The sequence below is a fragment of the Phocoena sinus genome, chromosome 5, assembly GCF_008692025.1.
Source record: "Phocoena sinus isolate mPhoSin1 chromosome 5, mPhoSin1.pri, whole genome shotgun sequence".
Taxonomy (NCBI): domain Eukaryota; kingdom Metazoa; phylum Chordata; class Mammalia; order Artiodactyla; family Phocoenidae; genus Phocoena; species Phocoena sinus.
The window spans coordinates 26,119,630-26,407,987 of NC_045767.1; the positions used below are offsets into that span (position 1 = coordinate 26,119,630).

The following is a 288,358-nucleotide window of genomic DNA, read 5'->3' on the forward strand; positions in this document are numbered from 1 at the left end:
TTCAGAGGTGATTCATTAAGGACAGTACTCCCAAACCTAAGTTGATAAACACCACCAGAGACTTTGTCAGAAGATATCAATGTTGTATTTGGGAGTCTGAGAATGTCCCCAGATTGTAATACAAAGTGTCTACATCCTCAAGAGAGAATCTCTAGCTTTCTCCAACTTCAATCATAAACCACCACTTCAACCTAAACACCACTCCCCTTCAATACCGGACATTCAAATTCTGCCTCTACGTCTATGTGGAGGGATATTAAAAGTTATGGCTCTAGAGGAAAAACGATTGATGTCTTAATTCTCATTTGCATTTGATATGATGACCAGCGACAGAAATACTTGCAGAGGTTCTTTTTAAAAAATAAATGAATAAATACCTTCTTGAAAACTTTACTTTATTAGAGAATCTAGCTCAAGTGTGGAAAATTTAAAATCACTCTATTTACCAAAACTGGCTAACAATAAGCTTACTAAAAAAAACAAAAAACAAAAAAAAACAACAATGATCAGTAAATACCTACACTTAACATTCTTAATTATGGGACAATTTTAAGATCCATGTTGATGTACTTGTAAATACCTCTGTTTAATAATAATTTAAAAAAATTCTCACATGTAACACTGTTTTCACACTCATATACACATATAAAGGTTGGGAGACCTGTCTCAGAAACATGTTTATAATGGATTTACATAATATTGTGAAATAAAATCTGAATAAAAATTCTATTCCAACAACATTTCTCTATTTTTAAATAATGTTTATTGTTTAAGTTTTGATCACAGTGGAGATTAATTTATGCTTAATCATCCAGTGAATGCCTACTGTCACCTTTATCCAATTCCAAAAAAGCAGAATCAACTCATTCATACACTCTAAGTCCTGTTGCCATCCCACCATTCATTGCCTGTGTCTTTTTTCCCTTTTAACGGCAATATTATAAGATTGTGAAAAGGTATAACTAATAGGCTTATATGTGTAATACCATTTCTTCAAGTATTCAGACAGCAATATATTTGCCTGCATTGTACACTAGAAAACTACTTGTGACATTATTTCTAAGTACAGGAGAGTGGCTCCTGGTGGGAGTGTGATGAAGTTCTATGTCATAGTGTATGATAAGGATTTAAGCATTCTAGAATTTTCACAACTCTTCCCATGTTAGCGAACGTCATTAGGTAGATGCTGTATTTTTCTACTGTCAGCTGTCAGACATAAGATGTCAAACTACAAATAAATAAAGCATACACTCAACATGTGTAGTGCAAATGCTAAGTAAACAGAATGACAGGGAATAAACTCGTAGTTGCCAGCAAGTGAACGGTTCAGTTGGGAGGTCCTGATTTTGTGATGTCTGTGACTTGCACCCCTATCCTCAAATGAATATTATTCCTGTCCCATGTCAGCCACAATTGAAGTGAGGGTGAAGGCAGTGAGGAGGGGAGTGGGGACTCATTTTCACAAACAAGTAGTACAATTTCTCTGTCACTTCTGTATAACATGTAAAGTTTGACTTGGTAACCAGATCTCAAACCTCTCAGACAAAGCAGGTACCAATATGGAGAAAAGCAAATGTTCCAATGAAAAGAATTAAATGTTGGCACCTATGTAACAGACTGTGTGGCCCAGACAACAAAATAGGATGAAGGAGGTGTTTTTTTAAAGTTAAAACTTTGGAAATACCACACCTGAACATTCAAAAATTACATTACAGAAAAGCCATCAAACAGTTACAAAACATTCAAATAACAACCCTGTTTAAAGATGCCATAGAAGCAGTAATCTTCAGTACTCTGAACAAAAGTCAGATCTTTGTTGCTTTGTTTTAATTATACATTTAACATACTGTTATTCATTAAAATGAAATAGAAAAAAACTATAAAATTCTCCCAGAGGCAAATTATTGGTAGGGAGAAAATAGAAGTAAAACGTGACAACCAATTTATACATTTACTTAATTGTATGTTTTTTCCCCCAGAAGTATCCACAGTCTGTAAGAAAAGTAAAACTAAAACAAAACAAAAAACCTAAAATGAATAAACAAAAAACCCCTAAAAGTACAAAAACCAGTGTCATCTATCTTTTCCTTTTCTTCCTCTGCATTCAGTTTTGAGAGAAAAGTGTTCTTTCATGGTAGTGTTCTGAGCTCCCATATATGAAATTCTAGAAGAGAAACGTTTGGATCCTAACCGTCTTTCTATTTCATTCTTGAATGTGTTGTACCGTCAACAAATGTAACAAGCAGCTGGCTGAAATAATCTTAATTAGGAAACAGACACACACATACACACACACATACATACACAAACAAATCTTTTTAAGGGAAAAGAAACCATTCCTTATCTGGGACACACATATATCAAGACTTAAAACTAAAGTCTGACACGGTCACTTAATTGATTTAAATAATTAAGGCTTCTAAAAGGTTCAGTGCCAAAACTCTCTGCATCAGTATTCACATAAAATACATTTTTGCATTTTAGGTCTGTGCTTTTTACAGCCATCTTAATTCCACAGAATTTCATTAGTAAGATCAGATAAGGGAGTGTTAGAATTGTTTACTGATGTTTTCCTTTTAGTAGTTGTTAGACTAAATTATAGCAATAAAAATTCAATGACTGAACAGATTTGTTACTATCAGGTGGGCTGTTGGCTCATTTCACCTTCTTTTCATGTTTAATGTGGCCATTTCTTTTATACTTGCCATTGGGGATTCCATTATGGTAATGTCCATTAACTGTGCTATGCTTATTTCTAGACCACAAACTTTTGATTTTACTGTAGATAAATTTTGTGACCCAGGACAAGAGGAAGTAAAACAAGGCAGCACCAAGCAAAAGCACAAAGGCAACATCCAGTAAAAAATACTGACAGAAAGAGATTTGATGGACAGCGGCACGTAGGTGATGGGCTCCATTGTGACGCAGAATGTAATCGATCCAATAGACAGTCCGATTGACAGGGTGCCCAGGTTGATCCTTGTGGATTTCTGAAAGCTTCTGAGCCCTCTGACGGTAGCTATGAGGTGGAGGTAAGACACAGAATGATCATGTAGCTACAAGGCTCAGGATCGTAACTCCCTAAAGTTAAAAATGGGGAAAATAATAAAAATAGCTATCCTGTATTAAGTACCTAGTATGTGCCAGGCACTGTGATAAGTGCTTTCAACACATTACCTTATACTAACACAGTAAAATAAATTTTACACAGATAAGGAAAATGAAAATCAGAGAGACCAAGTGACCTGACCATGATTACAAATTTGAGATTCAAATTCAAGTTTTTCTGACTCCAAATCCTACGCTCCTTCTACACTAGACCATGCCTCTTATATACACATAATCCTTCTCTTCATATGCTTTTAAATACTATTAATCAATGAGTCTCAACCAGGAAGAGGAGTGAATTTATTAGATTCTAAAACAGAGGGACGGTGGAAAAAAATGCAGAATTTTGTCCCAACACCTTTTCCTTTTAGCAGTGACATTTAATTTTGTTCTGATTTAAAACAGCACTAGCTGACACAGTGAGATTATTATATTTAGTAAACAGATGAAAAGGAGTTGACAAACACTATGAAGCCATATGTGAGTGACATTATATGCAGTAGAGATACATATATGTATATGTATATACATACGTATAAAGACAACACTCTTAAATGATTGATAAAAATCAGCTAAAGAGGATCAAAAATATCTAACTGTACATTTCTATGCCAATCTTTGGCACAAAGCCCCTTTGAGCATGGATCTCTGATTAGAGTTTGCATTGTTCAAATGTAAGAAATAATTTCCACCTGGAAGGATTACAAAACACATCATGGAGGGTGTGGCCCTCGAGCTGTGCCTTATACAGGAACAAAAGTTTGGACATGTGAAAACTTGCCAGGCCAAGAGAAGAGTGTGAACTAAGTAATAAAGGTGGGAGGGCAAGAGTATGCCCAGAACAAACTTATTTGGAAAGAGTATGTAGCACAGGGGTGTTTGGCTGGAAATTAGACTGGAACGTGAGTCTCCTTCCCGTGTGTTCAGAATGACAAGATATGCAGCCCTGTTCTTAGAATCAAAGACCATTAAATCAGAGAGACTGGCTTTAAACCAGAGCTTTGGGGAGAGGATTAAAGAAAGGAAGAGACTGATGGTGGGAAGATCATCCAAAAGACTGCCCTCGGGCTTCCCTGGTGGCGCAGTGGTTGAGAGTCTGCCTGCCGATGCAGGGGACACGGGTTCGTGCCCCGGTCCGGGAAGATCCCACATGCTGCGGAGCGGCTGGGCCCATGAGCCATGGCCGCTGAGCCTGCGCGTCCGGAGCTTGTGCTCTGCAACAGGAGAGGCCACAGCAGTGAGAGGCCCGCGTACCGCTAAAAAAACAAAAAAACCCACAAAAGACTGCCCTCATGGCCATAATTTCCTGCCTCCCAGGGTCCATGATCTTTCTCCTAAGCCATACTGTCTACCATGTGTTGAAAAGTTTGTGAAAAAACTATAGAAAAAAACTGTAAACTGTTGTTACCTATTGTTATTTTTAATTGTTTTCCTGTATTTTGAATACTTATATAAGTAAATTTTTTAAAAGAAAAAGCCCATTTTCTGTGTCATCCTAGCCTTACAACAAAATTACTGTTATATAATAAACCCAGTTGGTTTAAAAGTGTAAAACCTCACCCAAATATTAAGAGGCCATCCCTGTAATATTCCTTGTACTATTAAGAGGCCTTGCTTTGTAATTTATCATTATTTCTAATCAATGGCAAAAGGTAAATTAGAAACATTTGATTACTCTGTTTTGTGAGAAAATTCTTACAGGATAAAAGGGCATCTTTAAAATACGGAAGTGAAACATGGTATCTTAGAAAATGAAATTCAACCTTCTATTTTAACATAGAAGAAGGAGGATTAAAAACATCTTGGTCCTCAGGTACCTTAATGTCATGAGACTATGGCCCATTCTCTAGAGATGATTAAACAGACTGCATGTGACAAAGATCCTTCTGCAGGGACTCTGGCTTCATTGCCACCTATGAAATTCCAATAGGCTCACTGGTCCAGAACCAGTCCTTACCTGCCCTAGCTTACGTGAGTATGGAGTAGAGCCTCATCGCTCAGACCTTTACTTCTCCCCAAGAGCAGACTCATAAAGTCACTGCCCGGCCCAATTTTCCAAGCTTCCCCCTTTCAGAGGTAGCAAGTGACACTGTCCTTTCAGCATAGTTTGCTTGACAACCCAAAATTTCTACCAGTAGGAATATAAAGTTTGTGGGGAAAAAAAAAAGAACAGTGTGATTAAAATGGTCACTTAAGGCCACTTCTAAACTCTCCTTATGAATGTCTTGGATAAAATTACTTTTAATAAAACAAATTACCTTGTAAGGGGCTCATGTGACTTGCACATTTTATTTTACAAAAGGGGGGAAGTGTCTCCTATCAAAAGTAATAACTGGGCTTCCCTGGTGGCGCAGTGGTTGAGAGTCCGCCTGCTGATGCAGGGGACGTGGGTTCGTGCCCCGGTCTGGGAAGATCCCACATGCCACGGAGCGGCTGGGCCCGTGAGCCATGGCCGCTGAGCCTGCGCGTCCGGAGCCTATGCTCTGCAACGGGAGAGGCCACAGCAGTGAGAGGCCCGTGTACCGCAAAAAAAAAAAAAAAAAAAAAAAGTAATAACCAAGGGCTGGATATGTGTTAAGTTCATAAGGATTAACTACCCATCTTTCTCTACAACTTGCTTTAATAAAATCTCCAGATTCAAAAGAATTCCTTCCAAAGAACAAAAGCAATAGCTTTCAGTAAATAAACCCAAACAACTAGTATGGGAAGAAGGAAGACATGGTTCAAGTTGAGTAAAAAAGAAATAAGTGATACTTCTTTAGCACTATTGGTTTAAACTAGAATATCTTGGACACAATATTAGTGAATCAAATCAGCCTTTTCAATAATTATGGCATGTTAAATATGGAACATTATCATGTATTTGAAACAAAAAAGATAAATGCCTTAAGTTTACATATAATTACTTTTAGCAAAGAACGTACTACCTGAATCATTGTCATTTTTACAATGAATAAAGACATCTTCCTACCCTGAAAGTGCAAAAGGCTTTAGTTAAATATTTAAACTTTTCAAGGGTTATATGCAAATAACTAATTATTTATCTTATATGGATACTTTGTGGAAGCATATAAATTTATTCACTAAACAAAATAAAACCTAGTTTGAAATCAAGCACATATGTATACTTGAAGATGGCATAGCTGGGATTTAATCGCAGTGTGACCTAAGACTATAGCCTGGTCTCTGATTTGGCCCCTTTTACACCTCACAGAACACAGCCAGGCTGATTTTGTGTGGATGATCCAGACTTCTGCTTTTTCTGCATAACCGACCCAATCTCGGCAGCTCTGCCACTATCTCTCTACAAACTCTACTTGAGGGCTGCATTGTACAAATCTTCCTTTAAAAGCCTGTATGATACATATCATCTTCCATAAGAACATCACATTTTGAAAAACACTAGACTTTTAAAAGAAAGGCTACAGAACACAGATGAAGGGATCTCACAGTCAGGTACCTCAGATCAGCAAACATACTGATCCAAGTGCCAAGAGCTGTGACCAAGACACTGGATCCTCTAAGGGGTCAGCACATGAAGGCCACCTCCAAGCCCACATAAGACAGCATAACGAACTGCAGTGCACTTGAACCCGGCCTTTTACCTAAAAGCTACATCGCTTTATATGAAAGAATTGTTCTTATTGTTGGTTGTTTCTTAGAATATGGCAGCGTTTCTCAGTCTACTGTTATGCCATCTACCCTGGGTATAAACAGAAGAAGCTCACACTCTTCAGACATTAATGCCATTTGAAAGGCAAGATCAATTAAATGTCACGTAAAAATGGGAAATATTGTTGCTTTGTTTTAAAACTACACAGGGCAACTCTCTACTCTTTCAGGCTCAGTTGTGAACTGGGTTAACTCAAGACACATCAAGAATTTAAGAAAAAAAATAAAATAAAGATTCTGACTAGTCATTCACCTGAGTAAAAAAATCTCGGCATTTCATTGACGCCCCGCACTAGGGAAACCCAGCACCAGGCAGTATCAAGAGCACCAGCTTTGGAATCAGACAGTCCTGGTTCAAATTCCTACTCTAATAGCTTTGTAACTATGGGCAAATTACATAAGCTCTCTGAGTTTCAAGTGCCTCATCTCTATAATATGAATAAGGAGAACGGTGATATATAGTTTTATGAGCATCAAAATGAGATAAAGGACACAAAAATGGACACACAGTAGGGACCCAATGGTTCCCATGGTAGTTTTTCCTTAGTTTGTCAAACCTTGGCAGAATATTATTCAAGGTCATACAAGGCTGGCCAAATGATTGCTATTTCTATTTTTCAAATGACAGAAACATGCACAAGGCATTATACACAGGAATCTAAAGGATATTTCTATAATTAGTTTATTGACAACCTACTGGCAATAATCAGCTATTGACAATGTGCTGTGGTATATATATTTCATCTGCTTTAATATTAATTGAAACCTTACCTGGGATTATTGATAACTTTCACTAGTGCTTCATACAGCTCTCCTTCAGTAACTGTCTTCCATTCTAGCAGTATCCCCATACCTTTTGCCTGTACCCGGGTCATAGTATCATAATGGTCTCCAAAGAGTGGGATTCCCACTACAGGAACACCATGATACATAGTTTCAAAAATACTATTCAAACCACCATGGCTCAGGAAGGCTTTAATATTTGAATGCCCTAAAGAAGGATTAAAAAAGAAAACAACTTAGAATATTGTGTATTGTTCTAGGAAGAGATTTTCCAGAAATTTCTTAAAAGCTGATATTAAAATAAACATGCATTTCAGATATAGGATTTTTAAAGGCACAGTTTCACAGATTACTGCTCTATACCAATTACAATGCTTATTATATACATAATTATCTGATTTACATATATCAGTTAAAAGCCATTTTTAAGCTAACATTTATAACTTTAAGAATTATATCATGATATCTTCTCCCAAAACACAAATTATCAACTGCATTCAAATGGCCAATAATTAACAGGATATCAATGAAAGCAAAAAATGACAGAAAGTACCAGGGGGCAATCACATTCTACTAAACACAGACACTCACTTTCTGGCTACTCAAGCATTTATCTATATTAAAGTCAAACACACTTTGCAAAAAAAACATATGTAAAAATGTGGGGCTGGATTCCAGATGTCCATGAAGAGTTTCTGTGCTTACCCAAAGAGGAACATTGTACGGTGCTTAGCATTTACAACATTCAAGTCATATCAGCACCTGTGCTACACAATCTTAGGGTCTGATTTTACATTTTAGGTATAAAAACATGTAGGGACAGACAGTTACAAAAGTTAGTTGTAAGAGATGGGACATCACGTAACATCTAGCTGTCATGGAGATAAAAGAGATAATTCATCAAAATTAATGAGGTATTTAAAAATCCAGATCTCCTTCTGAGCAGGAAGTTTTGCATAAAAAGTGTAAGACAAAGAAACACTGCACTCAGGATAGGTGCTCTATGGCCAGAAAGGAATCATAGCTTGCAAAAACACAAACATTTAAGATAAACATACATCAAGTAAAAAAACGAACTCTGTGTGTGAACCTGGGTCTCAATGGGGCTCCAGGACTCTCCCACCTCAACATCTAGCAGGCTGGTCACTCAGTGTCTCTTGCTCTGACCCACAAACGGCTTCTCAACTCAGCCCAACTAAGGGATCTACCCTCGCAGTGGATTTCAAACTTTCTTTTCAGTAGTAGAACCAACCCTTTTTCTTTGAACAAAACTTTATTATCACCAAGCCCAGCAGTGAAAAATAATGCAGAGCTGGTGTATCGAGAGCAGGGGGGAGTGTCATGAGAGGAGGGGAGGGGAGAGACACTGATTTGGTTCCTGCTTTTCATCCTGGAGGAATCTTCTGAGCATAGTTAGAAACCAACAGAGGACCCACAAAGGTCATGGCTAGAGTTAAAAAGGATGCTAATCTCAGAAAACGCAGACAGCTGAGATTCTGAGGAACCCAGAAGAGATGTGAACTTGAGGAGGGCCTCTGGGTGTAGCTACACCTTGCTGTAGAGCCTCGCAGAAAAAAACCCATAAGACCAGTTTAGATGCTCCCAGACAGCAGTGCCCCTGCTGAACTGAGATGGCTGATGGTCGAGATATCTTATTTAAATTTACTGCTTCCTTCCTACCTTCTATGGAATCTGAAGTCATAATAGTAAAGACATAAAAAAGAAAAAGAAAAAAAATACAAACATCAAAAAAGGTAAACTGTCTTGTTATTTTTTTCTCAGTTTTACCATTTATAGAATAACATTTACAATAAACTAAACAAAAGGAATTATTTATATATATACTTACTGTTTTTTAGTTACAAAATTCAATTTGCAGGTTTTTAGGGGGTCAATTTAGCTTCTAAAAGATATTCTTTAAAACTCTATTTTTAAGAATATAACTTAAAGCTACTTTTACATAATCTGTTAGATTAGTATTATTGAACAAATGATGGTCGATATTGCCAAAATCAGTAACATTTTTATAATTTCCTTAATAAGTAATATCTTAAAGAATAATATGGCCTTATATTTTCCTAGAGATTTAATGAATAAAACAATTTACATTTTACTATCTGTGCTTATTAAACAGAATTAGATTCAGATTCAGATATCTTAAAAGATATGCATATAATTGGTATTTTAATTTTGAGTTGAGGATCAGAACCCCAAGAAATAAATAAATCAAAAGAAATAAAGTGTTCAAAAGTGCCCAGTGATTTAGGGTAAAATCTAGGCAGATAATCCAAGTAAAGTTAAAATAAGTTGACTGTTATTTTGGCTTTCTGCTTCTCTGTGTTTTCAAACAAATGAATAATTTCAAATTTCTCTGGGTTCTTGGATACATCTGTAGTAAAACTATAACATAAATCTAAGTTTTCACTGTTTTAATTTTACTACTTTTAGCTGATCGACATAACTAGGTATAACTTTATTCACCACTAGCTTATATAGTATTAAGTATATTTTTCAGAAAATTAAAATTTGTGACTGGTCTAAAAATTTTAATTTATAGGCCTAAATGATTATACTTTAAAATTATTTGCCAATAACTAAAGGTTTGCCTTGTTGGTCTGAAATCTAGGACTTAACGCACTAGATAACATAATGATTCTATCATACACCATACATGTATTGTATAAGCCACTCGAGTGTAAATCTCATATTTACACAATTAAAATCTAAAAGCCAAGTAAGCACCCACATGTCACTGACTTACCAAGCAGGTCATTTTGTGGTAACCATTCTATGAGCTTGGTGTTGTTTCCCAGATTCTTTGGTTTGGTTCCAGAAAACCTGAAATTTACACCAGACTATGAATCTTCCAAAAAATCACACTTTACTCCTCGTATGAACTCTCTGGTTAAATTTTTGGATTTAAAATCAATGTTACATGATCTTTCGTTGACATTCTTAAGAGGGAAGAAATGTTTTAGTAACAACAAAAATTTCCGTTTCTTTTTCACATTTTCATTGAGGGATAAATAAGAAACACTCTGATTATACTGAGATCTATTTTCCTTCAGCTCTCCTCCCCTATCCACAGAGATGGGGGAAATAGCAACCAAATGACCCTATGCTAGAAAGTCATTTTCTACCAGCTAGAAGGTGAAACAGGAACGACCAGCAAGGGCCACCACTGGGCAGTCAATAGCTCCCATCTGGACACCCAGAAACTGAGGGAAGGCTCGAGAACTGGAAGAAAGCAGGAAGTACTCTTCCCTAGCTGGGCCCCAGAGACAGTTCTGTGGGGCAAAGGACATAATTAGGCTGTTTCCTGCCTTGACCTTTGAAAGATAAACCATACAGTGCTTATCAACTAAGAGAATGGCAAGAGTTTGAAATAAGCAGATACAAAACTGTTCCAAATAAAGTAGAAGGGGCACTTTCTGGGTTAAGCCTAATAGAAGAAATCCAATAGGACTGGAATCCAAAGGGAGAAGTCTTAAACCATTGGAATAAAATACGTATCCATTTCATAGCTTAGCCAGGATAAGGAGGAGCTAATCCTCCCACATTTGTTACAAAGGAAAAACCCCTATCACTCAGAGCCTACTTGTAATGGCTTGACACTGGGGCTGACCTTGATCACTGCTGTATCCCTAGAGCCCAATGGTGGGGACAGGTACTAAGTAAATACACACTAAATAAGTGTCCAGATCCAAGTTTAGACACTGCGTTAGAAACTCCAGAGACAGACACATGTTGGCAGTGCCTCCAAGAAGAAGTGGGGTCTGTTTTGACTAGCATTAATTGGCAAGTTACTGTATTATTTTTTTCTTTGCGGTACGCGGGCCTCTCACTTCTGTGGCCTCTCCCGTTGCGGAGCACAGGCTCCGGACATGCAGGCTCAGCGGCCATGGCTCACGGGCCCAGCTGCTCCGCGGCATGTGGGATCTTCCCGGACCGGGGCACGAACCCGTGTCCCCTGCATCGGCAGGCGGACTCTCAATCACTGCGCCACCAGGGAAGCCCAAGTTACTGTATTTTTAAAGGCCTGATCTCTTGGATAAAGGAAATCGGAAGTATTTATAGACAAAGTGGGAGCCCAAAAGGTTCCATGAAACATTTTACCTATTTAATCATTCATCCATCATTTTTTCCTCATTCCAACACTGACTTGAAGGAGTATACAGAAATGTATGCAATTACACATTTTTAAGTGATAATAAATAATAGAAGGGTAAATGAGGGTAACATAAAAATGCTCCCATCACAAGAATACATCATTGTGCATCAGATCTTCTTTTTATGCTATGGGCTAGATGTCTTTTTAACCATCACAGAGTATTATATAAGTTAATCCCTAGATTTCGATACACTAAGAAACAAAAGGCATCCTGCTAATATTGCCAGGGAATCAATGGGCTGTGCTTTACTCAGACCTGCGGGCTAAGTAAGAGGATATGGAAAATCAAGAGTGAACAAACAACCTATATTATTACCTTACCTCCAAATCACTTTTTGGGGCAATCTCCCCAGAGCTCCTGCCAGTTTGTTAGCAATGTCTTCTGACAGATACTTGACACCAGCTCCGAAAGATACCAGGACAAAGCCATGTTGATTAGCACCATTTACCCACCTTTGGAGATCCTGCAAATCAAAATGTGGCAGTTAATTTTATGAAGGAGTAACACAGCTCATAATCAGTGTCATCACAGCCCAGTTTTTAAAAAGCCTTCAGATAATTTTCTTAAACAATTAAACAGTGAAGATAATATAATATTTTCCTTTAGATAACTGCTTTTTTAAAAAAATAGTTCACTGAATAATGCTAACTAAAATAAGGAGGGCAGGTAGTTAATTTGGTTAAGATCAAAAAACAACAACAAAAAATCAGTAATTAATGACCTAAGAGCTCAGACAGAAGTAAAAAACAAAAAATTGAAACTCATGTTTAAAATACGGTCAGAGATAAATTTGTATGAGGACATAAGTGAAAGATTAGACATATGACAAAGACATTAACTACCACCTCCCCTCACCCACCCAGGGAGACTTTTATTTTAGGAGTGGGCTGATTTTATCTTGGTCTAAGTTTGATAATTTTCATTTCTGAAGAGCATACTGTATTAATGACTGAGAAAGAGAAGGAATTAGCTAATAATTCCAAACATCCATAGGCCTAACAAGTTTTACTATTTCTCTAATTATTTCTTCAACTCACACAGAATAGAAATCATGCATACTGTATAGTGAGGCATCCAGGGGTTCTGGAAATCTCTGAGCAGAAGCTTTCTCTCATTTTGTGGGAAAATGCTAAATTCTCAAACATGTCCATCTACAGCTAATAGATAAGGGGCCATGGCATATCTGATGTTAAATAGGGACAACTGTCAAATTTCAGGAATACTCATTTCAGAGGAAGACACATTAACACATTTCTACCGGTATTATTGACTTAACTGAAGTTGAAAGAAGTTCGTTTTAAGGGATACCACCCTTGCTTTATTTTATTCCGTAGGCACCAGCTTTTTTTTATGGTAAGTTATCCCTTTGAATAAGTCTTTGTCAAAGACGCTGAGCTTCAGTTTGCCATATAAAAATGAATAAAGCCACAGCACTTTGAAGAATACATAATTCTGCTGTAAGGAAAACAAACATGCTGTCTACTGGCAACACCTATGCCATAATATAGTCATGGAAATGGGACAAACGCACTGTGTATTCATAATGTGCAGAGTGAGTGAGCTGTCACTGTTATATCTCGCAGACCCGGTAGGTCTCTTGTTCAGGATGAAGAAGTTACCAAGATGACTGTGTCGCCCGTGCTCTTTGCATTTCACACCACTTTCTGGCATAACCTGATTTGCAGCTGGGAGGTAAGAAGTACGGTAAGGGGGCTTCCCTGGTGGCGCAGTGGTTGAGAGTCCGCCTGCCGATGCAGGGGACACGGGTTCGTGCCCCGGTCCGGGAAGATCCCACACGCCACAGAGCGGCTAGGCCCGTGAGCCATGGCCGCTGAGCCTGCACGTCCGGAGCCTGTGCTCCGCAATGGGAGAGGCCACAGCAGTGAGAGGCCCGCGTACCGCAAAAAAAAAAAAAAAAAAAAAAAAAAGTACAGTAAGTAGTATCATCGCAATAGCATCACCACATAGCTCAATACTAAGTATTTATATGGAATGTTAGCCCTCTTTATGTCTTTATTTTCTTTGCTTTCTTTCCCCTTTCTTTTCCTTTTCTCACTTAATGAGATCTGTGTTAACTGGCTCTATCACACTTATATTCTTAGCAGGGAAGAGGGGACCACATTTTATGCCTCAAATGAATTAGTGAATAGTGTCATTATATGACCAAGAGTGATGATGGAAAGGAGGTACATCCTTCCAGCTACTGAGTGAGTAAAATAGGCTATAATTATTTGGGAGGGAAGAAAACCTTATCAAAACACCTCATTTTCCAGGAAACTCTATTTGTTTATGAACATATAGAAGAAATCGAGAATATATCAACTGTGGATTAAAGCTTTTAACTTATATTCTACCACATTTACCAAGACTATCACGTGCTGAAAATATAACAGCGTAACTTGTAGATTCAAAGTAAGAAACAAAACAATTTAGAATTTTCAATTTATATATAGTCTTAAGCCAGATATACTTAGAACAAATACAAATGCTGCACACAGTAGAATAATCTGAATTCATATGGTGTTTTCTCCCTATGGTTTGTCTTCAAATAATTTATCACCTACTATCCAATTCTCTAAAGACAAAAATTTCAGGGTCAATGCCATTTACAAAATGTTTACGTTCAGAAATACTAAGCGTTATGGGAATAACATTTAAATTTTGTTTCCCGAGGACTTAAAAGGTCTTTGAGTTTCAACTGACTCTGTATACATGTTTGTTCTTTGTTTTGCATGATATAAAATGAAATCCATAAACCAATTTTTCCAGCTTTTTTCCTACCATAGTCATCAGCCGTAACAAGAATATATTCAAGTATATAATCTTTATTTGTATGGAAGGGAATAGAGAAAATTTTATTCATTATGGTTCCCTCCAGGGAAAGTACTCAGCATTTTTAGACGATAACACTGCACTTGGCTTAGAGGGGAGAGTGAGGCCCCGAGGTGATATCCCCACTGCTACGTCCTGAGCTGGAGATGGAACAGGGGAGTGAGAGGTCGGAGTAGAGAGAGTGAGGGGCAGGGGCCACTGGGCCGCTTGGGGATGTAACCCTTCCCCGTGATCTGTGATCGCCAATCTGCAGCCTCAACTCAGAAAATGTCTGGTGTGACTCATGTTTTATGAGAACATAGAAGGGGCTGGGTTTGGGGTTTGGCTGATACAGTGACCTTCTGGTAGCATAGAGCCAGAGGCCGAAGGGATCTAGAATTTGCTCAACTTATAGTGAAGACTTTGGAACCAGAACTTCACAAAAAGTGTGCTTAGGTCTCCAAAGGGCTGGAAGGCCAGGTGGCGTCTCAACTCTATATATACGTACCGTATTTTCTGGAATTTAAGACCCCATCCGTTATAAAATATAAACTGATTTAATTACAACTCTTCACTAAACCGCCCCCTTCATAATAAATGTAATTAATGTTTAAAAAAAAATCCCAATTCCAGAAACTTACCACTGTTAAAAATATAGGTACTTTAGGAACCCCCTGTCCTGGGGCAAATACCAACTTAAAAAATTGGACTGAAAAAAACAACCCTCACAGTATCAACAAAAATAATACGTATTTAAGACTAGAGTAAACCTAAGGATGCACATAAAGGAAACAAGAAAATTTTACCGAAGGACAAAAAAGAAAATCTATTCAAATGGAGAGATGTAACATGGGCTGGGAAGGAAACATCAAAGTTATGAAGATGCTGATTTTTTATAAAATTAAGTTCAATGCATCCTCAGCCTACATTCCAAAAGGATTGTTATGGAACTTGAAAAGCTGAGCCTAAGATTCATTTAGAAAAGAAAATGTACAAGAGAGGCCAAGAAATTTTTGAAAAAGAACAGAGTTTACCCTTCAAGATATTAAAATGTACTCTAGAATCTAGAATCATCACAATGCATGTCTTCATTATTAGGAGAAGGAAGATAGGAAGTCAGTATTTTCATCAGCGGAGAAAGGAGGCCTCCAGCTACTGATTCAGAAAAAATAGTGAGTTAGATCTCTCCACTAACACAAATTACAGAAGGATTAAAAAGTTAAATTGAATTAAAATATATGAAGTACTTGAAGAAAACCCCCAAAGATAATGTTCGTGTACTTGGGTGGGGAAGGTCTTCCTGGGCCAGTCACAGACTCCAGAAGTCATAAAGAAAAGACTGACAGATCTGACTGTAGAACCACAAAAATCTTCTAGAGTATGAAAGACATTTTACAAAGTAAAAGAATAATAAATAGATGCAGTAGTATTTGTAACACACAAAACAAAGAATTAATATCTAAAACAAAATAATGAGGGGAAAAAAACCCACAAACAACATGAGAAAACACCTCTTTCACAGAAGGAGAGCATACGGCATAAAACATGGAAAGATGCTTAGCCTCAGATGGATAATCAGAGAAACGTAAATTCAAATTGTTTTCATCTCTTGTTCTCTCGGTAGTCTGTATAGTACTCTATTAGATGCTGTCAATATACTATTACTTAATTGATTTTAACTTAAGAATTGACTGTAGTATTTCCCTTTAAGTATTACTGTTTTATAATTTTCTGTCAACTATTTTGTTTTGCTAGAAGGATAAAATGCCTTTTCCTAAGTGAACTCTGGGTTTATTTTCCAATTATTTAGCAAACTTTTCCCACTTTAAGATTATCTTTTAAATAGCTCTACCTCTTTTTTAGTAATTTTACATAGTTTCATTTCTTTAAGTTTTAACCTTTCCTCACCAGACTTTTTTTGGAGTAAAGAATGAAACTGGGATCCATCTTTATTTTTAACCAAACAGCCAGCCTTCTCAACACTACAGAGTATTATTTCATCTTGTGCTCATTTATTTGAAATGCCACCCTCTCAGTCAATTTCTAAATTCTATTCTCTTCCACTGATCTATCCATCCATTCCTGTGTCCGTGTCAAAGAGTTTTACTTACTGCTCTTTTATAATACATTTTAATATTTGCAGTGATAGATTTCTCAACACTTTTCATTTAAGGACTTTGTTTTTTAAAATACATCAACTGCCATTTGTTAGCAGTACCACTTTTTCTTATGTATGTTATGGATATGTGTGCATATATGTACAGAATACACACCTCACATCATGTACCACACGAGCTTAGTAATTGCATTCAGTCCTTTATACTTAATTGGCCAGCACTGCATGCTCGCTGCTCCACTAGATGGCAGGGCAGGAACAGAGCATGGATGTCCGGGCTCTGCTGAGTTTCCCAGGTTCTCAGCCATCATCACAGGCCCAAACCCAGAGCCTGTCTCTACGGTTTTTCCTGCTCATTCTCCAGGGGAAAAACTCTGTCATTTCCACAATGTAAGTAAAAGCAAAATCGTCACAGGAATAGAACAAATACTGAGCGGGAAAGCAGCAATAGTCATAGGTGCTTCTCTCACTTTATTACCATGACTATTTCCATTTCTATGCAATTAAAGTAACCAATTTAGATACTTACCTACACTTTGCTATAATTTTATATACACAGCTTTTGAAAAGACAACGTTGCAATAAGAATAATCATTTTATCTTCTTGTAGAGTTAAATAGGGAAGGCGTCTTATGCCCTTTGTGGAAAAAATTAGCATAATAAGGAAATATGGAAAACATATTTATCATAAGCAAATACCATATATTTAACATATTTGCTTTTTTTTTTTTTTTTTTAACAATTGTGACCTGGTCCACATGATGCGTTTCCTGGTATGGCCAGATTCCTTTCCCTACAGTAATTATACACCAAATGCCTTGACTTGGTTGTTGGAAGAATAAGGCAATGCAAGGTATATCATCTTCCCCCTCCCCACTTCCCTCCCTGGAGCGCGGTTCAGGATGAGTGGGTAATGTAACCTGGCCCTGTGAGACAGCAGATGGGGGTGGAACAGGACCCAAGAGATGTACCAGAGCTAGACTGGGGCAGCAAACGCCCCCAGAGTTTAAAACTTCCAATAACTTCAGGTAATATTTTGACATGGTGAATGTCGAGACATGGAGGATAGTGAAAATATATTCTAAGAAGGAGTAGAGAGCAGATTCTGAGACTTTTAGAGAAGACAATCATTGGGTGACTTCTTTGTCCTTTTTTATACACTTAAGCCTCCTATCCAAAAACAAAACTTCCTCTTAATTGTACAAATGTAAAACACATCCCAATTCCAGAAATGTAAACTTAGACTTTTAAAAGATCATCACTTCAGAATCAATGAAAGAATATCTAATGAAAAGGTGGTACAGGCCCACCTCTATCCTGTCTAGGCTTAATTCTGAGGACGTCAGGATGTGGACAGACCCCTAAGGAAATCTTTAACAGCTCAGAGCCTGGGGACAGACTGCGCTGCGGAGGTTAGCACCAGATCTGTCCTGACGACAGCCTACGACCCAAACCTACTCCTTTCTCCCCACAAAATAGAGCCTTGAGAGGGGGCCAGTGCAGTGGAGACACCAATAACACTGCATCCTTTGTCAGCCCCATCCATTCTGAGGCAAAGAATGCCTGGACTGTGAGAGAATCCTACACAGAGATGGTGATGGGAGAAAGGGGGGTGGGTGTTGGGACCTCTGTTCTTGTTCCCAACACCAATATCAATAGGCCTCTTTTCCCATTTTAAAGGGCCTGATACAAAGAATGCTCCAATTTGGTCAGGTGGGCTGCACAGAACTGAAATATTCATTCTGCAAAATCTAGTAGATAAGATAATAATGAACATTTTTGATATAAAATGTTTTAAAAACACCACGGGACATCAAACGTGATCTTTGACTACTGCTAAGATAGTTAACCAAGACTTAGTAAACAAACAATAATTAAAAATACCATTGAAAATATAAAAGTTACCATTCAAAACGAAAACTGACCAACCATTGTTTTTACTGAGTTAATTGGCAAAGAATTTGGTTTAAACCCCAATTCCACAGTTTGCTGTGCAATCTCCATCAAGTGCCTATTTTCTCTGAGGCCCAGCTTTCTCTTCTTAAAAAATGCTGATAATACTTCACAGGGGCATTGTGAAGATTAAATGGGATCAAACATATAAAAGTGCTTTGAAACATAAAAATTATGGTGTTATTTTCCCAGGGCAGGAAGGCTGAGAAGCAACACACAGATGATGGACTGAAATGATAGCCACACTGAGAAAAGGAAAGAAATAGTTATTCTGCACCAAGACATTTTCTCTGAATTATACATACTCTCTTCGCCATTTTTTGATCCTTCAGAATAAAGCCAGTTAAAACAAATACATAAATGAGAAAAAGTACAAAAAATGTTTTATATGCAGTATCAAATATAGTTGTCAGTTTTTCAGAACAGTCAAGTAATTTCTAAGATTATCCAAAGGAGTTAAGCCACAACTAACCTGAAGAAGCAATAGAGTGATCAATGTCAAGGTGATGGTTCTATTAAAAAAAAAAATCTCAGAAGATGCCTTCATTAACACAGTGAACATTTTCAGGAGGATGTAATAAGTACCTAGAAGGGTGTATTCATTTCCACTGAGATTCTGCAGTATCTTTTTTCTTTCTCATAAGGCTTTTAATTGTTGCCATTACAGTTACAATTAAAAGAAGTAAGCAAAATTTGAAACCCCGATTTGACTTTGAAGACAGTTAAATTTTCAAGGTTCTTAAGACCTTCAAGAAACTGCACACAGTCAGGATGTCCCAAGGATATGATCATGGCAAGGTACCCAGGCACTATGGAAAGTAACCACTGGGTGTAAAAAGATGAAAATCTCACCAGGAAAAAAAAAAAATCAACGCAAAAAGTGACAGCTAAATCTTTCTTATGTTACAAAAGGAAATTAAGAATCCAGAGGTTTGGGGAGGATGAGAGAGATCTGAGCATGATGATTTGTAACAGACAAGGAGGACAGGGGTATGAAAGGGAGGGATAAAGATGCAGAAACAGTAGGCGTATGTTGTCTTGGCACGTGTGAGTGTAGTATACAGATCTGTGATCCTGGAACATTCCAAAACAATCTGCTGTCAACTCTAAACGTTCACATTCCTGCAGGAAAAAAAAAGACAATGGGGCTTCCCTGGTGGCGCAGTGGTTGAGAGTCCGCCTGCCGATGCAGGGGACACGGGTTCGTGCCCCAGTCCGGGAAGATCCCACATGCCGCAGAGCGGCTGGGCCCGTGAGCCGTGGCTGCTGAGCCTGCACGTCCGGAGCCTGTGCCCCGCAACAGGAGAGGCCACAACAGTAAGAGGCCCGCGTACCGCCAAAAAAAAAAAAAAAAAAGACCACGGCTAACAAATACTTCTTTATCAAACAGTGCCTCGGCAAGTGAGGAGTCCATTCATTAATTCAGCAAATACTATTGACTACCTGCCGTGTACCATACCTGGCATTCTTCTAAGCACTTGAGACATACCAAAGAAATTTATCACCAAAAATTCCTGTCCCCAGAGAGTTTACATTCTTAACAATGTAGCCACAACCTAACTTTCTACCCCCACCTCCCATCAGGTTTCCACCCCTCATCTACTCTTCCTTCTTCAAATATAGCCTGCCCCTCGGTGCCTGGCATATCCTCTTCACCTCATAGTTATTGATCAAAGTTCTCACAAAGGATGCTAACTCTCTGTGAGATGTGCTCTCTCAGAGGACACACATCACATACCTTGTGGTGTGTGAGTTTAGGCACAGGATTTTCTCTCTTCCTGGGTTGTGAGACATGGTAGGTGCTCACTGCCTATTTCTTTTCATAAATCAAGAAAGGCAGTAGTAATCTACATCCTTAAACAATAAATGCATTGTTTTATTTTTTCATCCAGTTTCTTAGATAAGTAACACCGTCTCTTCCCTAGAATTTGAACTAACGAAGACAACGTTGGGCATTTTAAAATTCGAGTTTAACTACTTGGCCTGCCTGGAGAAAATAAAGGTAGGTTTGCCAGCCAGTCCACCCATCTGCCTTCTTTCCTTCCAGGAAAAGCAAAATGAAAGTTTCTTTGTGATAATCACAATATTATGCCAGAAAGACACGACGAAGGAGGCAAAATTCATGTCTAGTGTGAAGGCGGACAAGGGAAATGGCTGTAGTAGAGCGAGACGGGTGCAGGAGGAGACCGGGGGAGATAAGGTGAGGCTCTAAGGCTGAGAAGAGGAAGGAGTGGGTGCAGGTGGGTGTTTGTTAGAACCAAAGACAGTGAGGGGTTGGGAGAGGATGGGGCTACCATGATTTTCAGGTTTCTGGCTTGGAATAATTCTGTAATTAACCAAGAGAAGAACCCTATAAGGAGAAGAAGGTCTGAGGAGGGGGGAAGAAGAAGAGTTTATATTTGAACGTAACGAATTGAGATTTCTGTGTAATATCCAAGTGGAACTACTTAGAAAGCAGTGGGAACCAGAAAACTTGGGAGGGAAAATTGGGCTGCAGATACAGTTTTTTAGAGCTCTCAAATACACTAAGAGGAAACACATGAGTGTTATGGACAACCGGCGACACAGTGGACTCTTTAAGGAGAAGTGAGAAAAAGAGATTCTGCGTCTAGAATACCTAACAGAATAAATTAGTTACATTTCTGCTCAGAGCACTAGTTAGAACGTGGTCCCCTAGCTCAGTAAGTAGGAGTGCAGAGGACCCATGGCACCCACCTGCAGTTGTAGCCCAGGGAACCCCACAAAGGGTTGAGTGGGCCCTATACTCAATCCAGTTCCTTCAGGGAGGACCCCAAAGCAAATCAAAACCACGAAATGACCATCAGTTACTCTGATTCCAGGAAGAGTCCTACTTAATCTGATGGCTTTAATTCCGTGGAGTCCCCTGCTGGGCTCTCCAGATGCCCTTCAAGCTGAGAGAAGCTGAGCTTTTCTCTGGAGTCTAACTCACTGAATTCAGTGCTATTCAGGCAGAAAAGACAATGACTTCCTGACTAGCAAAACTAGCACTTGGCCTAAAAGAAGGTGATATAAAACACAATAAGCAAGTTTGAGAAAGGGAGTCCATACCAATTTTTATTTTTCTTAGAACTATTTTCCACTGAGAAATTCCTGTATAAGATATCTGTATAACTCCCTGTCCTATCACAAAATATAGCTTAGTAACATAAAAAATGGACATGGTAGTTCACTGACAAGTACGTCTTTGCTATATGTCTGAATTAAGATGCCTTTGATTAAAATTAAAGGCAAGAGAAGAGCGAAAGAGCACACAGCAAAAAGAAACTGGAAAAAATCACCTAGAAGGTGAGTATTCATTATTTACTTGTGCAAAAGAAGGATGAAGTCATTTTATTCCTTTTACAATCTAATTTGATTATAAATCCTAACTATTTGCTCTCCAAAGTATTAACAAACCTATAATTGCCTCACTGGGAAATACAAATCAAAAATTCTAGATAATCTATTAATTTTTATTTTTTAATTTAAACTTCCCTCCATCAATTTCAGCATGTGATCAACACATTTGACAGCAAGTTATTAAAAAAAACAAACAAACAACTAGATACAGGGAATCGGTAAGTAGGCTATTAGGTAAAAACAACCTCGAAAGATGCAAATTATTAATCATATGTGAAAATTACAGCAAAAGACGGGGGAAGTATATTGTGTGGCAGACTGTATTTTCCCAGCAATAATTCAAGCATTAGTTCCAGTCTTGCACATGCTTTCAGAACCTTGCTGCTCCCTCCCACAATGGGGCTGTGTCCACACCCCTTGAACCGGGGAAGGCCTGTGACTTTCCTGATCAATTGATATAGTAGAAGTAACGTTATGTGACATTCAAGGCGAGGTCATAGAAAAGGCTACAGATGCCAACTGCTTCTCTCTCTTGGAACATGCACTGTTGATGCCCAATCACCCTACTATGCGCAAATCCAAACCACACGTGGAGAGGCCACAAGTAGGTGTTCTAACTAACAGCCAAAACTAAAGTCTCAGCCACCAGCCAATATCAACAGCCAAATATGTGACTGAATGAACCTACAGATGATTCCAGCTTCTAGTTCTCAAGTTGTCCAGCTAAGGCTGCAGATAAATGGGAAACACGAGAAAGCCCTTCCCACTGAGTCCTGCCTGAATTCCTCAGCTACAGATTCTGCGGGGCAGAGAAATGGTTGTTTAAATGTCACTAAAGTTGTCCTTACAGCTCTAGTAACTGGAATATCTCAATAGATCTTCATTTGGTTAGTTTCTCAAGAGTCACAGATGGACTCTAAAAACAGGGCTAAGAGATCCACATGAAGTCCCTAGCATAGCATTTTTTTCTCAGAAAAGACTGGGAGAATAGGAAGTAACTGACAGTCACTGAATACCTATTCTGTGACTTTCAACCTATCTAAATTATTTCTTCTAAGAAAATAAGATGATGAATAAAGATGAGGCCCAATAATACCAAAGAACCTAATTCTGAGCCATGGACCTGTGGCCCTCATCAATACTTCAATAGAGAAAAATGTAATATTTACCGGGTATTTTTCCAAAATAACTCTTATAGCCACATTCCCTTTTGATGTGTACTGATATTAGCAACAGGGGCTGAGTACAGTGCCCTTAATTAATCTGCAGTCATATTCATGTCATCAATAATTCAGCAACAGTTAAACTGTACTGGTCACTTTCTTTGCTCCAGGTAACAGGGGCCAGGAATACAAAAGAGCAAGACATGGTTCCCTGCCCAGAATGTCACAGTCCAGGTCAGATGCACAAGTTTCACTATCAGCATCGCATAAATACTGCCTTTGCCCCATTTCTTCCCTCCATGCTGGGGAAATGGGAGACTCTAGGAATAAATAATTTCAAAATACGCATTTACATTAAATTTCTGTAAATTCATTCTTTTTTTGTTTGTTTTGCTTTTGTGGTACGCAGGCCTCTCACTGTTGTGGCCTCTCCCGTTGCGGAGCACAGGCTCCGGACGCGCAGGCTCAGCGGCCATGGCTCACGGGCCCAGCCGCTCCGCAGCATGTGGGATCTTCCCGGACCGGGGCACGAACCCGTGTCCCCTGCATCAGCAGGTGGACTCTCAACCACTGCGCCACCAGGGAAGCCCTGTAAATTCATTCTTGATTTCAGAGTTGAATTTCCAATGGAAGAGTGTGGCAACAAGCAATGAAAATTTGTATGCTAACAGTTCCAAAACCAATTGGAAACACATTGATAGCTCAATTAAATAAAATGTCAACAAAAATTTCCTTGGCAACTAAAGAATCCCTTCATAAATCAAAGAAAATCTCCCTTCTTCTGATATTATAATACAGATATTGCTCTTTCTAGATTCTAAACCTATAAAAAAAACAGTAAATGCAAAAACTGGCAAAAACTAGTCTAGTTCACATCACTTCCGGGGTAAATCATTCAATTAGATTCTTGCAGGTCAATGACAGCATCAGAGTGCACCTGAGTCAGCTTCTCCCAAATGCCTAAAGAAATACATAAGAAGCTAGACGAATACCAAAATATGCAATGAGACTGAATCCTAGGACCTAATGGATATTTCCATTAAGTCTTGTGTCTTTCCATGTTGAACATGAGTGGTGCACATGGCTGTGAAGAAGGCAGAAGTCTTTGGTTTTCTTTGGCTGTCAGCTTGGGGTAAGAGGCTATATAGACTAGAAAACTAGGAACTGACCCACCTCTTCCCCTCCATCTCACTCCGCCTTTAGATAATCTATTTCTACAACTCTTCAGGAAGTACGACTCCTCCTATGCAACAAAGCCAATGACCCAGGGCTTCCCTGGTGGCGCAGTGGTTGACAGTCCGCCTGCCGATGCAGGGGACACGGGTTCGTGCCCCGGTCTGGGAAGATCCCACATACCGCAGGGCGGCTGGCCCCGTGAGCCGTGGCCGCTGAGCCTGTGCGTGCGGAGCCTGTGCCCCGCAATGGGAGAGGCCACAACAGTGAGAGGCCCACGTATGGCAAAAAAAAAAAAGCCAATGACCCAGAAGGGTCTGGGCAATGGCTCATTGATCCTGGGATGAGTAGGTGAGTCATTTCAGGGAAAGCATTTCTCCCTGGGGCAGAAACATGCAGAGCCACAGTAACAGTGCCAGCTAGGCTGTGTAACCTTCCATGCACTACCCTACGTATTAGGAAACAAATCTCACTCTCTGCTTGGATAGAGAAAGGGAAGCTCAGAATAAGATGAAAATCCTAGCTGGGCCCAGCAAAGGCTATACCAATGGAGGATAATCATCAGAAGACTGTGTGAGTTGTTATGCCTCCCGGTCTCTCTCCAGGCATGCTCTGCCAGGAGCACTCCCTCAGCATCTTCATACTCTCAAGTCAATTCTGCGGAACTACAACTTGGATTGATCTGTTCTTCTATTTCACCATTATCATGACTTCCTTCCATCAACACAATTAACCACTGTGCTCCTAGAGAAGCTTGCAGTAGAAGTCTATCTTTGAACAAGAAACCCCAAATTTCCTTTCTCACCTATCTGCTTTTTGTCCTAATGCCTGGGCCCTCTCAAAAGTTTACTGCCCAACCTGAACCAGTGAATTTTAAAAGTCTTATTCAAGTACTCTCCACTCGGTGCTTGAGTACTCAATTTCTCTTAACTTTATCCATGAGAAAAATCTTGAAATTTTCATTGACAATGCAAGGTCAGTCTGTTTCTCACTTCTGACCCTGAACCACACCAGATCATTCCACATTCTCTTAGCCTATCCCATCCTGTTCTCACTGGTAACTGGGTTCTCTGTTTCCCCTGCATCATGGTACTCCTAGCTATCCAAATTCAACAGGCCCCTCAAGGTCAGAACAAACACCACCTCCTACATCAATCTTTGCTCTTGCCAAGTTTAAGAATTTATTCTTTATTTCTCTAGATAGCACTTTACATCTCCATTAGGTACTGTCCACATTTGAACTTGTTATAAAATTATTTGCATACATAATCATCTCCTTTAGCAGACTATAAATTCCTTGAATACCAAAGCACCTAAAGGAGTGTATGGCCCATGACTCATCTACACTCAATAAATATTCATTGGATATATATCTATCCGATGGATTACATTAAGTTTTCATTATTGTTTTACTAAACCAAACCCATGCAAACATCCATCAACCTATAAACAGGTTTATTCTTAAGGTTCATTTGTAAATCTTTTTCTGAAATCTATGTGCATTTTCACAAAATGTTATTGTTATACGTGGTAACTTAGGATAACTGAAGTTGACTTCAGTACTTCAAAGATATTATGGATAAATAATTAACTTAAAGGTCATGTAGGAGATGCCGTAAGAACCTAGCTGTGACGGATAACATTGTACCAATGGGAATTTTGGGACAACAAATTCACCTTCTCTACTCCTATTCCTGGGCATTAGTGACGGATGGACTTGCTGCATCTGTTAAAAATAAAGCATCTCTCTGCATATCTTTAAATGTAAGCAACTTAAAGAGTTTATGAATCTGAAATATGTTTGTAAAAGAGGAGACATGAAGGAAGCCCATGACGGAGCATTACAGCAAGAGAGCAGAAGTGATGTATGTATGGAAAACCAGCATTTGTTTTTAGTCTTGAAATTGTCTTAAATTTCACATAAAATTAAAAGATGTGAGAATTTTATCTTATAAAAGAGAAACATGGCTAAAGAAAAGGGCTTAAGTAATACTTCTCTTAGAAGAGGAGTCGTCAAGTATTCTCAATTGAGGAAAAATGGAAAGAATAAAGACTTGCCAAATCTTCAAGTCCAATTGTTCACATATTTTCCTGATATACGTGATTTATTTCACTATGTGGCTCCAAAGGAGACTCTCTGATGATGATCATCCACTAGAATGAAAATTGGAAAAATGGGTAAACCAATTTTCCCTCTAAATTAACAGCTACAAGGAAGTTTGCTGGCAAAAATCTCAACTATCTCACCTAGTTCTAAAAATATGTCTGAGACTAGGCAAACTGAGAACAAAAGTACAGAAGAAATACTGCGAAGAAGAGAGATCAGATGTTTCAAGGATGGATCAAGTAAAGAGTTTTTGAAGAGAGGTGAGTTTGCACATCTACAGGAGAAAAGGCCTTTCTATGGAAAAGCAAGAAATGAACATGGTCAGTTAAAGAGCATGTGCCAGAGGGCTCAAAGGTTAAAAAAACAAACAAACCACCCCCCCACCCCAATTTTGTGAGTTCACCTTGGATTCCTGTTACCTGACAGGTGATTCTGACAAACTGAATAATCCTCAAAATAGATGAAAAACCAACAACCAAAAGTCAAAAACAACACCAAGAAAGAAATTATTTTCATGGAATTAGAAATCATAGTCACAATATTAGACTAAGTATTGCAAAAACATGTAAGAATGTACATATATTAAAGTAAAAATGGACAAATTAGCTTTAATATATTTGTAAGCAGTAGCTGTACACAGATGGCTTCTAAGCATACAATCCTTAAAAAAATAGCTCATACATAAGAGAAATGTGAATGTGGGAAAATTACCCCACAAGTGCTATTTGTAATACTGTAATCTGCTCCAGGAGGAGAACATGCAGATAAAGTGATATGAAAAAGGGTTCCAAGGCTGGTCAATTGCCAGTCATTTTGAAATGATGCAACTCAAAAGGCAACGAATGTGACCACACAGCTGGAATCACAGTAAAGAATTTAGCACCTGGGAAAAGAGGAACCAGTGATCCCTACACACAACAGGTCCTCAGGGCAAATGCAGAATCTCCAGCTCAGCTTGGGAAAAATCTCTGCATACCAATCCAGTGTGGTAAAAAAAACAACAACAACACAAAATTCAAAAATCCACTGGTCCAAAACACTGCTGCTTTTAATTAACAGTTCACATACCATTTTAAGTCAGTGTTTACTGAATTTAAACAATCACATATAAATCTGTACTTCTCAAAGTGAGGAAACACCCAGGTGTAGGAGGGAATGCCCACACCACAAAGCCATAAAATAAATACATCCTGGAATGTTAATTTTAATCTACAAATAATGTTAAAGTCCTTTTTTTAAAATAATAAAACAAATGAAGGTATAAGATTGTAGGAGAGAGTGCTAGTTACCTAGCAATATCTTTTTTCTCTACTTCCTTAGTAACAACTCCCAGCTTTTAGCTAGGCTCATTGCAGCCCAGGTAAAGAGGACATTTTCCAGCCTTAGCTGAAGCTGAGCATGAAAAGGTGAGCAGCCAATGTTCTGGACAATGAGACGTAAGAGGAAGTAATTGGGCCTGCCAATGGCTGGAACACAGCAGCCATTTTGGCTATGAGGACCAGAGCTGCACTCCAGGATGGCAGAACAGAGAGCTGGATCCCTGCTGACGTCTCAAAGTTGCCATACCACCCTGGACTGCCAACCTTAGAAATTCTTTTTTTTTTTTTTTTTTTTGCAGTACGCGGGCCTCTCACTGTTGTGGCCTCTCCCGTTGCAGAGCACAGACTCCGGACGCGCAGGCTCAGCCGCCATGGCTCACAGGCCCAGCCGCTCCGCGGCATGTGAGATCTTCCCGGACCAGGGCACGAACCCGTGTCCCCTGCATTGGCAGGCGGACTCTCAACCACTGCGCCACCAGGGAAGCCCAGAAATTCCTTTTTGTGACACAAAATTACACTTCCATTGTGCACGACTATTTGTTTTCTGTTTTTTGTGTTAAAACATAATTCCTAAGTAATGCAATGAAGAAGAATGCAAAATAGGAGACTTCAAATAAATGTCCATGTTTATGGCTGACTGCATATAGTTTTCCCGGTATCACCCAGGTGAACAAATTCATTACTCTGTGGTGTAGGTTTAAGAAGTACCGCATTGCAAATTATTAATAAGAATGCTAATTTCTGGATCATTTGGGTTGCTTTAAAGCTAGAATACTCTACCCATACTGTATCATCAATCCTAGTACCCTGGTGACTAGGAGTTGCACCTGAAAATCCAACCTCATGCCAGCATCACAAAGTCTGAAGAGCTAAAACTCATGACAGTCCTACTAATTTATTTTACAATTGAAGAAACTGAAGAAAGACATAAACTGAAACCAGGAAATCAGAAGTGGAGCTAGAACTGAGTTCCAGTCCTAAGTTCTAGTGCCCTCTATTATAAAATGGTGGGACAGCCATATAGTCTATGAGACAATTCAGACTATTTTAAATTCCTCAGAATAATGTTATGTAAATTGAAGATATTAATCCAAGTAATCCACAAAGAATTTTTTTTACTTGATCAATGAAAAGATACTATGTTGCATATATCCTCCAAGACTACATGTTACCTTCCCCTTTGCAGTGCACTGGAAGGTAGTGAAAAACAGTGATATTCACGGGAAAAAAACTTAACTAATTTTGTTACTGGTAAACACTGTGTTTCTTATTTTCTCTCCTTTTTTCTTTTTTTTGCTTTAGTGCATATGTATTAATCCACCTGAAGCACAGCCAATGGAGTTTTAAAAAATGTGCCAACTGCTTCTTCTTCATAAATGTATTTTTATTTAATTATGATACATGACAAAATTGGACTAAAAGTACACCTATGTCAAATCTCATTCTTGTGTCATAATGGAAAGATTTTTTTAAAAGGCCTTTCTCCAAAACCGTTACATACAGCTTAAATAGTACCCTGGATCTGATTTGACTGCAAAAATATAAAGTATACAAAATAGGTTATCTGTGTGTCTGAAGACACATATAAGTGATGCTACTGAGCATACATGTTCATGACACAATCCTCCTTCCTCACCACAGGTAAGAAGTGCATACTCTTCATATGCTTCTGAATGTTAGTAAAGCACATAAGCGTTACCACGTACTGATCTGCTGACAGTGAGCTCAATACGCTGGAGTGACATTCCATCTTACATAATGAAGATAAATAAAGGGAATCAAACCAAGAAGTATTCTGTTCTATATGCCCAGGTACTGAATAGGCAAAGGACTTTGGAAGAAAAGCTAAATTCATTACAGTTTAGATTCTTCATGGTAGAAAACTTCCCCAGTTGGCAAACAAATGACACTGAATTGACATAACTATAATAATAAGCAAGAATACTATGCTATACATGAGCTGGGATATCTGCTTGTGTTCACAGGTCTTCCACAGTTTTGTCCTGTAATAAGCATGAGGATGAAATGAAACGGTGCCTGTAAATCACTCAACGTCATGCCTCTTCATGGTGAGCCCACACCAAAGGACATCCACCAGTATTATTTTCAATGACCCTTGGTAGTGAAATTCTTGATGCTTATTCCCATTCAAGGAATTCTACAATGGCTTTCCTAACAATTCTGACCAATTCTTAGACTTGTTAATTGCTCATTAAATTTTTTCTTCTATAAATACAGTCTGAATTCCTTCCACAAAGCATCCTTATTTACTTTCAGTTCTTGACGATGGTTAGGAAGTCTGTATCTCTGAGCCTTGTATGTAGTAGGTGTTTGATCAATATTTAATTATAGTAGAAGCTGACGTGACTTTAATGAGCTAAGAGCACGTTAGCAATATTAATATGTAAAGACCCAAATAAATAACTAGCGATGTGATGAGCCCCAGTAAAGGGGTACATCAAATTGTTAATGGAAGAGGCAAGCACACTGCTTTCAGCTATAGAGGGACCAGGCAGAGAAGCATGTTCACCACTGCATACTCAGTACCCAGTAGAGTATCTTGCAGATACTTAACACTCAGTAAGCTTTAACTGAACAAAGGAAAGAAGGAGATATGGGATTTTAATAGGCATAAAGCAAGGATAGGACATCTTAGGCAAGGAAAGATTTGAAAATGCATGGACCACAAATTATAAGTTGCATTAACTCGTTCTTTTGGTGCATATTTATGAAAGGCCTATAATATTCCAACTCCAAGGACACCAAAATGATGAAACAAGACGCCTACCTCAGGACACTCGTAGTCCAGTGAGGGAAAGATGAGTAAATAAATCCTTGCAAATTCAATATGATGTGCTAACATAGACTATGGAATTCTGATAGAAGTATCTAAGGGTTCAGGAAGTCTTTCAAATGAAGTGATGTTAAAAATGGGGACCAGATCAGTTGTGAGTGAATTGTGAGAAATAAAATTAGAAAGGTAAGCAGGTAGTCCCGACTGCAAGTATCAGGTTTTTGAACGTAATCATTTATGTATGGGAACCACACAGAATTTATCAAGAGAGAAATACCAGTGCTGTACTGTTTGAAGATTAATTAGTCATTGCTTTTAGGGTAGATTACGTTCAGGGAAGAAGGACACTGTGACTGAAGGGTGAAGTCTGGGAAAAAGGTGAGCAGCCTTCGTAATTGTCACACATGAGATCATTACAATTTGCAGAAAATGGGAATGGAAAAATAAAATGGAACAGAAAGGGACAGAAAACATATCCAAGGAAGAACCACCAGTATTTGCTGAAACCAGGAAGAAAGATGCATTGAAGCAGTTTAAGAAATATGTTATTTCATTTTTGATGTGTCATGGCTTTCAATAGCTTTCAATAGAATATTAAAAAGGAATGCATGTGGTTGGTTGGCTATTGTGCAAGATTTAGTTTGGTGTATATTTCTAATACAACATCTGGTTGAAAACCAAAAAAAAAAACAAAGAAAAAGCATGCCTAAGTTAGCCAAAGTGATTCCCTTTCTATAACTCCATACGTACTATACTTAAAGTCTTTGTTTCCACCTAAGCAACTAACATAAAAGTTACAAGTGCGTTCATGCATCCAACAGAGATCCACTGAGGACCTACTGTGTATATGCCAAATACCGAGCTCAGCACTGTCAGAAGGAAATAAATTTGAATGATTTATCTGTGAAATAGTACCTTACTCTACAATAATGGCAGGAAGAAGCTATCTAAGTCAAGTAATACAAACCTCACTCAGGAATACGTGATAACGTTTATTCTAAGCCCCACAAGGGCCTTTTTATCAGTACCAAATGGAATACCACAAAACACGTAACTACTTCTACCTGTTATTTTATGGTTCAGGACTTTTTTTTGCCCCCAAGGATTTTCCCAACTAATTGTCTCAACTGTAGTTAGGTGTCGTCCACCTTATTTAGGTGCTTTATCATTCACCAATAATGTGTAACTATTAAAATTTAAACTTAACAGTTATAGTATTTCTTTCCATCCTTCTGAACGTAAGTGCCTAATGGCCTAGAAGCTGCTTTCAATGCCACTGCCATCATCTTGCATCCAGAATTGGTTTTATAACTTAATGTTTAAACAAAAAAGTCAGAGAGAATGTGGCTGTGCATCTTAAGTACTGGGCCCTGCCATTTCACAGTTTTTACCTTGGACCTTAAGCCACAGTTTTACAAACTAAAACACCATTAAAATAACAAGAACAAAAAGCAAGCTTCTTTGTTTTTCTTTTAGGCCTCCCCAAAATGATTTCCCATTGTGGAGAAAAACAATCTTTTAAAGGGTCAGCTCTTTCTAATTTTGTTCTGATTAAAGTGTGATACATATCAGAGATCACATCTTATCTCAGAGGGCCACCGGTAATATACACAAAAGACAACACCATATTCTGCATTAAAAAGAATTTCTTGGACTTCCCTGGTGGCGCAGTGGTTAAGAATCCGCCTGCCAATGCAGGGGACATGGGTTTGATCCCTGGTCCGGGAAGATCCCACGTGCCATGGAGCAACTAAGCCCATGCACCACAACTACGGAGCCTGCGCTCTAGAGCCCGCCGTGCCACAACCACTGAAGCCCGTGTGCCACAACTACTGAAGCCCACGCGCTTAGAGCCTGTGCTCTGCAACAAGAGAAGCCACCACAATGAGAAACCCACGCACCACAACGAAGAATAGCCCCCACTTGCCGCAACTAGAGAAAGCCCGTGCGCAGCAACAACCCAACGCAGCCAAAAATAAATAAATTAATTAAAAAAAAATTTTAAAGAAAAGGAATTTCTCTAAATGCAAGAGGAAAACAGTGTCTTTAGACAATTCCACCCTATTAAGTTTTCTATAAGTTATCTTTTTATGGGACTTTAAAACAACATTTTTTAAATAAATACATTTTTCTCTTATACCAACAGAAAGTCAAACAGCAAACTTAAATCCTGTTGCTTACAAACTGAAGCAGATGAGAGAGAAAAGAGAAAAAAAATAAAATGATGTTTTATTTACTGAATTGTTGAGTGCTAGTTTATTCAGCTGTCCATACTGGGTGATTCATTACAGCTGCTCATTCAAGTGAAAATGGAGAAGTGAATTCAGGAAGCAAAATATTCATAGTCCAATAAGTCGGTAAAAAGAACAGGTTTAGCTAAAGAATCTCATATTGAAAAGTATACATCAATAAAATTTGAACTAAAATATTATAACAGTATGTTTTTCTTGCTTTAAGCTAATTGCTATTGATTATTGCATACCTAGTATATGCTGGGCATGGCATGAAACAATGTGCTTTACTTACTCTACTATCCTATTTAAACTGCAAAATACCACTATAAGGTAGCTAGTTTCCCCTTAATACAGATGAAAAACCTGCAGGCTCCAAGTGCCAGCATCTCAAAAATATAAATGGCTTAAAAAAGTTTCACCAAGGGCTTCCCTTGTGGCCCAGTGGTTGAGAGTCCGCCTGCCGATGCAGGGGACACGGGTTCGTGCCCCAGTCCGGGAAGATCCCACATGCCGCAGAGCGGCTGGGCCCGTGAGCCGTGGCTGCTGAGCCTGCACATCCGGAGCCTGTGCTCCGCAACGGGAGAGGCCACAACAGTGAGAGGCCCGCGTACCAAAAAAAAAAAAAAAAAAAAAAGGTTCCACCAAGGCTAATGTAAGTTGGAAAAGCTCATGATCCTCCTGCCAGCCATTAGTGCATCTGACCTCACAATTCTGTTAAATACCTGGGGGTCAAGTTACCAGTTTTAACAAGAGGAGGCTGTTACTCAGCTTGATGGTAGCACTAACTCCCATGTATACTCCCTTACAAAACAATGAGCCCATTTCCTCCTCTTATTGATATTTATTTCTTTCCCTTTAAAAGAAATTTCCACATGCTTAAAAACTATTAAATTTCATCTTGTAACATTTCAAATTAACTTTTTAAACTATCCATCATGTTGTAATATGCACAGATGGATGGAAAAATAATGACTATCAATTTTTCCTTTTTCTGTCAAATTGCAAATGAAGATGAGAAGACTAATTCAGGCAATGAAGAAATCTAGACCCTGTAATTTCTTCAAGTTTAATTGAATCTAGTTTAGGTTCTAAAAATCTAATAAAATCCCAGCCATGCCAGGCTGGTTTAACATTCAAAAATAAATTAATCTATCACATCAACAGGCTAAAACAGGAAAAAAATCACATGATCATATCAATATATACAGTAAAAGCATTTGACAAAATCTAACACCCATTCATGATAAGAACTGCTAGTAAATTAGAAATAGAGAAGTACCTTCTCAACTGGATAAAGAACATCTACAAAAAACTGTAGAGCTAACACCGTACTTAAATGAAATAAACTAGAAGCGTTCCAACTAAGATCAGGAACAAAGGAAGGATGTCCCCTCTCACCACTCCTTTTTGACGCTGTATGGGGATGCGATACATTAAGATAAGAAAAGGAAATAAAAATTATATCGATTGGGAAGGAAGAAATAAAACTGTCTTTGTTTACAGATGACATGATGATTAGAAAGGCCAAAAGAATCTCCTGGAACTAATAAGTGACTATATCAAAGTTTCAGGATACAAGGTTAATACACAAAAGTCAATCACTTTCCCATATACATACCAGCAATGAACAAATGGAATTTGAAATTAAACAATATTATTTAAATTAGCATCTCCAAAAATGAAATGTTTTGGTATAAATTTAACAAAATATGTATGAAGTCTATGTGAGAAAAAGTATACAACTCTGATGAATGAAATCAAAGAACTAAATAAATAGGAGATATTGCATGTTCACAGACAGGAAGAATCAATATTGCCAAGATGTTAGCTCTTCCCAACTTAATCTATAGATTCAATGCAATTCCATCAAAATTCCAGCAAGTTATCTTGTGGATATCAACTGATTCTAAAGTTTATATAAAGAGGTAAAAGGCCCAGAATAGCCAACATAATATTAAGAAGAGGAACAAAATTGGAAACCTGATGCTTCCCAACTTCAAGACTTACTTTACAGCTATAGTAATCAAGACACTATGGCATTATCAAAAGAATAGACCAATAGGTCAATGTGACAGAACAGACAACCCAGAAATACACACACAAACTGCTCTTTGACAAAGGCGCAAAGGCATACAATGGAGCAAAGACAGTCTCTTCAACAAATGGTGCTGGAGCAGCTGGATATCCACATACAAAAAAAATGAATCTAGACACAGACCTCACACCATTCACAAAAATTAATTCAAAATGGATCACAAATGTAAATGTAAAAGACAAAAATATAAAACCCCTAGAAGATTACACAGGAGAAAACCTAGATGACCTTGGGTATATCAATGACTGTTTAGATAAAATGACAAAGGTATGATCCATGAAAGAAAGAACTGATAAGCTGGACTTGATTAAAATTAATATCTTACTGCTCTATAAAAAATAATTTCAAGAGAATGAGAAGACAAGCTGCAAACTAAGAGAAAATGCAAAAGACACATCTGATAAAGGACTGTTATCCAAAATATACAAAACTCAATAGTAAAATGAACCTGATTTTAAAATGGGACAAAAACCTGAACAGATACCTCACTAAAGAAGATATATAGATGGCAAAGAAGCATATGAAAAGATGCTCCACATTCTGTATTGTCAAGGAAACACAAAACAATGAGATACCACCACACACCTATCAGAATGGCCAAAATCCAGACACTTGACAATACCAGGTACTGACGAGGATGTGGAACAACAGGAACTCTCATTCATCGCTGGTGAGAATGCAAATATAATACAGCCACTTTGGAAGACAGTTTGGCAGTTTCTTACAAAACTAAAAATATTCTTACTATCTGATCCAGCAATTACTCTTGGTATTTACCCAAAAGAGTCGAAAACTTATAACCATACAAAAACCTGCATATAAGTACTTATAGCTTAATCATAATTCCCAAACTTGGAAGCAGCCAAGTTGTCCTTCAGTAGGTAAGTGGATAAACAAACTGTGGTCCATCCAGACAATGGAACATTATTCAGTACTAAAAAGAAACGAGCTGTCAAGCCATGAAAAGACATAAAGGAACCTTAAATATATATTCTCAAGTGAAAGAAGCCAATCTGAAAAGGCTACATACTACATGATTCCAACTATATGCCATTCTGGAAAAGGCAAAATTATAGAGACAGTTAAAAAAAAAAATCAGCAGTGGCTAGGAGTTGGTGGGGAGGTGATGAATAGGTGGAGTGCATAGCACTTTAGGGCAATGAAACTATTCTGTATGACACTATAATGATGAATACATGTCGTTACACGTTTGTCAAAACCCACAGAATGTGCAACACCAAGAATAAACCCTAATGTAGACTATGAACTTTGTGGGGTTATGATGTAATGATGTGACACAAGGTTCATCAATTGTTATAAACGTACTACTCTGGTGGGGGGTGTTGATAATGGGAAAGCAAGGGTATATGGGGAATCTCAATTTTGCTGTGAACCTAAAACTGCTCTTTAAAATTAAGTCTGAAAAATTTAATAATTTTTTTCTCCATCCTCCTCTCTCATTTTCCTATCAATTTACTTCAATGGTTAATCTCTCATTTTATGAATCAGTAAATATTGTCAAAACACTCGGGGTCTTAATCGCGTAACACCAGTCATATAAATGTATATGAATAAAGCTGTAGCTAACATCCACTGAGGTTTATAGACATCAAATATTCTTTTTTTCTTTTCTTCTTTTTAACTAACATTATGAAAAATTTCTAGACCAAATATTTTACGTAAGACATAGCTTTCTCATCACTCATATGAATTGGAATCTATGACTGGCTCATAGAGAACTGTCACCAGACCAAAATTTAATATAATCCAAAGTCAAGTACTGCTTTGTTTATAGTAATGGAAACAAAATGAGGTTGAGCAAAGAGGGACAGATTTCTTACACGGCTGGAAGAAAAGGAAGGAATAAACTAAAAATGACGCTGTATTTTAAAGTAACATTATTACTTATGAAGATAACAATGCCACCAACAGTAGGGCTTTTGTGATCCCTTTTTTAGCAACTGACTATTAGTTGACAAAGATTCACTGCAAATTTTTAGTTCAAACTTCATCCTTAGCCCTCCTAAAGGCTATTAATTTAGCTTTTAAATTTAGATTTTGCCTGTCATGTTTGAACACAGTGACAGTCAAAAGTTCACCAGAATTTCTCGACAGAAATTACTCTAAGATTAACAATAATGATTAAAGTACCAGAAAAATTAGGGCTTCACTTTTAAGGTGAGACTATCCTGTCTTTTTGGTGGTATTTTCTGGGCTACATCTTCAAATTAAATATAATCCAGCAATATCAGCTACTGGAGTCAACAGCTATAAATGTTTTCATCCTAAAGAATATTACAGATGTAGGAACCTGAGGAATGTTTCTCTTCTAAGGAAAATTCTTAAAAACTTTTCTAATATCTCTATACATGAAAATGATCAATCTATGAGATCAAAACAGTGAAAACCAAAGTGGAGTAAGTGCCACACGAAGTAAAGTCAACAATGAATCCAATAAAGCATCTGTCATCTCCGTTCCAGTTCAGTGCTTACCTGTGATCCCCTTTTCCTCCTATCAGCTCTATTTCTGGGAGACAATGCTAGGCAGCCAAGGAAAAATAAGTCTACATGTGCCAGGCACTTACAACTTATCATGTTTATCTTTACAATGGAATTATTTTTCTTATTTCATGGATTTAAAAAGTTGAGGTTCAGAGAAATTAAATAACTTGCCCAATAACCTAAAACTGATAATAGGGAAACCATGATTAAAACATAGTGCCTGGCCTGAAAGCCTGAGCCCATTCTAGTAGCAGGAGGCCTCCTTACATCAGTTCCAACAAAGATGGTTTCCAAATGGAATGGTACTTGGATCTTATGGGAAAAGTCAAGGGACAATAAAAGAAAAAAAGGCAAAGCAAACAGATGGTAAAGATTACAGGGCAGAGATTCTTCATTCCATATTAACAGGAGGCTGCCTTTCCTGGCATCACTTTCTGAGTGCATAAACCCAATCCTACTCTTTGCCTTAACTGTGTGCCTAGGCATAACAGGGATATGAAAATCCTTGTTCAGCAAGAGAGCTGGGACATCAGAATGTCCATAAGGTCAGGTCTGGGGATGGCAGCCTCTTCCAGTTCCTTTAATGGAGGGCATGGTTCATATACTACTTGGCCATGGCATTCAGAATAACGTCTAACCCTCAATAAATATTTGCTAACAGAACTGATGAGCAAATGATATAAGTGAATGGAGTCTATAGAGAAGGTGACAGAGAGCTAGAGATTGCTGTCCTTCACTTCCACTTGGGGTTTTCTTTCACAAGTGGAACCAGCATGGAAATCCCAATGGGCTATAAAACTGACAGACTACATGTAAGAACCTCTGGAGGTGTAGAGACTACGATGTTTTACTCTGAATCCTCAGCATCTAATGGAGTATCCTGCACAAGGAAGGGGCTCAACAAATACTGCTCAATAAGTGAGTGAGTGAATAAACAAGGATATAGGTATGAAGGACTGGGCATTTTCTTTTATAAGGATGAATAATGTCCTCAGGTGAGATCCCCATCAGAGTAGGAAAGTCTATGAGCCTTAGAGATCCTCAGTGAGCTTGGGATGGAAGCTCAGGAAGACCTTCTGCAGTAAGAGATGTCTAAAAATGACGCTGGACCTAAGCATGGATGTGCTGGTGACAGCCAACCTGTTAAACTTAGTGAAATTGAAAAATGACAAACAAGCAGCTAGTGGGAAGGAGTAACTTTCCAATAAGTAGAGAACATTCGGCATGAATCAAAGGTCAGAACGACCTAAAATGTCAGCCACAGTGGTGGCAGAAGGAGGACCTTGCTCCTGTCAAAGGAGATGAGTTTTAAAATGTGCCTCACACATGGTGACCTTCAATAAATTATTATGGAAAGAATGGCAGAGAAGGAAAAGAGGGACAGAAGGAAGGAGGGAAGGAGGGAAGGAGAAATGAATGCCCTCAAATCTGCCCAGCCTGACATTTTCCTTATTACTCTCTTGAAGGAGCTTTAGTTCTGCGTTCCCCAGAGGGTCTTATTATAAGGCGGTGGTCTTATCCTGTAAGCATTTCATAGCACAGATCCAGAACCCAGGGATAGAAAAACTGCAGTGGACTTGGGACTCCCAGGTAAAAGCTCCTAATGGACACTATTTGTTATTCCTAGGTTCTAATGCCACATTCTTTAGGTACCTATGTTTTCCTTCATAGCATTTCCAAATATCACTTAATGTGATTAGAAGTTTAATATCTGTCTCTTCCACCACACTTAAGTTTTCTTTTATTCCCAGGAGCTAACACAGTCTATGGATTTAAGAAAGTGCTTCATGTATAGTTGTTAAATAAATGAATAAATAACTTAAAAATTTCTAAGTGTTATTTTATGGTCTGATCTTAAAGATGAAAGGCTTTTTTTGTGTTTTTAAGTGAAAAGCAAGTACTGCATGCTATTCTGTCTTTATCATATATATATATATATATATATATATAGTTTATGTAAGAATTGATTTCAAGAAATGTGGCTGAGTTTTAAAGTATACAGTATTATTCTGGTAGAAGAGATAGATGAGGTTACATATTTAGCTTGTAATTCTAAAGGTTAGTTTAGCCCAAGCTCTTCATTTTGCAAATGAATAAATTGGGCCTATCCTGATGAAGTAGTTCTGGATCCCTTAACCTAAGTACAAATACAAGCTATCTGAAGCCTGTTGTGAATTTGCATCTTTCTGGGTACTTTAGTTTACATGATAGCTAGAGCCTATTATTGATGGATGGACTAATAATGGTGCTATGCACACTTCATTCTTTGATTATGCAGGGAATATATAACATATGAACTTAATTTTGTTTTTGTGTCACTGTAACAGAGCAATGTCCTTAGCGCCTGTAACACTAAATGGCCCAAGAGGGCTATGTTCTTTCAGTTACTTCTATTCTTCTTCTAGTTGTTTCGGAAGGGGTCTCCTTTTTCTGCCAGATTATTCAATTGCTATTTTTCACTATTTTCAGCATGCCAACATGAAAAAGTTATTTGCTTTTTTAATCTTCCACAGTCTTAGAAATAAAACAACCCAGCTGTTTTACAGGTATATAATTAGAGTGAATTAACTCTGGGGGAAGAAGGTCTAAGGGTATCTACTGTGAGTCGAGTGTATGAATTTTAGTTCCCAGACATTTGGGCTTCCCAAATGTCTTTTCGATTTAGATTTTAGCTCTTCGTTTTCATCCAGATAAGCAAAACTGCCAGAAAAAGCCTGTTTGTTATTGAAGTTAGTGGGGGACAAGGCACTAAAACTCAGACCTTTGGTTCTCCACTAAATGTTCTCTTAAAAATGCAGCTCATCTTAATATATATCTTTTAAAATCCATAATGTATAGGTCCCATGAAATGGCTCAATAATCCTCTACTTTTATATAATGCTCTGCAATTTATAGATACAAATACCATTTCATTCTTCAATGAACATTTTTGACATAGACAAAAATGTTATTATCCCCCTCCTTTTACAAATAACTGGACGTGGAAAGCTCAGGTGACAAAGCTAGCAAGTGGCAGTCATGGGACACTTCAGTCTCTCGAATTCCAGAACTCTTCTGCTACTTACAAGGACACAGGTTTAATAATATGAATTAGTGGATCAGAGCTAGTCTACAAAGGCTAAAAACAAACAACAGAAAAAACTAAGAAGTATGTATTTGTTGAATTTCAGACAATCCTAACTTCAGTACTTCCCCGAATGCATCCTTCTAACAGGAAATGTTTTCAACAAAATCTGTGCCATTTAAACATTTTCAATGCATTTAAATATTTTCTGCACATCTTTGCTTCTCAACATAGTATTTGTCTGGCTTATTTAATCTGTGAAATCTACAAGAGTGTTAAGCACCCATTGTATTAGCGCCACATCAGGCCCCATAACCCTCCTATTACCACTTAACTCACGAGGACTGTGAGATCTGGTGCTGTAAAGAGCTAAAATGGCTGCATTCCCAGAATAAGTTAGAACTTTTAAGCGTATAACGTGAGTGGGTAAAAAGAACTGATATTAGGGACACCCGGCAAGTGCCCCTCATTCTCTGGAGCCATTATCTTTCCCTTTTCCTAACCAGACTAGTTATGCTGCTGGTGTTGATTCATCTGACTTGATGTCTCACTGACACGAGACCTCCGATTTCAGTATAAAATATTCACTACTCCTAGAAAGGTAATACGTTAACATTGCTATCAGCCATTAACACAGCACTGAATAAACTTCTTAGTTCTCATCTACACTACAGCTAACTAACTGCATCTCAGGTTTGGAAACAAGGTTTTTTTTTAACAAAAAGAAAAGGAGAAGGGGATTGATTTGGGAGCATTGGGCAGCCTGAGCCACAGTAAGGCTGACTGAAGGGGCTACAGCAGGGTTCAAATCAGAGGTAAAAACACAGCAGAGGAGAGGAGAGCAGTAGAAAGTCTGTGTGTGTTTAGTGGTGGGTGGCTGTCAGGTTGGGGGGTGTTACTGAAAGGGAACAGAATAAGGAAAGCGAAGAATAGAAAGAGAAGTCGAAAAGCCACATGTAAACTTGACAGTTCTGACTAAGGCTGGCCACATTTTAGAGGGATTATAGATCTCTGTGAAAGGATGATATTTGATAAAGTATTCCCAGCGGGTTAAAACATTTTGCTAAAGATTGCCTACTTTCCATACTCAGCACAAAAGCTCATTAATGAAACCACTACTGCGTAAAGATTATTTATTTATGTTTCTCAAACAAAAATGGCATTGTCTCGACTCCACTGGGTATGCTTTGTCCAGTTTGATGTTCTAATTAGCAATTCTTAGCATGATTAAATGCTAAATACACAGCTGTGTGAGGCTTCAGCTGGTAGTAACCAGTAGTGCCTAATACTGACTTTTTAAAGAGAAAAACAAAAGTACTCAAATACTGGATATAAAACTTTAGAGGCCCTATTCAGCTGAAAGAAGTAAAGTTATCAATATAAGCACAGATGATGTACAATGTGTGCATAAAGCTAACAGCTATGTCGTATTTTTCATCTCTGTTGAAAAATTATTTGGACTAGGAACAAAATTAGCCTAATCTAAGTAGCTGGTTTAGTTTAACTCACATAAATAACATATTACATATGATTGCCATTAAATCATCATAGTTTTAAAAAGACAATTACTAAGCAAGTCTAGAGGGATAACCTATATTCAAACATTATTATAGGAAACCTATATACTTTTTTGAATAAAATGAATTTTCTACATTCAACTGAAAATAAGTTGTACATAATAAACTAGTAGATAAATAACTCCACTTTTTATCTTTACCTAACTTTAGTCCTTATAACACCTAACACTTCTAAATAATTTAAAACAATGGCGACTTTTCTATCTTCATAATAGAAAAGTGATCCAAATTACGTGTCAGCATAAATTTCTACCCTTTAAATCTGTAAAGATCCAGTAAATAAACCTCGTTTGAAGTTTTATTTATGAAGCAAGTTACTTAAAACTCAATTGAAATAAGTTGTAAAGAAAAAAAACTACCTTATTTGGTAAGGCTTTGTTAACAGAAAACAGGTTTCTGTTTCGTGCCTCAGATGTATGATAGTTCTCAATCTTATACGTATTTCTATGTATATTTTCTATGTATAACTAACACAAGTTTTCACGCATCTAAGCTTTGGCAACGTAGTGGGCAAATTCCTTCCTTTTTTTACTGCTCTACATAATGTTCAACTAAGTATGAACTTTACCAAAATGAAATCAAATTTGCAAAGGCTTTATGCATTTTCCTATCATTTCAATTTTTGCCTCTGAGAAGAATATTTTACAAAATCCATTCACAAATTTTCATTAAAAACTAAAAGATATAATCTTTCAGGTGAGAAGAAACCACATTATGTGTATGACTTGATGTGTTTTAAAATTCTCTTTAAGATTACACTTCAGGAAAATATCCTTCAATAAAAGTGGTAATTCAATTATATTCCCTGAAAAAGATGTATTTTGTGTATTGTGCAAAATAAAACCAAACGATGAACTGAATGTTAATCAGCTTTTTAAAAAGCAAAAATTATTTCTCTTAATACTATTTCTAATTATTCTTTATGATTTACCAGACAACAAAAGCTTCACTATATGTAAATTGCAAAATCAATCCTCTTTCATACCTATCCCTTGTCCACTCTCTGCAAGCCTCCACTTCTATGAACTAGGACTTAAAACACACCTACAGAGAGGTCTGCTTGACTTTGATTCTGTCAACATTAATTGCACCAAAAGTAAAAATGTTTTAATTTAAGAATATAAGTCTGGATTTTAATGTATGTATGGTGCTCAATATGTTCGATTTCACACCATCACTGAAGTGGAAAAACCTTTAAAAACCAGTTTAATCCCCATCCACTCACCCACCCACGGCTTAGTGATAAAGAAACAGGAACCCACAAAGAGAAATCGATCTCTCCAGGACCTAGCCAGAGACTCTGAATACGCAGCTGACCCCTGAACAACTTGGGGGATAGGGGTGCCAACCCTCCCCGCAGTCAATAAGCCCAGTATAATTTACAGTCGGCCCTCTGTATCTATGGTTCCTCTGTATCGGCGCATAAGTGGACCCACGCAGTTCAAACCGCTGTTGTTCAAGGGTCAACTGTATATATTTGTCCGGTTCCCAGTGGGTGCTCTTTCAACTTTACCAACGGACTGAGGCAGCAGATGCGAGGCTGATTCTTAGGGTGAGCATGAATTTAAAGTCCTTTGCTGCTATTATCTACTTAGCAACAATTAAAGTTGTCTGGTGACATACAACCACACGTATATGTCCCCAACTAACACATGGAAACACCTGATTTGGTGGCAATGATAACTGATGGACTGTCCCTTCCTGAAACACCCACTCCTTGGATTCTAAAACACCACTTGACTTCTCAGAGTTCTTGGAGGCTCCTCTGAGTTTACCCAGCTGCTACATGATAGAGTATCAGGGGCTCAAACCTAAGTCCTCCTCTTTCTCTACACTTCTCTGTAAGTAATTTCATTTATTCCCACCACTTTAGTACTGTCTTCTGGAAGATCACCCCCACCTTTGAATACACAGTCCTGGCCTTTCCTATCAACTACATGCTCACATGTTCAAAGGTCAACTGAACAACTGCACTCAGACATCCACAGGTTTCTCAAATTCAGTATGTCCTGACCTGAACAATGCATTTTCCCTCAAAAATCTGTTCATCCCCCACTCTTTCCCATCCAGGAAATGACACCTACTGGTTATTTAAGCAGGAAACCTGCCTGTTTTTGAAGTATCCCCACTCCCCAAATTTGATCCCAGTTAATTTTACCTCCCAGTATACTTGGAATCATCCCTCTGCTCACCACCTCCGCATCCATCAACCCACCTCTTTCCTGAGCTAAAAAAAGCAACATGCACTCATTCGGTCCTCCTGTCTTCTCTCTTCCTCTCTTATAATACTTTCTCCACAAAGTAACCAGAGGGAGTCTTTCTAAACACAAATCCAATCACATTTAAACTCATCTAGTGAAATCCAAACCCCTTTTAGTGGCAGGATCTTTGCTCACCTCTCCAAACCCAGCTGAGCCACCTGCCCTAGCCTCACGCCTTCAGCCTCACTGATTTTTCTGGGGTCTTCAAAGTGCAAGTGCCTTCCACCCTGAGGATGGGTGTGTCCTTTGTCTGGAAAGCTTTCCTCCCCTTGGCTCCACCTTCTCCTAAGGCCCTACCCTGTCTCCTTGTTCTCTATCATTGCACCCTGTTGGTTTCCTTCCCAGCACTTCAGCATCGAAATTATACATCTTATTAATCTGTCTACATCTTTACTAGTCATTTCTCCCATTAGACTATAAGCAGCACAAAGAAACTAACTTGCACTTAACATTACTAGCCCGGTGCCAGGCACATACTAGGAACTCAATAAACATGCACTGAATATATAACTAAATAGCTATCTATCCTTTTTATGAGTGGCCATCCTTTTGTGTTTTGCAAAACCTTTTCCCGGCCACACACAGGGAAAAGTTCTCAAAGGACTTTGCAGTGAAAAAGAAAACATCAAGCTGGTTTAGCTGTTCCTCACACTGGGCTGACAAGGGTAGGCAGGGAACTTAGTTATTAGCCGCAAGGTTTTAATAATATTTATCAAGACATTTGAGCTGCTTTTCACCGATAAAAACTCTGGCAATTTACAGTGTAAAAACAATTTTATCCCACTTTTGCAAAATAAATTGGGCAAACGCATCAGCTTTTACAACTCGAAATTATATTAATTCAAAATGTATGTATGAGGGCCTATATTTCGCAAAGTGCTGCAATATTAGGTATGAAAGTAGGTGGGATATAAAAGATGACTGAGTCGATAGCACTGCTGTCAAAGAGTTTCTTCCATTACTCTTTCTGAAAGATCTTCAGTTTTTCAGAGCCTAGTGACTTTCTTAAAGATCTACGCAGATGAAATCTCTTTAGTTACTTTCAAAAGGACTTTTCTCTAGATCTAATTGAGCATAAAACAATTCAAAGCAACAGACAATTATTAAGTAGCTGCTATATTCAAAGATGTATAAAATGAGGTCAGCTTACTTTGACAGGTTTATTTTTACTATTATCATATATCTAGGGGAAAAGAAGAGAAGCAAATCGAGGGAAAATAAATAATATCCTGAACATGGCATTAAGTTTTCCCTTCTTGCATTTGAGCACCAATTTTCCCAAAGGCCACCCTGACAAAAAGCCACCCATGTGAAATAATCTAAGTATTAACTTTAACAGGCACTCTTCTCAGAAGTAGACAAACTTTTTTAGGAAAAAAGAAGACATGTCTCCCTCTCACAGTACTTTCTAGAATGAATGCTCTGTTAAGAGACTAATTAACTGATTACATTTATACTGATAGAATCAGAATTCTTAAATCTCCTACTAAAAATGATTCCTAAAACAGCAATAAATGTTGCTTTACAAAAATATACCTTGATATAAAGCCAAAAGAAAACGGTGGAGGTATGTGTATCCCACAGTTGCTTTGTGATCAGGGTTTAAGGAACAGGCCTTCCACCACAAATACTCAGGGTTCTGGTCTGCATACTTTTATCATTTGTATTTTGGTGCCAATTCCTATTACTGAGTACAGGCATTGTGAGTGTCCTGCCACCCTCTACACTGTGTGAGGAAGAATTTTCTATACTCCATGATTTCAGATGGAATTAGAATACATTCTGGATTAAGAAGTACCTGAAAAATTCGATCCCACTACTTCAATGCCTATTTCTCTCTGGCTATCTGTCCTGTTTTCTTGCTACAAAAATACCCCTTACAAAGCAACTCTCAGCTCCAGGACAATACTGGGTTTATCAGGCAGGGGCCAGTGTTTGCCTTACGTGCATGCTCAGGGTTTGTTAACTTGCAAGAGAGATGCCTTCAAAGTAAAAACATAAAAGTGGTTGTCGCAGTGTAAAAATACACGTGACCCTTGAACAACATGGGTCTGAACTACATGGATCCACAAACACATGGATTTTTTTCAATAGTACATACTACAGTACTACACGATCCGTGGTTGCTTGAATCCGTGAATGAGGAACTACAAATAAAGAGGAACTGTGTATACAGAACCAACTGTAAATTACATGCGGATTTATTCTTTGTTTTCTGTTTTTGCGGTACACGGGCCTCTCACTGTTGTGGCCTCTCCCGTTGCGGAGCACAGGCTCCGGACGCGCAGGCTCAGCGGCCATGGCTCACAGGCCTAGCCACTCCACGGCACGTGGGATCCTCCCGGACTGGGGCACGAACCCGTGTCCCCTGCATCAGCAGGCGGACTCTTAACCACTGCGCCATCAGGGAGGCCCTACATGTGGATTTTTGAGAGGAAGGAGGGTCAACGTCCCTAACCCCTGTGTTGTTCAAGGGTCAACTGTATTTTCTGAGTAAGCAAGCTAATGTAAAGATTGGACACTAAAAAACAAACCCTTTCTCATTTTGTTATATTTATAATATTGATATATTATAAATACAAAGAAATGTTAATGGGTAGTGAGCATTTACAAAATGCTACATAAAGTAAATGACATTCTGCTTGCTACTAGATTTTGGATATAAGATTGTACATAAGAACAAAAACAATTTCAGCGTATAACTTCTTAGGATTTTAGAAACAGGCATTTCTGTAATATGACTTTAAAATCATAGCCTGTTTTGATCCAGTGCTGTATATTAACCTGAGATAAAATATTTTTAGCACGTTGTAAAAAACAAGTGATAGTTTCATCTTCTCCAGAAGGATAGTCCCCCAAATTTGGCAATACCTAAATCTTGCCATTTCTTCAGCATACTTAAGGTCCTGTGTGGGTCTTCCCTTCATGAGCAAAAAGATTGGAAGATTAAAAAATAAAAACCATAATAACAAATGTTACAGTTCCTAGAGGATCGACTTTCAAGATGGTGGAGGAGTAAGATGTGGCGATCACCTTCCTCTCCACAAATACATCAGAAATACATCTACACGTGGAACAACTCCTACAGAACACCTACTGAACGCTGGCAGAGGACCTCAGACTTCCCAAAAGGAAAGAAACTCCCCACGTACCTGGTCACGTGGCTGACAGGGTCTTGGTGCTCCAGCCGGGTGTCAGGCATGAGCCTCTGAGGTGGGAGAGCCAAGGTGAGGACACTGGACCATGAGAGACCTCCCCACTCCATGTATTATCAATCAGCGAGAGCTCTCCCAGAGATCTCCATCTCAACACTAAGACCCAGCTCCCCTCAGCGACCAGCAAGCTCCAGTGCTGGACAACCTGTGCCAAACAACTAGGAAGTTAGAAACACAACCCCACCCATTAGCAGAGAGGCTGGCTAATAAGTTCAGAGACACCCAAAAACATACCACCGGACACAGTCCTGCCCACCAGAAAGACAAGATCCAGCCTCATCCACCAGAACACAGGCACTAGTCCCCTCCACCAGGAAGCCTACACACCTTCCTGAACCAACCTTACCCACTGGGGGCAGACACCAAAAACAATGGGAACTACGAACCTGCAGCCTGCAAAAGGAGTCACAGTCAGTTAAGGAAAATGAGAAGACAGAGAAATATGCAGCAGATGAAGGAGCAAGATAAAAACCCACCAGACCAAACAAATGAAGAGGAAATAGGCAGTCTACCTGATAAAGAATTCAGGGTAATGATAGTAAAGATGATCCAAAATCTTGGAAATAGTAGGAAGAAAATACAAGAAATGTTTAACAAGGCCCTAGAAGAACTAAAGAGCAAACAATGATGAACAACACAACAAATGAAATTAAAAATTCTACAGAAGGAATCAATAGCAGAATAACTGAGGCAAAAGAACAGATAAGTGACCTGGAAGATAAAATAGTGGAAATATTTACCACAGAGCAGAATAAAGAAAAAAGAATGAAAAGAATTGAGGACAGTCTCAGAGAACACTGGGACAAAATTAAATGCACCAATATTCGAATTATAGGGGTCCCAGAAGAAGAGAAAAAGACAGGGACTGAGAAAATATTTGAAGAGATTATAGTTGAAAACTTCCCTAATACGGGAAAGGAAATAGTCAATCAAGTCCAGGAACCGCAGTGAGTCCCATATAGGATAAATCCAAGGAGAAACATGCCAAGACATGGATTTAACCAATCAAAAATTAAATACAAAGAAACAAATATTAAAAGCAGCAAGGGGAAAGCAACAAATAACACACAAGGGAATCCCCATAAGGTTAACAGCTGATTTTTCAGCAGAAACTCTGCAAGCCAGAAGGGAGTGACAAGACATATTTTAAGTGATTAAAGGGAAAAACCTACAACCAAGGTTACTCTACTCAGCAAGGATCTCATTCAGATTCAACAGAGAAATTAAAACCTTTACAGACAAGCAAAAGCTAAGAAAATTCAGCACCAGCAAACCAGCTTCACAACAAATGCTAGGCAGGAAACATAAGAGAAGGAAAAGACCTACAAAACAAACCCAAAACAATTAAGGAAATGGTAAAGGAAACATACATATTGATAATTACCTTAAATGTAAATGGGTTAAATGCTCCAACCAAAAGACACAGACTGGCTGAATGGATACAAAAATAAGACCTGTATATATGCTGTCTACAAGAGACCAACTTCAGACCTAAGGACACATACAGACTGAAAGTGAGGGGATAGAAAAAGACAGTCCATGCAAATGGAAATCAAGAGAAAGCTGGAGTAGCAATTCTCATATCAGACAAAATAAACTTTAAAATACAGACTGTTACAAGACACAAAGAAGGACACTACATAACGATCAAGGGATCAATCCAAGAAGAAGATACAACAATTGTAAATATTTATGCACCCAACATAGGAGCACCTCAATACATAAGGCAAATGCTAATAGCCATAAAAGAGGAAATTGACAGTAACACAATCATAGTAGGGGACTTTAACACCCCACTTTCACCAGTGGACAGATCATCCAAAATGAAAATAAATAAGGAAACACAAGCTTTAAATGATACATTAAATAAGATGGACTTAATTGATATTTATAGGACATGCCATCCAAAAAGTACAGAATACACTTTCTTCTCAAGTGCTCATGGAACACTGTCCAGGATAGATCATATTTTGGGGCATGAATCAAGCCTTGGTAAATTTAACAAAACTGAAATTGCATTAAGCATCTTTTGCAACCACAAAGCTATGAGATTAGAAATAAACTACAGGGGAAAAAATGTAAAAAACACAAACACATGGAAGCTAAACCATACACTACTAAATAACCAAGAGATCACTGAAGAAATCAAAGAGGAAATCAAAAAATACCTAGAGACATATGACAACGAAAATACGATGATCCAAAACCTATGGGATGCAGCAAAAGCAGTTCTAAGGGGGAAGTTTATAGCAATACCATCCTACCTCAAGAAACAAGAAACATCTCAAATAAACAGCCTAACCTCACACCTAAAGCAATCAGAGAAAGAACAAAAACCCCCGAAAGTTAGCAGAAGGAAAGAAATCATAAAGATCAGATTAGAAATAAATGAAAAAGAAATGAAGGAAAGGATAGCAAAGATCTATAAAATTAAAAGATGGTTCTTTGAGAAGATAAACAAAATTGATAAACCATTAGCCCGACTCATCACGAAAAAAAGGGAGAAGACTCAAACCAATAGAATTAGAAATGAAAAAGGAAAAGTAACAACTGACACTGCAGAAATACAAAGGATCATGAGAGAATACTAAAAGCAACTGTATGCTAATTAAATGGACACCCACGAAGAAATGGACAAATTCTTAGAAAAAGCACAACCTTCCAAGACTGAACCAAGAAGAAACAGAAAGTATAAACAGACCAATCACAAGCACTGAAATTGAGACTGTGATTAACAATCTTCCAGCAAACAAAAGCCCTGGACCAGATGGCTTCACAGACGAATTCTATCAAACATTAAGAGAAGAGTTAACACCTATCCTTCTCAAACTCTTCCAAAATAGAGTAGAGGGTGGAACACTCCCAAACTCATTCTATGAGGCCACCATCATCCTGATTCCAAATACAGACAAAGATGCCAAAAGAAAGAAAACTACAGGCCATTATCACTGATGAACATACATGCGAAAATCCACAACAAAATATTAGCAAACAGAATCCAACAGCACATTAAAAGGATCATACACCATGATCAAGCGGTATTTATCCCAGGAATACAAAGATTCTTGAATATGCAAATCAATCAATGTGATAAACCATATTAACAAATTGAGGAGAAAAACCATATGATCATTTCAATACATGCAGAAAAAGCTTTCGACAAAATTCAACACCCATTTATGATAAATACTCTCCAGAAATCAGGCATAGAGGGAACTTACCTCAACATAATAAAGGCCATATATGACAAACCCACAGCCAACATTATTCTCAATGCTGAAAAACTAAAACCATTTCCTCTAAGATCAAGAACAAGACAAGGTTATCCACTCTCATGACTATTATTCAACATAGTTTTGGAAGTTTTAGCCACATCAGAGAAGAAAAAGAAATAAAAGGAATCCAAATCAGAAAAGAAGAAGTAAAGCTGTCACTGTTTGCAGATGACAAGATACTATACGTAGAGAATCCTGAAGATGCTACCAGAAAACTACTAGAGCTCATCAATGAATTTGGTAAAGTAGCAGGATACAAAATTAATGCACAGAAACCTCTGGCATTCCTATACACTAATGATGAAAAATCTGAAAGAGAAATTAAGGAAACACTCCCATTTACCATTGCAACAAAAAGAATAAAATACATAGGAATAAACCTACCTAAGGAGGCAAAAGACCTGTATGCAGAAAAGTATAAGACACTGATGAAGAAATTAAAGATGATACAAACAGATGGAGAGATATACCATGTCCTTGGAATGGAAGAATCATTATTGTGAAAATGACCCTACTACCCAAAACAATCGACACATTCAATGCAATCCCTATCAAACTACCACTGGCATTTTTCACAAAACTAGAACAAAAAATTTCACAATTTGTATGGAAACACAAAAGACCCCAAATAGCCAAAGCAACCTTGAGAAAGAAAAACTGGAGGTGGAGGAATCAGGCTCCCTGACTTCAGACTATACTACAAAGCTACAGTAATGAAGACAGTATGGTACTGGCACAAAATAAGAAATCATGATCAATGGAACAGGATAGAAAGCCCAGAGATAAACCCACGCACATATGTCAACTTCTCTTTAAGGAGGAAAGAATATACAATGGAGAAAAGACAGCCTCTTCAATAAGTGGTGCTGGGAAAACCGGACAGCTACATGGAAAAGAATGAAATTAGAACACTCCCTAACACCATACACAAAAATAAACTCAAAATGGATTAAAGACCTAAATGTAAGGCCAGAAACTATCAAACTCTTAGAGGAAAACATAGGCAGAACGTTCTATGACAAAAATCACAGCAAGATCCTTTTTGACGCACCCTCTAGAGAAATAGAAATAAAAAAAAAATAAACAAATGGGACCTAATGAAACTTCAAAGCTGTTGCACAGCAAAGGAAACCATAAACAAGATGAAAAGACAGCCCTCAGAATGGGAGAACATATTTGCAAATGAAGCAACTGACAGAGGATTAATCTCCAAAATTTACAAGCAGCTCAATAACAAAAAAACAAACAACCCAATCAAAAAATGGGCAGAAGACCTAAATAGACATTTCTCCAAAGAAGATATACAGATTGCCAACAAACACATGAAAGAATGGTCAACATCATTAATCATTAGAGAAATGCAAATCAAAACTACAATGAGGTATCACCTCTCACCAGTCAGAATGCCATCATCAAAAAATCTACAAACAATAAATGCTGGAGAGGGTGTGGAGAAAAGGGAACCCTCTTGCACTGTTGGTGGGAATGTAAATTGATACAGCCACTATGGAGAACAGTATGGATGTTCCTCAAAAAACTAAAAATAGGGCTTCCCTAGTGGCGCAGTGGTTGAGAGTCCGCCCACCGATGCAGGGGACACGGGTTCATGCCCTGGTCCAGGAAGATCCCACATGCCACAGAGCGGCTGAGCCCGTGAGCCATGGCCGCTGAGCCTGTGCGTCTAGAGCCTGTGCTCCACAACGGGAGAGGCCACAACAGTGAGAGGTCCGCGTACCGGAACAAAAAAAAAGACCAACAAATAGAACTACCATACGACCCAGCAATCACACTACTGGGAATATACCCTGAGAAAACCATAATTCAAAGAGTCATGTACAACAATGTTCACTGCAGCACTATTTACAATAGCCCGGACATGGAAGCAACCTAAGTGTCCATCGACAGATGAATGGATAAAGACGATGTGGCACATATATACAATGGAATATTACTCAGCCATAAAAAGGAATGAAATTGAGTTATTTCTAGGGAGGTGGATGGACCTAGAGTCTGTCATACAGAGTGAAGTAAGTCAGAATGAGGAAAACAAATACCGTATGCTAACACATATATATGTAATCTAAAAAAAAAAAAAGGTTCTGAAGAACCTAGCACAGGACAGGAATGAAGACGCAGACGTAGAGAATGTACTTGACACAGGGAGGGGGAAGGGTAAACTGGGATGAAGTGAGACAGTGCCATGGACACATATACACTACCAAATGTAAAATAGATAGCTAGTGGGAAGCAGCTGCACAGCACAGGGAGATCAGCTCGGTACTTTGTGACCACCTGGAGGGGTGGGATAGGGAGGGTGGGAGGGAGACACAAGAGGGAGGGGATATGGGGATATATGTATATGTATAGCTGATTCACTTTGTTATACAGCAGCAACTCAGACAACAATGTAAAGCAATTATACTGCAATAAAGATGTTAAAAAAAAAAAACAGTGATAGAGATAAAGGAAAATAGGGAGAAAAGTTAAAGGACTTTAGTACTGAAGACCTTACCTATTATTAACATGGCTGCACATGGATGTTCTATGTAGATCTGCTTCCTAAAGCAAGGGAAATCTAGATATGTATATACATTTCTGGTGGTACAATTATACTGAAAATAATTTTCTAGAAGAGAAAACATCTATAATGATCAGGAAAAAATGATTCTCATACAAATTATATTACATAATGTAATTAAAATGTACAGTTCACACTTATTGTCTGAATGTAAATGAGTGGTTCCCAAATTGTGGTTAGTCCTTAAACCAGCAGTATCAACATCACCTAGGAACTTGTTACAGATTGGTACACCCATCCCAGATCTCCTAACTGGCCCTACAGTCCATGTTTTAAGAAGAACGTGATGAGATTCTGATCTAAACAATACTGCGGAGAGTGAAGGAATTACAGTATACAAAATCTACAACTTGGGCAGGCTATAGAGATATAGGAAGAAGTAAGGATAAACACCGAGGTTGATTGCAGTCTGCACTCTAGATCTTAGAAGAAAATCTCAAACTTTTTTTTTTTTGAGGGTTATGGGTTACCTAATCTAATAATCTAACTCAGCAGGGCCTGAGTGTGGAGGAGAATCTGGGTAGAATCTCTGTCTAGAAGGCAGGTATTTATTTGTCTGGAGCTTCCCCAAAGGTCCCTCAGGAATGGGAAGCCCAGAAGGAGAAGGAACAAGCCTGGAGGTGGCAGAACAGGAGCAGAATCCCTGCTCCTCCATTTAAAGGACTGAAAAACCACAGATAGGATCACTGAACCTGAAGAAGCCAGCATTCGGAAGTACCAGAGGGCTACTTCCTTAATTCTCCTGCCCTTACAACACATACCTGTCAGCTTCTGCTCATTTCCTAAGACACTCAGACGGTCTAAGGGGCACCTATCTCACTTGTCATTTGCATTCTACTTCAGTGAGAAAGACAATGAAAGAAAGGGAAATAAACATCCCCAAGATGGAAGTAGAAGTACCAAGTGCCAACCCCTAAAATGAGTAGACGTGACGCCATAGACACTTCCTCCACATACTCCCTACGCCTCTGAAACCATTCTTCTATCTGCCAGGTGGACGACAGCAAGTGATAGTGATTCAGTTAACTACAGCTCATCTTAAATAACGAGTTATCACAACAATAATAAGAGCAACAACTACCACCACTAGTTATTGCCATTGCGCTCATTTATGGAAACCCTCCGAGGTAAGCACTGCTGTCCTCGTTTTAATGAGGCTGACTCCCTCCCTTGTCCGAAAGAGTCTTATGAAGGCCAGGACTAAAAGCCAGGACCATTTGGCTGAAAAGGCCCATGTTTTTCCACTTTGCTACTTTGCCGCAGCCCCTGGCAAGTTGGTATAAAAAATTCCGTAAACAAAACATGAAATAGGTAGCTTGTCTCCAGTGCCACTGCTTCTTCAGAAGCTCATGCTCACTCCATCCTCTCTGTCAAAATCTGCACTCAGGAATAGATCTGACAACCTCATTGACAGTAGCAATTTAACTGTTTGGCTTGGAATGAGACTACTTGTGAAGAATATCATTCTAAAAACTGGTGCCAACAGCAATTTAATGATGAGAACTATCATTTGTAGAAAATGATCAGTTAAAAAATATTTCCTTTGACATCGCCAGCATTTGAATTAATATCTAAACGAACAATTCTGCAGGGCACCTTAAAGCTTAAACACTTAACAGCAGAGGGAGGAAGGTGTTTAAAAATCATGTCAGACTCTGCAATTTCAATTATATTCGGGTCTCCTAATGTATCAGGAAACCCTTTTCAGCCTCTGATGCTTACAGAAGCAACTGATTAGCTATTTAAAACCACAGTGCTTCTTAGAAAATTAACACTATCAGTGAACTAAACAGTCACTTATTGATGTTTGCAACAGTGCCTGATTTACTTCTTGGATAGATTCACTTAGCCAGGTAATCTGGTTTCTTACTACAAAATAAAGACAGAAATATGTGATCAACCTACAAAACCTTTGCAAGAAATATCTGCAACAACATTTACATTACTGAGTTCCCACAGGGAATCTATTATTTATGCCCAACTATCATGTTGTGGTGAACATTTAAGCTAAGAATCAGTCATTGGAATTAAATCATTCATCTCTTCCAAATATTAGAGTTCTCAATTTTCCGATCCCTGCAAGCTACCAATATAGCACAGTAGTACTGCATGAATGAAGACATCCTAAAAAATTATTTGTGAGTGATGGTCTCCAACATAAGGAACTTACTATAAAAGATATATATTTTGATTAAATGATACTTATTTAAAAGGGGACATTTTAATCAATGTGATACAATGGTTATAATTTTATCTCTAGCCTAATATTTCAAGAGATAACTTATATGCAACATACTATTAAGATGGCCTTCATTTCCCACATCTGCTGTGCAACCCTGGATCAATCTGTTAGCCCCAAGGACTCTGGTCCCATAACTCAGCTAAGACATCCATTCACTCTTGGGGAGGTCAGCTTTCCATTTCCATATGTAATAATAAGTAATGGCTTCTAGGTGACTCAATGAAAACTAAATAAAAAAGCCACTGTCTTGCTTCTTGGTTTTATTCTTCTTCTCATAACCTGATCTGCTCACAAGTGGGTTAATCTAATGAATCCATTGCACAATGTCTCTTTTTTCCCCCCAAACCTTTCTCTGTGAGGGAGTTCAGGCAAACTACAAAATGACAGTCTGTCATGACACTGTCCTTGGCCTCTTGCTCTTTCTTATCTGTTTATCTCTTATCTGTATCCTTCCCCAGGACTGTGTTTCCCTAAATTAAGAATGTCTCTACAAATGGTGAAATGAAAATGCCTTTCATACTCCTAGCCTGGCCATAAAGCACCTCTGAGGTCCACCAAATGAGTGCCATACCACCCCAAATCATCTTTAACACAGCAACAGCTGGCCTGACTTGCATTACTAGCCCTGTTCACATGTATGTTTGGAACATAGTAGAGACCATTTAGCTCACCAGTTGGGTAATGTATGACGATCTCCTTTTCTCAATATCAGTATCATTAAGTGGCTATTCTAATTCATTAAAATAACTTGACCTGGAATGTTTGGTTACTTAATGGCTGCAATGGCATCTGGACATAACTTGGAATAAACAAATAATGGTTATAATATTAACAACACTGTTGTACTAGTTCAATCACCTATTTTTTGGCAACTATTTCTCTTTGATGCAATTCATTTAATTTTAAACATTCATTGAGTGGCTACCATTTTCCAGGCACTCAGGGTACAGAGGTTACCCACCTTGGTGTCCACCCTTTATGGCATCCACACTCTAGTTAGGGAGAAAGCCGTGTGAAAAACCAATAATTAAGGTACAATCCATTAGGTGCAATTACGGTTCAGGGCTATAGAAGCTGAAAAGTGGCTGAGGTCAACTGCTTGACAGGGCTAGACCATTTCCCACCAATGGGAAATCATCTAAAAATTATCACCTGAAACATGTGAATTTTAATCATCAAAAGACTCCCTAAGTAAATGTACTATTCTTTGGTAGTATTATTGTTATTACCCCCAATCAAACCACTAAAAGTCACCCTCTATAAGATGTTATTATTTCATTCACATTTAATACTTGAAGGACCTCATCAAATAGGGATCTATTTACAGACCTCCTTCCTGACCTAAGTAAAGCTTTTTATTTTTTTAATTTGTTTCCATGTTCTCTACCACCCTGTAAAGATAGAGATAAGCCACTATATGGATATAATCCAACCTAAACCTCTTCCCCTTAAGGACATTTTAAGGCCTCCTACTGTAGGCAGCCCGGTAGTAAATAGTATAAGTTAGGCGCGTGCATTTAGAAATGATTCTATTATCAAGGCAGACAATTTCTTCACTCTACACCAATGCAAAATTTTGTAATCAAAAGCATTTGGATTCTGCCTGATTTCTATCATTACATCTGTAAAGCACAAGGAAGAGTCCAAACGGTGTAATGTGACTCTCATATTAAGTCCTCACAATCTTTGAGGTAGCAAATAAAGATTAGCAAAATTGTCTCTGCATAGTTTTGTATACACTCTAAATGTGTAAATGAGTAAAATGAGTGACAAGAGATGCAGGCAGCTTGACAAAATATCTAACTAATAGCAAAACAATCCACTTGGCTTTGTTTAATAGCAAAACAATTCACTTGGCTGTGCCACAAACTCTGGCCTGGACCAGACACTCAAATTCTTTTCATCTCCTGTGTGACAAACGAATTTTTGTATTTTGAGGAGGAAAAATAGAGCTGAACTAGATGCTCTCTAGAGTTTCTTTGGGCTCAAACATTATGAAAGCTCCTGGAAAATGTCTTTTAGACATTTTCTCTATCTTTTCATCCCAGGTTGTGAAATGAAATCCCACTGTCAAATCATTTCCAGACATCTGGAAAATTTAATCCATTGCCAGTGTAAGATACCAAGGCAGTTAACAATTAAGCTGTTATTAGTGAATCATGTGTTCTAGGAGGCCACTTGCTGGGCTCTATTATTTTAGTGTCACAACCATGACCTGTAAGTAATACCGGCATTTGAGAAACTCATTAACTTTCAGAAACCTGAGGTACAGTTTACTGTATCAGACAAATCTACTAGAGAAATCGCAATAGGAACACACGTGTTCCTACACATATAAAGCCTCACTAGTGTGAGGACTATATGAAAGGATAAGACACATCATTCTTCAAAATACTCCCTATTGAAGAACTTTGTAAATGGCACACTGAAGTGAAAAAGGCCCTTCACACTTATAACCTAACAGATTTTCCATGATAATAATATACTTATCTGGTCCACATACATAACACATGCACATGCCCGATGTGTATGTATCTGAGTGTGACACCTAACTGTCACAGCTAAAGCAATAATTGTAAATAAAGAGCACATTTTCAAAAGAATCATTACAAAAAGCCCAAAGAGGAAAAAAGAACAGGAAAGCCCACAAAGTAGGTCAAGCCGGTGTCAAACTAGAAATCATGGCAAATCAGAAAACATTTTGGGTAATAACCTTATATGAGGCTCCAAAAACCACACAAAAGATGCTTTTAAAGTAAAACAAGGTAGAGTAGCCCCCCCTTTATCCACAGAGTATATGTTCCAAACCTCCAGTGAGTGCTTGAAATCTTGAATAGTACTGAACCCTATACATACCTTTTCTTTCCTATACATCCATACTTATGATGTTTAACTTATAAATTAGGCACAGTAGATTAACAATAACTAATATAAAATAGATCATAATATACTGTAATAGAAATTATGTGAATGTGGTTTCTCTCTCTCTCAATATCTTATTGTGCTCTACTCACCCTTCTTGTGATGACACGAGATGATAAAATGCCTACGTGATCAGATGAAGTGAGGTGAATGACGCAGGCACCGTGACACAGAGTTAGGCTACTGTTGACCTTCTGATGATACATCAGAAGGAGGATCATCTGCTCCAAGCGATGCTGGATCATGGAGCCATTACGATGGCAACGGCTGGATGTCAGGAGCAGACCATGTGGATGGCTGGGTATTCTGGGCAGGACAGAGCTAGGCTATGGGAGATTTCGTCAAGCTACTCAAAATGATGTGCAACTTAAAACTTATGAACTGCTTATTTATGGAATTTTAATATTTTCAGACCGTGGGTGACCGAGGATGAAGCTGCAGATAAGGGGGGACTACCACAGTGAAACTAACAGGCATAAGGACCCATGCTACTTGACTAAGCATACAATAGTATTCTGTACTTATATAGATCAAGCCACTACAACTCAAGAAAAATGTACAGGGATGGAAGAAAAAAAAAAGGCAATCAGAAGATTCCTTATCATTGGTTCCTTCTTCAACCTGAAGAAGGGAGATAGCATTCGAACAAAAACCCAAAGGAGCAAGCAGAAGGGCAGTACCCTGGTTTGGGAAAAGATGAAGATTTGAGGGAGTACGGCTGATCTGACTGACATTACGAACGACTCAGTTAAAGCAGAGACAGACTTGCTTCCAGGTCTCTTGGAAGCTGCTTCTGAAGTTTGATTTTAGTTACCTTTAAGAGAGGGATAATACATCACACAGTGACTCTGGCAGAGACTATCTGGGATTCGAAGTGGGCTTAAGTAAATTCACAAATGGCTGAGACATGCTGAGACTAACCCCTATCCTTCACAGCTGGTGTCAGAGAGAAGGCCTGAGCTCACTCTCACAGCCTCTACCAGCGGCATCCAGGGCTTACGGGCCAAAGATCTGGCAAGTTCTATTTCTTCATGTTACATGAAATATATCAAAGTATTATTTATTAAATATGCTTCTAATGGAGGTGTTAAAGAAGTCTATAGGCTGTATATTCCAATCACCTTATGTCCCCACGAGAAAATTCTGCCTAGTGATTGTGCTTACCTGATACCTATAGGAGAAAAACTAGATTTACTCTTCATCAAGGCCCTGGCAGATTTTTTCTTAAATGTAGTGACCAGAATTAGGGATGAACAATTTAACAGTTGTCGTGAGTGGCTACTTTAAGAATTTTAAGAGTAGAAATGGTTGCAATAGCAAAAATCATAGAACAGGCCCTACACTTCTGGTAAATGCCATTAGATGTTGAGATTAAATCCAGCATCAACCTGAGGTTAGAAAATCCCCTACAACAACCAATACGCAACATGGCTCCTGCCAGTTTGAGATACCTAATAAAAAAACAAACTAGGATGGAGGACAGAACACAAGGGTATGTGCTGACAGCTCAGCCAGCAAAAAGAATTCAGGTTTGACTCAGAGTAGAAGGGTTTTGTTAAGACATAATTAATTCCATCTTTGAAATGAAATCACAATGGGGCATGATTTCTTTAAACAGTTACATTTGCTTACTAACTTAAAATTAGTTAGCTTCCTAGGCGAAAGGAAGTTACTACCTCATTTTCAATGTTGGACATAAACTTTCTAGTGGTCAGGACTGCTGAAAGAAGAACCACTATTCACGTCATCCGACTTATTTGAGTTCTCAGGACCTAACCTAGATGCAGACAACTGTGTGCTTTCTGGGGGAGACAGAAGGATCTCTGTGTTTAATTAAAAGCAAAATCACTCACACTCATTAAAACGAACTATCTAACTACATTCTCTGTTATACTACAGTTATAACTTAATCAAAAATCTACTTTCCAGTCTACTGACCATATGGCAGAGTGGCCTCTCGGGATTACCGAAATGCTCCTCTGACGTAGGAATGCGTTCCAGGGGAGTGAGGCACCCACAGATAAAGGGACCTTGGTAGGCTCTGTGTCTTAACCACTTTTTAGAATAGCATTTGTTACCCGACAGTGCCCAGGTCTATCTCTTCAAAACTCAAAGCTGACAAACGGACATTTATATTTAGAAAAGATTCCCAAGGAGCTCAGCAAACCTTACTTCTGGTAGTGGGCTGGCCGGTTTGGTGAGGATCCCTCCTACATAAACAACATTAGGCAGAGTGGGTCTCGGAAACTCCAGTGCTACATCTGTACACAGCATCCACAGGCTGGACCCATGGACCAAGTCATACATGGACTTCTCCGGCAGCAGGTTGTACTTCTGCATTATCCTCTCATATTTGGGAAGAACCAGAAAGCTGACCCCTAATCTGGAAATGAGGTAAACGCCGGTGTTTTTCATCCTTTGCAGCAGGTTCATGTGGTCTGTGAGGAGTGAGTTAAACTCCGGGACGTAAGCTAATGGGGCAGGAGCACCCACTTCGGCAGGATACCAAAGGCCAGTTGAAAATACAGCATATTTAACCCCTAAAAGATGAGCTATCACAAATCCACACATGTCATTAGGGTCCACCAGCAGCAGGTCAAACTTTTCCTTTTTTAGACCCTGAATCAGGGCACGGTTGCCAACCATCATATCACAGTTCTTGGTATAGTGATCCAGTATGTCAAACAGTTCGATTGCTGTCAATCTCCCAGAGAAAATATTCCGCATTTTGGACTGCAGGAAAGCATCCGAGGTGGTACTGTTAAAGATCCCTGGGTAGCGCTGGAGGCTGTAATGATTAGATGGCGTGATGTCTCTGCCTTCAGAGAGGAGGAACACTGTGTGATGCCCACTCTCGTGCAAGGCAGAGGCTAGTGTCTTGAAAATGTACATATGGCTTTCGAACATAATTGGCGGCACGATGATGATTTTGGCGGCCTTCGCTATCCCAACAGCACTCCACAGGAGCATGAAATACGGAGTGTAAGACTTCATAGCTGAAATGACAACCAGAAAACTACTGAAAACAGAATGCAACCCTTACCATTCAAAACAACCACAAAGACACTTTTTCAAAGTATTTGATGATCCAGTACTTTGCCTAAGGATCACTTTTAAAAATTATCCCAATGTTTGTTCTAGTTGCCTCTTTATTTTTGAAAGGTATTTTTCAAAGTATAGAATTGACAGCAAAACTGGCATAGACTGAAATATATTTAAAATGTATCCGTTTTGGAACACACAATTGCATCAATAATGGAGAACTAATTTTTTTTTTAATTTGAAACAAAACCTATAAGATTGAATGACAAAAGATCTCTCTTCTTTGAATAATAGCTATGAGGTATCTATGAAACATCTGTTTATCTTTTAATTGAACATCAATGTTAATCCCAGGAATTAGAGCCAAGACTTCTTATTTCCAGGTATATCAGCATGTATGTCTCTTTTTAAAGCATTTTATGACAGCAGTAACCTTCCCAGTTATGACTAAAGCATACCAAAGAAAGATTATGTTTTAGAAAATAATTATTTCAAGTAGTAATTCTATAGAAAATACACTTTTTCACAGGAAAAAAATGACCTTGAATGTGACTTTCTCCTTTATCTAAATACCCTTAAGTATCCTGGCAGACTCTGTTTATGTAATTTATATCAATTTGCTGATTCATTTCAGGGCATTATCTAGAAGAGAAACTTTTAATAGAAATGTTCAAGAAAGTTAACTGCATCCAGTAAATGTTTGTGAAAGAAGTGACTGATGAGTGACTATGTCCTTGACTACACTTCCTGTGTTGTACCTGTAACTCAGGTGCAAAGGGCAAGTCAGATGATGGCTGTATCCTTGATGGCTAATGCTTCTTCTATGCTTTTGTGTTAATAGAGTATATACAATAGTTAGATTCATCCTCTATCATTTTTTAGAAATAATACCTATGGGGGCCATAGAGTATGCAAACTCCCCCTACCTATCCAAAATAATTTTTTCTTAGACTCTAAATTAGCCTCCAAATAGGGAAAGACATGAACAATAGTCACCCATGAGAACTGGACACTTTTACTTCAAGAAACAACTCAAAATAGATTTATATGCAATCACCAAATCAATATCTATTTTTACTCATTATCATATATTAATCATCCTAATTGTACAAATTCCCACCACGTAAATGCAGTTTAAACAACTATACCTTCTCAACATTCAAACACTGCAAGCAACCTAAAAAAAAAAAAAAAAAAAAGAAGAAATCAATAGCAGGCAATGATAGATTCTTCCAATACCAAGATTAAACTATAAATATTTCCAGGTGCTTTTTCCCTCTCTCATTACAAGGAAATTTTCAAACCATTTCTAAATGATACTACATCATTAAGAGTAAACAGAAGTAATATGCTTTATAAACATATAAAAGTCTATGCTAAATGTTGCTTGAATTAACGTGAGGGCTTTAAAAAATAAATTTGGAGAAAACACTGTTTATGTAGCAATAAAGTAAGTTTATTCTATAATTACAAGGTCACTGAAGGAAGAAAATTAAGCAACCAATCTTGGAGAAAACTTTCCAGGTCTTTATTCTCCTGTGTTGTCTCTCCAATGTGTCTCTCTGGTGTAGCCTCCTTCCCATGCCAAGGAGGAAAAATTAGGAATTTTAAGTAGACATGTTATTAATTTTAGGAGCGAGATTTATGTAGAAACAGCTATTACAGCAGAACTGTCCACTGCTGTGATTAATAGTGCCTGTTACTACATGCATGTCCAAGAAGACATGCAGGATGATGGACCAATGGTAGGCAACTGCTCTGCTGACTGTGTTTTTCATTTAGCTGAGCAGACTCAGTTCCTTCAGCTGCAGTTAAAACTATTACTTTATCATAAATCACTAAGAAACAAAACAAAAAAATAATAGTAGGGAAACAAATCCTTTTACCATGTTTCTTATTTTTTTCCCTTTTTAATTTTATTTTAGTACCTACTGCAAAGTAAAAAGAAATTGCACAAAATGATGATTTAATGCACAATTGCTTACATTCTAGAACAGCACTATCTAATAGAACGATCTGTGATGATGAAAATGTTCTATCTCTTTACTGTCCAATATGGTAGCCTCTAGGGAGCAGCTAAAATATGATTAGTGTGACTGAGGAACTGACTTTAAATTACTACTAGTGGCTACTGTACCAAAATAAGGTTAGAAAAAGTACATAGATTCTGTACATAAAAATTCTGAAAGTAACTATTCAGAAATACCAATATTCATGTGATAAAATATCTTCTAAAAATAATGTCTACTAGGCCTGCATGTCTTCATGAAAAAAGACATCACCAACAAAGAAGCATCATTTGCACAAGCGTGTTATTCGCTGTTCAAATACAAAGTTCATTATGAAGGGTTACAACAGCACTTTAACCTCAGATCTCTTTCATGGATAACAGAATGACTAACGCAACTACCAACAAACGGTGAGATACTTGCTAGTCCAGAAGTATCAGAATGTGTCTATTGATAAGCTGGACTTCATAAATACTAAAATTTCTCCTGAGAAAGATAAGGTCAAGAGAATGAGAAGATAAGCAATAGACTGGGAGAAATATTTGCAAAAGACATATTTGATAAAAGGACTGTTATCCAAGATACGTAAGGAAGGAACTCTTAAAACTCAACAATAAGAAAACAAGCAACCTGACTTAAAAAGGGGCCAAAGACCTCAACAGACACCTCACCAAAGAAAATACATATGGCAAATAAACATAAGAGAAGATGTTCCATATCATATGTCATTAGGAAAATGCAAATTAAAACATAATGGGAAACCACTACACATCTATTAAAATGGCCAAAATCCACTGACAACACCAAATACTGGAGAGGATGTGGAACAACAGGAACTTTCATACATTGCTGGTGGGGATGCAAAACAGTCTTTGGAAGACAAATTGGCGGTTTCTTACAAAACTAAACATACTCTTACCAGACGATCCAGCAATTGTGCTCCTTGGTATTTACACAAAGGAGATGAAAACAGATGTCTGCACAAAAACCTACACAGGAACGTTTATAACAGCTTTATTTACAATTGCCAAAACTTGGGAGTAACCAAGTACACCACCTTAGGTTAAGTGAATAAATAAACTGTGGTTCACCTATATAATGGAATATTATTCAACACTAAAAAGAAATAAGCTACCAAGCCATGGAAAGGCAGGGAGGAAATTAAAATGTATATTTATTAAATGAAAGAAGCCAATCTGAAAAGCCTACATACTGTATAATTCCAATTACATAAGCTTCTGGCAAAGGCAAATCTCTGTGGAGATTTAGGCAATCTCTAAAGAGATTGGTGGTTGCCAAGGGCTGCAAGGAAGGGAGGGATGCACACGTGGAGGCACAGAGGATTTTTAGGGTAGTGAAACTGTTCTGTAAGATGTTACAATGATGGATACATGTCGTTATACATTTACCCAAACCCACAGACTATACAACACCAAGAATGAACCCTGTAAAGTATGGACTTCGGGAGATAACGATGTGGCAACATTCACTGATCAAAACAAATGTACCTGTGGTGCAAGATGTTGATAGCAGAGGGAGGTGTGCCTGTGCAGGGGGAGGGAGGATATGGAAACTCTATGTATTTTCTGCTCAATTTTGCTGTGAACTTAGAACTGCTCTAAAAAGTAAAGTTTACTAGTTTAAGAAAAAATTTTAAAGCAACCTGAAATAAAATAATGAAAAGAAAATAAACTAGATGATAAAAAAAAGGATGTGGATGTATTAAATGCACTATAAACAAAATTAAATGAAACATGATATCCTAGAAAAACAGCCTACAATATACATAATAGACATTTAACTTCTATAAGCATTTTCATGAAGCCATTATTTAGGGCAGGAGAAGACTGTTACTAATTGCAAACATTTCGAGATATGTTAGATTCCCAACAACTGGAGACTGGTTAAATAAATTGTCGTTCATGCATACAATGCAGCCCCGAAACAACCCTGTAAAAGAACATTTAATGGCATGGAAAGATATTCAAGATTAGGTTACTAAACATGTTTATAGCATGTAGCACTCTGTAAAAGATATATACGTATATATACACAGGAATGCTAAACACCAAAGGGCAGTGGTTTTTTTCTGGATAGTATGAATTATAAGGGATTTTAATTTAACTTTTTCTACGTTGGACACATGTTACTCTTTTCTTAATAAAAATAATGATAAGTATTTTTTTAAATAATATGTGATGAAAAAAGATCTCATTCACAGTAACAAAAAGTATATAAAATACCTTTAAAATTAATTTAAAAGGATATATATATTTTGGCTATACTAAGTATGGCAAGCCTTTCCCTGAAGATATACATGGAAATAATACTAAGTGTATAGAAATACTATAATGGAATACGATATTCTAAAAAAGCTAATCCTTCCCATATTATAAATGGACTGAATAAATTCATCTCAAAATTCCACTGGATAGCTTTGTTTTGTTTGGAATTTGACCAAACTATAGCCATGTTTCTTGGTCAGAACAGGCAAGAAGAGAGAATACACTTTTGAAAAAGAAACAGTAATGACTTGGGACAGAAAGGTAAATATTAAAATACATTTTGTAATTAAAACATTCTATGTATATGTGTGGTGCATATATACAACGGAATACTAGTCAGCCATAAAAAAGAATGAAATAATGCCATTTGCAAAAACACGGATGCAACTAGAGATCATCACACTAAGTGAAGTAAATCAAAAAGAGAAAGACAAATACCATATGATATCACTTATATGTGGAATCTAAAATACGACACAAATGAACCTATTTACAAAACAGAAACAAATTCACAGACATAGAGAACAGACTTGCAGCTACCAAGGAGGAGGGGGCGTGGGGGAGGGATGGAGTGGGAGGGTGGAGTTAGCAGATGCAAGCTATTATATATGGAATGCATAAACAAGAAGGTCCTACTGTATAGCACAGAAAACTATATTCAATATTCTGAGATAAATCATAATGGAAAAGAATATGAAAAAGGATGTGCATATATATATATAGAAAGAGAGAGAGAGAGAACTAAATCACTTTGCTGTACAGCAGAAATTAACACATTGTAAATCAACTATACTTCAATTAAAAAAACAAAATAAAAACACTAGGGAAGTAGCCCAAGAATCCGGAGTCAAATCAATGGATCACAGTAGGCAGCCTGTAAGAATTTCTTGAATAGGAACATAATATGAGATGAAGGAAGTACAAGTAAATGAAGAAAGAACAACTCACTCAATATGAAGTGTGAAAAACTGGCTTTATATTTGCAAAACAAAATCACTACATTTTTTACCTTAGAGTTTCCCCAAAGTAAATCAGACAGAATAATGTCAAAATTTTTTTTTCTAATAAAGCCGTTAAAGAGTGTTGAGCTTTAAATGATCTCTGGAAAGTGAAAGATAATTCTGAGCATAAAACAAACGAAAAAAAACACTATTATTCGATTCTATTACATAATCATTCAGTATTTTTAGAATGTTTAAAACATCTGGTGCAAAGGTTTCCAGTCCAGGAGGGCTGACCGAACCCAAGTGTTTCTACTCCTTTCCTCCCAAAGCTCCTTTGGAATTATAGTAAAGAATATAAAAGGGAATAAATACCTAATACCTCTGAGAATTGACATGAGCAGGTGAGGTATGAGCAAAACTACAGTCATCAGTGGAATGGAGTTGTGACACCGTTTGTGTCAAAAATTTGACAAATAGCTTATTGAGAGAAAAGAATGCAGGAAGTCATGGCCCAGAACACACAGAGGGAAAGCCTGCAGCAAGGATGAAAACTGCTTCCAGAATGGCTGAGAGCTTGAGAGGACCCTGGAAGAGCAAGCACAGGGAGGACGAGCAAGAAATGAAGGGGAGGTGCTCTCTAAAGAGGAACTGAACGCGTTTCCCATCCATCACATCTCCCCTTCACTCCCGAAGAGGCAAAGCAGGGGCTGCTGCATTTACCCCCAAAAGTAAAAATGAAGACCAGTTCTCTAGAAAAAGTGGATAACCTGCCTAAAGAGCAGTGAGAGCTGATAACTCGGGCTAAAACCCTCCTAATGTTGGTGTATGGGAGGTGGCAGGTGGCTCCTCACCCGTGCACCCTACAGGTGGCACTGGGCACGTCACCCCTCCACACGCAGTCCAAACTCAACCTCCCAGTTAGTCCAAGGAGCTTAAAACTTGCTGAATGATTGAACAAATGAACAAACGAGATTTCTTCTTTCATGAAATCAGCAAGGATGTGATTTTTAATGATAAGGCTCAGTCCTTGCCAAGGCTATAGCACAGTCTTACGCAGTTGGTGAAAATGTAAATCGGCACAAGTGTTCTGAAAAACAACTGGCACATTATTTTACATTTATGAAGCTATCCTGAATCAGAATTACCAACATGTATGTACGAAGACATTCCCTGCACTCACTTCCGACAGCAAACAGGCAGAAACTACTAAGAATCCAGCAGTAAAGGATTGATCAAAGTATGGTATATCTTACAATGGAAAACCATAGAACCATCAAAAACCATGATTTGTAAAACAGTTTTAATTTGAGAAAATGCCTATAACATAATAAGAAAGCAAGAAAACAAAATTTTACATATACTTGATATATGCATACATAAAATGATTATAATGACAAAGTAAATATCAAACTGTTATCAATAGTAAATTTGGATTGTCAGATTGAGTGATATTGTTTTAGTTTCCTATTTATATATTTCCAGATCTCTGAAGTTCTCTACCAAAAATATATAATATTTATGACACATTCCTTCAACTTACACGCCCCTTGAGCGTGCCTTACACTCACTCTCCCTTTGGAGTCGAGTGTCGGAAAACATCAGTCTCTGTTTGCTGGGCCCTACTTACGCTCCAAATGATTACAGCCTGCCATTGGCTGCCCCACAACTCGGCCTGCACACTCATTGCCGAGGGCACTAAATATCTCCTAACTTTCACACAAATGCCCTTTTTTCCCGGCACTTATCTGATTGGACTACTCTCCCACCCTAAATACTACTGATCCCCTACCTGCTCCAAATTCTCTCTTGGCTTCTGAGATGCTACTGCTCCTTGACGGTACCTCACTGCCAGAATACTGAAGAAAATCCACAATGCAAAGACTCTAAAACAAATTTCATTTTGCACATCAGTCCACCCTTTCTTCTTTACATAAAAATTATTCCTAGGCCTGCATTCAAGACAAGAAACAATGCCAAGTTTAGTAAGTGTGCCCACCCCTCACCATATGGAAGCCATTCAACATTGAAGAGTGAATTAATTGGGGCAAAACAACACGGATAGCGGGGTGTACCTAAATGTTGCATGTGCAAAACACTCATTTGCAAAAGTGATCCCTCCAAGGCCCCCCAAAATTGTTGTAAACCCTTAAGAGCACCAGAAACAAATCAGATTAGCTATATATTGTCCCTGCTCCTAAGCAACAATGGTTCACATACGCTAACATTTAACACAGGAACACCCCAACGTACCACTGAGATTTTTAAAGATGAGAAATAGACTTCATGAATCCATATTGCTCCCATTTTCGCAAACACCAGAGCCTAACACCATACTAGACCTCTGGCAACCTTACTATTTCCATCTACTTATTTTTTTTTAAAAAGTGGGGGCATCACCTTTGGCCACCATTTGAAAGAATCATTTCTCTGTTTTTTTTCTATTTGAAGTTGGATTGCTAATAACTCTGAATTGAGCATACATGAGGATGAACTATATAGGAAGAAAAAATGACAAGCACATAAACCAAAGGAAAGAACTTAGGTTTTGACAGCCTACCATCCCAGCAGCTCAGCGATTCACAGTCTATCATTTTAAACAAGAAGTAATCAAAGTGTTTTCACATTAAAGGAAAAACAAGAGCTAATGGGAAATTTAAGATCATGTCTGTATGTGGTGAATTGGGCTATTTAGAAAAATGAAGTGAGTGACTTAGCCCTCAAAGCGGATTATGTAGTCTAGCAAGCTGAACAACGGAATTTCTTTGTGCTTTTAAGTTTCCTTGGCATTTAGTATTATGTGGACTGCAATAAGAGAAAATATATCAGTCACAACTGCCACCACAGGTTGACCTTGGTACTATATGAAATATTGTTGAGTAATTTCATCTCTCTTCAAAGCACCTTCTACAAGTAAAGCCTTGGAAAATGCCATCTAGTAAAATAAAAATAAATCCAGCAAAGTAAAAACTAATTGGGCACCATTACTAGTATTTTTAAATAAATGTAAATTTTATTTTAAAAATCTATTTTTCTCAGCACAATTTAAGCTCCGAAAGGGTAGAAACTGTAGTAAAAGTTGATGACTGTTTTATTCCCATTGCCTAACCACACAGTGCTCAATAAAGATTTATTGAATGAATGACTGCGATTGTGATTCTGAACCAGGATACGTAGCTGGACCACAGGCACCTCCACTAATGGCCTCGTTTTTGTCCTTTAATTTTAAACGAATGAATTTATAATTATATCTATTGCTTTACTTCTGAATAAAATTCTAAATCAAAAGCTTTGGTTGGCTTGAGGCATTGGAGTTAGTTACACATCTCAATCATGGAGAAAATTTCTGGGGTAATGGATACTGCAGCTGGAGAAAGTTATCAAGTTAAAGCACAGATTCATTACAGCTTTTCCTTAAGTCTAGGGGTCTTTTTTCATCTTATTTGTCAACTTCCTACACATTCACAGCAATGTTGTGAATGGCCAAGAAAATTACCACTTATTAAATAACAATAGAATATGAAAGGAAGCTGGAATTCGTTGGATGCCATGTATGGGCATGTAAGAGACAGCTGTGGCATATATTTTCCTTCTCTTTTCTAGTAATGGAATCCTCTACTTTAGCTTGGCTCATAGCCAAAAAGACTAAGGACATTTCCCAACCTCTCTAGGGGCTAGTTTTAGCCACAATGAGTAAGTTCTAGTAAATGGGCATGGGATGGAAGCATAGTGATATGTGCAATTCTAATTTATACACTTAGAGATTTCCCTTTTCACCTTCCTGCTGGCTGGAATGAGGACGTGGTAATGATTAACATCCTGGACCACAAGACAGAAGTACAAACCAGGAAAGGTGTAACAACAAAGACACCTGACACTGTGGAACCAGAGTATCAGCTCTGCCTGCTTCTGCCCATTGTAACCATCATCTGCGAGACAACTCAACTACCTTCTTAGAGTCATTGTTATTTTGACAGTTTCCAGCACTAGGGTGATCAACCATCCTAGAACTGATAGCATTTCCAGGATGCAGAGTTTCAGCACTAAAACTGGGAACGTACTGGGCAAACCAGAAGGAGCTGGTCACCCCATAGCTTGAAATCTATATCCTAACATAAAACTACCAATAAACAGCAGCTTGTAAAAAGAGCTGTACTATGTACCTTCCCTTCGTCACAGGTTTTATGAGTATTATCTCATTTTATACTGAGATAAAGACAAAAATAGTTGTTCCCATTTATAGATGAGGAGAATATGATTGAGAGTAAGACTGAAATAAGAAATTATCTAGTATATTGCAGAGCTTCATATCCATTTTTAATCCACTTTCATCCCACCATGCAAAGAGAGGAAGAAAACAAAGCTGAAAAAACATATTGTAACTGTGGTCAAACTGGGGGAAACTCAGCTTTATTGCTACAGAGTTGTTAAACGGCCCAGGTTTAAACATTCATCTTTCATAAGTAAACAATATCTTGTGTTCTGAAGTTAATTATGACCAACTATTTGCAATTAAACTATGAAAGCAAGGAGTCCCCTAAAATCACACTGTGAAGTGGGAACACGTTGACTTGGGGTGGGTGATGGGGAGAGATAATTCAGGAAATTAAGGCCACCTGCTGTCAGCTAATGATTCCCACCAAAAAAAAAAGCTGTGATCTGGCAGTAGTCTGGCACCTTTAATTAATCAAGAGGGCAATCTGGGTAAAAACCCTACATTCGGTTGGCTATTGGCAGTTAATAAAAAGAGAGAACAGATTTTCAAAATTTGCCAGTTTATCAAATTAATGGTTTTGATTCATTCAGAAAAATTAAAGACGTTTATTTGTTTGGAAGTGCACAGCTTAAGAGAAATGCAAACTACTGAAGGAAATAAACCATTAGCAATAAAGTTCAAAAAATTCATTTCTGCACTTGGTCCTCTGATGAGTGCCAAGGGGTACAGGAAAAGCCTCCTTTTGAAGGAGAAGTTGTAGGGAATGTTTTTGTTGTCATTTACTGTTGCTGTTGCTGTTGTAACACTCCAGGCTAGCTGTACTTACCACTTGTCTACACTGCCAGCATCTGCAATTACCTCTTCCCAGACATCTATAGTACAGGCAGTGAAGCTGTAATGAGAAACTCGATGCTATTCACTTAACAGTGATAGCTGGCCCAGGCCCACTTGGGATCCTTCTCTGAAATCATCAGGTAGGAAGGTAAGATAAAAAACAAGAAAATAAGAGAGAAAAGAAAAATAGGATCATATGGATACCAATAGACATTGCACTCAGTACTCAGTAAATTATATGTATCCAATTAATGCTCAATCATGGCAATTAAATTTAACTATATTAAACACAAATTTAATCGCCTAATGAAACGATTCTGACATGTTCACATCCAAAAGAAATACCCATGGTGCTAACTAAAAATGCAGATTCCAGGGTCTTTTCAACACACAGGCTATTATGAAGTCTGGGGAGAAATCCCCAAACCTGCAATTGTAAGAAGCAGCTGGAGATCTTGATGCAATTCAACCACCAGATTGAGAGACAGGGATCTCATACTTAATCCTTATGTGCAATAAGAGAAATACAAGTGATGCAGTGGACGTGTGGATCTGAAATTTAAAGACCTGATAAAGCTCAACTGTCCTGGGGCTTCAGAAAATGACAATGCCCAACCACAGATCCTGAGGAACCCAGAATAAACAAATAAACACTCCCCAAGTATTTTTAAATGTCCTGTGACAAAGTGCCTGCAATCTCTCAGGAGCATGTGAATACAGTTTTAGTAATTTATAAAGACATGCGGTACCTTTCAATTTTCATTCAGTTTAATATCACATATTCTACTTTCCCATTATCACTAAATTATACAAATTATAAGATAATTTGAAATATTAGTGTATTAGTAAAGTATTAGCAATGTCCCTTTGGATAGATAATTTAAATAAATGTCAACGTGTATTTAAAATTTTGGTGTTTTGAATATTTGTCATATTTAGGTAACCTAAGACTGTCTTTTCAGGCAGCTCACATCTCAAGTTGTTTACATTATGGTAATAAAATCATTTTAAGTGACCCTATCATGAAGTCCCTATAATTAAAGGAAAAAAATAAATATATATATGGCATGCATCTATGGATGCCCAAATCCACAGCCTCTGTAATTTAGGCCAAGTTATTTAATTTCTCTGCACCTAATTCGCTTCACCTGCCAGGTGAAGATATTAAATTAGACGGTCTGGAACATCGCTTACAATTCTAAAGCTTACTGAAAAATGGGATTAAGAATAAGTTTAATGAGACTGATATGATTTGGTTCACAAAAGTAGTTAAGACCAGATCAATGGATGCTGAGGAAAAAAATGAAGAAAAATGAAATTCACCCTGATTTTAAACTTTATGTTCTAGAGAATCTTTACTGTGAAGACACATTTCATAGGGATACTTTTAAAATGCAATTCTGATTCAGTATGTCTGGTACGGGGCCCCAAATGATTTCTTTCTGACGAGCTCTCTGGTGACACAAGATGCTGTAGGTGTGCACACCGCACTGTGAGTAAGCAAAGATTTAGAGTCAAGCCGAGAGGTAGAACGAAGAGTAATAAAACATGATCAATAATGAGGTCAACCAGCCAACAATACCAATAACCTACTGGAAAACAAATTGTTTTTCAATCACATATAAACAAGAGACAATTTGCTTAAAATAATGAAAGGACCTAATGGACTTAATATGCAATTTTTTTAAGGAACTGATATCCGGTAGGTGAGCCAATCTTCCAACAAACAGCTCCACTCCAGTGGCTCTCAGCTCTGACTGCTCATTATAATCATCTGGGGAGCCCGTGAAAACTAGAGACGCCTGAAAACCTGCCGCTCCCAACCTAGATCAATTAAAAATCAGAATTTCTGGAGGTGAGGCCCACCTAGGTCTTAGAGTTTTTTGTTTTCTTTTTGATGCTCCCCAAGGGATTATGATATTGAGAACCAGTGAGCTACACTTCCACAAAGTCATAGCAAAATACACAAAAGTAAACTAATCCAACCCACTTTTTTTGTTGTCTTTTAATAAATTGAGGAGCTTGTGTGTGTGTGTGTGTTGGCAAAACTAAGAATACTTGAATACCGCTAAACAACCAATTAGTAAATAAAATACAGTATCATGAATTTAGGTTATAAAAACTAACCAGGAAAAGTGTTAACCAGGAAAACATTTTGAAATTTACACTAGATTTTTCTTTTGTCCCTAAAATGATTAGAAATTTTTTCGTCACATGAGAAAATTGGAACTGGTTATATTTAGTATCATAAATCAATGGTTCTCAAACTTTAGTATGCATCAGAATCACCTGAAGAGTTTGTTATAACAGACTTTTAGGCCTGTCCTCAGTTTCTGATTCTGTAGATCTGGGAGGGGTCCAAGAATCTGCATATCTAACAAATTCCCAAGTGATGTTGATGCTGCTGGTCCAGGGACCATTCTGAGAATCACTGATAGAGAAAAAAGTTTGCAATTTTAAAAACCGCAATTTTTATAGATATCCATATCCATATCCACAGATACAGTGTGGATTTCTTTTTCTGCACCTCCTTAAGACCAGCTTGGTACCAGTTATCTCCATGCTTCTGCATCATGTGATCAACATTCAGCAAACAATAAGGAAATTCTTTGTTTTGATTCTGATCTCATCCTTAAACAAATGAGAAAATTTTCATAAATCGTACAACTGAGTTTGTATGAGGCTTTAGGTTCTCATAGGTATATGCTTTCTTAAAAAAAACTGATGGTTGATTAATGTTTTAAAATGTTTCATTAGGACTTTTTATAACTCTTTCATTGGGATTTAATTAGCAGAATACCACAATGAATGTGGAGGAAATGCAGATCAAATTATCTTCTCCCACAATGGGACAAAAATCACATGTGTGGGAAACAGCTTTTCAATACACCATTTCTTAGAGAATCTTAAGGCTTCAAAAATGTACTAGGATCACAAAAGATCATGGGATTGTTTCTCTTATTATTAATAATATCCTTTCTTTAATATCACTAGTTTAAGCGAATTTTTAACATTATCTACATTAACATTATAAGAGTCACAAAATAAATCCCCATGTGATAACTTAAACATGTTTTGGGACCCAAAATGTCTGGCCAAATATAACCAAAAAACAAACTTAAAATAATTCTGGAGATTTCCCTATTCAGTTCCTTGCAAGTCCTGTAGAGTGAACAAATAGCAAACTTCCCCACTGCTGTCTCATAAAACGCTAGTCAAATCACAAAGAGAAGGTTGTTATGGAGGATCAGATAAAACAGCAACCTTATATTGTTCTCCAGAAGAGGAAGATTTTGGTAGGCAGAAAATGCATTTCTCTGATACTCCCTTACAAACAAGTAAAAATGTAGTTTTGTGGCTTCTAAGCATCTAGGATTAGACTTGATAGTCAACACAATGAGGCAAGTCTAAAGAAGTCTTTTGTATATCATTGCCATTGTTAACAGTCTTGCAAACATAATATTAATATGCTTAAATATTGGTACTTAATATATTTGTTATGAAATGATGCCAACTATATGTTAAAATATGTATTTTCATATTTTATGAAATAAATCAGTCCCAATTTAAAAACCAAAGATAACTGAGTCCAAGCCCTCTCATTTGTAGAGAAAGGGACAAGGTCTCCAGCAGGTGGTTGCCAAGCATCATTTGGCTAGTTCATAGTTACTCATTGGCAGAGTCGGAACTAGCACTCAGGTTTCCTGGGTCCTAATCCAGTATCTCTTATCTATACCACATAAAGACTCTCCAAAGTTGCCACTGCCACATGCCAGATAACAGGCTTTTTCTTGAATTCTGGGATCCACAAAGCAAATCAGCAGTCTTTGAAAAGCCTTACTAATGACCTTCTTACACTTTTATACATAAAAACCTTTCAATTTTATACTAGATTTGAAAAGTCACCATGTATTTTGGCTCTATGGCAGCAGACTTCTATCATATAATAGGCTGCCTGTGAACGAATGTTTGGATTAATTCTTTCTTTTTTTTTTTTTTTTGTCTGTGTTGGGTCTTTGTTGCTGCACACAGGCTTTCTCTAGTTGTGGCAAGTGGGGGCTACTCTTTGTTGCGGTGTGCGGGCTTCTCATTGCAGTGGCTTCTCTCGTTGCAGAGCATGTGCTCTAGGCTCACGGGCTTCAGTAGTTGTGGCACGTGGGCTCAGTAGTTGTGGCCTGCAGGCTCTAGAGCACAGGCTCAGTAGTTGTGGCTCACGGGCTCTAGAGAGCAGGCTCAGTAGTTGTGGTGCACGGGCTTAGATACTCCGTGGCATGTGGGATCTTCCCGGATCAGGGATCCAACCCACGTCCCCTGCATTGGCAGGCAGATTCTTAAACGCTGTGCCACCAGGGAAGTCCCTGGATTAATTCTTATATGTTACAGATGCTCACTAGACAAACCTCCAGGAATTCAACATGTCTGGTTCAAAGTGTCTCCCCTTCCATGCCTTGTGAGCAGAGTAGGAATAAGAGTAGTACTGCATTTATGTAGTATCAAAATGATAAGCTAAACTACTTTTACTGGTAAAAATGATGAGAAAGCATAAAGCAGTTGGGCTCGTATAGAGGTTGGACAACTACTATACAAGATGATTTGAATAAAATGACCAGATCCTACTCTACTGATGGGCAGACTCTACCACCCTCCCCCAGCCCCCCAAACACACCTCTACCCACATCCCTACTGACAATTTGCAAGCCATTCACTGGGATTTCTCTTCTGAACTCCCCACCGAAGGCAAGGACATTATCTCCAGAAAGGCAGACAAATGAAACAGTGAGAGAGCAAAAAGAGGGAGCAGGACAGCCAGAGGACCTTGTTTCTGCATATTTAGCATTGTTTAGAAATGTGAACAAAAAGTACACTCTAAAGCATATACTAGTCAAAATAACAGTCACCTCTCAATGCTCTCAAGAATTATTTAAAACTGGCAAATAAGAGTCAGGCATCGCTTCTTATTAATAATAGTCTTTCCTAACCCATTAATTTCCTTTTTTTGAAGAGATTTCTTGGAATCTATTCTTATTCCTATTCCTACTCCCACTACCCTGCCCAGAAGAGATGGAAGAGGAGACATTCTGAACCAGAGAACTTTGGTAAGAGGGAAAAGAACTCGGCCTGTGCTTCTGGCTAATCGATATAAAACGTCTTAACTGGGGGGTGGGGGGAGAAGGGAGCATTTAAAAGCTTCAGAAGTCACAGCTTCCTAATATGTGTAATCATTCTCTTTTCCAACTACTATTCCTTGACATCAGCCATATTTATATTCAAATATAAACACAAATTAAAAACTAAATAGGGCTTCCCTGGTGGCGCAGTGGTTGAGAGTCCGCCTGCCGATGCAGGGGACACGGGTTCGTGCCCCGGTCCGGGAGGATCCCACATGCCCCGGAGCGGCTAGGCCCGTGAGTCATGGCCGCTAAGCCTGCGCGTCCGGAGCCTGTGCTCCGCAACAGGAGAGGCCACAACAGTGAGTGGCCCACGTACCACAAAAAAAAAAAAAAAACCCCAAAACTAAATAACACTTAATTATCTCTGTCATTATTTCCTCTTATTAGCCTTTCTTAGAATTAGCTGTGAATACACTTCCATCCATTAGAAGCCCCAGGCAAATTTTAAAACAAAAATCTACTAAACAATTAAGAATTTTAAAATGCCGAGTTCAAAGAACTATATATAATCTTTCTACAGACCAACTTTTTTCTTCTGTTGTAACTAAATGATACAGCAGTTTATACAGAACATTTCATTTAAAAACAAAGGAAGGGTGAGAGGGGTAAGATGGCGGAAGAGTCAGATGCGGAGATCACCTTCCTCCCCACAGATACACCAGAAATACATCTACACGTGGAACCACTCCTACAGAACACCTACTGAACGCTGGCAGAAGACTTCAGACCTCCCAAAAGGCAAGAAACTCCCCACGTACCTGGGTAGGGCAAAAGAAAAAAGAATAAACACAGACAAAAGGATAGGGACGAGGCCTGCACCAGTGGGAGGGAGCCGTGAAGGAGGAAACGTTTCCACACACTAGGAGCCCCTTCGCGGGCGGAGACTGCGGGTGGCGGAGGGGGGAAGCTTCGGAGCCACAGAGGAGAGCGCAGCCACAGGGGTGCGGAGGGCAAAGCGGAGAGATTCCCGCACAGAGGATCGGTGCCGACCAGCACTCACCAGTCCGAGAGGCTTGTCTGCTCACCGACCAGGGCGGGCGGGGCTGGGAGCTGAGGCTGCGGCTTCCGGTGGAGTGCAGGGAGAGGACTGGCGGGGTGAACACAGCCTGAAGGGGTTAGTGCACCACGGCTCGCTGGGAGGGAGTCCGGGAAAAAGTCTGGACCTGCCGAAGAGACAAGAGACTTTTTCTTCCCTCTTTGTTTCCGGGTGCGTGAGGACAGGGGATTCAGAGCACTGCTTAAAGGAGCTCCACAGACGGGTGCGAGCCGCGGCTAATAGCACGGACCCCAGAGACGGGAATGAGACGCTAAGGCTGCTGCTGCCACCACCAGGAAGCCTGTATGCGAGCACAGGTCACTATCCACACCTCCCTTCCGGAGAGCCTGTGCAGCCCGCCACTGCCAGGGTTCTGGGATCCAGGGACAACTTCCCCGGGAGAACGCACGGTGCGTCTCAGGCTGGTGCAACGTCACGCCGGCCTCTGCCGCCGAAGTGTCGCCCCGCATCCGTGCCCCTCCCTCCCCCCAGCCTGAGTGAGCCAGAGCCCCCACATCAGCGGCTCCTTTAACCCCGTCCTGTCTGAGCAAAGAACAAACGCCCCCCAGCGGTCTACACACAGAGGCGGGGCCAAATCCAAAGCCGAAACCCGGGAGCTGGGCAAACGAAGAAGAGAAAGGGAAATCTCTCCCAGCAGCCTCAGGAGCAGCAGATTAAATCTCCACAATCAACTTGTACCCTGCATCTGTGGCATACCTGAAAAGACAACAAATCATCCCAAATTGAGGAGGTGGACTTTGAAAGTAAGATTTATTATCTTTTCCTCTTCCTCTTTTTGTGAGTATGTATGTGTATGCTTCTGTGTGGAATTTTGTCTGTATAGCTTTGCTTTCACCATTTGTCCTAGGGTTCTATCCGTCCGATGTTTGTTTTTTTTTAACTTAAAAAAATTTTTTTTCTTAATAAATTTTTTTATTTTAATAACTTTATTTTATTTTACCTTTATTTTATTTTATCCTCTTTCTTCCTTTCTTTTCCTTCCTTCCTTCCTCCTTCTTTCCTCCCTCCCTCCCTCCATCCCTCCCTCTCTCTTTCTCTCTCTCTCTCTCTTTCTTTCTTTCTACTTTTTCCTCCCTTTTATTCTGAGCCGTGTGGATGAAAGGCTCTTGGTGCTGCAGCCAGGACTCACTGCTCTGCCTCTGAGGTGGGAGACACAACTTCAGGACACTGGTCCACAAGAGACCTCACAGCTCCACATAATATCAAATGGTGAAAATCTTGCAGAGATCTCCATCTCAACACCAACACCCAGCTTCACTCAACGACCAGCAAGCTACAGTGCTGGACATCCTATGCCAAACAACTAGCAAGACAGGAACATAACCCCACCCATTAACAGAGAGGCTCCTGAAAATCATAATAAGTCCACAGCCACCCCAAAACACACCACCAGACATGGACCTGCCCACCAGAAAGACAAGATCCAGCCTCATCCACCACAACACAGGCACTAGTCCCCTCCACCAGGAAGCCTACACAACCCACTGAACCAACCTTAGCCACTGGGGACAGACATCAAAAACAATGGGAACTACGAACCTACAGCCTGCAAAAAGGAGACCCCAAACACAGTAAGATAAGCAAAATGAGAAGACAGAAAAACACACAGCAGATGCAGGAGCAACATAAAAACCCACCATACCTAACAAATGAAGAGGAAATAGGCAGTCTACCTAAAAAAGAATTCAGAATAATGATAGTAAAGATGATCCAAAATAATGGAAATAGAATAGAGGAAATGCAGGCAACATTTAACAAGGACCTAGAAGAACTAAAGATGAAACAAGCAATGATGAACAACACAATAAATGAAATTAAAAACACTCTAAAAGAGATCAATAGCAGAATAACTGAGGCAGAAGAATGGATAAGTGACCTGGAAGATAAAATAATGGAAATAACAACTGCATTCTTTTTCTAAAGAAGAAAGAATGAAAAAAACTGAGGACAGTCTCAGAGACCTCTGGGACAACATTAAACGCACCAACATTCGAATTATAGGGGTTCCAGAAGAAGAAGAGAAAAAGAAAGGGACTGAGAAAATATTTGAAGAGAATATAGTTGAAAACTTCCCTAATATGGGAAAGGAAATAGTTAACCAAGTCAAGGAAGCACAGAGAGTCCAAACAGGATATATCCAAGGAAAAACACGCCAAGACAAATACTAATCAAACTGTCAAAAACTAAATACAAAGAAAACATATTAAAAGCAGCAAGGGAAAAAACAACAAACAACATATAAGGAAATCCACATAAGGTTAACAGATGATCTTTCAGCAGAAAGTCTGCAAGCCAGAAGGGACTGGCAGGACATATTTAAAGTGATGAAGGAAAAAAATCTACAACCAAGATTACTCTACCCAGCAAGGATCTCATTCAGATTTGATGGAGAAATTAAAACCTTTACAGACAAGCAAAAGCTGAGAGAGTTCAGCACCACCAAACCAGCTTTACAACAAATGCTAAAGGATCTTCTCTAGGCAAGAAACACAAGAGAAGGAAAAGACCTATAATAACAAACCCAAAACAATTAAGGAAATGGGAATAGGAACATACATATCGATAATCACCTTAAATGTAAATGGATTTAATGCTCCCACCAAAAGATACAGAATGGCTGAATGGATACAAAACAAGACCCATATATACGCTGTCTACAAGAGACCCACCTAGAGACACATACAGACTGAAAGTGAGGGGATGGAAAAAGATATTCCATGCAAATGGAAATCAAAAGAAAGCTGGAGTAGCAATTCTCATATCAGACAAAATAGACTTTAAAATAAAGACTATTACAAGAGACAAAGAAGGACACTACATATTGATCAAGGGATCGATCCAAGAAGAAGATATAACAATTGTAAATATTTATGCACCCAACATAGGAGCACCTCAATACATAAGGCAAATACTAACAGCCATAAAAGGGGAAATCAACAGTAACACATTCATAGTAGGGGACATTAACACCCCACTTTCACCAATGGACAGATCATCCAAAATGAAAATAAATAAGAAAACACAAGCTTTACATTATACATTAAACAAGATGGACTTAATTGATACTTATAGGACATTCCATCCAAAAACAACAGAATACACATTTTTCTCAAGTGCTCATGGAACATTCTCCAGGATAGATCATATCTTGGGTCACAAATCAAGCCCTGGTAAATTTAAGAAAACTGAAATTGTATCAAGTATCTTTTCTGACCACAACGCTATGAGACTAGATATCAATTACAGGAAAAGATCTGTAAAAAAAATACAAACACATGGAGGTGAAACAATACACTGCTTACTAATGAAGTGATCACTGAAGAAATCAAAGAGGAAATAAAAAAATACCTAGAAACAAATGACAATGGAGACATGACGACCCAAAACCTATGGGATGCAGCAAAAGCACTTCTAAGAGGGAAGTTTATAGCAATACAATCTTACCTTAAGAAACAGGAAACATCTCGCATAAACAACCTAACCTTGCACCTAAAGCAATTAGAGAAAGAAGAACAAAAAAACCCTAAAGTTAGCAGAAGGAAAGAAACCATAAAGATCAGATCAGAAATAAATGAAAAAGAAATGAAGAAAATGATAGCAAAGCTCAATAAAACTGAAAGTTGGTTCTTTGAGAAGATAAACAAAACTGATAAACCATTAGCCAGACTCATCAAGAAAAAAAGGGAGAAGACTCAAATCTATAGAATTAGAAATGAAAAAGGAGAAGTAACAACTGACACTGCAGAAATAGAAAAGATCATGATAGATTACTACAAGCAACTCTATGCCAATAATATGGACAACCTGGAAGAAATGGACAAATTCTTAGAAATACACAACCTGCCGAGACTGAATCAGGAAGAAATAGAAAATATGAACAGACCAATCACAAGCACTGAAATTGAAACTGTGATGAAAAATCTTCCAACAAACAAAAGCCCAGGACCAGATGGCTTCACAGGCAAATTCTATCAAACATTTAGAGAAGAGCTAACACCTAACCTTCTCAAACTCTTCCAAAGTATGGCAGAGGGAGGAACACTCCCAAACTCATTCCACGAGGCCACCATCACCCTAATAACAAAACCACACAAGGATGTCACAAAGAAAGAAAAAAACTAGAGGCCAATATCACTGATGAACATAGATGCAAAAATCCTCAACAAAATACTAGCAAACAGAATCCAACAGCACATTAAAAGGGTCATACACCATGATCAAGTGGGGTTTATTCCAGGAATGGAAGGATTCTTCAATATACACAAATCAATCAATGTGGTACACCATATTAACAAATTGAAGGAGAAAAACCATATGGTCATCTCAATAGATGCAGAGAAAGCTTTCGACAAAATTCAACACCCATTTATGGTAAAAACCCTGCAGAACGTAGGCATAGAGGGAACTTTCCTCAACATAATAAAGGCAATATATGACAAACCCACAGCCAACATTGTCCTCAATGGTGAAAAACTGAAACCATTTCCACTAAGATCAGGAACAAGACAAGGTTGCCCACTCTCACCACTCTTATTCAACATAATTTTGGAAGTTTTAGCCACAGCAATCAGAGAAGATAGGGAAATAAAAGGAATCCAAATCAGAAAAGAAGAAGTAAAGCTGTCACTGTTTGCAGATGACATGATACTATACATAGAGAGTCCTAAAGATGCTACCAGAAAACTACTAGAGCTAATCAATGAATTTGGTAAAGTAGCAGGATACAAAATTAATGCACAGAAATCTCTGGCATTCCTATACACTAATGATGAAAAATCTGAAAGTGAAATCAAGAAAACACTTCCATTTACCACTGTAACAAAAAGAATAAAATATCTAGGAGTAAACCTACCTAAGGAGACAAAAGACCTGTATGCAGAAAATTATAAGACACTGATGAAAGAAATTAAAGATGATACAAATAGATGGAGAGATATACCATGTTCTTCGATTGGAAGAATCAACATTGTGAAAATGACTCTACTACAGGGATTCAATGCAATCCCTGTCAAACTACCACTGGCATTTTTCACAGAACTAGAACAAAAACTTCGCAATTTGTATGGAAACACAAAAGACCCTGAATAGGTCCCTGAATAGCCATCTTGAGAACGAAAAACGGAGCTGGAGGAATCAGGCTCCCTGACTTCAGACTATACTACAAGGTTACAGTAATCAAGACAGTATGGTACTGGCACAAAAACAGAAAAATAGATCAATGGAACAGGATAGAAAGTCCAGAGATAAACCCACGCACATATGATCACATTATCTTTGATAAAGGACGCAGGAATGTGCAGTGAAGAAAGGACAGCCTCTTAAATAAGTGGTGCTGGGAAAACTGGACAGGTACATGTAAGAGTATGAGATTAGACCACTCCCTAACACCATACACAAAAATAAGCTCAAAATGGATTAAAGACCTAAATGTAAGGCCAGAAACTATCAAACTCTTAGAGGAAAACATAGGCAGAACACTCTATGACACAAATCACAGCAAGATACTTTTTGACCCACTTCCTAGAGAAATGGAAATAGAAACAAAAATACAACAAATGGGACCTAATGAAACTTCAAACCTTTTGCACAGCAAAGGAAACCATAATCACGACCAAAAGACAACCCTCAGAATGGGAGAAAATATTTGCAAATGAAGCAACTGACAAAGGATTAATCTCCAAAATTTACAAGCAGCTCATGCAGCTCAATAACAAAAAAATAAACAACCCAATCCAAAAATGGGCAAAAGACATAAATAGACATTTCTACAAAGAAGATATACAGACTGCCAACAAACACATGAAAGAATGCTCAACATCATTAATCATTAGAGAAATGCAAATCAAAACTACAATGAGATATCATCTCACACCAGTCAGAATGGCCATCATCAAAAAATCTAGAAACAATAAATGCTGGAGAGGGTGTGGAGAAAAGGGAACAGTCTTGCACTGGTGGTGGGAATGTGAATTGGTACAGCCACTATGGGGAACAGTATGGAGGTTCCTTAAATAACTACAAATAGAACTACCATATGACCCAGCAATCCCACTCCTGGGCATATACCCTGAGAAAATCATAATTGAAAAAGAGTCATGTACCAAAATGTTCATCGCAGCTCTATTTACAATAGCCAGGAGATGGAAACAACCTAAGTGTCCATCAGTGGATGAATGGGTAAAGAAGATGTGGCACATATATACAAGGGAATATTACTCAGCCATAAAACGAAACGAAATTGAGCTATTTGTAATGAGGTGGAGGGACCTAGAGTCTGTCATACAGAGTGAACTAAGTCAGAAAGAGAAAGACAAACACCGTATGCTAACACATATATATGGAATTTAAGAAAAAAAAATATCATTAAGAACCTAGGGGTAAGACAGGAATAAAGACCCAGACCTACTAGAGAATGGACTTGAGGATATGGGGAGGGGGAAGGGTATAAGCTGTGACAAAGTGAGAGAGTGGCATGGACATATATACACTACCAAACATAAAATAGATAGCTAGTGGGAAGCAGCTGCATAGCACAGGGAGATCAGTTTGGTGCTTTGTGACCACCTAGATGGGTGGGATAGGGAGGGTGGGAGGCGGGGAGACGCAAGAGGGAAGAGATATGGGAACATGTGTATATGTATAACTGATTCACTTTGTTGTAAAGCAGAAACTAACACACCATTGTAAACCAATTATACTCCAATAAAGATGCAAAATAAAAGTAAAGTAATTTTTTTTAAAAAGTTAATACTCCATACTTGAAAAAAAAAAAAAGGAAGGGAACATTTCAAGTTTGAATATGTGGTTTTGAAAAAAAACAAAAGGAAAAAAGCATCAATATACATACAGCATTTTAGAGAATTTACCTCCCTGCCTGCTTTATGAGTCACTGAAGGTATCATTCAATTACGTTTAAATATGTTACCTCTGATTAGTATGTTTGTCCAAGGTCTTATGGGGAAACTAAGAGTGAAAGTCCACACTCTAACTGCGCATACTCTCCTTAGAGGGAGAATGAACGTAACTAAGTGTTCAAATATCATGGACAAATGTAGACATGAAAGTCAAGGAAAAGCAAAAGAAACTGGGAAGCAACAGTCTGAGGTGGGACTGAGTGTAGAAACCACGAAGGATGAGAATTTGAAAGCACAGACGAAAGAAAAGAACAGTTCAGGTGTGGGGTATCCTAAAGCAAATGCCTAAAGAGAGAAATGAACCCAATAAATGGAACGTGCTGGGCACAGGAGAAAGTAAACAAGGGTGATCAGAAGGCAGCCGGACGAGAGAGAGCCCTGAAAGCCAGGATTCCCGTGGGAAAATGAGTAGCCAGGAGCCTGGGTTCCAACATCAAATCCCCTGCAGACTGTCCTGGTGATTTCACAGCTCTGCAGCCCCAGGTCATGGTTTGTAAGATGTGCCTACCTACCGGACAACGCTCAGGGGCAGAATGAGGATAAAATGACAGAATGTATGAGTCAGCAATTTGCAAAGTGCAAAAAAGCTGTATGAATGTAACATCTGACTGTTGTTCAAAGGAACTGAGAATTTCCCACATAAAGGTAGTGTCTGAGATGGTAACTACATTTTCCCACCAACGTTCCTAGTAAACCTCAGCCCTAAGCCAGTAGGCTGTTCCTTCTTTGGGATATTGAGGATCACAGCTACTGGTTTTAATTAAACTCATGCTCAGATCAATACTATGGTTTCCTGCTATGATGATCCAGGTTCACACAAAGCCCACATACACCACTGAGACACTTGTCCTTTTCCTCTTTTTTTTCCTTCCCCTCCACTACAGTCTTTCCTTGTCCACTCTCCATCTTGCTCTAATTCCCTGTTTCTTATTTATTTCTCCTTCCAGGTTCCCTTACTCTCGCTTTAGCTCCATTAAGATATATTCTCACAAATGCCCCTGAAGTATTTTCAAAACCAGGGAAAAACAGAGTCAGTGATTAGCATTAATATTCCTTAAAATAGTTTCACCCTTGACCTTATCCACAAATTTCACTGCTCCCCCACCCCCACCCCCCACCCCCGCCCTTCTAAGTCGACAGGCAAACCTGTTTGACTAGTTTTCCTCTAAGCCCCACTCTCCTGATTGGCTGACGAGTACAGATGAACCACAGGTACAGCAGCACACATGCAAAGTCTATGTAAAGCACATGGCCTTCCTCAGAAGGAGAAGCCACAGCCAAGGGACTGCAGGGCCTGTGTCATCTACGCAGTCTCAGGGCAGCTCTCTCAAAGTAGGAAGGCAACACCACTGGATGGCTTATTCCATTGCTAGTTTAAAAAAAAAAAAAAATTCTTCCTGTCAGTGCCTTCCTTTCTGAATAAGGGATATTAAGGTGAGGATGAGGTCTAGAATCAGATTAAGCCTGTATGTTACAAGCTTAAGATGGTGGATGTGACTATATTTACAATGTGGTACAGAGGTGTCCCCAAGTTTTGTCGTTGTTGTTGTGTAAGTCCATTAGGAAAGTTTGAATTTGCAAAACAGATTAACCAAAATGGGATTCCTTTTATAGAGAGGTGTACTTTGAGATTACTTTAAATAAGCAAAGTCTCTGGGTACCTTTAAAATAGGACATGCTTTAAAATCACTCTTCATATATTTTGGACTGTCGACTATTTCAAACCTATGGAAAAGTATAAAGATTAATATAGAAAACATCTGTATACCCGTCACCTATATTTTAAGAGTTAAAATTTTGCCTTACTTTCAAGTGTTTTGAAAATTTTAAATTCTATAAATATTCAATTTATAAAAACTGAATTTTATACTACTTTTCAGGAACATATTATAAAAATATACAGCATATTCGTACACTTGATTCTACTTTTTAAAAAGTTTTTAAATCCATGGGAACATTTTGTTTACACTAAAACATCCCACTTGAAGGAAAATCAGCCCCATGGTTATTATTAAAGCAAGTTATAGCCAATGTAATAGCTAAAATAGTATAACTCTTGAAAATGTGTCAAATTTCTTCGAAATAGAATTGAAAAGTGCAAAATAATTTTACACATGTTTGTATTCATAATATTCCCAAATCAAGCAAATGTTTACCAAATCAGATACAATGTAAATTTATTTAGTGGACTAGAATCCCAAAAGGTTCATTTCTGTTCTCTAAATCAAGTCAAGGGAAATTACACCTCCAATATAGTGACTGTTTCCATTATTAATAATTCAGACAAATAGCACAAAGCTATTAGCAAAATACACAGTATCTCTGAAATGTTCCTAACTACACATTCTACCTAATCCAAATTCTACACATTCTACCTAATCCACATTCTACCTAATCCAAATGTTTTAATACTTACATAAATTTCCAACCAGAGTAGGAACTGACCTAGGCTGTCCTACATACCATGCCATTCACAAACCCAAAGGTTCTGTCTTTGTTTGGGCTCTGCACTCCTAAATGCTGACCTCACGTCTAAGTTAATTTCAATGTGGCACTTGTCATCTCTGTAAGGGAGTCCTGAGCAGGACAGTATAGAGTCCAAAACTGAGTTGGTGAATATGTAACATGGAACTGTCAGAAGTCCTAAACTGAAAATCACCGGCACAGCCCACTACGTTTTGCAAGAGTGGGACCATACACTGTGAGGGAGTTAGCACAACAGACTGAAACTCAACTCCAAAACAGAGAGGTTCTGATAACAAAAAATGTAGCTAGAGAATTTCAGGGAAAGAACGTCATCAAAGGTTAAAAACCACATACATAATGGACTTCAGTTCACCTTAAAAATACTGAACATCTAATTTCATTTTACTCAGAAAACATTTATTGGGTGTCCTAAAAACTATGTACTATGCTACACGTTATATAAACAAATGAGGGACTTCCCTGGCGGTCCGGTGGTTAAGACTCCACACTTCCACTGCAGGGGGCACGGGTTTGATCCCTGGTCAAGGAACTAAGATCCCGCATGCCACACTGCACAGCCAAAAAAAAAAAAAAAAATTATATAAATATATGTATGTATATATATATACACACATATATATATACATATATATAAACAAATGATAAGTAGTGAATATTAACAAGCATGTATTGAAACAGACTTACTAATTTGAACTAAAATGGAATATTTATAACCAGTTAATCACCAAAAACCAACCAGTAAACATCATGCACCATGTTCAATTGTTGAGTGGTTCGCAAAAAATTCACATATGTAAATTTTTTTTCAAAATACCCATTAATTACAGGGTAAAAAATATATACATATTAAAATAGAAATCTAATTTTAGATGTTTATCTCTAATATAAAGCATTACTTCATCCAACTAGAGAAAATCCTAAGGAAAAAAGTAGATTTTATTTTATTTTACTTTATTTTTATTTTTGTGTGCGTTGGGTCTTCGTTGCTGCGCATGGGCTTTTCTCTAGTTGTGGGGGGCTACTCTTCATTGTGGTGCGCAGGCTTCTCATTGCGGTGGCTTCTCTTGTTGCGGAGCACAGGCCCTAGGCGCACGGGCTTCAGTAGTTGCAGCACGTGGGCTCAGTAGTTGTGGCTCGCAGGCTGTAGAGCGCAGGCTCAGTAGTTGTGGTGCACGGGCTTAGTTGCTCTGTGGCATGTGGGATCTTCCTGGACCAGGGCTCGAACCCGTGTCCTCTGCATTGGCAGGTGGATTCTTAACCACTGCACCACCAGGGAAGCCCCAAAAGTAGATATTTTTAAATATTACTATGGTCAGCTCAATTTTTTAAGAAATCTACAAATCAGTCCTTCCCCTATTACACAGGTTAATACCTGGTTTCCATGGTGTTGATTTTTAAGACCCTATGGAAATGCCTTCCATGCCTTAGACATGGAAATGCCTTCTGAATTAAACATTAAATTATACTGTGTTCAGTTTTAATATCACCTATCTTGTTTTTGTATTCAGAATCTTTTAAAATGAATAATCTTTGTCCTTATTATATTATGAGAAACTAGAACTCACTTAAACTCACTTAAATACCAAGAAACCTTAAATAAGACGTTAAAAATGTCTATGATTTGATTACCAGATGCTTTTAAAAAGCAACAAAGATGCTGCGGACCCTCCAGGCTGGTGGAAGCGTGGCTTGTCCTGAGGAAGGTAACATCTCCCAGAGCTCTTGAGCCAACCCTGCCCCCCAGCCAAGGAACACGTTCCAATGGTTCTCTCTTGTCCCTTCAAAATTTTCAAGTGCCCCTATTGTACTGGCTTCCTCCTCAAAGGCTATAAATATGATCAAGTTTCCATCTGAAACATATCTTCTAATCACCCTCCCTAAACCCTGAGAGCAAGTACTGCTGAAAGCAGTAGTCTCTACAGACCTCCCTATCACCAAATCCAAGTCCTGCTTTCCATAAAAACAGCTAGCACTTATTGAACACAAACCAGATAACTTCCAGTCACTGAGCTTGATAGACTTTATCTCATTTGATCCTCACAGTGGCCCTGGGAGGTCACACTTTGATCTTCATTATGTAAATGAGGAAAGGGAACTAAATTCTGAGTTCAAGGTCACATAGCTATCAGGGGCAGAACCAGGATTGTCTGATACCCCTCATTTTAGTACTTAGCCCCTCATTTCTTGAAATTCTTTCCTCCTTCAGCTACTAAAAGTTACTCTCCCCTAATTTTCCTCCCGACTTTCACTCTGTACCTTTTCCTTCTTTACTGCTCCCTATATCTCTAGCCAATAATTTGATTTTAGAATCTCCCCAGGCCTCTTTTTTCATCTTACTCTCTGAACCTGCCCTAGAAGATCTACTGACTGCCTTTTTTTTTTTTTGCAACCACCTATATGTTGAAAATGGTTAAAGCAGTCAGTCTATCCACCCATCCATTAATCTATCCATTTATCTACCTACCTATCTAGCCTAGACCTCTCTGCTCAGTTCTGTGCAATGATCCATCGGACACTCATCTCCAGCTGGATTTTCTATAAGCACTTCATATTCTACATGTCCAAAGCTGAACTCTATCATCCTTGGTCCTCAAATCGGCTTCTCCCTATCCCATCCTCCCATACCACCCACCATCTAACCAGTCACCTAATCTGAGAGCTTCTACCACCTTAACATCTGTGTGACCAAAGTCTCTTCTTCATCTCACTGCCACAACTTTGATGTAAGTTCCTCAACTTCTCTTAGCAAGATCACCCCAATACCTTCTAACCTGTTATTCCTGTCTCACACCTCAGATCCATCCTTCTAGACTGCTGTGAGAGCTGTGTTTTCACCACTCCTTTGTTTAAAACAACCTTGAAGAGAAAATGGTCCACACACTGTAGGATGGCAAACAGCCTCCATGATCTTGCCCTTGTCTACACTGACTCCTCTGTTGTCACCTTCTCTATGAAGCCTCTTTAGTCTCTGTCCCCACGTGGAACTGGCCACTTCCAAATGCCTATTCAGGGCACTCTGCATTTCTCTATCAAAGCACTCAAGAACATATAGCATTATTTTGTACTTATTGAAGCCAACTTGTTTTCTATCTATCTAATCCTCCCATGGTCTTATGTGTCTGCATATCCCCAGTGTATAGGACCATAGTGCCCAATGCATAGTATGCTTTTAGTAAGCATGTGTTGAAAAAAAGAAGGATGTTTGTGAAATGCTTTAGATTAGGAAGATATAATTATCACCGTTTTCAACACTAAATTAAACAACTTTATTCAAACTCATTTGATTATGTAACCCCATATATGGATGTGCAAAGTAATACTGAAATGATTCACCTAGCTTCAAGTATGGGCACCAGGCTTATCAAATCACACTTCTTATTCCTAGCTTCCAGAGTAGAGAAATAGTGCCAACATTACATACAGCTAGTCAATTTCAATGGCAGAAAGCAGGATGTAAAGTATCATCATACAGGTATTCCTAAACAAAGACAATCTGGGCCTACCATAAGAAAAGGAAACTTTTTTTAAAGCCTGCTTCAATTTCTTATAAAAGCAAAGATCTTCCAGAAGACTGAATGTCTGAAATCAAGACACCCTTCTAAAGATCTCATATACAAAATTTTCTATTAAAAAAACACATTAAAACCATTTATATAGAAGTTACCCTTCTAGGAACCTCAGCCATTGAGCTCACTATCTAGCCCAGAAACAAAGGATGAGAACAGCAAGTACCTGTCACAAATTACGCAGGCTTTATACTCGACAATAGCCCACATCATTTCAGGAAAAAAAAAAGAAAAAAAAAGACAACAGATAATAGAGCAGCAGGGCCCGCTCACAGCCTGACAGCAGCAGAAAGTGATAGCTGATAACAGAAAGAGGACCCAGAAAAACCATAAAGAAAAAAGAATAGTACTTCTGTCCCCAATCTAGTATTTCAACCAGGCAGGCTGAGGCCATTTACTATAAACAAAAACAGCTCTATACACCTCAAGGAATAGCACTATTCAATTCTTTATGAATTCATGTTCATAAAGACAGTCCAACAACAAAAAATAACTTACATCCTGGGGAGCAAGTAAGAGTGTAATATTTAGAAATTACTTGTTTTAATAGCTAACTTTTTAAAGTGTCAGTAATTAACGGTGTGAGGGGTCAGCTATTTTGAAAATGTGCTTATGTAAATAAGTACTAACCCAGATAGTGTCAAATAAATGAGATATTATGACATATTGCAAAAACAATCAAAAGTTCTTTCTCTCCTGGTGTACTTTGGAAATCTAATGTGAATTAAACAGCATCAAGTCAATATTATCTTATAAACAAGCACATAAATAACTTCGAAAAGGAGTCTGACAATTGAGAGTGTGGTTATTTTCTTCCTTTGCCGTCAATATTTACATGGTAATTAAGCTGATAGTTATTCATAAGGTACCATGAAATGTTTTAAGTAATTCAAATCAAATGTGAACTGTCAAACTCTTTACACACAAAAAGATTGTACAAAAAATAAATTTTTTTTACAAACATTTTTTACTCCATTGGTTTACTTATTCTAATATGCACACCAGGCATTAGTACAACAAGCATAAAGCTCTGGAACTTTTAGACTTAAAAAGAGTTTGACTCTCTACAGTAGTATTATCAAGAGAAAGTCACAAGTACAGTTTTTACTCAGTTATGCCCGAGCTACTAATATACTATCAAGCTATTACTAAATGTCACGGAAGTATGCCTCATTGTAGTTTTTAAACACTGCTATAGCTCTAAATCACACAAGATGTCAACCTTACCTTGTGGGTGACAGGCAAATCAAATAGCACTTGAGTGTTTCCCTCTAGAATTATCTAGAATAGTTGCCGAACAGAAACAGTCCAAAAGCAATTATCGCAAACTGCCTGGAGATAGTTTCCGTAAGAGAAAACTAGTCCACTGTTTCTCTCTGAGACAGAAAAAAATAGTCTGGTTTATGATCTAATTCAATTAATGCAAAGTTCGGATTCCCTCACTATACAATATTGATGTGCATGACTCTTCCATTAATTTAAAACTCTCCAGGGAATAAAATGTGATTACTCCTAACACTATTAACATACCAATTAAAAAGCACTTCCTAGCCTTCCTTCAAGTGGCATTTTTTTCTGGAAGTGGAAATAAAGCACACCAATTACACCAATTCCAAGTGCAGACTTATTTTTTCTTTGAACATGAAATTATCATAAATAGAAACAACAGCACACTTGGCATCTAGCCAAACAACCACACCTTCATGTCATTAATCTTAAAAAAACTCATTGTACGAGACGACAGCCCAAGGGAAATCGAAGGTTTTTAGAGTAGTGTTTTTCCTATCGTTTCTGGGTGGAACCCACTTGAAATAAAAGGCTGCTCTACTGCTAACACTGGTTCATAATGCAGGTGACTCGAATGCTACCCACTCCTCCCCCTTGCGATACGCCCTCTCCCCCGTGAGAATGACTAGTTAACACAATCTAGTCTTCCGAGTTCGAGTACTTTCAGAAGTTCTTTCACTTTCTCCCCTCCTCACCACCCCCCACCCCACCCCTTGGGGTTGCTTTTCGGCGATGGGAACCAGAGGTACAGGTACAGAGGTGGTACTTTCCCTAAGGAAGTGCTGCAGAGCGGCACGTTCCCCGTACTCAACTTCATAAACCCTCCATTAAACCAGCGAATTTACACATACAGATTGAGTAACCCCCTCGCCACGCGTGACTGTCCTTTTGCCCTGTCGCACTCCGATGCGGTTTGCCTCGTACAACTCCAAACCACGCATCCCAGGCCCCCTCGCCGCTCCTCTAGCCCGTGGAAGGCGCCCTACTTCCTGCAGCGCGTCCTTCTCTCGCCTCCTAACCCGCACACGCTTCTCTAAAGCAAGGGCACGCCATATGGCTCCCGCATCCGCGCGGAGACCCTGCCACCACTGTCCATTTCCCGGGGTCGCACAGGCTTGCGGGCACTGAAAGGTCCCTGTTTCTGTGCGTCTGTGTGTGTAGCCCCAAGACACGCGCTACCCCCAATGCACCCAGGTCTAGTTCCCCCTCAGGGAGAGGACGAAGTAGAGGAGAGTTGCAGTTTCCCAAGCACCTCCCGGGCCCCCATCCCTGGCTGGCGGCGGGGGCTCCGCGGTGCCCATAGCTCCGGGGTCAAGTGCAAGGTCCTTGGCCAGATCCACGCCGGGTGATCCCTCTCTCAGCCTGCACGCACGAAACGCCAGAGGACCCTCAAACGTGCGCCATACGGCAGGGAAAGGAGCACGGGCGCGAGCGAGGCAGCACGGAAAGATCTCCTTTACACACCTCCGCCCCACACCCTACCCACCCCCAACCCCTTACCCCCTCAGTCCAACCCCATCTGCACTTTCGGATCCCTACCCCCCACCCCTGGGTCGCAGCCATCCGCCCGGCACTCACCTCAGGGAGCAAACAACGCCCCTCTCCTCTTGCCGCCCCGCCCCCCTTCCGTCTGCTGGAGCGGCGTGGTCCGTCCGCTTACCTCCGCTCTTGGCTGCTGCGCGTGAGTTTGAGTGCGTCTCCGCCGCGAAATTGTATCCGGGGACAGAAGGGACCCGTTTGTGTGCTGGATCAGGTGTCGCCGCCTTCGGTGGCTTGGGGTCGTGAGGAAGGCTGCAGAGTTAGTGTGTTAGCTTAGGACTGGCTCTCGGGACTCACAGTTGACGGCAAAGCTTTAACCGCGTCCTCCCTCAGGGCCGCGGCGCTCCTGCTCTTCCGCGGCTCTCCGCGGGCGGCCGCGCCCCCCCAGGCCACGCCCCGCCACGCCCCGCCCCGCCTCGCCTCGCCTCGCGCGCGGCTAGCAGACCTGGAGCGCGCCCCTCTCCTGTCGCGCCTGGCTCAGCGGGGCACGACGCGGGCAGCCACGTGCTCAGTCTCGCATCAGACGCCTGGGGCTGCGAGCACCTCCTGCTCCTTCGGCTGGGGCATGGATGCGGACGCGCCTTCGTGCCACGCGCTCCCGGGCTGAGCGAGGGCTTAAGAGTCCTGGGACTGGGATGCTCGCGGGCGGAGCGGCGGTCGGCGGACAGGCTGGGACGCTCGCGAGCCCTCCGGTGCTCGAGCTCGGAACCCTGGAACTGGCACGTGGCCCCGCCCCCTGTTCCCCCAGCGAGGCGTCCCCTGTGCCCTCTCTTAAACCTCCCGTCTGGTCCCCGTGCCCGCCTTTTTTCATCGCACCAGCACCGCGCGAATCCGCGTGGTGTGGTGGTAGTGCGCCTTCTCTCCCTTCCCAGCCTCCAGGTCTGCCCCAGTCCTCCCGAATCCATTAAAAAGTCAAACTTGGGCTAGGAGGTGGAGGAAATACGCGAAGGAAAGGGGGTGAGGGGCACTTAGGTGATCAAGCCACCTGCCTCGTGAATCGGAAAGCGTTCGAAAACACGAGTTTGGGGATCCCGGAGAAAAGAAATTGGGTTGCTGCGCTCGGTAACATCCCTCCTCGCAGGCTTGTGCTGAAAGGGCCATTTATGCTTTGCTTGGTTGAGTCTGTGGCGACTTTATCCTGACTAATCTGTGTTTGCCAACAGCAGATCCTCGCCAAGTTGGCGTCCCAGCCAGGAAGCACCTTTGCGTACCCAGGCCTGCTGGAGCGGCCCTTCCCGTGGCGCCTCAGACCCGAGAGCCCAAGCGCCTTGAAGAGTCTGACCCTAGGGTGCGAGCTTCCTGGGAACCAGGAAAATCGAATAGTGTTGTTGGCTTTTCCTTTGAGCATGATTGGTAATGTATTCGATAAATATATATACGACATAACTTTCAGAAAAGCAAAAATCATGTCGGGTGTAAGCTCCAGAAGCTAAGATGCCCCCACTGCACGTGAACGTTATATGTTTAATCACTGGAATTGGGAAAAATGCCAAGTCAGGCTATCCTTTTCTTGCTCCAAACCGAATTTCAAAAGTAGATTGGGACTTTGTGCTCTTAGAAAAGGAAACGGAAATTATGTTTTATTGTGTATAGTATTACTTAATGTTAAATGGGGGGAAAATGTAACATACACTGTTATTCTCATTTTACTTATGACTCTGTGTTTAATAAGTGCAGGGTCCGAAGTCCATATACTGAAGAATGTTCACCGATAGACTTCCAGATGTGGATTTCAGAAAAGAATGTGCTTACTTTCTTTGCAGATCAGAAATTTGAAATATTGTGAAAAGCACAGGGGATATTTTTTCAGCCTTTGTACCTAATCCAAGGAGATTACTGTCTTCTATTTTTTATTTAATTTCATTAGAAAAACCTAAAATGTGAACATAGGTAACAATCTGACATAAGAGAATTTAAGCATTTACTTTGAAAGCTCTGTTCTCTCAAGTGTCAAGCTTCAAGCACTTGTTCAAGCAATTGCAAGCTGTTTGTTGCATAATGCATCTGTAAATTCATGGTCAAAAAAGATTACTAGAAATTAAGTGAAAACGTTAAATTTTGTTGTGTGAAAAATTTTTACAAATCTGTGTTACATTTCTTTGCTTATAAAGTCATGTAAACTGACCATTGGATTTTGGCAGACTTTTGGGAAGAAAATGCATTGCTCTATTATGTGTGGATATGTCCATGTCTGTTGTTTCTTTGGTTTCTCTGTTGCCTCCCACTTTCTTTATATAATGATTATCGAATTTCTCACAGCTCTGCACACAGAGGACATCCCATAATTTAAAACAAGTTAAGTCAGTCATTGTATAAATAGTTGAATTGCATTTTGGGAGCTTGAAAGTATAAAGAAAATTGGTGAGTGTCTCTCTCTTTTTTAAAAAATCTACCAGCACTTAGCACTTCATATTATTGACTGAATGGCTTGATAAAGTAAATAATGAAAGCATTTGCTCCTTCTCTTGAAGGTAGAGTGTGTATTTTTCATATTTAATCCATCTTCCAAGCTCCCATCCAGATTCACACAAAATTCTGCCTATCAGCTTTAGTTTATAGAATGTTGAATTGAACAGCATATCTGTAGTAAGGAAGTTCCTAGCCAATGTGAAATGTGATATTAAAATTCCCTCATTATTTCGGTAGACCAAGTGTATCAGTATACTGATAATTTTTAAATTTTTAATTTAAAAAATTTAATTTAATTTAAAAATTTTTAATTTAAAAAAAATGCTTTTGGTTCTTTAGTCAGTTTGGGCCCATATGATTTTATCGGGAGATAAACAATGACTTATGAGAAATACTAGCTCAGCCTGGTGATTATTAACCATGAACTCTGGGACTTTAATCAGTTATAAATGGTACAGTTTTATATCATTTGCTTTGTAATATAGACCATATAGTATAGAATATAGCAGAATGAATTTAAGTTTAATCATGGGGAGAAATATGGGTGGCTGTACATTCCAAAACCCCTTTGCTAATAGTCCCAAATATCTGAATATATTGCAGTGGGGTACCTTATGACTGGAAACATCACTGGCTTCACAAACTAGGCCTTTGAGCTCTGCTTAGTTCCCAAGAAATGTGATTGTCTACTTTGGACCTCTGAGGAGCATAGAGAGTCTAAATGCACACAAAAAGTCTTTAGGCCTAATTTGATGCTGCTCTCCATAATAATAATAATGATTATTATGGCTCCTACTTGAGTTTTCAAAGTGTAATTCCAGGCACAATGCTAAGTTAATGAGTGATCTCATTTAATCTTCCTAAAAATCCTGGAGGTAGGTACTATTATTTTTTCCTGTTGAAGACAGAGTAGCAGAAGTTTGGGGAGTCAAACTGGAAAGTGGCAAAACTGGGAACTGAATTGAATTCTGAGTCAAAGATCACACCCTGAGCCACTAGTCTATTCAGACTAGATCCGCTAGTCCACCCAGACTAGTGGAGTTCAAGTCTTGGTCAGAGAAAATGTTGAAGTACTAAATCCAACCTGACTATTTGGGGAACCCTTGGAATTGAAAAAGCACATAAACCCAGTCTGCCTTGCTGTGTCTCCTCTTTTACCCCCCAGAACAGCTGCTAAATAGGCAAGTCACAGTACAAAGGTACCTAGTGATGAGAGGGGCTTAATTTTCTGTGTATTCAGTTTTAAATTGTTGCAATTATTTTGTTTAATTCCTGTTTCCTATAGACTCTGACTTACTGTAAGAACACCAAACCTGAGGGCAAACAGAATGAAGATCATACACAAAGTCCATAAGATAAAAACTGGCAGATTATCTTTACCTTCACCTTCACTTCCTCTTCACCTTCTCCTTTTGGCTCTTTTCCCTTTTCCATCATCTCTTATTTTCTTGCAGACATCAGCTTCTTGCTTTCGGTTTCAACTATACACTCTACTTAGTGCCATATCCCGTTTTTTTAATACGTGCAAGTATTTTCATTTTTATAAGTTTTAATATATGCAGTTTTTTCATTTTTCATCTTAATTCTGTTTTATTATGCATTATAGGTTTCTTTAGAAAATGTTGATCTATGGATCAAATTGTAACAGAAGGATTGGAGAAACAGAGGGATTTCTAGAATTGTGGAAGTGATGGATAACTACTCGATTCTCATCAAAAGATACATTTTTTGAATTGTCTAAAGGAATACCTGATATAAAGGGCAAGCCAAAAAAAAAAAACAGTTGTACTTTTAATAATTTTGGTTACATGATTATAGACATCACTAGCTTAGACATCACTAGCTTATTCTATATGTCCTTCTAAAGCAATATTTCTTTTCATGATTAGAAAATGTCATCAATAAAACTTTAGTCTCTAATCTAGTACCTAGTAAGTTAAATATTTAAAAATAATTTCTAAAACTTCATGATGAACCCTGTTCAGAGTTAGTTGTGGGAAACTATGGAGATAGAATATCTGTCTTAAGGCCTTTGGCCTTTCAGAACTGGAAAGTTTGCTATCCTGGATTCTTATGTAGCCCTATGTTGAGTCTCTGTCAGTGATACCAGCCAAGATTTTAAAAGAGAACAAGTGGTACTACATGACATCATACATAGCTAAGCCTGGGTCCGCAACAGCTTCCTTTCCCACCCATTTCGTGGGTGTTACATAGTACAGCCTTTCTATGTTCAGCCTGTGGTGCTTCCTGGGAATAAAGAGCTTCATAATATATTACAATTATAGCATCATAATTTATTTGCCCTTAATACCCTGCAAACTCAAGGCAATACCAACTAATTCTAATATTCCAGCACTAGGTGAATGAGGTCATGTTTACCATATCTGCTTTATACTTTCATAGATACTAATCTTCATCCATTTTTTAAAATTAATCGCCCTTGTACAGTGGCTCTAAGATCCACTGAACATAATTCTAAAATATCAAAACTTTATGACCTAGATTACATCCCCCTGGTATCATGGTCTGTGTGCTTCCCTAAGCAAATGTTAATTTATCTGCCTAGTCAACTTGCATTTATTGGGCAAGTTAAAGAAGACCCCCAGAATCCACATTTTTTTTTAGAATTATACACTCTGCCTTTTAACATAAAGAACTAATTGTATTATATTCAGAAAAGAAATAAAGGACTTGCCCTGGCAGAATTGGTATTAGCAATATTTTGTGACTCACTTCATATGATTATCTTAAAATCATGGTGCTTAAACAGTCACTTTCTCAGGTCAGGCTTTAACTCCCAGATGAAACTATTAAGTATATTTTTGTTCATAAGTGTCAGGCCTAAGCCTGACCCTCCCAAGGTATGCAAAGAAAGTAGGTTTCTGTATCAATGAAAAACAATAAACACTAAGCACTTTGACCCTAGTGTTCACATCATTATGTTACCTGTGTGTATTTGATTTTATGGTTGGAATCCTGTTTTGAGTATCTCTTTTCTTGCCTTGTTTTTCATTCACTGGCTCCCTTACTTTTGTGTAATAAAGAACTGTCTGATGGAATATCCCATACAAAGGGCAAGCCAGGTAGGAAAAAACCTAGTCAGTGACAGCACTATTTCTGTAGTGTGAGGACATCAAGATTGAGTGGGTCTTTCCAGGGTATAATTAGAAGTTGAGGTTCTTGCTGTAAAGCAGATGTAGACTACTTTTACAATTGTTTTTTAAAATGTGATGGCTAATTTTTAAGTGCCTCAGTTATATTGACCAATTCCCTATCCTTTCACACCAAAAATAATCCTCTCTACAAATCCATCTTCCCCAAACCATTTGGATAAATATTTCTTTACCAGTAAAACATACCCTGGGTTTCAGAAACTTGTCCTAACCCTGATAAGGTAGAAATTTTTTGATGGAGTAAGATGGCTTCATATGTTCATGCTTTTACAAAACCTTTCTGTTTCAAACACAAATTTATGCCTGATAAAATATAAAAGGCTTAAAACACACCAATTAGATAGACATAGAGGAAGTGAGAAACAAGGTAAACATCTTCCTGAACTAGTAATAGAACAGAAATGCAAAGCAGGAGGCCAAGCTGGGGCCAAGAGTTGTGTCTTCTGGGACTAGATACTGATGCATCGATGGTGGTTTGGGGACTAAAGGTGCTTGTAGCAGACAGACCCCAGGGTAACCCCATGATTCTCACCTCCTGACATCATGCTCTCCGTAATTCCCTCCCTTTGTGTGTGTGTGGGACCTTGACTTGCTTCTGGCCACTAGAATATGGCCTTTATGTAGTTAAGGCCCCAAATCAGGTAATATAGAATTAATCAAAAGGTAGATTATTCTGTGTGGGTAGGACTTTAAGGGTATCAGGTGAAAGACCTTAAAAGAAGAGGGTCCTTCTTGAGAAGAGAGACTCTCCTTGCAGGCTTGAGGAAATAAGCGGCCATATGGGATAAGTCCTCATGGCAAAGAACTGAGAGCAGCTTCTAGGCCCTAAGAGTGGCTTCCAAGCAACAGCCAGCAAGAAGTTGGGGTCCTGAGTCATACAGCTGCAGGGGAATGAATTCTGCAAACAACTGAATGAGCTTTAAAGTATATTCTTCCCCAGTCAAAAGGCAACCTGGCCAACACCTGGCATGTAGCCTTGAGGATCCCTGGTTATAAGACCCAGGTAACCGATGCTCATATTCCTGACCCATGACTGTGAGATGATAAATGTGTCTTGTTTCAGTCCGCTGGGTTTGTGGTAATGTGTGATATAGCAATAGATAACTAATTCAGTACTCCATACAGGAAGAGGAACTAAGGAAGGGCTGGACCAGAACTCCCACAAATGTGAATGGAGTCTGAATAAAAAGGCTAGAAACCTAGCCACATAGAAAACAGTGGTTACAGGGGGTGTGAGGACCGAAAACTAGGAATCAAATCAAGTTGCTAGCCGACTCTAGTTGCATGGACCTTTGGTGTCTTCAATATCTCCCCAAAGCAGGAGACTTAAAATGCCATTATAAAACTTGGTTCTGAATTGGTGGCTCAGGAGTGCAAGGTGAAGGCAATCACAGGCACCTGAAAACTATTAGATGAGAAAGGCCAGACCAGGAGAAAAAAGTTGTCCCTCTCCAGTCAGGATAAAATATATACTAAAATCCAAAGACAAACGAAGAACTCTAAGGTTAAAAAAAGGCAAACAAAAACTGCTTTTCTCCAAGCATGAATTCTTTGTAAAGTACATTAACTTATGGAATCATTTGACAATGACTTTAAAATACACTTAGTAAAGAAATAGCATCTATTAAAAACCAAAATTAAAAATTCATTCTGAATTTATAAGGCAAAAACATCTCAAGAAAAGTTTGGACATGCAAAAGGAAATAGAAATCTTAAAAATTAATTGTAAGGAATAAATTCTATACATCTGTGAAGAGAAATTAGTAGATCTGAAGATTGTTCTGAGAAATTCATTCAGGATGGAGGAGAGAAAAACATACATATACGTGCGCACCAACATTAAGAGACCTAGAGAATGCATTAACTCAATTATATATGTAACTGGAGTTTCAGAAGAAAAGAAAGGATGAAATATCAAAAGAAATTTTGGTAGCTGAGAATGTTTCAGAACTGAAGAAAGATTAGATTCTCAGATCTTAATCCTTAACTGTCTGGTTGTTACTAGACAGAGCAAATAGCACCCACCAGAAGTAATGATTGAATCCTGAGGAGACTTTGAAAAATTTTTAATTCTCAGGCCCCATCCTAGATCCACAAAATTAGAAATACAGAAATGTATATTTTTAAAAATCTCCAGTATTCTTCTTCAAAGCTTATAACCCTAGTCTAATCATGAAAAAAGCATCAGGTAACCTCCAATAGAGGGACATTCTACAAAATACTTGGTATTTCTCAAAAGCGTAAAAGTCTTGGAAAAATAAAGTCTAAGAAACTACTACAGCAGACAGGAGCCTACAGAGACATAATGACTAAATGTAATGTATGCTGGATGGGGTCCCAAAACAGAAAAAGGACATTAGATAAAAAATAAGAAAATCTGAATAAAGCATGGACTTTAGTTAATAATCGTGTATTAGTATTGGTTCATTATTTATAACAAATGTACCATATTAATATGAGATGTTAATACTATGGAGAAATGGATGTGCAGCGTATGAAACTTTGATGTACTATTTTAGCAAGGTTTTGTAAGTCTAAAATTATTCAAAAATTTTAAAAATCATTAAAAATAAAAGCTCCCGATTTTATTTTGATCAGCCAGATTTCAGAATTAATCAGTTGTTTTACTCTTTTATATTATAGGTGAGAAAACTGAGGCAATTTGATTGTAAGCATTTGTGTAGTTCTAATAATTTTTAGAGATAATAGAAGTGTTAAAATTATGATCGGTGTAAATTATGATTACAGGTTTCTTTGAAATATCTTAGAATTAACCCTGATTTGGATTCTGTAGTTATAACTGAAAAATAGCCATATAATAATTGTAGCTAATTACAACAAATGCTGATTTTATTTTTAGGAATGTTGACACTCAAGAAAATTATTTTAAAGTCCATCAGAAAGAGTGGACATAGGAGAATATCCAATAACCTGTAAGTGTATTGCAGAGTTGTGCCAATGTTCAATCTAATCATATATATAAAGCTGTATTTATGTCCTAGAACATATAAAACATGGAAAAATTTTCAATTTCAAAAATGCACCATAAATAATTTTCAACTTTAAACAACTCATTCAATAAATATGTATTAAGCATCTACTACTGTAATATAATTAAAGTTATATTTAAAATTTTTAAAGCATAGCCTTGACCCAGTTTGGAGGTCCTGGCTAGAGTCTGGTCAGTTTTCGTTCCTGAGCAGCTGATTAAGGACAAATTATGCCCACTTCTGTTATCAGGCTCCCACATTCCCTGGTCACTATGCACCAGGCCTACTTTCCCCAGGGTAACAAGTAGGGACAGGTCCTTTGCCCCAGAGCCTTCAGAATTATTCAAATTAAACAAATGCTTATTTTTAAAACCATTAAAATGGTAATGAAAAATGGAGTGGATTGCAGAATCAGCTCCCATTAATAGTATTAAAGTTTGTTCCTGAAATATTTTTCCTGCACCATGCAAGCATTCATGAGTGTACATAAAGTTAATGAGAAGCATGCATTCTTAAAACAATAAGAAATTCTTTCTTGCGTCCTCTTTTCTCTTTTAGTCCCCTCCCCTTAAGTATTTCCTTAAAGTATTCCACCTTTCTTCACACCCACTTTCTGGTCATTTCATAGAAGAGAGGGATTCTGTTAATAAAGGCATAAGACCATTAACTAACTCTTGCAAAGGAAACCATTAGTGTCTGTAATATCACACAAGATCATTAAGACATAGACAGGAGACATTTGTTAGCCTTGGTTTTCATTAATTAATAAAAATACCTGAAAATCCTTTAATGCTTCATTATTGAGTTTCAAATGATCCCTTCAAAGCTTGGGTGAAGTGGCAATAAGAGCTGTGTTAATTTATAGGATCTGTGAATAACCGTAAATAGCAGAGAAAATCATTAACTCACAATGCCTAATCAAGTAACATAAATTAATGAAACAGATTGTTTAAACAAAAATACCAGAACTTAGACATCCAAATAAATCATTTCCTACCAAGCCCTTACCTTGGGAAACTGTCTACAGTAGCCATTAGTCAAGGAAAGCTAGAACTAATCTTGAAAAGTTGCCATCAAGGCCTGTGGCACAATTCTCAGGAGCATTTTCAATGATGAGAAATCTTTGTCTTTTGTGAATGAATTTGCTTGTTGGAAATAAATGCTATTCTGAGCCAAGCAAACTTGGTGAACTGATCAAGTCAAGATGGTAAAGTCATATTTTGGTAAAAAAAAAAAACATGACTACTAAGAAACATCTTATGTAAAGGGAAAATCAAAATGAAGTTGGTATTGCTAGGAGAGTTCTCTTAAAATGGAGTCGGGAGGCCACTGAGAAAGGGTGACTTACGCACATCTCAGAATCTTTTTGACCACTTATTTTCCTCATGAAGGCATCCAGAACATCTGCCAGAAACTCGAGATACTTTCAGATCCTTGTCCTAAAATTACTCATGATTCCTTAAGGAGAAATATTTCCTGACTCGTGGTCAGAGTCGATCACAATTCTTGCCAGACAACCTTAATCGTGTGGCTTTTGTCTGTATAAGACCCTGACTTTTTCTCTTCTCCTGAACACTCTCAATTTTAGCCAAATTTGTGTTTCTCACAGTGCAATACTTAAGACCCCACATAAAGCTCTTTTGTTCTTTGCAGCCTCGATACTGATTACTGTTTGACACTTACATGTTTACTGTGGCTTGTTAACCTGCTCTAAAAACAGTTCCAAATGGGAACTTTCAAATCTACTTTGAGAGATAGAAACAGAGTTGAAGGGCATCCCAAAGCATAGCTGAAGGACAGCTGTGTTTTTAGGTAGTTACATTTGAAAGTATTTTTAAAATCAGTTTGTATATGTATAGCCACTTTCAAATCAAATCAATTTTTAATAATATTAGCCTCAAACCTATGAGTCAATATAATTTTTTTGGAAAATATATCTTTGAAGCGAGATTCACAATTATTAAATACATTTGTCCTACTGCTTAGAACATAATAGGCAGTTGATAAATGCTATTGGATACTTGAGTTTCAGTCAATTTAAATAAATAATAGGTTGAAGAACACTTGTTGGAAATGGTAGGTTTTTTAATTATGATTTTATGATTATTATCTGGTAGTAAACGTAGTCTTACTATTGACACAGAGTATTTAGAAAGTGAGCTTATAGAAGAATAGCCTATTTAACTGTATCATAATAGAACATATATTTTTCATTCTGCCTACTACTTTCATATTTAAACATACATTCCTGTGAGAGAAGCTTCGTAATATAGAATAAGTGCCTAGGTTTTTAGAAGCAATACAGATTACATAGATCAGGATTGCAAATCTGACCGTGGATTTGGCCTGTAATAGAGATCGCAACCATTAAAACATTACAAAATAAGTGACTAAGGTAGTTGACACAGCCCTAATGGTTTAAAGGCTTTGCTCTCCCCTGTAGATGTCTTAAGCACTAAGATAAGCAATTAGACCACTAAGTCATTTAGAACTTTAGGTATCGAATTATGTCTTACCAGTACTTTATGGAAATTACCCGGAAGTAGCAGTAACTAGTTTATCTAACAAAATGACTAGGCTTAATTTTAACTATACCTGTGAAAAGGGAAATTTAGTCCACAAAGAAAGGGATATATTAGTATAGGTGAGTGTGCCCTCTAGATGCAGAGCTACTCCTATCTTTAACTTAGTACATTGTAAAAGCAGACAAATATAGAATAGTGAAAGATGGTCAGGTTTTTTGAAAGTGTAACTGTTATGGTATCTTGGTGTACTATGCTTGTATTAATTTGATGAATATTTATTCTTAGTGCAAAAATTCTTCACAACAGATTTTGTTCACCTTTAACCTGTTGCATTTCCCTACTTTGTTCTCCCAAAAGAGTTAACTTTCCAATTTATATAGGAATATTATATATTATATACATAATATATATAATATGTATATAAATATATAAAACACATCACTCTGGATGTCTCAAAATGACGTATTTTTATCACAAGGACCCCCAGTTCATTCATGCCTTTGTTCAAATTGCTTCTCTTAATACAATATAAATGTATGAAGAGCTGGAAACCATACTAACCTGTATATCCCTGAGGAACTGTACCTTACTCCTACATTCCCCAAAAAGGATGCTTGACACATGTTTGTTATTTACTGACTTAATGTGGAAGGGGAGCAAATTATCCTCTCTTGGCCATCTCTCTATTTGTGTGACTTTGGAAAAATAACTTTCCCTTTGAGTCTTTTTCCTCATTTGGTTACTGAACAATTTATGGTTATTCTGTGTATCCTCTGATCAGTCCCACTTTGCATGTGTGTACTGTCTCTACAGAAATTAAGGCGTCAAGAATCTCTGTGTTTTCCAATTATTCTCCCCCAAGCTAGTTTCTGCTCAAAACATATATACACACATATGTAGACACATTTCTATTTCATCATTTTTTCCCTCTTGATAGAGAACATTATAAAAATAGTCTGTTGACTTCTTAATAAGGTTTAAGAGTATATAAAAGGTAAAGGATTATCATTATTTCTCATTTGTATATCGATGCACTCTTCTATTTAATGCTAATTTCATGCAATGTATTTTCCCCAGAGAACACCAGACAGCTTTGAAATTATTGTCTCACTAATCATTTGTAGAATTCTTGGAGGTAGGCTGGTGATAAATATCACATGTATTTTATAAAGAAATAATGGTCTAACGCAAGGTATGACTTATTAGCTCAGAGAATAAGAGATCAGTAAAGGCAGATCTGCAATTGAACTAAGACATCTAGGTTTTCTGGCCAATGATATTGTACAACAAATAGCGTCATATATGAAAACTGAATACAAAAAATTGTCTTGTGTAGTCAAGTTGTTATTCAACGATAAAAAGAAGTCAGGAACGTCTAGAGACATTTCACACTGAAACAATAACTCCACCAAGATGTTCGCAGCAATAATTCTTTGATCTCTATAACACATGGATGTACAATCAAAACCAGGGACCAAGAGGGAAAAAAATGTGATGCAACAGCCTTGGAAACATCACCCCACTACTGTTGTGTGTTAGAGTTCAGAGCTATTCATTATATATATATATATATATAATTCTGAAATTATGTATATATGATATATAAACTGGATTATTATTAAATGGATTAATAGAACACAATTCACTTCCTTCCCCACTTTGTAATCTCTGTTCTAAAATGTCAGGGCGGTCAGCTGATAACCCCAGTGTATGATGGATACCAATCTCACCAGACAGACCCTGAGCCATAACAGTACAAAACTATAGACCTGTACTTTCCAACAAATATATATTGAGCGTTATCTACTCAGCACTCCACTGAATTCTCTAGAAGGATTGAAAAAATTATATGACATTGTCTTAAACCTTTCAAGAAATAGGATTAAACATTCTCACTGTACAATCTGAAGATCTTAATATGTTCCTTGAATGTTAGATTTTCCATTGTCACTAGTGGTGCAAAACCTTTTGCTTATAAATTCTTTATTTTTAATTTTATAAAGTATGTGGAGTGCCTGTGTTCTCTGCAAACTTTGCCTGGCTAGGCTACTCGGGTCTCAAGCTTCTCTTCCTTGGAAAATATCCTATGAGCCCTTGTTGAGGTTGGTTGCCCTTCTGTTATATCCCTATCCTTTCCCTATCCTGGCCTTTATACTACTTTATTGTAATTGTTCAGTTGTCTCTATCTTCTGCTAAACTGTAAATTCTACAATGACAGGGACACAGCACATAATGGGAAGATTACGAATTAATGAATGACTGTAGTTATACTTTCAGAATCTTATTGCTTGAAATATGCATATTAATTTCCAGGAATGTTACTATAAATCCAAGCCTTCCCAGGTACTGAAGACTCATAAGTTGAAAACCACTGATCTGTTATGTAAGTCAGCAGTTTTTACTCAAAATATATCGAGGTACTATCTTGCTATATAATGCAAATAAAATTTATAATAGCTCACATTTGTCACACACTCATCTGTGCCTGTATGATAAGCAGTTTACCTCATTATTGAATTCACTTCTCACAAAACTCCAAGATGTTAACACTCTTCCTATTTTATATCTAGGGCAAATTAATTTTATCAAGTATAAGTAACCAAAGATCACATAGCTATTAAGTGATGAGGTCCGGAACTAAATTAGGGCAACCTACCAGTCTCCTCTTATCTACCATGCAACACTTATCACTATGCTTCTTGCATCAGTTATTAACTTATCTCTTGGCCTTTCTCCCCTGTGATTTGTGATTCTCAGGCTGAGAAGCCATGTTTCTGCTTCTCCAGCTGTGTCTATGTTAGTCTCTGCCAAGAGGGGGCGTGTGAGGGCGACTGGAAGTGGGGAGGAGGGAGAGGAGGGGGAAGGTACATGCTCTTTCCTGTTTCATGTGGGATTCCTCTAGGCTTCTTGTCTGCATGTGTGTGCTATGGGTATTAGCCCTGAAAGTTTCTCACTCCAGCAGAAGTCCTTTCTCTACCTGCATGAAAATCCAGTCTGCAATTGTCCAACTCTTTTTTTTTTTTTTTTTTTTGCGGTACGCGGGCCTCTCACTGTTGTGGCCTCTCCCGTTGCGGAGCACAGGCTCCAGACATGCAGGCTTAGCGGCCATGGCTTACGGGCCCAGCCGCTCCGCGGCATGGGGGATCTTCCCGGGCCAGGGCACGAACCCGTGTACCCTGCATCGGCAGGCGGACCCTCAACCACTGCGCCACCAAGGAAGCCCCAATTGTCCAACCGTTGCAGAACCAGCTTCATTAAGCTCTTCTCCTCGGAGGTCTGGGTCCCATGCCCTATGGTTCCAAATATCAATAACTTCATCTCTTTTTCCCCTAGTATTAAGAGATGAGGGCCACTTCCAACACTTGCAACCTCTGAGAAATCTAGACTTCTACTTCGTTTAACTTAAATAACAATTTACACCGAAGTAACAGTCAAGCTACTGGTGTTCTCTGTCCTGACTGGACCTTGACCCATACAAAGTCATACGTACAGCTATTAAATGATAGTCAGGAACTAGAATTGGGCCAGTCTACCAGCCACTGCTATTATCTCATGTGAAATACTATTATTACTATGCTAACCTATATGAAATTTCATTAACTTGTCATCAATTTCTAAATAATACCAGCAAAGAAATAAATTAGCAAAAACAAATTAAGTATAAAACTTGGAAATTGTCAAATTTAAATCATGCAACCCCATGGACTTCTTTAAATAATCTTTTCACTTCCCATATAGGCCCTATATATAGATATGAAAACGTGCACCTCAGATTGGGACTTGCACCCATGCAGGCGGGACTCAAACCCGGCCAACACCCACAGTCTTCCAACTGAGATCACACACTTGGTTTTGGGACTGAATGAAGCTCAGGTTCTTGATGTCTCATTGCAGACAGAATTTAGTGAGAGACAAAAATGATAGGAAAGAAGTGGATTTATTTAGAAAGAAACACACTTCACAGACAGAGTGTGGGCCATCTCAGAAGGTGAGAAAAGGCCCCAGCGTATGGGGTTGTCACTTTTTAGAGGAGTGGGTAATTTCATAGGCTAATGAGTGGGAGGGGTATTCCAGCTATTTCAGGAAGGGGTGGGGATTTCCAGAAAATTGGGCCCCCACCCCCTTTTTGATCCTTGTGGTCGGTCTTGGAACTGTCATGGCGCCTGTGGGTGTGTCATTTAGCTTGCTGACCTGAGCATATACTGAGGCTCAAGGTCTAGTGGAAAAAGTCAACTTGTCTGCCATCTTGGATCCATTTGGTTCTCGTCAGTTTATGTCAGGTCCTCGGACTATGTCATTCTTTCAAAGGTTGTGCCCTGCGTCCTTCCCTCCTGTTCCAGATATATATTTTGCTAGCCTGAGAACCAACTATATCTGTAGATATATAAACATAGATCTCTACATAGATAGATAGCTATATTAAAAAACTAATATTGGGCTTCCCTGGTGGCGCAGTGGTTGAGAGTCCGCCTGCCGATGCACGGGACACGTGTTCGTGCCCCGGTCCGGGAAGATCCCACATGCTGCGGAACAGCTGGGCCCGTGAGCCATGGCCGCTGAGCCTGCGCGTCCGGAGTCTGTGCTCCGCAACAGGAGAGGCCACGACAGTGAGAGGCCCACGTACCGCAAAAAACAAAAACAAAAAAACTAATATTAATTACATAGCTAATATAAAGCTAAAAATAGCAACTAGTCCAACTCCTAATTTGGGCTTTGAGATGTTTGCTGAGGGAGTTAAGAATCATCACTTTTCACATCTAAAATAGATAATTAGAATGTCTGTACTTCCTATCCAGAATATATACCATAAGGAGATCTGTGAGTTTACTTTGTATTTCCAAGTTTAAAGTTACTAGATTGTCACTGCTGCTGCTGTTATTGTTTTCCACACCATTCTAGTTATAAGTTTAAGTGAAAATTTTTTATAAAGTTGTCTTATTTGGAGAATTTTCAACAAGTGATATATATAGCCTTCATTTGCTCTTCAAATAATCAAATATTTTAATCACGTATACACTAGGTAGAGCGCCAAGGGCTAGTTACACAATGGCAAACAAGACAGAATATACGGTTCCTGCACTGCCCCACATTCTAGGGGGGTAGACATGTTAAACAAGTGGGTATTTTATAAAAGTATTTAACTTAGGTCACTTATTTCTGAGGGTTTTTTTTTTGGGGGGGTGGGCATCTTTGGTGAACATAAGAAAATACCTCAATATACAACCGGATGATGATAATCAAAATTTTAAGATTTTTTTTCTAGAAAATGAATTTATTATCTCAAGTCTGCGCTACACAGAAACCTCGCAAGAACAAGGAGCTACAAAGTGCGTGTGTATTGATAACCCTACTTTCCCTAATTTTAGGCCATGTTCCCACTTAAATGTCTACACAGAGTTAAGTATGTTTGTGGAGTAACAAGGTGCGATTTCATTGACTTGTGAGTCATATTTACCTTTCATATGTACAATGCTCACGGTCCACAAGCCAAACACTTTCAAAAGCTTCCTTTAGTATTACCGCAGAGTGGCTTAGTTTGCCTCTATGAAAGGTGCCCTGACTGGAGGAAATGAGAGCAGGATATTAGTATCTGCCTCCTGTGCTCACACCATTCATTGTCTTCTCTGGCTCTCGTAGTCTGTAACTTTTGCCGTACCCGGGTACCACCCAGGAGGCTTAGAAATACAAATTTCTGAATGGTTAGAAATGCAAATTTTTGAACACCACCTTCAGAGATTCCCACTCAAAAGGTCTAGGGTGTGGCTCACTGCATTTTCAAGAACAACTGCCAGTTGGGAAGCTCTGATGTAACAGAATCATTGCTTAGAATATTAATTAGGTGCACCAGAGTGAGAGTGAACCAGAAGACAGGTGTGATATGGGGTCAGGATCCGGAACATAATGTCAATTAAACCCCACATGGGTTCTGAAAACATCTCTTATCCCAAATAAGAGAAACTTTATATTATATATATTACGAACTATATATTTTGAAGTTAGTCAAATGTGGATAGTTATTTCTTTAAATAACTTGAAATATATCCTTGTATATCAAATTTAATAACTTCCAAACTTTGTGTTCATAAGAACTACCTATAAGCTATTGCTAAAAATACTGATTCTTGGTCAGTATTTTGACCCTTGATTTCTGGGATCATTCTCTAATCACCCCAACCTTGGCTACACATTGAAATCACTGGGGAGCTTTAAAAAATACTCATGCCCTTGAAATAAGTCAGACAGAGAAAGGCAAATGCCGTATGATCTCACTTATATGTGGAATCTAAATGACAAACAAACACAAAAGAGCTCATAGATATAAAGAACAGATTGGTGGTTGCCTGAGGTCAGAGGTGAGGGTAGGGGGTGAGGCGAAATAGGTGAAGCAGGTCAAAAGGTACAAACTTCCAGTTATAAAATAAGTCATGGGAATGTAACATAGAGCATGGTGTCTATAGTTACTAGTACTCTACTGTATGTTTGAAAGCTGCTGAGAGAGTAGATCTTACAAGTTCTCCTCACAAGAAAAACATCATTTGTTAACCATGCATGGTGATGGTTGTTAACTAGACCTATTGTGGTTATCAAGTCACAGTATATACAAATACCGAATCATTAGATTGTACACCTGAAACTAATATAATGTTATATATCAATTATATTTCAGAAATAAGTACAAAAAAATACTCACACCCAGGCCAAGCCCTAGAGATTTTATCACGTGGCCTGGATATCTGTAGCTTTAAATGTTCCCCAGGTGATTCTACAGAGCATGAGAAGTTGGGGAAAACTGCCCTAGGAGACAAAGCCAGGAATGATCTGCTTCACAAAGTTCCCCAAAGTTCCCTAATCATCAGGCAGGTTTGTAGAACTTCAGATGAGCATCTTGAATGACAATAACTTGGGATTGATGATTCTGACATTTCCTGGGTCAAAATGCCTACTTTTAGTTGTCACTGACAACTGCATTAAATGCACACACACACGGACACACACACACACACACTGTAGCATTTTTACCCTTATATTGTGAAATAAGGACTAAACACACAGATGACAAGTTATTATCTTAATAAGATTTGCTTTTTGACTAACGTGATGAAACATTACCTCCCTGAAAGATGATTTTTTTTTAGGGTGTGGTGTTAAAATTGCTTTTCCTGATTTAAACTTAACATTCATTTCCATGAAGCCCTTTAGAAGTCAAAGTGGAACAGCTTGCTCCCAAGAAGAAAAGATTCCACCCACCTTCCAAAAACTTAAACTGGAACACAATGTATATCCCACTGAGTACAGCAGACCAGAGGGTATGTCTTAAACTGTACCCAAGAGGGCAGAAGGTTACTTATTAAAATACCTCAATGATATCCTACAACTCAGACATTAGGGTAGCATTGTGGCTTGAGTCGATGAAACCTTTTTTTTTAAAAATAAATTTATTTATTTTATTTATTTATTTTTGGCTGCGTTGGGTCTTCATTGCTGCCTGCGGACTTTCTCTAGTTGTGGCGAGTGGGGGCTACTCTTTGTTGCGGTGAGTGGGCTTCTCACTGTGGTGGCTTCTCTTGTTGTGGAGCTCTAGGCACGTGGGCTTCAGTAGTTGTGGCTCACGGGCTCAGTAGTTGTGGTATGCGGGCTCTAGAGCACAGGCTCAGTAGTTGTGGTGCACGGGCTTAGTTGCTCTGCAGCATGTGGGATCTTCCTGGACCAGGGCTCGAACCCGTGTCCCCTGCATTGGCAGGCGGATTCTTAACCACTGCACCACCAGGGACGTCCAGTGAAATCCTGACTGTGATTTCCTCCATCATGTTCTGCAGCCATCTCACAGAATCATAAGACCTCAAATCTGAACTAGACAACAGAGACCTCTGGTCTAGCCCAACTGCCAAGTTTGAAAGAAAAGGAAAATGATGAACAAAGAAATGAAATAATTTGCCTCCAGTCAACACCAGGAGTTAATGCCTGTTTCCATGCCTCCCAAATTGAAGCCCAGGACTCTTAACCGCCCCCCACATTGTCTGTTTCCTAACTCACTCACCTTTAGACCAGCACTCTAAACTCTAGTAACTTAGGGGGGATCTAACACTCCTTCTCCTTCACCTCTGAAGAGTAAAAACACAAACACTAGTCTGCTAGGAGGATGGAGCTTTGGCTGTGATTCAGAAGGCTTTAAAAGCCTTTGTGTTGTGCCCTTTCAATAGGTTTTCTATCTTTCCATTCCCTTGAGTCTTTTAGGGGTAAGAGCAAGGCCTGAGTCAGGAAGATAAACACATGAGCAAATTATTAAGCTGTGTTCTAGTCTTTAAGGAGATTTCACTTTCTTTGACCCTTGTTTCCTTATTTCTGCTCATCTTCTACTGTAGCCTCTGTGATGGTAAGATCTCATGAACAGGGTATGTGTTCCTGGAAATGGCCTGTTTTTCATTTAGGCCAGAATTTCTCCAACTGGTATGTATTCTTTGGCATCCTAGAATTCTCTATGAGAAATTAAAATTAATTTGAGTACATTCTGTAGCTTTTGGAAGACAACCTTTTATCCTAGTGCCCATATTTCTGTTGTGTTCAGAGGTGTGTTCTCATCAAATGAAGCCCAAATAACAGCACAGGATGCTATAGGAAGGAAAGTTTTGCAGTACAGTAAGTCCCCTACAAACAAATGAGTTCTGTTCCAACAGCACGTTCATAAGTCCAATTTGTTTGTAAGTCCAACAAAGTTAGCCTAGGTACCCAACTAACACAATCGGCTATATAGTACTGTACTGTAATAGGTTTATAATATTTTTCACACAAATAATACATAAAAAACAAACACGAAAAATAAAGAGAACATGTTTAACCTTACAGCACAGTACCTTGAAAAGTACAGTAGGACAGTACAACAGCTGGCATACAGGGGCTGGCATCGAGTGAACAGGCAAGAAGAGTTACTGACTGGAGGGGGGAGAGGAGGTGGGAGATGGTAGAGCTGAAGGATCGTCAGCAGTAGGAGACGGAGGGCAAGCTGCAATTTCACTCACACCTGACGTTGATGGCACAGGTTCTGGTCCCTTGCTGGATTCAATTCTATCTACCCTCTTGGAAAAACGATCCAGTGATGTCTGGGTAGTAGCTTTTTTTTCTCATCATAGATGACACGGTAGCACTGGATTGCGTTCTGAACGGCTGCTGCAACCTTCGTGTATGGTTCTACCTTCAGGTCCTGTGCCTCAAAAACTAACAGTGTCTCCTCAAATAAAGAAAATCCCCTTGTCATTTCCTGTGTCATGAATCTCTTCACTTCTTCAGTTACTTCTTCTTCCTCTTGTCTCTCTTCATCCTGTCTCTGGGCCTCCAATTCCATCAGGTCTTCATTAGTCAGCTCCTCGTGTTGCACAGCAAGAAGTTCAGTGAAGTCGTCTTCTTGCAGGTCTAGCTTCAGCTTCTCACTGAGGCTCATTAAGTTGCTGAAGACCTCTTTGGACTCCTCAACCACCTTCTCAAATCCATGAAAATCGTGAACAAACTGCGGGCAAAAGTTCTTCCAAACCCTATTCATGACGATGGCCGTAACTTCACGCCAAGCAAAGTCAATGTTTTTTATGGCCTTGTAGGTGTTATAGTGCTTCCAAAATTGTCACAAGGTTGTTCAAGATTCGTCACTCACCTTTACTGCCTGATGAAAAGTGTGACATAAATAATATTTCTTGAAAATCACTATAACTCCCTGGTCCATAGGTTGGATGAGTGACATTGGTATTTGGTGGCACATGCAGTACTTTGACGTTGGGATGAAAGTTGTCCATGAATGGAGGGTGGCCCGGAGCACTGTCGAGCAGCAAAGGAATGTTGAATGGGACATCCTTCTCTAAGCAGTATTTCTCTATCTCAGGGATAAAGTGGTGGAAAAACCAGTCCTGGAAAATGGCCTGTGTAACCCAGGCTTTGGGGTTACTCTTCCACACAACAGGAAGAGCTGTTGGTTACATTTATAAGGGCTCTTGGGTTCTCTGGATGATAAACTAAGAGAGGCTTCAGCTTCATATCGCTGGAAGCATTGCCACAAAACAACAGAGTTAGCCTATCATTTGTTGCTTTATAGCCTGGCATCAACTTTTCCTCTTTACTGATATAACTTCAGTCTGCCATCCTCTTCCAGTACAATCCTGTCTCTTCCACATTAAAACCCTGCTAGGGTAAATATGCACCTGCATCAATAATTTCTCAATGCATTTCAGGAAATTCCCAGGCAGCTACCTTATTTGTACTCACTGCCTCACCACTTACTTTTACATTGTGAAGGTTGGCTCTGGCCTTGATCTGATGAAACCAGCCATGGCTGGCATTAAAAGATGCGCCCTCTGATTCTTCAACGTGTTTCTACTTCAAGTCTTCGTAAAGGCTTTTACCTTTCTCTTGAATCAGCGTTAAGTTGAGCGGAACTTGACGCTGATGCTGATCTTGCATCCACACGCTGAGAAGTTTCTCCATCTCCTTCATCACTTTTCCATGCTTCTTCAGTTTTACGGTCGACATCATTGGCACAGCAGACTTCACATGTTCCATGATCTTGTCCTTGTTCTTTAGAACTATGCTGATGGTTGAATGATTCATGTTATATGAACGAGTGACATCTACCTCTTTTTCACCTCATTCTACCCTCTCAATTACCTTCACTTTTGTTTCTGTTGTTGTTGCTTGGCACTTCTTAGCAGTACCAAATACATCACCGCTGCTTTTATGCTTGCTTCCGGACATCCTGGGCTCAAAATAAAGATACTGTACTACTGTACTCTATGCAGTACTGTAAAGTACACAAAAGTACAACCACTTGTAGAGGATGCACGGTCGTGACAATGTATGCCAGACAGGTGAACTAACTTACGTGATTGGACATGTGAACTCACGTTCCCATCTTTGAAAGTTTGCACCTTGAAGGTTCGTATGTAGGGGACTTACTGTAGTTCAAGTAAAGAAAAGTGGGAGGATAATTGAGTCATTACAGAACACATGGTAGGACAGACTCCATGGCAATCAGACTCTATTAATTGGTAATTTGTTGGTTTGTAGCCACTTCTTTGTGCAAAACAACTCATTTCAGGAAAACATCTATATTTTTCCTCCATCATGCTCTGTAAACATCTTGCAGAATTACTTCACCTATAAGTAATGTGGCAAAAAATAATTTTTATGTTCTCTATCCCAGCAATCATCAGATAAGATACTATATTTCAATGGATTTCATATTCGCCATAATACTGATCTTTAAGTGAATAAGACAGTCCTGTCTTACAGTTATCAGATGACATCTCATTAAATTAACATTTTATATTGCTTGAGGGCAGTTTGATTATGTATGAAATTTGATTATACAGACTGAGCAAATGGTGATGGAATAAATCTTCCTGGTCAAAAACTCAGGTTCTAGAATTAGGATGTCTGGATCCAAATCTTAGTTTTCTAGAGCCTAGATCATTTTACTACACAAGTTATTGACCATCTATCTGTCTCTTAATTTCCTGATCTGTAAAATGATAATAATTTCTACTTCGTAGAGTTTTTTTGAAGATGAAATTAGTGACACATGAAAAACAGTTATAATAGTGTTTGGTGCTACACTAATTGTTCAAAAAAATTGTTGTTGTTCAACAGTAGTGTTGAAGTTGAAATGTAGAAACATTTTAATTCTGATTTTACATCTTTCTACCATCTCTACCTTTAAATCCAGCACTGGTGACTTAGGTTCAGTAAAACAGCATTATCTGTCACAGCAAAAATATTCATTTTAAGTTTCATTTAATGGGTAAAGAAGGTGCTGCCTTTGCAGTGAGGCAAGCAAGTCTCAGGGTGGGGGAGGGTGTCAGTATGTTCCGGGATGAATTTGGGAAAGTATTAAGAAACAAATGTTAATGCTAGTTTGATTTGAATGGAACACAGGATTATATGGTACAAGATAGAACTGAAAAGGTAGCTTGTTTTAATTTATTCATTCATTAGATATTTAGTAAATATTAAATAAGTACCTGGAACTAGGAATATAAAAACCAGGGGACTGCCTGTCTACTAAACCTATAAACATGTCATTACAATTATTTCCAGTGTTTTGGGAACCCAAGAGGAGATAAGCCATGGAAAGGCCAAGTAAGGCTTCTCCAAAAGGGTGATTTGTCAGCTTGGTCTTATAGGTTAGCAAGAGTTTCTTTTTCATGTGGAAACAGAGGTGGGAAAAGCATGTCAGGTCAAAGGAAAGCAGACAGTATGAAAGATGACAGTGAATTCCTTGGTTTGAGATAGAAATGGTGGAAGGTGCCAATTGGAGTCCGACTTGAGACTTTATCTGGTAGGGAGTGGAGAGTAGTGATCAGAACTGAGGGAAATGAGCCCAAGTGGGGAGAGGTCAACATTTCAATAGGTTATAAAACAAGACAAAAACAATAAGAGTATAAGATCTTTCTTTATGACACAGCCAGTGAGGAAGGTGAATGTATTTTGAAGACTATTCTTTCTCTGTGTGTGTGCAGCTCAGATAAATGTTTATTTTACTGAAAATATTTGCAAAATTACAATATAAATACATGATTATATTAAGATAGGATCACTAATTCTTTTAGTATCCTGAATATTGTAGAAAGAAGGGAATCGACAAGTAACTTGAGAGGTTAAAAAGAGGGAGAGATTCTTTTTCTTTTTTTTTGAGAATGAGTTCAAAGAGAGAGAGAGAGAGGGCCCAAGGATCAAGGAGAAGGGAGTACTACCAAAAAAGAGGGAGTTGTGCATGGAGGAGTGAGAGAGAGAGAGAGGAGAAGGAAGACAGATGGAGGGAGAGAGATTAAATATAGGAAAGAGAGAGAGAGAAAGAGAAGTACTAAAAGGAAGAGTTAACCTTGTAATATCTTATCCTCTCCACCCAGGCTCAGCTTCATGAGGACAAGAACCAAATTTATCTTGCTGTGCACTTAGTAGGAATTAAATAGATGCTTGTCTCAGAGGAGATAAGAGGGGCCTGGGTCATAAATAAGGAAAGGACGGTCTATGAGACTGCTCAGGTTGCCATAACAGAGTAGCAAAGACTGGAGGCCTTAGACAACAGAAATTTACTTTCTCACAGTTCTGGAGGCTGGAAGTCTGAGATCAGGGTGCCAGTATGGTCAGGTTCTGGTAAGAGCTCTTTTTCAGGCTTGTAGGCAGCTGCCATCTTGCTGTGTGCTCACTTGGCCTTTCTTTGGAAAGAGACAGAAGCCAGGGTCGGGGTGAGGGGAGTCTCTCAGAGGTTCAGAGACCCCTCTCTGATGTCTCTTCTTAGGAAAACATTAATTTTAACAGATCAGGGCCTCGGCCTTATGACCTCATTTAACCTTAATTACATTTATAAAGGTCATGTCTCCAAATACAGTCACATTGGTAGTTAGGGCATCAACATATGGATTGGGGGATGGGACATGGTGGTAGGAACACAAACGTTCAGTTTATAACAGATGGGTTAAGCTGTGAAATAAGAGGGACAGGAAGGGTAAAGAATCCTTGCAAGAGAATAAAGAATAATTAAGTTGTTTCATTCTTTCGGCATTAAATTTAGGCAAATTAGGGAGAAGAGCTGAGCTGCACCTTTAAGGCTCTGGAATAAACTCAGAGGAGTTGCTATTGGGGAATTATGGACTTATCTATGCATTGTTTTCTAAACTTACCAGATGAAAAGAATCAACTAGAATATTACTTTAAAAGCCAGTTTTCATTGGAGATTGTTTCTCTGGGCCTGGGTTGAGGTTCTAAAATTTTTAACAGGCCTCTAGACAGATTTTTCTAGCTTCCAGCTGTGGGAAACTAGAAACCACAGAGAGAGGAAGTTAACTAAGAGTGAGTAAGAGGATTGGAAGATAAAGTTTGGGCTCAGGTCGAGGGGCGAAAGGAATCAGAAGTGTTGGTGAGAGCGCAGACAAAAACGTTGATCCCCACATTGCAGGCTGAATAAGGATAGGAGTGAAGCCAAGAAGGGAGAATAGGCTTGGACAAGGAAGAAAGATTAAGGGGCTACTAGTCCTAAAAAATAACGAGGGTGTGTTTACTGGGAGACTTAAAGAGCAGGCAGTTATAGTAAATGATTTCAGAGATCAAGGTTTCACTAGTAGCGTAGATTCCGAATTTGTGTCGACATGAATGCCATGGAAAATGACCTAATAGTTCTGGCTTTACTTCCTTCAAATCCATGATCTATAATGCTGCCAAGGAGCTCTTTTTAAAAGGAATGATCATTTTCTTCTGTGGCATCAAATACTTTCCTCACTCCCTTCTGTCTAAGGAAATCCCAAAACCCTTACCATGGCATTCAGGGTGCTTCTTTATTGCCTGCAAACATTTTATACCATTAACACCTTACTACCTATACATCCTTGAAAATGCTTCATTCATTCATGTTATGCCTTTTATTGTGTACTTTCCTCTGCCAGGTCTACCTGGAAAAATGGCAAATTCATTTTTGTTCTGTAAAATATAGGGCGGTTTTGATAAACTATTCCTCCTTCCCATGCCCATCACACGTTAGCTCATCTTTTCCTTTGCTAGCCTACTTTTGTATTACGTATGTGCTTTCGTTGTTGATCTTAACACTTTAGGGTAAGGGTCACAAACCAAATATCTGCAGAAGGTGTGCATTTAAAATAAATGCCAGAGATAGGTAGGATGAAAGAACTTCATGCTACTTCATGGTACTTGTATTGTACCTAAGTACAACACCTACAAGTTAAACTGCTCTTTTAAACATTGTCGGTGTAACAAAACAAATCAAACAAAACACATCCAAGGCACATAGAGTCTTTCGCTACACAGGTCACAGCAGTTATGAAATGAGAGGTCCACGCTGAGAAGTAGCAAATAAGAAAAGCAATTTCAATTTCTGGTCAAAGGGAATTACATGTGTAAATAGAATGACATGATTAATTCAGCGTGGCATTGTAGGATAACAATGCCCCGACAGATTTCCTGATGTATGTGTCTCTTACTCAAAGAGGCTCAAAGAAAACTAGTGACACAGGATCACTACTTAGCAAGGAGATGAAAGGATGAACTTTGAACTGCGATGTAGAGACCTATAGAGCCCAGCTGCCACTTTGTTGGCTCTGCCGTCATAATGGCCTCTACAGTGCCTGAAAAAGACCATGTGATTTTTCCCAAAGTTATAAATCTTCTTCTGTGATTTATTTCTCTGTGTGTGGACTGGCTGGAGTCAGCCTAGAAGAGGACCCTTAAGAGAGTGTCTATGGAAGCAGGACTTGCAAGAATCCTTTCAGCTGCATCAGCAAAGGACAACTTTCATGTTTTTATCTTCTGATGGCTCACAAATCTCTAACCCCAGCCAAAATTTCTCTCATGAGCTTCAGAGACCGATATCCATCCAACTCCCTCCTGAACATCTCTTAGATGACGTTACAGGCATTTTAAACTTAATATGCTCACAACTGAATCTCATTTCTCCGTCACCGAAAACAAAAACAAAACACTGCTTTACTTCATGATTCACTTAGCTGTCCCATGCAGAAACCTATGAGTCATTTTGGAGAACTCCATTGTTCTCCCCTTCCTTATCTAACCATCACCAAACCTCTTCAATTTCTCATCCTAACTCTCTTTTAAGTCCACTCCCAGTGATATAATTTCAGCTGGCTCAGGTAACTGACAGACTGAGTCCTGGCTCTTTTCCAATCTGTTTTTTTACATTGCAGTCAAAGTGATCTTTCTGAAATGCAAAGAGTAGCTCAAAGCTCTTTATCTCTTACTTCTCTTAGAATGAAGGTTCAGGACTCCTTAATACGGTCAAGAAAGCCCTGCTTAATTTGTCTCCTGGCTGTCTCTCTAGCATCTTTTCTGCTATTCCCTCCCTCACCTCTCAGCTGCTTGTTGATTCAACAAATGAGTGCCTTACCATGTGCCCAAAAGTGGGGTAACAAAACAAGCAGAGGAATGATAGACATTTTTAAAAATTATATAAATATAGAGTTGCACGTCATGTTAAGTATTATGTAGGAAAAGTAGAGGGCACATTGAGAGAGTATTAGAGAGTAACGTAATTTATATTACGTGACGTTACGCAGGGACCCCAATCCTGACTTTCCAGCTGTAGCTTTCCTGAAAGAGCTATGTCTTCACACCTCTGCGACCCTCTTGTCCATCAACCCACTAACACCTGCTCATCTATGTCTCAGCCTATATGGTACTTCTTCCAAGGAGACAGCCCTGAGACTCAAAGCCTAGGTTTGCTACTTCTCTGTCCTCTGAAGTTTCCTCATCAGTTTTATTGTTCTTTTAGTTTCCTTTTCTGTAATTCTGCGATGCAGGGACTCTCTCTTTTGTCACATTGGATCTTTACCTTCTAGCACAGTGACTGTTACAGAGTAAGCCCTCAATAAACATTCCCTGAATCAATACATGGAAGTACTGCTGACACTGACAGAGCTGAAGAAATTCTAGGGAATTCATGTTCATGAAAACTCTGCCTTTTACCACTGACCCCTAGAATTAAATTTTAAAATCTTTCTCTTGTCCAATTTGCCCAAACATCAACCCTATTTGTATTAATTGTTTGATATATGTCAGGTGCCTGACAACTGCAAGAGGGGAGAAGACTGCAAGTTGTATAAATGGATAGATGTAAAGGAGTTACTACTTAGGACCTAAGACCTGTGTCTTTATTATAAATATAACCTTGTTCTATCGCCAACTATTTTATCTACTGGCAGCCATCTTCAGCCCTACCTGTCCATGAGGCATCAACAGTTTAAGCCCTTATTTATTTGTTCTTACATTAATCAACCTGAAATGTGGCAATAAAACCCCTGCAAACCTGACATTTGAGAAGCATCGGTACTTGTGAAATAACATTTGTGAACAGTTGAGGAGGCATTATGGAGATAGTGGTAAGCTTTAGGAAGACTACATAAAAGGGCTAATGGGTGAGGTCAATTTTTCTGAAAAGGAAACAATGAGTTCATAACCAAATGACTGCCTTTCTGAATCCATGTGTCATAAACACATCACCTGATGTAAATCATGTTATTGGTTGAGAACAGATTAAACAAATTCATACAAATCAGCCAGTTTCCACTTCCTTAACATCACTTCTTGGTTTACCAGGCCTGGTGGGCACTGGGCTGGCCAGTGACTCGTAGCCTTGGTGATCGTCAGACCTTGTGGAATTCTGTAGTTGATGACCCTCACACTTTGGGCCTTTCCTCCTGCACTTCACTGTTTAGCAGAAGACCCAGCATGACTATATTTTAAAGTTAGGAGGAAAGGCCTATCCATCTCATCTCACTCTACTGCTCAATGCATGTAGAACACCTGTGATGCAGCTCACAGAATTCTGATTGACACACACATGTAATTTCTTACAAAGGAAAGTGGGAGACAGAAATGTGAAAAGGTCAAGTTTAGGTTTCACAATGATCTGTTGAATTTTAAAACTCAAAGATGTTTTATAAGAGGAATTTCAAACAGCATGCTATTATTACCTAAACAACTTATCTCTATGCTTTTACTCATGTTGTTTCCTAGAATGCCTTCTTGTGTTCCTCAGCATCATCGTATTTTATGTTTAAATCCTACCCACCTACCCTAGCTCAAATGCCAACTCAACCACAAAATCTCAGATTTGCCCAGCAAGAAGTGATCTCTCCCTGTCTGTATGAGACCTTAACTTCTGACACAAAGTGTATACACCTGAGCTTTCCTATGGGTTAAATTTCTTGAAGGCTTTGTATTTGGTAGGTGTTTACAAATATTTCTTTTTTAAAAAAAATTAATTTATGGGCTTCCCTGGTGGCGCAGTGGTTGAGAGTCTGCCTGCCGATGCAGGGGATGCGGGTTCGTGCCCCGGTCCGGGAAGATCCCACATGCCGCGGAGCGGCTGAGCCCGTGAGCCATGGCCGCTGAGCCTGCGCGCCCGGAGCCTGTGCTCCGCAACGGGAGAGGCGACAACAGTGAGAGGCCCGCGTACCGCAAAAAAATAAATAAATAAATTTATTTATTTTTGGCTGCATTGGGTCTTCGTTGCTGTCTGCGGGCTTTCTCTGTTGCCGCGAGTGGGGGCTACTCTTCCTTGCGGTGCGCAGGCTTCTGATTGCGGTGGCTTCTCTTGTTGCAGAGCATGGGTTCTAGGCACAAGGGCTTCAGTAGTTGTGGCTCGCGGGCTCTATAACACAGGTTCAGTAGTTGTGGCACACGGGCTTAGTTGCTCCGCGGCAACTTCTTCCCCGACCAGGGCTCGAACCCGTGTCACCTGCATTGGCAAGCGGATTTCTTTCTTTCTTTCTTTCTTTTTTTTTAAACAAAAAGACTTTTTATCAGCATCCTTAGGGCAACGCGTCGCAGGAGGGGATGCTCCTCAGCACACAGGCCACCCAGCTGCAAGTGATGAATCAGAGTGAAACGATTATTGTACACAGTGCAGACAAAGGATCACCCCAAACCTCCAACAGAAGGAAAATTACTTTACAAAAAAGTAAATAAAAACAACGCCCATTTTTCTGTTTTAAAAGGTGCAAGCTCTCGAGTGGCAGAGAGTGGAAAGCCCGAGGACCCGGCGTCCTGGAGTACCGATGCTCGAGGGGCCAGCCTCTCAGATCTGCTTCTTCGTACTACTGCTTGCTCTACGATTCTCGTTCCTACTGATTTCTTCAGCGCGTCAGGCTCACAGCTACCGGCCTCCATCAAAGCATTAAGACCAGAGACTCTCCCTTTGCAAGGCTTACACCTGAGTAAAGAGTGAAGCGATCAAACACCAGAATCTTAAAAAGCCAAATGACAGTGGAGCCAGTGCCCATTTAGAAAAGCTCTCTTACCCTCCACCCCCTTTCCAGTCCTACTTTGGTAAATATTAATGTTTAACCAGTTGGCAAAATATTTAACCCAGTTAGCAAAATTAACACCGTCATTTCCATAGTTGCTCTTTTGTGAATAGTAACTGTGGCCGGATGAACTTCACATTGGATAAAGCAGATGTGAAAACCAGTTTGCAAGAAAGGGTGCCTCCCTCAAAAACAATCTAAGCCCAGGGAACCGGCCCGAGGCCCTGCAGCTGCTGCTGATCCGAGGCGGGTGCGGGCGGCCGGCAAGATGGTCTGGCAGCCCGCGTGGCTCCTTTTCCGGCCAATAAGGTAGGCGATGAGGACGCTGAGGACCAGCCCTGTTAGGGCGCCGCCCACGGCGATGGGGATCAGCATGCCGTTCTCACGCAGCTGACACTCCTTCACAGGCCCAAACTTGTCCCCGTCCATGCGGAACGCCGACCCACACCCTGAATAGGTCTAGGTGACCTGCACGAGCTCCTCAGCGTTGCCCTCGTAGGAGTTCCCGGCGGCTGCCTGCAGCGCGCTCAGCTGGCGGTGGCGGCCTTGAAGGCGGGGTCTCCGGCATCGGGCGGAGTCAGCGTCTGCTGAACTCCGTGCAGGAAAACCCGGCTGCAACTTGCGTTAATCGCAAACTGGAGCGCCAGGAGCTGGTTCCTGCTGCGGAGCTCCAGGGTCACCAGCTGGGCTGTGCAGCTCCCCCCAAAGGTGGTCTTGTTGGGGTTGATGCTGAACTCTCTGGTCACCGTTGTGTTGTCCCTCGTCCTGCAGGTGACGTTCAGCTGCAGCCCCATGCTGGCCAGCAGGCAGGTCCCGCTGGTGACGCTCACGTTGTACTTGGACCCCGAGGGTCTCTTGGGCAAGGACTGGGGCGGCGCCGCCGGGGTGGGCGGGGAGGGCCAGTCTTACAGCGCGTCTCCTCCCTGCAGAAGCTGTTGTTGGAGAGGTAGGCCTGGAGTGTGGCGTCACGGAGCCCGATGGTCACGTTGCGCATGCGGATCTGTTTGCTGCTCACACACCTGTACCTTTTATTTATGTCTGCCTTGGTGTCGGTTACGGATTCCACAGTCTTGATTGCCCTGGAGCTCGAATTGGAGAAAATCCCTGTATCTGACAAGTTATAAACAAAACGCATCAGCTGGACACTAACGTGTTGCATTTCTTGTGAAACTTGGGACGGTCAGCATATGGCCTCTTCCAAAAGCTATCAGGAGAGTGGAGACAGAAGCATTCCCTTTGGGCAGGCGGATTCTTAACCACTGCACCACCAGGGAAGTCCCCAAATACTTGTTGATCGAATAGATAAATGAATTACACGCTTAGGTAGAGTAGATGACCTCAAGTGTTCTAGAATATTGAATTAAATCCTTGATTTTGAAATGTCAGGATTCTTTGTGACTTTCTGCTACATAGGGGAGTTCATATTCAAGCTTATAGTTGAGAACACTTCTCTGACCTCACAGCTTCCTTCTCTTTCCCCTGTTTCTTCAACCATAGTTTTAAACAGTTCTGTTTATTGAACTGGTTAAGTTTGGTCCCGCCTTAGGTGATTTGTACTAGCTATTTCCTGAGTCTGGAATTCCCTCCTGTCAAATTTTCTCTCTCTACATGACAGGAGCTTCATCATTCAGGTTTCAGGTCAGATACTCCTTGCTCAGAAAAGCCTTACTTAACTAAGCTAAATTAGCCTAGTCCATCATACCACCGTGTTTGATTTTCTTTATAGTACTGACTGAATTTATCTTCTCTGTTTTTTTCCTAGTTTAATTTTCTGCCTTCATTAGATTGAAACTTCTGTGGGAGAAGAAATCTTGTTTGTCTTTGTTGGTATAGGGCCAGCTACAAGAAGAATGTTTGAAAATGGAAGATGCTCAATATATAACTGTTCAGTGAATGGATGAATAAAAGAACAGCTTCCGAATAGAAGTGCTTTTACATATATTTTTAGTGAAAAGCATCAGGGTACACCAAAGCACATAGTTTTAGATGCTGAACTTTCACTGGGGAAGTGGCCTGATTTAAATTCTCTGTCGTATAGGAACTTGAGTCATAGCATCTGTAACACCTTATTAAACGCATTGTTTATACCTTAAAGACAGGGCAGGCCCTTGATAATACATGTATTCACCTGCACTTAGCACAGTACTTCATGGCATTAAGTGGAACAAATTAAGTAAAGGATTAAGTAAATGTAGCTTGACTCTCAAACTCTGATTTATTTTATTTACTACTTATCCAATTATTAATAATAATAGCTATCATTTTTGGAACAGCTACTCACTAGACAGGTGTTTTATATCCTTTATATTAATTCTTTTAAATAACCCTTTAAGGATAGATTACCATAATCCATTTTAAAGATGACTCAAGCAACAAGTGATTCTTTGCCGTTGGACCGAGGTCTAGTTTCCAAAATTCATAATCTTAGTTTAATCAGTCAATTGCCTGTTCTTACTAGACTAAAAACATTGCAAATGTACTTGACAGTCAGTTTATTTGAACATTATTATCTCAAACTTTGCTAACTACTTCCTAATTCTCTTCATAGCAAATAAATAGTTTGTAGCATGAATCTGTTCTTAATATCTAAACAAATCTATGGAGATCTTTGCTATACATCCAACCTGTCACTTTTAATAGTTTAATATAAAAATAGCTCTTTTGTGATTGTAAAAGAAAATAATATAGTCATTGCAGAAAAAAAGCTCAAATAATACAGAAAATATGGAGAAGAGAATACAGCCTAAAATTCCATCTAAAGTATATATAAAATTTTACATAAACTGAATCGAATTGTATGTGATATTTTCTTGTCTTTCACTTAGAATTATGTCATGCTATTACTTTTACCAAAAAAATCTAGGCACTATCATGTATATTTGGATTTATTATCTCTGTTTAACACAAATGGCACAAGTAAAAGCTACCTGAGTGAAACCCATTCTGACTTCATTCTGAATAGTTCAACTAATCTAACTCTACTAAAATCTAATTGGTTTAGTTTATATTGTCAGGTTTATCATCATATATGCCTTCTCTGAGGCATAAAATCTACAGAAGTCTTAAACTGGGAACTGTATGCATATTTATTCAATAAACTACAAAGAACTGAAGCAGACTGGTTTTTATTTTTTAATGCTTTCTCTTTTCTGCTGCCTTTCAACTTTTGACAAAAACATTTTTTCACCAAAGGTCACAATAGTGAAGGTACCATTGGTTACTCCTTCCTTTCTCCCTGTGTCCTTTCTCTTTCACTTCATCTGCCACTATCCAATCTTAGAAGCCTGAACCCAGGCTATTACAATTCTCACATATATTTTACCCGCTCCAACTCATACTGTATATATCATATCATTATCAGACAGATCTTCCTGAAATATCTATTTTTTATAAGATTATACCCAAGCATCTTAATCAGACATTCCAAGTCTTCCATAACCCGGGCTCAGCCTACTTTCCACCTCCTCTCTACCTCCCGGGCTCTGCATTACATCTAGGCTACCCTACACACATGTTCTTTCATTCAGTACCCCTTTCTAGGAAAAATGTTCCCTAAGTCTTTTGTACCCTTTAACACTAAAATATCATCTTCTCCTGAAGTCTCCTGCGACTACTCCATCTAATATATTTCTACGTAATGCAGGTATCTTCCATATAATTCATTCATTCGAGAATTATATTTATTGAATATTTACTATGTACCAGATACTGTTCAGGGCACTGGGAATATATCAGATAATAAAGTGGACAAAATCCTCTGACTTCATGGAATTTGTGCTCTTATGGAGAGACAGTATACATAATATACGAGGACAGTGTATGGTACAATGTGATAAATGTTATTTTTAAAAATTGAGAGGGAAAGAGAGGGCATCAGGATTGCCGGTGAGTACTTCCAGTAATTAACAAAATGTTAAGTGTATCCTAGGGGTAGGCAAACTTATTCTGTAAATGACCAGATAGTAAATACTTTACACTTTGTGGACCATGTGGTCCCTGCCATAACCATTCAACTCGACCATTTTAGCACAAACGCAGCCTGTGTCTCAATAAAACTTTATTTATGAACACTGAAATTTGAATTTCATGTAATTTCCATGTGAATAGAATTCTTCTGACTTATGTACTTCTCAACTGAAAATGTAAATGCCATTCTTACTTTGTGGGCCATACAAACACAGACAGGGGGCCAGATTCAGCCCATGGCTTATAGTTTACCAACTCCTGTGAACACCGTTGAAAGGCTGAGATTAGTGAAGACTTGGGGAAGAAAACAGAGTGAGCACGTGGACACGTGGGAGTACAGTATTCTAGGCAGAGGGTATAGTCATTGCAAAGTTTGTGAGACAAAGACACACCTCCAGTGTGGCTGGCGCAGGCAGAGTGAGAGAGAGAGGCAGGAGGTGAGGGCGGAGCAGCAATAAAGGTGAGAATGGATAATGCAATTGATCTACATTCACAGGTGACAACGATAGGTTCTTAGACCTGGAAAAGGAAACTCTTAGAGACTGTCTAGCTCCTGGAGAGCCAGCTTTGATTGGCGTACTGTCAACAAAGATTCTGAGACCACACTGTCTTAGCCAGACCACTTCCATGATCAATTAGCAATGCACACTCAGGTGTGAGGGCTATTGGTTGCCATGCATTTGTGTTCTTCATCTAGCCTACCCACCGCATTTTCACCACTAGGACACACTGAGCTGTCAGCTGTTTACATGACATACTCAACATTATCATCTAATTAATAACAGGAATTCTGAGTGCCAGATTAGTGACCTTCACTGTATCTTGGTCCTTCCCTGTTTCAGTTTTTACACTTAGGGCAGTGATCAATACATATCTTTCCTGGAGAAGCTGAAAAGATACTAAACTTAAAAGCTGTATAGAGATAAGAATTACCAATGCAAATTTTATTCCCTTAGCTCTATAAAACCTTTATAGTTTCTAAAGTACTTATGTCTTCATCTTATTTGAGTTTTAGGGTGGTCCTATGAATCCTTATTATCCCATAAAACCATCCCAGGGCCCTAAAATGAAAAAAGCAGGCCTTCCAGGCAGCTCTTAAATTGCATTTTATTGTGATCGCTGAGATTTTTTTTTCACAATTCCACGTATAAAGTTTAGCTTAAAATTATTACCAATTTTTTTCATAATTGTTACTAAAATACTTCTTAGCGTATTTAGAGCAAAAGGAAGGAAGAACCAACACTTCCAAAATGTTCAATGATAAGCTTAAAACTGCCATTCTTACTGTGCATTGTGGGGAAAAAGAGGAGGAGTTCATGCTGAGCTACTGTGATGACTAATGACATTTTTATTCTTTTCAATAAGAAGAGCTTTAACAATTAGGCTGTGTTATAATGAAATGTTCATTTGTCCAAACTCTGATTCCTGGTCCATCAATACCTCTTTGTGAGAGGTACATCCCTAAAATATGCCTTTGTCTTGAATGGAATGCAACCAGAGGCGTTTGGTGCAAGGACTCTCAGTAAGGCAGCCTGAAATGAACAATGGGCTTCAGAAGACCTAAAATTAAAATGTATATATATTTTTCCTGTACCATGTGTTATTCATTAGTCAGATATTCACCTGACTAAATATCTAAAACAATGAGTAAAACTTCACATTTTAATATGATTATAAATAAATGTTTAAAAATCCAAATTGTAAGGGAAGTATATTTTACGTTCTCCGTATCGGTATAAGGGACATCTGGAAAATACTTTTTTGTTGTACAGTTTTAAGGGATTTCAGTTCAAAACTATCTAATGATTTGAAATAGCCCACACTTTCCTAGACATATTTTCGGTTTTATAATTTGATAATAAGTGTTCACTTTTTCCCCTTATGTTTCTAATGCAGCTGGAATCGATTGGGATCTATTTTAATCACTTTCTTGTTCTTGTACTACTTCATCTCCTCTCATTGCTATTTAACACTTAGGGAGTGCCAAGAAAATGTTGGGTCTGTATTAAATATGACCTTAGTCACAGTGGGCTCACATTTCCAACACGACAGGAAAGAACGCTGTATTTATAAAGAATGTACATAGCAGAGAATGGAAGCGACATGATAATAATTGGGGGGATTTACATTACCTGTAAGTTGATTCTGGTTCTTTTCATAGCTTGAGATAATTCCAAAATGCCACTGATCGTGCTAAATGGGGACACTTTAGCAGGGATGGCATTTGCGTAGAGTAGTGGAGACTGTCAGTCTCCTGGAGATGGAGAGAAGTGAGGCACAGGCAGAAGTGGGATCAGTGAGCAGCAATGACAGTAAGAAGGGTCCATGACACTACTCATTCATCTTACACTGTTTTATGGTCAACCCATGGCTTCATGGACACCTAAGGAGTCTTTGGTCTCTGTTCTGCTATCTTTATCTTCCAACCCATGTTAGGGCAACTAATGGGATACTGGAACAATTTGGCCTAATTATTTTCTCATGGACAATGCTTATGTTCTGTTTTCCTGGAATGAGATCCCACTTTTTGTATCTAGGTAATTTTACACACACACACACACACGCTCAGTGAAAGTCACCTGCTCTGAAAAACTTTTCTGGTATCTACAGTCTGAATTAAATGTCCCTCGTTTGAACTCATAGTATCTTGAACACACTTGCATTCTTACATGATTATATGTGTTTTTTTGATTACATGTACTTTTAACATATGGTTGTATCCTTTTATATTTTTCTAAGTTTCTCTTAAAAATTATAAAATACTTGACAACAAGGAAAATCTGATTGAAATGCATATATATCTCTAGTGCCAAACACACTTCCTGGAGAGAAAAGCTTATTATTCTTCTTTCTGAAGAACAGAAGAGTGATATTTCTCATTCCATATTTTTTTTGCCCCTTCCAGGTAATTTTTTGACTGTTAGAAAGATGTTCTAGGTGAAAGAGAAATAAAATTCCAGGTACTATGGCTTTATAGATTTTGTAAAAGTGGAAGTGATTTTAAAATGATAAAAAGTGATTCGTTGCGTTTATCAACACATAATGTATGTTCCCAATGTCACCCGTAAAAGTTACAGTGAAAAGCTATTGCAGGTAAAACTAGCTTGTCTTAACAGGGTCTTTTGTAAAGCTTGTGCAAAATATCATCTCAGGCAGAATTGACCTAAACAAGGAACGTGTTTTATCTTCAGAGATAATTTGCTTAGAGACATCATTGATAGAATAAGTAGTGCCTGCATATAATCACTGATATGGTCCTGAGAAGCTGCCAGCATCCACACTGGTCATTTCCTCTGCCCACCATCATGGTGAGATCATCATGAATTATTTTAGGCTAACGTTGTATCTACTAGGAGAGATAACACTAGAAAGCTGTCATTTCTCGCTTGTTAACACCAGTGAGAGGTTTCTACTCACTGCTTTCTAAGAACTGTTTGCAAGAATAGGAGCAGAAGACAGGTTGTGCGTTAGAAGAGAAATGTGCAAAACCACAGAATCTGAAGTTTATCTTATAACAGCACTAGCTAGAAGATATTTGTGGGACTTTGTAAGACAGTGTCAATTCTTGGGAGGCTTCATTGATCATCTATTTTATTGATCATCTCCTGGAGATGGAGAGAACTGAGGCACAGGCAGATGTGGGAGCAGAATAAAGGAGTGGAAAATTTGAACTTTATACTTCCATATTCCTTTTTTTTTCCAAGTGAAACAGTGTTTTTATTGGAGGCATAATAGCACATGCATGTCTGTCACATAGGATGAGGATGACTTTAAGGTTCTGGCTTCTAAGATCAGACTTTATCTTAGACACACTTTTCCATCACAGCTTCTTGGGAAATGAATCAGGAAGGGAGCAAGACACTGCCTGGAAAGAAATCGTTGTTGTCGCTGGAAAGTTGTAAAGCAAGAGAAGAACTGATTCAAATCAGTGTACACGTAAAAGAGCCCCAAGGAGGAAGAGAGTGGTGTGGGGAAAAGTGGTTTAAGTTCTGGTGTTGGCGGTGATGCTGGCCTTTTTCGATGGCAGAGACTTGCCTCTAAACAGAGGCAACAGGATCGACTTGTCAGTTTTGACTGCAGCAACATTTCGGGGCTCCCCAGTTCCCTCTCTGGATCCCCAGTTCAGTCCCCCCTTTCCCCTGAAGAACTCAGAGAGGAAGGGCAGGGTCTATGTCATGGACTCTGCTACTTGCTCGATGAAGCTGGCCAGATTTATGTCCAGTTCTGAAAGGCCCGCACACGCGTGAGTGCTCAGGGTGATGTGGGCCTTGTCGTAAATGTTAAACCATTCAGGATGGTGGTCCAGTTTCTCAGCCTGCAGGGCCACTCTCACCACGAAGCCAAAAGCCCTACGGAAGTCTTTGAAATGGAACTGCCAGAAGGTGACATCCTGGCCTTCCGGCTCGTTCCAACCCATGGCCCGCAGGTCTGACAGCAGCTGGTACTTCTCCTCAGCACTTAGCCTGTGGGCTTTGCCAGCCGTGCTGTGTGCAGTGTGGACGCCGGCCGCAGCAGGTGGCAGTGGAGGAGACGAGCGTGTCCTATAGTTCCATATTTCTAAGAGATACTTACCATCTAAATTTTTATAATAACTGAGAGAATAAAATGAAAGGTTCATACCATATCATTAGAAGGCTCTTGGGTGGGATGCTTTTTTTTTTTGTAACTCTCAACCTTTTGTTTTTTTTAAATTAATTTTTATTGGAGTATAGTTGATTTACAATGTTGTGTTAGTTTCAGGTGTACAGCAAAGTGAATCAGTTATACATATACATATATCCACTCTTTTTTAGATTCTTTTCCCATATAGGTCATTTACAGAGTATTGGGTAGAGTTCCCTGTGCTATATAGTAAGTTCTTATTATCTATTTTATATATAGCAGTCTGCATATGTCAATCCCAGTCTGCCAATTTATCCCTCCCTGGGTGGGATGCTTAATAAAGAACAAGATAGGCAAGGAAAAACGCTTAAAGCTAATAATTCAGAGCATGAGATAATGGGGTTAGGGTTAGCGTCTACTGGTTTCACACATTTTACAAGTTTGTTCAAAGCTAGTAAGAGAGAGAAAATGGGGAATTACCAAAAAAACTTGAATGACAGGCACAACGGTAGATGGCCCTGAGAACAATTAGAAGCTTGAAAGATTTCTGGAATAGTACATCTGACCTTGACTATAAAAGAAATAAAAGAAAATGAAATGCTAGTGGAGTTTGGACTTAATAGACACATTTATCAGCTGCCTGAGGTTTTAGTTACAGAAATCTGTTTTACATAAAAATAACAATAATAATAACTAATAAATATTGGTCATTCTACTGATAAGCACTTGCTAAGTACTCCTTTTATCCTCTCCGCCATCCTATAAGGTACATATCCTTTTTATCAGCATTTTACCAATAAGGAAACTGACACACAAGAAGGTTAAATCATTTGCTCAAAGTAAATGGTAAAGTGCGTTTTGAGGCCAAGGAGTCTGATTCCAAATCAGAGTTGAACTCTTATCCATTAAGCTATAATACATTGATTAAAAATTATCTTAAAGTAGATCCAAAAAGAGTTCTTTCAAAACTCAACAGTGTTAAAACTGGTATAGATGATCTTATTTACAAAGCAGAAACAGAGACACAGATGTAGAGAACAAATGCATGATACCAAGGGGGAAGGGGGGGCATGAATTGGGAGACTGGGCCTGACACATATACACTATTGATACCATGTATAAAATAGATAACTAATGAGAACCTACTGTACAGCACAGGGAACTCTACTCAATGCTCTGAGGTGACCTAAATGGGAAGGAAACCCAAAAAAGAGGGGATATAGGTATACGTAGAGCTGATTCACTTTGCTGTACGGTAGAAACTAACACAACATTGTAAAGCAACTATACTCTAATTAAAACTAAAAAGAAATTCTAAACCAAAAAAAAAAAAAAGCAAAACCTCAACTGTTTTTAAAAGCGATGTTCTTGGAATGATGTAAAGCATGTGGAAGTTATCATACTTCATCCCCAGGGGGTCTGCCAGTTCCTCCTGTTGCTGCTAATAAGCATCTGTTTTCCTAACCTGCTAAGGAGGAGGCAGGGTCTGCTCTGGAGACAGCCATCTTCCCCTCCACCCACTTCCATCCTGTGGGCTGCAGCTGTCCTCTTGAGACGCTTGAGCCCTCCAGCCTGAAAGCTCTCTCTACCCTAGTAAGGGCAAGCCAGATGAGGCCCAACTGGATGGGCATCTCTACACAGAAGAATGAAGTGGATGGTATCTCTGTGTTTGTTCACGTTCCCTAAGACTCTGACACAGGACTTATTATGCTCACACAGACGAAGATGTCACTCTCTCTGATGTCAGAGATTTAGGTCCCCGGCAGGCAACTCAAATCTCAGAATGGGCTTAAGACTCAGACTGCCCCAATTATCCATTCACCACTTCTTTTTTTTTTTTTTAGCTCTGTAGCAACACATATATGGTTTTCTTTTGACAAAGGATAGACAAAGTATCAGGAGAAATATCTAATCATTACTAGAAACTTGTTGAGAATAAACTCACAGATAAAGTACATTTTAAAATGTACCCACTCACCATAATGTGATAAAACGCTCCTTTAAAATTCTATGATTTTATGCCAGCATATTTTGGCCGTGCTTTCATGTACATCATATTCTCAAAATCACAGAATTATACAACTGAAAGGCTCTTACACACTCTAGTCCTGATTCAGAGAGACTAAACAGCTTATGATGTACAGGCCTCCCAGTTCCAATTTCCATGTCCTTTCCATTATACCTCATTGTCTTGGAATTCTCACAACTCACAACTCAAATTCTCACAACTCAAATTCTCACAACTCAAATTCTCACAACTCAAATACCTCATTGTCTTGGAATTCTCACAACTGTGACAAGAGTTAACACAGAGTCTCAGACCACTTGAATCGTCAGATGGCACTGTGGCATTTTTTAAAACATAGTACTCTCTCTCATATATCAATAACTTGTTATCCATCACATAACTTCTTACGGTGAGACTTCCCAACTCATGTGACTTCAGTGAATACCCTTTTAGAAGCCACCCGTGAGAACTTCACAGTTTAGATTCGATTATAGTCAGTTTTACATGTCTTTGTATCACATTATATGGCCTATATTATCAAACTTCTATCTTACAGATACTGACCGTATCTACTATTTTATGTAAACCTCCCCTTAGTGCTTTGGTGTCCAGTTTTATGAAATCACTTTTTTAATAAATCACTTTTCCTTGGACAAGCCATGTCTCCCTAAGCCTTTTTGTTGGTTGTTTCTGAATTTAATCTGTGAAACACCCTTCCATTTTCTTCCCAAGGAGGCATCTATCACATTCCCCTATGCCCAGCGTGGTACCTGAATGTGTACCTTAGAATCAGACACTTGCCTAAATATACATCTTAAAAAGAAAGCCATAAATAAGTAATTGTTTTGGCCACTTTGGCAACTGCCTATTTCAACATGATCCAAATTCAGTATTCTCACAGACTTACCGAAAGAACAGAACCCTTTCTCTTGAACAACAGGATCCTTTCTCTCGCTAGAGCTTTTGGAGGATGTTTCAGAGATTAATAGGGCTCCTGCATCCCTGCAATTTGCTTGCATTAGAGTAACATAGTGATAACATGAAATACCAGCCACACCTTAAATAAGTTACTTCGCTTTCCGAGCAGATCCAAACGCATGCTTAGATGAAGTCAGAGCCCATGTGGTTGGGCTTAAAAGATAAGGCAAAGGACTCTCTAGGATGTGTCTTCACCTGCTTGTACTTCTGTCTGAAATCTAACCTCTAATTTCGATTATTTTGAGTGAAGCAATAGATCTGTGCTCATCACGTTCGCCTTTAGAATATGTGATAGCAAATGATGCGGTCATTAAAATTAGCTATCTTTTGTCACCCCTTTTCCAATATAATAATTAAAACTAGCCTCTAACAGGTTGACATAGTACAAGTGGGGATAAATGAGAACTACGATGAGAGCCTGGGGTTTCTGGGTATAAAATATGTTGGAGGAGAGAAAAAAAATAAGTGGGAAATGGAAAATTGTCAGACAATTCTCAGTTTGAAACTTTGCTTAGGACTAGCTGCGTTTCCCAAGGTTTCTAGAACATCTTGGAGTACAACCAAGACATAGGTGTTCCCTGCAGAACCTGAAACTCGGCTATGGGCATGTCCTTGGGCAAACAATATGGGTCTCCAGTCAGGAAGATCCTGAATTTTCAGAATTCATGCCAGACCAGGAAAAACTTCCCTCTTGTCCTTTTGCCAGGGACTCAGTCCAAAGAAGCTGTAACATGTTTTTCTTCTAAAAAGATTATTAAAAGAAATATGTGCAGTTAAGATACTGTGGGTTCTTATAGACTTCACACTGCTTATATACGTAGTTCAAATGAGCGGGCCAAAAGAACATCTCTCAACAGAAGGAAAATGTTCAGCGTGAGCAAAGCTGAGCGGCTTAATAACAATGGCTTGGTACATAGATGGTTCATTACAAAGGTGAAAACTGCCAAAACTGATCACTCTCTGTGCTGTAGTTATAACAGAAAGAAGTAGATTCACAGTATAGGAAGTATGTGAAATGTAAAGGAGAACATTTCACTAGTGGTAGCACCTAACTGCAGATCCCTTTCCTTGTTGTGATTCGCCAATGTTATACCAAAGGATGATACTGAGTAACTTGGAAAGGTAGTTCACTAACTCTTCTTTTAATCATTATTAACCTTCTAAACTGCAAAGATAAGAACTGTTTCCTAGTATTCTGTAATAAGGTAAACTATTTTGTCAATGAAGTGATATTAGCAAAGTACAGTGAGGTAAAAGATTATTTTAAAAAATATAGTGTATGTGTGTTTAATTTTTGCACATCTTCAAGCTAAATATATAAAAGCAGAGTTGCTGACGGAGGTCCAGTATATTCCCTTAGATGATTTCTGGAGCTATAGAATTCTAGAAATTCTATGCTAGAATCCCTATCACTCTTCCTTCTAATTTCACATAGTTTTGTTCTAGGTTTAAAAGGGTTCCAGCTAACGAGAATGGTGTTTGAACCTCAATTCACTGTTGCTTAGAAGGATATCTATTCTTATTGGCCCAGGGATCTGGGGGTTATCCTCCCTGACTCTCCCAACCCCCTCCTCTACACACATATCTGTTCTCCCAATCAAATTTTAATTCAAATGAAATGTTTCTTCAGAATTGTCCATTCAATATATTTTGCTTATTATTTTATCCTTTTTCTCAATTTCACCTTTTTTATGGTAGAAAAGCATTTGCTCTAGTCTACTTTTGAACTAAAAATGCAATAAAATCCAGTTTTTCGCAGATGTAATAATTTAAATTTCTAAACCAAATTATATCTGAGGAGCAGGGAATTATAAAGCAGTGAGCTGGAAGAAACAGGGAAATTAAACATCACTCAACATCACTCAACATCATTAATTATTAGAGAAATGCAAATCAAAACTATAATGAGGTATCACCTCACACTAGTCAGAATGGTCATCATCAAAAAATCTACAAACATGGGCTTCCCTGGTGGCACAGTGGTTGAGAGTCCACCTGCCGGTGCAGGGGACACGGGTTCGTGCCCCGGTCCGGGAGGATCCCACATGCCGCGGAGCGGCTGGGCCCGTGAGGCATGGCCGCTGAGCCTGCGCGTCCGGAGCCTGTGCTCCGCAACGGGAGAGGCCACAACAATGAGAGGCCCGCGTACCGCAAAAAAAAAAAAAAAAAAGAAAAAAAAATCTACAAACAATAAGTGCTGGAGAGGGTGCGGAGAAAAAGAAACGCTCTTGCACTGTTGGTGAAAATGTAAATTGATAGACGCCACTATGGAGAACAGTATGGAGGTTCCTTAAATCTAAAAATAGAACTACCATATGACCCAGCAAACCCACTACTGGGCATATACCTGGTGAAAACCATAATTCGAAAAGATACATGCACCCCAATGTTCATCGCAGCACTATTTACAGTAGCCAGGACATGGAAGCAACCTAAATGCCCATCATCAGAGGAATGGATAAAGGAGATGTGGTACATATATACAATGGATATTATTCAGCCATAAAAGAGAATGAAATAATGCCATTTGCAGTGACATGGATGGACCTAGAGATTGTCATACTGAGTGAAGTAAGTCAGACAGAGAAAGACAAATGTCACATCATATTATATGTGGAATCTAAAAAAATGGTACAAATGAACCTATTTACAAAACAGAAATAGAGTCACAAATGTAGAAAACAAACTTATGGTTACCAGGGGGGAAAGGAGGGGAGGGATAAATTGGGAGATTGAGATTGACATATACACACTACTATATATAAAATAGATAACTAGTAAGACCCTACTGTAGAGCACAGGGAACTCTACTCAATACTCTGTAATGACGTATATGGGAATAGAATCTAAAAAAGAGTGGAGATATGTATGTGTATAACTGATTCACTTTGCTGTACAGCAGAAACTAACACAACATTGTAAATCAGCTATACGCCAATAAAAATTAATTTTAAAAATGCTAAAAGAATTAAATAAATACATTTCTAAACTAAATTATGTCTGAGGAACAGGGATTATAAAGCAGTGAGTTGGGAGAAACAGGGAAATTGAAATGGTTTGTGCCTCCAAAGCATTTGCCTTGAAGCTATCACCACACCTGACTAGATCCACACTCATGACAGGAGTAGCAGTGGGTGTATTTTGAGTAGTTAGACAACTTACTCATTCAGCTCTGCTTATAAATTAAGAGTGCTTCCATTTTTAAACTTAAAGGAAATTTTGAGTGAGTTCTCAATAAATACTAGTAGTTTTCTTCTTCAGAACTCACATTCATCAAAGAATACTATCACAGCTAAAAAGAAATGATCAATAAGTTAACAAAAATAATCCAATATTAAATTCATTTTTTTCTTTCAAACTTACAAAATCCAAGGTCTTATTTCTCACATTCAGATATGTGACAAAATAAATGCAAAATATCAATGTTTATAAAGAGTGTTACAGACCACTGATCCCCTAGAATCTGTTCTGTTCTCCTTCCATAGGAAAAAGAGAGTTAAAACCATAGTTGGTCACTCAGAGTTACTCTTTCTCACCAGCCAGAGGAAACATGTGACTGAGTTCTCACCAGTGGAATGCTAGCAGAAGGCACTGTGCCACCTCCAGGCTGGGTCTTACCACACCACGAGTGCTACTTTGTACCTCCTCTCTTCCCACTGGGGGAACTGGACATAATGGCAATCAGACTTCAATGTGCAGATGAGGACAATGCCCCGGGGGATGGTAGAGCAAGCCCTACTCATCAGCATCTCTGGGTGACGTCATAAAGTCCAACTACCCTTCCTGGACTTTTACATGTAAGAGAGAAATAAACTATCTCCATTGGAGCCATTGCGTTTTTGCACCTCTTTTCTATGTAGCCTTCACCGTAAACTAATACCAATGGAGATCTAATATAAACCCACTTGAGGCATTTATTTTTCCCTAAGTGGGACATTTTGTTACTAGAATTGGATATGATTCAAGTGATTAAGTGAAGGGAGCCCTATCCTTTGTATATTTATTTATTAGTTCATGCTAACGTTGTTAGTTATAAACAAGAAAGAGAAACAATTAGTAGAGATTAGGAAAAGGCATTGCATTGGTATTCAAAAAAAAAGTTGGGTAGACAATACAGTTGTTTAACTTGAGGGTTTTCTGCTTTGTTTAATGTGACAATATGTTATAAGAGTGATATGTATAAGAAGCAATGTAATTGAATTAGTCTTGATCAATGATGTTTGAACTTTACAATTATGTTCTAAGAGCAATAAAACTGCTTTAAAATAGAAATGTTCTATAGGGTAAATGAATTTATTGTATTTATTCTTAAATTCTTCAGAACTTAACACCTTCCTGCCCATTAGAACAATTTTTTAAAGTTAGTCTTTAATAATATGGAGGTTCTTAGTTCTTCAACTATTTCATTGTAGCAGAACAGACTAATGAAAAAGTTTATAAAAATTATTGAATGGTTTGGAAACCAATGTCCATTTAATTATGGCCAAAATTTATAGGAAGCTGGAGAAAGTTCTCGTCTAGTAAGCACTAGGTCAGTGTCAAAAAGTTGAAGAGCACAAAGTACTCCTGCTACATAAGGCTAAGGGAGTATTTTTTGGTGGGGCAAATTTTGAGCTCAGCTGACAGCAACGTCATGCTTTCTGGTTCAAATGACTTAGTCATTTAAAAGTTTGAAAGTCACAAAGCACCAAGCTGATCTCCCTGTGCTATGCAGCTGCTTCCCACTAGCTATCTATTTTACATCTGGTGGTGTATATATATCCATTCCACTCTCTTACTTCGTCCCAGCTTACCCTTCCCACTCCCCGCGTCCTCAAGTCCATTCTCTACGTCTGTGTCTTTATTCCTGTCCTGCCCCTGGATAGGGAGAGTGAGAGGGAGACGCAAGAGGGAGGAGATATGGGGATATATGTATATATATAGCTGATTCACTTTGTTATAAAGCAGAAACTAATACACCATTGTAAAGCAATTATACTCCAATAAATATGTTAAAAAGGAAAATAAAATACTAGAGCTGAATTGGTAAGTAAAAATAGCAAGAAAGATGGAATAAAAGAAATGAAAATAAAAGACTGAAACACCAAAGACAAATAAAATAAAATAAATCTGGTTTTAAATACTACAGTCAAACAGCAACAAAAAAGTTTGAAAGTGTCTGGGCCATGCCATTTAGAGAGCAATCTCTGCTCAGAGAAAACAGACAGGCTCCCCAAGAACAAGGCAGCAAAGGAGGCATAGCTTGAAGTACAGATAATGAAGTTCTGATTGTTCCACTGAGGTGTGCAGGGCAGGAAATCTCCATTTACAAGCACATCTTTGACCTTCCTAAATCCTATTGCTTGACAACAACTTCCGACAACAATTTATGTATTGGAAAGTATCCTTTGACTCATAATTTTTTCCTCATACTTGCACTGACATTAAAAATATGGGAACATTTTCTTTTGGGGGATGTTATAGTGGACACGCTTTTCAGTAGTTAGAATCCATTATCTCCTTCACCTTCCACAGCGAATCCTAATATTTAGTTACCTGCATCTCAGCCATGTAGCTTAAGTGCCCCTTAGAAAGTGGATCTGGTAGTTCTAAAGCTAATCCCACTCCCATTTTTAGTTTTTGGCTCAGAGACAGGCATGCACAACATTCAGAATTCTGAGATTCTTACAGTGATTTGCAGGGAGTTTGTAGAAAAGATCCTCTTCACTATTCTGGAAGAATTTCAGGAAGCCACTCTCTCTTACATTTGCTATGAACAAACAGCCATGCGTCTTCCATTGCAATTGTCAGCCATTCTAGGGATTAATATTAGAAGGAATATGACAATGGAGGTCATGGCAGAGAGACAGAAGGACACTGAGGCTTGAGAACCTTCTTAGAGTGCTAGATCTATCAAACTCAAAGCCTGCCTCTCTGGATTTTCAGTTGCATTAGTCAACACCTTCTCCTACTGTGTAACCCAGCCTCAACTGGTTTTCCATTTACTTTTTTTTTTTATTTAATTACTCCCAAATCATCTTAGACGACATACATGGTCATAAAATATACTGTGTAAGCCTGGCTGCGGTGTGCAACATGTGACCAGCAAACTCTTCCAAACTGGGATACATAAGAAATACTCTTGCTGTTGAGTCAATAATGTTTGCTGGTTGGACCCATCAACAATTTTGACCCCACTTTTTATTTTATTTAAGTATAGTTGATTTATGATATTAGTTTCAGATATACAAGATAGTGATTCAATAGTTTTATAGATTTATACTCCATTTAAAGTTATAAAATATGGGCTATATTTTCTGTGCTTTATAATGTATCCTTGTAGCTTATTTATGTATTTTATACATAGTAGTTTCTTAATCCCCTGCCTCTATCTTCTTCCTCCCCCCTTCCCTCTCTCCACTGGTAACCACTAGCTTGTTCTCTATATCTGTAAGTCTGCTTCTGTTTTATTATATTCACTCATTTCATATTTTAGATTCCATGTATAAGTGATAACATACAGTATTTGTCTTTCTTTGTTTGACTTATTTCACTAAGCATAATACCCTCCAGGTCCTTCCATGTTGTTGCAAATGGCAAAATTTCATTCTTCTTTATGGTTGAGTAATATTCCATTGTTTTTATATATACCACACCTTCTTTATCCATTCATCTGTTGATGAACACTTAAGCTGCTTCATATCTTAACTATTATAAATAATCCTGCATGTTATTATTATAAATAATAATGAACATTAGGGTGCATGATCTTTTTGAATTAATGTCTTCATTTTCTTCTGAAATTACCCAGGAATGTAATTTCTAGATCATATGGTAGCTCTGTTTTTTAGTTGTTTGAGGAAACTCCATACTGTTTTCCATAGTGGCTATACCAATTTACATTCCCACCAACAATGTACTAGGGTTCCATTTTCTCCATATCTTCACCAACATTTCTTATTTGTGGTCTTTTTGATGATAGCCATTCTGACAGGTGTGAGGTGGTCACTCATTGTGGTTTTGATTTGCATTTCTGATGATTAGCCATTCTAAGCATCTTTATCATGTGCCTCTTAGCCGTCTATATGCCTTCTTTGGAAACATTTCTATTCAGATCTCCTGTTCATTTTTTGATTGGGTTGTTGGTTTTTGGTATTGAGTTGTATGACCTGTTTATATATTTTGGATACTAACCCCTTGATGGTCATTTCATTTACAAATATTTTCTCCCATTTACTAGATTGTCCTTTTCTTCTGCTGATGGTTCCCTTTGCTGTGCAAAAGCTTTTAAGTTTAATTAGGTCTCATTTGTTTATGTTTGCTTTTGTTTTCTTTGCCTTAGGACACAGATCCATAAAAATATTGCTATGATTTATGTCAAAGAGTGTTCTGCCTATGTTGTCTTCTAGGAGGTTTCATGGTTTCCAGTCTTAGATTTAGGTCTCTAGTCCATTTTGAGTTTTTGTATATGGTGTGAGAAAATATTCTAATTGCATTATTTTACATGCAGCTGTGCAGTTTTCCTAGCACCACTTATTGAAGAGACTGTCCTTTCCCCATTGTATATTCTTGCAAAACATTCTTGCAATGTTTCATTATAGATTAACTGGCCATAAGTGCATGGGTTTATTAGTGGGCTCTCTATTCTGTTCCATTGATCTATGTGTCTGGTTTTGTGCCAGTAACATACTGTTTTTTTTTTGTTTGTTTGTTCGTTTTTGTGGTACGCAGGCCTCTCACTGTTGTGGCCTCTCCCGTTGCGGAGCACAGGCTCTGGACATGCAGGCTTAGCGGCCACGGCTCACAGGCCCAGCTGCTCTGCGGCATGTGGGATCCTCCCGGACCGGGGCATGAACCCACGTCCCCTGCAATGGCAGGTGGACTCACAACCACTGCACCACGAGGGAAGCCCAACATACTGTTTTGATTACTGTAGCTTTGTAGAATAGTCTGAAGTCAGGGAGTGTGAGACCTCCAGCTTTGTTCTTTTATCTCAAGATTGCTTTGGCTATTCGGTTGACCCCATTTTTTAATTTTATAAATGGTCAGACACCTATAAATGGTCTGAATAAATAAACCACTTAAAATTATATCAGTTTGTCCATCTGTGTTGTTTTCCAGCATTACACACCGAGACTTCACCTATCTTGGAAAACACTTCTTCTTAGCTATACTGACTCAAATTTATTCAAGTAATAATGGCATTCTGATGTCATACAAGCTTAGTATATTATTATATAATAATACCGTGACAGTATTATATGATTCACTGTTGGTGTGCCTGTCTTAACATTCATATTGAGAATGACTTAGCAGTCACTAATAACTGATAATGCTCAGAATGTTGTGTACAGTTTGAACACAAGCACTCCCCTGGATAACATAAATGTGCTTTAGAGATTAAGGCCATATTGGCACCATTCTTCATCTACCAGACCCTTAACAGTGTTTTAATCTTCTGTTTCCTGTTTGTATTATATAACAAAAATAGCCCCCAAATTCTAATTAGCTGGATAATATTGCTTTACTTCTTATATCAATTTTTGCCTATGTCTACTGGAGGCAATTGTTTCATTGTAGAGAATTTGGTTTTGCAGAATCATTATAACTACACTGAAGGAAGTTTAGAAATCAATGTAATCCCAGTACTCATTGCAGATATTTTACTCATTCACTTTTTCATATGCCTATATCTACATGCATAAAGTTTTATCCATAGTCATATAGTTGGAAAATACACAATTTTGTTCCCTGATGATTCCAACCAACACATATCCTATAACCTTTAACTTCTAGAGAAACATCACAAACTGCTAATTGTGATCATCTCTGCAGAAGTCTCACTGGATGTCTGATGGTGGAAAAGTCATTTGCTTTATACTCTACATGATAATTTTATAAATTAGTGGATTAGGGGTTACGTTTACTTCTTTATTTTACATTTCCTATATTTTTCTAATAAAAAAATAAGATACAGCACAGTAAGCTGTGAACAGTGCTAACCAGAAAAACAAACCAGAACTAAACAAAATATATGCTCCACCTTGACGTAAGAACTTCATGCAAATCTTTTAAATGATCTATAAAATATTCAAGTGATTGAATATACTAGATTTTCATCAATAAGTTCTTAGCTGATGAACATACAAGTTGCTTAAATTCTTTTCATTCTTCTATTTAGCACTATATTGAAGATGTTTTTACATAAAGCATTTGTCTTATTTTGATAAATTGGGAGTGTAAATTCCCAGAGGAATAGATTATGGCATTTGAAAAATTGTGTGTCACTTATCACAAGTTTTCAAATTAATTTCCAGAAGTGTTGAATCAGCTTACATTGCTATCAGCAATATAAAGTTTTATCGCAACATTTGCAGAAAAGTATATACATATATATCGCAATAAATATTTATGGGATCTCTTTGCCTACCAGTCTTAATTTTCATGTTTCTTTGCTTGTTTATCCATTTATTCTTTTAACAAATATTGAATGAATATCAACTATATGTCAGATACTGATAGTCACTGGTGAGAAAATATCAGAAATGATCCTTGTCTTCTTAACTTCCTATCACAATCCTAGGAAGAAAATATTTTTATCCCCAGGTTTGAAGAAAAGAAAAAAGAAGCTCAGACAGACTAAGAATTTATTAAAAATCACACAGTAGTTGAAAGCTCTAGGGCTCTAGGATTCAAGTCTAAACTGTCAGACACCAAAGCCTATGTTCTTTTTAGCCAATCTGGCCATTATTGAGTACTATTACTCTAGAAGTTTCTATTATTTTTGCTGATTTAATGAGTAAATTTCATACCTTGTTATGTTTACCTTCAGTTTTTAATACAGAACAAGATTGAAAAATTTTTTCTCTTTACTAATTGTATTCATGTGACAATTGTTTGCTCTTGTGCTTTAGTCATTTGTAACTACTGTTATTTTGATGATTTTCTTAGTAACCTACAGAATCTGTAGATCAAGGTATAGAAAAATTATTAGTTTTTGGTAATATTTGCTTAATGCAAATTTTACATTTTTATGGTTTGCTTTTAAACTTTAGTTATGAGTTACAAATTCAGATTAATTTAACACATTGCACTTTATATTTATTGATGTGAAAAAAACAAGGGCATTAAGGAAAAAGTAGCAATCTTACAAGGTGTGAGGATGTTTCTTTCATACTCAGCACTCTTGTTTTGACGATGTAACTGTATTTATGATTCATATAATGAATCAAAGAGCTTACTAATGGAGAAATCTTGATTTATCAGTAATTGTTTGAAATGCAAATTGGCTTTTTAAACATCATTCTAATTTGAAGTGAATGTTTTGATGGGATGTTTTAGAGTTTTCTAATCCCAACCTTCAGAAACTATAATCCTTGCCCATATTTCCTGTTAATATTTTGCTTTTATCATCAGTGGTTGTATGTACATTTGCCCCAATAAATGCTATCATATGACTCCATATAATGTTTTAGCATTTGGTTTTATCACTATAATTTAGTCAATGGAGCTGTTTACTTTTCTCATGAGTCATGTTTCCTTCATACATTTATTAATATGCTTTATAAGCTAACACTACCATTCATGTCTCTGATTAATTAGAAGAAGGTTTTTTGTTTTGTTTTGTTTTGTTTTACAGTACGCGGGCCTCTCACTGTTGAGACCTCTCCTGTTGCGGAGCACAGGCTCCGGACGCACAGGCTCAGCGGCCATGGCTCACAGGCCCAGCCACTCAGCGGCATGTGGGATCTTCCCGGACCAGGGCACGAACCCGTGTCCCCTGCATCAGCAGGCGGACTCTCAACCACTGCGCCACCAGGGAAGCTCTCCCAGGTTTTTTGATGGTGAATTGAAATCTGTTAGAAGAATTTTCTAGAAATAAGCTTAATATTATTTTCCAGCTTACATAAGGGACTGTAAGTACAAATTAATAAAATATCACACAAAACTGTATTAGTGATAATAATATTAATGGCTTATAATGACGTAAGTAGAGAAACTTAAGGGCTGTTTCTGCTACTGCTGTTATGGCTACTAGCTACCATTTACTGAGCACTTACAAAGTGCTACATACTAGCTAAGTACTTTACCTTTTTTATTATTATTTAGTTTTCACAATTCTCACATGTATATAATGATTAAAATGGAGATTTTTTTCTAATTATGAAAGGGTTAAGTATTTGATGCAGGTCCTATAGCTAGTGAGTGGGCACAGAGTATGAATTTGAATCAAGTTCTAAACTTATCTGAGCATGGAATACTAATTTCAGAAACACCTCTTTATAATTCTTGGGACAGTTGTGTTCCCCAGAACAGTCTAAAAATATCACTTTAGGTGTTCTGGACTTGATCAGACTTTAGAAGTATCAGTAGTTCAAATAAGACTCATGAGACAAATATAGAGAAATCAGAATGTGAATTTCATCAATGCACAATGCTAAGTATAAGTGCTAACAGAATTAAACACTTAAAATTTTTCAAACAGTGGATTCCCCCCCTGTAAGTTATAGGAAAAGTAGCATTACAGAGATTTCTGCATGTTGAAAGAAAAATTACAACAGGAAAGTTGATTATTTGAAATGAATATTTAAAAGCATCAGGCCAATGTATCTTTTCCCACAAAATACATATCTGCCACTAGACTGAGTAACTCAAATTCTTGGACTAGGGATCCCCTTTCTTTGGACGGTTCTTAGATGTGAATGACTAATGTTTGCCTCTGTGATCATGTCTTCTATAATGCCATGACTGAAATCAACTTTTCTTTGACAGACACTATTTCTTTAAATCTGTTAGACTTTCAACAAAAATATAACAAGCATGAAGAAGAACTTGTCTCCTTGATATTATTTTGTATATTTTCATTTTATGTTGATTTACATAGAGAAATTTTGTTTACAAGGTGAATGGGTGAGAAGGTAGCTTGGGATGGGCCCCAAGGCTATCCCAACTATCAGGTGCTACCAATAATATAATAGGTACTCATAAACATTATGTTATAATGAATAAACAAGTGAATTAGGGAATAAACGGGTTTCTCCTTCAATGTCCTGAAAATTCCTTGTTTTATTGAGGAAAAAGGAAATGTAAATTAATTCTTTGTATAACCTCTTCTGTGTTGCTTTCATTATCAACATCATATAAAATTCTGATACCCCAAGACCTGTCTGGTACTTCTTTGTGTCTGACGATTTTATTTTATTTTTGCACCTTGAAAAATAGATCACTCTGTGCTTTAATATAGTGAGTTCCCTTTGATATCAACTGCACAATGCTTAGGACGTATTTTTTGGCTTTATCTCCTGCTCAGGGTTGATGGCTATAAAACAGAGCTTACACTTTCTAAACTCTAGCAGAGCAAAATCCCTATGCACATTTATTCACTCTGTCACAAATTTCAAGATTTCAAGTTTCCCTGTTTATTGTGCCCACTCCTACAAATTCCCCTACCACCACCACTCACTCCCATCATGAATTCATAGTTTTTAGAGTCTTCTGCTACAAAAAAAAAAAGCACTATCGAGAGTGAGAAAGATCAGCAGGCAATGAAAGCATTTGACTTGGATGTTCATATTGTCTCTTGTTAACTAGGAAAGTGAAAAGAAATAGAAGGAGATGAGTAGAAATAATGTGCCTGTAGGATGACAGGGATGGACGATTGTTCCCTAAAGTGAGTTTTTATCAATTTAACCTTACTGATAATCCCTATATTCACATTAGTTGTGACTTTGTTTGCTGAAAGTAAGGGAATTTAACAGGGAAAAGGTGGACTTTATGAGTCAGCAGGTTTTTGATTTTTGTGTGAAAGAGAAAGAAAAAAAGTATAAATGGGCTCAAAATGGGAAGTCAGAGAAGGACTCAGAATAGGAAAATGGACACAACAAAACAAACTAGACAATTTAGCCGACTTGCCAAATTCACAGGTCTTGCACTCTGGAAAATGCCTGGGAGCTTTCAGGAGAGGTATGGAAGTCAGCTAGTTTTAGTGCTTACCTGGGTCTCTTTCTCCAAGTTAGTCTAACTGCCACCCAATTTTTGTTCATCCTCCATGAGAAGAGGAGGGGAGGAGAGAAAAGCACAGAGAGGAGGAAGAGATAGCTAGCTATGTCCCTCACTTGCTTTTTCCTTTTTAGAGTTAGCAACATATAATTTCTGGGATTTCCCTATTAACAGAACACGTTCTGTGTGAACACCCAGCATTGTCCATGATGCTTCTATCACTGCCACTGAACAGCTGGATGTCCTAATTCACTAGGCATTTGAGTACCTGCTATACCAGGATGGTTATGTGGCTTGTTTTTCCTTTCATAGGAGTGGCTTTGCTGCACCAAACACATTCTCACTTTATGCCCTTTAGATGCATTGAAGATAGGAAAAGTTACAGTTTGGGCAGGGCAGTGGCAATACTTTTTAATTTTAAAACAGCTATAAATACCTTTTACGTTTATTTTGGTTAGCTGAATATTTTTATATTTTATTGCTCTATAATTCTTTTATCATGTATATCTATTTAGGTATGTAATATACATGTATGTGTGTGTATACATGTATATATATATATACACATACATGTATATATATATGTATATATATATATATATATATATATATCCTTTTTAAGATGTAGTTGTATCTACATTTTCCAACTAATTAGTGAATGAACCATTTGTTATAGGCTACATATACCCAGAGGGGATCAATGACAACTCTTAATGCTTTTTACAACTGAAGTATCCATCAGAATCTATATTTGAGAAATATCTAAAGGATGAAAAATCCAGTCTACTAGAGAAATTGCAGTATCACTGTGAGTGTAATGAAATTAACTCGAATGAAAGACTAGAGACTAAAATACAGAGTCAGTGTCTGCATATTTAAATACATGTTTGGCTGGCTATCTCCTAAAATTGCTTTCTTTACTATCCCTCCCTCACACCATTATTTTTTAATCAAAGTAAGGCAGCTTAAATATTTAAGCTCACTATTCAACTGTTCATAGTTGTACAGATATTAGTAGTATGAATTCAGAAAATATCATCAAAATTAAGTACCCTACTTTTTTATTAACTACTTTGCAAAGTAACAATCGCCCTTGTTGCTAATATGTAACTTGTTAGATGATACTTTACAGACATCTAAATTTTCTAGTAGAAGAGGATTACACAGAGACATGGATAGAAGTAAAGGTTAAAACTTTTTATGCTTTGTTTTTCATTCTTTTATCCTTAACACACTCACCTGCTCAATGTCCCCACATATATCTCTTCAAGAGTGCCACCTGCTGTTTTTAACTAAGGGAGCCAAAATTTTACTAATATTTTGTGTTCTTTGATACAAACTATCACTGAGCTTATTTGAGAACTTTAAATCTAGCTGCTCTTTTGTTTCAGAAACCATTATACAAGTTTTAGAAGTCTCAGAATGAAGGAAGCCCTGCAATTTCATCATCACCTAAATGTTTAATTAACATTCATTTGAACTAAAATTTATGCAAAATAATGAGCATTCTTAATATTAAATAGTGAAAACGGAATCTTACTTTCCCCCAGGAGAGTGAGCTTGACATTATTTCTGATGCTGAATAAAGAAAAGATGAGATGCTGCAAGCTGAAAGAATTTGCTATGAGATCATATAAAGTTGGTTTTTTTCTCTGGCATAATTGTCTTCCTTTTCACTTATTACTGTTTAATTCAAATAGATGGATATCTACTATATTTTTATAGTGTGTTTAGTTGGGAATGGGAGGATAGCAAGAAGACTAAGACATCAGGCTTAATCCAGAGGTGATGATAATGTAACTGATTTCCCTCATCACAAGCCCCTTAAATAGATCCCTTTGAATCTCATTCTTTTTTCACTTACTGCCCTTTCTTCATAGAGAACATGACTTTTTAAGAAACATCTGCTGAACAGTTTCTAAAAATTTAGTTTGGTTTCTGTGATAGGTCTTTTTAGGGGTCTGCATTGCTTCAAGAGTGTTGTTTGATACTCCCTTTATCTTGTTCTATAAAAATTGTTATAAGTCTAGACACTTGGTCGTTTTCTCATATTTAGACCTGGTATTTTTCAAAAGGGTCATGAATTTGAACTTCCCTGCTCTCTTTCAACTGGAAACATGTCAAAGCCCCTTTTCTGACCTGAATTGGATGAAGGGATGGACCAGAACCTATGATTGCCCTTAAACAGAAAAAATCATTTGACGTTATTTCAAATTGATAATCTGTAATACTTCTTCCATACTTATTTAATAAGAAGAACATTGGTGCCGACAAATAGGTTTTATAAATCAAAACCATAATACTAATAAGAACTATTATTACCACTCCACTTTGGTAGATGAAGGATTGGACTACGTTCCATGTTCTAACTAGAATTCTCTGTAGAGCCCTAGCTGCACTGTTACTGCTTTCTTGTTGTTTTAACACTCCTCATAGACTGACTGGCACACCTCGCAGTGGTTGACTGGCCTTACACTTCATCCAACTCTGGTTGATAGCAGCTGAGTGTTAACAGGGATCCCATCTGGAGAGACCTGAGACACTTGACGCTTACTCTCTGTAAAGTACAGACAGGGGAAATATGTGAAAAGCCATTAAGATGCAGAATTCAGTGCTCTCCATCTTCTTCTGGCCCTTAGGATAAAATGTAACCATTTCAGTTGAAGACAATTTCCCACTTACCAATCAATATAGCTGGTCTACCCTAACTTGCCTATTTTTTTAAGACTCCTTCACCTATTTTTCCACCCTATCACTATTGATCTTCCTCAAGAATCTCATTCTTTAGCCAAAATGTGATCTCTCAACTTCCTGACCTTGCCTATGAATAGATGAGGCATAAATGGGAGATTGGGAAGAAAAGAGAAGAATAACCTATGTTAAAGAAAAAAATATTCCATGACACTTTTAAAGATGGTAAGACAGACCTTATTCAGGACCATCATGGTAGATATAGGGAACATTGTGATGGGGTTTTACAGCTGGAGAGAGAGATGGGCTCAACTCTGAATACAGCATGGACAAGTGGGAATTTTTAGACAAGGAGCTGGATGGAGGTCAGTGGATGGAAAATTACTATGAGGAAATATCAGGAGTAAGGGGGCCTCTATCTAAGCCTACCTAACATGATTCCTGCTTGAGACAGGACAGGATGATCTGGTATTGAGGGTGGGGAGTTCTGGTTCAACTGACTTAACAGGGAATGACAGATGAGAGAGGGAGAGAGAGAGGATGAGTGTGAGTGAGAGTGAGAGGGGAGAGTGAGAGTGAGAGTGAGAGAGTGAGAGTGAGAGAGAGAGAGAGAGAGAGAGAGAGAGCGCTGAGTCCTGTATAAAGGGACCTTAATGGGGCAAGAGCTAAGTGCTCTGTGGTGATCTAGCGTGAAGATCCCCATATAACCCTAGGCCCACTTTATATTGACTCTAGAAATAATGAAAAAGTGGCTAGGAAATGTCTCAGAATATCTATGGTGAATTCCTCATTAAGTTTGCTGCTGTACCCATGTATTCTCTCTTATCCTGCTTCTATTATGCTATTCCCTCACTCTGGAAAGACCTGCCTAACAACTCTGTCAAAATTCTGCTCAGTGTTTAAGGTTTGTCTCAGATATTATCTCATTTATGAAATAGATAATTTCAAGTGGGTAAGATCATTTTCCCCTAAATGTTCCTAAGCACTCTCTACTAGGTACTAGAAGATAGAAATATTTTTAAAATTTACAGTCTTCCCTCAAGTAACGTATAATTAAGGATCAGTGGAGATAGAGCTGCCTTTAATTTTCTTTCTTGTTCTAAACTAAAAAAACATTAAAAATTATAACCATTTCTATGGTGGTTTTTCTTGTTTTTTTTTTGCGGTACGCGGGCCTCTCACTGTTGTGGCCTCTCACGTTGCGGAGCACAGGCTCCGGACGCGCAGGCTCAGCGGCCATGGCTCACGGGCCCAGCCGCTCCGAGGCATGTGGGATCTTCCCAGACCAGGGCACGAACCCGTGTGCCCTGCAGTGGCAGTCAGACTCTCAACCACTGCACCACCAGGAAAGCCCTCTATGGTGTTTTTACTTTGTTAAAATGCTTTCACAAATACTATCTTATCAAATGTGAACAACAATTCTGTAAAGTTAGATAGATGCTATTGTTCTTTAATCTTGTCTTTGTTATAGATGAAAAACTGCAGATCAGAAAGGATAAATGCCTAGGTGAGAATAGATTTCAGATGGTCTCTATTACATCATGTGTTCTCTAATAAGCTGTAGGAGAGAAAATAAGTTTTCCAAGACCCTCGTAGCGTCCCTGCCTAGGTCTGAAAGTTAAACTGATAAAGACATATTAACAGGAGAAAGGCATACAAATTCATTTAATAAGTTTTACATGACACAGGAGGAGTCTTCATAAGAAAATGAAGTCCTAAAGAAATGGTTAAGCATGAGTGTTTTTATGCTAGTTTTGACAGATGGTGGAAAGTCATGGAAAAATATGATAGGACCAAGAGTAAGCGCTAAGGAAACTGGGGGAAGCTTAGCAAGCCCTGTTTATTCTGATTCTTCTTGGTATCCCTCCATCTTGGAGATAAGGATGCTCCTTTCCTCTGAGTGTAGGGAGGGCACCTCTACCGTGAGTGTCTTATAACCTGTTTCAGGGAGAAGGGCAGGAGAAGGTCAGAGCGTTCTTCCTGTTTCTGCCATTTTCTCAAACTCTCTTCAGCTTAAAATAATCAACTCCATTAAAGCAATACCTGCATTTAAAATAAGCTTGGTCTATTATAATGCATAACACTCAACCGTTTACTCAAACTTACTTTTGTATGATATGTTTCCCAGTATGTAATCTAAAAAATGGTCGAAGTAAAGTTCAAAAGAAAGCTTCCTTAAGGAACAAATCCAACTTCCTTAAGGAACAAATCCAAAAATTACAAGTTAAAATTAATAGATATTTAGTAAATACTAGTTTCATTTGATCACATCTTGCTTTTTGCATTCAGATTTTAAAGAAGAAAAACATATACTATCACTTTTAGTCTGTGGATACAGTAATTAAGGGGGCATTAAAACAAGACTAGAAAGTTTTATATGGCAGACATTGTGATACAGATGAAGGTATAAGGTATTTATTAGGGATCAATAACCTTCAAAGAAAAGGAAGGAACAAGGGCTGGCAGACACAGAAGACACCTGGGAGGCAAGTCAGCCACAGCTGTGCAAAACCAGCAGGAAGCTCTTACCAACTATTGACAAATGCATTAGGGTATAAGATTTAAACCTCCAAATATAAGGCAGATGGAGAGACTAGATAAAAATGTAAGAGCCCACTATATGCTATGTGCCAAGAGATACAGTTTACCTATGAAAACATAGACACCTCAAAAGTAAAAAGGTTGGAAAAAGTTATACCAGTATAAACATTGTTCATAAAGATGATGGTGTGGACATATTAACATCAAAAAGAGTAGGCTGTAGGACACAGAGTGATACCAGAGATAAAGTAGGACATTTCATAATGATAAAAAAGGCCAATTCGTTAGAAAGATATAATAGCCATCATACCAGAACTTTAAACACATACATGAAACCAAAACTGACTCATAAACTTATGTGGAGAATTCAACTCCCTTCTCTCAGTAATTGATAGAATAAATAAACAAACTATGAATAAGGTTATAGAAGATGTGATCAACATTAGCAATCAATTTGATCTAACTAAAATTTATAGAATGTCGTTCTATAATCCATGTAACAGTTATGGAGAGGGGCATTTTAAGAAGTGCAATCTCTTTGCAAAAAAAAGATCAAACTCCTGAACTCAAAATACTAGATATGCTTGTAAATAAACTATGGTATAAATGCTTAATGCCTCTTCTCTGAAATATGGAACGTGATAATTGAGCATGCACTTACTTTTTATTTGGGCAATATTTCATTTTTAGTTTCTTGATTAAATATGCATGTGATTTTAAAAAATACATACTCATTTTGGCTTCTACATGAAATGTTCACTAATATAGGCAATAAGCTGGGTAATAAATTAATCTCAGTAAATTTCAAAAGGCTGAAACCTTAGATAGCACGTTCCCATACCCCTAAAGTTATTAAGTGAAAAATCAATAACAAAAAGATTTCTGGAAAAGCACCAAATATATTGAAATTATACAACATACTTCTAAATAACCTAAGGGTCAAATAATAAGTCACAAGAGAAATTAGAAAACATTTCCAATTGATTGACAAGGAAAATACAATGCAACAAATTTTGTGGGGTGTAGTGAAAGAAATGCTTAAAGGGAAATTTGTAGCCTTAAATGATTATGTAAGATAGAAAATTTAAAAAAATCAGTGTAAACAGAGTGGCATCAGCAAACATGCCAGAGATGGTAGCTCCGAGTTTTCCTCCACAAAAACACTGAAAAACTAGTGAAAACTTCCAGAATCAAAGGGAAGAACTCTGGGAAATAGTAAAAGGTTTTACAGCAACAAAACAAATGTTGATCAAGAAAAGGCAACTTTAAGATAGCAGGAAAGCTCTGGGCATTCTTCCTTCGCCTTGCCCCACTTGTTCCTCAGCTCACTAGCAGTCTTAAGTATAACAGCCTATGTTCCCAGTGTGGGACCTTTGTCCCTGGCTCTGGAGTGATCAGAGCAGACCTTATTCTCAAAGAACAGTGTTTTATTTCTACCTGCCTTGGGGCTACCTGAAGGAATGATGCACGGCACCTATCTTTGTTTCTCCCAACACAGAATTGTCTCCGGGCAGAAAAGTGTCAGAGAAGGCAGTCCTAGAAAACATTGCAAGGCAAATGAACAGCTCGCTGCTTCTGCTGCATGGGACAAAAGATTATAGTTGAGGCAAACAATAGGCATGCATGGGAGGAAAAGCTGGGAAGAGAATTTCTTTTGGAAATTAGGGCACTGAAAAGCACTTGCATATACGAGGAATTTAGAGAGCCACACACATACCCACGGTAAGATGCTCGCTTGGAAAAATCCAAGAGCCTAAGCTTCTACCTCTGGCTGCTCCTTATGCACAAGCAAGAACTAACGCTAAGGCATAGTTGTAAATAGTCTGGCTAAGCACTGAGGGAGTGCCACAACATAGAGCCAATCCGCAGAGAATGGTAGAATTGTTTTGTTTTTTTTCCCCTTTTCTTTCTTTTTGTTCTTTCCTTCTTTTTTTATGGGGGTGGTGGGTGGGAACCCAAGTATTCAAGGAAATTTCTGTCAAAACACTAGCTGATCACAAGCTTAAGGAACAGAGACTTCAGACACCACACGTGACAAAAACTAGTTTACAAAAAATATTTTACAAAAATAATTTAGAAAAGTCATTAAGCAACCAACTACAACTCCCAGCAAACAATGAAAACGTACCCTGAGAAGGGTGAAGAATATGACTTCCAGATTTACCACATTATAATATTCAAATGTTTTAAGGATTAGAATGTTATAAATCATTCTCCTATGAAATATTTTTCATCAAATATCTCAGGAATGATCAATACCAGGAGTAGGTATTCCTAATGGACTGGATGAGGAAAATTAGAGGAGAAATACAAGTTCTGTCTGTTAGTCATAAATAACTAACACTAAGTTGTAGGGAAGCCAAGAATTCTAGGGATGGTCGTGTTGTTGTAACACAAACCATAGGCAGAGAACTAAATGATTTCATTACGCACCATAACTTAACATAGTAATACGATTCCAAGAACATTAACGACTCACCAACCTAATAGGTGCTCCTTCACTCAGCAGATGCTAAAAAACAAAGGTGTACCTTGGCAAACATTCCCATTATTGAGCTCTCATCCATTTTAAATTCTAGATAAGGCTGAGATAATGAATGAGTTAAAGACCCAGTATATCATACCACTAAATCTTATTAGCAGAGTTCTAAAATGGGAAAATAAATGCATTTATTTAATATAGTACCTGTTATTGTCTAGTTGATAATTCCTCTCCTTGATGAATACTTTTAAGAGTACATTAGAAGAATTCCTACATTAAGACAAATCTATTGTCAGGAATTTTTCCCTGTGAAGTTGTAAAAATTTTTTTCTTAATGACATCTTATTAATTCTTATTATACATCTGAGTATATCTGATGAGTAAAGAGGGAGTTAAATTAATGTTTATGATTCTTACGAAGGTTGCTATTTCTTCATTGAATCAGCACTTGGCAAAATCCTACTTATTTATTACTTTAAACAACTTCCTTCAGGGTACACGTTCTAGTGCTCTTTATTACTTTTATTTATGAAATACATTTGTAAGAACATTTCCATTGTGTCTACATTTTCTTCATCCTTAATATAATGTCATAGTGAATACAGTTTTCCTGAATCAGTTAGGAACTATTTCACTCCTTTGCAACATAATTTATCTTCATATGTGGCCAGAGCAGGACATCCCTTTGGAATGTCCTTATTACCAGGGCAGGAATAGAGACGCAGACGAAGAGAACAGACATGTGGACACAGCGGGGGAAGGGGAGGGTGGGATGAATTGGGAGATTAGGATTGAAATATATAGACTACCACGCGTAAAATAGATAGCTAATGGGAACATGCTATAAAGCACAGGAAGCTCAGCTCGGTGCTCTCTGATGACCTAGATGGGTGGGATGGGGGGTGTGAGGGAGGTCCAAGAGGGAGGGATATATGTATACATGTAGCTGATTCACTTCATTGTACAGCAGAAACTAACACAACATTGTAAAGCAATAATACTCCAATAAAAATTTTTAAAGGAAAAATAATTGCTGCTGGATAGAAAAATAGATAAATATCTATCCATACCTATGCTTATCAAGCTGAAACCCTTGAAGTCATTGGCCAGATGAATAAGGCACGTCACAGACCCAAGACACTCTAGTAAGTTTATTAAAAATAAACATATTGAAAGCATAACCTAGCACATTGCCCAGATGGGGATAATAGGAGTCAACTCCTTTATAGCCAGTTGATGAAATTAATGTCTGCTTTGATATTAACCATTTAACTAATATGTATTCTTGCCTCTTGTTGACATATACAGAAATCATTATCCAATATGCCAACCTGCTCTTAGCACACGCCTTATTGCCATATAACTTGTTTCTCAAGCAAGTTAAACTGCAGTACAATAAGGCAACTCATTTTTAAGCTCACTCAAAATGTTTTGATTTTTATTCATCCTGTGTTCACATCCTTGTTCCTCTTTTCTTGCACATATTAGGCATGTCTGACCTTCCCCACACTTACTCACAATGTTTTCTGTTAGCTCTGTGTATTAATTATTGCTAACACATGCAAACATACATGCACAAAAACATAATATCCTATCTATTGTCATCTCTACCTATTCCTATTTTTTTTCTAGTTTTATTTCTGTTTCAATTCAAGCCAGAGATATTTTACTTACATATCCTAGCCATCAGTCAGGCAAGTCTACTCTTTTGAGTTACTCCTTTTCTCTGTGTCATCCCTTTCCTCATCTAGTTGCTTGTTGCCCCCTTCCAAAAACATCACTCCATTATGCTGTCTTCTGCGACTTCTCTAAAAACTTCTTGATTCTCATTTTAACTCTTTACCTCAGGACTGGCCTGCTCCTTTTCCATTTCAGCCCCAAGAAAGCCAAAGGGAATTTTGTTCTCAAGAGGGATGTGGTTCAGGGGTCAGTAAACCAGGGCCTTTGGGTCGAATTCAGTTCATATCCTGTTTTTGTACAGCTCATATCCTGTTTTTGTACAGCTCATGAGCTAGGAATAGTTTTTATATCTTTAAATGGTTGGAAAGGAAGTCAAAAGAAAATAATAGTCATGACATATGAAAATTGTATGAAATTCAAATTTCAGTGTCCATAAATAAAGTGCTAGTGGAATCTAGCCATGTCCATTCATTTTGTCTACGGCTGCTTTTGCACTACGACAGCAGAGTAAAAAACTGCAATAGAAACCAGATAGCCTACAAAGCCTGAAATATTAATTACATAGAAAAAGTTTGCCAACCCCGATCTAGATCAGACCTCTGAGTGTTACAAAAATGTGAACTGTTGTTCATAGAAGTTAAATGATTTTCCCAAGGTCATGACAATTTATTTCTGAGAAAGGGCAGGAACTTTGATTCCTTCATTCACTGACTGGCACTCTCCTCATGGTATCATATGCAGCTCTCTTGTTTAAAATATATAGTTAACCTTGTAACTGAAAAATGAGGGGAAATACAACTTTTCCTGAGGTCTACTGCATTTCCAATATTAGTTACAAAAGACACCACATAGGAGATCAACATTTAGATGACTACTGAAACAAGGATTATTGCACAATGCATAATTAATTTGGTAGCAAAGATTATATACACCTTCACTAACCAATGGATTTTTTAAAAAATCAATGTTTTGGGCTTCCCTGGTGGCGCAGTGGTTGAGAGTCCACCTGCCGATGCAGGGGACGCGGGTTCGTGCCCCGGTCCGGGAAGATCCCACATGCCGCGGAGCGGCTGAGCCCGTGAGCCATGGCCGCTGAGCCTGCGCGTCCGGAGCCTGTGCTCCGCAACGGGAGGGGCCACAACAGTGAGAGGCCCGCGTACCGCAAAAAAAAAAATAGAAAAAAAAAAAAAAAAAATCAATGTTTTTTCTGGTTAGGCAGAGTTGCATTAATACTCAGTCTACTCTGTAGTGTTGCATTTAACATGTTATTTTTATATACACATATATTCTTAGAAGAAGATGAGAACAATTCTCTGAGATAATTTATCATCTTGCTTTTAAAAGAAGAAAAATAAGTTCTGCTGCTGAGATGTTTCCCACATATTCCACCTGTGTCCGGATAAATAATTGTTTGATCGAAATAGCAGCTGCCTATGTGCCCCTGGCTGAGGAGCTGATTAGTGAATTCTTATTAGTAGTTCCAACTCTAGAACAATCCAGCAGCCTTTCGACATCCCCGCCCTGATCACCTACCTTCTTCCCCTAACTTCACCTTGGCAGTGACTGCTGTGTCTCCTCCAGGCATCTACAGACCTGTAGGGAGACAGAGGTTAAGAGCAGGGATTGCAGTAGTCCCCTGTTTATTCTCTCCCAGACAAAAGGAACAAGAAACTTCAAACAAAATGCTCTAATTATCACTCTATAACTCTATTCCAAATTTCTATTTCTGTCTTGGGTGAAAATACTGCCCTCCTACTATATTTGAGAAAGGGGAAGGAATCCTCTGCCATCCTCTTCTGAGCCTATCCACGCTGCTACAGCTTCTCACACCAGTTAGCTCTCCACGGGCCTCTGATCACTGCATTTTTGAACAGCTCCCTTGGAGCAGTGGCATTATTGCTGCCTTAGCTTCAGTGGAGAGCATGTAGGGGAGACAATGCTACCCTTTACTATCTGCTCCCTTGATTCCCTAAAACACCATTAAGCCAATGTGTAGCTGTGATCTGAGGTTACAGGCATAACTAGAGAGAGTAGGTGGGTAATTGATATGGGAGGAGAATCCAACTGTAAATATGACTGTTGCCAGAGTCCAAGGAAAAGCATGACATCACGGACCAGTTCACAGACCTGCTCTCATCTTGTTCCACCACTCAAGAAGAGAACCCCTTTATCAGATATTCAGAGAATACATTTTCCTATCACTTTAGAAAAATAACTACCAGTATCAACACACACGGGATACATCTGGGGTCTTTTCTGCTTTTCCTTATTAGGGAAATGCATAAGGTTAAATAAGAAGAGAACATTGGCTGGGGCTTTGGTAAGAAATGCCTGATGTTGAATTCCCAAAAGTACCATCAGACAGCCTGTTAGTAAAGACAAACTAAGTTTACTCCAACTCAGTGTAGTGAGCTAGTCAGAGTCTTCTTGGCAGTACCTCAGAAGGAGAAAATCTAGAAGGTTTGAGGTCTAGGCAGATCCTTTTTTCGGCCGTACCGTGCGGCATGCAGGATCTTAGTTCCCTGACCAGGGATAGAACTCACACCTCCTGCAGTGGAAGCACAAAGTCTTAACTGCTGGACTGCCAGGGAAGTCCCTAGGCAGCCAGAGAAGTCGTAGGCAGATCTTTGAAGGCAGGGAAGTGATTAGGACTGAACAACATTTGTGATACAACAGTTTAGGATTGTTGCACACAGGGAGGTGAGGGTTCTGAAGTGATAAGCAAAACTGTTGCTTAATAAACTAATTCTCTACTCAGGTGAGCAGTGTTATCTCTGATAAATTAATTGGTAGGAATTTCTTAAAGCCAGTAGTAAAATTATTTATTGGTTTAGTGTTGTCCTTTGCTTCCCCATCCTTCCTCCAAAGAAAACAACTAAGTCATATTGACATAGCTGTTCTCAGTCATTAGGATGATCTTTAGTACTCACAGTAGCGGAAAATGCCAGGTGTGGTGTTGACAATCCAAATTTGTGGATTGGTGGTGTTTCCAATGGTGTAAGCAAACATACACGCACACAAACATCTACATCTCCTAAGAACAAACATTAATTTTCAGAGGTGTTATAGCTATGATACTCAGAAAGGAAGAGAACCACTTTTTCTCAGGTAATACTATTTTCAAAGATTTTCCCTAACCACAATGAAGACAGAGAGTCACATTAACACCTAGATTAGTTTGATCCCCTATTTTATCTCTAGATCAGCCTAAGAGATTTCCTGGTTTATACCATTACTAGTAGGGAGACTGTAGCCGAGTACCTTGTCAAAAACAGAAACATCTCCTCCTGAAAACTCCGAGAAAGAACTTTGAAATTAAAATTTCACTTTACCAATGGGTCAGGCCTAATACACTAATATTTGAAAAATGAGAATAAATCACCTAAGCTTTTATTATATCTAAGTTAAAGCCAATCACTAGGTGTGGTAGTTCTAGATAAATAATTTGCCAATAATTGTGTATCTCTTCTCCTTTCCCTTATCTTCTATAAAAATGACTGTAGCTATGCTTAAAATAGTCTAACTTTGAGAATTTATTGAAGAAATATTTAAGCTAAATTTAATCAACTTGATACTGATTGCTGTATAGTTTTTTGTTTTTTTTTTTTTTGCGGTATGCAGGCCTCTCACTGTTGTGGCCTCTCCCGTTGCGGAGCACAGGCTCTGGACGCACAGGCTCAGCGGCCATGGCTCACGGGCCCAGCCGCTCCGCGGCATGTGGGATCTTCCAGGACCGGGGCACGAACCAGTATCCCCTGCATTGGCAGGCGGACTCTCAAACACTGCGCCACCAGGGAAGCCCTGTATAGTATTTTAATTTCAGTAAAATGAGAATGAGAATGTTGAATTAAATCTTTATGGTGCTTTTAGCAAGCAAAATTTGTTCATTCATTCATTCAACAAACATTTATGTATTGATACGTATGATTTTTTAATAGGCACTAGGGTAGGTACAAAGGCTTTAAAAAATGGGATAAACGATACAGTTCCTTTTGAGTAACTTTCAGCCAATAAGTTAGATGCACAAACTCTTGTAGTACAACATGATAACCTAATCATGCTTACATAAAGGTGTTTCAGGAAGATCCAAATCTATGTCGAGTTTGAATAAAGAGGAGCCAGGTTATGGGAATGTAGTGGATTTCACCACCTACTATGCTGAGAGCACTTTGTGATTAAAACATCACAGTAGACTATAAGAAATGCATTGTTATCTCAATTTTATTTTATAAGTGAAGAAGTTTATGCTTAGAAACGTTAGGAATCCCCAAGGGCCCACAACTAGCAGGCATCTAAGCCTGATTTGGATGCCAGCTCTTCTTGGCTCTGAATCATTTACTACTTCCAGCACACTGAGCTGAAGCTCCAGAAAACAAAGACCGAATTCTAAATTTGAGGCAGGAGGTATCTGTAAATTATTCTAGGAAATGAATCAGGACAATGAAAAAATGAAAGTAAAATTTAGGAAAAGTAATCCGAGAGGTATGTTAAGGAGGATGGAAGTGGATGTAGAAGCAGAGAACCAACCAGCTGACTAAGGTACCAACATGGAAAGGGCTTAGTCCTGAATGGTAATAGCTAATAAGAATTAACCAATTACTACGTACCACTTTCTGTGCTAGGCATTTTAATGATAACAGATTTCCTAATTAAGTGCATTAACATGGTAATGTTATTTAGGCAAAATTATGGCATTGTTTTCTTTCATGTGTCTCAAGAAATAATCACCCATATGAAACTAATTAAACAAAAATGGGGCTGGGATTTTATATTTCAAGTTATATATGTTATTTAGATTTTTATTAGATTATTGATATAACAATCTAATTGGTTAATATTCATATTTTAGGCGGGGGCTTCGAGACTAGGGCAGCACAAAAGTTGTGTGGATGAAAGGCTCTTGGTGCTGTAGCCAGGAGTTAGTGCTGGGCCTCTGAGGTGGGAGAGCCAACTTCAGGACACTGGTCCACAAGAGACCTCCCAGATCCATGTAATATCAAATGGTGAAAATCTCCCAAAGATCTCCATCTCAACACCAACACCCAGCTTCACTCAACGACCAGCAAGCTACAGTGCTGGACACCCTATGCCAAACAACTAGCAAGACAGGAACACAACCCCACCCATTAGCAGAAAGGTGCCCGAAAATCATAATAAGTGCACAGACACCCCAAAACACACCACCAGACGTGGACCTGCCCACCAGAAAGACAAGATCCAGCCTCATCCACCAGAACACAGGCACTAGTCCCCTCCACCAGGAAGCCTACACAACCCACTGAACCAACCTTAGCCACTGGGGACAGACATCAAAAACAACGGGAACTACGAACCTGCAGCCGGCAAAAAGGAGACCCCAAACACAGTAAGATAAGCAAAATGAGAAGACAGAAAAACACACCGCAGGTGAAGGAGCAAGATAAAAACCCACCAGACCTAACAAATGAAGAGGAAATAGGCAGTCTACCTGAAAAAGAATTCAGAATAATGACAGTAAAGATGATCCAAAATCTTGGAAATAGAATAGACAAAATGCAAGAAACATTTAACAAGGACCTAGAAGAAATAAAGATGAAAAAAGCAACGATGAACAACACAATAAATGAAATTAAAAATACTCTAGAAGGGAGCAATAGCAGAATAACTGAGGCAGAAAAACGGATAAGTGACCTGGAAGATAAAATAGTGGAAATAACTACTGCAGAGCAGAATAAAGAAAAAAGAATGAAAAGAACTGAGGACAGTCTCAGAGACCTCTGGGACAACATTAAACACACCAACATTCGAATTATAGGGGTTCCAGAAGAAGAAGAAAAAAAGAAAGAGACTGAGAAAATATTTGAAGAGATGATAGTTGAAAACTTCCCTAATATGGGAAAGGAAATAGTTAACCAACTCCAGGAAGCACAAAGAGTCCCATACAGGATAAATCCAAGGAGAAATATGCCAAGACACATATTAATCAAACTGTCAAAAATTAAATACAAAGAAAACATATTAGGCGAACCCCAGAGACGGGCGCGAGCCGCGGCTAAAAGCGCGGACCCCAGAGACGGGCGGGAGACAGTAAGGCTGCTGCTGCCGCCACCAAGCCGCCTGTGTGCGAGCACAGGTCACTCTCCACACCCCTCTTCCGCGGAGCCTGTGCAGCCCGCCACTGCCAGGTTCCCGGGATCCAGGGACAACTTCCACGGGAGAACGCACGGCGGGCCTCAGGCTGGAGCAACCTCACGCCGGCCTCTGCCGCCGCAGGCCCGCCTGCACGCAGTGCCCCTCCCTCCCCCCCTCCACCCCCGGCCTGAGTGAGCCGGAGCCCCCGAATCAGCTGCTCCTTTAACCCCGTCCTGTTTGAGCAAAAAACAGACGCCCTCCAGCGACCTACACGCAGAGGCAGGGCCAAATCCAAAGCTGAGCTCCTGTGAGCTATGAGAACAAAGAAGAGAAAGGGAAATCTCTCTCAGCAGCCTCAGAAGCAGCAGATTAAAGCTCCACAATCAACTTGATATACCCTGCATCTGTGGAATACCTGAATAGACAAGGAATGATCCCAAATTGAAGAGGTGAACTTTAGGAGCGAAATCTATGATCTTTTTCCCTTTTCCTCTTTTTGTGAATGTGTACGTGTATGCTTCTGTGTGAGGTCTTGTCTGTATAGTCTTGCTTCCACCATTTGTCCTAGGGCTCTATCCGTCCATGGTTTTTTTTAAAAAAATTTTTTTTCTTAATAATTAATTTTAATTGTAATAACTTTATTATACTTTACCTTTGTTCTTTCTTTCTTTCTTTCCTTCCTTCCTTCCCTCCTTTAGACAACGAATCACCCCAAATTGAGGAGATGGTCTCTGAGAGCAAGATTTATGATTTTTCCCCCTTTACCTCTTTTTGTGAGGGTGTATGTGTATGCTTCTGTGTAAGATTTTCTCTGTATAGCTTTGCTTCCAACATTTGTCCTAAGGTTCTATCCGTCCCTTTTTTTTTTTCTAAATATTTTTTAATTCAATAACTATATTATACTTTATATTATTTTTACTATATCTTCTTTCTTTCTGTCTTTTTTCCTTCTTTCCCTCCCTCCTCCCTTCCTTCCTCCCTCCCTCCCTCCCTCCTTTCTTTCCTTCTTTGCTTCTTTCTTCCTTCCTTCCTTTCCTCCTTTCCTTCTTTCTTTCCTCATACTTCTACTAATTCTCTCTACATTTTCTCCCTTTTATTCTGAGCCGTGTGGATGAAAGGCTCTTGGTGCTCCAGCCAGGAGTCAGGGCTCTGCCTCTGAGGTAGGAGAGCCAACTTCAGGACACTGGTCAACAAGAGACCTCCCAGCTCCACATAATATTAAACGGCGGAAATCTCCCAGAGACCTCCATCTTAACACCAGCACCCAGCTTCACTCAACGACCAGCAAGCCACAGTGCTGGACAACATATGCCAAACAACTAGCAAAACAGGAACACAACACCACCCATTAGCAGAGAGGCTGCCTAAAATCATAATAAGGCTACAGACACCCCAAAACACACCACCAGATGTGAACCTACCCACTAGAGAGACAAGATCCAGCCTCATCCACCACAACACAGGCACTAGTCCCCTCCACCAGGAAGTTTACACAACCCACTAAACCAACATTAGCCACTGGAGACAGACATCAAAAACAACGGGAACTACGAACCTGCAGCTGGCAAAAAGGAGACCACAAACACAGTAAGATAAGCAAAATGAGAAGACAGAAAAACACACAGCAGATGCAGGAGCAAGATAAAAATGCACCAGACCTAACAAATGAAGAGGAAATAGGCAGTCTACCTGAAAAAGAATTCAGAATAATGATAGTAAGGATGATCCGAAATCTTGGAAATAGAGTGGACAAAATGCAAGAATCAGTTAACAAGGACCTAGAAGAAATAAAGATGAAACAAGCAACGACGAACAACGCAGTAAATGAAATTAAAAGTACTCTAGATGGGATTAATAGCAGAATAACTGAGGCAGAAGAACGGATAAGTGACCTGGAAGATAAAATAGTGGAAATAACTACTGCACAGCAGAATAAAGAAAAAAGAATGAAAAGAGCTGAGGACAGTCTCAGAGACCTCTGGGACAACATTAAATGCACCAACATTCGAATTATAGGGATTCCAGAAAAAGAAGAGAAAAAGAAAGGGACTGAGAAAATATTTGAAGAGATTATAGTTGAAAACTTCCCTAATATGGGAAAGGAAATAGTTAATCAAGTCCAGGAAGCACAGAGAGTCCCATACAGGATAAATACAAGGAGAAATACGCCAAGACACATATTAATCAAACTGTCAAAAATTAAATACAAAGAAAGCATATTAAAAGCAGCAAGGGAAAAACAACAAATAACACAAAAGGGAATCCCCATAAGGTTAACAGCTGATCTCTTAGCAGAAACCCTACAAGCCAGAAGGGAGTGGCAGGACATACTGAAAGTGATGAAGGAGAAAAACCTGCAACCAAGACTACTCTACCCAGCAAGGATCTCATTCAGATTTGATGGAGAAATTAAAACCTTTACAGACAAGCAAAAGCTGAGAGAGTTCAGCACCACCAAACCAGCTTTACAACAAATGCTAAAGGAACTTCTCTAGACAAGAAACACAAGAGAAGGAAAAGACCTATAATAACGAACCCAAAACAATTTAGAAAATGGGAATAGGAACATACATATCGATAATTACCTTAAATGTAAATGGACTAAATGCTCCCACGAAAAGACACAGATTGGCTGAATGGATACAAAAACAAGACCTTTATATATGCTGTCTACAAGAGACCCACTTCAGGCCTAGAGACACATACAGACTGAAAGTAAGGGGATGGAAAAAGATATTCCATGCAAATGGAAACCAAAAGAAAGCTGGAGTAGCAATTCTCATATCAGACAAAATAGACTTTAAAATAAAGACTATTAAAAGAGACAAAGAAGGACACTACATAATGATCAAGGGATCGATCCAAGAAGAAGATATAATAATTGTAAATATTTATGCACCCAACATAGGAGCACCTCAATACACAAGGCAAATACTAACAGCCATAAAAGAGGAGATCGACAGTAACACATTCATAGTAGGGGACTTTAACACCCCACTTTCACCCATGGACAGATCATCCAAAATGAAAATAAATAAGGAAACACAAGCTTTAAATGATATATTAAACAAGATGGACTTAATTGATATTTATAGGACACTCCATCCTAAAACAACAGAATACACATATTTCTCAAGTGCTCATGGAACATTCACCAGGATAGATCATATCTTGGGTCACAAATCAAGCCTTGGTAAAGTTAAGAAAATTGAAATTGTATCAAGTATCTTTTCTGACCACAATGCCATGAGACTAGATATCAATTACAGGAAAAGATCTGTAAAAAATACAAACACATGGAGGCTAAACAATACACTACTTAATAATGAAGTGATCACTGAAGAAATCAAAGAGGAAATAAAAAAATACCTAGAAACAAATGACAATGGAGACACAACGACCCAAAACCTATGGGATGCAGCAAAAGCAGTTCTAAGGGGGAAGTTTACAGCAATACCATCCTACCTTAAGAAACAGGAAACATGTTGAATAAACAACCTAACCTTGCACCTAAAGCAATTAGAGAAAGAAGAACAAAAAACCCCCAAAGTTAGCAGAATGAAAGAAATCATAAAGATGAGATCAGAAATAAATGAAAAAGAAATGAAGGAAATGATAGCAAAGATCAATAAAACTAAAAGCTGGTTCTTTGAGAAGATAAACAAAATTGATAAACCATTAGCCAGACTCATCAAGAAAAAAAGGGAGAAGACTCAAATCGATAGAATTAGAAATGAAAAAGGAGAAGTAACAAGTGACACTGCAGAAATACAAAAGATCATGACAGATTACTACAAGCAACTCTATGCCAATAAAATGGACAACCTGGAAGAAATGGACACATTCTTAGAAAAGCACCACCTGCCAAGACTGAATCAGGAAGAAATAGAAAATATGAACAGACCAATCACAAGCACTGAAATTGAAACTGTGATTAAAAATCTTCCAACAAACAAAAGCCCAGGACCAGATGGCTTCACCGGCGAATTCTATCAAACATTTAGCGAAGAGCTAACACTTATCCTTCTTAAACTCTTCCAAAATATAGCAGAGGGAGGAACACTCCCAAACTCATTCTACGAGGCCACCATCACCCTGATACCAAAACCAGACAGGGATGTCACAAAGAAAGAAAACTACAGGCCAATATCACTGATGAACATAGATGCAAAAATCCTCAACAAAATACTAGCAAACAGAATCCAACACCACATTAAAAGGATCATACACCATCATCAAGTGGGGTTTATTCCAGGAATGCAAGGATTCTTCAATATATGCAAATCAATCAATGTGATACACCATATTAACAAACTGAAGGAGAAAAACCATATGATCATCTCAATGGATGCAGAGAAAGCTTTCAACAAAATTCAATACCCATTTATCATAAAAACCCTCCAGAAAGTAGGCATAGAGGGAACTTTCCTCAACACAATAAAGGCCATATATGACAAGCCCACAGCAAACATCCTCAATGGTGAAAAACTGAAACCATTTCCACTAAGATCAGGAACAAGACAAGGTTGCCCACTCTCACCACTCTTATTCAACATAGTTTTGGAAGTTTTAGCCACAGCAATCAGAGAAGAAAAGGAAATAAAAGGAATCCAAATTGGAAAAGAAGAAGTAAAGCTGTCACTGTTTGCAGATGACATGATACTCTACATAGAGAATCCTAAAGATGCTACCAGAAAACTACTAGAGCTAATCAATGAATTTGGTAAAGTAGCAGGATACAAAATTAATGCACAGAAATCTCTGGCATTCCTATACACTAATGATGAAAAATCTGAAAGAGAAATTAAGAAAACACTCCCATTTACCATTGCAACAAAAAGAATAAAATACCTAGGAATAAACCTACCTAAGGAGACAAAAGACCTGTATGCAGAAAATTATAAGACACTGATGAAAGAAATTAAAGATGTTACAAATAGATGGAGAGATATACCATGTTCTTGGATTAGAAGAATCAACATTTTGAAAATGACTCTACTACCCAAAGCAATCTACAGATTCAATGGAATCCCTATCAAATACCACTGGCATTTTTCACAGAACTAGAAAAAAATTTTTCACAATTTTTATGGAAACACAAAAGACCCCGAATAGCCAAAGCAATCTTGAGAACGAAAAATAGAGCTGGAGAAATCAGGCTCCCTGACTTCAGACTATGCCACAAAGCTACAGTAATCAAGACAGTATGGTACTGGCACAAAAACAGAAACATAGATCAATGGGACAGGATAGAAAGCCCAGATATAAACCCACACTCGTATGGTCACCTTGTCTTTGACAAAGGAGGCAGGAATGTACAGTGGTGAAAGGACAGCCTCTTCAATAAGTGGTGCTGGGAAAAGTGGACAGGTACATGTAAAAGTATGTGATTAGATCACTCCCTAACACCATACACAAAAATAAGCTCAAAATGGATTAAAGACCTAAATGTAAGGCTAGAAACTATCAAACTCTTAGAGGAAAACATAGGCAGAACACTCTATGACATAAATCACAGCAAGATCCTTTTTGACCCACCTCCTAGAGAAATGGAAATAAAAACAAAAATAAACAAATGGGATCTAATGAAACTACAAAGCTTTTGCACAGCAAAGGAAACCATAAATAAGACCAAAAGACAACCCTCAGAATGGGAGAAAATATTTGCAAATGAAGCAACTGAAAGAGGATTAATCTCCAAAATTTACAAGCAGCTCAATAACAAAAAAACAAGCAACCCAATCAAAAACTGGGCATAAGACCTAAACAGACATTTCTCCAAGGAAGATATACAGATTGCCAACAAACACATGAAAGCATGCTCAACATCATTAATCATTAGAGAAATGCAAATCAAAACTACAATGAGGTATCATCACACAACAGTCAGAATGGCCATCATCAAAATATCTAGAAACAATAAATGCTGAAGAGGGTGTGGGGAAAAGGGAACACTCTTGCACTGCTGGTGGGAATGTGAATTGGTTCAGCCACTATGGAGAACAGTATGGAGGTTCCTTGAAAATCTAAAAATGGGGTTTCCCTGGTGGCACAGTGGTTGGGAGTCCGCTTGCCGGTGCAGGGGACGTGGGTTCATGCCCATGTCAGGGAGGATCCCACATGCCACGGAGCGGCTGGGCCGCTGAGCCTGAGCCTCCAGAGCCTGGCTCCGCAGAGGGAGAGGCCACAGCAGTGAGAAGCCCGCGTACGGCAAAAAACAAAAAAACAAACAAAAAAACCCTAAAAATAGAACTACCATATGACCCAGCAATCCCACTACTGGGCATATACCCTGAGAAAACCATAATTCAAAAAGAGTCATGTACCACAATGTTCATTGCAGCTCTATTTACAATAGCCAGGAGATGGAAACAACCTAAGTGTCCATCAATGGATGAATGGATAAAGAAGACGTGGCACATATATACAATGGAATATCACTCAGCCATAAAAAGAAATGAAATTGAGCTATTTGTAGTGAGGTGGATGGACCTAGAGTCTGTCATACAGAGTGAAGTAAGTCAGAAAGAGAAAGACAAATACCATATGCTAACATATATATATGGAATTTAAGGGAAAAAAATGTCATGAAGAACCTAGGGTGGGACGGGAATAAGGACACAGACATACTGCAGAGTGGACTTGGGAATATGGGGAGGGGGAGGGGTAGGCTGTGACCGAGTGAGAGAGTGGCATGGACATACATACACTACCAAACGTAAAATAGCCAGTGGGAAGCAACCGCATAGCACAGGGAGATCAACTCGGTGCTTTGTGACCACCTAGAGGGGTGGGATAGGGAGGGTGGGAGGGAGGGAGATGCAAGAGGGAAAAAATATGGGAACATATGTATATGTATAACTGATTCACTTTGTTATAAAGCAGAAATTAACAGACCATCGTAAAGCAATTATACTCCAATAAAGATGTAAAAAAAATTCATATTTTAATGGATTGGCAAATAATATTTAGAAAAAAATTAGAATTTTTTTCCCTTAGGAACGTGGTTTTACATTCTTTCCTTAAAATGCAGAGCATTATTAGAATAGTATGATCATTTCATAACTCCTACTTATAAAGCGACTACCACGTGCCAAGAATATTCAATATTTCGTTGCATGCTATCTTGTCTGCAACATAGAACTTTAATAAACATTAATTGACTTAACCTTCACAAGAGAATGCTGATTCAGGTTACTCTTTCATCCACTTTAAAGGAAGCCTATAAAAGTAAGATTGTATGAGCCTAAGAAAAGTTATATGACTTGCATAAGGTTTCCTGTCTGGGAAATATCAGGGCTTGGATCAAACTTGAAGCCTATTTGAGAGTGGCCTGTGCCCATGTTTTTCCCACTGTCTCTTGAATCCTTCATCACTCAGTGAGAATTTACAACAAATATGGGGAAAAAAACTAAAAAAAACAGAAATAACAGATATGGGCACAGTAAGTCCCCTACATATGAACCTTCAAGTTGAGAACTTTCAAAGATGTGAACGTGCATTCACATGTCCAATCACACAAGTTAGTTCATGTGTTTGGTGTACATTGTCACTTGCACCCTCTACAAGTGGCTGTGTTTTGCGTGCATCCTCTCCAAGTGGTTGTGCTTTTGTGTACTCTGCTGTACAGTACTGTCTAGAGTACAGTAGTATGGCATCTTTATTTCAAGCCCAGGAGCATATTTCTTAGAGCATCTCTGAGACTTTTTTCTCTTCATATTGAGTACTTCCTCAAAAGTGTTTTTTTTTTTTTTTGCGTTATGCGGGCCTCTCACTGCTGTGCCCTCTCCCGTTGTGGAGCACAGGCTCTGGACGCGCAGGCCCAGCGGCCATGGCTCACGGGCCCAGCCACTCCGCAGCATGTGGGATCTTCCCAGACCGGGGCACGAACCCGTGGCCCCTGCATCGGCAGGCGGACTCTCAACCACTGCACCACCAGGGAAGCCCTCAAAAGTGTTTTTAATGTGAATTTTTGTGAGGCAAATCTTCCTAGTCCTTTTATGCTTAACAAGGTTTTAACAGTACCCTCACTTTCAAGTGATAGTTTGGTTGGATATAAATTCTAGATTGAAAGCTCTTTTTCTTTAATACTTTAAAGGTATTACTCCATTGTTTTCTTGCATCTCCTTTTTTTCCTTTAAATGTGATCTCTTTTTCTACAGAAAACTTTAGAATTTTTCAATACGCTTAATTTTTACTATATCTAGATGTAGCTTTTCTTTGTATTTCCTTTTGGTATGCAGTGGATCTCTTTAACCAGAGACCTTTCATTTTTCTTTAGTTCTGAGAAGTTTCTCTTCGTTATTTAAAAAAAAAAATTACCTTCTCCCATTTTTTTCCTTTCTGTGATCCCTGTTGTATGGATATTAATATTTCTCCATATAGGTTCCATATTTGTTAACATTTCCTTTCTCCTTATCTACTCTCTTCTGGGATAATTGCTCAATCTGATCTTCCAGCTTTCTTCTTTCTTTTTTGTCTGCATCATTCTATTTTTCAAAATCTATTATGTTTTTCATTTCATATCTAATATTGTATATCTAATATTTTTCACATCTAATATTGCCAATTGATTTTCTTAATAGTGTCTATTCTTTTCATATTGTTATCTCCCTAAACCGCGAGTGTTTATTATACCTACTTTAAATTCTCTATTTAGGAACTTCTCTGGCAGTCCACTGGTTAGGATTCTGTGCTTCCACTGCAGGGGGCCTGGGTTCCATCCCTGGTCAGGGAACTAAGATCCCACAAGCCGTGGGGCATGGCCTAATAAATAAATAAAATTCTTTATTTAAAAACACCTGTTTCTGTTGATAACTGTAAAAAGTTAATACTTTAAAATTTGAAATAAAAATATACTTCCTAGACATCTCTTTATTTTGAATGGTCAACTCATGTTCCTCTGGGTATATTGGCTACTCTGTCGAAGAATGCGTATTTGGGGAACATGAAAAACCTAAATCTATGACAATCCAGATGGGCTGAAGGAGAGAATAAGGGGAAGGACTCAGGGTGGAGAGCCCCAGGACCAGGAAACCACAGTTCATCAGTCCTATGCACCACCAACCCTTGGGACAGGGCTTTACTCCCAGCCTCTTTCAATCGCTCCCAGGGAGAGGCAGCACTAACAGAGGCATTCTTTTAATTTTTGATGCAGCACTGCTGGGTAGTTGGATGGGGAGAGGTGGGACAGTTAGCTCTGGCCTAGTCAGTACCCACTGTCTTTGACTCCTCTCTCCAGCTGGGCCTGTGTCATTGGTCAGATTTTACCCCTAAGGATTCCTGTTATCAGATGACTGAGCCTCTGCCACTAAGTCCTGAAGAGAGGCATAGATATTTTAACTGCCCAAGGCAACATGAGGATGGTGGTAGTGAGTAGCATGGCGGATAAAATGTTCAAAAGCAGAACTCAAACTCTTCTTCCTAAATTATCCTCCCATTACCAGCTGCAGCCTCCTTCTTCCCCAGGCCATAGCTACTCTCATTCCCCTCCACACACATACCATTTTAAGTAGTACAGTCTCTCCACAACAATCACTCACTGTTTTATTTTTCATAGGTTTTTGACATGTCTTTATATTCTGTTAGGGTTGATCCTGGGGAAGGGAACAATCAGCCCATGTTAATTGAGTATCCTACCAAAACCCAACCTACAAAAAAGTTTACTTTCTACTTCTACTCTATCATTCTATAATAATGTTTAAACTTTTAATAATGAAAAAAAGCACTTCTAAATTAGATCAGCACCTGTCAATAATTACTTGATACATATTAGCTAATCACATAATAGTCTTATAGTTGAATTTAAAAATGTTTTAAATACCTTGCTCTCTAATGAGGTCCAAAGTTTAAGAAAAAAGGTCTTATGTAAATACTGTACCTGCAACAAATATCTACAACTACTCCAAGAACTAAAATTTTTTTTCCTTTATTTTATTGGAGTATAGTTGAGTTACAATGTTGTGTTAGTTTCAGGTATACAGCAAAGTGATGCAGTTATACATATACATATATTCATTTTTTTAGATTCTTTTCTCATATAGGTTATCACAAAGTACTGAGTAGAGTTCCCTGTGCTATACAGTAGGTCCTTGTTGGTTACCTATCTTATATGCAGTACTGTGTGAAGAACTATATTCTTTAATCTATCACCTACAAGTCCTTCTACTACGTCAGTACTGTATAAGCTTCCTGAAAATGGCGTCATGAAACATGGCTGTTCCATGACACTGAAGTGAATCTCATCAATGCATGAACTCTTGTGTTGGGCGGGGAGATATAAAGCTGAAGAAAAACTGGCTGTCAAAATATTAAAAGCAGGTGGGCCAGGAGCATCATCTCAGGAAAAGTGATTTAACGGTGGATAGATGGGAATAAGTGACTGATTAACTCCTTGTGTGGCTCTAATGATTATGACTGCTTCTTTTATGCAAAAGTTTCAAGCCAAATGTTCAATTAAGTGATAATTTGCCAAATGCAACAGATTTTTCCTTTTAACCACCCTGGTTTTTAGCTGCCAATGGGATTATCCAAGTACACTCAGGGTGAAGTGTGTTTAAGACCTAAATTTTCTCTTTAGTCACACCCTCTCAATTAAATCAGTGGCCTCATTCTTTGGAGATAAAATACAAACTGTTGCAAAGTAAAATGTATTAATTTGGATCACAATTTTAAAAAGAAAGTAATCAACTGGTACAGATAACTGCACACTCTCAAAAATGCTTGGCAAAACTGAAGAATACAGGATAAGGTTGCTGAATATAGAATAACTGTGTAGAGATATTACTAATTGCCTTCTCCCAATTTTCTTTCCTTCTTCCCTAGTTGAATAGGGAAGCAATGCACCTAGTAAAAAGAAAAAGAAAAAGACACACTTCTCTGCTTCCCTTGAAGCTAGAAGTGTCTACTGTGATGGATTTCTGAGCAGAGATACAAGCAGAATTCATACTGTGGAGCCGCAGGGAAAGCCGTTAAGTGAGCCAGTTCTCTTGGCCTCATTTTTTGTCTGTTTCCCTCTGTTGTTCTTCCCTTGCATACACAGAAGCATGCTTTGAGATACAAGAGTCATCTTCAGATGACAAGGGTAAATATCACAAAGATTAAAAAGAGACACACAAAGAGTCTGGGTTCCTGTTGACATCCTTAAGCCACAATATCAACTCTGGTCTTTTGTCCTCTGGACTTCGTTACGTTAAAAAAAACATCCTATTTTTGGTTTAAGCCACTCTGGGTAGAGTTTCTATTACTGTCAACTGAACTCAATCTTAATGGATACCAATACCACTCTGTATGGTACGATAAAGTCTGCAAGCCATTTTTTGTTTTTTTGGGCTTTTTTAAGCAGTAGAAGCTGTTCTTTTATGTATATTTATTTTTGGCTGTGTTGGGTCTTCGCTTCTGTGTGAGGGCTTTCTCTAGTTGCTGCGAGTGGGGGGCCACTCTTCATCGCGGTGCGCAGGTCTCTCACTATCACAGCCTCTCTCGTTGCGGAGCACAGACGCGCAGGCTCAGCAGTTGTGGCTCACGGGCCCAGTTGCTCCGCAGCATGTGGAATCCTCCCAGACCAGGGCATAAACCCCTGTCCCCTGCATTGGCAGGCAGACTCTCAACCACTGTACCACCAGGGAAGCCCACAAGCCATTTTTGAAGACAACATTTAAATTCAAATTCTTTAGTTAGTAAGGTAAGGCTCTTAGGTTGTATTTTCTATTTGGTCTGTATGAGTAAGTATCTTTGAAGGCAAACTATTAATTAAGCACATTGACTCTGGAATCAGACTGTTTAAGATCTTGGCTCTCACTTACTCTGTGACTTGGCCAAGTTGTTACCCTCCCACAGACCTCAGGTTCCTCTTCCGCAAAATTAGTACATATCATAGAGTTCTTGTAAGGATAGGAGTTGAATGTGACACACTTAGCTCTTGGCATAGAGTAAGTACTAAATTAGTGTTTATCATTACTATCATCCAGGGATTATTGATTTTAGGTGGACATAATAAATTGACTTGCTTGTACACTGATAAAAGAAACACTGCACACATGGTATTATAGTTATTCAAGTAGATCTCCTAACTTTCTCCCACCACATTCTAAATTTGTTGAAGCCCAGAAGCACATTTTATACGTCTTGCAAGGAGAGCTCTGGAGCTTTGCATAAAGGTTTCCTTGAGTCTGTGCATAAGTACTGATTTGTCTATTCACAAGAAGAAACTACCCAAGACCAAAGAATCACCAGGAGGCAACAGGCAATTAACTTCTGGAGCACAATAGACTGGGGATATTGTGAGTTTTCACCTGACAGCAGAGTCACACCATATACAATGTAATTCATCCAATAAAAAATTAACAGGTATTAAAAGAAGAAAGAATATATGCTTAATAACTTGCAGAGAAGAAAACTCAATGGAAAACCCACAAAAACTTAGGCAATACAATTAAAACATAAGGATATTAAGGCTGCTGCTATAAATATGCACCATATGTTCAAGAAAGTAAGGGAAATAGAATTATAATAAGAAGATAAATGGAACATGTAAAAAGATCCAAAGTAGGAAGATATTAATAGCAGATTAGACAATGCAGAAGAAAATATTAATGATGTTGAAGATATAGCATAGAAACATTTCAAAGTGAAGCAAGAAAGAAAATTGTAACTTCAGGGATTAAACAGAGCATCAGTGACATGTAGACAATATCAAGTAATCTAATGTAAATATAATTGGAGTTCTATTAAAGGAGGAATGCATGGGAAAGATAGTTGAAGAAATAATGCTCAAAATTTTCTAAATTTGAAACAAAATATAAACCCATAGGTTCAAGAAGTTCAACACACCCCAAGTAGTATTAACACAAAGAAAACTCCACCAAGGTCCATCACAAATTGCTTAAAACCAGTATTGAACAGAAATTCTTAAAAGCAGCCAGAGGGAAAAATCATTTCATACAGAGAAAACACAGATAATCAAAAACCATGCAAGCCAAAAGAAAATGAAAAATAATTTTAAAATATTTAAGGAAAAAAAGAAAATAAAAATTTTTCACCCAGAATTCTTTAACCAGGAAAATATATTTCAGAAATGAAGTGGACTTTGTGACCGCCTGGAGGGGTGGGATAGGGAGGGTGGGAGGGAGGGAGACGCAAGAGGGAAGAGATATGGGAGCATGTGTATATGTATAACTGATTCACTTTGTTATAAAGCAGAAACTAACACACCATTGTAAAGCAATTATACTCCAATAAAGATGTTAAAAAAAAACAACTGGTCACTTACTTTTTAGTAGAACATTCATTACAAAGAATCATTCAGGAAGGCAGCTGCGTCTTTTTGCTGGCTCAAATTTTTATATTACCTAGGAAGAAAAGTTGGCAATATACCAAACTAAAACACTCTTATGGCCAGATCTCTTTAGTTAAGCAAAAATTATCTCTAATTCATGCTATATTCGAAATTCATATACTCAAGTAAAGTGTATCTTTTACTTCTTGGATTTTCAAGATAATATCAACCCAATAGTAATGGTGTTCAATAGGAAAGCTCTCACATACAGTACAGGCTGGCACGTGCTCTTTTTCCATCATCTTTAAATAGAAACAGAACTTGAATACACCTTTTGTCTATGAGATTCACTACCTTAATATGATGGCATTTTCATTTTCGAGTTAGCATGTGTTTTGCTTCCTTTTGGAGTTTAAAATTCAGTGAAAGCAAGCTGATTTTTGTTTTTGGCAATAAATCTTGCATAGGAAAATGGAAGAAAAGGCATGTGGGACATAGATAAGGAAGTTCTAGGATATTTTAAACATATTGATACCGTCTTTCATTCATCAGGGTGTTTCTTATTATTAGAACGAGCAAAAAAGGTTACAAAACAAAATTAATTTCAAAGTGGATCCCAGCATGTAAAAATGAGAAAAATTAACTAAATAGGTTTTAGATATAGGTTTCTCTATATGGTAGACAGTTTCTGTACATCTTAATAGAAGTTTCCCTTTACATTTATTAAAAATGACTTAATCCAAAAGGTATTTACATCATTACAGAGCAGTTACATTTTAAGAAAAATTGTTCACTTCTGTAACCTTGAAAAGAATTACATAAGGAAAAATCATATTACAGATTTTTTAAAGCACCTTTGTGCTAATTTTTACTTGTTTAGTAACCTTTGTTTTGATTTAGCAGTATTAATGTAAAGTAGTTGAAACAAGCAGCTAATAACATAGAAGCAATATCAGGTAAGCCATTTGAGCTTGTTATTAAATGTTAATTGTCTTCTGATCCTTAAACTAGATACCTAAACTGAATAGACCACTATCAGCAAGAGATGCAAGTTATATGAATGTTGTAGGTACCCAAACACAAGTGGATTGTTAAATATTTTATTACTTTCCTAAGTGTCCTGAAGAATTCTACATAATTTTCCTCATACTCTAAAAGAGGTAGTGCCAAAATGTTTGTCCTGTTATAAATAATCAGAACTTATTTCAAATACAATTTTCCTGAGTGTTTGTCTCAGAAAACGAAACAGGGATTGTATTTTATATATTTTCTTTATGTAAATGAGAACTGGAGGAAATATATTTTTATATTTCTGATAGTAAAATATCAATAATCTTCCATTCCAATCTCTTTAACCTATGCATTTTATATTTATGGCAAACTGAACAATTTACTTTTTCCTCTAAATACCCAGCATTCTCATACCTTTGTATATGTGCCTGCATTCTTATTACAGTGTTTTCTCCCAACATCTATGTTGCCCAACAAATTCTGTCTCTTCTAGCCGAAATTTTACTCTTCTGTAAAGCCTGCCCTGATCTCCATAGATAGAAATTAACTTTCCCTTCTTTGAATTTTCACAGTGCTGTGACACTACTTTTTTGGCATGAGTCTTATTCTGTTGTATTATAATGTAGTTAGCATTTCAGAACTCAAAATTACTTTAATAAACTAAAGCACCTATTGGAAGTGAAACCCAACAGGTGAAATTCAAAGTACTCCATTTAGTGGGGAGAAAAAACCCAAGAAGTGAATATAGCACATAGAATAATAAATAATTATGGGACAGTGAATATGAATGGAAAATAGCCAGGCTTTCACATCTGGTTGTGTCTTTTTTATCTTATAATCAGAGAAGTTGATTAAGAAACACCCATTATATAAAGGGGGTCAAAATGCACAAACTTTCAGTTATAAAAAAATCTTAGTAATGTACAGCAACATGACTATAGTTAATAATTCTGTATTATATATTTAAAAGTTGTTGAGAGTAGATCTTAAAAGTTCTCATAACAAGAAAAAAAAATTTGTAACTATGTGTGGTAATGGATTTTAATAAGACTTACTGTGGTGGTCATTTCACAATATAAACAAATATCAAATCATTATATTATATATCTGAAACTAATATAATGCTATATAACAATTATATCTCAAAAAAATCCCAAAACACATTATGGAAGTGGGGACCCCGAGGGGAATAAAAACGGTAATAGGAAACTTTTTCTTAAAGATGTAAAGGTTATTGCACAATAAATGATGATTCATTTTACTCCAGTGAAGGTAGAAAAATGAAGTATTTTCCTGTGAATTAAGGCTTTTAAACGGTTACTATTTATTAATGGTAGGAAATCCTGGTGTCTTCCTCTTTAGAAATGTTTAGTAAGTATAGAATTCTATTTTTTGAAACATTTAAATGAATTCTGTCTAAAAAGGAAAAGTGACCCTATAAGAGACCAACTTAATAGGTGCGGCCACAATCAACTTTATATTCTTTATTTTATTGACACTTTCCACACAGAATCTCAGACCCAATATTGAACTTGAAAAGTACAATACAGTCCTATACAATTTGAAAGCTAGGAAAATAGTGTCAATTTACTTATTTGATTAACTAAAGGTTAAACAGAAAGTCTTATGGAAGGTTATGTCACCTTTTTTCACTGTTGAAATTTCTTCCGAAACTTACCCGATCCATTTCTATTTCACAGGATATAGCATTTGAACATAGTTTCATTTTCACAGAAGCTTCAGGAACTTTCAGGGCATAAGGTTTATTAACACTTAAAGCCTTGTATTTTTAGGCATTGTGCATTTGGGTATGATTCTTTTTACATGATGGGGTTAGATGTTTTGTGTTCCCTTATAGAGCATCAACCCTATTAACCATCCCACAGTTGTCTTAGGCCACACACACACTCTTCTGTAACAATCCATACTTAAAAGTCAGAGGCTTGCTGCAGATCACTGGATGCGGTCTTCAGTTTTACCCTTCAAGTTGGAGATATTGTCCGTGAACAGGAAAGTCTGGAGATACTATTGGCCTGCTTGATGTGGCTTGAGCATGCATAGTCGGAGAAAATCTGCTGACAGGCTCAGCTTCTCTCACTCATCTGATCTGAGGAGACACTGAGTCAACAGAATAGAATTCCAACAGCTTCCCTACAGCAAAGCTCACGCCCTTCAGGGTGATACCTTTGTCCTCTCGGGCTTATTCAACTGCTTTAGGAAAGTGATAGCCTGAGCAGTAAAAATGGAACAGTGTCCAATATGCAGAGGGGGGAAAAGGAAGTCAGATTTAGCCTAAAACAGTGCAGCACATTTTAAAAAATATATCGATTTTACTTTTATGTTTTGGTGTATTTGTGTAAAATTAAACCTTCTTTGGAACATAGTTTACTGCAATATTGTTTTAGGATATCCGACTCCTCTCCTTATCATTCTCGTTCTCTCACAGAATCAGGAAGGGTTTACAAATTTATCTCCCTATCTGCAACTCACAACATGAAAAACTGGAGATGTCCTGAATTGGCATCAAATCTAGCTTCTACTCATTCACCCATTCATTGACACCTGCTCAGTAGCTCCAAAGATAGGGATTGAGCCTAAGTAAATAAACACACCTTGACCTTGCCCCAGGCAACTACTAGCATTCACTTATACATGTGGCATGTAGTTTGTGTGCTTGAAAATTGTATTTAGAATAAGCTCATTTCAAAACAGCTTGGGACTATGGTCTATTCCAATCTTTCGACTTTCTCTATGAGAAAATTAAGGGAAATGACTTTATTAGGTTACTAGTAAGTAGTTAACACAGGTAAGACTTATAGGGTATCTTAGAGAATTGGGAAGTTAAATAATCATAACACCCTTTCAGTGATAGAGTTCTATGAATTCATAGGAATAATACACTTTAGGTTCATTTTCTGTAGTAGTCTAGTCATTCATCCTAGTGTTATTCAAGCACCTGCTATGACATAGGCATTATGCTACAGACAAGCTACAATTTTGACAAAACATGGTTGCTGTGTGTTTGTCAAGCGATACAATCAGGAAGCCACAAAGCAGTGTATTAAATGCTCCTTAATGTGGAGTGATTATACTGAAAAAAGTGGCTGAGAAGTATTTGAGGCACAAAGTCCCCAGAGAAAATTTGGGGATATTTTGGGTACAGGGTCACATTCTCGGAAAGTGAAAAGAGATCTGTGAGCAAATGAAGTGACTATATATATTCTGCTTTCAATAAATTTGATTAAGCAAACAAGAGCAAAAAAAGAGTTTGTGTTACAATGACTGGTGTCAAGGAGGGATTCCCCCACTCCACCCGCCACTGAGTGGAAGAGATGAGCATATTTATATACCATAAGAAAGAATCCAATACATAAAGAGATAATTAATGGAGCAAAACACCTTTGGAGATGGGATGCTTTGGATCCAGATTATTGGCTACTCCGTCTAACAGAAAAATAAGATAATGATAAGGAGTAGATACTTGACACCCAAGCATAAAGCAGAGTTGCCAGCTAACAAAAAGCCAGGTCAGGCAAGGAGTAAGATGAGAGGGGTAAAGACTGTCTTTGTATTTGTGGGAGCTGGAAGACAGACAAGAAATGGGAGAAGCAGCTAAGGATGCTTCTTTTTTTTTTTTTTTTTTTTCTGCATTGAAAGAACAGCAGAGACTAGAAAGCATGCACTTTTAGTACCAACAATAAAGCTCAGCAACACAAGAGCTGATAGGGTGAGAGGAAGATTGATGGTTTTGGCATCTTCAGGACAGTGGAGAAGAAATACTTGGAATGAAGTGTTTGGGAAGGCTGCAGAAAAAGAAAGTATGGGAAGTTATGAACTTCAAAATGCCCAAAATATAGAGAAAGAAGTCAACACAGGGGAAAGAGAGGGAAACTAAAGGTCTCAATTTAGTCAAAGACCATGTATACATGGGAGAAGGAGATTGAGAAAGCCAGAGGGAAGGGGGTTAGATGAATAAAGGGGTTGTTGGATATTAACACTCCTGGGTTGGGGAACTTTCAGATGGTAACTTCCTGTGTGCTGTCTTGGAGTGTATATTGAACCACAGTAGATGTGACAGTGATTTGATTTTTTTTTCTTTTAATTTTTAGTAGCTTTACTGAGGTTTACTTTACATGTCACAAAATTCAATAATTTCAAGTATGAAACAATCAATGATTTGTAGTAAATTTATAAAGTTGTGCAACCATCTCATGATACAATTTTAGAATATTCCCATCACCCTGAAACAGGAGGGGAGGGGGCAGGGCACAACCTTTAAAAGCTTGAGTACACGACATAAACTGATTAGAACCAGATAGGTCCAAGATGGCAGACTAGTCGACTTCCACTAGACCTTAAGCCTCAGTATACATTCATTGTAACACATTGGCAAGCTAAATGACACACCCACAGGTGCCATGACAGTTCCAAGGCCGACCATAAAGGTCAAAAATTGGGCAGTGGCCCAATTTCTGGAAATCCCCACCCCTTCCCCAAAATAGCTGGAATACTCCTCCCACTCATTAACCTATGAAATTACCCATCTCTATAAAAACTGACAATCCCATACCCTGGTGCCGCTCTCACCTTCTGAGATGGCCCACACTCTGTCTGTGGAGTACGTTTCTCTCTAAATAAATCCACTTCTTACCTATCACTTTGTCTCTCACTGAATTCTTTCTGTGATGAGACATTAAGAACCTGAGCTTCATTAAGTCCTGAGACCAGGTGTGCGATCTCAGTTAAAAGACCGTGGGTTCAAGTCCCAGTCTGGGTTTTGGCTGGGTTTGAGTCCCAGCATGTGGGTTCAAGTACCAACCTGAGTTGCATGGTTTCAACCCCAAGAAAGTGATTAGGTTTGAAGATCAAATACATAGGGTAACTAGGGGGTTGGATAGGACCTCTGCTTGCATATGGAAACCATTCAGAAGAATGCAGAAAATGAAATGGAAAGAAGAATGTAAACCGGGGGTCAAACCCCTCAATGAATATGGAGAAGGACTGATTCACCAGAAAATTGACAAAAGGGGGAAGTTTAGAGGGTGGTAAATTTGGTTACTATAAATTTTAAAGGATCAAGAGCTTTTTCTCACATATGTATAGAAGAATAATAATCTAGAATTGGCAAAAAAAAAAACAAAAACAACCCAAAACCAACAAACAAAACAACTAGGAGAATGCTGTGATTGCTTTAGGAATTTGGGGTGTGGGAGAATGAACAAGCCTCTTCTTGAAAGGACAACAGTGAAGTCAGGTATTTGGAGGTCAGCCAGGTTTCGGTTGAGACATAGAGGAGAAATGTATAGAGAATTTGTCATATGCTTCCATCTGGAATATTACAATATGTACTTAGTTTCGAGGAGAACCATTTTAAAAGCTTCTGGTGCCCTTTCAAGGTGATTTCTTAAGGCCAGGAAGTGCAAATGCACATATTTAACCCTGTATCTGTCCCACCTAGGCATCTGTACACTATAAACTTGAAATAAGGGACTGGTCCTGTTTGTTGAATCCTCAGCATCTAATATACAACTTAGCAAATACTAGAGTCTTAATAAATACCTGTGCCAGTCATATTGTAGGTAACACACACATACTTGTAGAATGACCATATTATCCAGGACATAGTATAAAGCCTTGTTCATGTTCACTTCTTGTTTGTTTTTACCTTTGAAGAATATAAGACTGCAATAAAGGCACCCAAAGTTCAGAGTCTTTCCTAGCCCATGCAACTAAAAAGCTTCTCTGAGATATTCTCTTTAACTAATTAAATTCTATGAAACAGGACACTTTTTCTCCCAGTTTGAAATGGGTGGCCATTTTTCTACCAATGAGTACTTTCCATTTCTTTTATATTATAGTGTAATTCACAGAATTTTATTTTAGTGGAAAAAAAATCCAGTCAGAAAACTGTCATTTTCTTCCATGTCTTGTTCAACTAGATGCCTATCATCTAGTCTCACAGTGGACATCTATATTTTTTCTTATGCTTATAGCTATTTTGTGTTTCAGTGCTGACAGATGAACATAATGCAAATTAACTCTAACAGTGCTGCAATAGTAACTTTTAAAAACAACCTTAAAAAAAATCTGAAAGTCCTAATAAATTCTAGGTTGTATGTGAGACATTTTGCAGTTGATAATTTCATGTGCTCAGAATAATACAGACAAATTTAGTTATTGGATATTTTCCCTTAACTAGGCTATAAAGTTATTCAATTTTCTGTAACACGTGTATACATTTAACTTCACAAAGAGTACCAATGATTTCATTTTATGTGAATTTATGTAAATATTAGCCTTACTAATATAAATACCTGCTTCCTTAGACTCATTTTGAGTTCAGGTATTAATTTTCAAATATTTACAGAGGGCCTACAATGCACAAAGTAGCATGCTAGATTTTTTGCTAGGACATTGGGATTAAATTGACTTCAGATACAAAAAGTTCAATGTATATATGAGACATGCCATTTGTTTATAAAACTGTAGAGGCCCATTACAGAATACTTCAATGATGTCTATATTTTTTAATTACCACAAACAATGCTGAGAACTATATATAAAAATATTATTTCTTCTGAGTACTGACAAAGTTCTTTGTTCTTGACAAGGTTTGTTCTTTTGGATTTCTCTGTTCTCTAAATTGTGTTCTATTATGCTATTGTATTCCCTTGAACTTGGCAGGATGCATTATGCAAATAAGTGCTGGGTTCTTATGTATCAGCAAGTGAGATCTCCAAAATGTCTGCGTTAACTTGCTGATTAAAGTTAACCCCAGCCAAACAGGAGAGCACACTAACTCAGTGCAAGATAAATGTCAAGTGCGTTTTGTATTCTTTCATACAAAGTTCCCATTATAAATGTGACAGAATCAAGATGTTATAAGTATACCATGATAAAACACTGAAAGATTGAGTCTCTTTTCCAACAAAAAGCTTCTTAAACAAATCCATTCATCTCACTGAGATTAACCAAGGAGAAGGCATTTATTGCCACTGATACAAGTCATACATGCCTAAGGACAGTGTTAAGTAACCACGAAGTTAATACATCTCCAGAACATATTCTATAGGCAAAAAATCCTATCAAGTAGTACAGTTAATAGAAGGATTAGACTGCAGACTGGGACAGATATGAGTTCAAATGGGTTTCAATGGTTGGGCAAATGTCAACATTACCTCTCAGATACTGCACTGCCTCACCTGGAAAATGCATTTAATATTACCTATTTTATAGTTTTACACCAGTTTTTTTTTCTATTTCCTGTGTTTGAATATCCATTAATTTAAAATTAATTTGGTAAAAATGAAATTTGCAGTAGGCAGAATGACATTTCACCAAAGATGGCCAAGTCCTAATTAATCCCTGGAACTTGTATGTTAAATTACATGGCAAACAGAATGAAGGCTGCTCTTCACCAACATTTAAACAGGGAGATTATTTTAGATTTTCCAGGGAAACCCAGTGTAATATAAGGGTCCTTAAAAGTGGAAGAAAAAGGCAGAAGAGAGTCAAAGAAAGAGATTTGAGAATGGAAGCAAGGGGAATGATGTCATGTGAGAAGGACCAGACCTGCCTGGCTGGCTTTGGAGGTGGAAGAAGGGGTCCAGGAGCCAAGGAATGCTGGTAGCTTCTGGAAGCTAGAAAAGCCAAGGAAATAAATTCTCACCTGGAACCTTCAGAAGGGAGCACAGCTCTGCAGACACCTTGATTTTAGCCTGGTGAGATAATGTCAGATGTTTGTCCTACAGAACTATAAATAGGATAATAAATCTGTGTTGTTTCAAGTCAGTATGATTTTGGTACTTTGTTACAGCAGCAATAAGAAACTAATACAATGCTGGAGTTTTGAGATTGTCTTTTAAACTAAGAAAGCTAGCATTGTGGGTAAGAACTTGACAGTTTTTCCTCTACACACTAGGTTTATAAAGTAAAATTTATAATATCGAATTTTAATAATCAACTTACTGAAACTGTTTTTAAAGTATCTGTATTTAAAATTTTATTTCATACACTTTACAATTATATATTCACCTATATTTTAGCACTCTCTACACTGGATTTAGAAAGCTGTACACAGCTTTATAGAAAAGGATTAAATATAAAGCAAATATGGAATATTATATGTCATTTAGTTCTCAATAAAGATGAAAAATAAATCCCTTATCCTATATTAAAAATGAATTGAGTAAAGGTCACTTTACTCAATTTTATGAGGTAGGCCTGTAAAACTTAAAATGGATATTCCATTACTGAGATGTAAGCTAAAAATGTGTTAAGTTCATGTTAATATCAGTTTCACCTTCCTGCTCTGAATTATAGCCTGAGGGATTTAACATTAAATATTATATATTTAATATGTATTATATATTTAATATATATTATATATTAAATATATAATGTATATTAATATATTATATATTAATATGCATTATATATTAAATATATATGTTAATATATTACATATTAATATATATTATATATTTAATACTATATTAAAATTATAATTATTGTAATTGTACTCATTGGTTATTCTTCGGTGAGGGAATGCATTACCAAACACTCTAAGCTATCAAGTGCTTTTTATTTATAAAGCAATACTTAAAATTTTAATCTCCAAAGAAAGAAAATGTAGCCTGTTTTATTGGTCCTGTTCAAGAATAATGGAACATTCAACTAGACCCCAATACCACATAATGCCAGGGTCATGAGGAGGTATGGTACCAGGACGAGGAGTGTGTACAATGTAAAAACTAAATAGGCCACTGTGTGCTTTGGCAGATATAGGGATGATCTCCAGAGGGAAATGGGATAACCTGGTAAAAGGACAGGGGGAAATGCTTCCCTCTGGCGTCTTTAACATGGGCAGAAGAGAGAAGACAGAAAATAAGGTGATAAGCAGGTAGCGGGATAATACTGGACCAAGATTCAAAGGGGCTAAATGCAGCAAGTCTTAAGCAATAACATTAGGTAAGTTCACCCTATAAAACAACTACATTACAAGGCTTTAAGCGAATTGAATTGTATTCAGTATGTTCAACTTTCGGTCACTTAGGTGAAGGGAAGCAGAACGTACCATCCCCAAAGATGCCTCTTTGGCACAAGGATTATTTTGAGATTATTTTTTGAGAAAATGCAGATACAGGAGACCTCTGAAAACAGAACTAGTTATCCTTTTTGTAAGGCAAATTTACATTTATATGGGAAATCTTCATTTGTAAGTCTGTCTCCCTCTGTACCAAGAAGAGAAGGATGACTAAATCACAAGAAACTCCTATCAGGGTATTCCCTGGCAGTCCAGTGGTTAGGACTCTGTGCTCTCACTGCCAAGGGCCGGGGTTCAATCCCTAGTCAAGGAACTAAGATCCTGCAAGCCGAGGGGGTGGGGGTGGGAGAGATTCCTAGCAGTAAGAAGGCACCCACTTAAATCTACATAACAACCTTACCCTTGTTTACTGTGCTTTTCCTGATAAGCTCTCTTAACTGGCCTCCTACCCAACACCTCTCCCCCCAAACAGCTTTCCTTTGTCTTTAGCTGAAGATGGTATTTAAGGTGGTGGCCTGGGCCCATTTCAGAGAATGTACTCATTTTCCCTGGGTATCTCCCATGCAAACATGAGGTATACATGTTAATAATCTGTTTTTCTCTTGTTAATCTGTCTTTTATTACAGGGGGGCTCCTCAGGGAACTCTACACAGGCTACCTGAATCAGGATCGTAATATTCACACATTTAAGTGTAAAAATTTCCCCAAAATGCATTCAGATTGATTTTGGTGACAATGTATTCCAACTGTATGTAACCAGGTATTAAGAGATAAACTAAGGTATATTAAAAAAATTTTGAGTTTATTTGAGCAAAAATCGATTTGACTCTGGCAGCACCAAACTGGAAGTGGCTAGGATCACCCCACTGATAGGAGCCCAAGGCAGGGCTAACATAGAGAGAATGTGGAAGCAAAGAAAGGAAATTTGATTGGTTATAGCTTAAAGCCAAGCTGGCTGTTCGTGACTGGTTGGCGTTTTGAGTCCGTGACCTGGAGGAGTTTACAGGCTTCGATTTGCGTTTGCTCATACAGACCACCATGGCAGTAAAACCACACCTCAGTCTAATGGCCTCCTTGTTTAAATTAACAAAAGCTGTTATCAATTACCACCATTTACCTCATTGTATCTTAATATTGCTATGTGAATATAACATTTTTATTTACTTGACCCAGGGTTTTGTATCAGAGAATGTGAGCAGGCAAACTTATCTGATTAGAGACATTACATTGGTTATGGACCAAGCTGTCATTCTCTATACCATGTGCACAAAGTAGTCGCAAAAATCATTCATTTATTATATTATATAAAATATTAATATATAATAATAAATGTCATGATTATAATAAAATTGTTATTGACTATAACATGCCAGGCATTATAGGAAACAGAAAAATTCCTCCCCTCAATTACATTCTAGTGGAGAAATCATACAACAAGCAAGATAAATAAATATAGTGGTAAACACTGAGAAAAACAGAGCAGTGAGAGAATAGGGAGTGCAGATGGGCTCGAGGAATATTAATATTTAGAGTGGTCAGTCAAGGTCTTCTGGAGCAGCAACTCTAGAGACCTGAATGAAATAAGGGAGTGGACCATATAGCTGTCTCAGTAAAGAGCATTGTGAGCAGAAAGTCTATCAAGAGCAAAGGCTCTGTCACGGGTGGTTGCTTAAAACATCAATGATGAAGCCAGCGCAGCTGAGCAGAGTGAAGTAGGGAGGAACTGGAAGAGACCACAGAGGAAAGGCAGGGAGAGTCAGATGAGGTCTTGTAAGTCATATTAAAGACTTTGGCATTTACTCCAAGTGAAATGACAAGCCATTATTGGCTCTCCGGCATTGGAATGACATGATTGGACTTGCTTTGACAGAATCCTAGCTACTTTCTTGAGAATTAACTACAGGGCTTAAGGTGGGATGGGTCAAAGGTAGAAGCAAGGAGGACAGTTAGGAGGCTATTGGAATACAGATGAGAAATAGTGGTTAGACCATGGCAGTGGTAGAGAGAAGTTGGTGATTTATGGATAATTTTGGTGTTGGAGTCAGTAGAATTTGCCTCAAATTTGGGGTGAAAAGGACAAAGGACTTAATATCAAGCTTTTTGGCCTGTTGCAACTAAAGGCACGGGGTTACTATAAATTTTGATGGTGAGAACTGCAGAAGGAGCAGGGTTTGGGGGAAATACTAGGAACTAAGTGTGAACATGGTGAGTTCTAGATGCTTACTGAACATTCAAATGAAGATGTCAAGTAGGCAGACGATCTGAAATTCAGGGAGAGGTTTAAGGTAGAGCTATTAATTTGCAAGTCATCAGCTTATAGATGGTATTTTAAACCATGAGACTGGGTAAGATTACAAGAGGAATGAGTGAAGATAGATAAAAGAGGCTTTAATCTCTCATTAAGATGCCCTAGAGAGGGCTTCCCTGGTGGCGCAGTAGTTGAGAGTCCGCCTGCCGATGCAGGGGATGCAGGTTCGTGCCCCGGTCCGGGAGGATCCCACATGCCGTGGAGCAGCTGGGCCCGTGAGCCGTGGCCGCTGAGCCTGCGCGTCCGGAGCCTGTGCTCCGCAACGGGAGAGGCCACAACAGTGAGAGGCCCACGTACCACCACCAAAAAAAAAAGTGAAGGAAGTACTAAGAGGAGGAGGGAGAGATCCAGTTGTGTCAGTTACTACTGACAGATCAAGAAAGTTTAATATTGAGAAGTGATTATAGGCTTTAGCAATGAGGAGGTTGAAGGAAACCAGAATGTCACCCCACAATATGCCACTTTGACATAAGGATTATTTTGAGCTGAAGGCAAATAAAAAGCAGATACAAGAAAAGCTCTCTACCCCCAACCTATTTGCCTAAAAGCAGCACATAAATTTTCAAAGGCATCCATCCTCCCCTACCAGGAAGGATACAAGTTAATCACTGGAGACAGCTTGAGACCCTTATGCTGGAGACTGCCAGAGGACTCTATGTGACAAGCTTTACTAACTAGCCTCTATCTAGTCAGTTTCCCATATATTTGCTTTCCCACATTTTGCCACCCTTGGAAGCCTAAAGTAACTTTCCTTTGTGCTGTCATTTCTCTACAACTTTATTGTCTTTGTAGCCTGAATAGCTTGAATTCTAAGCCACTTCTTTGAGTTACTCGTTTCTGGGTACTCCCGTAAGATACAGAAATGATGCCCATGTTAATAAACATTTTCTCTTGTTAATTGTTCTTTTATTATAGAGCCACAGCTGAGAACCTAAGATGGGGAGAGGAATAATTTATTATGATTTTGGTAATTGTTCTGATGTAGCAGTGGGGACAAAAAATTCAACAAAATATGTTAAAGAGAGAATAGGAGGAAGACATTTGGAGAAGCAGTGAGTATGGAGAATCTTTTCAAGGAGTTTTGCTTCAGTTATGAGAGAAATGGTACAGGAGCTGGAAAATAGAGTGGAAACAAGAGAGGTTCATTTGGGGGTCTTTTTGCTCTTTGTTTTAGGATGAGAAGAATAACAGTATGTCTGTGTGCTGATGGTATCATGCTTTAGAGAGGGGGAAAAAAAGATGCAAGAAAGAGAAGGGATAATTGCTGGAGCAATGACCTTGAATGGGAGATAGGGGCTGGGATGCTAGCTAGATGCACAGAAAGTTGTTTCATAAAACCAGGAGAGAAGCTTGAGTTGAGGAACATTTACACAAGTAGGTAGGTGGATATAGTGGTGGAAGACTCGAATCTCCTTTGCTTCAATTTTCTCAGTCAAGTTGTTACTCATCTAGGATATTGTGCAAGTGAAAGGACAAGAAAAATGTAATAGATCTAAAACACAGTAACGGAGAACAGTATGGAGGTTCCTTAAAAAACTAAAAATTGAACGAACATATGACCCAACAATCCCACTCCTGGGCATATACCTGGAGAAAACCATAATTCCAAAAGATACATGCACGCCAATGTTCATTGCAGCACTATTTACAATAGCCAGGACATGGAAGCAACCTAAATGTCCATCAACAGAGGAATGGATAAAGAAGATGTGGTACATATATACAATGGAATATTAGTCATAAAAAGGAACGAAATCGAGTCATTTGTAGAGATGTGGATGGACCTAGAGACCGTCATACAGAGTGAAGTAAGTCCAAAAGAGAAAAACAAATATCGTATATTAACACTTATATGTGGAATCTAGAAAAATGGTATAGTTGAACTTATTTACAGAGCAGAAATAGAGACACAGACAGAGAACAAATGTATGGATACCAAGGGGGGAAAAAGGGGGGTGGGATGGACTGGGAGATTGGGATGGACATATATACACCACTATGTGTAAAATAGGTAACTAAGAAGAACAGACTGTATAGCACAGGGAACTCTGCTCAATGCTCTGTTGTGACCTAAATGAGAAGGAAATCCAAGGAAGAGGGGTTATACGTATATGTGTGGCTGATTCACTTTGCTGTACAACAGAAACTAACACAACATTGTAAAGCAATTATACTCCAGTAAAAAAAAAAAAAAGCACAGTAACAACAAACACTTCCCAGTAGGTTTGTTTCACTTAATTCTCTACTTAGGCTGACAGTTATTTCTAATGATTCCAGTGGATTTTGAGCAGCAGAGGGGATTCATCTGTCAGGATGTTGTCTAAATACTACTTGTGCATTCAGTCCTTACTGCAGGAAAAGAACCTAGAGCCTCTTAAAGAAGGAAAAAAGAAAACTCTAGACTTCCTGCTCTTATAAGACAGACCGTGCATCAGTACAACTTCTCAGGAGTGTAGACACCCCATTTAGATGTTAACTGAGCGCTTGTCAGGGAGAATTATTTGCCCTTCCTCTCTCTTATCTGTTTTTCCCTGCATTTGAAATCTTGTCTTTGGCTGCAGAATTTCAATTCACAACAAAGACATTCCTGGGAAAGTACAAAACTCTCTGGCAGTTGCAAGCAGTGCTTAAGATCTCACTTGGTAGAAATCCCTTCCTAAATCCACCAAAATTTGGCACCTGTACTTAAGATGACTGGAGTAAGTTACCCATGAGGAAGATTAATTTCAAAACATGTAACCCAGTGGCAAAAATGTTGGTGTGAAGACCTCAAAGTATTAGAAAGAAAAAAGATGTAAAAATTCTGGGTTTTGTTTGTCTTTATGAGTGGTAGCAAAAGGCTAGTGGTTATGACACATAAACCTCAATTATGATGATTGAATTTTAGGCATTAAGATGAGTAGCTCAGAATGAGGGGAAGACAGGTGTGGTAAATTTTACACATGGACAACTATTGATTTGAACTTTTTAATAACCAATAATTTATCTATGTAAATGGGTAGAATAAGTGGTCAGTTGTATGGTTATTTCGAAACTATTTACTAAGTGGAACCCTGTTTATATGTATGTTTATAGGAAATATATTCATATTTTAATATTTACATTAGTTGTTTCCTTTAACACATACCTATTATGGTCTGGGAGCATAATCTATAAGAGGGAATCCTGTGATAATAACAGCTAACCTGTGATATATATACATATTTTAAAAATTAGACACAAATAATGCAAAAACTGAATTATATGTGTGGTTTTCCAATGTGATTAAACTTTAGAAAAATGCATAATTAGGGGCTTCCCTGGTGGCGCAGTGGTTGAGAGTCTGCCTGCCGATGCAGGGGACACGGGTTCGTGCCCCAGTCCGGGAAGATCCCACATGCCGTGGAGCGGCTGGGCCCGTGAGCCATGGCCACTGAGCCTGGGCGTCCGGAGCCTGTGCTCCGCAACGGGAGAGGCCACAACAGTGAGAGGGCTGCGTACAGCAAAAAAAAAAAAAAAAAAAGCATAATTACATCCATTCACCTGCAAAATGCTCTATAAATATATTCCACTTTTGATATATTAATAAATATAATGCTATTATTAAGATTATACCTAAAGTGTACTTTTAATTTCAGAACTTTTCCATATACTATTTTAGGTTTTGGTCTTCAAATAAAAGTAATTTTAAGCTAAGGTGATTTTAATAATAATCTTTTTTGAAATAAAAAGCTTGGATAATTATACCTTGACTTTCCAGGTTATATTAGAGAAAAAAATATTCTTCTGAGTTATATTTTAATTGTTAGAAATCACTCAAGCTAAAAGCACCCAAGCTAATAAAGTTTTTTGTTGTTATTTTAATTTTAGAGTTGCAGTAATACATCTTATAATTTGAAAAGCTAAGACGTGGTGGGTAGATATGTAACGGTGTGTCTGGCAGGTATGTGTAGCAGACGTACCCCTGTATGTTAAAGCACTTTTAACTACTGCTTTGTATGACTACTGCCCCGTAAATTATTCTTTCAGGGTAACAGCTGGGTACAAATGGCCATTACTATAGTTACCAAAGAAAACTTCATGGCAATATTCACAGAATAAAAGTTTATGCTGTTTGATTAAAAACAGTTCCAGAAAGTTTATTCAGCAGTAGTTTGACCCTTTCCAGTAAACAAAATTTATACTCCTTGGATTTGTGAATATTATCTGGAGGGAAAACTCTATCTATATTCTCCCACACATTTTGTTCATTCAACAGATATGGGTGGTTATGTTCTGTTATGTAGGAGAGGAAGCTAATGAGGGACAAGAATGATATGAATGTGCAGACAGAAGTAGAAACAAAAGAAGAACCTAAAGACACTCAAGTTTGGTTACAGTTCCATATGGAAGCTCACACTGATTCTTGCCTCGAGTTCCATAAGTGATGCCAGAATCCTTATAATAAATTACACTCATGCTCAAAATAATTTGTTGATTTTGTGCCATACAACTAAAAGTAGCCCAACAAATATTTGATGAGTAATTGCACTCAAAGCTGTGGATAAAGTCAAGGATTACTTCCAGTCATTGACTGGGGTAGATGGAGAGCCATTCATTGAGATATTTGGTGGAAAAAAACAGAAGGACCTGCAAGGACTTGGTAGGCCAAAGAATCTTAAACAGGTTTATAGAAAAAAAAAAAGTTAAATATATACACATATATATATATATATATATATATACACACCCATACATACATATATGTGTATATATATGTTACACACACATATATATATATATACAGTCAATCCTTATTATTCATGGATTCCATATTTGTAATTTGGTCTGCTCACTAAAATTTGTAACCCCAAAATCAATACTCATGGCATTTTCTCACATATTCAGGGACCTGCACAAATACTTGAGTCATCCAATGTGCTTGCTCCTAGGTGAGATCAAACAAGGTGATGGCTTTCCTGTTTTACCTCTCAAGTGTCCTTTCTGCATTCTGTTTAGTGCCATGTTTTCTGCATTTCTGGGCTTTTGTTGGTAACCTTTGTTGTTAAAAATGGCCCCCTAGTTAGTGCTAAAGTGCTGTGTAGCATTCCTCTGTGCAAGAAGGCTATAATTATAATGTACCTCATGGAAAAAATACATGTGTTAGCTAAGCTTCATTCAGGTATGAGTTAAAGTGCTGTTGATCATGAGTTTAAAGTTAATGAATCAACTATATATATAATATATGATATATAATGTGTGTTTATATTTAAAGATGCCTTAAAACAAATTTATGTAATGATTCATTGACAAAAATGTGTCCAGAGATTTGTAGGAACCTAACCCTGTATTTCCCCTAGGAGCAGTGGTTTGCTAATTCAGTGCTTCTTGCAACGTTATAAAACATAATCATGAATAATGAGAATCAACTATATATAAACTCCATTTCACAGTATGAGTGGACATAATATTGAACGAAAATAATGTAAATTACTAACTGAATGAAAATTATGTAAATTATAATTATCTTTAAACATTCTCAAATTTCCTAAATCAAAGTTTTATTCTTTAAGACATATATCTCTTTTGGATTAACCAGTTCTACTTTATTGCCAAAGAGCTAATTTTCCTTGAAGTTCAAAACATTTATCAGTTGAGTCACTTTAGAATATTAGACTAACAAAAGGGTTATTAGGTTGAGTTTTCTTTTTCCAAGATATTAAACAAACCCTTAAGAACAGAATATTTATTTTCAAGCACTTGTATGCATTTAAGGATGAAAATTATACATATGATCTTACCTAAAAGATGTGGTTTCCTGCTGGATAGGTAGAGAAAATGAGAGCAGAATATTCTCTATTATCCCTTATTATTGCCAAGTCAAAATATCTCAGTAACTACCTGTTGTTCCTGTATCACATTCTTCTTTTTTTCTCAATGATGTCATTGTCAATGCTGAGGAATGGCCCACCATTGGTTGATAGTTCTTCACTCCTTTCAATTACAATTGGCTCTGAAACCAAATCCCCCTACAACAGAGTTCCTCTGCCGAGTCTGATTAACCTCTCCAACCAAAATGTTACTCTTTCTTGTCCAACACCTGTTCCCCTCAAGATTAAGTACCAAAGTAAAGGGGGAATTGAAACCTAGCAGGACCCTGTGGGACCCTCCCAAGTGCAAAGTCTTTCTGTGTTCCCCATTTCTTGCTTGTAGGAAAAAGGATTCAGCCTCCTAGACATTTCCTGAGTTCCAAAGGGCAGAATCAAGTAGTTACTAATTAGAGTGAGGGAATGCAGAAACAAAGGAAAGGCAGTCAAGAAACGGTAGTGCAGTGATGAGGCAGCATCCTGGTTCCTCCTGAAGGAATTTACCTAACAATCTGGTACAGAGCTCTGAGCTCTTCTACAGGAACTAAGGCCCCCACTCAGGTGGAAGATGGTAACTTCAGGCTGTGCACAGGCACGTGGACCCTAGGCTATTTAAAACCAGAAGGCTGATGATTGAGATTCCTGGGACACCATCCTGTTGCCTCACCACCAACTCATCAGAGATGGGTTACACACCCTGTAGGCCTCCTCCCCAAATTTTTCCTGGCAGCAGATGACTACTCAGAAGCCATCCTGGTTATCTTAAAAATCCCTTTTGTGATAAAGAGCAAGAACTTTTATTTGGCAGAATGCTTAGGACTCCTGTGGTCACTACAAAAACTCCCTTTTAAGGAGAGAGCAATAGCCACCCCACAGGAACCCTGGAGGCTCCCAGCCTCTCCTGTCATCCACAGGAGAGAAATGTGATACGTGCATTTTGTTTCTCACTTTGGGGTGTTTTGGGATGAGTGAACATCCCATGCCATGAAGGATGCATGATTTCGTTAAGTGAACATTGAGTCTGAAACTATTTTTTAAAGGTTGATGCAAGTTGTTTTTGAAACCATTAGATTTCAAAAATGGTTTTATTGCATTAAAAGACAAAACTGGTTGATATTTCACAAATTTAAAGTGTAATTATGGCATTAGTCTTCAAATAATGAACAGATAGGAAAATATCTATATATGGGTAAGCTGAACTCACCTCTCAGATTGTTGTGAAAAGCACAGGCAATAGAAACAATTACAGCCTATATTTCTGTCTTGCACAAGTAAGCTGAAAATGTGTGTGGGCCAAGCATTAGCAAGATGTTCATTATTTTGCTCTACACTAGCTACCCCTGTAGTTTCCAACTTTTGTGAAAAGTGGCTTGTCTCTATTTTCAGAAGACCCTCTAACCACCTGTTGCATCAGGAATCATGTTCCAGCAGCAATTTTGAACCTAGCCACCCATATCATCATCTGTACGGCTTTCCTTTCACATGAAGGAATCCTGGGTCCAATATTAGCAGTTTCTTTAAAACCACATTAAATTTTTGTTGGAAATTGTTACTGTTTTTTTTTTTGTTTTTTTTTTTTTGGTACACGGGCCTCTCACTGCTGTGGCCTCTCCCGTTGCGGAGCACAGGCTCCGGACGCGCAGGCCCAGCGGCCATGGCTCACGGGCCCAGCCGCTCCGCGGCACGTGGGATCCTCCCGGACCGGGGCACGAACCCGTGTCCCCTGCATCGGCAGGCGGACTCGCAACCACTGCGCCACCAGGGAAGCCCTACTGTTTGAATCTTTAAAGAATATTCTCATATTTAATTGCTGTTGAGTTTTTAAACTCTGTTGCTGGTTGTTTCATTTTGATGTCATATTTTAATATTTATGTTAGAGTTGCTTATTTCTTAAAATTGTTACTGTAAATAAAATTTATTCCATGTCTTCAATGTTGTACAAATATGATTGTATATTTAAAACAGCTGAGTTGACCACATTACATAAATATGAGAGAAGAAAAATGACATTTATTGATTGCCAACTATAGATCAATTACTGGGTTAAGTACTTAATATAATTTAGCTTATTTAATGTGAGATGGCCTTAGTCTAAGGTGTACTTCTAGTAAAGGCAGAGGTGGAAGCAATGCAGAGGACACAATAAAAATATTTTGCAGGCTTCATCCCATGCCCTGTTATGCTCACATATCCAAGATAGTGTGATGTTTCTTCATGCACTTGAAGATATATATTTCTTACAATCATTGTTAAATATTTCTAGGATTATACTTATAATTCTTTGTTCTCCTACTGGTTTGGGGTAATCCCAAGAATAACTTAAATTGAATCAAAATGAGATTATCTGGCTTCTAACACAGAACATTCTTTAGACACCCACAGTAGATAGCATTCATAACATTGCCTAAGTAAATGGCCAAGATTTATAGAATAGCGAATATTACCACAGAATAAATTGTACACTTCCCAAGATCTACATTCTAGCATACACTGATTTTTACCACACTTTAGGAAGGTTTTTTGGTTTTTTTTGTTTTAAAAACACATTTTGTCAAGCTCAAAGTTTAAAAGAAAAAAGTACTCATTTTAATATATTTCCTTGGTGGAGATGAAAAGGGCATTGCACCCTACACTAAATTCCAGCCAAGAAAAAAATTCGCAGTTTGACAGATATTCCATTATTTTTTAAGGAATTGTGTGCGTCACATCAGAAGAAATTCTTTTGAGTAAAATTATTCAGAAACAGAAACCGTTTTTTAAAGCTATAGCTTTTCATACTTATATAATCTTCCTAATTCTCTCCTTACCCTGATTAGAAAATGTAAATGAATAAAATACTCAAAAGTTGACTGAACCCAATAAGAGAAATGAATGAATCAGGGTTAGGTCTGTTACACATTTGCAATCTATATGTTCTTGGAAGTTGTGTATTTTCTCACTTCCTCCCTAAACCAGGCCCCACTGAGGACATTGACCTCCAGGCCACTAAGCTGGGAAGGATCTTTTAAGGCCTCATTTAGTCAGCTTGATATGAGGTAGTTGAGGAGTTGCCTTCACCCACATCAGGGAATAGATCCCTGCTGACGCACTGGTTCACAGCACTCACTGGAGTAAGCTCAGATTTGTGTTAAGTTATTGCCTCCTTTGCCTCTCAATGTGTTCTGCTCTATAAATAAAACCCCTATTTGGTAGGAAAATATTACAGAAGTTCCATTAGCAGTAGGGGTTATAGAATCTGCAACTAAAACTTCAAATATTTTTGGCTATTATCTCTTGACTCAAAGTTCACAATTTACCTTATTCTAGATAAAACTTATCTCATACTGGAAACCTTTGATTCTTCTTCATCCTTGTGTAACTATGCACAAAGAGCACATTGTCTACATAACTTGGAGCCTGTCAAGTTGCACAGATGATGAGTCCACCATCCTTTCACACACATTATTGAATGTTCATGTTCCCTCCAAATTCGTACTGAAGCCCAAACTCCCAATCTGATGGTATTTAGAGGTAGGGCTTTTGGGAAGTAGTTAGCTTTAGATGAGGTCATGAGGAGTAGTATCCTTAGACGAGATCTCTCTCCACCACATGAGGACACGTTGAGAAGGTGGTAGTCTGTAAGCCAGGAGGAAGGTCCTCACCAAGAACCAAATCTGCAAGCACCTTTATCTTGGACTTCCCAGCTTTTAGAATTGTGAGAAATAAATATCTGTTATTTAAGTCACCCACTCTATGGTATTTTGTTATAGTAGGCAGAGAAGACTAAGATAATACATCATGGTTTGACCAAACTGTAACTTAAAAATTCTAAACGTGAAATTTAGGATCATGCCCATTTAAAAAGTTCATGTTAACTTGATTTATTTTTATTGAAACTACAGTTATGTTCATCTTTCAGACTCAATGGTGATGACTCCTAGGTCTAAATATTTAGTTTAAAATTCTCATTGAACTTCAACCCTTCATTCCTGTCTGATGTATTTATTCCAATAGATACAATGTCTCCATCAAAACATCCTGGGGCAAAAGAAAATAATCCCCTCTCCAATACTTCTCACAGGCGTTACTGTCCACCAGACATTCAGGCCTCCGTGGAAAATCTCACTCCCTCAACTTCTTCACTTAATCACTTAGATGTTCTTTGCTATATGCCTAAGTTACAGAATTTCTAGCACAGAATTTAAGTTATTTATAAACAATTTTACATTTTTAAGCATTTTTTCATGTATGTCCTACTGGTTTCGTCAATTAGATTATGTATTTTATGACCTGGAACCCAAATTTATTCTCTATTTCTCCCAGCATCTAACACAGAAGTAACTAATGGTGCTCAATGAATTCCATGATTAAGATGGCCAACTTCAAATGTATCTTTTTCAGATGTTGGTTCCTACTTGTACAAGTAGATTTTAAAAAAGAGTTTTAGAGGATTTTAACTTATTATTAAAACAATTATTTAAAAATCATTTAACTGCACCAGTATCTCCCTCCTAAACTCCAAGCAAAGGAACTGTTTTGCAAAGGAACTCTTTGGTGGAATATCTGTTTATGTTAATGAAAGAGGCTAATGATTCTTTAGTCATATCTTTGTCAAACATCTGTAACTGTCCTCAACACATTCATTTTTAAAATATTTCACTCAAAATATTGCTTAGAGATTGGAAAGAATAGAAAATAAGAATTATGATAGTAATAAAATCCTAACTTGAAAATTGGACAGTATAGATTTACTGTTACAGACATAAAACTATATTCAAAGATGTGTACTCTCCAGCTATTTTGGGCAAGTGAATGACTACTGTTCTTAATTAGAAATTGGTTTGTCATCTTTTAGTATAGACAAGAATAAAAATTAGTTAATACATAATTTAAATTCATAATCATTAATCTATAAATTATTCAAAAATTAAAACATGTAAGATCCAAAAGGGAACACTGTCTATAAAAATATCTATAATTTTTAAAAAATCTTCTATATTTCAGGTATTTTACGTATATTTTTCTTGTTTAATATCACCAAATTAGGTAATTATATTTAGTATCTCTTTTTATTTAAGGAAAAACTGAAAACTCAGCATAATTTGCCCACAAACACACAGAACTGCTAAGGAGCCAAGCAGGAATATGAATGATTGTTCTGCCTCCATATACTTTCCTTTACCCAAGACATCTCATCCTCTAAATTTAATTTTACAGAAAAAAGTAGTTCAACCACATATGTGTAATTTTCAGCACATGTTCTGAGTGCTTACTGAGTGTTAGGAACAGAATCAAATCTCTGTACAGATTAAATGTTTTTGAAAATATTCAAGCATTTTGTGCATATCTTAGGTATTTTGCCAGCATTTTGCCACCACGTCTCAAAATTAGTCTAGGATTACTTTCTCAGATAAATAGGCAAAGAAAGAAAGAAACAAACAAAAAACCTATTTAGGAGTTTAAGTAATGCCTTAGGAGAGTAACAGTAAGGATCACCCCCTCTATCTCTCCACATCATCTGCCCCATTAAAAAGCTCAGGTTTAAGTGACCCCCCAACTGAATGCTCTTGGAATTCAATTAAACATCAATTGTTTATGCACGATGCCAGAAAGAGTATAGATCAACCAATACTTCCAAGAAAGGCTAGCTGCGTCAGAAGATAAAAGGCCTGGTAGTGGGGAAAGACCCTTGAGGGAAGAGAGGATTATAGCTCAAGCAAAATTCAAGTACATTTGTTGACTTAATATTGCAGCTCCTATTTTCCCAATTGAAACATCTGAAGAAACATGGTAGTAGGTAAAATTTGTTATACTCTACTCTCAATAAATCTAATTATGAATTAGAGCGGTTATTCATTTTACAACAGGATGGGTTTTTTTTTAAAAGTCTTGTTTTTAGCAATTCAGTTTATTAAAAGTTATTTATGTATAACCATATAGATATATTTTGAGGAAAGAGGGTGAATTGGCAGTAAAGATCCCTTAAGACTGTTTAATTCTGGATCTGCAATTCTCCAATTTGTTTCACAGCCTCAGTTTTTTCATATGAAAAATTAAGTCACTTGTATCAGTGATACAAGTCTATGCGTCTACTAAACAAAGTGATGAATTTGTATATCAGGACCCACCAAATGGAGGTTAGCCCAAGTCACAAATCTAAACCTAAGTCAGTCTGCACTGACTTAGGGAAACACTTGTCAAGAAAACCTAACATAAACCAATCACAATCCTCCAACTCAGCTTTAGTTAGCTTACCTGACCCTAGACAATAAGACCTGTTAGTCTTATAAGGAAATCCCTGACCTTCTGGTCAATCATGCCCTGTTTCCAAGTTGCCTCTTCTAACACTGTATAAAACTTGCTCTTGCCCCAAACCTCTCAGGAAGTGCTTGTGAGGCACTGCACTCCCCCAATCCATGGATTTTCCCTTGAATAAAGGACATCAGAGTTGTTACTAAATTGTTTGTCTTGTTAGTTGACAAAAGCAACGTTCATAGTTGTGAAAGTCAGGATTTCCACTCCTGTACTAATTTGGATTGTTTTTCCTTATCAGAGACTTTAGCAGGTATAGTATAAAATTTTTATGTTAAAAAAAAAATCAGGGGCTTCCCTGGTGGAGCAGTGGTTGAGGGTCCGCCTGCCGATGCAGGGGACACGGGTTCGTGTCCCGGTCTGGGGGGATCCCGCGTGCCGCGGGGCGGCTGGGCCCGTGGGCCGTGGCCGCTGGGCCTGTGCGTCTGGAGCCTGTGCTCTGCGACGGGAGAGGCCGCGGCGGTGAGAGGCCCGCGTACCACAAAAAAAAAAAAAAAAAAAAAAAAAAAATCAATGAAGTATTTCACTTCTTATTTCCTGGTGATGGAACTGTGAATTAGCTCGGGTTTAAGAACTTAGCAGGTTGTTTAATCGTCTGGAATTAGTTTGGAACAATATCTTTAAAGGCTTCTAAATAGACAAGCAAACAATCTTGAAGAGGATTTCTGTCCTGTGTACTTGGGTACCACAGAGCTGATCCCTGAGCAATAATACAGCATTGTAAACACCCCCAAAGCTATATGAAAGCTACAGTGTGCTAAGTCTTTTCAAAAACATTCCTAAGAAGAACAGTATAAATTGTACGCAGCTTTCTCAGAGCTTAAAGATAATTATGGAAATTGTTGTAAATAATTTTAGAATACCTCCAGCTAGAGATCACAGTAAATTCTTTTTCCAAAGAACTTAGAAATCCATGGAATCAACTTGATGCTTGCAATTTTGTAAAATGAACCCAATTTGATTGTGAAGAACACTAAGCATTTAAGTTTCCTTTACAGATGTAAGTATTATAAATATTATTCCCAAGGGAAGAAAACAAAAGGAAAGGGCAGTAAAACAGAAGGGCAGTGATGTGTGGTTGGGGATGAGGTAGGGGGAAAGAAGCAAAAACTCAGAAGTACCATGACCCCCTAAAATGTGAAATACCTATGAAATGAGTCTAATAATCATGCCACATTTTTTCTCTTAAGAGTAGGGACATCTAGGGGCTTCCCTGGTGGCGCAGTGGTTGGGAGTCCGCCTGCCGATGCAGGGGACACGGGTTTGTGCCCCGGTCCGGGAGGATCCCACATGGCGCGGAGTGGCTGGGCCCGTGAGCCATGGCTGCTGAGCCTGTGCGTCCGGAGCCTGTGCTCTGCAACGGCAGAGGCCACAACAGTGAGAGGCCCGTGTACCGCAAAAAAAAAAAAAAAAAAAAAAAAAAGAGTAGGGACATCTAAATGTCCCATTATCTTAGATAACATGGAGAAGGGGAAATGAAACCTGTGACTTGTTCTTGATAATGGAGTGGTATTTGTATAATAAAATTCAGGAGGTTGACTTTACATTTTGCATAACAACTGATGATAGGTAGAATTCTGAGATGACCCCCCCATCCAGTATTCCCACCCCCTGGTGTACATGCCCTATACAATCTTCTCCCCTTGAGTGCGGAGGTGGGACCTAGTTATGTGGTGGGCTATCACTCCTGTGATTAGGCTCCATTAAAAGATTCTGAAGGAGAGTCAATGCTTGTAAAGTGGACAGTATGGGCTAACTACTCATTTTTAACTGACATTTAGCTGAGGTTAGGCAAAAGGTAGCACGAATGAATTAACTTTATACAAAGTTTCCAGTCCAGTGAAAAACAGGAAAGCTTTCAGAGCAACCACAGGTGTTAGAAATGAAGGTGGGAATCCCAGAAAGGAGAGAGCTAAAGGGTGGAAGCCCCAAATTCTGTTGATAAACTCTCCAAATCTCTGGCTGACCCCAGAAACATGCACTGGTAGGAAAGATCCAATTATAAATATAAAACAACTAAATCAAGATGTGATCTGCTTCTCCAGACATAGGTTGTAGTGGAAATCCAACCATAAATACGTATGCATCTAATGAGAGAACCTCAATTTACACAAAGCAAAAATTCAGGATTAAAAGGAATGAAGACAATTCTATAACCATAGGGATTTTAACATTCCTCTCTGAGCAACTGAAAGGACAACTAGACAAAAACTCAGTAAAGAGATGATCTGAACAATATTATGAATCAACTTGACCTATATGTTAGTTTCCTATTACTTCTGCTGCAACTCTCCGAATTATTTAATGGCTTAAACCAACTTGTTATCTTACAATTTTGGAGATCAAAAGTGCAAAATGGGCTTTACTGGGTCAAAAATCAAGGTGTTGGCAAGGCTACATTCCTCTAGAGCCTCTAGGAGAAAATCCATTTTCTTACCTTTTCCAGCTTCTAGCGGCTTCTCTAGCCTTAGCTCATGGCCCCTTCCTGCATCTTCAAAGCCAGCAGCTTAATATATTCACATGCCTCTCTAATTTAGCCATCAGATTGCCTTTTTTTCCCATCTGACCTTACTCCCTCCCTCTAATGAAGGCCCTTGTAATTCCATTGGACCCTACCAGAAATTCAGATCATTTCCCCATCTAATCATATCTGTAGCTTCCCTTTTCCACAAAAGAAGAGTTACAGGTTCTAGGGGTAATGTTTACATCTTTGGAGCACTACTCTAGGTAACACAAGGTAACTGATGGTTATAAAATACCACACCCAATAACTACAAAACTGATCTTTGAGTGCATGTGGTAAATTCACCAAGATGGTCTGTATGATGGGCCATAAAAAAGACTCAATTCTTATTTCAATAAATAATAATTGAAACCATATAGAGTTTGTTTTCTGAATACAGTGGAATTAAATTAGAAACCAGCAGCATATATCCAGGAACACCAACCCCCCCCCACCCCCGCCAAAAAAAAATACTTGGAAACTGTGCAAAATACTTCTAAGTAAAACATGAGGCATAAAAGAAATGAAAATGAAAATATTTCAAACTGAATGAAAATGACAGTATAATATATTGAAATTTGTGAAATATGTCTGAGGCTGTGCTTAAAGAAAGATGGGCACTTTAAATGCTTATGTTTTAAAAAGGCTAAAATCAGTGACAAAGAGAAAAATACATTCAAAATAAGTAGCAGAAAAGAATCTTATTGCAAAACAAAAGCTGAAAGCAAAGAAAGAGTTCAAGTTTAAAAAATACCACTCAATTTTATATGCAAACCCTTATTCAAATATAAAGATAAGAAAAAAAATGTAATCTGCAAAAGACTAAAAAAAATAATTTCCATGAGCCCTTCATGAAGAAACTACTAGAGAAAGAACTGAAGCCAGCCAGAAAATATAGGAATAGTGCTGGCTGTGAACATAGATTTAATTAACTGTAGGACTAACTGTAAAGAATAAAAATGATGACTATGGATGAAGAAAATTGAAAGGAGATGGGGAAGAAGAAATATTCAAATTTTGTCACTGTTTATAGATTCTATTTAACAAAATTGAAGGATTAAGTGTAAACATCTACAATGGTTATCCATCACAACAAAAACCGTGTTCCAGATTATCAGAGCACACACATCAGAGTAAAGCAAATGGTCAGTGTAGTGAAATACATAAAAACAAAAAGTTATGAAACCAGAGAGCATAAATAAAATACGACAGAAGAACAAACACACCTTTTTCTCTCAATATACAAAAAACACCAAACTCACCAATTGTCTTAGGTTGGGTTTCCTAGAAGCAGAGTCAGAGAAGTTCAAGCGATTCATTGGAAGACAGTGCCTCAGGAGGAGTGAGGCAGGCAGGAGAAGGTAAGGATTAAAACCTAAACAAGTATGTGATTGCAGCAGAGACTAAGTTCAGCTTAATTCCACAGGAAAGTTCTGGAACCAAAAATCACACCTGAATGATTTCCCCTTTGAGGCAAAGGGGCTAACCTTTTATACCCTGTTGTCAGTCATTGGCTGAGGTCTGCCTCCTCATGAGGAAGGGGGGATGGGGAGGTCATTCCTAGCTTAATGGGTAAATTGGCTTTAGCCAGGAGCAATTCACCAGAGAAACAGGCAGCTGAGAAGTATTACTGGCCAACAATCAAGGCAATTGGAGGATGGGCATCTGAGTGGGGTATCAACAGCATCCACCACAGGTCATCTGCTGTACCACCCAGACCTACTTGCTTCCTATGTTAAGTACATTCCATCCAGGCACAGTTTCTCCAATATCCTGCTTCATCATGTTTCTAGGGAAATTTACAAGAAGAGGTTAGCTGGACAAGCTATAGCATCAACAGCTGCAGCTAGTCCTGAGGCTGTAAGTGATACTGACAATCTCCTTTCTTTCCTGCCCATGCTACATAGTGGCCATAAAACCTGGAATCTTTCTCTCTCTGCCTCTCCTGTAACAGATTGAGTCACCTTGTTTACTTCGTCTGTGGTATGCTAAAAGAGCAAGTTTTTTCCTCTGAGTGAAAATCAGAGGAGCAACACACCAGAGCTACACTTGCAGCGGCTGATGGAAATTTTGCATGATTAACAAGTAATGTTCATGGAGCATACCATGTTATGTCAGTCACCATACCATGTATTGTAATGCATTAGCAATAAATCATTTATATTTGCCATGATTTCATACTTTATGGTCAGACCTGTAGAATCCCCTCCTCTTCGACTGGAAGTTCTGCTAGTCTAGGGTAATGAAGGGTGACTGAATGTGCCACCCAAAATGTGCTTCTTTGGCATAAGGATTATTTTGAATGGATTATTTTTTTAAGAAACGAGATACAGGAGAAGCTCTAAAAATGGCGTATAAGTTATCTTTTGTAAGGGAAATCTACTTTTAAAAGAAATTTACATTAGAAGAGCCTCCTGTACCAGGAAGAGGGCTATTACCAGAGATATCCATTTTACCTGAGACTTACCTGCTTGGCAGGACCACCTTTGTTTACCAATTTCCTCTTCTCACCTTCCCATGAATTGCCTTCTCCCCTTTGAAGCCCCAAACCCCCATCCCTTCTCTTAGCTCAGGATGGTATACAGGCCTCAAACATGTGGGTGCCTTTTGAGTCTCATATCTTTGTGGGGCTCTTACATAGTTGTCCATAATTAAAACAGTTTTTATTTTCCTCTTATTAATCTGTCTTTTATCATGGGAGATGGGGGTGGGTCTCAGCCAAGAACCTAGGAGGGTCAAAGGAAAATTATTTTTCCTCCCCTACAATGACTTGGATGGTGGTTTGAAGTGACTTTCACCCCAAGGGTTCTGAGTTCCAGATTACCATGCCCTTATGAATATGTGGTTGCTGGACTTGCCCAATTATATTAACAACCGAGCATGGGAGTATTGCAAAGCTCAAGTGGATCATCTGAATTCCAAATACATTCCTCCCTGGCTCTGTCTTACTGCTTCATGATGAGCAAGGCTAATCGCCCCCACCAGAATAGTGATCCCCTTTTTTGCTCACTGGTCTACTGGCATGAGGACTCTAAAGTCTCTCTTGCTATATTTCTTGGTGAAGCATTCCCCTTTCAAAACCAAGACCACTAGACCTACAGAACATAAACGATGGAATAACAAGTAAAAATTGTGAATAATGTGACAGTACCATTACTGCTTTCATCCTCGGTTTTCAGAATTAATGTATTCTACTACTTGAGAAAATAACATATACTGTATAAAGTAGATGCCAAGTTTTGAAGGATAGATAGTGCACCATCCACACAGGGTGTCATCTCCAAGGTGACATCTCAGCTGTACTTTCAGGCAGCTGTTGCATCGCTCTGAGTCTGGTGGGTTCTGGATAGGTGTGGTAATTGGTAGAACATGTATATGGTATGGCCAGTATGTGTTAGTATCAGTAGCCCAAGTTCGTGGTTCATTGGCATGACTCTTTTGCTAAAAAGTGAATCCCTTGGTCCAAGGGAATGTTAAGCTAGATCCCATCTTAGATTAGATATTCTGTGGGCCCTTAAATAGTGGTATGGGCTGAAGTACTGGAGACAAGAAAGGAAAATCAATACCTGAAATATAAATCAATTCCAGTCTGTATGAATTGATGCCCTTTCTAGAATTGAAGGATATGATTTAATCAACTTCTCACTAAGTGTCTGGTAGGTCTCCTTGAGGAATTGTGCTATACTGGGGGCTCAGCATTGGTCTCTTTTGCTAGCAGGTCAGACACTTAGTAGCAGAAATAGCTAGATCAGCCTGAGTGGAAGGAAGAGGTGAGGGTGAGAGGGAGCCCATGTTATTGACATAACTTCTATCTTTGCTACTGTGTTTACTTCATTCACGAACCCAAAATTGGACTGTGGTGGCTGAGGTCAGAGGAGAGCTGACATTTATAGTCCAAGTCATCCTATCTACTTGGTTGTCTAGTACCTCTTTTGATATCCTCTGATTGGCATCCACATGTGATTAAAAATATCTTCATGCTTTGTCCCAACTATCACAGATCCATACACATGCTCCTTCCTCAGATATTCTTATACTTGATCTTCTAATTTTGCTCATCCCAGGATTCTGACCACTGAGTTAAGACATTTCCAATGCTTATGAGTCTATGTAAATTCTTGGGTCACTTCTATCTGCATACAAAGGAGATTATTGGAAGCTCTGCCCAAACCCTATCCACAGTGAGGATTTCACTTCACTATCTTTCATGTACACTCCAAAAATGACCTCTAGTAACAGTGGCATCATGGTACAATTTTCTTCTTGATCTACATGAAAGGTTGATCAATTTATGCACCAACTTGAACTTTTTTCTCCTTTATCAACTAGTCATAAGACACCCCCATGAGGCCATAGATGAGTTGTGTCAAGGGAGAGGTATTGATGCAGTGATGCAATAGAGGCGAGTATCATGAGGGACTTGGCCATGTATTCATTCAGCTAACCTGTGCCCTTCGACATTCTTGAAACTGATAACAGATGTACCACTTCCATTTTACTCGGAGATGATGCTGAGCCTACCTGACTTGGGGGAATCTAAGAGTACTCGCTCCTAACTGGGTATTCTAGCCACATAGTCATTTGAAATTCAGTGATCAGACGCTGTTGCTATGAGGACCTGATATAATGCTAAGAGTTGCTATTCTGTTACAGAAGGCATGACCTTGTCCCAAACTCAAAGGATCTGTACTAAAACTTTCATTTGAGGGCCTACAATGGTGACTTTACCATAGATACATTTTGTATCATGGGATCTGGGTCATATGGTCAAAGAGACAGGATGCCTGGAGTCTGCTGAGAACGTTTTCTCTCCCTAGGACCCATCCAAGTTAGCTTTATCAGGATTCCCAATATTAGAACATGCTCCTTCCAAAACCCAAGGAAACCTCCAAATCGTTGCACAATTTATTTTTAGTAGTAGGAATTACAAGTTGCAATAACTTGTCTGTTATTTTGGAGGGGATGTCCGAGCATGGCCCAGACCATGATTCCTTAAAAGCTTTATCATTGTAGGTCTAGTCTAACTTCAGAAATTTTTATATTCTACTGTTCTCCTTTCTCCACATTGAACTTCACCTGGTTAACTCTACCTGATCCCTCAGAATTTAGCATAATCAGCATTGCTTTAAATAGCTGCCATCTGACTGATCTTCCTGGATCTTTCATAGGATCTACAATACCATGAACTTTCCTTTACAACACTTGTCACTTTCAAATTTACATTTCTTTTTGTGGTTAATGTCTCTCTGACCCTATCATGTGGCTTTTTTTCTTCCTAATTGTTCAAAATACACTTTAGATAGTGGTCAGAGAAGAGGTACTACATGGCGTTTGGGGAGAGAGAGACTAACTAAGAATGCTTGTTGTCATCTTTGTGTTTCCATAGTTACATATTACAACGAATATCTTTTGTCCTAATGAAGGTCCCTGGTTCGAGACTGGTTTACTCTGTGCCAGTTTGCTTAAAGACAATACAGTATTTTTTACAAAGTATTACAAAAAATAAAATTAAAAAATTTTGATCTATTATAGATAAACTATTGTAAAGTGAAAAGGAAATGAAATCCCCTTGGGCAAAATGCTGACAAATTATTTGACAGGTAAGCCTGGTATCTGAGAGAAAGGAAATTAGCTCTCCTTTTAGCATTACCCTGGATATAGACCTAGAGACAAAACTAGAGACGAAACTAAGTCTTCTGGGGTTATATGGCCATCACGTTGTCTTCAGAGAGGAAACATTTTAAAATACAGACATCCAGTGTAGAAAAGTATTATATGGCATCTATTTAAAAGATGACATTAAATCTAAATATAGGACCTTAGTTTTTTGATTAGAGATACCGCTTCTCTGAAAATGTATTTAATTCATTTTATTCAAAACTTGTCTCTGTTCTATGACTTTTAGTGTGAGAAATACCCTTAAATTTTGTTTTTCTGTCAGGAGAAAATAATAACCTTAAAAAACTAAAATAAATTATGATGCATAAGAATTAACTAACAAGTAGTAAAGCAAAATAGAAGAAGAAGATATAAATCATATTAAAAGAGAAAAATCAATATCTATATTAGGAGCAGGTTTTCCGTGAAGCTAGTGAAGCTTCAGGTTAGGGATTCTCAGATCCCTCTCCTTAATTTTGTACTGGCAATTTTTAATTCCTTTCCATAAGGATGGCCTCCTAAATTCAATAAGCTTTAGGCTCCACAAAACCTCCATCTGTCTTTTTTTTTGTATCACTGCTATCTTATTTAGATGATACATTCAACATATAGGAGACTCTGCTACAGATGCTGAGATTAGAGATAAACACAGTTCTGCATTCCAAGAAATCCAAAGTCAACAAGGCTTGCAGTTTAGATGATTAGTCTTTAAAAAAATTACATTACTCTTTAGAAACTCAGAATTCAGAAGAAAATAAAAGGTGTTTTACAGATTATAATTCATGAAGGATTAGGATATGTGATCCCTTATACATTTTTTGTAACTTCTATAAATTTGCTAAACTTTTTAGAAATGATGACCTGAGTCACAAAATCCACCCAGAATCACAGCCTGCCTGACTTCCTTCACCAGGCCAGAAAAACCATATATAGAGACAATTTCTTTGTAGTTAAATATTTTTAAACTCCAGAAATTTCAAAATCATATAATATGCTAAAAGACAATGGTTATGCCCTCTTAAAATTATGCCCTATCTGACAAGCCTACTAAATGTTGGAATTATAAATGTAAACTAAATGTTCTTCATTTCACAGCCTTTTATAAGCATCTATCCTTTTAATAGCTGACTACATTTTTTTTTTTGCGGTACGCTGGCCTCTCACTGTTGTGGCTTCTCCCGTTGTAGAGCACAGGCTCCGGACGTGCAGGCTCAGCAGCCATGGCTCACGGGCCTAGCCGCTCCGCAGCATGTGGGATCTTCCCGGACCGGGGCACGAATCCGTGTCCCCTGCATCGGCAGGCGGACTCTCAACCACTGCGCCACCAGGGAAGCCCAATAGCTGATTACATTTTTATAGCTCCATCCCATTTCTTATGGAAAATTTAGAGTTCGCTCAAACTTCTGAAGATTCGTGGGTAGGGGCCATGGGGATTTTATTCAGTAATTATTATTTCAGATCCCTGCTCTCAGATCTCAATTCTCAGCTGCACTTACCCTATTGCTTCTTATAACTTTTGAACTCTTTCCATAGCACTTTACTCTCAAAGATGTATATGTTTAATTTCTCCCTTAATTCTCAAAGCATCACTAACATCTTTCGTGTAATAGACTTTAACTAATGGTTTGTGGCAAAAGGGCAAGGAGGTACAAAACAGTACAGAATTTAAAATATTTTAATGGTATATTTTCTTAAAATCCCTTGGGTAGTCCCAGTACAATAATTTCTCAAATGATCATCTTTTTCCTCTGAACTCAGTCAATTACCATATTGATGGAGTATATTCTATCATAAACCTTTTCCAAATTATTCTTTATCCAGAGTCCTTGCTGTCCCTAGAACAATTTTTACTTATCAACTGTATGATAGCTACCCAAAATCTTCTAATTATGCAATAAAATTTACTTAGTTTAGCTCAAATTTCTTCTAGATTATACCCAAATACTCATCCTCACTCTCATCAGGAAATCTCTGAAATATTTCCAAAGAATATCAGGGTTTTGCGGAACACTGTTTCAAAATTAAAGACTTACTTTATCATGACTCATATACCATATTATTTTAATGCATTGCAACTCTAGTCTATCCTTTTAAGACAATTCACATCTCACCATCTCTATCATTGTCTTCATTCCTAGTAAATCAATGCATAATATTGTCATACTGCAAGCTTAAACTCAATTTTAAACTGTAATATTGTGTTCATTGTACATATCATATCCTCAAATGGATTTTTAAAATCTGCTCATGATATACACAGCATTGATACTCAATGAGTTCTTGTTGATTTAATTATATTGTGTTTTAATAATTTCTAATTTCACTTTATTTTCTTATCTTCTCTAGAAAGTTTTAGCTAACCTAGATAGATTAGAGACCCTTGACTATATTTGTAGGACACTTGTGTGTATTCACCCACATCTCTCACATCACCTATTCACAGGTGCAATGGGATTTGTAGAACTTCTTCAATCAGTGGTTTTAGGTCTTTGATGAATTTTGGAAAATTTTCGGCTAGCATATTTTCAAATATGGCTTTTGTACCATTCTCTACTTTTGTTTTGAGACTGATTATGTAGACTTTAGAACTTTTCACCGTGATTCACATGTTTCTTCTACTCTTTTCAGTAAATTTCTTTTTTTTTTCCTCTCTGTGCTTCAATCTGGATAATTTCTATTGACCTGTCTTCCAGTTCATGAATCTTCTATTTGGATGGGTCTATTCTGCTATTAAACCTAACTATTGAGTTCTTAATTTTAGTTCTTATAATTTCCAGTCATAGGTTCCAGGAATCTATTGGAATTCTCAATCCTTCCTGTATTTTTAAGATATATTAACATTAATCATAGTTTTATTGTTTTAATTTTCTGTTTGAAAATCTAATATCTGTTGGATCTGTTTCTACAGCTAACCATTTTTCTCTGGGTTTTGATCATTTTGTCCTGAATTTTAGCATGACATCATTTTATTAGATGTTGGACATTTTGGATTAAAAAATGTAGGAAGATGTTATCTTCCTCCTAAGAGGATTAATCTTTCTTCTGTCGGGTAGAGAGCAGGCAAATCACTATAATCTTGCTAAGTGTTCTTTTAGGGTTTTTTTAGGCTTCTCCAAAAAACCCATTCAGGGCAAGGGTGAGATGTTTATCGTGACAGGATTTGAACTCCATCACTGAGGGCTGCAAAAATGTTGGCCCAGGCCTTTAGGATCCTGGCTGCTGTCACCTGCTGGGCTTCTTGCAGTTCGACTCTGGGCTTACAGGTTTAGAGTTGTATGTAAGAAGAGGTTGCAAACAGATTCAGGACATCATTCCCCAATAGTTTCCTCCTCTTTGGGATTCTGTACTTCAAATCTCAACTTATTTGGATGCTCCAAACTCCAACATTTGTCTCCGCAGAAAAAAGATGAGACTGCCACCACTTGTTAGGACTCTATGCCAAATAGGGATTGGACAGCACAATGGATATTCTCAGATTAGCCTTAAGAAGGTGAAGAGTCAAGTGTAATCAAGTTTAAGTGATCAGCTAATAATTGAATACTAATACAAAACTAAACACTCTTCAAAGGAAGATAACAAAGTCTAAAGACTTGAAAAGATATTATCCAAAATTTTCACTATGCAGTAAAATGTTACAAGACATGCAAAGAAATGGGAAAATATTACCCATAGTTAAGCTGAAAAACAGTCAATAAAAAGCAACTCTAAGGGGACCCAAAGGTTGGATTTAGCAAAAATGGCTTTGAAGTAGCCATTAAAAATATATCCAGTTAATGAAATGAAAATATGTTCAAGGAACTAAAGGAATACATGATCTTAATGAGTAAATAGAGAATAAATGCAGAGAATGGAAACTATAAAAAAATACAAATTCTAGAACGAAAAAATACATACGACTTCTCCTCAGAAACCATACAAGCAAGAAAAGAGTGGATTGAAATATTTAAAGTGTTTCGAGAAAACCCCACCAATTTAGAATACTGTATCCTGCAAAATTATGTCAAAAGTGAAGGAAAAATAAAAACATTTTCAGATAAACAAAACTTGAGGGAATTTGTTGCCAGCAGACCTGCCTTGCAAAAAACAATTTTTTAAAAGTTCTTTAGAGAGCAGAAAAATAGTATAGAAACTCAGATCTACATAAAAAAGAAAGAACATCAAGAAAAGAATAAGAAACGGTAAAATCAAAACTTTTCTTATTCTCTTAAAAAAATTTATTGTTGAGATAAGATTGATGTATAACATTATATAAGTTTCATGTGTACAACTTTATATTTCTACTTCTGTAGTGATGTTGAACATCTTTTCATATGTCTATTGGTCATCTGTATTTCCTCTTTGGAAAATGTCTATTCAGCTACTCTGTCCATTTTTAAATCAGGTTGTTTGTTTTTTGTTGTCAAGTTTATGAGTTTTTTATATATACTTTGGATATTAACCCCTTATCAGATATATCATTTGTAATTATCTTCTTCCATTTGGTAGGTTGTCTCTTGTTTTACTGGTAGTTTTCTTTACTGCACAGAAGCTTTGATGTAATCCCTTCTGTTCATTTTTGCTTTTGTTTCCCTTGTCTGGGGAGACAAATCTAGAAAGATATTCCTAAGACCATGTCAAAGAGCATACTGCCTATGTTTTCTTCTAGGAGTTTTATGGCTTCAAGTCTTACATTCAAGTTTTAATCCATTTTGAGTTAATTTTTGTGTTTGATATGAGATAGTGGTCTAGTATCATTTTTTTTTGCATGTGGCCATTCAGTTTTCCCAATACTATTTATTGAAGAGCCTATCCTTTCTCCATCCTATGTTCTTTGCTCCTTGTCATAAATTAATTGTCCATATATACATGGGTTTATTTCTGGACTTCCAGTTCTGTTCCTTTGATCTATGTATCTGTTTTTCTACCAATACCATGTTGTTTTGATTGCTAAGGCTTTGCAATTTAGTTTGAAATCAGGGTGTGTGATGCCTCCAGCTTTGCTCTTTTTTCTCAAGATTGCTTTGGCTATTCAGGATCTTTTGTGATTCCATGTAAATTTTAGAACTTTTTGTCTTATTTCTGTGAAAAATGCCCTTGGGATTTTGATAAGGATTGCATTGAATATGTAGATTGCTTTAGGTAATATGGACATCTTGACAATGATAATTCTTCTAATCTATGAGCATGAATGTCTTTATATTTGTTACATGTTTTCTTCAATTTTTTTCAACAAAATCTTATGGTTTTCAGTGTACAGGTTTTTCACCTCCTTGGTTAAATTTATTCCTAGCTATTTTATTTTTGTTGCAATTGTAAATTAGATTGTTTCTTAATTTCTATTTCTGCTAGCTCACTGCTAGTACAGCAATGCAAGAGACCTTTGTATATCAATTTTGTATCCTGCATCTTTACTGTAATTGTTAATTATTTCTAATTGTTTGTGGTAGAGTCTTTAGGGCTTTCTATATATAAAATCAAATAGTGCTAGATTTACTTCTTCCTTTCCAATTTAGACGCATTTTATTTCTTTTTCTTTCTTTTCTTTCTTTTCTTTTTTTTTTTCTTTTCGCCTAATTGCTCTGGCTAGGACTTCCAATACTATGTTGAATAAGACTGGTGAGAGTGGGCATCCTTGCCTTTTTCCTGATCTTAGGGGGATAGCTTTGAATTTTTATCATTGGATATGATATTATCTGTGGGTTTTTCATATATGGTCTTTATTATGTTGAAGTATTTCCCCTCTATACCCACTTTATTGAGAGTTTTTATCATAGGTGTTGAATCATTTCAAATGCTTTTTCTGCATCTATTGAGATGATATATGGTTTTTGTCTTTCATTCTGTTAAATTGGTATATCATGTTGACTGATTTGCAGATGTTGAACCATCCTTGCATCCCTGGAATAAATTCCACTGATCATGGTGTATGATCCTTTTGATGTATTGTTGAACTCCATTTGCTAATACTTTGTTGAGGATTTTTGCATCTATGTTTATCAGAGATATTGGCCTGTAATTTTCTTTTTTGTGTGTTGCCTTTATCTGCTTTTGGTATCAGGGTGACAATGGCCTCATAAAATGAGTTAGGAAGCATTCCTCCTCTTTAAATTTTTTGGAATAGTTTGAGAGGGATATAAATTAAATCTTCTTTGAATGTTTGGTAGAATTCACCTGTGAAGCCATCTAGTCCTGGACCTTTGTTTGGGCTAGCTTTTTGATTATAGTTTCAATCTCTGTACTAGTGATCAGTCTACTCAGATTTTCTATTTCTTCATGATTCAGCCTTGGAAGGTTGTATGATTCTAACAATTTGTCCATTTCTTCTAGGTTTTCTAATTTGTTGGTAAATAGCTGATTATAATATTCTCTTACAATTTTTTTTGTATTTCTGTGGTGTCATTATTTCTCATCTTTCATTTCTGATTTTACTTATCAGGGCCTTTCACTTTTTTTCTTTGAGAGTCTACCTAATAGTTTGTCAATTGTGTTTATCTTTTTAAAAAACCAGTTCTTAGTTTCACCGATCCTTTCCATTGTCTTTTCAGTCTTTATTTTATTTATTTCTGCTCTGACCTTTATTATTTACTTCCTTCTACTAACTTTGGGCTTCACTGGTTCTTTTCCTACTTCCTTTAAGTGTGAGTTTAGATTGCTTGTTTGAGATTTTTCTTGTTTCTTAAAATGAATGACAGAAATGATATAAAAGATGAAATGGAGGAATTAAGATTATTTTATTATAAGGTACTCACACTGCCTATAAAGTGGTATAGTATTATTTAAAAGTAGGATTAAATGTAAATTGAAGGAGAAAAATATACCATGTTAACACTAATTTTAAAAAAAGGAGTAACTATGTTAATTTCAGAGAGAGCAGACTTCAAAACAAGAATAGCTCTCAGAGGGCAAAAGAAGAGCATTACATAATAATAAAGGAGTCAATTCTCCAACATGACATGATGTGTCTTACACCTAACAACAGAGTCAAAATATTTGTGGCAAACACTAATGAAATTGCAAAGAGAAATAGATGAATCCACTATCATAGTTGGAATTTTTAACATCTCTGAATCAGAAATGAACAGATCCAGCAGGTAGAAAATCAGGAAGGACATGGTTGAATACAATATTAATTAACTGGATATAGTGATGTCTATAGACCACTTTGTTCAACAACACCAGAATACACATTCTTCCCAAGCTCACCTGGAACATTCACCAAAATAGTACATTCTGGGTCATAAGACACATCATAGAAAATTTAAAAGAATAGAAATCATACAATGTCTGCTCTCAGACCACAGTGGAATTAAACTAGAAATCAATAACAGTAAGATAACTGGAAAATCCCCAAATATGTGGAGAATTAACAATATACTTTTATATAATACATGGGTCAAAGAAGAAATTTCGAGAGAAATTTAAAAATACTTTGAACTAAATGAAAATGAAAACCCAACTTAATAAAATTTATGTGATGCAGTAAATGAAGTGCTTAGAGGGAAATTTATAGCATTGAATGCATATATTAGAAAAAAACTCTAAAATCAGTCATCTAAGTTTCCACCTTAGAAATCTATAAAAAGAAGAGCATATTACATCCAAAGGAAATGGAAGAAAATAAATTATATGAATTAGAGCAGAAATCAATGGACTTGAAACCAGGAAATCAGAAAGTAGAGAATATCAACAAAATAGGAATCTAGTTCTCTAAAAAGATCAACAAAATTGATAAGCCGCTAAGCAGGCTAAGTATTTTTTTTTTTAAAAAAGAGACAGGACACAAATTACTAATATCAGAAGTGAAAGAGAGATCTCATTATAGATCTTCTGCACATGAAAAGGATAATAAAATAATATTATGAACAACTCACACCCACACATTTGATCATCTAGATCAAATAGACCAATTCTTGGAAAGGCATAATTTGCCAAACCTCACAAAAGAAGAAATAGTCGATCTGAATAGACCTATATCCATTAAAAAATTGGATCAATAATTAATAAACTTCCATAAGAGAGAATGCCAGTCACAGATGTGTCCACTGGTGAAGTCTACCGAATATTTAAGGACGAAATTATGCCAGTTCTCTACAATCTCTTTCAGAGGATAGAGGCAAGTGGAATTCTTCCTAACTCATTCTATGACACTAGTATCACCCTGATACCAAAACCAGATGAGACTATTGCAAGAAAAGAAAATTACAGACCAATATTTCTTATGAATGTAGATGCAAATATCCTCAACAAAAATATTAACAAATTGAATTCAACAATGTCTAAAAATAATTATACACCATGACCCAGTGATATTTCCCCCAGGTACATAAGGCTGGTTAAACATTTGAAAATCAGTTTATGTGATATATCACATCAACAGGCTAAAGGAGAAAAATCACATGATCAATCATATCAATAGATGAAGAAAAATCATTCAATAAAATCCAACACTCATTCATGATAAAAACTCTAGGTAACTGTGAATAGAGGGGAACTTCCTCAACAAAGAATAGCTACCAAAAAAATCTACAGCTAACACAATATTTAATGGTGAGAAACCTGAAGATTTCCTATTAAGATCAGGTACAAGGCAAGGATGTCCCCTCTCACCACTACTTTTCACCATCATGCTAGAAGTTCTAGCTAATGCAATAAAACCAGAAAAGGAAATAAAAGGCATACAAAATGGGAAGGAAGAAATAAAACTGTCTTTGTTCCCAGATGACATGATTATCTATGTGGACAATCCCAAGAAATCAAAAACAACAAAAACAAAAACTCCTGGAATTAATAAGCAATTACAGCAAGGTTGAAGGATACAAGATAAATATACAAAAGTCCATCACTTTGTTATATACTAACAATGAACAAGTGGAATTTCAAATTAAAACACAAACCCAATTACCTTTGCACGCCCAAATGAAATTCTTAGGTATAAATCTAACAAAATATGTACAATATCTGTATGAGGAAAACTATAAAACTCAGATGAACAAAATCAAAGAACTATATAAATGGAGAGATACTCCATGTTCATGGATAGAAGATTTAATATTGTCAAAATGTCAGTTCTTCCCAAATTGATCTATAGATTCAATGAATCTCAATCAAAATCCCAGAAAGTTATTTTATAGGTATCAAGAAACTGATTCTAAAGTTTATATGGATAGCAAAAAAGACCCCAAATCCAACATAATACAGAAAGAGAGAAACAAAGTTGGAGGACTGAAACTATCTGACTTTGACTTATATATATATATATATATATATATATATATATATATATATATATATATATACACACACACACACATATATATATATATTATAAACCTATAGTAATCCAAACAATATAGTATTGGCCAAAGAATAGAGAAATAGATCAACGGAAACAAAGTAGAGATCCTCAAAATACCCACATAAATATAGTCAACTGATCTTTGACAAAGGAGCATAGACAATACCTTGGAGCAAAGATAGTTTCTTCAACAAATGGTATTGGAACAAATTGACATTGAATGCAAAAAAAAAAAAAAAAGGAATCTAGACACAGACCTTACACCCTTAACAAAAATTAACTCAAAATGGATCACACCCCTAAATGTAAAACACAAAACTGTAAAACTAGAACTTATCGTAGAAGAAATCTAGATAACTTGGGTATGTCAATGATTTCCTAGAAACACTGAAGTCATGATGCAGAAAAGAAAGAATTGATAAGTTGGACTTCGGCTCTCTGAGAGAAAATGTCAACAGAGTGCAAAGACAAGCCATAGACTGAGAGAAAAAATTTACAAAAGATACATTTGATAAAGGACTATTATTTAATATATACAAAGAACTCTTAAAACTCAACAACAAGAAAATAAAAAATCTTATTAAAAAATGAGCCAACGATCTTAATAGACACATCATTAAAGAAAATATACAGATAGCAAATAAGCATCTGAAAAGATGCTCCACATCATATGTCATCAGGGAAATTCAAATCAAAACAGCAGTGAGATACCCCTACATACCTATTAGAATGGCTAAAATCTGGAACACTGATACCCCTAAATGCTGACAAGGATGTGGAGCAACAAGGCTGTCCTTCATTTCTGGTGGAAATGCAAAATGCTACAGCCACTTTAGAAGACAGTTTGATTGTTTCTTAGAAAACCAAACATACTCCTATGATCTAGCAATCACATTCTTTGTTATTTATCCAAAACAGTTGAAAACTATGTGTACACAAAGACATTCACGTGGATCTTTTTAGCAGCTTTATTTATAATTGACAAAACTTGGAAGCAACCAAGACATCCTTCAGTTAGTGAATGGATAAATAAACTGTGGTTCATCCAGACAATGGAATATTATTCAATACTAAAAAGAAATTAGTTATTAAGCCATAAAAATACATGGAGGAACCTTAATGCATATTACTAAGTGAAAAAAGTCAATCTGAGGAGGCTACATATTTTACAATATTATTCCAACGATATGACATTCTGGGAAAGGCAAAACTTTGGATACAGTAATAAAGATCAGTGGTTGCTGGAAGTTAGGGACAGATGAATAGTTGGAGTTCAGAGGATTTTTAGGGCAGTGAATCTATTCAGTATGATACTGTAAGGTGCATACATATCATACATTTGTCCAAACCAATAGAAGGTACAACTCACCAAACTTCTGCTTATGTCTCATTAAGCAGAAAAGGGTTACATGGCAACGATTATCTGCAAGAGTTTTAGCAGAGCACTTTGCTGACCTCTGTAAAAATCAGGCTTATTCAGTTTTATATTTCTTCTTTGGCTAACTTCTACAAATTATTTTTTTGAAAATTGCCATTTTATCTCAATTTTCAAATTTAGTGGCATAAAGTGGTTCAAAAATAATATCCTATTATTTTTCAAATGTTTATCCTGTCAGAGTCAGAGCACTTCATTCATTCCTAATTTTGGTTATTTGTGCCTTCTCTCTCTTTTATTCCTTAAATGATTTTGCCAGCAGTTTACCTTTTTTTTTTTTTTTTTTTTTTGCGGTACGCGGGCCTCTCACTGCTGTGGCCTCTCCTGTTGCAGAGCACAGGCTCTGGACGCGCAGGCTCAGCGGCCATGGCTCACGGGCCCAGCCGCTCCGCGGCATGTGGGATCCTCCTGGACCGGGGCATGAACCCGTGTCCCCTGCATCGGCAGGCGGACTCTCAACCACTGCGCCACCAGGGGAGCCCAGTTCACCTATTTTAATTGTCTTTTCAAAGAATTGGTGCTAGAGAGACATATATTCTTCATGCTTTGTATTTCAACATAAGAAAAATACTAGGGGCTAAAGGTAAATTTGCTGCCTCCATTTCCCAACATATTAATCATAATTTTAATTATGAATATATTGTTAGTATGTGTTAATACATAATGGTTAATATTTGCTAAAATTTTTAATTAAAAATTGAATATTATTAAATAATTTTTAATTATGAATGTTATTCATAGAGATAAAAAATAAGACTATTAGCTACCATGAAAGACAAGTTTTTAGCACTCTATACTCGCTGTTTCTCCTTCCACTCCTTCTCTTTATTTTTAAATTTCTTCTTATTATTGGTATTGATTTTTATAGGAGCTAGAGTGTTAAATAATCAAAGGAAGAAGGTGAAAGAATTAGAAGCAAGCCCTTGGGTTTGATATTACAGTAGGAACAGTGGGGGAGAGATGGGTAGGTATGTACACTGGTTTTGACCTGTAAAGCTATTATCTAGAATTGAGCTTGTGTCTGGATGTTTCCTCAACTTCAAAAGGAAAATTTATGAATTTAACCTCACCCCCATTTTCAAATACATGTTTTATCACTTACTTTCAGTGAATGGAGTTGTAAAACAAATTAATTTAACTTTGCTCAGTTTTATAATCAAGTCTTTTATCATGTACCATAAGCCTTAGGAAATAGCTCTAACTGCCCAAAAGCAGTATTAATTAGATGAAAATTGTGTGTGTATGTGTGTGTGTGTGTGTGTGTGTGAGAGAGAGAGAGAGAGAGAGAGAGAGAGAGAGCATGAGAAACAGAGAGAGAGAAATTTGTGTGTGACAATACATGGCCCCATTTTTCTGTCTCTTCTAATTTCAGAAATTGTGGTTCATCATAAAAGGCCAGAAATACAACGGGAGGATAGATAGATAGATAGATTAGATAGCTTAGATAGATAGATAAAGAGATAAAGCTGAGGGTTCTGGAATGCTGAAATTATTAAATGACATGCAGCCTTAAGTCTAATGTCTGACACAAAGTGATAAATTTCTGCAGGCACAAATATAATTGAACCTCTAGTTGGAACAAATAAACAAACAAAACCCTATAAAAACATTTTTTTCCCTCTTTCATTCCCAGAGCATCTAAGAAAGCATACACAGTTAAAAGCATTAAGTCATCCATGGAGACATCAAAAATGTTTCTTTCATTTCAGTCTTCCACAGCAGAAGCTTTTGGCTTTATCTTAGAGTGGAGTGAATGCCTCCCACTGCTGCACTCTGTCTCTTTTTAAAATCTACCACCTGAACTGAGCATAATAGGTTTAACACCTCAGACGCTCCAGGGGCCAGAAATCCTTGCCTTTCTAAGTAAGAGCTATCTCCTGTCAGCCTATAGAAACATTACAGAAAATAGAAAGTGTTGATAGAAATGTCAACTAAAACCAGTGCTCCTAAGATGCTAACTATTCTGTATATTGTTTGTGACATTTGCTTATGACCTGTTATTTGGTGCTATCTACAACTGTCCTAGCTTTATAAAAATGTTCTAAGCAATCCACTTTATTCCTGCAGGTACTTCATACTTTACATTCAATTTGTAATACCGTTCTCAGATGGTCTACATAAAATTGAGTTGACAATAACTGATCACCTTGAATAAGTGCTACTATGAGTTGTCCTCTAATGGTTCTCTCTAATTTCCTTATGTTACAGGTTCAAAATTTTCTGTGAAATTCTTTAAGAAGGGTTCCATGATAAAATAATTTTGGAAAATGATCTATTGGCTAGCTCTCTAATATAAAGTATTAAAATCTCTAAATAGTAAACAAATAGAGAAAAATATTTAATTATGTTATTACAATCTTCTCCCTTAGCAAATATTCTCCCTTATACTACATACCTCAAATTAAACATATGAATATCATATACCACTGACTTTTTAGTAAATACATTTTGGGAAATAATTTATGCTGCTGTACAAATTCATACTGATATATACATTTTAAAGACTCAAGAATTGGTTTTAGGAACTGTTTCTGGTTATTTTACGTGCTTTGATAGTGTACTATGATAGAAGGTTAATGAAAATTACAAACACGGCCACATGAGTGTGTATCCACTAAAGACCTAAAAATAATCAGATTAGGGTAAAACTCTATAGACTAGGATGTGATTGGTGCCATTTAGAGTTGAACAACGTGGCAGCCTTTTAACAACAAAGTTAAAATCAAAAGCAGATAGTCGTTGAAACAGCACAACAGATTCATTCGTTATTCACTAGAATGGCTCAGTTCTCTATCTAGTATGCTCTTTCCACCTGCAGAGTGACTGGTGTAAAGTATACAAGAAGACTAATCATTATAATGATTGTAATATTATATTAAGAAAAAAACCCTCAAGACTGGATCACTCATACATTGTTGATGGGAATGCAAAACGGTAGAGCTATTCTGGGAAATAGTTCTATAATTTATTTCTTTTTTTCTTTTTAAATAAATTTATTTATTTATTTTTTGGCTGCATTGGGTCTTCTTTGCCGCGTGCGGGCTTTCTCTAGCTGTAGCGAGCGGGGCTACTCTTTGTTGTGGTGCACGGGGCTTCTCATTGCAGTGGCTTCTCTTGCTGTGAAGCACGGGCTCGAGGTGCATGGGCTTCAGTAGTTGTGGCACGAGGGCTCAGTAATTGTGGTGCACGGGCTTAGTTGCTCCGTGGCATGTGGGATCTTACCAGACCAGGGCTCCAGCCTGTGTCCCCTGCATTGGCAGATGAATTCTTAACCACTGCGCCACCAGGGAAGTCCCCATAATTTCTTACAAAGTTAAGCATGCACATACCATTAAAGTCAGCAATCCCACTCCTATGTATTAACCCTAAAGAATGAAAAAAAAGAAATCTTGCCATTGATGACAACATAGATGGACCTTGAGGGTATTATTCTAAGTTAAATAATTTGTCAGACAGAGAAAGACAAATAATGTATGATTTCACTCATATGTGAAACAAACAAAATAAATGAACAAACCAAACCTAACAAAAATAAACGCATAGATACAGAGAACAGAGTAGTGGTTACCAGAGGGAAAGGGGCCTAGGGGGAGGGCAGAATGGGTAAATGTAGTCAACTGTATGGTGTCAAATGGAAACAAAACTTTTGGTGGTGAGCACAGTGTAGTATACACAGAATCAAAATATATTGTTGTACACATGAACCTTGTATAATGTTATAAGCCAATGTTTCCTCAATAAAAAATAAAGAAATGAAATAAAAGTACACATTACTAGCAAAAAAAGAAAGAGAAAAGAGAAGAATGACTTGGATAGCTCTCAAATGCATTATGCTAAGTGAAAGTAATGAGTCAAAAATTACTTACTGTGTGATTCCACTACAATGAAATGCTGAAATAGACAAACTGTAGAGATGGAGAACACATAGGTTGGTGCCAGAGATTAGAGTTTACAGAGTGGATCTGATAAAAATTAAGTAGTGTAAAGAAATATTTTGAAGGGAGGAATCTGTTTTGTATTCTGACTATGGTGGTAGTTATACAACTCACTGATTTGTCATATCTCACAGACTTGTGGGGGGAAAATGTGAATTTTACTGTACGTAAATTGAAAACTCAGTATATTACATGTATGATTAATAATAAAAACTGAAATGGATGACAACATAATACTTATCTAAAAAGTAGCCCCCCAAATATGTATAGCATAATACCTTCTTATAAAATTATATGCTGAAGATAAAATATGTAGTTATTAGAAACACATAGAAATTCAAACAAAATTCAAAGAAAAACAAAGTCTTCTCTCCTCCTTAAGCTAGATCCATGGACAAGTAAATTGAGATTCTCAATCAGATAATGTATGCTATCTCTGGTATATGTTTGAACATGTATATTTTCCAGGAATTGGTCCCTTATTTTCCTTATATTCACAAAGGAGTTCAAGAACAACAACAAAAAGAAAACCACAAAAAGCAAAAGGTTAAGGTCCATTTGCATTGAGGGAAGGACACTAAAATAAGACCTAAGGGAAGTTAAAAATAATCATAAAAAAAAAAAGACCGAAGGCAATTCATAGTTTGTGCCATTTACCAGCTGTGTGGGCAGGTCACTTACTACCTCTGGGGAATCAATGATTTCTAAAGCCCTTTAGCACGTGAAATTTCTGTGATTCTAAGGCCAGAAGCCTTTCTCAAATGCTGGCTCCTCCAACAAATTCTTTAACAGCAGTTCACAGATGTTCCTTCTTGTTATCTTCATTATGTGGTGCAATAATCCAATTTTGCTACAATCAGAATTGTGGCCAGCTGAGTGTAAAGCTATAAAACACTTTTAGCTTTATACCTAAAGGACACTGAAGAGTGCACAGATCCTAACTCTTAAAGCAACCATTTTTTATGACATTTAGACTGAACTTTCAAGGCCAGAGTTAATAGAAGAACACTTAATTTAGAAGGAAAGCTGTTGTTGACAGCAGTATAAAGTTCAAACAGAAAAAGACTGTTGTTCTTCTCTGATTATTTTTACATTCAGGGTAGAAGTAAAAGTAGTGAGAAATTACTCAAAGGAGATTTCTAACAACCTGTCACCCCCCACCCCCAAACTCACAACTTTCACAGTTTATTAAAGGAAAAACAAACGAAAACCCCACTTTTGATATAAGAGATTTGAATCTATAAAAAGATAATATTCTATAGGCAGAAATATAACTTGAAGAATTATGAAATGAGACTACACTTTAGCTAGTGGTATTCAAACTAGATTCTTTACAACTCAACCTCAGGGGCCACTTTCTTTGTCAAATTAGAATCAAAATAAATGAGACTTGAGGACACTTCTTTAATCAGAATTTTCTTTTTAATCTATTATGATTGCTTATAAGGTTTTGAATGAAAAAACATGTTTCAACACTAAACTAGATAAATAAGCAAATAAATAATGAGTTTGAAAATTACAACTATAAAGCAGAATGTGATTAACAAGACCATGGTGGAGTTCTACATTAAGGAGGAGTTCCCCTTGTAGTGTTCATGGGACTTGAGGATATAAAAGTCAGGCAAGAACATGCCCCTCGTTTTTCAAGATGGGAAAGAGTACTGTAGATCAACGTCCAAATAACTTACTCTACAGATTAACGACAAGATAAGATATACTGACTTGCTAAACACATTTGGCTAGGGGGCTAATCTCTGCTACGCTGTGCTCTACTGCTTTTGAATCATATGCTTACCGAGAATTAATTGCACTTTTCCCAGGACCTATCACATCACTGTAATTGTCATCATAATTATGTAAGCTAAATAAACGAATGAGTGAGTATATAGTGTCTTTTCTATTAATGCTTTTGAAATTTTCAGTAGTTGTGAGTTGCTAAAAAAATGTCGCTGCTCAATTAAAGTAGACAAAGCAACTCTAAAAGTCTGGAAAATTTATAAAATATAGGAATTTCTGAATTAGACCTCTTTTCATTCCACTTTTGAGAAAATAAAACTGGATGCATTTTGTGTGTGACAGATGGACACAGACCCCACACTCAAAGGAAATATCTTCTCCCCAGATTGACCAATAAATGTACATTTATATGTTTTAAACTAAAATAAAATGTTTAAGAGATTTATACATCTTTTGTGTTACTTCAAATAACATTTTCAAACAACCAATCAACTATTATATATTAAAGATTGGGTAAGATGGCTTCTACTCTATATGTCAGGAAGGGAATACTTTAAGTGGGAATTTCCTGGCATTAGGTAAGATGAATGAAAGAAATTCTGAGATTTTTTTTTAACAACAGGGAAGGTATCCCTGCAATATGACGCTTAATATGCAAGGAAGTATGGTGCAGTTTGTGTCAATACAGCCTTAATGTTTGTATGGCAAGTATAAGCATGAAATCCAGCATGCACAAACAATTCAAAACTTCAGTTTCTGGTTATGATTTTGCAACATTCAGAGTGCAATAAAATAGTTGCTGCTCAATTAGAGCAGCAGAATGGAGACTGCGGTGTGTCTTTACTCCATGCATCTCACCGTAAGTTTCTCTAGTGGGTATCAGGTAAAGTGAAGGCTGTTGGTGCCTTGCCCAGGTTCCATTTTCCTGGATGTTGCACTCATCAGACAGGTGTTGTGAGTGATGTCAGCTGCTTCCTTCTTGAAACAATTAACTTCAGCCAAATAGAAACCCCCTAGCTTAGGGGGCTATGCTCATCCTAGCTATAGATCACAAACAATGACTAAATGGCATGAGGGTATTGGTCAGGCTCCAGGTATTGGAATAAACAAGAAAAAAAATTCCTAGGAGTGGATATTTAGGCTGTTAGGTCAAGAAGGGAGCTGGATAGGGGAGAGTTTGTCAATACGGAGGTTTAGACAGAGCTCCGGGATGATTCTAACATGCTGCAAGATGGCTCTTGAAAGCAGCATCTCACAGTAAATGAAGTAGAGATACCAGGCAAACTGTGGAAGAAAGAATTTGTGCTTCACGTCCCATGCCAATAGACTTTGTGCATCTAGAGGTCCCAATTTCTAGAGCAGGGCTGTTTCTACCAGGAGACATAGTAAGAGCCTTCCTGAACCTAAGGCTTTTGCTGCTTCCTGGTCACTTGGGACACCTCATGCCAGTAGGAAAGTAAGCAGAGAAAATAGTTACCGTACTGGCATGATGTTAGACCTAGTCATCATTAGGTGGTAGGGCTGCTGATAAATTACAGTGAGAAACAGGAATATATCAATATTTGACACTAAAGTGATTTACTAGGCTGTCTCTAGTTACCTTACAGCCAGTGGAAAGTGTAACTAGGCAAGTTCCACCACTGTAGCTTGATATAAGGATATGGTAACATAGGCCTCAAGATGAGTGATGAGGGTCTGCATTTACCCAACAAGCAAGTCACCTAGCACTAGCCAAAGGAGAAAGGAATATAGAATGTGTCATGGAGGAGGGAGATGCTGAATATCAGGTATAATCTCAGGACCAACTAAAGCATTAGGAACTATAGTTCAACCTGCTAACTCTCCTCTGAAAAATTTCCCCAGGAATTATGAGGAATTATAGTCCTGGAGAATCTGTGCCTAGATACTGTGAACTTAATATGAGAAGCTCATTGACAAATGGACTACAGTGGATACAGCTAGTGTTCTGACCAGCTCCTTTTTACCATCCAGTTCACCCACCTCCCAGGGGATGTGAGGGTTGGCTGACAACAATGAACAGGTTCCCCCTTTTCCATAAAATTGCCCTTGGCTAAATAAGAGCCACCTTGACCTTTTGGATATGCTCTTCTTATCCCTCCCCTATCAAGAAAGAATTGTGAGATTATGATCTCAAGAGCTGTTCCAGAGCTTTGTTGTGAGCTCTGACTAAAACTAGTCTCCACCTGAGAACACATTCTTTCTTGTTTGCCTTTTTAAAATTTTACTCAAATTTGCATTCCTAACTCTTCTTCTCTTGAGAGTAATTTCTTAATAAATCATTCGAACAAGAATTCTCACCCAAGGCTTTGCTTTTAGGGAAACATTTGTGAGACATGGGCCACTAATTTTTATTTGCTTAGGGTGCTCCAAATAACCTTTATATTTGCATTGTATTGATTTTTATTAGTTAGTTTAAAAATATATATAACAAACCAATCCCTATTTCTCTGAATTTCTGGATTCCTTATATCATCAAAATGAACAAAAACACAGACTTGGAGAATCAGATACTGTGGATATTCAATTTTTTTAAAACCCTCAAATTACTTACTGTTTTCTCTTAGAACATACCTGCATGGATTAAAGGTTTTGTACTATTTGATGATGCTCCCCTTTTGCACAACACATGTCCCCTTATGGAGAGAAAATTTGCGCTGCTCAGAAGCTAGGGAACCATTAAAGTTAAGGTTGTTCAAACTCACTTCCTTGGGCTCCTAAGTGGGAAGCAGTGGTTACGAGCCATCCGCTGTTAGGTTGTAAACAAACTCTCCTCGTTTTCCTACATTTAGATACAGTATGTCTTAACATTTCTGGAGCATTTTAGGAGTGTGGCTAAATTCTTTCCATAACCTGCTTGTGAGAGTAGTGTGCAAACACTTGAAAGAAGCTGGTATTAATACTGAATATGTATCCGCTTAAGTTTTTCAAGGTTATACCCACAGAAAAGTATTCAACATTTATTCTGCCAACCTCAAAACTTTCTCTGGAAACTCCATGCAGACCACAATCAACTCTTGTTCTTTTATCTTTGCATTCAAGCCACAAAGGCAGAACGACAGCAAGTTTTATCAGTAGAGATTGGTGAGATAGGCTTATAAAATTACTGAAAAATTTAAAGTGACTTAGTATGTTCCACACAAATTGACAAGGTTCTCACTTTATCTGAATCTGTACCTTCTATCAATCCATGGGAAAGGAAACTTGAGGTAGGGTGGAACTGAGGCAGGGTCACAGAGCTGTGAAATGAGTTGGACCCAGTGACCTGCAAAACCCAGCTGCACCAGGCTAGGACCCTAGGCTCTTTGGGAGATTGTTCTAAGCATTCATCATTGTTTCCAACACAAATGAGTGATTACATGGTGGTGTGTTACTTGGGGATTACACGAGTATACTCATATTAGTAACAAGAGTTGGGAAATTTTGCCTGGAATTTAATGAGTCCTTCTTTTGATGCCTTATCTCCCTTCCCAAAGGTTGAGTGTGGAGGTTCTCAATTCCCACCGACTGTCTCTCTAAAACTTTTGCACCACAAGCTTGGTGCTGAGTCGCCACTCTTGTAAACCTATTTTGAGTTAAAAATTTGCTGTGTTCTCAGCTTCTTTTCCACCTAAGTTAATTGCAGTATGTGAGAAATTTAAAAAGGCGCTCAAGTTAATTATGTACCTGATTTTGATTTACAGATCTTGGCAATAAATGCTTCCTTACAATACTTCTTTGAACTACACTGGTTTTCTGGTCAAGTTCCTTGGTCCCCTCTGCACTGTGCACATTTTTATAAATCCCATTACTTAATTCAAAATCTTTAAGCACTCTACCAGAATGGGTCATTAAAACTTGACATATGTATCTTTACTACATCCCACTCTTCCAAAGACTTATTCTAAAACCAGTAACAAATCATGTACCAATCTTGATACATCCTTGACTTTCAATTCATACAGTACTTTCATAAAAATGTCCTGGAAACTCTCTAGAACTTGAAGGGTAGCAGAATATGCCAGCGCAAACATGACTGTAGGAGATCTGGACATGCCACCCCCAAATATACCACCTTGCTATATTGATTATTTTGAGCTGTAGGCACTTGAAAAGTAAGTGAAGGGAGAGGGCTTCTCTGTACTGCCTTTATCTGCCTAAAGGCATATCCATCAAAAGGAACTCAATTGCCATAAATCCACTCCCTGGGATTTTCATCAACCAGGGAAGACTGACTCATCATTGGAGAGGAGATTACATCTTGATACCACACTCAAAGAAGTTTTGTCACAAACTACCATTCCTCCCATCTATTCTTCTAAGGGCCCTTTCATGTTTCTTAAAAACTATTTATTCTCCCCTAGGAAGCCTACAAATCCTCTCCCCTTTCCCTATTAATGTGGTATTTAAGCCTAAATTCTAAGCCACCCCTTTTAGTTAGTCATTTTCCCCTGGGTATCTCCCATGTATACATGAGGTACACATGTTAATAAACTTCTGTTTGTTTTTCTCTTATTAACAGTCTTTTATTACAGGGGTCTCAGATAAAAACTCAAAAGAGTAGAGGGAAAATTATCTGCCCCCCACAAGTCTATGTGTTGTTTCTCAATTTCACACTTAAAACATTTGCCTAATACATTTTTCATGGTTCAAAATTTTTCATGGTTCAAAATTTTTCATGGTCCAAACGTCTGCCTCTCTTCAAAAACTCAAAAACACTCTAGCTTTTAGGACCTGAGATAACAAAGAACACAGGGGCTTCAGATTGATTTGAGGCTGGTGATTTCAAGTGATCTGGCCCATCTCCCTTTCTGCCACACCACTAGTGGATATGCCTGGCACCGATTCTGAAAGCAATTTATCTTTTAAAAAAAAATGTTTAAGAATCCTTGCCAAACAACTTGGACTTTCAAAACACTGCACAGGTGACATCTCCTGCAGGAAGTTTTGGAAGGAAACCAACAAAGTAACCTTCCAGCATAGCATAATTCTGGTTCTCTGGTTAAAGTATCAATATTTATCACAAATATAGTTCTCACAAAATGACTCTAGTTGTTAAATCATTACTAAGTATACTGTGTTCTTTACTTGAAAGAATATTTTTTTCAGTTGAAATAAAGCTGATATACATTATTATGTTAGTTTCAGAAAGTATTTTCTAAATTAAATTATAATTTGTGCTAAGACCATTTTTCTTCATTGGCACATTCCATTAACAATTTAAATGATATGATGGAATGTTCCTTCCAACAGAAATAAAGAATATTTTGATGTAGAAATAGATACAGATTTAGACTTAGATATACACCATGTTGAACAATCTTGGATAGTAGCATCTGCTTCTCTGTTACAGGTTATTCTAGCATTTTTTCCCCTATCAGAGAAAGAAGAGAATTAAAGTCCATAACCACATGATCAAATCAGCCAGGGAAACTGACATATACAGATAGACCTTCACTTCGTGTTTGTGTCACTGAGGGGTAGACATATGAAAGTGGTTTTCTCGTCTATTAACTTTTATCCAAAATGTATAGGATTTTAGTTTTAAATAGTTGGAGCACTTTATATGGTCACTCACTGACTGTTTGTAGTCACTTTCATCATAGAATCTGTCCTGTAACTCATCCTTTTAGCTGCTTCTTCCCATTAGGTCTTATACTTGGTTTGTGCTTTGAATTATTGATTAGTACTCTGTGTACAGTTCTGTTATTGGATAGGATCCAGTGTGTGTGTGTGTGTGTGTGTGTGTGTGTGTGTGTGTGTGTTTGTGTGTGTGTGTTAGGGCAAAGTTGGGATGGCAGTGGGGGTGGAGGGACAATTACATCCTGTGATGGAACAGGGAAGATAAGAGAGAGTCTTATGGTGATTTGATTTTTTCTTAGGGTCTATGTAAAAAAGGTATTAAGCACTGGCAAGGTTAAATCCTGCATGAATAATCCTAGATTATTTCTAGTATATATTTATACTAAAATAACTTTTCCATATTATGTTGCAATATAATATGGAATATAATTTATAATATAAAAGCCATCCTCTGTATCTTAGCCTTGTTTTTTTTTTCAGTACGCGGGCCTCTCACTGTTGTGGCCTCTCCCGTGGCGGCGGAGCACAGGCTCCAGACGCGCAGGCTCAGCGGCCATGGCTCACGGTCCCAGCCGCTCCGCGGCATGTGGGATCTTCCCGGACCGGTGCACGAACCCGTGTCCCCTGCATCGGCAGGCGGACTCTCAACCACTGCGCCACCAGGGAAGCCCCCTTAGCCTTGTTTTGATGTAGTCTTTCATACTACATTGACCATTGCCTGCTGAAATGATGGAAGACGTTAATTAAATAGAATGGTTATTCTATGCTCCTTAGAAAATATTTATTAATGACATTCTTATCAAAAGAGTGTGTTAAGTTAGAAACCTATCTAAAATTTTCTTAAGAAAATAGGACAGACAGTTATATTTTACAACCAGGAAGGAATCAAGAATCACGCGGACTATTTGACACTGCCAGGGAGAAAGATCTAGAATGGAATAATATGATGGGTGCCTGTGGTAGCCGCTCAGACCAGAGGCACAAGGGTCTGGGTTGGATGGGGATTGTGGCAAATGAGAGAGAAGAGAGTTTGCCAAAGGAAGAGTGAACAGAATCGATGAAATATAGCTCTCCTTTTGCAACCCTGTTTATGCTTTCTTTTTGTGAGGTCAATCACAGTGCATACAAGGAAAGAATTAAAGAAGGGAAAAATCTGTATTTATGTTTAGCTTACTTATTCTCATGCCTAACATAGTAACTATTGGTGTCTATTGGGGACTGAATATTTGTATTCCTCCAAAATTCTTATGTTGGAATCCCATTCCCCAATGTGATTGTATTAGGAGATGAAGCCTTTGGGTGGGGATTAGTGTCATGAAGGTGGATCCCTCATAAACAGGAGTAGTGTCCTTATAAAGGAGGCACCCAGAGAGCTCTCTCCTTTTTTCCTCAGTCATATGAGGATATCACTAGAAGACTGCGGTCTACGAACCGGGAAGCAGGCACTCACCAGACACCAAATCTGCTAGTGCCTTGATCTTGGACCTCCCAAGCCTCCAGAACTATGAGAAAGACCTGTTTGTTGTGTAAGCCACTCAGTCTATGGTGTTTTTTATAGCAGTCCCAAAAGACTAAGACAGTGTATAATATTTGTAAGTTACTTGAGACCAGGGACTTTATTTTGATTACTGCTATCTTGCCTTCACCTACAGCAGTGCTTGGCACTTAGATATTATTCAATAAATACTTGTTGAGTGTGTGAAAATGAATGGGTGCCTTATGTACTTAAAACATTTCATATATGTATGAAGAAAGGAAGTCACCTCTAACAGACTCACAGGTTCTCTACACTTAAAAGGCCCATCTGAAAATAAAAAGATATACAATCTGGCAGTATTTTATCACTAGCTCCTAACTAAGTTTTACACTATTCAATAGAAATAAGTATAGATAAAAACTCTTCTGTCTCTTGTACGTGAAGCCAGAATATTACCTTGAAACACTTTTCTAAGTATAAGAAATGGTGAAAGTTCTGATAGAAAGGAGGGAAATAACATATGAGATCTGAAGTAAGACTGCTTGGGCTCAAATTCTGGATTCACTGTTTAATAGTTTTGTAACCTTGGGCAAGAGCACACTAACAAACTAACCTTTAGTTAATGAAAATGCAAACTACTAATTATTCCTTCGTGTTGCTATATTCTTAAGATTCTCTAAACAATATTCGCCAAACTTTCAAGATCAGGTATTCCCATCATATTTTGAGCATGCACCCCAATATATGTATCCGTATTTAGTTTCACACTGTGTCCATCTGCAACTGTACTCGCATATTGTCGACATCTTAAAACATGCAGAAAATTAGAAATATAAAAATAGGTGACAAAGACAAAATATACAATTTTATTTATTTATTCTTAACATCTTTATTGGAGTATAATTGTTTTACAATGGTGTGTTAGTTTCTGCTTTATAACAAAATAAATCAGCTATACATATACATATATCCCCATATCTCCCCTTGAGTCTTCCTCCCACCCTCCTATCCCACCCCTCTAGGTGGTCACAAAGCACGGAGCTGATCTCCCTCTGCTATGAGGCTGCTTCCCACGAGCTATCTGTTTTACATTTGGTAGTGTATACATGTCCATGCCACTCTCTCACTTTGTCCCAGCTTACCCTTCCCCCTCCCTGTGTCCTCAAGTCCATTCTCTACGTCTGAATCTTTATTCCTGTCCTGCCCCTAGGTTTTTCAGAACAATTTTTTTTATATCCCATATATATGTGTTAGCATATGGTATTTGTTTTTCTCTTTCTGACTTCACTCTGTATGACAGTCTCTAGGTCCATCCACCTCACTACAAATAACTCAATTTCGTTTCTTTTTATGGCTGAATAATATTCCACTGTATATATGTGCCACATCTTCTTAATCCATTCATCTGTTGATGGACACTTAGGTTGCTTCCATGTCCTGGCTACTGTAAATAGAGCTGCAGTGAACATTGTGGTACATGACTCTTTTTGAATTACGGTTTTCTCAGGGTATATGCCCAGTAGTGGGATTGCTGGGTCATATGGTAGTTCTATTTTTAGTTTTTAAGGAACCTCCATACTGTTCTCATAGTGGCTGTATCAACTTACATTCCCACCAACAGTGCAAGAGGGTTCCCTTTTCTCCACACTCTCTCCAGCAGTTATTGTTTGTAAATTTTTGATGATGGCCATTCTGACTGGTGTGAGGTGATATCTCATTGTACTTTTTTTTTTTTTTGCGGTACGCGGGCCTCTCACTGCTGTGGCTTCTCCCATTGCGGAGCACAGGCTCCGGACGCGCAGGCCCAGCGGCCATGGCCCACGGGCCCAGCTGCTCCACGGCATGTGGGATCTTCCCAGACCGGGGCACGAACTCATGTCCCCTGCATTGGCAGGCGGACTCCCAACCACTGCGCCACCAGGGAAGCCCTTATTGTACTTTTGATTTGCATTTCTCTAATGATTAGTGATGCTGAGCATCCTTTCATGTGTTTGTTGGCCATCTGTATATCTTCTTTGGAGAAATGTCTATTTAGGTCTTCTGCCCATTTTTTGATTGGGTTGTTTTTTTTGATATTGAGCTGCATGAGCTGCTTGTAAGTTCTGGAGATTAATCCTTTGTCAGTTGCTTCATTTGCAAATATTTTCTCCCATTCTGAGGGTTGTCTTTTGGTCTTGTTTATGGTTTCCTTTGCTGTGCAAAAGCTTTGAAGTTTCATTAGGTCCCATTTGTTTATTTTTGTTTTTATTTCCATTTCTCTAGGAGTTGGGTCAAAAAGGATCTTGCTGTGATTTATGTCATAGAGTGTTCTGCCTATGTTTTCCTCTAAGAGTTTGATAGTTTCTGGCCTTACATTTAGGTCTTTGATCCATTTTGAGTTTATTTTTGTGTATGGTGTTAGGGAGTGTTCTAATTTCATTCTTTTACATGTAGCTGCCCAGTTTTCCCAGCACCACTTATTGAAGAGGCTGTCTTTTCTCCATTGTATATTCTTGCCTCCTTTATCAAGAATAAGGTGACCATATGCACGTGGGTTTATCTCTGTGCTTTCTATCCTGTTCCACTGATCTATATTTGTTTTTGTGCCAGTACCATATTGTCTTGATTACTGTAGCTTTGTAGTATAGTCTGAAGTCAGGCAGCCTGATTCCTCCAGCCCCAGTTTTCTTTCTCAAGATTGCTTTGGCAATATCCTATTTTAAATGATTATAGTGGTACAAAAATATTTTTCCTCTCAGTACAAATATGAATAGTAAGAATATAGTTTGTGAGAATGATGTGATTGAATGTTATATTTAATTAAATCTTCATGGATATTAGTCCCTAGTGACTGAAAAAGTGCTAATATCAGGAAAAGAAGTATCAGCTCTGTCATTTTCTTATTGCTCCCTTCTTCATACTTGCCTTATCAGGATTATATACAATTTTATTGAAGGGATATTTTTATGCTACTTACCTATTTTTTAAGGGTTAGTACAGTTTACATAAAATAATATTATCTATGAATACATTTAAGTGGGGACAGAAATGTTTCAATACTTAGCAAAATGCTATAAAAGACCAAAATGTAAAAATGACATCTTCAACACATCAAGATGCTCTGGAGATATTAGGAATGTGGAACCATATGAGAATCTGACCTGCAGAGTTGTTGAAGGTGTCAGCAGTGATCTATACATTAAAGAGTATAAAAGACTAATTGTTTCTCATTTTAGGTAAAATTAAATATAAATAGAATGTGTTTCCCCACTCCAGTCAGTGTTGTTTATATTTGACTTGGAGACCATTGCTCTCCTAGGCATAAATATTCCTCTTCCTGCCCTTCTGTCATGGCATACTTTATTATTAATATATTAAACTAACACTAAAAAGAAGCAGGTAATTCTTCCACACGAAATAACATTACCGCAACATAGATCTTTGGAATGTAAATCTCAGAAAATAACATTGGAAATGCACGTACAAGTTGATCTTGTGAGCCTTCATGCAGATTTAATTCTGTGATTATAAGTGGAAATATCTTATATTATAGCTGGAGGAAAGATCAACCTAACCCCAATAGGTGAACACAAAATCTACTGAACTGCGCAACTATTGAAAATAATGATCTGAAATGTATTTTCTTTCCAGTAAAAATGAAAGTTATTTAGGGAAGTAAAATATAAAACTGCCTGTAATTTTTCCACCATATTCATATTTTCCTAGAGCTTCAAACGGTAGCATTTATAGGGCTTCCTGGTGACTCCTTCAAGTTGGCTCATGATTGCTACATGAAACTGCACTTAAAACAACGTCTATTATTTAAGGCAATATAATTTGGGGCAAATATTTTTAACTTCCCTAGACCTTGATTTCCTAGCCAGTAAGATAGGAATACAAAAAAGAAGCTATTCACACCAAGTATGAACTAAGAGAGATAACACGTATAAATAACCTGGCACAGTTCCTGAACTCTAACTGCCTTGTCTTCTTGAAGGTTCTGACACTATCTGTGTCTGTTTTGGGTCTGTTTGCCATAGACCTGTTTTTTGTCCTTTCCCTGCTCTGCTCTGTGTGGCAGGATGCTGACCTTTGCATGCTGTTTCTCAGGCTCCTGTATCACCAAGTATCCAGCAGCGTCTAGTCAATGGGAGACACTCTGGGAAGATTGGAAGGTGGAAGAAGGAAGACTCAACCCCTCCCTATGCCTCAGGCTGTGGGATCCTGCAATTACCACAGCTCTTTCAATGGCCTCAAGTACCCCCTGGACAGGCTTCTCTGGTTCCAGCTGCTGCTGTGTGAATCCAACCCATGGGCTCCAGTAGCCTACTTCCCACTGTCCTCTGACCTTGGGGCGGCAGTAGCTTTCTGTAGCTGCTAATCAGAGTTGCCTCCTGTGTTGCATTTAGCTTCTCTGCTCTCTTATCATTGGTGTAAGAAAATCCTTAGGTTGAAGTCCCTCTTTCTTAAAATCTCAAATACTTTCTGCTTTCAAGTTAGTCCTAGTATTAGTTTTCTATTGCTATATGCCAAATCACTCAAATTCAGCAGCTTAAAAGAACATCCATTTATTATCTTACGGTTAGTCAAAATTCCATGTGGGCTCAACTGGGTTCCCTGCTTATGATCCCACAGGGCTGAAACCAAGGTGCTGGGGCTGGGGTCTTATCTGGATGCTCTGGGAAGAATCTGCTTCCAAATTTATTTCATATCCTTGGCAGAATTCAGTCACTCACAGTTATAGATCTTCCTTTCATTGTCATCTGGGGCTGCTCTCAGTCTTGGCTTCCCTCACCACCTGGGCCCTCCATCTCAAGGATGGAAAATGTTAGTTCTTCACATCCAATTCCTCTCATACTCTGGAAACATCTGAGGTCCTCCTTGCCCATAGCTGGAGAAAATTATCCTCCCTTAAAGGGCTTATGTGATTAAATTAAGTCCACTGGAATAATCTTTCTATTTTAAGGTCAACTGATTAGTAACATTAATTGCATCTGCAAAATTCCTTTTGCCTCATAAGGTAATTTAATCAGGGAAACAACACTGGGGAAAAGGACATCATAGAATTCTGCCTTCCACAGACCTTAAGTGATCCATCACTTCGGGCGTTTGCCAGGTTTGTGTCCTTGAGCCAATAATTTAACCTCCAAGGGCCTTAGATTCTTCATTATAAAATGTTTATAAATAAGAGAGACAATCTGATTGCTGACGTCTGGTTCTACAATACTATTGCCAACATTATTTGGGCCAGCAGGAAAAGTAATGTAGGGCTTGCTATCTTCTCTTGTGTCCCTTTCAAGGAGAAGCATTTTGATTTCATTTTGAAAAGAGGAGAATTTTGTTCTACTAGAAACAGTTCTTAGGTATGGTCACAATGGAAAATGTTTATATTTAAATTGTATTAACTTCCATATTTACAAGTGAGTTGCTCCTTCTTCTTTTGGTGTTGTCAGTGCTGCTGGAAGTTCTGACATGAATCATTCAGCCCCCCATGTCAGCCTTTGGGGTGGTGCTTTGATGTGATGGTGAACTGGAGACTATAGAAGGGCGGATCTCAGGGGAATGGTTAGAGAAGACTCAGTCTCAGATGACAGTGCCAGCCCTGGGGATCTCAGGCGTGCCACATAACATCTCTGAACTTCAGCTGTATCATTTGTAAAATGAAGAAATTCGAATTGGGGGGTCTTAGGGTCCTGTAAGTTTCAACAATGAATGATCTTCCTCCATCTTAAATCCTTGGCTGTAATAAAACATAGTGACCATAGGTATAATGAAATAAGTTTATTAAATTCTCAGGTAAAAAGAAAGCTGACTACTTTAAGCAGAATCATTTGGAAAATTATTATTTTTTAAATGAGCTGATTTATTTATTTCATTTATTTATTTTGGTTGTACCAGGTCTTAGTTGCGGCAGGCAGGCTCCTTAGTTGTGGCTCCCGGGCTCCTTAGTCGCAGCTCACCAGCTCCTTAGTTGCGGCACGTGTGCTCTTTAGTTGTGGCATGCATGTGGGATCTAGTTCCCTGACCAGGGATTGAATCCTCATCCCCTGCACTGGAAGGCGGATTCTTAACCACTGTGCCACCAGGGAAGTCCCTGGAAAATTATTTTTATTAAATAATTTCAGTGTATAGTTTTGGATGCTATCATTCTTTTTTTTTTCATAGATCTAGTCTTTCTAGATTTTAAAAAAACATATAGTAACACACCACCAAATGGTAGTCATGTAATGCCCTCTTCTGGCTAAAGATCAAAGTGTAACCTTTCTCTGCTATGGCAGTATCTGAAAATTTGCATGTTCTTAGTTATTTTCTATACATTTACTTTTGAGTATCTGTTTCAACAATTTTTAGTCTGTTTAGTCCTTACTAACTTGAAAAATAAATGTTTTGTTAATAATGTATGCATTTACCTGCTTAGCAACTCAATTTAATACACATAGGCAACCTAAAATAATTTCTTAAAAATCTTGGACTATAATCTGTCTAGTTGGGATATCTTTACTGAAAAAATTAATCAACTTAACCAGACCCACATTTTACATTGCATTCCTAAAAGACAAAGTCATAGACAACTTCTAAAAACAACATGATATTTTTATAATTAAGTTTTTCAATATATTTGAGTTTCTGCCTCTAGATTTGTGTGGGAGTTAGCTAAATGATTTGTGCTGCTCCCTAATCAAGGCAAACTCTCTGTGATATTATTGTACCATTACTTTTCTTACAGCTTTCACTATCTAAAAAGTGACTATCAACCCTTAGGGCCACATCAGAATCACCTGGAGGTATGAGGGGGAGACTGAATTTTCTCCACTGATGAAATGTGTGGTAGTCTTCAGAAGTGTTGGGACACTTTTAAAGCATATATATATAAATATAAATATATGTAATTTAGTAACTAAATGTGGGCTTTTGAGGGTGAAAGAATCATTAACAATTATACCAGGATATTAGCCTAAACTAGGGCTATTGAAGGTGAGGCAGAAGTGGGGTCACTGTATTTATATTTTTAAATTATCAGTTGGAATAATAGCAAGCTGAGAATCGTTGCTGAAATTCTGTTTTTACTTTTATTTTCAATGGTGTTCCTCATCTTCAATTTACAATTTCTGTTGTACGGCAAGTAGAAAGCATATTAAACACTATATTCTCCTTGGAGCCAGATGGCCTAGTTTCAAACTCTGACAAATTTCTTAATTTTTCTGTGCCTTCATTTCCCCAACTGTATGTGGGAAAAATAATAATACTTACCTTATATGGTTGTTACAAGGATTAGAGAGTTGACAATCAGTAAATATGTGGTTAACATTTAGAATAGTACCTGGAGCAGAGTAAACCCTATTATTAATAATAAACGTATTAGTATCTATGAATGAATGATAATACATTTGAATTTTTTTAAAGTATGAGCTTTTCAGGTTTGCATTTATTTCAGGAAAGCACTTTGATAGGCAGCCTCTAAGACGGCCCCCAGTGATCCCTGCCAGCTGGTATTCACGTTGCAGTGTAATTCCCTCCCCTTGAGTGCACACTGGACCCATTTCTAATGAATAGAAAAAACAGTGAAAGCGGTGGGATGTCTCTTCTGAGATTAGGTCACAAAAAGACTGTGACTTGCATTTTGCTCTTGCTCTCACTGTTTCTCCTCCTCTCTTGGATCTTCTGCCCTGAGAGAGAAACAAGATGGCACATTGTGCGCAGCCACATGGAGAGGCCCACGTGGTAAGGAATTGCCTCTGGCCAAAAGTCAGCGAGGACCTGAGGCCTGACAATAGCCATTTCCAGTAGCAAAGTGTAATTTACAGATAGTAAAGAATCAAAATAAATAGTAGGAAAATGTGATTTCTTCAGTTTCCTTACCCCCCGCCAAAAAACTAAATACTCCATCTTTGTCCATAAATAAATCATCAGAATTTCCAAATTAAGAATAGCTCAGGTTGTGTTTTGAAATGAGGTGATATTTAATTATAAATACAGCCTTGATAGGAATTCAAGTATGGAAATTAAACTGAATGCATTTGGAGACTAAGCATATAATCCTACAGTTTCATGTCAATTTTACCACTTGATGGAGCTATAATGCCAGATAACACTTCAAACACTGTAGTGTTTACAAGGAAGCAATCTTTTTGAGAAATATAGATAGAATGTATAATCCTAGTCATTAGTTGTAAGTGTTCATTCTAATCATTACTCTTCATCCTTGACAAGCAACTTCTGTAACGTGTCAAAGAGAAAACTTTATATAATCCCGGGCTGTTAGTAGCAGATAACTTGCTTATTTTTAATTTAGAAAATTTGAGGAGGGTATTCCTTGGAACATACTTAAATATTTGTACTAGGAAAGATATAATCTAATAAAAATTTAAAGATGGACATTAGTTCTTCTAAATGTCATTGTTTGGAGATTACCTGAGAAGGAAAAGTGAACCTTCTTGGAAAGCCAGGCTTATGGAAGATTCCTGAGTCAGGCAGTGGTAGAGGAAGACTGATATTTGCAAAGAAGAAAGAAGACAAAGTGTGGAAGTGTTGGTCATAAGCAAACATAAAAGATGCACAAAAGATCCATAATCTAATCCTTATAGCCTCTTTTCCCTATTCTATTTTATTCAGTAAATGCAGGTTTGAAATCCTTTATCTGAAAACTTTGGGGCTGACAACACTTTAGAATTAAAAGCTTTTCATATTTTAAAAAAGGAACAGTATTTATACCATATAGTACATGACATTTCCAGCCGTGTCTGAGGTGTCGCTCTTAAATAAACATGCAGTCTCAGGCTAGGTTCTACAGGAATCAGACTTTGAGACAGAGGTTCAGGAAAGGACATTTATCATTCCTTGGCGTGACCCAGACCACCATCCTTGAGGTTTCTGAGCCCCAGGTCACCACGCTTTTCTCAGAAAAATATTACAAAACTTTTCCACTAACCACCAAAACTTGGGAAGGGGACACCAAGAGGTACCCCAATGATCATCTGAATGTCAGATATATTGTTCCCTGCCCCCTTTCTATCACTTCTACTGGTGAAAAACGGTCAATTACTCCTACCAGTGTGCTAACTCCACTCACATTCTGGTCATTTGCAAGAGGAGCATGACGTGTCTAGGAGGCAACCCCTAGCTGATAGTTCAGTAAGGGCTCTTGCTGTGTCCTAGTGGAAATGTTTCTTTTTGATGGAAGAGCGCCCAGAGTGGCAGGGATGGGAAGCAAAAATTTGCCAGGTGAGTCACTGAGAGTGATGATAAGTGGGGTTAATCCTGCTTCTGCACTTTGGTTTCTGGACTTATACATTCTACTTACTGGAGACACACCATCATATAAAGGCCTTTGAATTAAAGTGGACACTAAGTCCTGAAGGAATGGAGACCTTCAGCTTAGCCTTCAGCAGGCTATTCCATTTCTGTATCTGGCCAGAAGCTTCTGGATGGCACTGTGTGTAATATGTCTGGTGAATCATGTCATGGGCCATCTACAAACCCCCTTTTCTATAGAATGGTTCCTTTGATCTGACATAATATTACATGGAGTCTTGTCGTGATGAATCATGTTTTATAGACCCTAGGACAATGGTGCTAGGGTCTAGGACAATGGTGCTAGACCCTAGGCATCATGGGTAGGAAAAACGATTCCATAACTGTAATATGTGCCTGTTCTTATCAAAATGAATCACTATACCTTACAAGACAGAAGGAGTCCAATGTATTCAGCTGGCCTCCCGTGACCAGTTGGTGCCATGTGAACAGATCAGCAATGGTCTCTATTGCTAGCACATTGGACATTTTGTGGCTTTGGCAAGTAGGAGCCCATATGGTTGCATAGCCTCCAACTCTGTCATCATGGAAACTTCTTTTCTGTGTCCACTGTGTCAGCACCAGGGTGGCTGATGCCAGAGGCTGGCTTGTGTAAACTGGACAATTCAGTTTTATTTACCAGGATGTTTAGTTCTGCTTTCATGGTGGAGATCTCTGGTGGGCATTAACATGTGATATGAACATCTCCACAATGAGTTACCATTCTCAGATGTCCAATCCCATGTCTCTACCCAGAACTCTTTGAAACTGGTCTTTCAACACTTCTCTTTCCAGTCCCCTGATCAGCCAAGCCACTTCCCACTGTGCATTATTCCATACATATTCTAAGCTTGCACCACTTCTCTGTCCACACAAAATGGATGAGCAGGGTACTGTCTGAACCTCTCCTCATTGAGATGACTTCATATCATCTCTGTCTTACCCTGAATGAAGCTATAGTGCTGTTGCCACCTATTTCTGTCTTGTACCCACATCCCCAGCTTACCCATTCATGAAACCAAACCCCTTCATAAGCTGTTTGTAAAGGATCTTCGTTGCAGCCATAGATGTGAGCTGAGGAAGAGGCACTGGTGCGACAGTGATAGATGCCATGAGGGTCATTATGATCAGTTGCACCCGCCAGGCTTTTGATGGTTAAGCAACACCACTGGCCTTTATTGTTTGGGGACTTTATTCATTTCTACTGTTACCAGTGAGCTTAGTCTTATAGCACGTTCTCCTGCCCCAGCCCGCAGAAAAGAGCCACCACCTGCGTTCTTAGTAATGTGGGTGCTCTTCTCACCATTGTAATCCTTATTGTATTGGAAAATCACATGACATCTGGGCTCTTTAATTCATTAGCTTTATTAATAATAATTAAAACTATACTATCGTCATGTCAGTTCAAGTAAATTTCTGCTGCCAAATGAATTTGCAAAAAAAAATAACGGTTGGATGTCAGAAATCTTTGGATTTCGGATTATGGATAAGAGATTGTCAGATGGACAGAGAAAGTAGCAGAGACTCCTCTCTATGGGATTCTTATGACAACCTTTTATAAGCAAGATGTCACAGTCCTGTACCAAGAGACAGCAATGTATCAGTGCTACTTTTTGTTCTCCACATGTGCCCATTCTCCTGTGTCCATCCACATGCCTCTACCTGAGACCTCCTTGAACCTGATCTTTTAATCTTTCTCTTTCCAGGCTCCTGATCAGCCAAGCCATTTGCCATTGCCCATGATTCCACATATGTAGTAAGCTTGGGCTTAGATATGTAGTGGGTGGTAATTCTGGAACATAGGGGAAGGGATGGAAGCAGAGTAGAGACTGGAGTCTCATGTCACAGCAGATCACACACCTGTGACTTGGGACCAATATGGGACAGGAGGAGTAACACAACCACAGCAGTAAGTTAGAGGGAAGACTGAGAAAATCCTCTGTACCTGGTGGCCACTAGCTAACAACACAAATAATGGTTATAATGAAATAAAACCAAACATGAATTTGAGTTTCATTATTTTGGAATGCTTATCAAAGATGTGGTAGAAAAAAATTCCTAACAACTCTTCAGTGTTCATATTTGTAGATTGTTGTCACCTTAAACTCAGTTTACTTAAAATCAAAGAAAACAAACTTTGAGAAAAACAATGAGGCAGCATGCTAACATTTATGTTTCTAGCACTGATATATTTTTCTTAGTCTTAAATTTTGGAATCATCTGTAACTCATATCTCTTTAGATGCTACATTGAACCAATTCCTATCATTCTTCCCTTAAAAGGCATTTGATACTTATTCATTATGTTTTGTTTCCATCTCCTGCTTCTGACTGCAGAAACTTGTCTCACTTTTTGATTATGAACTGATATCTTAATTGAGCCTTCCCTATCTAATCAACTCTGCCTACCACTGCTAAATTAGTTTTCCTGAAAATCTATTTTCAGTACCTCATTTTTGGTCAAAAACTATTAAAAATACAAATAAAAGTTGTTTGTTAAATACCTTTAAAGAATTTTAAAAAGAAAGCCCCAAACTGAGAAAGTATTTTAGCAACACGTTTGAGGATGAGTGTTGAAACTAGGTACTATATATAAGGGATGCTTCCAACTTAGCAAAAGACAAAGTCTCCAAAGAAAAATGGGAAAACATCGTGATAATTCACAAGTGAAGAAATATAAACCGACAATACACATGAAAAAAATGTGCAAGTTGACAATAATAAAAATACAAATCAAAATACAACTCACCTTTCTGCACTACCCATAGAGGGGTCCATACAGCATTGTTCTGGGTTCCTATCATAAGGTAAATGGAAATTTTCACCATGTTCTGAGCCCTTGATATTCTGCTAATGAGGGAGGAGGATGTCCACAAATTCCTTGCAGCAGGAACCCACTTAGGTGGCAACAACCTTGACTTCCAAATGGAACAGTACATCTACAAAAAAAAAAAAAAAAAAAAAAAAGCAGTGGCATCTACATCATAAATATGAAGAGAAACTGGGAAAAGCTTAGAAGCCTTTGCTGGCAGCTTGTGCCATTGAAAACTCAGCTGATATCGTTATCATATCCTCCAAGATTACTGGTGATAGAGCTGTGCTGAAGTTTGCTGCTGTCACTGGAACCACTCCTACTGCTGGCCGCTTAACTCCTGGAATATTCACCAACCAAATCCAGGCAGCCTTCTGGGGGTCATGATTTCTGGTGGTTACTGATCCGAGGGTTGACCACCAGCCTCTCTCACAGAGGCATCTTATGTTAACCCGCCTATAGTCGCTCAGTATAACACAGACTGTCCTCTGCACTACGTGAAGGCTCTAGCAGGAAGGACAGAGACCATCCCCTCTAACAACAAAGGGGCTCACTTAGTGAGTCTGATGTGGTAGATGCTGGCCAAGGAAGCTCTGCACATACGTGGCACCTTCTCCTGACCCATGGGAGGTCACACCTAATCTCTACTCCTTCAGAGGTCTGAAATAGACTGAAAAGGAAGATCAGGCTGCTTAAAAAGCTGTAACCAAGGAGGAATTTCAGGATGAATGAACTGCTCCAGCTCCCAAATTTACTGCTACTCAATCCCAGGTCCCAGGCTGGTCTGAAGGTTGGCAGGTGCTCTCTGTGCTATCCGGCAGTTCCCTACTGAAGAATGGAGAGCTCAGTCTGCCACTGGAAGAGTGGTCTGTAGCTCCCACTGCTTGGGCCACTGACTGGATAGTGAATGGAAGCAGGTATTGCAAGAAAAGAAGTTCCCAGAGCATGATCAAGCTTCATTTTTAGCACAGGATAACCTTCCATTTCATGGCACACATATTACATTGTTAAAAAATAACAACCTGGCCTACTTGATTAAAACCATGGGAAAATGACCATGTTTATGGGGAGCAGCAACTTACCAAAAGCACCCTGCGGGCAACACACTAACCATTTTGGTGGGGGAAGGGGTACAGTTTCAAAGTCTGACCCATAAGGCATAGGGACAAGTTGTCAAATCTTTAACTTTTTAGGTGCATCTGGAATTTATACAAAACATTAAAAATGTACATTCCCCTCTCTGTGTTTAATGTACTCTAATGATGATCAATTTGGGGGAGAGGTCCTCCTTTCAAATCACAAGTAGGATCATTTCCAAATTCAAAGAAACAGCCATCCTCTTCTGTGTCTTAACTTCAGGTGACCTGCTGAACCAGGAAGTGTTTTCCTTTCCTGTCAGTGCAGCTTCTCAGTCTCCTGTTGCTTCTGCTATTCAGACCTCTTTAATGTGAATGTCAATTGTTTACTGCCAAATGTAGTGTCTGATACACTCAATGTCCCATTTTCTGATTCAAGTTTCAAATGACCTTCAAGGGTTTTATTCATCTGCTTCTGGTTGGTGGCAGTCTCTGAAGCTTCCGAGTTCTTCTCCTGCTTTGATCACATATAACTGGGGCTTGAGGACCAACTGCTGGTTCTCCTTGTGTCTCTCCTACTGCTTCCGCCTGGTAGAGAAGTCTGTGCTACTTCCTGACCTCTTCAACCCCATATTTTTTATCATCTGAACTCAAAATTTTCTGCATCACTTGGTTTTCCTTCCAGTTCTTTCTCTTCCCCTTTTTCATGAAGAATCTAAGAATCTTAGTTGCTTCTTGCTTTTTTCACTAATTTTTGAAACAGGTGAATTCAAAAGCCTAAATTCTTCACTCTCTTGGTCTCCTTGAAAGTCAGCGTTCTCAAATGTAACTTTAAAGCCATCGCTGGTAAGAAAGAATATTAGGAAGGCTCTTAACTTTCTTCTTCTATGTAGATTTTTGCTTCTCTTCCTCTTCCTCAGTTAAGTGCTAGCCCTTTGTTAACTTTTGGCAAATTCTTTAATTGGACTCTATGCACGAGTTTCTTCTATCTTCTGTTGGATCTTATATTTCCCATATGCTTCATAAGCAAATGGATTTTTCATGCATTTCATGAGTCTTATGATAGATAGAGTCTTATAGCCATGAAAAATCCAGGAATATATGCCCGGAGAAAAAATGGTTCAATAATATGTGTGAGCCCTATATTTTCAGGGGCTTTCTTGGTGGCAAATTTTTAATCATCATAAACTGTTCTTTCTGTATCCTCTCCTAATTCTTCTGTCATTTTGTCTAAGAAGGAACACATAACCTGGGAACAGAACCCAAAACTAGATTACTGGTTTATTATAAAGGGATATAACTCTGGAACAGCCAGATGGAAGAGAGGCATAGGTCGAGGTAATGGGAAAGGGCATGGAGCTTTCATACCATCTCCTAGGGCACCCCTTTCCCTGAATCTCCATGCTCACCAACCTGGAAGCTCCAAGGGTAGCATATTTTTGTGAACCAAAACATGAAAAATAGATGTCATATATAAAATTATACTTATGGGGAAGTGAAGCAGCATTTTTTTTTTTTTTGCGGTACGCGGGCCTCTCACTGTTGTGACCTCTACCGTTGTGGAGCACAGGCTCCGGACGCGCAGGCTCAGCGGCCATGGCTCACGGGCCCAGACGCTCCACGGCATGCAGGATGTTCCCGGACCGGGGCACGAACCCATGTCCCCTGCATCGGCAGGCAGACTCTCAACCAGGGAAGCCCTGAAGCAGCATATTTTAAATGGGAATTGCCTCTGATAATCTAGGACACATGATTGGCTTAGAGACATCATCAGAAAGTGGTGGGAAAATTGTTTTTCTTCTTATGTTCATTATCACTCCCAGGTTTTCAGTGACAATGAGAAAAATCAGGATAAGCTGTTCTTAAGAATTTGAGGACATCATGGCAAAAGTTAACGATAAAGTATTTCTTAAAAGTAGCAAATATATCAACATTTTCATAATGAAATCATAGGACTAAAAAAGGATGTGACTTTTAGAATGCATTCCATATGCTATGTACCTTCTTATACATTAACTTCTTGAAGCTACATATCCGTTCTGTAGGATATATATAGAAAAGAGTTTAGTCTAACTACTTTAGCAGAAATGCTAAAGGAAATTAAATACCTCCTAGAAGCTCTAGGAGAGCTGGAAGAGAACCAGACTTGGATACTGCACTGACAGGGTAGAAAAACTTCCAAATAGACCTTAGACATGAAAATTATCTGAGAATTTAAAAAGCATAAAGGAAATTATTATTAATGGCATCATGAGAAACTATAAGTACATTAGAAAATATATTCAGTGTCTTCTCTCAACTTTTATACGATTTTCATGTGATTGATCTTCATCCAATTTCACGGCCATTGTAGGTACTCAAAAGCAGTGTATGTCCTTCACACTCAACTACATTAGCTTTAATTCTAATATGCTTAAGCAAATTTTACAAATTAAAAGACACTCAGCAAAATGATTTAGTTATCAGTTAACAAGCTAGAGTAGATTTATTATTTGCTCACAATTATTTGTCTCCTCCCCACCCATGCCATGCTTCCCCATTGGTAGGGAATACACCCTCTTGTTCCATTGACATTGGCTTAGCCATGAGACTTGCTTTAGTCAATGGAGTGTGAGTAGGTGTGACATACACCTGTCCAAATAGAAGCTTTAAATGCTTTGCCTGGGTTGGCTCTGTCCTATCTAAGCAGTTGTCCTCTGCCATGAGAACATCATGTCTCAGATGGTGGCTCCTCCTTAAGAATGGATACAGGTGTGAGAGGACTCATGCAGCTGGGATGAGCTCAGTGGAGCCCAGCAAAGAATAGGTTTCAAGTTACATCCACATCAATAAAAAAATGTGTCTTGTGGAAAACAAATTTTGGGTTTGTTTCCTGCCAGTAGTAAAAGTTGATAATATACAGGTAAACATAATTTCTTAACATAGGGTCAAATTTAGACATTACTACATTTAAAGGGAAAAGCCCTAAGGTTAAGGTTGAATTAAATTGCTTCTACACATCATTGCTAATAATTTACTTCTCTCAGCAAAAAGACCTTACACAAAAGGAGAAGTATATTCCACAGGACACTCGGTCTAATACAAGAGAGTGTGTAGTGTGTGTATCACTTTTTATATAATATATGAACACCTTTAGAGAATTTCCTAAGTTGCCTGTTATAATTTTTACTAATCATAATCAGTTTCAGATACAAATACAAAATAAAATTGAATGTAGAATTCAGAAGTAATGATAGTATGAATTTGCTTTAAAACAATGACAAAATTTCTATGAACTAAACCTTATTACTATTGCTGGGCATACTCAATTATAAGCCAAAGCTTTTTCCTCCTAAAATTTTAATCCTCAGATAAGAGGATATAGTTATCTTATATCCAAGGTCTTACAAAGTCTAGTTATGGCAGACCTTCTCTCAATTTACTAAATTTTGATTTATCAAATACAGTTTGGGAAAGAAGACACAGCAGTCTGAAATCACATATGTCAATATTAGTATTAAATGATTAACTGAATAAATTGGTGAAAAGAACAAGAAGAAACTTTAATACATATTTCTTCATTACTCTCACTGGGATGACTTCACAATTTTAAGTGTTCGATTGTAAACAAGGCTTCTAAAATTTACTTAAAAAGCAAAGCAGAAAGTGTGGTTATGTTTTGGAGATCATAAATGCATGTACATAGGACAATATAAAATAATGTATTAATGTTTTCTGATTGTATACTCTCAGGGTAAATTTTCCAGTGAGAATAACATATACTGATCCAACACATGTTCTATCTCAAAAAATGTGGTCTGGCAAAATTATGTTCTCTCAACAAAGAGGATTCAACAAGCAACTCTGAGGGTGATGATACTACTTTGTAAGATACATATGAAAAGCTTGAATAAAATATTTTCAAGAAATGTGGAAAAGCATATTTTTATATAAATAAGGTAATTATATGAGTAAATTTGAATATTTTATAACTTATTTAAGAAATTAAATATTAAAAGTTAATTTATAATTATGTATTTATAATTAAATATTAACATGGTATAGTTAGTAAAAAAGCCACAAACTTCATTTTGGACCTTCTCCTTGGGAAAATGGGAGATGGCTTTATAATTTGAGTTAACTCATAGTAGGAATGTATGGTATCTAACTACTTTCTGGACCAATTCCTTTTAATATTTACTAAATAGTATTACTTAATCTCTCATCCCTTTTCCACTCAAGATCAGTTCACCCATTTAATAATCAATTAATCAGTCTAGAATGTAATTTACAAGAGGAAATGTCCATGTCTCCTAACTCCAGGAGCCTAAAGGTTAGATTGAAAGGCAGAGTTCCTATTTAATCATTCTAACATGTTTGATTATTTTTCTTTTGATGAAGAAGAAGACAGAATTCAACAGCCAAAGGGTAAGATGTCATCTCAGACTCAGATCAACCCTTTGTTAATTAAGACATTGCTGGGCCCAATTACACAAATAAAGATTCAATTACTGTCACTGGTAAAGGGAGGCAGCTTAATTGGTTTCCTTCAACCGCCACAATTTAAATTGAATTTTCATTAAAACTACAGGAGGGCAGACAGCAGAAGCAAGAAGAAGTACGATCCTGCAGCCTGTGGAATGAAAACCACATTCACAGAAAGATAGACAAAATGAAAAGCCAGAGGTGTATGTATCAGATGACAGAACAAGATAAAATGCAGAAAAACAACTAAATGAAATGGAGATAGGCAACCTTCCAGAAAAAGAATTCAGAATAATGAGAGCGAAGATGATCCAGGACCTCAGATAAAGAATGGAGGAAAAGAGTGAGAAGATGCAAGAAATGTTTAACAAAGACCTACAAGAATTAAAGCACAAACATGTAGAAGAATTAAAGAACAAACAAACAGGATGAAAAATACAATACCTGAAACGAAAAATACACTAGAAGGAATCAATAGCAGAATAACTCAGCCAGAAGAAAAGATAAGTGACCTGGAAGACAGAATGGTGGAATTCACTGCTGCAGAACAGAATAAGAAAAAAGAAATGAAAACAGCCTAAGAGACTTCTGGGACAACATTAAATGCACCAACATTCACATTATAGGGGTCCCAGAAGAAGAAGAGAGAGATAAAGGACCCTATAAAATATTTGAAGAGATCATAGTTGAAAACTTCCCTAACATGGGAAAGAAAATAGTCACCCAAGTCCAGGAAATGCAGAGTCCTAGGCAGGATAAACCCAAGGAGAAACATGCTGAGACACATAGTAATCAAATTGACAAAGAAAAATTATTAAAAGCAACAAGGGAAAAATGGCAAATAACATATGAGGGAACTCCCATAAGGTTAACAGCTGATTTCTCTGCAGAAACTCTACAAGCCAGAAGGGAGTGTCACGATATATTTAAAGTGATGAAAGGGAAGAATCTACAACCAACATTACTCTAGCCAGCAAGGATTCCTTTCAGATTCAACAGAGAAATCAAAAGCTTACAAAACAGCAAAAGCTAAGAGAATTCAGCACCACCAAACCAGTGCTACAACAAATGCTAAAGGAACTTCTCTAAGTGGGAAACACAAGAGAAGAAAATGACCTACAAAAACAATGCCAAAACAATTAAGAAAATGGTAATAGGAACATACATACCAATAATTACCTTAAATGTAAATGGATTAAATGCTCCAATCAAAAGACATAGAACCGCTGAATGGATACAAAAACAAGACCCATATATATGCTGTCTACAAGAGACCCACTTCAGACCTCGGGACACATACAGACTGAAGGTGAGGGGATGGAAAAAGATATTCCATGCAAAAGGAAATCAAAAGAAAGCTGGAGCAGCAATACTCATATCAGATAAAATAGACTTTAAAATAAAGAATGTTAGAAGAGACAAGGAAGGACACTACATAATGATCAAGGGATCAATCCAAGAAGAAGATATAACAATTATAAATATATACACACCCAACATAGGACCACCTCAATACATAATGCAAATGTTAACAGCTATAAAAGAGGAAATCGATGATAACACAATAATAGGGGGAACTTTAACACCTCACTTACACCAATGGACTGATCATCCACACAGAAAATTAGTAAGGAAACACAAGCTTTAAATGACACAATAAACCACATAGATTTAATTGATATTTATAGGACATTCCATCCAAAAACAGCAGATTACCCTTTCTTCTCAAATACACACAGAATATTCTCCAGGATAGATCACATCTTGGGTCACAAGTCAAGCCTTGGTAAATTTAAGAAAATTGAAATGACATCAAGCATCTTTTCTGAGCAGAACTCTATGAGATTAGAAATAAATTACAGGGGGAAAAAACATAAAAAACACAAACACATGGAGGCTAAACAATACAATGATAAATAACCAAGAGATCACTGAAGAAATCAAGGAGGAAATCAAAAAATACCTAGAGACAAATGACAATGAAAACATGATGATCAAAATCTATGAGATGCAGCAAAAGCAGTTCTAAGAGGGAAGCTTATAGCAATACAATCCTACCTCAAGAAAAAAGAAAAATCTCAAATAAACAGTCTAACCTTACACCTAAAGGAACTAGAGAAAAAGAACAAACAAAACCCAAAGTTAGTACAAGGAAAGAAATCATCAAGATCAGAGCAGAAATAAATGAAATAGAAACAAAGAAAACAATAGCAAAGATCAAGAAAACTAAAAGCTGGTTCTTTGAGAAGATAAACAAAATTGATAAACCATTAGCCAGACTCATCAAGAAAAAGGGGGAGAGGACACAACTCAATAATATTAGAAATCAAAAAGGAGAAGTTACAATGGACACCACAGAAATACAAAGCATCATAAGAGATTACTACAAGCAACTCTATGCCAATAAAATGGACAACCTGGATGAAATGGACAAATTCTTAGAAAGGTATAATCTTCCAAGCCTGAGCCATGAAGAAATAGAAAATATGAACAGATGAATCACAAGTAATGAAACTGAAACTGTGATTAAAAATCTTCCAACAAACAAAAGTCCAGGACCAGATGGCTTCACAGATGAATTCTATCAAACATTTAGAGAAGAGCTAACAATCATCCTTCCCAAATTCTTCCAAAATATTGCAGAGGAACACTCCCAAACTCATTCTACGAGGCCACCATCACCCTGCTACCAAAACCAGACAAAGATAATACAAAAGAAGAAAATTACAGACCAGTATCACTGATGAATATAGATACAAAAATCCTCAACAAAATACTAGCAAACAGACTCCAACAACACATCAAAAGGGTTGTACACCATGATCAAGTGTGTTTTACCCCAGGGTTGCAAGGATTCTTCAATATACGCAACTAAATCAATGTGATACCCCATATAAACAAACTGAAGAAAAAAACGGGAGAGAACTTCAAGATGGCAGATGAGTGAGACATGGAGATCACCTTACTCCCTGCAAATACATCAGAAATACATGTACATGTGCAACAACTCCTACAGTTTACATATATATTTTGTTCCATTTTCTCTTTTTGTGAGTGTGCATGTGTATGCTTCTTTGTATGATATTGTCTGTATAGTCTTGCTTTTACCATTAGTCCTAGGGTTCCGTCTGTCCGTGTTTTTTTTTTTTTTTGTATAGTTTCTACTGCTTGTTATCATTAGCGCATTGGTTTTTTGGCTTAGTTGCTCTCTTTCTTTCTTTCTTTTTTCTTTTTTATTACTTTTTAATTTTTTAAATTTTTAATAATTTTTTTATTTTAATAACTTTATTTTATTTTTCTTTCTTTTCTTCTCCCTTTTCTTCTGAGCCATGTGGCTGACAGGTTCATGATGCTCTGGCAGGGTGTCAGGCTTGTGCCTCTGAGGTGGGAGAAATGAGTTCAGGACATTGGTCCACCAGAGACCTCCCGGCTCCATGTAATAACAAATGGCGAAAGCTCTCCCAGAGATCTCCATCTCAACGCTGAGACCCAGCTCCACTCAATGACCAGCAAGCTACAGTGCTGGACACCCCATGCGAAACAAATAGCAAGACAGGAACACAACCCCACCCATTAGCAGAGAGGTGGCCTAAAATCATAATAAGGTCACAGACACCCAAAACATACCACCAGATGTGGTCCTCCCACCAGAAAGACAAGATCCAGCCTCATCCATCAGAACACAGGCATCAATCCCCTCCACCAGACGCCTATACCAACCACTGAACCAACCTTACCCACGGAGGGCAGACACCAAAAACAATAGGAACTGCAAACATGCACCTGTGAAAAGGAGAAACCAAACACAGTGAGTTAAGCAAAATGAGAAGACACAGAAACACACAGCAGATGAAAGAGAAAGATAAAAACCCATCAGACCAAACAAATGAAGAGGAAATAGGCAGTCGACCAGAAAAAGAATTCAGAGTAAATATAGCAAAGGTGATCTAAAATCTTGGAAATAGAGTGGAGAAAATAGAAGAAATTATTAACAAGGACCTAGAAGAACTGAAGAGCAAACAAACAATGATGAACAACACAATAAATGAAATTAAAAATTCTCTAGAAGGAATCAATAGCTGAATAACTGAGGCAGAAGAATGGATAAGGGACCTGGAAGATAAAATAGTGGAAATAACTACCGCAGAGCAGAAGAAAGAAAAAAAGAATGAAAAGAATTGAGAAGAGCCTCAGAACCTCTGGGACAATATTAAATAAACCAACGTTCGAATAATAGGTGTCCCTGAAGAAAAGGAGAAATAGAAAGGGAGTCAGAAAATATTTGAAGTGGTTATAGTTGAAAACGTCCTTAATACAGGAAAGGAAATAGTCAATCAAGTCCAGGAAGCACAGAGGGTCCCATACAGGATAAATCCAAGGAGAAACATGCCAAAACACATATTAATTAAACTATCAAAAATTAAATACAAAGAAAAAATATTAAAAGAAGAGAGGGGAAAACAACAAATAACATAAGAGGGAATCCCCATAAGGTTAACAGCTGATCTTTCAGCAGAAACTCTGCAAACCAGAAGGGAGTGGCAGGACATATTTAAAGTGATGAAAGGGAAAAAGCTACAATCAAGACTACTCTACAGAGCAGGGATCTCATTCAGATCGATGAGAAATTAAAAACTTTACAGAGAGCAAAAGCAAAGGGAATTCAGCACCACGAAACCAGCTTGAAAACAAATGCTAAAGGAACTCCTCTAGGCAGGAAACACAAGAGAAGGAAAAGACCTGCAATAACAAACACAAAACAATTAAGAAAAAGGTAATAGGAACATACATATCAATAACTACCTTAATTATAAATGGATTAAATGCTCCAACCAAAAGACATAGGCTGGCTGAATGGATACAAAAACAAGACCCTTATATATGCTGTCTAAAAGAGACCTACTTCAGACCTAGGGACACATACAGACTGAAAATGAGGGAATGGAAAAAGGTATTCCATGCAAAAGGAAAGCAAAAGAAAGCTGGAGTACAATTCTTATATCATTCAAAATAGACTTTAAAATAAAGACTATTGCAAGAGACAAAGAAGGACACAACATAATGATTAAGGGATTAATCCAAGAAGAAGATAAAACAATTGTAAAATTTATGCACCCAACATAGGAGCATCTCAATACATAAGACAAATGCTAACAGCCATAAAAGGGGAAATAGACAGTAACACAATCATAGTAGGGGAATTTAACACCCCATTTTCACCAATGGACAGATCATCCAAAATGAAAATAAATAAGGAAACACAAGCTTTAAATGATACATTAAAAAATATGGACTTAATTCATATTCATAGGACATTCCATTCAAAAACAGTAGATTACACTTTCTTCTCAAATGCTCATGGAACACTTTCCAGGATAGATCATATCTTGTGTCACAAATCAAGCCTTGGTAAATTTAAGAAAATTGAAATCGTATCAAGTATCTTTTCCGACTACACTGCTTTCAGATTAGATATCAATTACAGGAAAAAATCTCTAAAAAATACAAACACATGGAGTCGAAATAATACACTACTAAATAACCAAGAGGTCACTGAAGAAATCAAATAGGAAATCAACAATCACCTAGAAACACATGACAATGAAAACACAATGACCCACAACCTATGGCATGCAGCAAAAGTACTTCTAAGAAGGAAGTTTATAGCAATACAGTCCTACCTCAAAAAAAAGAAAAATCTCAAATAAACAATCTAACCTTACACCTAAAGGAACTAGAGAAAAAGAACAAACAAAACCCAAAGTTAGTACAAGGAAAGAAATCATAAATATCAGAGCAGAATTAAATGAAATAGAAACAAATAAAACGATAGCAAAGATCAATAAAACTAAAAGCTGGTTCTTTGAGAAGACAAACAAAATTGAAAAACCATTAGCCAGACTCATCAAGAAAAAAAGGGAGAAGACTCAAATCAATAGAATTAGAAATGAAAAAGAAGAAGTAACAACTGACACTGCAGAAATACAAAGGATCATGAGAGATTACTACAAGCAACTCTATGCCAATAAAATGGACAACCTGGAAGAAATGGACAAATTCTTAGAAATGCACAACCTGCCAAGACTGAATCAGGAAGAAATAGAAAATATGAACAGACCAATCACAAGCACTGAAATTGAGACTGTGATTAAAAATCTTCCAATAAACAAAAGCCCAGGACCACATGGCTTCATAGGCGAATTCTATCAAACATTTAGAGAAGAGCTAACACCTATCCATCTCAAACTCTTCCAAAATATATCAGAGGGAGGAAGACTCACAAACTCATTCTACGAGGCCACCATCACCCTGATACCAAAACCAGACAAAGATGTCACAAAGAAAGACAACTACAGGCCAATATCACTGATGAACATAGATGCAAACATCCTCAACAACATACTAGCAAACAAAATCCAACAGCACATTAAAAAGATCATACATCATGATCAAGTGGGGTTTATCCCAGGAATTCAAGGATTCTTCAATAACACAAATCAATAAATGTGATAAACCATATTAACAAATTGAAAGAGAAAAACCAAAAGATCATCTCAATAGGTGCAGAAAAAGCTTTTGACAAAATTCAACACCCATTTATGATAAAAACCCTGCAGAAAGTAGGCATAGAGGGAACTTAACTGGACATAATAAAGGCCATATATGACAAACCCACCCCCAAACATCATTCTTAATGGTGAAAAACTGAAACCATTTCCACTAAGATCAGGAACAAGAAAAGGTTGCCCACTCTCACCACTATTATTATTCAATAAAATTTTGCAAGTTTTAGCCACAGCACTAGAGAAGAAAAAGAAATAAAAGGAAACCAAATCAGAAAAGAATAAATAAAGCTGGCATTGTTTGCAGATGACATGACACTATACATAGAGAATCCTAAAGATGCTACCAGAAAACTGCTAGAGCTAATCAATGAATTTGGTAAAGTAGAAGGATACAAAATTAATGCACAGAAATCTCTGGCATTCCTATACACTAATGATGAAAAATCTGAAAGAGAAATTAAGGAAACACTCCCATTTACCATTGCAACAAAAAGAATAAAATACCTAGGAATAAACCTACCTAAGGAGACAAAAGACCTGTATTCAGAAAACTATAAGACACTGATGAAAGAAATTAAAGATGATACAAACAGATGGAGAGATATACCATGTTCTTGGATGGGAAGAATCAATATTGTGAAAATGACTCTACTACCCAAAGCAATCTACAGATTCAATGCAATCCCTATCAAACTACCACTGGCATTGTTCACTGAACTAGAACAAAAAATTTCACAATTTCTATGAAACACAAAGACCCTGAATAGCCAAAGCAATCTTGAGAACTAAAAGTGGAGCTGGAGGAATCAGGCTCCCTGACTTCAGACTATACTACAAAGCTACAGTAATGAAGACAGTATGGTACTGGCACAGAAACAGAAATATAGATCAATGGAACAGGATAAAAAGCCCAGAGATAAACCCACGCACATAGGGACACCTTATCTTTGGTAAAGGAGGCAAGAATATATAGTGGAGAAAAGACAGCCTCTTCAATAAGTGGTGCTGGGAAAACTGGGCAGCTACATGTAAATGTATGAAATTAGAACACTCCCTAACATCATACACAAAAATAAACTCAAAATGGATTAAGGCCCTAAATGTAAGGTCAGACACTATCAAACTCTTAGAGGAAAACATAGGTAGAACACTCTATGACATAAATCACAGCAAGATCCTTTTTGACCCACCTCCTAGAGAAATGGAAATAAAAACAAAAATAAACAAATGGGACCTAATAAAACTTCAAAGCTTTTGCACAGCAATGGAAACTATAAGCAAGACAAAAAGACAACCTTCAGATTGGGAGCAAATATTTGCAAATGAATCAACTGACAAAGGATTAATCTCCAAAATATATAAACAGATCATGCAGTTCAATATTTAAAAAAACTAACGACCCAATCAAAACATGGGCAGAAGACCTAAATGGACCTTTCTCCTAAGAAGACATACAGATGGCCAAGAGGCACATGTAAAGCTGCTCAACATCACTAATTATTAGAGAAAGGGAAATCAAAAATACAATGAGGTATCACCTCACACCGGTTAGAATGGGCATCATCAGAAAATCTACAAACAACAAATGCTGAAGAGGGTGTGGAGAAAAGGGAAACCTCTTGCACTGTTTGTGGAAATGTAAATTGATACAGCCATTATGGAGAACAGTATGGAAGTTCCTAAAAAAACTAAAAATAGAACTACAGTATGACCCAGCAATCCCAGTACTGGGCAGATACCCAGAGAAAACCATAATTCAAAAAGGCACATGCACCCCAATGTTCATTGCAGTACTATTTACAATAGCCAGGTCATGGAAGCAACCTAAATGCCCATCGACAGATGAATGGATAAAAAAGATGTGGTACATATATACAATGGAATATTACTCAGCCATAAAAAGGAATGAAATTGGGTCATTTGTAGAGACATGAATGGACCTAGAGACTGTCACACAGAGTGAAGTAAGTCAGAAAGAGAAAAACAAATATCATATATTAATGCATGTATGTGGAATCTAGAAAAATGGTACAAATGAACCAGTTTGCAAGGCAGAAATAGAGACACAGATGTAGAGTATGAAAGTATGGACACCAAGGGGGTAAAGTGGAGGCAGGTAGCAGTGGTAATGGTGGGATGAATTGGGAGGTTGGGATTGACATATATACACTAATATGTATAAAATAGATAACTAATAAGAAACTGCTGTATAAAAAATAATAAAATACAAATTTTAAAAACAGACAAAAAAACAAACAAAGAAACAAAAGCAAGCAAAAAAAATTCATGCCAAGTTCAGCTTACTGATTATTTACCAATTGTAATACTATATGTACTTAAGTGTGCATATAAAAAAAAAACTACAAAGGCACATTTCTTTAAAAAATGGCCAAAAAGGCTATATAATCCTCTTTTGGGATCTTTTTCCCCATAGTTCTGAAGTTCCAAAATTATAGGTTGGCTTTTACTATTAAGTGAAAACACACAAATACTTTCCTACTGACCTGTGAGTAGATTAATACGAGTCTATGTGGCTTAATCCTTCCAGAATAACATTTGGTAGGACTATCAATGTTATACTAGGAAATTAAACCCACGTTCTCTCCAGGAAAACATGGAAGAAATATGATAATCCAACGATTCTCTTGGAGCCTACTTGCAAAATTTTAATTTTGACCCCTTCAGACTAGCTTGATCCCATACTAGATTTAAAAGACTAGTCTTTTTAAAAAGTGCTTGTATTTTTGGACAATTCAATCTAAAAACATTATAAAAATTGAATATGTTTGTAAATTTTATTGGCTTCTACTCCCACTTCTGATCTCTTTTCCTGAGCAACCAGTTCTTATGCCAACTAATTCCTTGTTTCTTCACACTGTAGATGTGTCATATATGCTTGGCAAATCTGCTCTAGAGCTTTGCTCTTTGAAGCGTAGTCTGTGGTCACACATGGCTCACAGAGGAGCAGACTAGAAATGAAGACTCTCAGGCTCCACCTCAGACCTACTGTATCAGAATTCGCACTTTTAAGAGTAACCCTAGATGGCTGGTTTGCACTTTAAAGGTTGAAGAAAACTCCTCTTAGGATTTCTTTGTAATTACTCTTTGGAACAACAGTTCTCAGCCCTAGTTGCACATAAGAATCACCTGGGGAACTTTCAAAATTCCTAGTCCTGTTGCCCAGGGCACACACTTGTCTATAGCAGAATCACTGGATATGGTCCAGGTATCAGTATATTTTAATGATCCCCTGATGATTCCAATGTGCAATCAAGATTGAGACTCTTTAGAGTGAATCAGAATCACCTGGTGATATTCTCAAAACACAGATTCTGGCCCTCAAAGGCCCCGAATTCCTGATTTAGTAGGTAATAGGTGGGATCTAAGATGTACCTTGAACAAGTCCCAAGTTGCTGTTGCTGCTACTCAGGTAGCCATGCTTTGAGAAATACGAACTTAGAGGATGTGACTCAGAGGGGAAAATTTCAAAAATTGTTGCCTAGGAAAAAGTATTACTCCCTCTCCAGCCTATCTCCTGCTATTCCTTATAAATAAATTGATGAATTCAATATTTATGAGCCTTCTGACACCCTGAACTTCTTTACTCTGAAACCCATATCTTTACTGTTCTTCAGAAACCCAATCACCGAGCCGCATCATGGCTATTTTTTTCAGCACCCAGAACAGTTCCACCAAAAAAAAGTCAGACTTCATACTAGATAGATACACTTGAACACAACCCAAGAAATACTGACAGCATACTCTTCTTTCCGGATTTTTTCATCCCAATAAATGACATCACTGTTTACCTCAACTATGTGATCTATTATGTCCCAGAGTCATCTTTGATTCTCTTTTCTCTTTTACATCATTTCCAATATGCCAACAAGTTCTACTGATCATTTCCTTGTAACACCCTTACCCATATCTTCTCTTTTCCCTATTTACCATGAGCAATCATCTTAGTCTCTGTTTCCTCACAGATGGTTGTGTCTTTCCCTATCCTCATCCACTCAGGCACTGACTGAATTGTTAAAATACAAACTGCTTGTCACACACAAATCTTGCTTCCACAATTAAAAAGTGCCAATATTTCTCCATTACACATAAAATAAAATCCAAAATAAATAGGGCATTCAGAATACGTCCACAATCTTCTCCCTCAGTACACCTTTCCAAACTATCTCCCACAACTTTTCTTCATAAGCCTGCTGAATTTCCAAACCCACTGAATCTCTCATGATTCCATAAACATGCTATTTATTTCCATTCTTTTACATATATATATATCAAATAGAATATATATTCTATGTAGTTCTATATAATTCTATAATATATAACTAGAAACCAACTCTTCACTGTTGTTTTAAAATACAATTCAGTCTTTAAGACTCAGGTCTCATATTTCCTCGAATTCAAAGTCTTCCTCAATACCCTTGAGTAGAAAAATAACTTTTTCCATTTTACCATTTAGTATTTTCCTATTGATGGTTTTACATCAATATGTCTTTCTGTATTCACAATAGTGTCCCTCACAGCATTTAGCAATATCTGGCTCTCAAAAAAATTGTTGCATTTGTTATTACATAAATGGCAGAATTATCATCAAATAGTAATTCTTTGCCCTTCAATATTGTAACCTTGCCCCACTTCAAACATATACCAAAAAAGATAGACTCAGGGAAAATTCTCTCTTTACTGTAGATACGGAATTCTTTTCCATTAGTTCATATGGATTAGATAATCCTGACGATGCCATTAGCAGTTACTGCAGTTCTCTAAAAGCGTAAGTTCAAAGTCATCAATCGGGTTTCCAAAGCCATATTTTAGCCCATTCCTATAATAAGAGAAGAATTGGGGTAGGAAAATGATGGGGAAAACTTTTTTCTCATTAGGTAAAACTATATTCCTGCCACTATGAAACTAATAAAAACGACCATTTATTTTCTGTCAATTTCAAATACAGCTCTTTCACATACATTTTTATACCAACATTGAGATGGAGAGAAAATTTTCCTGTCTTTCCAGTTGAGCAAACTGAGACACAGGGAAACTAAATAATTTCCATGTCAGATAATTAGTGACAGGTTTAAGATATAGCTAGTAGTCTGCTTTTTAACACACCAGAAGACTTTACAGCCAATAGCTGCTTTCCATTTCAATTACATGTGCAGTCTGGAGCATGCCGAGAGCGTGATAAATGACATGATGTTTGTTATACTATTGAAGTCCAGAACTGGAGGACAAAACTACAGAATTAAACTAAAACCAACTTCATAGAAAGATATTAAACTAGCAAATATTTACACGTTCTAACTTTACAAATTACTAATAGCAATTTAGTAACTGAATTATGCATTTAATATTACTAAATAGTAATTTGGTAGACAAATATATTTCAAGAAGAATAAGTGAATCTTACTTCTTAAAAGGATCATTTGAATGTCAGCATGAGTCAGAGTAAGAAAAAGACAACACCTTAACTAGTTCAGAAGTTACCTAGCTAATACTGTGATGTAATCACATAAATTAATTCAGAAACAACCAAATTATTCAGAAGATGAGAGGTAAGAATATAAAATATATATAGACAGCTTCATTAAATTTAATATATCCTTCCCTCCCTTAATAAAGACAGTAGATTAAATGTAGTTAAGAATTTACTTGATGACTCAGGGTAATTATTTTGTAATTATTTTATAATTACAGTTCTGTACTACAGTATGGAAACATTCCTTCCCCTCCCCCTATCCTCGACTTGGTACTATGTGTAAGTCGTATCTTGCTTTTTGCCAAAAATTCTGGCAGACATCTATGTTGTTCTCATTGCTCCTGTGTCTTTTCCTCTTTGACCTGTCACTTGTTTTTGCTGTCAGACTTTTTTTTGTTTCTTTGTTATCCCATGGCTCATTTCTATTCTCCAGTTGTAAATTAGGATGGATTTGAGGAGATTTCAGAAAACCAAACCATAAAACTATCAGAAAAATGCTGTCAAATACAGAAATTTGTTCTTTTCATTTTCACTTGAGAAAACAGTATGGGGGAAAAAACCCAGTAAAAGAACGGGATCTGTCCCAGTAAAACAAGGAAGGTCAGTCATGCTGGAAGTAGAATCACAAAGGGACCCTGATTTGAAATACAAAAAGCCATCCTGTACTATTCCAAGTATCTTGGACATGGGGAAATAAATGTGACCTTGTAGGTTATTGAGACCTGAGAATTGCCCTATTGAAGAAAGAAAACAGACTTTAGAGCCTGAGACCAACCCTAAATTTAGGGGTGAATTTTTTAAGGAGCCACTCTCTTTGAAAAGATAAGGATTGTATTCCAGATGAAAGCAAGTCTAGCAAGACAGTCAGCCCATGCAGGATCTTTTAGAGGTTATAACACGTTTCCTTGCACATCAGCATCCAGTCTTGGGTTTCCTGTCCATCTCCCATATCAGTATTTCAGATTAAAATTCCCTCTGATGAGCATGAAACTTTCACTGAGTCTGTAACCTTTGTTCTTGGTTCAGTTATGAGAACTCTTGGCAGAGGGCAGTAAAGAGAAGTGGGACTTTCCCTATACGACAGTCACAGTAATAATGGGAGGATAGTGGCACTGGTGTTTTGAGAGGTTAATCACAGTGAAGCACCCAGACAGCCCTGAGAGTGGCAGGGAGAAGATGGCAGTGTGGAGAAGCAACTGCCACTTGATTTGAAAGGCATGTGTGAAATATGCTTTTTTTACTTCTTACTGTACCACAGAAAGATGACCCTTAAATAGGAGAGGTCACAAGTTACAATTTGAATGATAATAAATAGACTTTATAACTACTGTTTATTTCATTAATTTCACTTACAGTGCTTTCCTGATTTGTTCAAGATCATTTCAGAAGTCTGAGGTTGCTGTAAAGTGCTTATTAGTTTAGTGGTCACTTTAAGCACCAGTATTGTCACGTACGTTTGCCAAAGCTAAGTAAAAGATTAAAATCTGGGGGTGCTCTGGAAAGTGAGTGTGTGCTGCCCTGGATCCACACAGTTAATAACCACACACATACACACACACACACACACACACACACACACACACGGACTCCAGAAAGAAAGAAAGAGTACGCAGTCTGCGCTGTAAATCATTTTCCTATTTTTATAATATGCACATTTAGACATTTTGCTGGTCTAAATTATCCTTATCTGTTAAAGGCATACATCATGTTCTTCTCAAGCAAATTGTTGTAAGAAATATTTAAATGTCTAAGGTGGATTACAGTACATTAGAGGTATATTTTAAGATCATATTTTTCTTTGGGAGCTTTCACACTCTATTAGAGAAGGTGCTATTAATCATTAACTAGGATGAATTGAAGAGCCATATTGAAATTGCAACACAAGGATTAGTTCTCTACTGGAAATTAGAAGATAGAGTAAGAATTTGTAATTAATCAGCCCCCAATTTTTGGTATCTCTGAATATGTATCTTTCTGAACCAAACTTCAGAATGGAGTGTTGCTGTTTTGTGTCAATAGCTGTGCTAATATGGTAGCCACTAACCATATGTGGACATTTGAATACAAGTTTAAGTTAACTGCAGTTAAATAAAATAAAAATTGTGTCCCTCAGTTACACTAACCATATTTCAGGTGCCCAAAAGTCATGTTTGGCCTAGTGGCTACCATATTGAATACAGATGTAGAACATGTCCATCATCTCAGGAAGTTCTATTGAATAGTGCTGGTGTGTAGGATGATTTTCCTTTTTTCCTTCTACATTACCCAGGTACACATTAAAATGTAAGCCATTATGCCAACATTTGAGAATGGCATACCCCAATATGCTGGCTAGCTAAAATGGAAGACAGTTTAGTGATACAAACACATCTTTTTTTCTACCTTTTCTTTCCTGGACTTAAGATACAGTAAGGTTTAAATGCTTTCAGTGGTTAGCTAGGTTGAGTATACCCTTGAAAAAGGAAATCCAGTTGCTTATTTTCCCCATATACTGGGATATTATTTCTTGGATTCAGCCTTGGGGAATGATAATATACAATTTGGGAAATAAAATGAAAGAAAACTGCAGTCCCCTCCCCTTCCAGGTAACAGGAGAGCAGAGAGACATATACTTGTTTATGGACCATCAAATAGTTCCATGAATTAAAGATCCTTGCACTAAATTCAGGTCTCTTCTGTGAATTCCCAACGGGTATTAAATTTAAATACCTCTCAGGTTCTCATCATAAGGCCATTAGGACAAACATAAGATCTTTGTTGGTATAATTTCCTTTCTCTTCCTCCAGGTAACTGTATTTTGAAAAGGTAATCAAGATTAGGAATTGCCTTCATTCAGGCAGAGATGGGATTTAGTTAAATAGGCATAACCGATTAAGAAATGCTCTATGTATTTGAAGATGAGAAATCTACTAACTGGTCTGAGGCATCACAGTAATGTAATGGATGGTGGACAGACAGGTTCTAGTCTGAGTACCAGCCTATTACAGCCACAGAGATGTTGAGATTTTGTGGAGTCTCAGAGTGAGCAAAAAACCACTAAGACTTAGCAGGTTTCTAGGGAGCTGTTGAAAAAAAGAAATACACCAGAGGTTTAGCTGTGGATTAGTTGTGCCTTGAGCACTCAACAGTCAGGATTTCTGTCAAGATTTGAAAACAATGCCATCTGATAGTCATTAGCTTGAATTATCAGCAGGTCTTGGAAGCTTTGAACTTTCTGGTGATTATGTGCCCTTTATCCAGTCTTTTGCCACCATATGTGCTTTTTTTTAGTCAGAGTATGTTACATTAACTGGTTTCAGAAGTCTGGGTGACCCAAATATACAACTCTAATGTCTCAAATAAAGAACATAGGACTGTAATTGAATAATGCCATGCTGCATACTTGAATACTATGAATATTATGAATACTAGCAGTTACGATTTGACATATGGTTAATATGGTGTGTCTGGATGAGTTACTTAAATATGGTCAAGAACTTAAAAGGAACCCATCCACACAAATCACAATTACTGCTCCTGCTGATAGATTATCTGGGAGGAAATAAAAGGATATCTTAGGGAAGCCAGCTCTGGTGAGTCTGTGGCAGAGACCCTGCCTCATATGACCTCTCAGACTGCCTAACCTATTGACATCACTTCATGATGATGCTACCAAGTAGAACTTTACCTGGTCCCAAAGAAACTTTTTTTTTTTATCACAGAAAATCTTCTGAGAAGGGTAAAATGCCCAGTACAATAAGCTAGTAAAAATTACTTCAACTAGATTGTTCTTGTACAAAGACCTTGCCCATATCATCTAAACCATGGGTGGGAAATTAGTTGGAAAACTAATTTGTAGCAAGAGCATTTTATTTATTCTGTTGCTCAGAATAGGGAGGTTCTGGGGTATAACTTAGGAGACAGTGACCAGGAGTTGCTGTAGGATTGCTTAGCATATACCATATCTGTGATTTAGCAGGGCCAGAGACCCTGTAAGTTAGCTCAGGGAATCAAGGAATAGAGAAAAACAGATTGTCTTACAAAACAGCCCAACATGTGCTAATATTAGTAAGCACCTTAATCGCTTAGCTTTAAAAAAAAAGAGAGAGCCCTATTTAGTGGGAAAAGAACAAACCCATCCTTATATACCATATATATAAGGCCAGTCCATATACCCTATATTTAAACATGCAAAAGTTATAAATTAGAATAACAAATTGTTAAATCAAATTGTTCCCTGTAGACAATTAAATCTTCATAATTATATTTTTTAATGTAAATAAAATCATTGTTTTTATATTATTGAAAGTTGGCACAAGAAAATCAAAGACAACTAAATCTTTTTTTGCCCACCTTTTGATGTTCTACTGATGAGCCGACAATGTTTGAATAATAAATGGAACACTGATAATTTATAAATGATTTTGTATTTAGCTCATAAGATTTATTTCTTATCTTACATACATCAAAATCACTATTCTGGGATAAATAAGATGTGGTGTGTATATATATATATATATATATATATATATATATATACACACAATGGAATACTATTCATCCATTAAAAAGAATGAAATAATGCCATTTGCAGCAACATGGATAGAACGAGAGTTTATCATACTAAGTAAAGTCAGAAAGAGAAAGACAAATACCATATGATATCACTTATATGTGGAATCTAAAATATGACACAAATGAACTTATTAACGAAACAGACTCACAGACATACAGAACAGACTTATGGTTGCTAAGGAAGAGGAGAGGTGGGGGAGGGATGGATTGGGAGTTTGGGATTAGCAGATGCAAATAATTATAAAATGGATAAACAACAAGGTCCTACTATATAGCAAAGGGAACTATATTCAATATCCTATGATCAACCATAATGGAAAAGAACAGGTAATAGAATACATATATATATATATTCTATTATATATATATAATTGAATCACTTTGCTGTATAACAGAAAGTAACACAACATTGTACATCAACTATACTTCAATAAAAAATAAATTGAAAACAGTTCCTCTTTTCCAACTGCAAAAAAAACCCATCATCATTCTGTAATAATCAAGATATGCACATAAATTTTTGGCCCTGTGGTAGGCGGAATTCTAAGGTGGCCCTACAAAGTATCCTAGCCCCTAGTATACCCGGGACTCCCATTTATTGCATTCAACCAAGGGCTAATCTAGCTTTGCTGTGAAGGTATTTTGCAAATGTAATTAAGATCTAGAATCAGTTTACCTTAAAATAGATTATTTTTTTTCAGACTAAAATCTAACTTTATTTATACATTTTCAATTAAAATAGAATAGGCATAAACCAAAGAGAAGGAAAAACAAATCAGGATGAAGTGTCGCTGTCATTCTGTTTGCAGGGAGGGGGTCAGGAAATGGAACAAATGACCAGGATAGCATTCTAAGACATCCCAGAGCAGCTAGGTTACATGTAAGTGCCAAAACCAAGTATTATCCCACTTAATCTACACATGAAAAAGAAGTCAAGGTTTATCCTATTTAGTACAAGAATTTTTATATTACATATATAGTGATTCATTTCTCAGAAAGTGATACCAGTAACTTTTAGAGGAAAAGTTTCCATTACACAAGGACTAGAAAATCTCAAATGCAACTAAGCAGCTGTGCTATTGCTCAATATGTACCGTTACACTGCTCTGGGCTAGTGTCCGTTTCAGTTTAACAGAGAACTGCATTTGGGGTTTTAGAAAGGCAGCAATAGTTTGGCTTTTATTCTAGATGCTTAACGTTGTTTGTTAAGGTGATAGTCCAAGCATATTAAGTAAAGGTAGTTAAAAAGTAATGATAGTCAATATAGTCTCTTGCAGCCTACATACACTGTATAATAATGCTTACATGGAATGAAACCAGTGTTACTTAATTGGTGTTTTATACAAACAGAACTGAAAGAAAAAAGTAATCGTTCTAAATGTACTATGGTAACAGTAAAAATGCACATATACCATAGAACTAAAGTGATATGAACAGCACTGCCTGATACCCAGGATTGAAGGTGACTGGTTCCAACAAAGCTGAGCCTGTATCAGTCATCCTAATGACACGGGTTGAAAAAGCATCTGGTTTCCAGTAAAGACACTAGTCTATGAAAGTAAGTCTTTCAACTGTAAAATCAGGATAAGGCTACAACTATCTTGAAGTCTGAACAAGATATCAGATCAAACAGTAAGATCCCAGCCCTACTGTAAGACAGGAAAGTCCTCATGCAGCATATGCTTGCTGGCTCCTAGAAAGCTTCATGTGCATAATATAAAGGTAAGTTGCCAGAGACGTAAACGTGAGAACTTCAGTGAAGTTTCTACTGTGCCGTGACTTCTAAACCTCAGGAATGGTGTGATCCATCAAGCTTTTCATAATGCTTGGTGCCATCCGTTTAATAATATGTTCAAATATAAAAACAGGCATGATTGTAATAGTAACTACATTCCCAGCTGTTGACAGTATGTCTGCAATTTGAGAGTCCTTCAGTCCAATGACATTCTGTCTGTTGACCTCACAGATGTTGTGTTCCGTGAGAAGACCATTTCTAGCTGCAGAACTATTTTTCACTATGGATGTGATTTTTCCATTTTTAAAGACAAAGCCAACAAGTCCAGTACTGTCCTTATGCATGGTAATTGTCCATTCAAAGGGCCTGTCACGAATGGTCATAGTAATCTTCTCTCCAAAAGCCTGCTTGAGCACCTTGTGTGCTCGGTTGGAGCTCCAGCCAGCACAGTTCTCCCCGTTGATCTGGAGCACCTGGTCCCCGAATCGCAGACCAACCAGCGACGATGGAGAATTTGCCTGGACTAGCTGAACAAATATACCATTATCTATGGATTTAAGCCTGAGCCCAATTTTTCCACCTTGATCCTTACACAAAATGACTTCCCGAATCCCTTAATTTCTGCTCTGCGGATTGCAGTATCATTACCAGTTACAGGAACCACCATATAGTTCATACTGGAAGCTCTTGCTACCAACTGCCCCTGACTTGGTGCTCCAGGGACCATGGCCATATTTGCACGTATTTCTTCTTCATTTAAACTAAGGTCCATGTACTGAGGGAGCTCTGGATACAGTTTAGGATAGAGATTTCCATCTTGAGAGATGGGAGCAGACGCTTCAGATAGAATTGCTGGATTGGCAGGGTTTGCAGAAAAGGCAGTTTGAGCTTGCTGTTACATCTCCAGGCAGCTAGCTTTCTGCTCAGGACATAAAAAGTCTTCTAATGGAAATACCCATATAATTTGCTTCTCCTTAAAGAGGTCAGCCTGATGTAGATTGTAGCCCTCTTTATCTTCCAATCCAACATTTGCCAGTATCAACTGTTTCCTTCTCTTTCTGCTGCTTTCAAAATAAAAAAACTCTGCTCAAAGTCTACTATGGTTAATTTAAAGTTCAATTCCATAAAAACTGAATCACCTTGTCTACCTTCAGGTCTTCAAGAGATGGGTACAGAGACATTTTTGCAGGATTTTCCTCCCAATCAAATCCACCCATAATTGGCTGCTCTGTGGAAATGGAGATGGGCCCTCTAATTATCTGCTCTTCTGCCAGATGGGAAAATGCTGAGCTCTGTCAGCAGAGGAAGCTGGAGGCACACGAGGCCTCGGACCCACACGCTGCAGCCGCCGCCGGTCACTGGCTCAGACTTCTGAGACCCAGAGACAGGAGGACGGTGCGCGCCCGAGGACCTCCCACGCCACGCGTCCCAGCCTTCCGCCCGCGCCTTCCCCCCACGCCTTCCGTCTCCTAGAGAGATTCTTTGGGTGGGCCCGACCTAATCACATGAGCCCTTTAAAAGCAGGGATCAAAGAAAAAGAGACTCAAAGCATGAGAAGATTCATTGCACTGTTTCTGGCTTCTAAATGGATGAGGCCACATGACAAGGAATGCAAGCTGCCTCCAGAGCTGAGAGCAACTCTTAGTCCAGCCAGCATCTTGCTATCAACTCTGTGATACCCTGAGCATGAACTCAGCCAGGTTGTGCTAGACTTCTAACCTGCAGAACTGAGTATTAACACAGGAGTGTTGTTTTAAGCCACTAAATTTGTAATTTGCTGTGTATCAATAGAAAACTAATAGACCTTCATTAAAAGTTATACCGATGACATCTTTAGAGTAATGTGATTGAATGCCACTTTGTTTTTTAAGTCTTGGTTTAACAATTTGTCATACAGAGATTAGAAAATCTTGTTTAGTTTATTTTGATCCTTGGGTCTAATCACTACAGTTAATAAAGATATCTCAAAAGATATATAAATCTTGGCTAAACTTACTAAATAATGATACTTGGAGTTTTATTCCTAGCCATCCATTATACAAAGACTTGCTGAAATTCAAGAAGCAAATTTTATACGTCCTAAGGTTTGTTAATCAGTTATTACAGAAACTACTCAGAAGATATATTTTTGTATTTGTAATAAATGTGTTCAAAATTAACTAAAATTATTTGCTTATAATATTTTAAAACAGGTTAGAAAATTCTCTTGCCAAGTTTTTCACTTTTAAAAATGTGAAATCTGGGCTTCCCTGGTGGCGCAGTGGTTGAGAGTCCGCCTGCCGATGCAGGGGACGTGGGTTCGTGCCCCGGTCCGGGAGGATCCCACATGCCGCGGAGCGGCTGGGCCCATGAGCCATGGCCGCTGAGTCTGTGCGTCTGGAGCCTGTGCTCCACAGCGGGAGAGGCCACAACAGTGAGAAGCCCGCGTACCACAAAAAAAAAAAAAAAATGTGAAATCTGTAACCTATTTTCAGCAGCAAAATCATATGACATGAAGTATTTCCTAGTATACATATCCATTTGCTATTTTTGGTACTTTCACTTGAAAAGCATTTGCTTATTCGATTTTTTGTTTAACTTAACCTTCCTTTTGAAAAGAAAGATTGATTTTTTTTTTTTAATTGAAAATAACTTCATGAAGTATACCCCTGCCAGCCAGTGGTCATCACAGAAAAAGAAAAGCTATTTGGAACTCATCTTTTCTGTAAAATAAATTTGGAACTCACCTTAGCTTTTTGCCATGAAATAACCAGTGAACATCTATAAATACCAAAAGTTCTGATAATCTATATCTTATTATGAAATACTATACTGTTTTACTCTTTAAGAAAATGAATTCATAAATCCTTTTAATTGGGCACATGTAAACTGTAATGTGTCCAACAAGGACAAAAGCAAATACACAAAAAGAACACTCCATGAGGACACGAATAGTCTTTTCAATAAATGGTACTGGGTTTACTAGATAGCCCCATGGAAAAAAACGAAGTGTAACCAGACATAAACATTAATTCCAAGTAGACATAAATGTGATAGGAAACCATAAGTCTTTTAGATGATAACATGAGAGATTATCTTCACCATCATGAGGGTGGGCAAAAATTTTGTAAGCAGACACACAAAAATGTATTAACCATAAAAGAAAAGATTGATAAATTGGACTTGACTAATATTGATAACTTCTGTTTATCAAAGATGCCAATAAGAAAATGGAAAAGACAAGCCACGGAGTGGGAGAAGGTATTCATAATACATTGTTCTGGAAAAGGACTGACAAAGGACTCGTATAAAAAATACATAAAGATTAAAAATCAATAACAAAAATAGATAATTCAATTTAAAAATGGGCAAAAGACTTAAAAGGTGTTTCACAAAAGATGATTCCCCAACGACTAATAAGTATGTGAAAAGATGATCCATCTCCCTGGTAATCAAGGAAATGCAAATTAAAATCACAGTTATATTATTGCATATCCAGAATGGCTAAAATTAAAGAAAATAATAATGAATATTGGTGAGTTATATGAAGCAACTGGAACAGTCATGACCTGCCGGCAGGAGTGTAAATTGGAACAATCACCTTGGAAAACAATATGCACTTATCCTATAACACAGTTATCCCATTTCTAGATATATACTCGCCAGAAGTGTGTACATATGTTCCTAAAAAGACATGTACGAAAGTGTTTAGAGCAGCATCACTCCCAAAACCCCAAACTGAAAACATCATAAATTTCCATTAGCATTATAATAAATGAATAAATTGTGACATATTTACACAATGGAATAATATGCAGTCACTAAAATGAACAAAGTACTTAGAACAACTTGGAAGAAATCTCACAAAACATAATGTTGAGAAAAAAACTTTGACACAAAAATGAGCATGGACTGTGTGATTCCATTTATATAAAGTTCAAAAGTAGGCAAAACGAAGCTATGTTGATGGAAGTCAGGAGAGTCTTTACCTTTGGGGGAGGTGGATGATAAGCGAGCAGGCACCTGAGGAGGCTTTTGAGCTGCTGCGATATTCTGTTATATAGATCTGGGCGCCTTCACTTTGTAAAAATTCACATATCATAGCAGTACACTTATGATTTGTGCACTTTAAGTATATTTTGACAAATAGTTACTTAAAAAAAGAAGAAGAACACCACAGTGAATCATCCACTGTCCCCTCAATACCCCAAATACTATATATATCAGAAAACCATTTGGACAAAATGAGGATTCCAGGTTCAGTTGGGTATGAAAGGTCAAGAGAGCTTAAGTCCTTTCTGTTGGGTAGGAAAGGTCAAGAGAGCTTAACTCCTTTCTATCTTACATTGAAATATATATGTATATAAAATATAAGAATGTTTTCTTTCACAAAGTTGCTTTGTATTCTTCCTGGGAATGGCACACTCCACTGTGTGGACCTTTGGTACATACAGTGTAAGGGAGCTGTGGAATTGAGCATGCATACCACACTGGTCACAGGGTGAAGGGTGGGGTGAGGGGCAGTCTTCTCACTAAATTCATCCCTCAGTTCTTGTTATTCCAAGTGCTTCTCTCTAATCCATCTCCTTCAGGGGTGTTACATCAAAAACAGAGGTCTACATTTTAGTGACTCAACAACTATATCACGCTTACTGAGCACAGTTTTATAACAAGAGGAAGTAACATATTATTATAGGTTGTTCTTTATGTATTATTTCTTATTATAAATGCATAACTTCTATTAAATATTTGCATTTAATTGAATCTGTCTTTCTACTCTACCTTAAATTTCTGAATCACTAATGACCTGCTCTGAAGACTGGGAACTCAGTAATATGTATCACAAGGACTGTAGTTCAGCTTTCATTACAGACTTTTAAGGCTTTGATGACTGGCCTGAGGACCAAATTCTCATTTGCAACTTTGTTTGTAAGGAAAATATGTTCCACATTTCACTGACCCACAAATGAACTTTTCAGAAGAAAAATAATTTGTAAATTCGGGATTCCTTGTGTAACTGAATTGTAGAAAATTTAAATATCAATAACAAAAATGTGTTTTTTGCGATTTAAATATACTTAAAATATATTTTAAATATATCACATTTAAAAGTAAAATATATTTCTAAAATAGCACAGGAATGGCATAAATAGGGCCTATCTTCTGAGATTAAGGTAAATTAATTAATAGACCAATTTGGGATGGAGATGATGAACAGTCAGGAACAGAATGGTAGACTAAAGTTGACAATTTTTCTCAATTCAAGGATAATATACATTCAATACAAGATTACAAGTAAATCATTATTGTTAAAGTTGGAGAATAGTTTTAGACTCAGTGAAACAGCAAAATGAATGAAAAGCATCCTTTTTAAAGTCGCAGGTAGAGATTCAAGCCAGGCAGGTAACAGTCTTCCTTCTTAATATTTTATTTTATATAATACAGTAGGATTCTTTCACATTTAAAATCTCCTCAATTTCTTTATTGAAAGTAATTTAATGTAGTTGTTTAAAGCAAAGTGTTTGAAATCAGACTTTTATTCAAATCTTAATTTTGCTACTTTCTAGTGGTTGACTTTTGACAAATTCTTTACCCCACTGGGTGTCAGTCTTCCCACCTGTGAATTGAATCGCCCCCATGGCCATTGTCAGGAATAAATGACACAGCCCATTTAAAGCACTTGGCACGATATCTGGTATATGGGAAATGTTCAATAAATAGTGTTCTCTGTAAATCTTTATATTTAGTGTGGGTTTAATATTTTCACTTTTGTTTGTCATAAGGGGAGAACAAAAGGTTAACCTTGGATCATATGTTCTACTAATTGATATATAAATTATTGTATTCAGCTCTAGGAAAATAAGAATCCTCCATACAAACACAATGAAAATCATAATTTCATTCAGAAAATTGGTGGAAGTAAATGTCTTATTCAATAAACAGAAGTTTCTGTAAGACCAAGGTAACTCAATTATGTCTTCCATGCAGATGACATAGCTAAATGCACTTTGGAAAAATCAGCTTTACCATTTTTTTAAAAGAAGTTATTACACTAGTTATGAGGTGATAGCTCATGGGGGAGCCATTGATGTTGCTTCTTTTGCTTTTGTTGCTCTCTCTGAAATACATGATATACACCTTAAAATCTGCACTATTAATAGATTTCAAAGAAAAAATGGGGAGGAAAAGGGAAGCATTTGTGCTTTAGTTCAGCATGTGGATGAGAACTGAGGGAAAACAGAAGTGAAAAGGACAGAGATGAGATACAGGGACAACCGTGTCCTGTAATTTTAAAAAAGCCAGATGACAACTGGTAGAGAGTAAGTTCAGGTTTTCAAACAGTGCCAGGAGTCATGGTTTTAACTTTAAAAACACTGATTGTACTCTTGGGACCAAGGGTTTACTTCACATCTGAGTATCCTTGTATATCTATTGTCCTGGGCCATCCAGCTCTCCTTGCCAGATGTTAATTCTACACCCTCTTCCAAGCTTCTTCTGGTTACTGAAACCACCCAACATCACACCTCTCCATGTTCTCTCTACGTTAGTCATCAGGAGAGTCCTTGATTGCCTGATACTCATTGGAAAACAAAATAATTCCATGGGTTATTTTGTTTTGATTTTCAAAATTAGAAGAGTTTAAAGGCCCCTGAGGTGAAGTAAGCAATAGAAAAGAATGAAAACAAACGTGTGAGGTTGGCATGGGATGACAGAATATGGTATACTGAGCGTGATTTCTTTATCCTTATACTAGTCATGTGTGGTTGCAAGGAGAAGCTTTTTCAAACGTGCTGTGTGATGTTATTGAAGCTGAGATGTTTGTTTCTGAAACGATTTTTAATGAAGTCAACCCAAGAAGAACAATTTCTCATAATCAGATTAACACTCCATCATCTTTCTTAAAATAGTTCAGAACCACTTAAAATGGCTGGATCAGTGACTGACTGAGTATTGGAAATTTTGCTGAGTTCATCATTACACTTCCAACAAAAGGTTTATTGCGGCATCAAATAGAGTAGTAAATACCTGTTTTCTCGTCTGCTCTCCACCTACCTCCTTTCAGTCTTTTTTTTTTTTCCATCAAATTGTCATTTGGCAAAAATAAGCACTTTCCTTAATTTGAAGCCAACTCTTCAAGTACAGTCATTTTGAAAAATTCAACAGTATTATTATTTACTAACTAGTTATGCTCCATACACATACTTCTATCATATGCCAATCTGCAGACTGCAGGACAGTGCGGGGATGCTCCTCAGTGTTTACACATGAAAATGATTCTCTATCTAACCTCTTGCAACTGCAAAATACCACTTCCATCTAGAATGGAAGCATCTACTGATGCTGCTTAGTTAAAGTGGAGATCAGGAAAGTGAATTCAGAGTGTGCTATGAGTTAGCAAAAATTTCTCAAATATCTAGGCAAAGCAATGATATAATTAGAGGAAACCATACAGCATTCTTGATTCCAGTTGAAATCTTATACAGCTCTGCTTAGATTAACTCCTGATAAAGATGAGATGGAAAGGATATAGGCATTTCTTTCATAATTGTAACTTTCCAAGATTTTTCTAAGAGCATTTTCCTGTGGGTCTCAAAAGAATTTGTGAAATATATTCATTCACTAGATATACAAGTATATGTCTATTCCTATGTGGTAAATAATGGCATATTCGTCGTCTTTAGGAAACAATGAAATTTCATTGGGTTACTCAAAATAATGTTAAATTTATGTCCATCTGATTCAATAGATGTCTACGTTTACATTGCAGGAGCACAGTGATATCTGTGTAAAGTGAGCCCTAAAATAAGCCATTGTGTATAACATGTTGGGACGCTTGCTTCTTTGGGCAGAGGATGAGTTACATATTTTATCCATAAGTATAGACTTGTTGCTAGTTAGTGCTAACTTGCTTTCTAAATCTTTTCCTGAAGATAAATTATAGGCAATTCTAAGATAAACATATATATGCAAGCATGAATGAAAGACACACAGACAATTACTTATGTTTGGTCTGCAGCTAAACAAGTATTGGCAATTGCATTGGACTATTTAGGGAAAAGATTCATATCAGGAACCAGAGACGGCTCATTTCTCTCTGCACTGATTTCAGTGGTTGCTATGGGAGAAGGGCTTGCTCATAACTTTAACAAGCAATTCAGGTAATTCATTCTACATGTTAAAGTTTTTTTAAACCTCCATCCTTAATCTATTTAAATCTATTTTCTATCTTTTTGGAGATATTTTCTATCTCCAAAAAGAACCCTTCATTTAAAAAAGGTCATGTTTCCATGTTCTTGGCCCTTTCTGACATACTTGATTATTTGTACAGAGGGCCAACAACTTGATATTTCTTTCTTAAATTTCTCTTCCTTTTCAGTAGCAAAGAAATCTGGGATATCTCCAAAATTATTTTACGATGTTTCCTTTAAGGAAAAAATTGGTATCCCTTTTCTACAAATATTACTCAGTAGAACTTTGGAGAGACCTTCAAGGTAGTTCTGACATTAGGTTCTTTCAAGTTTAAAAGAAACATATTTACCTTTAATTGCCCTCAGTTGAATTTTGTAGAGCTGACTATCTGACTTTCTGGAAATTTTCAGGTAAAATACTATACATGTTCCCAATAGGGGGAACAATTTCTGACTTGAAGGTTTAATTTGGTTTATGCACTACTGACTTACAAAGCAGCATATTCATTTATGTAAGGTGGTTTTTTTTCTTTTAAGTAAGGAGTTAGAAATGCTAGTGAGCTGATAATTTCAGGATCAAAAATTTTTCATTTTTATTTTCTTAAGTAGAGATTCTTAACCTCCATAATTTTTGGAGGTTGATTTTAACATTTTTGATACAGGTTTCTCGTACAAGTCACAGAGTTCTTTCCATAGAAAAATCTTAAAAGTTAATATTTATTTTAATATTTTGAAGATATCATGAATTAAGGGAATTATTTTAATACATAAATATTTAATTTTATTATATATTTTAATTGTAATATTTCTGAGTTATTTACTGTGTACTTTTTCTTTTGACTTCCCAAATAGCAAACATCTGACAATGTCATCTACATTATTGCTAATTAATTCCTGCTCTGTATCTCACTGTCTACTCAACATTTCTTCTTGGATACTTAATAAGCATCTTAAATCTGATAATCTCAAATCTGAATTCTTTGATCCCCAGTTCTACCCCTCAAGCCCTATCCTCCTTTTCTATTTCGGTGAAAGACTACTTCTTCCTTCCAGTTTTTAGGCAAAAAATCTCAGACTCAGACTCATCCTTAACTTTCTCTGTCTCTCATATCCCACATTTAATCTATCAGTATATCCTATCAACTCACCCTTCAAAATTTATTCAAAATTTTACCACTTCTCACCATCTCCACTGCTACAACTACCCACTAGGAACAAATCACAATTTTCCCTTACCTAGACTCTTGCAAGCCTCCTCAGTGGTCTTTTTACTTTCATCTTTGTATAACTATAGTTTCTTCTCAACACAGCAACTATAATAATCCTTTTAAGAAATAGTAGATCTCGTCACTGTCCTGTGCAAAACCATCCAATGTTAATCATTTCACGTACAGTAAAAGCCAAGGTCCCTGTAAAGGCCTGCATGTTCCTCCTGGATCTGCCCACCCGCCCCACCGCTGGGAACTCGCCTTCCATTCTGACACTCACCAACTCCACACCTGCCACGTTGAACTCCTCACTGCTTCTCCAACAGGCCAAGTATGCTTTGTCTCAGGATCTTTGCATTTCCTCTTCTCTCTGTCTGTATTGTTCCACCCTAAATATCCACTGGCTCACTTTGTCACTTCCTTTGGTTTCTTATCAAATGTCATCTTGCCAGAGAAATCTACCATGACCACCCTATATAAAATAGCTCTCCCTTACCACCATCACCAATCTCTAACCCCTTATCTTGCTTTATTTTTCTTTGGATTGCACTTATTACCATCTGAACTGTTGAGTATTTCTTACAATTTGTTTTGTCTACCTCCATTATATTATAAACTCCATGAAAACGGAACTTTGTTTACTTTGTATGCCAGTACCTGGCACCTAGGCTCTCAACAAACATTAATTGAAAGGGTGTATGAATGAACTGCACAGTGCTCTGCTCAGTAAACACCACCTGGGCATTACGACACATGGAAAAAGTATTGACCACAGCCTAGTCTGTCTTTAGAATAACCCCATTTTCACAGAATATTTATGTGAAACTTGGGTACATGTGGAATCATCAAACTCTTGGCTAAATAGGTCTTACTTTAACTACTAAAACAAAAAAAACCTGTGCGGATCATTATTGCACTAAAAATTTTCTTTATGTTCCCTATCACCATCACCCTCTACTAATATTTACAATTCACCTCCTGTGTTGCAATCTTTGCTTGTCAGATTATTACTTGAGTATCTTGTACTTTGTCTCTAGAGAAGTGAAAATTAGAAGGTTAAAAGGTATAGAAAATGGATACATAATACAGGTAATGATCAGAATTATCGTCACTGTAATTTTATTGGTTCAGAACAGACTCTGAAATATTTCTGGGGAGCTGTGTCACCTACCAGCATGTCATTCCTTATGCTTTCATTAGTTCTCCACCTCAATAATTTACTTTGTTCATTTCTCATTAATATCCAGGTGGTAGGATTATAGTTAAGAAATATGTTGAACATTTGATTATTGATCAACCTGATGACAATGTCAGGCCGCATAATATAATGACTCCATGAAAGAACACTCTGGTTCATTTTTAATAGTAAAAGCACTGTTTTATTACTGTTTTTATTTTTTTCTTGGCTTCTGCTGGGAGTATGTTCTAGTTTCTAGTCACCTCACACTTAATCCTTTTTAATCCCTTGGCAGTTTGACCACTCAAATATTTCATCTTACCATAATAATCCAAAATTCAGAGATTTACATGAAGACTCACAAAAGAACAGTATTTTTTCTGTTTTTCATTTCCCAGGTTGTCCAAATTAGGTAAAGTGGTTTCTGTACTTAACACTGTACTCACAAGTGCCCGGTGTCCACTCAACCTAAAAAAAGCTATGCTTGAAAGAGGAGTCCACCATAATAATACTAAAGGTCAAATAACGAGCCTAAAAATCTGTTAGCAATAGCCATGTGAGTTATTTACAATAAAGCAACTAATAGGCCTATTTAATTGTCTCTTTATATTTTGCCTCAAAACTCCACTTTCAACATTTTGTTTAAATATCTTACCTAGGAATGAATTTATATTAACTATCATGATTTTTAGGCTTCTATAAACTTTAGGTTTCTATAAAATTTCTTTATTAAAAAATGCATACATGAGAGAATATGCCATCACGAGCAAAATATTCCACTGCCTGGAGTAAGACTTTCCTTACTTGGTAAGCAAATATATAATATCTACTTTTTGTTGTAAGAATTTCAAACACACTAGGAGAGCTTTAATTCCCAAACACAGAGGACTATTTCATTTACTACATTTATTACCTATGTGATTATGAAATAACATTGGAATTTGACATGTTCAAGAATAGGCACCCTTCTTTAGGTATAATTTTTTTTTTCCCAGAAGAGTCTAACTGGGTCTATAATTATTCATTTACAAATGAGAATTTTTTTTTGGTCCATCTACAAAGGATTTGTCAATATCTGGCAATATTTTACACTGCACTACGTTCTTACTGGTATTTATGTAAGCTAGAAACGAATATATCTATGATGCACTTTAGAGTCTAAAGTTGCTTGAAGAAGAGATTGGAATACTTTTTAAATGACCGAGTGCTTTCTAATATTGCAAACTAGAAATAGTTTTCTACACTTAAGCTTCCCTCAGATCATCAAATGCTAACAACTTTTATTCCTCTGGCTCAGCTATGCCTCAGTTCACCAAAGGATTAATGACTATTTTTTAAAAATGTTCTTTTGAGATCAGTCTAGGCTGGAGAAAAATATTTTACTAAACCTTCTTTGCCTTTGTAAGTAGTCTGAGGCTGCTAGAGCACATATACCTGGGAGTTGGGACATTTGATTCACATCAGCAAGCCCTTTGGGATGAATTTTAAACAAGTCAGGACCTTGAGCTACAGGTCAAAGCCATTACTTTTCACATTTTGTAGGTGAAAAACAACTTGTTTTTTATTTTTAAAATGGTGTTTTGAGACACAGGTAGAACTTGGAATTAAATAAGAATGTGTTTGTGGCCACTTGTGAAGCTCAGACGTAGTTGTAGAAGCTTGAGAATGATGTGAAGGAAAGCGAACCAACTGAACATTTCAATTTCTGTGAGAAGCAGTGTGATGTGAAAAATCGAGAGCTCTGAAGACAGACAAGGGGGTGTCTAACCTTGAACATTTAGTAGCTTAGCACCTTCCTTATCTTGGACAAGTCACATACTATCACCACCATAAGACTACTATCACTACTAGAACAGCTACACTTCCAATAACTTGCCCAATCACAGAGATTTTTAAAAAATAACTTCCCTATGTCTCAGGGTTTTTGCTTCTTTTTATTGTTTTTCCAACTGAAAACCTAACTTTTGTGTTGTTGTAAGAATTATAATTTTTATAAAGATGTTGGCATTTAGTCGGGTGTCAAAAAATTAGTACTCTTCTACTGTTAATGGTTGGTATTTGGACACATAAATAGTTCTTAAATCTAAACTTACTGAACTTAGCCCAAATTCATTGTAATAGTGGCAGACAGCAAGAATTTTTTTTCACAATCTTAAAATTTTCTGAACTATAAGCAGCTCCCCTAGAGTTTAAGGCTACTTCTGATTATAATCCAGTTTCCTAAAGATTATCAAATGGAGCCATGTGTACATACTTGACTGGCAATATCTATTTGTTGAAAAGAATTTATTGACTCCACACATACACATAAAAATGCTGAAGACTTTTGATACCTATTTTTTTACTTAAGTATAGTTGACCTACAAGATTATATTAGTTTCAGGTGTACAACACAGTAATTTGATATTTTTATAGATTATACTCCATACAAAGTTATTATAAAATATTGAAGATATTCCCTGTGCTATACATTACTTTCTTGTAACTTATTTATTTTATACATAGTAGTTTGTACCTCTTAATTCCCTTCACTGTTTTGCCTCTCTCACCCTTCCTTCTGGTAACCACTAGTTGGTTCTCCATATCTATGAGTCTGTTTCTGTTTTGTTATAATTGTTCATTTGTTTTATTTTTTAGATCCCACATGTAAGTGAAAATACACAGTATACTCTGTCTGACTTACTTCACTTAGCATTATGCCCTCCAGGTCCATCCATGTGGTCACAAATGGCAAAGTTTCATTCTTTTTTATAACTGTAAATCTTGGTGAGGATATTGAGAAAAGGGAACCCTTGTGCACTGTTGCTAGGAATATAAATTAGTGCAGTCATTATGGAAAAAGCATGGGTTCCTCAAAAAATTTGATCTTTTTTTTTTTTGGCTGCATCAGGTCTTCTTTGTTACACTTGGGCTTTCTCTAGCTGCAGTGAGTGGAGTCTACTCTTCATCGTGGTGCGCGGGCTTCTAGTTGCCATGGCTTCTCTTGCTGCAGAGCACGAGCTCTAGGCGTGCAGGCTTCAGTTGTTGTGGCTCTGGGGCTCTAGAGCGCAGGCTCAGTAGTTGTGGCGCAGGGGCTTAGTTGCTCCTCGGCATGTGGGATCTTCCCGGACCAGAGCTTGAAACCGTGTCCCCTGCACTACCAGGCGGATTCTTAACCACTCTGCCACCAGGGAAGCCCTGGTATCTATTATTTTAATGAACATATGGCATTTGTAAAATTGCACCTGAAACTTTGATTTGTTAAATCTCCTAGAAAAATGGAACAAGTTTGGGAAAGAAGAAAATATTGTTTATTGTGTACCTTTTATGTCCCAGGCAACTAACTAAGCATTTGAATAGCATCAAGGCTAATACATAAATATAAAATGGCTTTATTTTTTTAACCACCAGCACTGAGTGTGCTGTGTGGAGTAGTCAGTCCATCCACAGTTGACAGGTTGATCACTGAACAACTCCAGGGAACACATTCACCTTGTAGTCCTCTCTCATGACCTTAGCTCAATCCATTTGTACAATTTATCTTCAATAACTTTCTATTATTAAACAATCACTATTGTTTTCCTACTCACCCCATGCCTAGGAGGTTCCACTTCAGTGGTTTGGAGGTTTAGAAGTGTGTGTATGTGTGGGGAGGATATTCTGGTTCCCAAATCTCAACCCTACATTCCCCCTAATGTGTACCTTTCTAGAAATGTTAGAGGTAAGTGGAGGGAAGGGGAAGGGAGGCAGTTTCCTTGGATAACCACCCATGACAAAACTATAGTCCTCCCTTTAATTAGTGCAAACTCCTCAACTTGCTCATTGGCTGTGGGTTTGATGTTGACATGTTGGTCCTATAGGTGAATGGCTCACTCCCTTACAGCTCACCTGGGCATTGGTGGCCCCTTCTAAAATTAAGCCACATATTTTCATCCTCCTGGCAGCCTCATACTTCATTCCTCTGAAAAGTACATTCCTTTGACCCACACTCCTATAGTCTAATGTTCAACAGTGGTTCCATGGGTTACCTAGTCTCCTGGTGAGTTCTCAGACCAGAGACATTGAGATGGCACTGTTTTTCTCTCTTACTTCTCTCAGGCTTCCCAGCAAACCTTCACCTCTCATGTTTTTTTACCCATGCTTTGGTAACACAAAGAACAGGAAGTCTGATGGCTAAATAGATATCACACCAGAAAACACAATGTAGGTTCCTCATTTTACAGGTATCTCTTTGGGCCACCCACATTGGTTTTCAAAAGGAAAAGCATGCCACCCACTCAAATGGGAGATGGGCATATGGAACGGCTCCTTTTCATGAAATTTTCCACAATTTTCTGCATTCTTACAGAAATAAATAGAATCTCTCAATACAGGTTAATGACCTTACACCAAATGGAAATTATGGGGAGCCAAAACTGTTCATGTGCAGTTCTGATAGGTATATTTGAAAGTGCCTCAAGTAGGAAGAATCCTTACCTAAAATCCCTGGACCAACCTTAGGTTTCAAAGCAGGTCTATGAACCTCTGAAATTACGTGCAATATTTTTTATGTGAATGCATATGTGTAATATCCTTGGGTATTCCAAATGCTTTCATCAGAAAATTAAAATGAAACAAAACAAAACAAACCAGCAAAAATTCCATAATAACTGTTTGTTCCAAAGCATTGGATGCATATTCTTTGAGAAATTCTCCTATAAAGTCTCCTTTTTCTCATCTTAATACAGATATTGTATAGCACTGACTTTGAGATTAAGAATTCTTGAAAATACTTAGAGGACGCTTCTTTTTATGTTGTGAATTAAATGCAGATCTTTGTGATTAAACAGTCCTCAGGACTTGGGCTAGCATCCTTTACAAAGGATATGTGGCTCCTGGAAGATCACCTCACTGCAGCTTGAAGCTAAATGCAACTAAAAATATCTACCAGAATATGACAGAAGTTGGCATCATCTCTAAAATCTAGATTTATGCACACTAATTGGATCATTATCTGCCATTACATATTTGAGGGCACAGATCCAAGGTTCAAGGCCAAAAACTTTGCCGAAAGTAGCTTGCACCACAAACCTAACTGTGCAGGAAAGGATAAAAAGTCTTCAACAACTGTTCACCATTATTCATATCTTAGATTTGTAATAAGAATCTATTGAAAACAGAGTTTTGTCTTATAAAAGCTACCATTTTATATTCTTTAAATCTTAAAAATTTTTGAATAGCAAAAGCTTTAAAATATGTATGTATAGATTCCACATATAAGCAATATCATATGATATTTGTCTTTCTCTGTCTGGCTTACTTAACTTAGTATGATTATCTCCAGGTTCATCCATTTGCTGCAAATGACATTATTTCATTCTTTTTTATGGCTGAGTAATATTCTATTATACATATATACATACGTATATATGCCACATAAGATACAAATAGAACTTATTTACAAAAGAGAGACTCACAGACATAGAAAACAAACTTTTGGTTACCAAAGGGGAAAGTGGAGGAGGGATAAATTAGGAGGTTGGGATTAACATATACACATTACTACATATAAAATAGATAACCAACAAGGACCTACTGTATAGCACAGAGAACTACACTCAACATTTTGTAATAACCTATAAGGGAAAAGAATCTGAAAAAGAATATATATATGAATATATATATTCATATACATATATGAATATATATATGAATCACTGTGCTGTACACCTGAAACTAACACAATATTGTAAATCAACTGTACTTCAATAAAAAAGTGTATGTATATGTTAAATATATATTATAGAGATTGTCATTCTGCTTATGTCTTTCATTATTTAAGCTCAGACTCATTTATAGGTATCAATTTATTTATTGCATGAATCAAATTTCATTTTCATCGACAATACAGTAGATGTATAGTATTTAATTTAAAAAAAGAACCCTCAAAAGATATTTTCAGCCTAACTCAATCTTTTTCTTTTTTTTGGAAAGAATTCTTTTTATTTTTTTCAATTTTTATTTTATATTGGAGTATAGTTGATTAACAATGTTGTGTTAGTTTCAGGTGTACAGCAAGTTATACATATACAAGTATCTATTCTTTTTCAAATTGTTTTCCCATTTAGGTTGTTACTTACGGTGCGATTCTTTTCTTAATAGTTTAGGATAATTAAAGACTTTTTAAAGATAATAGCTTCAGAAATGAATTTAGTCCCCCCAAAACAACAGAACTATTTTAAACTATCTTAAATTCAGGGTGCTTCCCTTGATTTTTTTTTTTCTTCATCAGACGTAAAGTATTGCTTAAACTCACTTTAAAGGAGTAGTGAGCTGTGCTAATCATCTCTAAAGAAAAATACAGTGAAAGCTATAATCTGCCAACATTAAAAATTTTCAAGACAAAAGCAGTAGAATCATATACTTCATCAATATGAGACATATAACTCAATACTAATACTGTAAAGATGAGGAGAAAGAAAGGAGACTTCATTGAAATCAATATAATGACTACATTATTACCTACTATAGGAGTGGTGGAATATTTCTGACATACCATTGTAAATAATAAAACCTTTAATGTTAAATTAGGTAACACTGGTTACCAAACTTCTTCCATGTAACCTAACTACACATTTTACTCCAATTTGCAATCACTACACATTCAGCAGTATCTCCCAGACACCTTACTGCCATAAATCATGCAATTATATAATATTAGGAGTTGACCTTTTGTTATGTAATCCTGCCCTCATCCATTGGAGATGAGAAGGCTGAAAATAACACGAGCACTGGATTAGCATCAGATCTGATATAAATCTGTCCGTCTGATAATCATATGACTTTTTAAATTCAACTTCATTTCGTTGCATCTCTGTTTTCTTGTCAAATTTGAGAAGTATTATAAGGATAAAATGAGATGACATGTATGAAAGTACTTTGTAAGTGTTGAAATCATTGTTTTTTGAATTATGGAACACCATGTGTCCCTGCATGGTGTGCAGTTTGCATGTATACACACACCACTAAGGGAACTCAATTAGGGCAGATTCTCTGATGCATCCCAAGGGACTTGAAAAAACAGCACTGGAATTTGTACCTAGTCCATCAATCTTAGTTCCACTCCCAGCAGTTATGGTCACTACTTGAGTGGCTCAGGAGGAAACCCTCCAACAAGACAAGAAAGAGATGGAGAATCTTTACCCAAGTTTAGTATTTAGCCAAAAGATGATTAAGAATTATCTTATCATTTTGTCTCTCCAGAATCTGCAAAGCCTGGAACCTACTTTTCCCAAGATCCGATACTAGTTTAGGTTTCACCGTTGAGAGTCACCACACAATAACTGTAAGGTGAAAGAGAATCAGAGCCATTTCACTCCGGCAGCAGTAGGCCAGCGAGCAAAAGATAGATGTGACGTTTTTTCAGGGGCTTCGGGTGTTCTGTGAATCACCTGTGTCAGTGCTACAGGCAGTTGATAGGTCTGATCATTCTCTTTGCCATTGTCTACAACTTCCAGATTTCCTGAAAGTCAGTGATGCCTTTCCTGACCTTTGTTTTTCTAGCTTTTCTAATGCTTTTGCATGCATGTAATTTATTGTATTAAATCTCTTCCTGTTTTCTTTACAAAATCCTAACTGATACAGTATCCCATTTGCCTAGATATTCATGAGTTCTTTATCAATTACCAAATTACTGCACAACACATAACCCCAAAACTCACTGGCTTAAAGCAACAACAATGGTTAAACTAGAAATCAATTAAAAGGATATTTACAAAGTCTCCAAATATTTGGAGACTAAAAGACTTCTAACCAAGCCATTAGTCATAGAAGAAATTGAAGTAGGAACTAGAAAATATTTTTATCTAAATGAAAATGAGAATACATCTTTGCCAAAGTAGTCAAACTTGTGAGATTCAGATAAAGCACTGCTTAGAGAGAAATTCATAGAACTAAGTGCCTGTATTAGAAGAGAAGGAATATTTGAAATCAATGACTTCAGCTTCTACCTTTAAATATTAGAAAAAGAAGAGCACATTAAATTCAAAGTAAGCAGAAGAGTAAATAAAAAGTTAAGAACAGAAATCAATAACATAAAACACACACATGGAAACAGAAAAAAATCAATGAAACAAAAAGCTGATTCTTTGAGAAGATGAGCAAAATTGATAAATGTCTAGCCAAACTGATTGGGAGAAAAAGGAAAGAAGGCACAAATGACCAATATCAGGAATATTAGAGGATGTAACTACAGACTTTATAGATGTTTAAATGATAATAAAGAAACATTATGGACAACTTAATGACAATAAATTTGATAATCTAGGTGAAATTCATTGACAGGCATGAACTAGCAAGGCTCATCAGGAAGAAATGGTTTCTTTAACTTTTTAAAAATTTATTTTATATTGAATATTGGAGTATAGTTGATTTACAATGTTGTGTTAGTTTCAGGTGTATAGAAAAGTGATTCAGTTATACATATATCTATTCTTTTTCAGATTCTTTTCCCACATAGGTTATTACAGAATGTTGAGTAGATTTCCCTGTGCTATACAGTAGGTTGTTGTTGATTATCTAATTTATATACAGTAGTGTGTATATGTTAATCCCAAACTCCTAATTTATCCCTCCACCCACCCCACCAGGAAGGAATGGTTACACAGAATAGCCCTACATTTATTAAAGATGTTGGCTTTGTAGTTAAAAACTTTTCCACAAAGGAAACTTGGGG

The 288,358-nt window shown here is 37.8% G+C and overlaps 3 protein-coding genes and 3 pseudogenes across 5 annotated transcripts; 1 reads left to right on the forward strand and 5 right to left on the reverse strand.

Moving 5' to 3' along the window:
- Window positions 1-382: 382 nt before the first annotated feature.
- UGT8 (UDP glycosyltransferase 8) lies at window positions 383-94,169 on the reverse strand. 3 transcript variants are annotated; one of them, XM_032633695.1, is made up of 7 exons: window positions 93,966-94,169; window positions 62,687-62,715; window positions 60,669-61,492; window positions 12,056-12,198; window positions 10,325-10,401; window positions 7,552-7,771; window positions 383-3,019 (listed from the first exon to the last, which is right to left on the reverse strand). In XM_032633695.1, the coding sequence occupies exons 3-7, from the start codon at window positions 61,488-61,490 to the stop codon at window positions 2,656-2,658; spliced, it is 1,626 nt and encodes a 541-aa protein (XP_032489586.1). In that variant the 5' UTR covers window positions 61,491-61,492; window positions 62,687-62,715; window positions 93,966-94,169; the 3' UTR covers window positions 383-2,655. The 3 variants fall into 3 exon arrangements, with proteins under 3 accessions (XP_032489586.1, XP_032489587.1, XP_032489588.1); XM_032633696.1 differs by lacking the exon at window positions 93,966-94,169 and adding an exon at window positions 77,995-78,029; XM_032633697.1 differs by lacking the exons at window positions 62,687-62,715; window positions 93,966-94,169 and having other exon boundaries at window positions 60,669-61,494.
- A 29,423-nt stretch (window positions 94,170-123,592) lies between these two features.
- Window positions 123,593-131,805, reverse strand: LOC116753910 (annotated as a pseudogene).
- Window positions 131,806-131,887: 82 nt separating this feature from the next.
- LOC116753911 (pterin-4-alpha-carbinolamine dehydratase-like) lies at window positions 131,888-133,952 on the reverse strand. The gene is made up of 2 exons (XM_032631955.1): window positions 133,787-133,952; window positions 131,888-132,294 (listed from the first exon to the last, which is right to left on the reverse strand). The coding sequence occupies exons 1-2, from the start codon at window positions 133,950-133,952 to the stop codon at window positions 131,888-131,890; spliced, it is 573 nt and encodes a 190-aa protein (XP_032487846.1).
- A 108,334-nt stretch (window positions 133,953-242,286) lies between these two features.
- On the forward strand, window positions 242,287-246,193 carry LOC116753912 (annotated as a pseudogene).
- A 354-nt stretch (window positions 246,194-246,547) lies between these two features.
- On the reverse strand, window positions 246,548-247,549 carry LOC116753913 (annotated as a pseudogene).
- A 21,598-nt stretch (window positions 247,550-269,147) lies between these two features.
- On the reverse strand, window positions 269,148-270,304 carry LOC116754317 (syntenin-1-like). Its single transcript, XM_032632843.1, is given in 3 exon segments — window positions 269,148-269,729; window positions 269,732-270,002; window positions 270,244-270,304. Coding segments are annotated over 3 exon segments (891 nt in total). The 5' UTR covers window positions 270,295-270,304; the 3' UTR covers window positions 269,148-269,160.
- Between the last annotated feature and the right edge of the window lie 18,054 nt (window positions 270,305-288,358).

Coding starts and splice junctions, on each gene's coding strand:
- UGT8 (XM_032633695.1), bottom strand. CDS start 61,490: ATGAAGTCTTACACTCCGTATTTCATGCTCCTGTGGAGTGCTGTTGGG. Junction 10,402..12,055: donor CCCCAAAAAGTGATTTGGAG/GTAAGGTAATAA, acceptor TGTAAATTTCAG/GTTTTCTGGAACCAAACCAA. Junction 7,772..10,324: donor ACCACAAAATGACCTGCTTG/GTAAGTCAGTGA, acceptor ATCCTTCTTTAG/GGCATTCAAATATTAAAGCC.
- LOC116753911 (XM_032631955.1), bottom strand. CDS start 133,952: ATGCCCATCCAGTTGGGCCTCATCTGGCTTGCCCTTACTAGGGTAGAG. Junction 132,295..133,786: donor CCCTGCCTCCTCCTTAGCAG/GTTAGGAAAACA, acceptor ATAAAAATTTAG/ATGGTAAGTATCTCTTAGAA.